Source organism: Erithacus rubecula (genome assembly GCF_903797595.1).
Source record: "Erithacus rubecula genome assembly, chromosome: 12".
Lineage (NCBI taxonomy): Eukaryota > Metazoa > Chordata > Aves > Passeriformes > Muscicapidae > Erithacus > Erithacus rubecula.
In genome coordinates, this window is record NC_136664.1 from 20100444 (window position 1) to 20388801 (window position 288358).

Below are 288358 nucleotides of genomic sequence, written 5' to 3' on the forward strand. Positions count from 1 at the left end.
GGAGGTAAAAGCATAAAGAGCTAGAGGACTGCTTGACTTTTCTAGTTTTATCAGTTTACATGTGTCTATCCAGACTTCTTGACATCAATCTTTGTCTGTGGCTGCTCTGCAGCTCTCACACACCACTCCAGAGCCAGCTGTGTGCAGTTTTCTTGCAACTTCTAGAGGACAATATGACCAAATGAGAAAAAGGGGCTTAATGGTGCATGTCTTAGTAACAGTGCACTGATTTTTCATTACACACATGAACTTTAAGCTCCATGTATTTTATGATCATATTCTGCCTTTGTGCTGCCCTGCACTCCTCTCTTTCCCGAGTGTTTGTAGTGGAATCAGACCCTCCATGTACAGCAGCCAAGTATTTCAGGTATCACAGTACTTTCTTTTGAGATCAGTGCCAGACCAACAGAGCAGTGGCATCGCTGAGCAGCCCTAGAGAAGGACTCACACTTCCTTCCCGGGGAGGGAGGGCTCCCTGCCTGCCCAGAGCTGCATTTATCCCAGTTTTATTGCTGCACACAGCAGAGGAGTCCGCGTTCAGGTCACCGAGCAGAGCTCCAACCTCTCATTCTGGTGTTTCATGCTCCTGGGTATTTGCTTCTGTAACTGCATTGAGTTATTTGATATGTGAGCCCTGGACTATGATAATTTCTTCAGGTGTCTTGTAATCTTGAAGGAAGAACAAGTAATTTTGAGGCAAGAACAAGTCATTTTGGGTTCTGATGAGACCTGTGTGAATAGGAAAAAAACAAGAGTGGGGCAAGCCCAGGGGCTAGAGAGGGTCCAGCACAGCATGCCCCAAGGCCACTGTTAAACACCTTCACACCTCAAAATGCAGGTGGAAAACATCTCTTCCAGGGATTACAGCAAAACTGCACATGAAGTGGATTTTTGAACAACCATTAATTAAGGGGAGGTCAGCGGTAGGGCACAATCCCTGTAAAAGGTTATATTTAGGGTATGTGATACTGGCTTCAAGGCCTGGAATTGTTCCTTAGAAGCCAGCACGGGCGGAGAGGGCCGGAGCAGCCGCAGCTTGTCCCTCAGGGGGCCGGGGGGTCCCGGGCGGTGCCAGCCCGGCCTGTGGCGGGGCCGTGAGGGCAGCGCAGGGCGCCCGTGAGGGAAAGCGGGGACAGGCGTGAGGGGAGCACAACAGGGCGCAGGGACGGGAGAGCAGGGCGCAGGATGGGCATGAGGGGCGCGCAGCGGGTCTGTGAGGGCAGCACAGGTGCCGCCGTGAGGGGAGCACAACAGGACCGTGAAGGCAGGGCGGCGAGGCCGTGAGGGGAGCACAGGTGGGCTGTGAGGGCGGGGCGGGATGGGTGTGAGGGGAGCGCGGCGGGTCTGTGATGGGCAGGGCGGTGGGATGGGCGTGAGGGGAGCACAACAGGGCCGTGAGGGTACGGCGGGATGGGCGTGAGGGGAGCACAACAGAGGCGTGAAGGCAGGGCGGCAGGGCTGCCCTTAGGACAGGGCGGCGGAGCCGTCACGGGAGCGTGGCGGGGCTTCAGTGAGGGCAGGGCGGCGGGGCTGTCACGGGAGCTCAGCAGGGCCGTGAGGGCAGGGCAGCGGGGCTGTCACGGGAGCGTGGCGGGGCTGCCGTGAGGGCAGGGCGGTGGGGCCGTTCCGCCCGCCCCGCGCTGAGGCGCCGCCGTCACATGACAGCGCAGGGCCGGCGAGCGAACATGGCTGCGGCGGCGGGGTGAGTGCGCTCCGGAGCGGCCCCGGCACCCCCGGACCGCTGGCAGCGGGGCCGGCGGTGTCCCGGGCCCGGCAGGCAGGGCATAGGCTCGGCCAGGCTGCGTGCGCTGGACCGGGGGTTCCCCGAAAGGATTTCGGGTTTTGCCCGGGGCGGTGAAAGCGTTGTGGAGGGTCCCACGGGCGGCTTGGCTCGCAGTGGCAGCGACTCGTCCCCAGTCTTGCGTTATCCTTTAAGTTGTCTCAGGTTTAGAAGCGATGCTTGGATTACACAGCACACGGGTTTTCCCACATTTCAGCCATTTCTTCCCGTTCTGTAAGAAGATGCCATTATAACTGTATCAAAACGAAGGGGGAGGTTTCCGAAGCTGCCGAACGCGGGTCGGGCTGGGGCTCGGCTGTGGCCCGGGGCTTTGGGAGGTCGCTGCCCTGAGGGTCCCCTCGCTGTGTCCCCAGCGCTGTCCGGGCGGTCCCGGCCCCGGGAGCTCCCACCCTGGGCTGGTGGCAAGGACGTGGGGCAGCGCCGGGACATCCAGCTGGCAACTTTACAAGAAGCACTGAGTTGAAGAAAATACCCATTTTATACCTTGGACAGCTGTAGCTGCTGTTTCCTTGTGCTGCTGTTAACATAGGCCTCTTGTACTTCACATATGGGGTGTGGAAATAGCATTGATAATTGTTTGGGCTTCAGGCTGATGTTGATGAATCTGTTGCTTAAAACAAAAAATAAATAAGGCCCAGTCAACAAACTAGTGAAAATTTACTGAAAAGTAGTTTCAGTGGTTTCTTATCTTCATTGAAATCTGGGCCCTCTCTGTGGGATCTCAGTAGAACAGAGATGGCAGTCTATGAATTTTCTGCTCAGTAAGGCCAATAGTACAAAAGGTTAACTGAAATGGTGGGAAAACCAGAGATAAAATAGGAGTTTTGGTTACCACTGTGTTCTGGTGATTGCTTTACAACAAACCCAAAATATGAGATCATATAGTGCCAGAATGTATGCTCTCTAAAATAGAAAACTTCTGAAATAAGCATTGAAAATCAGGAGCTCCAGGCAAAAGAAAAATATCTTTTAAAGAAACAGATGTAGCTTAATGTTCCTAGCTGTATTTCACTTGCAGTATAATAAAATTAAAGAGCTCGTCTGTGAGCTTGGGCCTAAGTGGTCATAAAAATTGTATGTGACAGCCAGCAGGAAACTGTGGGAGGCCTTTACCAGACTGAGCAGTGGTTGAATGCTGGTACCAGACTGGAGAAAACAAGAAGCTGAGCTTGTCTTGCCCTGCTTTGTTCTTGCAGGTGTCCACTTTTGACAGCAGCTAAGGTTTATTTGTAGAAGCCTGCATAGCTTCAAAGAGGCATACACCACAAAGCAGTGCTTGTATCAAATACACTTCTTTATTAAATGTGTAACTTCACATGAGACTTTTGGGTTGAGTTTGTGGCTGGAGATGCTGGAGACATTGTGGTAAGAGAAGAAACTGACCTCACAGGACCAGTCAATATGTTGTATTAACTCAATTCTGATAACTCTGCTGAAGCACAAAGTTGATCAGAGGGCTGAAGTGCCTCTTGTAAAAAGACAAGCTGAAAAAATTGGGTCTGTTCAGAAAAGAAGGCTGTGTGGAGACTCTCAGCACCTTCCAGTATCTGAAGGGCTACAGGGAAACTGGAGAGGGACTGTTCATGGGGAGCTGTAGTGATAGGGCAAGGAATAATGGGTAGAAACTGAAAGAGTGGAAATTTAGGCTGGCTATTAGGAAAAAACTCTTAACTGTAAGAGTGGTAAGATGCTGGAACAGATTGCCAGGGAGTTGTGGATGTCCCAGCACTGGCAGTGCTCAAAGCCAGGCTGTGCAAAGCCTTGAGCAGCCTGGTCTAGTGGGAGGTGGCCTTGCCCATGACAGGGATGAAATGAGATGATCTTTAAGGTCTGTTCCCATCCAACCTATTCCATGATTCTGTGATGTGTGTGTCTTGTGGGATATAACTGAGTGATTAGAGGACACGGACCAAAATGAAAAGCTTGTAGTTTCTTCCCTAGAGAGAATTTTGTAGCAACTTTGTTCCAAGGCAAAATTACACTGCTTACAGTGTAATTGCATGTGTGTTTGTAGGGTTGATACGCATGTGAAGCAGGTACAAACATATACCCACTCAATTTACTACAAGTAATTGAACAGCCAGCCTATGTGTGGCCTTTTTTCCTGTGATCTTGAGTATTATGAGAGTTTTGTTTCCCAGTTTTTGTTTGCCATGGAAAGCCAGGTGTACAGCCATACACCTTTTTGTAAGACTGAAAAGCCCCAGCCAGTATTGTCTCTGGAAAGAGCTCTCTGTGTTAGCTGTGGAACGCCTGTGCATGGCTCGTGTGTGCCAAGTGACTGGATCTCTTGCAAAGGCAGAGGCAAAGCAGCACCTGTGGGTGTTCTACTGTGTTGGCAGCCCATCCAAGGGGGTGCCATCACTTTGGTGTCTGGCTGCTTGCAGGTGAAAAAAAGAGAACAAGAGCTGTGGAGGGAGAAGACTCCTCTTAGCTGAATATTCTCTCTAAAAGCTAGTTTTTCTCAGAGAATTCCAGTTGTGAAAGTAGGTGTATTTCCTGGCAAGCTGACTCTGTCTGAGATGTGAATTAACGAGTGCTCAGCAGAGAACCTGAGAACAGAGCAGGATTTGCAGCAACACTCAAATCCACTGCTGTGGGTTAATACTGTGGCATTATATTCAGACAGGGAAAGTGGGATCTGTTATGTCCAAGGAAGAACATACTTTCACTTAGAGAAAACATGTACAAGAACTATTGTTTTGCACTATAATGCACTTTAGCTTTAGCATTAAGATCCCTGTAAAAAGCACACTTAAGTGCCTTAGTACAACTATTGGTATGAATTGCTGCCTGATGCAATTATTTCTGCTTGAGTCTCATTTGGATTGTCAAAGGTTTTAAGTGTAATAAAAGCATTCATATTAGACTTAAGGGAGATGAAAATGTGCCTTTGTAGCAGCTTCCTATGACCTCCAGGGTATAGGAATAGGTCTGGAGGACAGAGGTCAGAGTTCTCTTTTTTCTCTTTTTTTTTTAAATTACAGAAAAAGATCCCCAAATTTGTGAAGCAAGTAAAATTGCAATGAAATTGACTTTTTTCCTTCCTTTGAAGCAAAACATGAGACAGGCTGTGCTGCAACCTCTGCCTGTTGGGGTTTTTTGTTGTTTTTTTTTTTTTTATCAGCAGACACAAAGATCTGAGAGCAGCATATGGTGTAAGGGTATCTGATGATGTTCTCTCCTCTCTTTTATAAATGTCCCATAAGGTGAGCATATGATTTCTAGGCCATTGCATGTACAATGCTTGGAGAACAGCAATTTCAGCCTGTTGTGCACTGCTGAGCTACCAACCCACAGCTTTGTACCTGGAAAACCTTGCCTGTCTTTAGTTTAAGGTTTACTATCTGACTTAGAACTTCCAGTAGCTTTTGCTAGGATTGTATGAACTTGCTTCCTTCTTCTCACAGGCATGGGTACCCCAAAACAAAAACTTCTGTTGTGCTCCCAGGCTGTGCTGATGTGCTGCAATAGGCAGGCTGCAGCCCTTGTAATGATTACTTGCCTTGGTGCTGGGTTGTCAGGTGTGTGTTGGAAGGAATAAAAATAAACACATTTGGGTTTTGTGCACCATCAGCTGAACTTGTAAGCTGATAGTTTGAAAATTGGATTAGCAAGAGCAGTCTTTTACCTTCTAAAATTACTTGCACTGTTACATCAAGTGGTTATAAGCAAGTAAAATAAAGTATTTTATTAGCTCTTTTATGCTGTGGCTGCAGTAGGAAATTATAGGGTTTGCATTTCTGAGGTTGATAAAGTCTTTTAGGAGGTTATGCAGCTATAAATCAAAGGTTACCTTTCAGATTGCCTATGAAAGTTATATAATAATTAAGATGTGGAGCTTTGCTCCTCTAAGGTTAAGTCCTTTGGTGGTTATTTAATTTCTTGTCATCTTAACATAGTAACAAGTTAACTGCACCTTCCTGGCATCTCCTGTAAAGCAGGACCCGGAGTGACCACCCAGTCAGTCAGTCAGTCTTGGAGAAGCTGGGGTAGAGGAACAAATTTGACTTAAATACTAGGATTTTATAGATAAATTTTATTGATTATCTCTAATACTGAAGCTCCAAAGCACAGCTTTGCTATACTAAGCATTAAAAATCACCCCCAAAATAAACTGCTTCTAGATTTTTCTCATATCGTGTGGTTAAACTTCTCCCTTATTCCATATCCAAAAAAAGCTATAGTGTTTGTACTGGTAGTGCTCCAAAAAGTGCGCTTAGGGACCAGAAACAAAGGTGAATGAATCAGGCGGGTGTTCTTGAGATACTTTCAACATCTAAAATTACTTAGTAACAGTCAGCTCTGCTTTTAAACTGTATCCTCGTTGGTGCAGCTCCGCTGAGTGCAATCTTTCAGAAACTTTCTGGGCTGTCTCAGCACATTTGTGTATCCTTAGGGAAGGCAGTAGTACCCATTTCGTGCTCTTGTGGCCACGTGTTTGAGTTCAGTCACCGGCTGAAGCTGCTTATGTGCATGCAAGAACATACATACATAGAAAAGAGATTTGCTGATCCTGTGTGAGTATGGGAAATGCTGTTGTCCTGTGTCTGCTGTCCATCATTTTGTCTCTCCACTCCCTGTTCCCCAGAAGAACTTGCTGAAGTTCCAAAGTTTACAACTAGACTTAATGTAAACTTCCACTTCTGTTTTCAGCAACTCAGAACTGATTTTCTGCCCTCCTGCTTTGCCTCTCCTTGGCTGACACGGGCTGTAGTCACTTTGTGCTGTGTTACCCAGAGGGATGTACTGAGGCACGTGCTGTGGGCTGTGGCTGCAGCCAGCCTTGTCTGCTGTTTCCTTTTTTCTCCTTTGTACTTGTGTGGGCAATGCTTGATGGTTGAGATCAATGAGTGCATACAACATCTCTTCCCCTTGAGTGATGAGCCTCTTGTTAGTAGAGTTGAACTAAACTAATGAACACTGTGCATCTAAATTGTGCTAACCACTGTCTTTGCCATTAATTGTCAATGACAATCTCTTCTAGACCCTCCTATTGGCTGGGGAATGAGACTCTGAAAGTGCCTGTAGCGCTCTTTGCCTTGAACAGAAGACGGCTGTGTGAACGCCTGAGACAGAATAAGGATGTCCAGAAGAATTCCATTGTTCTGCTGCAGGGTGGAGAAGAAACCCAGAGATACTGTACTGATACTGGTATTGTGTTTCGCCAGGTAAAAGTCAAAACCTCAAATTTAGAAACTCTTTGACTGCATGAATTTTTAAATGATTTTAAATTATTTCCTCTTTTTCTCTCAGATGTGCATTGTCTTGCTTCACTTAAATAAATTGACTTCTTTATAACATTGCTTCTTCAGCTTTGAGTTGCTCTCACTTTCAGTGCTTTAGTGCAGGCTCATGATCAGGTTTAAAGGGCCTAAACCTATTCAAGCCTTATTGCTCATCAGTGTTTGATTCTAATCTTGAAGACAGCAGTGGAATATCTCTTCATTTCTTCAGTCTTGTCTGTGACCCAAAAAACAATTTTCCTTGTGGCTCTAAGCTGAATTAATTAATAGAAAAGTATATTTCATGGTTTTATAGAACAGCAGCCTATATCTTGAAATTTACAACATGTATTTTCTTAAATTCCACTCTTCCTTAAGTACCCGTGTGTCCTTCTGTTATATATAGGACTTAACATGTTCTGGGGATGTTGGTGTAAAAGAACTCAAATTATGCATATCCCATACCCTGCATGGTTTCTACAGCACTTTTGTTTTGTGAATTTAATTGAGCTGTTGTATGTTATGAAGAAACAAACACAGTAAATTCTCATTTAGATAGCACATATCTTAATGTAGTTATTAGTCTGGTTTTGGAGGAGATGCACCTTTCAGGGTACTGGAGCATATGTCTGTCCTTACCAAGATTAAATCCTGTATTGTTAGGTGTTTTGTTGTTTGCTTGCTTGTTCTTAAAATAATTCTTGGATAAGGGCTGTTCCTGGTGCAGCTTCCTCTTCTCTGGGGAAGGTTGGGGTTTCACTTCAGTTCTCTGCCTTCACAACCCAATGAAGCTGCACTCTGCTTTTGCCTTGTCTCTCGTGGCGTGATTGTTTCTCCCTGATAATACATTCCATAATTCTAGATTGGAAGAATGTATTTTACTGTGTGGTGTATGTTTATTGTGCTAAGTTAACCTCTTTATGGTAGTTTATTAATCTCTGATCCTTTCCAGTTGCTAACAAAGGGATTTGTATTATTCTAACCTAAAACTAATCAATCTGAAAAGGTTTAGATCTAAACCACTTCTTTCCCTCCAGAAGCAAGAGATCTCTCCCACATAGGTGGAAATATGAATTAATATGTACTCTAGTGTATTTTTAGAGCTGATAGAAGTGAGGTCTTTCTTCTAAGAATATATTTTGTTTTAACCTAGGAATCTTACTTTCACTGGACTTTTGGAGTAACTGAAGCAGGCTGCTTTGGAGCAGTAGATGTTGATACTGGAAGATCTATACTTTTTGTTCCACAACTCCCTGAAAGCTATGCTGTTTGGATGGGAAAGTAAGATCTGTCTTTTATCTGCATTCTGGTGTATCCTAGTACTTTATATAACATAACTGCCTATAGAGCTCCAGTGTTGTGTCGTTTAATCAGATCCCACCAAATCAAGGCATGGGAATGATATATACGTAGTGATATATACAAACAAGGGTACAAAAAACATGATCAGTTGATGTTGCTCATGTGATATGAAATGATCCACCACCATTTAGAACACAGTACCCTTAGAATTGGAACCCATGAATCTTGTGGTAGTTCTGAGGGGAAGATGAACCATAAAGAAAAGTCAGTATCTTGTGTTAAGCCCAAGCAAGTTAAATAATGAAGCAGCCTTTTTCAGGCTTCCTTGCCATTTTGCAGCAGCCATAGTTAATGAAGCTTTCTGAATGGCATAAGGTAGTTTTGCCTCTGATATGCTTTTTAAAAATGAACTCTCAGACAGGAAAATTATTTTTATGCTATTCTATGGGCATGCCATGAACATCTCTCCATCCACCTTGGTAGTAATACTGCATAGGGCCATAGTAGTGAGAAATTGATTTATTTATGTGTTCATTTATTTTCTCAGTCTTAGTTGTATTTATAACCTCTACCAAACTGTAAATCTTTGTATCATTTACATTGTCTCAGAACATTGGATTGCTTCTAATATAATCTTTTGACAAGCTGCTTCACTTCTAATTGAAGCTATCACTTATATTTTAATGCTAATTTTGGGAAAAGGAAAACAATTGTAACTGATCCCAAGAGCTGAACTGTGCCAGACCATATGGCAGGGCATGGCTGCTGTCTTCTGTGAGAGTTTATATGAATTTCACTGTCTTAGACCTGTCTGGGGACTGAGATTGTGATGGCATAAAAATCTGCATACTGCTGTCTGAAATATTTTAGCTGTGAGCCACACCTGTCTGGGAGGGCAGGTTCTGTAAGCCCCACATGTGTAATCTGAAATCTATTCCCACTTGGTGCTTGTTCCCACTTGTAGACAGATTTTTCCTTTCCTTAAGTTCTCTTTTGCTAGTTCAAAACAGCTGTTTCATACCCACTCTAATTGTGCCTAATCTAAAAAAGCTTTAAAATATTTTTGAAATTCTAGCATCTCATTTTGCATTCTCAAACAAAATATTGTGGTGCTTATAACTAGTGGCCTTTTTGATTTGTTTGTGCAGGACTTATCTGTTCATTTATAGAATTAATTACGTCTAGTTAAAAGTGGTTTATTGTCATTGTGTCTTCTTGCAGACTATAAAAAATGGTCTTTGTTGTTTTTCAAATTCTTCTCCTCACCCTTCCTGAATCCCTCTGTTTGAATCTTGTTTTCTCTTCTGTCAGCTGTGGTCATGTACTTTTATCTGCTTGTCAGAAGGAGGATGGGTAAATAACTCATTTGTGAGTCAGTAGTGGTTCTGCTTCATAAGTTGTTTGGCAGTGGGTACTGCACACAGCTAGGGATTGTGTGTTCCTTCCTAGAAGATTCAATTTTAACTCAAAATTAGCACTGAAAGAACAACACAAGTAAGTATGCCTTCCATCCACTGCAGTTTATTACTGTAGTTTGCCTTGGAAGTGCTTACTTCTGGGCCTAGGGAAGGCACTGTGTACCCACTGAAGAAACAGTCATTTCACATGAGTGAAGCACAAATCAGTGTAATGCTTTGTGTGGTGTTTGAGGTTGGGATCTTACAGAGGTCTGCAGCTGCTCTGCTAGCTGATAGCACAGGGTGGAGTTGCTTTGCCCAGTGTTTATTCTGCTTTCTGTTTAGACAGATGTGGGAATCAATGAATCTGGGCAGAAACACACAATTTCTCTTAAAATTAATGCAAAAGGCTCTTCAGTACAGTCTAACCAGTGCTGTGTTACTAAATGGATCATTTGATGTAGTGTTGTGCCTTCTGAAGAACCCATATTTGAGTTGTGTTTGAAGCGTAGTGTGGATAATGTGTCATTCAGAAGGGTTAATCATTTTGCCTTGAAATAACAGAAAAATGGGGCTCCTTGACTCCATTCAAATTGCAGTCTTAGTTTGACCAAAGCCAGTGCTGTTTCTGCTTGGAGATCAGCTGACTGTAAGTTTACAAATGAGACCATGAACACTGTAATTTTTCCAGCCTCACCACTGCACTTGTTTTTGTGTGGTGCTGCATGCTGAGGTGGTGATGCCTGGAGACCCTGCAGAAGAGGTGCAATGGAGGTGGGGAATGCACCACTCTGGGCTGGGGTCAGCCCACAACCCAGCACTAAGCAGCACTGGTGTTGAGGGTGGCTGCCTCTTTGGAAGTGCTATGGATCTGCTAGGACTTCATGCTGAATGTGTGTGCTCTGAAGATTTGTATAATCAGTTGTAAGGCTACTATTTCAGAAGTCCTTCAACCAAAATAACCTCTGCAGTTTTAAAGGGGAGGAGGGATTTAGTTTAACTCACAGACTATGGACCTTCTCCAAAAAAACCCAAAGCCACCTAAGGTGGCAGTTGCAGAATTTTTGTGAGAGTAATTATAGGACTGGTGGTCTTCTGTTCATGGAAGGGATTGCAACAACATTGCTCTGTTTCTAAATTATGGGTGTGGGCATTTCTCCAGATGTTGGGCCAGCAAATTTCTTAGTTGTTGGCTGGAAAAATGTTTTGAAGTAAGAGAACCACTTTGCCTCTTGCTTGACCTGTACCTCTGCCCCTTTCCCTCTGTTATTTGTAAGGCAGAAACACAGCTTAGTGGGTGGCTTTTCTGCTCCTGAATATTTTTCTGGTTTTAACTTTAGAAGGAAGAGTTTAAGAAATGAATCTGGTAATATAGGATAGTAAAGGCTTCAGAAGTGTAAATGTTTTGTAAATCTCCCGCTTTCTTTGTATACTCTTACCCAGTCAAGTTTTTGGTGCAACAAAGCTGTTAAGCCATCATTTCTGTTCCTAGAAAGCATTGCGTTGGTATGACTGGAAGTCTTCACAAAGACTTCAGTTTTGCTAATTTATGCTGCACCTGCCATTTACCTCCTTAATTATAAATGACAGAACTAGTCAGTGTGCTGATTAAAGATATTTTATAAAGTAAAACATACTGTACAGCAGCTGCTGTATGTGGAGAGCATGCCAGAATAACTTAATAACCTTGCCACATAGAGAGTTTTTAATGGAAGACAAAAAGTACTTAACCCTTTCACACTCTAGCTTTAAAACACATATTAAATGTATTAATGGCTCAGAAAAATAAAATGTTGCTGTGGTGCCCAATTAATGGTGAAATTTCCTGTGTTTTTTCTGAAGCTCTGCTGGATGACTGGTAAGTATTGCAGCTTTAATCTGACATTGCACCCACTCTAAGTAATGTTTTTCCATGAGTTTTATTGAAAGCTATCTGTGTGTTCAAAGTTGAATGTTGGATTAGCACTTGGAGCTGTAATAAAACACAGTGAAATGCTTGCAAATATGTTAGTTATTTCTCAGTGGCCTAATGAGGAAGCTCTTTAAAACATTGTCATCAATTTCAGGTGGGTTACAACCAAAATTAACCTTTGGTTCTGATGATTGCACTTGTCTGACATCAGCAAAACTGAGTAGTTTTACTGCCTTTTGAAAAAACTGCAGAAGTATATCGTTTGGTTTGTTTTATTTTTTTTTATTTGCTTTTTTCCTCTTAACACTTGTAAAAGAAAGTAGCCTCTCTGTCTGTGTGGGCTTTTACCTTTTTGTTCTTATAGACTTTTTGTGACCATGAAAATCAGAAGCTGAGAAATTGATTTCTTGATCTCTTCTTAATGGAGATTGGTGGCATTTGTATTTTGAATAATTGTGAGTATCAAATCATGCACAGCATGGTATGCTTATCTGACTGTGTCATGGGGATGGAGACTGGTGCATTAATTACCCTTGGTCTGGCTACAAGAGGGCAAGGTCTGTAGAAGGGAAGCTGACGGTGAGGACAGCTCTTTGGAAAGGGAGTGGAGGTGGTTGGGGATGATAGGGAATGAACTCCAGATTACCCTAATTGCTCTTTTTAATATACATTTTTCAGGAATGAAGGACATCTTCTACAGAAATTTTATTTATGGAACATACAGGTCCTCTTCTCCACAGCTCCATAGGTCCTCTTCTCTTGCTCCAGAGCTGTGTGGTTTTTTGGTTTTACTTTCAGAACTGATCAGCCATCTCCTGCTATTTTTTATAATTGTATTTTTTTTCTCTAGAATTAAATATGCTTTTTCTTTTTCTGTGTCTCTCAGTTTGATCTTTTACTGCTGTTTGCCATTTTCCAGTACCTATTGAATCTTTATTTTGCTTGAATCTTTATTTTGCTGTTTAAAAAAAACCCCAGGTTTTAATCACTTTAGGTCATCTTATAACTGTTTTCTAACAGTTGGCTTTGCAGTCTATCTGCAAAGTTTGTTACCACCTGGAATTGTTCTCTGTGGATCTCAAACATACTCAGTTCTACTTCTCAGTAGTGTCAGAACTAATTTCAGTCTTTGCAGTATCCCACTAATCAAGACTTACAGTCTATTTCTGTTTATTGCTTTAACTTCTGGGAACATCCGTCTAAATTGACACAGCACTTCTCAGTGTGGCAGTTGGAGAGTTTCCCAGCCTGGGTAATGCTCATCTTTTTTGCTATTTATTTATTTTTATTTTCTGCTTTAGGCTTTTCTGTTTTCTTATTATGAATAGTCATTGGGTTTCAGGTTACATTGTAGTGTTTCTGTCCAAGTCAATTTGAGTTGATTTTGGAGAGTAGCGGTCTTGAGAGAGCTTTTTTGTCAAATATTTTACAATTATTCAGGTAGTACATCTGTTGCTTTACCCTTCATCTGATCATTTCAAAACTGCACAATAAAGCTGGTTGCTTGTGATTGACAAGACTTACTTGTGCAATTCCCAAGGGCGCTTATTTTCCGTGATTCCAGTTCTCTCCCTGGTACAGTAATTTTCATTTCTTTTCCCCTGTTCATTTATTATTATATTTCATAGAATCATAGAATGGCTTGGGTTGGAAGGGACTTTTAAGATCATGAAGTTCCAACCTCCCACCATTGAACACACCTTCCACTATCCCAGCTTGCTCCAAGTCCTGTCCAACCTGGCCTTGAGCACTCGCAGGGCTGGGCAGCCACAGCTTCTCTGGTTAGCCTGTGCCAGGAATTCAGCACCCTCACAGGGAAAAATTTCTTCTGATATATAACCTAAACCTACTGTATTTTAGTTTAAAGCTATTCCCCCTTGTCTTGTCACTCCAGGCTCTTGAAAATAGACTTTCTCCATCTTTCTTTTTGGCTCCTTCAGGCACTGGAAGGCTGTAGTTAGATCACCCTGAAACTTCTCTTTTTCATGCTGAGCAATCCTAGTTGTCCCAGCCCTGTGCTCCTCCTGTGCCTCCTCTGGGCTCTCTGCAGCAGCTCCAGCTCCTGGCTGGGCTGGCCCAGGGCTGGGGCAGCTCTGGAGGTGCTCAGGGTCTCACCTGAGGGGCAGAGGGACAGAGTCCCCCCTGCCCTGCTGCCCACACTAGGACTGAGCCCAGGGCAGGGGGGTTTGGGGTCCAGCACCCATGGCCAGGGCAGGGCCAGCTCAGCCCCACAGCACCCCCAAGTCCTTCTCCCAGGGCTGCTCTTGACCTGTTCATTCCTGGCCTGGATGGATCCTGAGGATTGTCCTAACCCAGATGCAGCTCTAACACTTGGTCTTGTTAAACCTCATGAGATTCCCATGAGCCAGCTGCCGATTTCTCTGTGGATAAAAATTGCTTTTTGAGAATAATTAGTGTCTGGAATCTCTTGCCACTTTATTGGCAATTGTCTTCTCTGAAAGCACTGCTCAAAGGCTCAGACTTCTCAAATGTTCAGTGTAGTCATTGTCCCAGTGTCCTCACTGTTCACAAGCCTTGCTTGGTCTGGGATGTATATGTTTTATGACTTTTATTCAGTCATTATTTTAATAAATCTTTGTTTTCTTTTGGCTTTCTTAAATAACTTAAATTTCTTGTTGAAAAGGCTTGAAACCATAATAGCAATTTAAATCAGTCCACTGATTGTCCATCTCTACCAGCATACACCTTTAAGTGAATGCTTCAGTTGGTGGTTTTGTAAGCATTAAAGTGCTTCTTTTTCCTCTCCTCTTTTTGATTCATATTGAGGAAAGAACTAGCACTAAGCAAATCTGTTTGATGATGCTGCACCAGTTTTTTAATATCCGTATGTGGCTTCCAACCACAGGCTGAGATAGCATGTCTCATTTTGGTGGTGTGGCAGGGAATGTTGATAACCCCCACCAGGCATTTCTTATTTTATACTTTATGTAGTGTGCTACCAGGAGTACTAAGTTCACTGATATAAACTCCTGATAGCATTTTGAAATATCAGAGAATCCAAGTTTTCTTTCTTTATCAGGCATGCCACGTGTTTTTTCTACAAGAACTTGGCTGCTGTTGGTAGGAAGGTGAGCTGCAGCAAAAGAAATGTTCATGGGGGTTTGCCAGCAGTGCTCCAACAAGGCTCTGCACCCCCACACTGCCTCCTGCTGTGCCACTGCCCAGCCTGAGGGCAGAGCTCTGCTTCTTGTTGCATTTGGGAAGGCACTTCAGTGAAAAAAACCTCAAGTGAAATACCTACAGTGGTTCCTCTATTCTTGCACTTCTGAAATTCCACATTCTTCGCTTAACTGGTTTCCTTAGGTTTTTTATTCCCAATGACCTGTCTATGCTCAGGAAGGACTCTCTGAAAGAGTATGATCTCTGCTAAGAAAAAAGAACTGCTCTGTTAAAATTTGTTAGGGAAATATATCATCAATATTAATGCTTATTAAAAGTTGAATGTGAGTGTAAAGCAGCAGATTTTGTTTTACTATTGTGTACTCCTTGCTGGAGCTCTGGCAGTCAGAGCAGGTGGCCACAACCCCAGTCCTTGGAGACACCAGATACTTCTTTGTCTGGCAGGGACACCATGATGTGGGTAGGTCACTGTGTGCAAGGTAGGTTCTGTCTTTTCTTTGTGCCCATTGAGTTGTTGTGTCAAGTTCATTTAACTTCTCTGTGGTTTGGCTTTTCTTTAAAATTGTAAAATGGGAATGTTATCATACCTTTCCTTCTTAAAGCTGTTCAAGTCATCTAACTCTGCTATAAAAATCCATGCTGATTTGTCTCCCCCCCAGTATTGGTGTTTTTCCAAATTACAACCAGAACATCTGCTATTGGCAGATTCAGTATATAATTTCCTTTGTTAAGAGGCATGGATTGAGACCAGTGTTTGAGGGAAACACTTACTGTATATAGTGATCTAGAAATTACACTTAATATCTTAACCACTATAATTTCTATGCTCTTTTTTTTTTTTTTTGAGAAGAGAGCTTTCTAATGAGTATATGTCATCAGTTTAATGCTACAAGAAATCTTCTGGGGATTTCAGTGTATAAACATTTCCTTAGTCACAGTTCTTTCTGTATAGAGCCCTTGACTCCAGGAAAGAATTTTATTTGCAGAGAGGAATAAAGCAAAGGTTACCAATTGCAGGTTTTCTGTATTTTTGTTGGGTAGCTCTTGATAGTATCTCTTAAATGTCTAATTGAGGCACTGCTACTTGAGGTGGAATTTATAGAAAGTCTAAGGAACTGTTCATCTTTTGGAATGCATGGTGGGAATAGCTAAGCAGGAGCAGTGAGACAATATACTTCAAGTAGATGAAATAGGGAGATCAGTGTTTGGCTTTTACTAGGACTTACTGTGAGATTCTCCTCAATACTTTATTTCTGATTTCCTAAGTGCAATGGCCTGTATTGCTGCTCCTAGTTACTCTTATTGTGCATCATCTATACAGCACTGGGAAGGGCAGTATCACACACCCAGCACCTTGTGTCCAGCTTCATGCTCTTCATGCTTGTGGACTCTGCTGTTCTGCCTCTCAGACAGGTGGGGCTTCACTTACACTCCTGCTTCTTTTCCACCAGATCAGCTTGAGTTGTCATCTTCACCTTGATTTCTTTTGAAGTCCGTTACTTTCTCAGAATCTGTCTTGCTGTAGACTGAATCAAAAGGAGCAGGGAGTTTATATGTGTGCAGGTAGTTTTGTCTTTCAGAGAGTGTAGCAATAATATAGAGAACTGTGGAAAGGGAGTACCATTCAGGTAGTCAAAACATTGCTGGAGGCTGTCTGTGACACCAGCAAGCCCATTAGTACTGTTTTGTTTTAAATCTAGCTTGATGCCTTTTAATCTTCTTGTTTGAGATGGTGAAATTCCTTTTGGATGTAAAGGTGATGGCACTTTTTTGGACAAAATTAGGAACATCTGCTGGTGTCTTTTAAGGTGTGCTGTGTTGTTCTTCCTAGCAGTTCTTGACACCCTCTTGTTTGGTTAATGCTTTACCATCTGTTATCTTGATGATATTGTAATGAGAAGGGAGTTTATTGGTGAATCTCTGGCAGCATTAAAACATTGGTTTTGCATCCCTTTTCCTCTTTCAGCTCTACATATGCTGATGTATTTCTATTTTTCTGCTTTAAATTTCCCAAGGTTGTTACTCTGTGTTTGCAGTCTCTCTGAAATTTGTACTCTGCTTTAAGCTCATTCTAGCAAGTTGCTGTCAAATGAGTTGTTGACTGTGTAGAACTTCAAGTGCTAAAGATTATGATGGTCCAATTTTCTCCTTGTCCATGTGCTTTCTCTCCTTTAAGTGAGGAAAAATGTAATTTTGATTCATGCCTTGTGTGTGTGCTGCAGTACCATGTACAGGTGCTACCTGCAAGATTATGTAGGCATTTAATTTGCTCAAGACAAAGTGATTTTGCTGTTAAGTGGTGTTTTGTATCTCTTACTCTGAATATGAAAGTAAGGGTTAAATGGAAGAAGCAGAAAGCTTTACTGTGAAGTTCACTAGTTTTAGCCTTTCTGTCTCACTACATTAAGAATCATCCTCTCCTGGTTTTGTGATAAAAGCTTCAACAATTTTTCATGTATTTTAGGCAATAAAACTTGCAGAACCTATTAGGAGAGTACTGTATCCTGAACATTATTGTGTATTTTGTTATTGGTCTACTCTGTTATTGTTCCAGCTATGTTAATCCTTACTTGTAATTATTGCTTGTGAAAACATCACTTTCTGCTATCTACCAGGAACTGTGGATCCTAAAGACAATAAGATTCTTCTTCTCTGACATAGTAGGAGCTCCTCAAAATGGCTGTTGACTGGTTATTTTGAGATTCCTACAGCTCCTTTTGAAAAAAACATACTAAATAAATGTTGTTGGTTTTTCCTGGTTAGTTTGTTTTGGTTTTTTGGTTTTTGGTTTGGTTTTTTTTTTGGGGGTTTTTTGGTGGTTTTTTTTGTGTGTGTGTGTGTGTGCACGGTTTTTAGTTTGGTTTTTTTGTTTGTTTGTTTGTTTATTTTCTTGCTAAAGCCAGTGATTAGAAATTGTAGGTAATTCCCATTATTTGTCCTAATATACATTCAGCGATAGCATGTGTGGTGAGATCCAAAATACTGCTTTGTTGTGCCATTTGATATTAAATTAATATTTCATTTTGCAGAAGAGCAGTTACTTCACATTGGTGCTTATAATAGGCTACACCTATTGCTTTCTTTTATATGTAACAGTGGAGTAAAACACTCTTCTTTCAGATTAGCTGCAAAACACAAAAGAGGTCAGATGTGAGGAGCTAAGGAATTCTCTGAAATCATTAAAATCTTAACATTAAAAGTGTATAATTTGTTTAATATTGCTTGTGAACATACCATTTGGGATATTTTTTTCCTACATGAATATTGTACATTCTAGGCTATACAGTGAGGTATTTAATCTTGAACTAGGAACTCCAGCTGAAACTGAAGAAAAGCTAAATCAGACTGCTTCAGGAAAAGCTGAATTTCATTTTAGAGCAGATGCACTGGGAAAACTAAAAACTGAAAATATGTCCTAGAAGCATTGAAACATGGAAATACAAAACAACCTTTAGGAATAAGTGTTAAATATATTGAAGTTTGGACGAATGTTTATTTGCAAATGAAAGCATATACCTAAAATGTGTATCAGCAATCAGGCTGCAAATATAGTAACAGGTGGCTTTAGATGTGTTTCTTTCAAGAATAGCTATCAGCTGTTACAAATTCTGTTCACAGTTTTTCTTTGGCATTTGTGATTTAGATCCATCTAATTTTACCTCTCTTCTGAATACAGTTCTGAAAACTGGAACATTTTTTATCATGTTGGTATTACAAGGCTATTGCTCAGAGTCCTTTAGCATACAAAGAAATGTTGCTTAATAGAATTCTTACAGTAATGTCAAATTTGTACAAATCTCTTAAGATTTCTGTTATGAATTCTTGTGCAATGTAATGAACAACAGGTTTAAAATGTTTTTAGACAATGAGGCCAAGTTTTTATTGGGATTGAAGTGGAAGCAAAACATGGTTGATAAACTGCTGCAAAGAAATCGTGATTTGAATTTTGTCCAAATATGTAAAAGCTTTAAAATAAATTTTTGGTGTATTTATAGGTATATATATAGAACTGTCATAACTGTTCATCTTACTGATGGATAAACAGAAGAAGCAGTGTTATATTCCAATTTGAAGATCACATCAAAGTGGAGCCAGTCCTAATAATGTGGTCTGGCAAAATCTGAACTGCTGCGATTTTGTTGTGATTTGATGAAGCATCCTGGTTTTTAAACATGCCATCATGTACCATGGGAATTTAGTTAAACCAAATTGAGAAGTTTAGAAGAAACTTGGATTTTTTCCACTAAGATAAATAACTGACTGGGATTGTGATTACTAGTTTTTGATATTGTGATCCTTTACACTTTTGCTGGTGGTTTTTGTGTTTGACAAATGTGTGTAAGAGAAATGAAGTACAGTTATTGTAAGGTATTAATTTACTCTCTGATTTAATGTTTCACACTGTATTTTTACAGTGAAAGTTTTGCTGCTGCTCCCCCACCTCTTTTTTTCCCATTGCTACCTGAGTAGAATGTTGTTCAAAATAGTCACTTGTTATCATTGAAGGATGAATCTTCAATATTTGGTACCTAAATAAAACTGTAGCAGTTAAAATAAGGCAGTGTATAAGAATTCAAATCTTCTTAAATACAGCTTCATATCTTCAGGCCATCTTCAGCATTTCCCAATCACTGAAAAATCTTGAGAGTAAGAAACCAAGCAGGTGATCTAGATGGGGCAGGAAAATATGGTAGAGAGGAGTTGCATGGGAAGCATCAACAGAAAGAAAACAGCTTAATGTTTAACTCACAGTAACTCAAGCTTTTTCACCAGAAATTGGGATGAATTGTAAGCAATGAAGTAGATACAGCCTCTTGTTTAAGGGGTCCTTTGTGGCTGAAAATGAGAAAAATGAGCACCATATTCATGTAAATTAATATCAGTGCAGGACTCTTACATTTTGTTTTTAATGGCCAGAACTCTGAGATGCCAGATTTTTGCCTAGATGTTTGGCCATGTGTTCGTGGGCATGTTCCAGGAGTTTGGAGTTGCTTATTTCCACTATAAGAGAAATTGATGACTCCTGTTATTCTGGAAGTTAACTATTGACAATTCTAATTAACATTGGTATTTGCTTGGCTGGAGTTATAAAACTATAGGGAAAGGTTATTGAGCCTTTTTGGGGCTGATATGTATTACTCACTGTGGGTTTTTGCCAAGTTGTGTTGTCAGGGAATCTAAGCAATTCTGCACACCCCAAGCCCCTGCCTGAAGCCTGTAAAAATTAGGTCATTGCTTCTGTTCACACCTGTTTGCAAAAGGGTTGGGGTTAATTTTTTTATAGGTAAATAGGCATGATTCAATAATATCTGAGATCATATCTTCCACTTGGGTAATCCTTCTAATTAATTTATAGTTTGCTGTGGGGTTTTTTTTTGTACATAGTCTCTGCAGTGATTAATCAGCATTCTAAAACTGGCAGCCCATAGCAGCATTACAAATGACAAAGCCAAACTTTAAAGTTGTAACCAGTTAACTTACTCTAGCTTCTTGAGAGTCATTTGTGGAGGGAAGTACTCCTCATCCCTGGGAAGTACCCAATCTACTTGAAATTATGATAACTGAATGTAACTTCTGATTTTCATTATGCCAGTGAGCATTTAATGGAAGATACCCTGTGACCATGGTGATTGGTGCTAGCTGTATTCTGTTTTGCATTCAAATTTGGTATAAATGAGTACTGAGCCCTTTATCTGCTCAGGAACTTTGCACTGGTACTTTTTACAGTAACTAACATGTGCATTATTATGTTTCATTGAGCCCCACTGAACTAGGGAAGAAATGGTAGAGAGTGGAGAGGTTATGGAAAGGTACCATTGAGGATCACAGAATCATAGAATGGCCTGGGTTGGAAAGTATTTTAAAGATTGTTGAGTTCAACCTCCTACCATGGCCAGGGACCCCTCCCAGTGTCCCAGGCTGCTCCAGCCCCAGTGTCCAGCCTGGCCTTGGGCACTGCCAGGGATCCAGGGGCAGCCACAGCTGCTCTGGGCACCCTGTGCCAGCCCTACCCACCCTGCCAGGGAACAATTCCTAATTCCCAATATCCCATCCAGCCCTGCCCTCAGCCACTGGAGCCATTCCCTGGCTCCTGTCCCTCCAGCCCTTGCCAATTGTCTCTCTCCATCTTTCCTGCTGCTCCTTCAGGCCCTGCAGGTCCCCCTGAGCTCAGCCCAAAGCTTCTCCTCTCCAGGGGAGCAATGCCAGCTGTGCCAGCCTTTCCTCCAGCAGAGCTGCTCCATCCTCTGCTCATCCTGTGCCTCCTCTGGGCTCTCTGCAGCAGCTCCAGCTCCTGGCTGGGCTGGCCCAGGGCTGGGGCAGCTCTGCAGGTGCTCAGGGTCTCACCTGAGGGGCAGAATTGCCTCCCTTGGCATGTTTTCTTTTCTTGCTTCTCCTTCTCCATGACCTTTGGTTGTTTTCTATACTGATTTTCTATATGTGACAGCATAGAATTTTTTGGCTCTAACACAGACTTCATGTACACTTTTTCGTTGCACCTCTGTGATTCTGTGACAGAGTTGGTCTTAGAAATCTTCCCAGTGGGAGAGGCAGCTTCATCACTGGAGCATCGTGGCTCCTGTGGGATGGTAGTTTGTGGGAAGTGTATATGAATTTATTTTTCCATCTAGTTGGAGGTGCTAAGTGACTATAAAAAAGTGAGGCAGAGCTGTGAGTGCTTCAGAGAGGAGCTGAGAAGTCTGGCTCTCAACTTCATGCTAAAAGTCTTTCTGACTTTTGAGTGAGGTAGCAAGAAGATGAGCAGGGAGGATCACATCTGGGAATTGTGGCAGCTTGTCATTAGGTGTGACGAAGTCAAAAGTATCTCAAAGATGACCCACTTTAACAACTGAGGGAGAGGATGGAGGATTGTGGGAAGCTGCTGTTCTCTTTCTCTTAAAGTAGAGAAAAATTCCTCAGCCTTGAAAGAATGATGAGCCACTTTTGTTCCTCAAAAGAGTCATAGTGTACATAAAAAGAGATGTTGGAGGGATTAAAGCTGGAACGGATTAATATTAACCATAACCGAAGAATTAAATTAGTAGCTGTGTGCTGTAGGCTACATAATTATAGGAGGCAACAAGGAGAACAAAAAAGAAGTTGAGAAAGAGCTTGTGAAAAGAAAGGAATTTCCTTATTGGAGTCAGAAAATGAGACCTTTCTTTCTTATTTTAATTGCATTAAATGAAGTCAGTAAAATCCAGCACACTTGTGGGTATACTTTTGTGAAATATTTACTTTCAATTAAACAGTTTTTTTGATTTAAACAATGCAGCTAATTATAAAAAGGTGCTTTGGATGTATTGCTCTAAAGAGCATATGTTACCATAAATTACCATTGGCCATACATTAGCTGGTTTTACAGTTGGGATTCTTCTGATACCAGATGAATTGTTTAAAACTGTAAGAGAACAAAACCAGTAGGTGCTAAATCTGTTTATCATGTTTCTGGGTTATTAAAATACTTAAGTGTGTGAGGAATGAAGGAAGAATAAGGAGATGCCTGCAGGAGAAACAGTATGCAAAAGCTGGAGGTAAGGGAACTATAATACAGTGGGTATCTAAAGATAAGAGGATCTAGTGGGTTGTTTTAAATTATATGTGAAATAAGACAGGGAGAAAATATAAGTGATAAGTGCTTTGAAATCTCTGTCACTGATAGGAAGAGTCTACACAAGGAATATTGCAAAAGGAAACATATAATGAGATAGTTTTGTGTTACTTTTGAGTAGTACTTTCACAGTTAATAAATTTTTTAAAATCTGTGATTTTCTGCTTGAGAACACCATAAATGGTTTCATGTTGTTCCCGTTACAGCCAAGTACTGTTTGGAGCATGAAGGAATGTAAATGATAAAGGAGCACACAAGATTAAAAAAGTGAACATGAGGCACTGCTCCAGCATCCTGGTACTGCCAGCAGCTCTGGCAGGTGCTGTGGTGCAGAGCAGCTCCTCAAGGTGCTGAGCTGTTTGTCCCACCACTTCTGATGGTCCTCACTGCTAGAGTTAGAAATGCTCTTTGGCCTCCAGCCTCATTTATTGTTTCCCCAGGTGTCTTGTGCTCTTGTTGTGTAATGTTTACCTAGTTGAAGCTTTGGTCCTGCATGCATCACTTGCTCTCCCATTGTCACTCAGAAAACAAAATGCATGGGATGCCCCAAGCTCCAGCACTTCCAGTCATGGCTTTTTCCTCCCCTTTTCTTTACCCTGCAAGTAAAGAAATGTTTACTTGGTGGAAGGATAGAATATTATTTTGAGATCACGTTTTCAAGATTACAGAGGTTGTATTTATTTCAGTGTTGAGGACATGGAGATTGTAAGTCTCCTGAATAACTGGCTGCTACCATACAGTGAAAGATAGTGGTACAGAAGACAGCAGGAGAGTCCTGGTGGGACTGACTGCAAGCAGATCCTTCATGTTCTTCTTGCCTTTAGAAAATTGTCTCTGGCTGGATAGCTGGAGAAAAAGAGTAGAGGAGGTTTAGTTCTGGACCCTGACCTGTGAAGCTGCCCTCTTTGTTGGTGTCCTGATGAACAGAGGCAGCAGAGCACATCTTAATAGCCCTCAGTCTGCTAGAGCAGTTACCAGGGTAAACAATGAATGTTTTACTCACTCTTTGCATGTAACACAGGGCAGGCTGGTCTTTTGTTATTTCCACATCCTTCCAAAGTTTGATGAGTTGGAGAGTTGTGTATAAATGGCTTGGCAAAAGTCCCTAACAAAACTGTTGTGCACAGAATGGGGAAAAACACTTTCATTCTGAGGAGACCGTGCTATCTAAGCATGGACTGGATAAAAGCACACTGATTTTTGTAGCTGTGGCAACTTTCTGTGTAATCTCCTATTTTGAGAAATAGAGTTAAAGATAAGATTAATAAAACATTCCTTTTATCTGAGTCTATTGTTATATAGTAGAGAATATTATTTCTTTGTCTGTGGCCTTATTAAATATAAGAGCAAAGCTAAACCCAAATATTTCTTTTTGTTATTTTCCAAAGGATTCATCCCCCTGAATTCTTCAAGAACAAATATGCTGTGGATGAAGTCTACTATGTGACTGAGGTGAGTTGTCTGTGTGTCTGAATATTTTTTTCTGCAAATACAAAATCACTGAGTGGCAATGACTTTGATTAATTTTAGTCCCCTTCTTACTGGATGTCTCCTGACTTGGTGGGATCTTCTCTCCTTTCCCTGTTACTGGAAAATGTCCTTTTATCTTACAAAGCACTTTGAAATATTTTTTAAGGTTGCTCTTTTGATCTGAACACAGTTCTTAATCCAAAGGCAGTCTCATAAACATGTTTTGTTCATGGTGAGACCTGTCATTGTGTGGCCTTATCCAACTGAAACATGTTGCTAAATAAATGTTTTGGAATTCATTGGAGATTTGAGGAGATTGCTGTCACTGAGGTTGAATGTCCTAGCTTGGATTTGAGAGCCTACATTCTTTTCATGCCTCCAAAAAGCTGTTGAGAAAGGCTGTCTGTCTCACTCTTATTTTCTACAGAATCATCCTATTACTTGAATTAAAAAATATATTCCCATTTCTCAGTGCAAGTGTGCCTTGCTTAGTTAGGTTTCTGATTTAATTTCTGAGCAGATGTTTGTGCACTTGTGCACCTGGCCAGCAATCATTTCTTTGGCAGGAAGGCTCAGCAGGTGAGGACAGTATTCCTGCCAAGCTGTGTGTGTGACTTTCATGGACAGCAGCTTGAAGAAGACTCCTCTGGTTCTTCTGTTCTCATAGAACACTGACTCTGACTCTCTAGACCAAAAGTTTTGCTCTCATCAGCTGTGCGGAGGTTTCATTTAATTTTCATAATAAGTCCAGCAACAAAGTAAAGTTTGATGTGTATTTCAGAAGCTGGAAGTGGAGGGAGCTATGGAGAGGTTGATTTTTGCTGTGTGTGAGTTGGAGTCCTGTAGTGTTCAGGTGCTCTAGTGCTTATCTGTCAGATGGTGAAAATTGCAAATAGCAAGTACATGTTTTTAAAAATCACGTTTTTAAAGAGCACATTCACCTTAGGCATTTTGAGTCACTTTCTGTCAACAAATATCTTTATGGCAGTTCTATTCTCTGCTTTTTTATGGCTTAAAAAGTTCTTTGATGGGAAAAAGTGCTCTTTTTCTGGACCAGTAAATAAATTTTAAAATGAAGGCTGCTTTCAACCTGGGCTTCATGTACTGAAGTGGGAAGCTGTTGAAACTTGCAGCCTCACTGTTTGGCTCTCAATGGTTTCTTCTATAACTTTGGCCTTGTTTGCCAAGGAATTGGTTTTCCACCATCAAGACAGCAGGGGCCTTTTTTATAGAATAGCTTTATGTCAGTGAACATGTGTGTGTTACCCTGATATTTCCTGAGATTAAGAAATGAAAAAAATAAAGGGTACAATTGATATTTCTGAACTTCCCTGCCATATACTTTCTTTTGTTGATACTAGTGGTGTGCTATTAAGGTGGTTTAGAGTTTATAGAAGTTTCATGAAGTTGTGTCATGTGTCCATTGCCTCAAGGTATGTGTAATTCAGCACCCACCCTCTGCAGCTGCTCTGAAAGCCCAGCACTCTACCAGCCCAGTGATTTTGTTCTCAGTTTATGAATGTTTGAAGGAGACTGAAGGAGCCTAATAAAAGGATTAGTCAGTGGAAGTGACCCAGTGAGAATAACAGTAAATATTCTTTGCTAAACATTTAGCACATTGTAGTAATATTAATGCAAGTGCTATATGTGCTGGATAGAGCACCCTGGTGTTCCTTATTTCTGAGTGACATTACAACTTTTTGGCTCCTATGTTCTGTCTTCCTAATGATGATAATAGACATGAATTATAGTTGGTATTTATATGTTTAAAGGACACAATCAACTTGATCACTGCATTTCTGTCAATATTTTGTATTCTGCTGTCTCTTGTTGCATGTCTCAGGTAATACTACAATATCTGAAAGGTATCAGAGGAACATTTTTGTCTTTGCAGCTCATTTACTTTATATACAATGAATATTGATGGAATTGGTATCAATGTGGTTATGAGGAAACAAGAAAGACAAATAACAGTGATCTAAAACCTCTTTTTAGATATCCAGTGTTTTGGCTTTGAAGAAGCCTGCTGTACTTTTGACTTTGGTAAGTAATAATCTGAAAATACTAAATTTCTTCAATAAGGATACCAGTTTATGCAGCATTTCTTTGCACTGTCATTCTCCATTTTTTTCCTCCCCATTTTACACCAAATTAGAGGTCACCTGTGTATAACAATCTAGTCTTCTGGCCTCTCCATTATTTCAAGATCTGTAGCCTTTGGCCTCATCCAGTCTGCATTCTGTCTGCCAAAAGCTGTATTGGTTTTCTGGTGAAACATGACAAGCCTGTCGACCATGATGGCCTCCAGTCTATCTACACTTGACTCCAAATCCCCTTTTCCTTTTATACTGTTCTGGTCATATCATGAGCATGTTTGGGCCTTTCTGTTTGCTAAGTATTTTGAATGGTGCTTGTTTGTTTATTTATTGGGAAGAAGCATGAATGAGTGGAGGCAAAGACTGCAAGTTTCTCCTTACCCATCACCTCTTTCCCATCTGCTCCCCTGCTTTACAGGTGTTTTGTAAACTCTTACTGTTTTATTGTCTCCAGTCTTTATAAGAATTATTTGCTGACTCTGAGCTTTCCCTTACAGCAAATGCAGTGGCAGCTCCTGAATTTCTTGTTTTTCCATGATAGAGACCGGACAGAAATCTTAACAAAAAAATCCCTCCTTAGAAAGTTCTGTGGCCTCAGATCTGAAAGTCTTTATCCATTAAGAATAATAAATATTTTTCAGTCTTTCTTTCACTTTTATATATTTGTATACTCACATATACACTTAAAATATGCCCCTATGCCTTGATTTAATATTCTTTAAGAGAAATGAGAGAAATTGAATTTTTGACTATCTTGTTCTTCTTACTGTGCATTTCTTCACATGGAGTTGATGAGTAGTTATCACTCTGGGAGCCTCCTGTTGTAATCAGGAATTTTCACATGATTTTTGGCTGAGAAGGAGGTGCTGTGGTGCTTTCACATTCCTCCCACTGCCGTGAAGAAGTATTCAGAGAAGGGAAGAGCATTTCTCTGTCTACTACTGAATGGAAACCTGGTCCTCTCCTCCTGTGGTCTCATTCCAGAACTGCTGCTCTGCAGGGTTCCCCAAGCACATGTCAGAAGTGTTCATCTGCTGTGTAGCGGCCAAAATGCTCTTGCTTATGCTGCTTGCTTGAATGGAAAGCTGTAGGGGAGCAGCAAGCAAATTTAAATAGTAACATTGCCAAGGCAGGGCATAACAATTTATTTTAATATTAAATGACTTTAGAAGAAACCTTGCCTATTTTTCATTCTCTTGCCCTGTATAATTTTATTATAGGTCTTACACCTCCCTTTCAAGATGTAAGGGCATTAGAAATCAAAGCTTGCCTTTTTCCTAAGCAGCACATCCTGACTTGAGTTCTGTACTGGTCTCCTATAACTGATTATTTCTTGTACTGGACTGTGTTTGAACAGTCAGGGGTTTTTATTTCTATTGATTCAGGTAAACTTATGTGTAAGTTTTCCCAAATACTTACTGCAATCAAGTTCTCACCATGATTTAAATTTTAAATGCATGTGTTTGGCTCAGAATCACAGTCCTTTTAATCTTTCTCCTCCCAGCGTGGTGTTAATACTGATAGTGGAAATGTCACCAAAGAAGCTTCGTTTGAGGGGATCAGCCAGTAAGTGACACAGCTTTTTTGTACATGAATTGTTACATGGTTTTGTTGAATTAATTTTATATTTCAAATTAAATTATGTTTTCTCTTAATGAAAGGATGTTGAATGGCAGGTTCGATGCCAAACATTTTATTTCCAAAGAAATTTTGATCCCTGTTTCTAATGACTTGAAATACAGTTGGGTTTAAAAAAAAAAATCTTTGTTGTATCTAAGTTAATCCAGATTTTCTCTTTGTCTGTGTTTATACTGTAGCTATTTAAAACCAAATAGACCCATCCTCATACATTCATTTCTACTTTTGAGATTGGAATATTTTTTTTCAGATTGAAGAAAAATTAATCTTTAAGAATAGCCTCTTTCTCTTTCTGAGTTCCTTGTACATTATTAATCTAGATATCATGGATTCTGGTAGTGCATAGTCTTCTGAAAAAATGTTACGTTACAGGTATAAAATAAAATCACAAATCACAAAAAAAAAATTCTGTGTCTCGATGTGAGCTTTTAGTGTCCCTTAAGGCTGTCTTTTTATGAAGTTTGGCTACTAGTGAGGTGAAAATGTCTTCCTGCATGCAGTATTTTGAAAAAGCAGTAAATAGAAATACATCACAGCTTGCTCTGGGATGTGAGGATGATGGCCTCAATTTTTAATGAAATACAATTGTCTGTTCAGTTGCAATATGTTCTAAAGGAGATAATTTCCTGGTTTTAGCTCAAGTGTATGACAAAAAACCAGTCCCCTCTCATTAAAAAGCCTGTTAAAATAAACAGTTGTGCTGAGATGTTAAGGCCTTTTTTATGATCATTGACTCCCACTCACCCCACTATATTTTTTTCCATCCTCTTCTCTCAACAGCATGTTAATTCTACAGTGAAGATGGCAGGGCACAGAATTTGCTGCAAGTCTGGGCACTCATTTGTACAGTCTGAGCATGTTTTCTGCTGGGATCATTTCTTTGTGTCAAGTGATCTGAAATCTAAAATCTGATTTCATAATTACTTAGTTCTCCCTTCTGTATCCTAAATGGGAATGTAATGGTTCTGTCAAGGATATTGGGAACCAGGTGCCAGGCATTTAGACATCTTTTGCTACTCACTGAGTTTAATATGAAGTATTCCACAATAGACACATGTCACTTTTCTAATGAGTGTTTGGTGTCCCTTCTGTCATTACAACCAGTGTGAGTTCTTCTGTTTTGTCCAAGTAGATAGTCATCTTACACTCTCCACATACAGGTGGAATCCAAAATCTGTGTGGAGCAGTATCTCCAGTTTTATCTGATACACTTCTACTTGAAATATGAACAGTTGCTAGCTTCACCAGCAATTCTTTTTTGGAATGATGTACAAAAGTCTGTTTGAACTGCCAAAACCCCCTTTTTATCCTGAATTTCACTAAACTCCATTTAAAGAGTTTAATTAGTAGCCCATTCACTAGTCAACATAAAGCAAGGAAGCTACTCCATTCAGTGCTTCATTTGAGATTTTAATAGAGTGTCTCCTACAACACTTAATTTAAGCATTGGCTTCTCAGTTATTGCGAAACATGCTGTCCATGTGCTCCAGGAGTGCTTCTCCATTCCTAGCAGGGATTTCCTGCTGTTAGCAGATACTTCTCTTTTGAGATCTGGCACATGTTCACTTCTCTCCACCCCTAGGCATGAGGTCACTCATTTTGCTGCCTTTGGCAGGTCTGGTTGGTACCTTCCCCTCCCAAGCTCACAGTATGGAAGAACATGCACTGATTTTGTTGTTGGATCAACTCTCCTCTCCTGACAGAGACCATGCCTTCACACCACTTGTCACTCCAGCCTTTCTTTGATCTCCCTGATTCTATTTGTGTCTTCTCCTGGCCTGTGGTGGCTCTGGTGAGCTCATACTTGATCCATGTGCAGGGGACAACTGGCGGTCTGGAGTAGGGAGTGAGCTTCCTTTTAAAGTCTGCTTGCCTCAGGATTTTGTAACTGTATGTAAACCAATCCATTTTATATTTGTTTTCAATACAGACCCAAACTAATTTCTACATTCCTGCTTTCCTGCTTCTCCACCTCTCCTGTGGCAATTTTTTCCTTTATAGAAAGATGCATTTCAGATGTATTGATTGTTTCCAAGAAGATAACACCCACAGCAATGTCTTACTTCAAACTGTGCTCCCTCCTGGCTGCCTGTGACTGAACCTTGCTGGCTCTCTCAGTCTTTGGTTCAGCCAGACTCTGCCCTGGCCATGATACTCTATTTTATGCCTGATATGTTTGGGTTTTTTTCTGGCTTCCTGGCCAAGATCTGTTTTCTTCCTCAGACCATTTTGTGTTTCTCTTGCTCCCGTATGTCCTTTTTCTCCTAGGTTGACCTGGCTCGGTGGGGGGGTGGGGGATGTTTCATGTTGGATAATAATGAAAATAATGTCAAACTTTCTGAAAAGGTGAGTCTTGCTCTCTTTGCATGCTCTTCATCTGCTTCTGTCAGAGGCTGTCTTTTTCTTGCCCTAGTGATGCTGCCTTCTCTGGCTTACTTTTTGAACCTTTTGAACTTCTTCTGGAACATTATTACCTAAGCTATTTGGTTAATTTTTCTGCTGTCATAAATAGTCATTTGAGACCAAATGACTGCTGTGGTCGTGGGTTATTTCTGTGCCCTGAAGATCACCCTGAAGTTATTTTTGTCATGCTAGCAATAGCTAAGCTTGATTCTATCCTGATTACAGAGTCTATAGTGGTGAATAATTTAATGGTTTCCATTAGTTTATGTATAGCTCTCTCCTATAGCAAGGGATGTTGTCCTTCAGAAAAGTTGGTCTGTTGCTGCAGGGAATGGAGAGCCAGTGGTCCCTGCTCAGCAGAGGCTGGTACTGAGGGTCACTGAGGGTCCAGTCTGGAACAGGGCTTAAGACAGGAGACCTGGACTGTTTCCTAGTAACTGCCCTCACATCAGCTCTGTTTGCAGCTCTTCAGAATCCTGCAAAAGGGGATTGCTCACTTGTCCTAGAAGGCTTAAGCATAGAAGGCAGATTTCTAAAGTAGTTCTAGTGCTTTCTTTTCTATAAACTAATATTTCTCTTTAGTAATAGAGGCTAGTTCTGTGTTTGCAGTTTTTGTTTCTAATTCATGGTTCCATTTTTCAGACTGGAGAATGTGCAGGATTTTCTTTAATCTTATCATGTCAGTTACATAGCCCTTGCAAAAATGCTTTGGGAGGATGTGACTCGCCATACAGAAAATGGATCTCTAACCTGTAGGGTTGAACAGTAATGTGCTATATGCTTTAAAATACTGTTGAATAAATCTTTGCTCACTGTGTTGACAGGGTTTTTTTCATCCTCAGAGTCAGTTGAAGTAAATGATAGACAATTTAATCAATGCACTTGCTGTTTAAAGTTTTGCAGCAAATTCCTCTTTTGATATTGCATAGCCAAATCATCATTAGGGCAAAGACTCTCCATGTTGAAGAAGAGGTGAAAATTCTAACACTGTGTATGATTATGTTTTAGATTTTTATCACTGTAGACACACACAGTGTATTCATTAAACTGACAAAAAGGGGTCTCATTATACAGTGCTTTTATATGGGAAGTGTAGATTTCTAGGGTTATTTTAACTAATGAATTTGTCTTGCATGTGAAAGGACAACTGAGTATGAAATCAATTTGGACATGCTTTAAAGTGTAGTGTTTCTTAGTTCTGCATTGATTAAATGGGAGCATTAATATGTTACAGATTGCAACTGTAGCAAATGCCAATTTGTTTTCTTCCTCAAGACCACATATCTCATCATCTAAATATTGTCAATTTGCAAATTGCAGAAAAATGTGAAATTAGATTGCACTGCCTAATCCTATCATTTGGGTAGTACATGTTTTGTTACAAGTAGGTTGTTTGTTGTGTACTGAGTTTTTAGTGAGAGCACTAAACTGGAGAGTACTGTCCCTAAACCACAGCAGTAACCAAAGTGAAGTGTGAGTCCTCAGCTTTAGAAGTCTCAGGAGGCCTTGTGGCTGCTCAGACAGGACCCACACCTTCCATGAGATGAGTGGAGCTGAGACAGTTATGTCCTTCATCTTTGACTTCCTTGAGAAAGTGACCTACAGTATATTCTCTGTCTCATATGGATTGATGCTGTGTCTCAGAGCTCTAACATCTTGTTTCTTAGTTGGCATTGCATCAGAAAGTCTGTATTTCAGGTGAGAGAGAGAACTTCTGTTCAGCTGATGACCTCCTGCCTCTTCTCCACCCACCAGAACCCTCCTGATTCAATCCTGCTGCCTCTCTGTGTGTTTAATGAGCTGCCCCATTTGACAGCAAACCAGAATTTTAAGGAGCTGCCACATAGTAGGTGGTCCCACTAAGCAAACTTTGGATTTCTGGAAGCACAAAGTTCAAGAAGAGCTTTTATTGCCAGGAAAGATAAAATCTGGGGACTGTAGCTGAAATAGCTATTAGAAAAGAGTGAACTGCTGTAAGTCTACACCAGTGTACAATTTCCCCCTTTTCTGAATGTTCCAGTGAACAGTCTTCTTTTATGAGGTTCATGTTTGGGGATTTGCTTTTGATTTCATCCATTTGTGCTTGTGGTTAAAGTGATTAATTCAGTTGTTTGAGATGTGGATTTTCAGAGTCAAAGTCAGCTGCCTTCTGTAACTGCCCTTCTCTGTGTCTTATTTTCTTTTGTTACTTCACAATAACTCAGTTTACTCCTATTTGAATAGAGCTGGTATTGGACAGTTCAGTGCTGCACTGTCTCCTTACATTTGCCTTCATTGATCAGTTTTCTGTCTGACATACTAATGACATTTTTGAAAGGTTTTGTGTCTGTTGTTACAGCTGCAACATAATTCTGTCTTGGTTTTCTGTGGTGGTGTTAGTTGGTGTGTTCTCCAGCCACACAGGGAGCTCAGGCTTTTGGGTTCTTAGAATATTCATAGATTGATTTTACTATGTCATTCATATGTTTTCTTCTGTATAAATTTGTATTTTAGTGTCTCTTCCATTGTAGAATTATTTCTGCATTGGTGTACATAAGTGATAATTTTTGAGATGGTGATGATTAAATTGAAGATATGCCCTTTTGGTACTTTCTTGTCTCTAAGTGACCAATTCTATTATATTATGATGCATTGTTCTGTGACTGGTGGGTGACTTTTTCTCATGAGTTGTTTTTACAGTGATTTCTCATTAATACCCATAATACAGCTTCTCCTTGTTGAATATTGTAACAAGTTTTTGGTTTGTATCTTGGTGTAGGAATACAGAGCAGCTAGCCTTCTCCTTATTAGGGTTTTATAAGCTTATGAGCATCTCTTTCTGAAAAAGGGAAACATAGGGGCTTTTTTCTTCTTTCTCAGGATCCAGAAAGACCCTTACACAATTAAAAGTGACTTCTAAGTAATTTTTTGAAATTGGATTTGTGCTTTCATTGTTCCCTTCTGATGTATAAAGTATGGTTAATAACCTGGAATAGAATTAATTTTTTCCTTCAAAAACGTAGGAAAAGAAACTGTTGCCTTATAACATTCTTTTGAAGAACTGTTGGGAGCTTTTTAGTTCTCTTAAATACCCTAACTGGAGAGTAAACAGTCCTGAGCAGACAAAAATATCTTTGATGCAGAACACTCCTTAGACATTTAAATTGTAACAATGCTTGAAAATCCATTTGTGTTCCACCTTATTACTTAGCTCCTTACTCCATTGGCCACCATAGTGTTATTGCTTTGAGTGCCTCAAAATCATTCCAAGAATACATTGATTGCTCATGTAGAAAATAAACAGAAAAATAGTGAAGTGTCAGAGGCCAAGGCCTCTGCTTCTGCTTTACCTCTGCTGTAGATTGGAAAAGACTTGGAGAGGTCATTTTCCTTTTCACCATCCTCGAAGCAAGCTTGTTTATCACATGGCCACTTTCTGTGCACACAGAAGTGGGAAGGCATGGAGCAAAGGATGAAATCTGCAATTCACTGGGTTTAATTTCATTGAAGTGTTTGAGGAACTAAGTAAAAATCACGGAATCCTTTGGAAGGAACGTCTGGAAGTCAGCCTGGTCCACCTCACACTCACAGTAATGAACTGATAAACTAACATTTCATCCTTGTCAAAAGAAGTGTATCTCAAACATGTTGTTATGTTATACTTAAAATTAAGTATCTGGTTTAGTCTCATGTATTTCAAAATTAAATACATTTTTCTCACTGGGGTCTCTTGAATTCCCATACAACACTTGCTTTCACTTTTCTTCCACAGAGAAGACATGATTTAAAAAAAAAGAGTATGTCATCTCTGCTGTTGTGTCTGGCTGCTTTTTAATATTAGTGTCTTTGGGTTTTTTTAGATTTAATGTGAACAACAAGATCCTTCATCCTGAGATTGCAGAATGGTGAGTAACATAGAATCTTTCTCTATGAGTAGTGTTGAACATGCTTGTACTGTACCATTGCTTCAGAGAGATTCCCTCAGCAGAAACCTCCTACTTTACCACAGGAGTTTTACTTCTAAATTATTTCCAGTCCATAACATGAAATCAATGTACAAACGTAATAATAGGGCTAGGTAACAGCATTGAAAACCATAGAATTTATGTAATGTTTCTCAAGTATGCATCTGGGTACACATTTCTCTAGGATGTGTTAGGGTTTAAGTCACATCCATGTAAATATGAATATGTATGAATGGGAAAAGAACTGAGGATAATTTATGTTCTAGAAGAGAAATCAAACGTAGATCAAAACTCTGTCTAAACAGGTAGTATTCAATTAGGTGTAATTTCTTCTCCAGGATTTATTTTGACAGCCTTAGTTTTGTTGAATTATTATTCATATAACTGTACTTTGTAATTCTTGGGGAATTCTGCTGTAGCCTATCTGAAACAAACAGATGTGTGACTAAGTGCAAAGCTGCTCCATTTTATTAGTTTTCCTCTTTTGGTCAACATTGCTGACTTTGTCCACAGAACTGCTCCATATCTAAGGCTCTCTAGTTTTCCATTTAGGAAATCACTGAAGAAGGAACATAGTGGATTTTTGTTAATGAATTAGTTTTTATCTAAGCTTTTTTATTCTCTGTGTATGTATTAATCTAGAAATGAGGAAGCAAATCCTTAGTTAAGACAGATAAGCTTAAAATACAAAACACAGGTGCACTCTGTGTCTACCACTGTTGTAGCTTGTTATTATGCATGCTACTACATATTATGCTTTTTAATGTTTTTTTTCAGCACATATGCTGAGAACCATCTTCTCTTGTCTCCATCTACAGCTAATTGCCAGCTTGAAAACTGTGGGGATGTTTTTTGAACATCAGTGATTTTAGAAGATTTAGAATTATTAAAAGGTCACATATCTGTTGTGGCAGATATTTTTCATTGCTTGGCAGGACAAAAAGCTGCAAAAGGGAAGTGGAAAGGCTTTGTGTAGACATTGCTCCATCCCTGAGTCATGGATGGGCCTGAGGTGTGGCAGTGGACTCATTGCTCCTGCTCATGAGTGTAGGGGGGACTGATTTTTAGGTCTTGCCCATTCTGTGTTGCATTTCAGCTATAGGAGAATGGCAAAGAGGATAATGCAGCATAGTCCTTTGTGTAATGGAGAAGCAAAAGAAGAGCTTTATTTAGAGAAACACTACACTTATATATAGGGTAGTTGGTGCAATGCAAAATAGGCTCATTGGTCCAAGAAGGCAACACCTCTTTGAAAATATGCTTTCTGCAAAACATCACATCTCCAGCAGGTGTTTAATCATTGTTATAATTTCCTGTCCTTGAGCAGTCTGAGAATGCCTGCCTTCTTGGTTCCCAGTAGTGTCCTCATGACAATTCTGTCCTCCTAGAATTTGCACTGTTCCTTTTCCTAAACAGAGAAGTTATGTTAGAAGTTTGATTTCTGAATTTAAAAGAGGTGAGGAAGAGGACCTGGAGAGGGCCCTGTCTGACTTCCAGGCTTTGCTCTGAAGTCACAGCAGGACAACAGGGACAGGGATGGCAATTTTAGCTGCAGAAGGCTTTGGAGTAGGGCTATAGGCTTTTTCCCAAAGTAGCTTCAGGTTGTTTCCATCCACCTTACCAAGGTGTCATAAGTTTTTCTCCTCTGTGGTTTCAATTAAAGGGTGATTAAATCTTCTTTAGGGAGCTCAGGTATGGACAAACATAAGGTCTGTGCCCTGGAGGTTGTACTGAGAGAGGTGGGGCATTGAGGCAGTAGAAAGGCAGCACTTGGAGCTGGGGTGGAAAGAATAATCTCTTCAGTGAATTGTGAGGGGCAGCCTGGAATTCTGATTTAGTTCTTCCTGCAGCCTCACAGAAGAGGGGTGCTTGGTATGCACCTTCCCTACACCTGCCTTTCAAGGAAAGGGAATTCTAAGTAAAGGAAAAGCTCAGATTTGTATTCAGAAATGCTTTTAAAGGTTTTACTGACTTTGGTGGCTTTCATTTTAAGTCAGATGTATGTTAAGGATGGTTGTTAGGATTTAAGTGTCTGGTGAAATTACCATGTGAATGACAGGTCATGTATATTAAAGCTTACAAAAGTAGAAATCTCCTTGGAATGTCAAGTTACCAGCCAAGAAAGTTTGTTTGGAAAGCAGTTTTTTTAGAGTTAAGAAAATTTTTCTTTTAGGAAGATGAATTCTTTTGGGTAATATTCTGGGGTAGAAAATTGCATCCTTTGAATCATCTCCTTGCAGGGATGCATTCATTTCAGATTTGGCAAGCTCTGAACTACTGTGTTTTACATGGTACTTGTCAGAAAAACTTTGCTGTATGCCATGCTGTCAAACTGCCAGCTAGAGATGAAATGGCTGAGCTTTCTGGGTTTCTCAGGGAGAATGGAAGCTACAAAAGACAACTCCAGTGTTACACAATCTTCTAAGAAAATGCAGAAAAAATGGTTCAATACTGACAAGAGTCAAAGTGATTGTGGTTAAGGATCTGTTGCCTTTCTTGCTTACTTTTTCAAGATCTCATAGTTTTCTGACTTAGTATGGTACTTAAAGATAAAACAGAAGAATTCAACCTTACACTGGATTTCAGCAGTTTGCAGATGGTGTCTATTTTTTTTTCATTTTATTGAGTGGATGTATTTCCAAACAAGTTTTAAAAGTTTATTGTCAGACTTAAATGCTTCCACTTCAAATTTCATAGTGAATGGATAGGCTAAGTATTGATTCCAGTGCTTTGAAAAGAAAATGTCATCTAACAGAAGAAAGAATTCAAATTGTCCAAATGATCTCTTTAGTAATCAGGAGGTTTTTTTTGACACTAACACTTAGCCAAATGGCCTTTTGTTCCTGTAATTTGCCAGTGTCTATCATAATCATGCTGTTGCTGGAAGTAAACATTTAGTAATGTGCAGCTCTCTTTGTATGCTCTTTGTATATACTGTATTTTCCTGTAAGCTCGGTGAAAATGGGGTGTGATAGTTTGTGATTTCATATGTTCTGTATTATGCATTATTTTGATGGAAAGCTATAATTATTTCCTTGTGAAAATTGATCTGTATGTTAATGTCTTAAAACTACATTTGCTTTTTGTGTTTTCAGAGGTTTTTCTATCTATGCTGTAAACTTCTTAACATTTTTTTGATCCCCTACCTTTGGTGTTCATGCACCTGTCTTTCAGAATTGCAGTCTCCTTTGCATATGTGCATTGCTGTGTTTGCTGACTTTGGTGCTAATTCAGTTAGCAAGTTTTTATACATTGCAGAAGAGCATAAATGTATAAAGTGTGGTAGAGAAATTTCTATAAATAAAATGTGGAAAGGTAACAGCAGAGGTGAGAAAGGGTAAAAATAAGGCAGGCCTGTGAAGTCTGCCCACATGGGCATCATCCTTACATACCAGGTGGTCTGTAAACCTAATATTTCCAGAAGGAAAAGGAGGAGTGGACATTCCCAGGTGTTTTCCATGTATGTCACAAAAAGGAGATATTAAGGTTGCACACACGTACTAAAAAGCAGCAAAACAACCCAGCTGATAAAACACTGATCTGATAACTGGAAACAAATACTGCTGGCAGCATTATCAGAGCTGCAGAATGCACAGAGAGATCCAATTTATGTGTTTTTGAGAAGAGCACTGCTTTAGGAATATACAGTTGAGTTATGTGAGTTTCAGCCTCCTCATTGCCTCAAATTCTATATATGCTTTTGACCACTTGATTAGGTCATGCATATCATTTGGTATCCAAACATTTAAAATGCCCAAATGCACTTTCAGGATTGAACTGATACTTGTTTATATTAAAAGTTCTCTACCCTGTTGTATGACTGACATGTGTAAAAAGACCAGCTGCTCATAGGGCTAAGTGAAAATAAAAGCAGAAAATGTGTGTAAAAGGAGAATGAGGAAGAAGAAATGTTTTTACATTTGGTAAAACGAGAGGGGAAAAAAAGGTTGAAAGTTTTAGGTCAGTCCTGACAGTCAGAGACTTGTGCTTCTGTTTCAGCTAGATTGCGCTGAGTGGCAATCTGAGGAGTGCCTTACATGTGAAATCTGTGCATTGAGGCAATTGCATTAGCTAGAGCCTGGAAATTATTTGTTCCCATTAAAATATTAATGTGTTTATGCAGAGGCTGTAAACAGGTCCAAGAACCATTTTTAATAGAATGTTGAAGTTCACATTCATGAAAAAAGGTGGGATTTTCTTCCTATCCTGATTTTGGAAGTGAGGGAAAACATCATGAGAACTGTGGATACTCATCACGTGCAAGACTGCCCTGAAGTGCCAGCCACTGCTGTAAACCTGGCTTGGGAGTGTGCTGCTTTTTGCACTGTGAGAAGGTGGTAAAATACAGGCTTTCCTACTACCCAGACAGGATGTGGGAATTCCAAAAATGGTACAATGGTACCACTGGAACCCAGGAGCCCAGTGTCTGGTGTAGGCTGAATTGATCCTGTTCCCTGCTCAACTGTACATCCTCCCTCTCCTTCCTTCTAGTGGTTGGGTAGTGGTTTTTGTTGGTCTCAGAGTGACTAAATGTTTTCTGTAAAGTATTTCAGTGTCTGACCCTGTGTAAATGAAGGAGTTGTAGTCACTTTGAGGCTGAGCATGAATTTCTAAATTCAAACTAATTTCTGAGAAGCTGTCATCTAATACAAATACCTTGATTCTGCAGCCTTATGTCCACGTCAAGGGAAATTGTTTCTAACACTGTTTGCACTTGCTGTGAAGCAGTTACTAACTTTTATTACTAGCAGATTCCAAGAAAGAGATTAGACAACTGAATTATGAAACAACCAATTTTTCGGGCAATTGCAGATCATGGATATGTACTGTATACTGAAAGTAATATAAAGGCACATCAAACCAGTATTAAATTACCCTGCTAGCACATGCAGTCATCCAAGGAACAGGATTTAAAAAAAAAATCTATAAGCCTTTGCTACCCCATTCTAACTAGAATATATTTGAGCCACTCTTTTTTATGTCTTAGCTGAAGGACAGGAGTGAAAGTTTGTTTCCTCACTCAGGTCAGCAGATTTTACCATCTCAGTGTAATTTTTTCACTGGGTGTGCATTTTAAAACCTTGCACTTCTCATTTTCCATTGCATAATGATTATTTTGTGCCATATTCCATTTGACTAAGAAAATCAATCCATTCCCCTCTACAGTGTTTCTGTTTGTAAAAGCATTTTGATCAATATCAGGATTTTACGAAGATACCTTTACTCTTGCCAGAAGAGATGTGTTTGAAGGGGAGTGGCTGTGCTCCCTTCCACTGTCTGTGAGAAGTTCTGTAATCTCGCATCAGAGACACTGATGACTGAGAAACCTGTTTCTGGGCTCATTAAAACAAACTACAGAGCAAAAATACAGTAAATAGTTTTCTGCAGCAGTGTGAGGAGGAGCATGTTACAATAAAAAGAGGGGTCTTGGTGGCAGTTTCAAAGTATAACAGTTATAACAGTATAACTGCTGCAAACCCTGGAGTGCAGATTGAAAACATGATTGAAATATTTTCATGCAATTCAAAAGGTTTAGTTCTGTACTTTGTAAACAGTATGTACTTCACAACTGCCTTTGAGATGGGCATGAAAAATACCAGGAATTCAGTTTGTGTAACAGTGGAAGGAGTACGTGGTGTTTATTAGAGGTTATGGAACTGTGTCTGCTTTACTGTGTATGTCACACTCAATAGCTGCTTTTATTTTAAACACATGGTAGCAATACATGTAGAGAAGAGTTAAATGGTGCATTTTTGACATGAGTTCAGAAGAGAGTATCAAAACTCATAACTATACATGAATTCAGTATCTCATAAGACACAAAGTGTAGGATGGGGTTTTTAAGGCATTGGTTTGTTTGGGGTTTTATGTTTTTTATCTTCCTTCAGAAGCATGTGAAAGAATGGACATCATGGCTGCAATTACTGTTGCTGTGGTTTCAGAATTTCATGGTTTGGGTTTTTTAATACCAAACAAAAATAGCATTTTTTCACACCACCCCCTGCCTACCTTTTGAGGTATTGCAGATAGGTGGGAGTTGGGATTGTGCTGGACAGAAATTCTGGAGCTCTGGGAATTTAAATATGTAAAATAGTTTCAAATTGTGTTTAAAAGGAAATTGAGCATGCTTGCAAAAATATTCTATTTGAAGCAGTGTTAGAGTTATGACAAATGCAGAGTTGCATTGGTTTTGTTCCTAATGTATTGTAGAATGAGTTGAATAAATGTTGGTTGAACCACTTGTTTGTAAATATTGAATAGGGCAGGCTGATGTTTAAAATTCTTATGACTTCTCTTTGTAAGATTGTTTTGCTCATGCTGAATCAATGCCAACAATACTTTACTGTCATGAATACTGTAATAGCTGTTTGCTCTTGAGGTGTACTTGATCTAATCTTATTATAGGTGATGCATATTATTTTCAGGGTTTTTTCATTTTGCATTCTTGAGCTGTGAAGTTGCAGTCTAACATGCTATCTGTTCTTCTTCTCTTTAAGTCGTGTCATTAAGACAGACATGGAGTTGGAAGTTCTGCGCTACACCAATAAAATCTCCAGTGAAGCTCATAAAGAGGTAATGGATCCTTTACTGTTAATAATTTTCGCTCTTAGTGTAGCAGTGGTACTCAGAAAATGTCCCAAGCAGCCCAGAATTGCTTAGTAATAAAATAATGGAAAGGCTGGATAGAAATAAGAGGATAATATCCCTTCTATTACAGCCCAGTAATATACCTTGCATTGTCCTTGAACTCAGTGGTGTATTTGTGATGTGTGAGAAATGAAGTGTGGGTTTGGGTAAGAGCTCACCTCAGCAGAAGGTGACCTGCTTGCAGTCTATCTGTTCTGTGTGCACAAATACCTGTATAATGATGGAGAAAGAAAAGATCAAGATTATTCAGGCCCATGTGCAGCTCTGAAAAGTGTAAGTAGCAGATAACTGTCCCCAGATCCTGATGGACTGGGGAAGTCTTTCCATGCAGAGTGTAGGACAGGGAAAGGGTTCCTCAGGGTCCCCTCAGAGCTGGCTGTGTCCTGGGGCAGTGCTGAACCCTGCTGTTCTGTTGCCATACCAGTGTGGCAGTGACAAAGTCCAGGCTCTCAGCAAGGCTGCTCAGGTGGGACCTGGCAGTACACCAGGGGAGCTGCACTCCTCTCCTGGTGGTGATGACAAAATCACCTTGGGTGTCAGTCCTGTACTGGGAGTTCTGAGAGATGATGACCAGGAAGAGCTTAGGTAAAAGTACCTGATGAGGTTACTGACCCAGCTCTTGTCTTGGCTCCTGCTCCTCAGGTATTCAAACTATGAAGAGTAAGAATGTTTGAAAATGAATATTACAAAATTGAGAACTCAAAGGGGTTTTCTCATTCTGCATTCATACTCCTTGGGTTTTCATCATCCTTGAATACTCATATCACATCTGAGAGTATTTTTTTCTGTAGATCAACTGCCTAGAACTTGTATAATACAGAAACAAAGGAATACAATTTTCTTAGCAAATCTGAGAACAAGGATCACATTTATGACTTGTAAACCAGTGTTAGCTCTAGTAGTTTTCTATTTCAATGTATAAAAGAGACTCTCCCATTGTAGGATAATCCATTTCATAGCTTTGTTTTGCCTAAGTAGAACAAAAGGACTTGCTGCCACGTTCACCACAATTTTCATAGTTGAACATTGGTATTTTGATAAACTGCACTTTATTAGGATATAGTAGTTTGGCAATTAAACTCACTTTATTGCTGGAGACTGTGGGCATTTTTAAAGATTAAAGTGTTTGATTCCAGTGTAGTTTTAAAATGCATCTACTGATGTAAATTTAAATCAAGTACAGATGATATTTTTGTAATGTAGGTTTCTCTGGAGATAGTCATAAATGTATAAATATGAGATTCCCTCCTGCTCAGATGGTCCCATGCTAATATGTATCTTACAGGTAATGAAGGCTGTAAAAGTTGGAATGAAAGAATACGAGATGGAAAGGTAAGAGTTCTTTCACTAATTATAATAAAAAAGATATTGTCACTATAGTAGAGGAAACAGCAATAGCTGAGACAATGCAGTAGCATGGATTCAGTTGAGACTGAGAGTTCATTGGTGTTTGAAGGCCATTCTAAGCACTATTTAGTTATTTTGAGGTGGCACTTAATCTGTTTCAAACATTCATTTGATGAGTTGTGATTACTTTTTGGTTAAGAGTAGCATATCTCTCTTCCTGGAGTTAGAGTAATTTACAGAAGGAAATTGATGAATAGCTGTTTTCACTGTTTGAAGCCATCCAATAAAATGGCGTTTATGGTTAAACATTGCCTTTAGTCTGGTTATGCTTAGAAGACTGCATGAGTGGGTGTTTAAGAGCCTTATGAAGGGCTGTGTTCAATTCCATTTTGCCTGCAATTACAAGGCAGCAGTACCTGTGCTTAGCCTGCACAAGGAGCTCAGCTCATGTGTGATGAGTATTCTACAGCTGCTAAGTCCATAAGAAAGCAGCAGGTATCTCTTATTTTGAAAAGAACATGCTGTACATGCATCCATGAGGGGTTTGGCTGGTCCTAACTGATACACTAATGATGTGGCTAGATCTGAGGAAAGCACTGCCTCCTCTCTTGAATCAATAGTTACATTAAATCATCAGCATTTATCATATAAAGCTTGGTTTTGATCATCAAGTCCATTTATTTTTAGCTTATACATGGTGTTTTCAATTTTCAAAGTATTTGCATAAGGAAGAAATAGAAAATAACAGTCATATGTCAGTTACTGTTGTTTCTTGGCAGTAATTTTTCAAAGGCTTGTAAGCAAGCTAGAGCAGCACCCAGGGAAGGGAATATAAAGAGACCACAATATTTGTCATCAGCATTTCAAGGTAGCTCAAAAGACAAAGCCCTTAGAACATAAGCAATATGGAGAATCTAATGTTACATTTAAGCAGTTTAAATTTCTGCAGATACTATAGACTCATGTCTATAATTTGTCAGTGCCTCAAATTGCACCTGCATACATCACCAGGTAATAGGGGGGGAAAATAGTTCACAATCTGTCTTTATTTATGAACTTTGTATTTCTGTTCATTTTACTCACGTGCTGATAGTGAAATTTTGTGTCTGAAAGTCATTAGCAATCAAAAATTTTCCTAGAGCAGAATTTGTTCTCAGGTGTTTTTAAATGTCATGATCCTGGCAGGTTGATTTAAATGTCATACAACAACTACATATATACAGCAACATATATAAACACTCTGCTATAATTCTGTAAGGTGTATTACCTTTTTCTCCAGGACTTCCATTTTTCACTGGCTAGCTCCTTCCATACACATCAACCTTTTGAAACCTTTGTGTTTCAATTGAAAAAATAAATAAATTAAGCAGCTACTACACCTATTTAAAATTGCCTTCAATTCTTCCATATTGATGGATTACACTTCTTGAAAGAGTTTTAGTTAATGAAAGAGGTCTTGGCAGACTGCTCTACTCTGTCTGCCTTGGAGACTATAATTAGGATTTAAGTTTCTTTTGGTGGTGGAATTCATCCCATTCCTTTAAGGAAATAGGGCCCTAAAAATTTAAATGCTGTTTACTATTCTTCCATCTGATAGGAAGAACAGTGGCAGAGATCCCAAAAGCAATTAAAATTCTCTGTTACTGGATGTAGGACCTAAGTGTTGCCTTTTCTTTGTCCATTTAGTATAACACTGGTAAATTATTTTACACCAGTAATGTGTTAATGCTGAGATATATAAAAAATATATGCATTTAACTGCAACTCCAATCAGTGCTGACTTCTTTCCTGGTTTGATATTATTTAACTTTAATGTCTGACCAGTTGACTTTAAGGAGACAGCCAAGGCAATTATCTACAAACAGTAATTCACAGCATGTAATTGCATATAAAGTAGTTTTGGTAGGTCAGATTCTGGGTTTTCTCTAGAGCAGTTTGTTTAGTGTTTGTGCTTATCTCATGTTTAATTAACCTTCTTTGATTAAAGGCTTTTAATTACGAAATGCTCTGTAGTGAATATAGTGTTAAAATATAGCAAAATGGTAAAAAAACCTCTTCAGTTTGAGAAGTGTGTGAATAAAATCTGTGGTTTCAGCAAAGTTGTTTAAGTGTGCACATATTAACAAAGATGTTTTACATCTATATATAAAAACACTGAAAGTACTGATTAGGATCTACAGTTACCTGTTTCAGAGTGCTCTGAAGGCCTGGAGATAAACAGTGATCTAGAGAAGTTATCAGTTTCTAGATTTTATCTGTGTACTTTAAATCAAGTGTGGAATCTTCTGTGCATTTCCTCATTTGTTCCTTTTTTATCAAAAAGAACATGTTCAGGATTGGGGTGGCTACTTGGAATATCAGTTTGGTTGGGGAATGGTATAAAAGTGTATGCTGTAGCAACAGGTGTGTGACTTCCTGCATCATGAGTTCTGGACACACAGCTGTTGTGGCATTGCCCATTTTTGTGGGAGTTTATCCTTGATAGCACTGAAGGTGCTGTTACTGAATGTCCAGTGTAACAGAATAAGACTCTCCAACACTAAAGTTGTTTTAAAGAGAGCATCATTTATTCAGGTTCATGCTGGAGATCCTAACCTAAGGGGACCATGTGGATCTAGAAGAGTGTTACTTACCTACAGTTGCTACATGCAGCTTAAAATTTAGCCATTACCATAAATCCCACCCCATTTTCCCAGAGATTCAATCCTTTGTTTTCTCTGTCATGGCATTCTTGAGCCAGATGTCTTCTTATCTGCCAACTGTCCTTGCTGAAAGCAGCTTTTGCATGCCTTGTTTCTTTGCTAAAAGCTTCACAGCCACAGTAAAATGAATTAACCCTTTTGGTGTCATAACTGTGCTAGGAGGGTGTGCACAGTGCTGAGTTCATTAAATGATGATGTATTTGTCACTGCCCTGATGACACCTGGCAGCACTAAACCAGCCCTGAACACCCATTCCCTTGTCTGACACCCCCTGGATTATGTGAATGTCTCTGTGGAAACCTCTGCAGCTGCTCAACACAGGAACACCTGGGGCTTACCATGCAAATAACTGATTCCAGTGCCCAAAACCTGGCTCCTGATCCTGCACAGTGCAGCCTTTTAAAACAGAGTATTGGCTAGTGCACAGGGAGCAAGCTAGTGTACATGGAGCAGTGTTTAGTGCACAGGGAGTAAGGCTAGTGTACATGGGGCAGTGGCTGGTGTACAGAGCAGACAGCTGGGCAGCAGGGCAGGGGGGATTCTGCCCCTCTGCCCCCAGGTGAGACCCTGAGCACCTGCAGAGCTGCCCCAGCCCTGGGCCAGCCCAGCCAGGAGCTGGAGCTGCTGCAGAGAGCCCAGAGGAGGCACAGGATGAGCAGAGGATGGAGCAGCTCTGCTGGAGGAAAGGCTGGCACAGCTGGCATTGCTCCCCTGGAGAGGAGAAGCTTTGGGCTGAGCTCAGGGGGCCCTGCAGGGCCTGAAGGAGCTGCAGGAAAGATGGAGAGAGACAATTGGCAAGGGCTGGAGGGACAGGAGCCAGGGAATGGCTCCAGTGGCAGAGGGCAGGGCTGGATGGGATATTAAGAAAAAAAATCTTAATTGGAGAGGAAATAATTGTGGGGATTTTGCAGCAGTTAATATTAAACTTAAACTCTACTCTGCTATAACAGCAACAATTTGAAGAATAAAACGGCAAGAAAGCAGCTACAGAGGTTTTTTTCTTGCTGGTTTACAATGCTTACCCACTATTTTTACACCTTGCCTTTCTTACCAGCTGAGGCTGGTAAAGTTCTGAGGTAAAGTTCTTTATCCCTGTTCTTATGTGCTGTTCCTGATTCCAGAGCAGAGCTTGGGCTCTGAGATGAGTTGCTGTTATATTTGTCAGTGTTAAATTTCACTATCTGGGCAAGTCTGAGAGTGCTCTCACAGATTATGGCTCCCATCTTTCATTTTTCTCTCTCCAGTGGAACAAATTGAAAATAAACCACACATGTTATTTTACTAAAAAAGAGAAAATAGCCAGAATAATTTTATTTTCTTTTGGGTATTTTCTTTTAGTGAAATGCTAATCAGTATTTGCCACTTACCATTTCCTGCTTATTTTGCTCTTTGAATGTTTTCGAAAAAGTCACTAAGTTCTGCAGCAAATGATCTTCAAAAATACTTGGTTTTTTGTGAGGCTGGATAGAATTTCAGCTTAATTATAACCTTTGGAAGTCCTTCACATAACCGTGCATAGATAGTAAATATGAATGCCCACTGCAGCTGACAAAAATACACTGGTGAATCTTCCAGAGTTGCTTTTTGCTGTGGGAATTGTGTCATAACCCTCACTGGTGTTTGTGTATTTTTATTAAACGAGACCAGCACTTGGTTAGTCTCAAGCAGCATGCCAGTCTGCTCAGTTACTGATACGTCTTTCATATATTTTGCTTCTTTTTTATTTTTTTTAGCAATTTGTGTTGTGTGGCCTGGAAATGGCTTGACTGTCTTATTTCCCAAACTGCCTTGCAATTAGAGGTTTTAAACTTAGGGTGCTGCTATCAAAACATTACTTTAAAAACCTTAAAGTACATAAGAAACAGAGAGAGAGGTGGAAAGTGACCTTTCCCAGCATTTTAAAAACCCCCATGCAATCCACTGATTTTTGCTTTGTTTCTGTAGGCCTGTGTGGTAGGACAGGAGTCTGCCTGCAGGATGGTGGTTAGGTTTAAGATGATCCTGTACCTGATATTATTTATTTGTCTGTGTATTTAGTTCTAGCACAAGGGTTGAAGGAAGAAGTGGATCAGCCACAATCTCTGCTTTTAGCAAGAAATCCTCAGTATGCAGCAGCCCAGGAGCTTCTGTTCAACATGGATGCACTGGGGCTGGCAGGGAAGGAGGAGCTGAGGCAATGATTTTGTACCTGTGCCTGTGTTAGAGGCAGCAGGGGTCATCCAGGGCTTCCTAAAAATGGTGATACAAAGTGACCAACAGTGTCCAGGGCCAGGTAGGCAGCTTAGTGCTGACAGCTCTGACAGCAAATGCTGGGTACCTGCTCATTGCTTTGTTTGAGGGGCTGCTGAATCTCTTGTGTTCAGTGCCCAGAGGGAAGTCAGATATAATGTGTTTGCCTGGAAGAGCAGCTGGATTCACAGACACTTGCTGCAGCCTTCTCCTCCTGCCCACCTTCCCTGTGTACAGCTGGTCCTTTGATATTTAAGTTAGCTGTCACCACTCATTTCCTAATCCAGCTGAAGTAAGGTTGTAAATAGTCTTTAAATAAATGTAAATTTAAAAATTGCTTTAGAATACTCCCGGACATTGTTTCTCTTCTGCGACATACAGTGATATAATTGCAAATGTGTACACACTCAGCTCAGCAGAAATGGGGGAGAGGATTACCTGTGAGGATGGAGACCTCCTGTCTCAGCACCTCATCTGCTTTAGGAATTATAAATCCACTGCAGATGTTTCAGCTGCCCCAGCCCTGGCACACATATGCCCACTTCCAATAGCCTTGCTCTCCCCCTTCTGCCCAGCTGAGAGGAGAAATGTGGGATTTAGACATTTCTTGGGGCACTGCAACCTCAGACACCCATTTTGTCTGAACTGCTGGTCAGTATGTTCATGGTGGTTGGTGATGGACTCCATCAGCTGCTGGGAGGGAGCAGAGTAGTTTCAGTATATTCCCAGTAACCTCTCAGCATTTGCCCTTTTCCTGGGCAAAGCTCAGATGGTTCTGTCTTTCAGTCAACTCCTGGTGCAAGAGTATTTTAATTGCACAGGCCACTCTTGTGACTTGTGATTGAAATTCCACATAGTTGGGTTTTACCTTCTACAAAAAACTGTGACCTTGGGTCATGTGGGAGATTTAAAATAAGCCCCTCTATCATCACAGAGATACCAAAGAACAATTACCATGCTTGTATTGGAAAATGGTTGCCTTGAGAAAGAGAGCTGTGGCAGGATGTACACCACATGTGTGCATACAGAACTTGGCTCGTGGCATAGCAGGAGATAACTCAGCTTTGAATGCTGTGTCACTGTATGTCCTCACAGGGTTAGTAATATAGTAAATGTGATATTCCATAATTATCCTTTGATTATCTTTTTGGAGATTAAAAAGTAGTAACATTTTTATTTTAATTTTATAACTGATTGAAAATTGAAAGCATTACTAATTTCTATGGATGTTTTCTACAGTGACTTACTATTAGTCACTGCAGTGACTATTACTGTATTAAAGGAAGGACAAGCTTTCTTCTCAAATTAGCAATGATCTCAGTTTTTACTGAATCTAGTCTGGTATTGAGATAGTGAACTAATTAACATTGTTAATGACAAGATAAGATTGGAGACATGTGAAATGAAACTTACTGTAAAAGACAGCAGGCTGAAGTTACTATTTGATGTGGATTTTGTTCATGCTTGTTCAGACAAGTCAAATGTAAAGATTCCACCATGTGTGAGGCTTTATCTGCATTGTAAGCTTTACCTCAATAATTTTTGCTAATTACTGATTAAGCAGAGAAACGAGAATTTTGTGTTTGTTGGCCATCTTTGATAAACAGAATTGATCATGATCAGAGACCAGAAGCTCTCTGAAGGAAATGGATAAAATACCAAAGCTGTCCATTAACGTGATATCATACACTGAGCTGAAAATTAAACCTATTTTACACACATGAAAAGAAAAAGAGCAGATTTTGTTCCTTGCTGCTGGCTTGCCCACTGCACAAATTCTTTCCCAAATTTGTTCTTAGAGCAGCATCATAGTGTGCAAGTGACACCTTACATTGTATTAAGCAGCATGTCTGATGTCTATTGTGATGGCTCTTTGGTCTGTTTGATTTTTGTTTGGTTTGGTTGTTTGATGGTTGCATCATCTGTCTAGGGGATGAATTGTGCAGGGTTGTGTACTATTGAGTGTGTGCATTATCAACAGTGTAGAAAAATGCGAGATCAGGTTTGTTGTTACCGGATGATATGTAACACAGAATCAAGGTTGGAAGAGGCCTTAAAGATCAATCCCAGCCATCAACCCAGCACCACCACCATAAACCTTACACCACTAAACCATTTCCCAGTGCCAAATCCAGATTCCTCTTAATCACCTCCAGGGGTTTTGACTCTACTTTCTTCCGGAACAAACAATTCCACCTCACAAACTGAAAAATATTTTTATGATACCTCATGTGAGTCTCCTTGTGTCAGCTTGAGGCTGTTTCCTCTTGTCCTCGCACAGCAGAGGAGATCAGCCTCAGCTCCCTGCACCCTCCTGTCAGGTACTTGGAAAGAGTGACCTCTGAACCTTCTCCAGACTGAACAAACGCAGCTCCCTCAGCTGCTCCTCACGGGACATTCCTCAACCCTTCCTGAGCCTTGCTGCCCTTCTCTGGACACACTGCAGCCCCTCCGTGTCATTTTTCAAAGGAGGGGCCCAGAGCTGGACGCAGCACTCGAGGTGTGGCCTCAGCACTGCCCTGCTCCTGCTGCCCACACTGCTGCTGATCCAGCCCAGTGCCATCGGCCTCTTGCCCCCTGGGCACACTTTGGCTCACGCTGAGGTGGCTGCTGACCTGCAGGATGTGGCACTTGGCCCTGTGCAACCTGACGCCGCTCTCCTGGGCCCGTGGATCGAGTCTGTCCCAGTGTCACTGCAGAGCTTCCCATCCTCCAGCAGATCCACACTCCCACCAATGGGAGTCTGAGAATTTACTGAGGCTGCTCTCAGTTCCCACATCCAGATCATCGATTAAGGTGTTAACCAGGACCAGCCCCAAAACTGAGCCCTGGGAACACCACTAGCAACTGGTCCCAGCTGGATTTAGCTTCATTCACCATAAGTCTCTGGGCATGGCTGTCAGCCAGCTTTCCACCCATCAGAGTCCACCCATCTAAGCCACAAGCAGCCAGTTTTTCCAGGGAATGCTCTGGGAAAAAGTGTCAAATGCTTTACTGAAGGCTAGATGACACATCCACAGCCTTTTCCTCATCTACTAAGTGGTCACTTTGTCATAGAAGATCAGGTTGATCAAGCAGGATCTGCCTTTTATAAATCCACATTGGCTGGGCTTGATCCCCTGGTTGTCCTGCACATGCCATGTGGTGGTACTCAGAAAAGCTCCATAACTTTGCCCATAACTGAGGTCAGACTGACAGGCCTGGAGTTCCCCCAGCCTTCCAACCCTTCTTGTAGATGGGTGTTGCATTTGCTAGTTTCTAGACAGCTGGAACTTCTCCAGTTAACCAGGTAGAGGATAAAGAGTGGTTTGGCCACTTCTTTTGCCCCTCTGGGGTGGATCTCATCAGGGCCCAGAGACTTGTGAGTGCCCAACTGGCAGGGCAGGTCACTAACCACTTCCTTCTGGATTATGGGGACTTCATTCTTCTCCCCATCACCAACTTCCAGCTCTAGGAGCTGTGTATCCTGAAGACAACTTGTCTTGATAGTGAAGTCTGAGGCACAGAAGGCATTAAGTACTTCTGCTGTTTCCTCATCCCCTGTCTTTGCACTACCCTCTTGCATTTGAGAAATGGTGGAGACACTCTTTACTCTCCTTTTGCTGCCAAGGTTTTTACAGAAACTTTTTTCGTGTTTAACTGGAGAGATCAAAGTTCTAGTTGGGCTTTGACTCTTCTGGTCTTCCCCTACATGACCTCATATCATCCTTGTAGTCCTCCCAAGTTACCTGACACCTCTTCCAGAGATGACAGATTCTCATTTTTTCCCCTAATCTCCAGCCTAAATTCTCTGTTTAACTAGGCCAGTCTTTCTCCCAAGCAGTTTGTGTTCCTACACGTGTAGACAGCCTGAAGACTTAAGAGCTCCTTTTTAAAGCATGTCCAGCCTTTTGGACTCCTTGGTCATTCAGGACTGACTCCCAAGGGACTCTGTCAATCAGTGTCCTAACCAGGCCAAAGTCTGCCTGCTGTAAGTCCAAGGTGGAATTCTGCTGGTGTCCTTCCTTACTTCACCCAGTATAGAAAATGCTAACATTGAGTGGTCACTCTGCCCAAGATGGTCACTGGCCACCACTCACCCACCACTGGTCCTTTGTTCACAAACAGATCTGGCAGGACACCTCTAGTAGGCAGGCAAAAGGAATAGAAAATGCTAGGACTGGAGAGGAATCTGAATTACATTAGACAGCAGAGGTGATGTTTCTGCTAAAATCAAATTGAACCTTCAGGCAATCTTGGCAAGTGAGAGCTACAAAGAGCTTTGCTGACAACTGACTCTGGGTTTCCCAATTCACCTATTGAAACCTGTATATTTAAATGAACTAATGAGATATGTGAAGGGTGCACAAATTAATCTATAAGGTACAGTTGCTATCACTTCTCAGTTGGTACAAACCTCTTGTAAAGTGCCATATCCTTCAGGAGAATTGGACTGGATTTCTGCTTTTTCTTATTTCAGATTAACTCTGCTATGTCCTCTTGGTCAATACTGGGTGGCAGAGGTGGGCAAACATTCTTCTGTCTCTGGTTAGCAGATAATTTGCAAAAATTGTGTGAGGTTGTTTGGGTGCACAGTATAACTGTAAATTTAGTGTTAGGACTGTGTGACATGTAGGATGTGATTATTAATAGCCTTTTGCCTGTGTAACCTCTAGATTTGCTCTGTAATGGAAGGTTTGATGCTGGATGTAGTATATTACCTTGGGTCAACTTTCCAGTGTTTGGGGTTTTTTTCTTTTTTTATGTGTTTGAACATGTCTGTTACTACATATGTTGTTTGGGTTGGAAATTGCAATGGCATTCAGGAATTGGCTTCCCTGTCCTGCAATATTTAGGGAGATTCCTGAGATATTTATGTGGAGAGAGGAGTCATCTGCTTTTCATCAGCAATTCTGTATTTGTGAGAAGTAAGTGGGCATTGTATGACAAGAAACCATTAAACTGAAGAAGGTCCTGGCCAGTGCTGTTTCTGTTGCTGCTGCAGATTAGAGACTTGTGTCCATAGCACCTCTGAGGGGGCCTAGAATTTGTCTGGATCAGGTGAACCTGTTGTATTTTTGGAGCTGGTGGGGTAAGGAGGCCTCTGTTACTCAAAGGAGTTCTTGGGTAGATGATATAACTTCTTTCTGGTAGTTTTCTGTTTTATTTTGTGCTTCATTTTCATATTGCCTCTAATACTAGGGATTGATGTGATTTTATCACCTATGATGGACCCTTGGAGCTTGACTTGGGTCCCTTGTGCAGTTTAGACTAACAATTGACAATTAAGCCTGTTTCAGTGGCTCAGTCTGCATGAACCTCTGATTTCCACTGTTGGTGATTGGTCTTTCCACCCTATCCTTCAGCCAGCTCAGGTGCTGGAAAGCAGCCTGAGCTGCAGGCAAAAGGAGCGGCATTTGTCCAGATGTGTGTGACTTGAGGCCAGTGAATGGAACAGGCTGCAAGGTGTTTACCAGTGAGAGGATGTGCAGATTTTTTTACCTGCATACAGAGCACCTCTAGTGTAGTCATTTGTTTGGTCCCTGCATAAGGAAAGGAGTGTTGAAATGTTTCCAGGAATTGGAGAAGGTATCATTGTAGACTTAGTTGGGTCTGGATCTTCCTGAACCTGTTTCCTCAGCTTCCCTTCCCTTCAAATTCTGACTTCTGCACCTGAATAAATTTGGTCCACACATTGTCATCATAAATTGGGTGCTATAATCTTTTATTATCCTTAAGGTAGTAGGTTTGCATATCCCAAATGGCAAATTGCTGCCTTTTCCTCTCAGAATAGTTCAAGTATTCAAAAATCTATTGAGGGTAAATTAAACTCTATGCTGGGACACCAACGCCCTTTTAACCTAAGCCCTTACTGCATTTCTGCTTGCTCTGGGTTGTTGAACACAAGTTCAAACTTCAAATATTCAATTTAAAACTGAAAGGAAGATTATGAGGCATTAGTGATTATGTTGGCACTCTGTCACTGAATAGCACTTGTGCTATGTGGGTGGCTGTGTATTTGCTAAGAACCGTAACTGAAGATGAAAGTTTAATTATTTCTTCAAGGCAAATCCTTTCTCCCATGGACTTAAACTTGCATAAGAAAAATGAAAATTCATAAGGAGTTTAAAAATTGGCTAAAATTAAAAACCATTTATTTTTACCCTATTTATTCTTCTGAATAATAAAATTTCCCCATGGGTTTTTGGAACATATGTAGAATAATTACACTGTAGAAGTGGTGCTTTAGCTCAGCTTCTGGAGCTAGGGCAAACACTGTGATTATGCTGCAAGCTTAAATCTGGGTCTTACAGAAAATCTCAGTCAAGGCTCTGTTGCCATCAAGTGCAAAAAACTGTGACCCATGGATTGGTCCCTGTGGGAGCAATTACTCTTTGCTGAGATTTTTTTTCCAGCACTGAATATTATAAATGTCAAAAAAAAGTTTAACCCTCAGTACCTCCAACAGAATGTTTTCATTCCTGCTGGCAAGAATGAAAATTTTTAGCTTGTATTTGCATTATTTTATGTTTGAGCCAGGATTTTTTTTTAAAGCTTTTCTTTATAAACAACTGAAAGGTAAAAGTGCTGTCTTTTAAGTTGCAGTCTGCATGCCTTGGTGAAGACAAAACTGGGGCTGGAGCTGCCTGATGCTGCTTAATGCAGCGCTGTGCCCGAGCCTCTCTGGTGGGGCTGGGCAGGCTGGATGCAGAGTGAATTGGTGATTCAGCCTCTTGTCTGGCGCTGGCAGCAGGGGAGGGTGTGGGGCTGCTCAGGAAACAGCTGATGTGATTCTGAGCTGCAGCCAGGGACACGTTTGGTGCAGGAGCTGAGACCCATCCCAGCCGCGCCTCTGCGGGAAACCCACATCCTCTGCAGGGGCTGCATTTCTGCTTCCTTCCTCTGGCCTTTGTTTAGGACTTAACAAATCAAACATGTCCATTACTCCTAGCAGAAATTAAAATGATATTTTTCTATTACCTAACTAACAGATCCAAACCCAGCAGATTTCCTGCCCCTTCCCTATTTTCTCATATATGTTCTTCGGTGCTGGATGAATCTGGTCATTAACTGTGACAAAACTTTGATAAAATGGATCATGTGTTCAAAGACTTTTGCAAAGCGACACTAGTTGTGAGATGCTAAGAGGAATGTTGTGCAAGACAAATGGGTCCCAAATATATCAACCCTGGAATAGGGATGAGTCACCTTTACTTGTAATTTTGTTTCTCAGTTAGTGATTTGAGTTCATCACATTGTTTTCCAAATATAAAATATTGATGATACTCAAAATAATCTCAGGCAACGTTAAGTGAAGAACTTCTGGTTTTGAGACGTGAAGAGAGGACCTTGCAAGTAAAAATCCAGAAGTGTTTTGCTTTCTAAAGGCTGCAGAATTCATTTGTGTGGGTAGACACAAATGATATCCTTTAGTTATTATGTGGAACTTCCAGTGAAATTTAACAAGTTTTTTTTCCTATAAGTTATGTTGAGTTTTGGTTCAGTTTTGCTTAGCATGCATAAGTAATTTTAACAGTTTCTTTGATGCCTTTCAGCAGTTCAGAATTATTTCAGATTATTGTGACAAGCATTGAAAAATTTATTCCAAAATATGGGGAAATGCACTGCTCTCCTTTTATGCGTCCTGTTCAGGTGGCATTGCCAGATCTCAGGTGGAGCCCTGTGACCCTCCTGCATGTTATCCTGCTTGATCCACACAGAATGTACTGCTGCTCTGCAGGCTGTACCTGCATCTGTGAACATGATCCCTGTGGGGTTTTTTTAGCTAAATCACTTTGTTGTTTGCCAGGTGTATTCATTCCTTCAGTGTTCAGTCTATATATTTAACCTTGCTCCAATTTCTCCTCCTGCTCAGTGACAGAGGAGGGGCAGGGTTATGCCCTTTGCCACTGCTTTGATGCTCTGAAGACAGCTTGGAAAAATCAAGCATGTGTAGGAAAGGACTGCTCAAGGATTTCACTGAGGCTGCATGAGACAAAGGCTGTGTGCTACAGGTTTGTGCTGGGCCAGGTCACTTGGCTGTGGTCAGAGGGACTGAGTGGGGAGTGTGGGGTGCCAGCAGGAGCAGCTCAAGCATGGGGTTCCCCCTGCCAGCCAGCACTTTGCACCACACTAATCTTGGCTTTCTGCTGGTGGCTTTGCCTTAATCCTCAACACCTGAATGGTTGTAGGGCTCCTGGCTTCCAGCTACAAATCATGGCAAATCACAGATGTCACCATGGTCACGCCAGATAAATGCCAGATCATTACCTGCTGCCATTCATCTTCCTGCACTGCTTCCACCTGGGCTCACTAGCCCTCTGCTAGCATCCAGTGTCACCTTCAGCACAGGCCCCCAGATCCCAAGATACACCCTTATCCCTTCAGGCTCCTCCTGTTGTTGATAAGGCATGGCCAGTCAAGACTGCATTGCTGTCAGAGACCTGCCATTTGGAGCTGTGTTCACTGTACTAAAGCAAGAGGCACAGGGCTTCTCAAAGCTGGCAGTGGTGAAGGCATGTCTTAAAGTATTCACTTTTATCTAAAAAGATCATGGGTGAGGGACTGGGTGCACTGTTGCATGCTGAAGGACTGGAAAATGGAAGTGCTTTGTTTCAGTAGTGTCCTCCAGCAGTAGTAGAAAGAAGAGACTTGGACTATTTCAAAGATAAAGAAAACCCCCCCAAAATAAAACTTTCTTTGCTATCTTTCATACATCAGGAAGAAAGAAGCTGATAGGGGTGAGCAGGATGTTTGTGTCCTTCAATGTATTTTTTCTTGCTGAAGGATAACTTTGACAGTGGCAACAGTATTTTTAAATTTTGTTTTCCTTGAAGAAGAAAAAGGCATTAGTTCCCTTACTTTTCAGGTGGAGTGTAGGTAATCACAGCTGGGCATGTGGGTCTGCACTGGAACACCATGCACCTTCTTTTACTCTGACTTACTGTTAGATTACTTTTTTTTTTTTGGTTCACTCTGAATGAGTATTTTGAGTCCATGCCTTGGTGGTTCTCTTTAGAACTGAAAGCAGGTGGAAATTCATCAAGCTGTTGAAAAAGGAACTGGGAAAAAATGAGTCTCATCTGCCATGGCAGGTAGTGCACTCATAGACATTGCCTTTGGATCAAACAGCAAAGAAATAGCTTCACAGTAAAGAGCTCACAAAATTCTAACTAGGTAATGAGTGGTAGCTTCTTTTTGATTTACAGCATAGCTTTGCAATCAATCTATAAAGCTTTGAAGAGAAAAAATAAACCTCTAAGGAAAAGGAAAAGGAAAGGGCCATACAATTAGTTGCTACTGTCTGCTTACTTGTCTTCCCTAATTCCAAGAGTGTGTGCTGAAAATGGATGATAGTGTGCAAAAATCTCAACTACTGGCCAATTACTTTGTAGTTTCAAGCTGAGATACAGTTCACATCATGCTGTTTCTTGGGAAATATTCAGTTTCATCTTAGCTGTAGATTATGTGTAGATGGGTGTAGTTGGAGGAATTTGACAAGGGTTGCATGTGTGTTGTAACTTCCAGCTCTTGTATATAAAATTCTTGCTCTGATCTCTTCTTCTTTCATCTCCAGTATATGTCTTTCTTTACAGAACTGGATGGTGAAGTGGATGTGATAACTAGTAGAATCACATTCAGCAGTATTTTTTTACTCAAATTACTACAGTTCAGAAAACTTACTCAGTAATCTCACACTGGAATTTGGATTTAGAATTGCAGTTTGTAATTGTCAAGACGCCATTTGGCTGAGATTGCTCAGCCATTAATTTGTTTGAAGTTGACACTTGAGTTGCAAGACTAATAGCTGCCTTGGTGCATTGCTCAATTTCAATGTAATCTGTTACAGAGTTTGGGTGTGCTGCAGTGGGGATGCAGTTTGTCATTTTAATGCCAGGGGGGCAGAGCTATTGCTTGGGGACCTGGGGGTTTGCTGTTTGCATGCATAGGAGGGGTTTTGTGGTAAAACATCAAGATCTATAAAAATGGTGATCCTAAAGTTATAATATGTTGTTATAATATGGAAACTAATTGTTTCCACTACTCAGAATAATTTATCTAGGATTAAAAAATAAACACAAGAAAACTTGTGTTTTCATCATCTGAAAAATGGAAAGAATTCAAATATATAGGTGTGATTCTTGCTGGTGGAGGTTGCTCCAGTGTTCCTGTGTTGATATGCAGATAGTATCAGGGGCTTTTATTGCATGGGACAGACTTCTAGAGGGACTTTAAGCAAGGATTTATGTGTGACTTTAAAAACAAAAGGCTACTAACTTGCAGATATGATCTTCATTTCCAAAATTGTGAGCTGAGGTCAAGTTTTCATTCATAGCAGCAATCTATCTAGCTTTATTTCCTCCTCATATTTCAAATTAATTTAAATTTTAATTATTTTTATTAATAATAAAATAATCCTTCTTATTTCACACAGGAATATTAATTTCAATGTTAATTATGGTATAGGCATGAATTAAAATGTTCCACCCCAATATTAGAAAGCTGCTATTTCTTTATGTAGCTAAACTTTTTCTTGGTCTCTTACTTCTTAATGTTTAATGGCTCCTGCTTTGCTCTGGAAGGATTTAGGCTGGCAGTAGTCAGCAGATAATTCTTTTCTATTCACAGGACAGGCTAAGTTGGAAGGGACACACAAGAACCATCCAGTCCAACTCCTGTGCAGACACCTCAACAATCCCACCCTGTCCTGGGAGTGTTGCCCAAACACTCCTGCAGCTCTGGCAGCCTCGGGGCTGTGCCCATTCCCTGGGGAGCCTGGGCAGTGCCAGCACCTCTGGGTAGTGGTGTTGTTTGGGTTTTGGTTTTTGTTGCCCCCCAGTAATTTCTTGCCTGCACCAATTCATTATTTCAGTGTCAGGAATAATTGAAACTCAGAGCATAAACTCTGAAATATTTGGTATGCTGTGTTTTACATAGCTAATAGATGTACTGGATCCCCAAAATATAAATCAAATCGTGTAGCCTATTACACTTTACATAGTAGAAACAAAATATGAAATACTTTACAATGCAGAAAGTGCTTTGTTGCTCCTAAGGGATACAATTTTGACAATTTTATGAGGTTGCAATTTATTTGTGCAGTGAGCTGGCACATGGTTTTGATAAAAGTAATATTCATAGAGTGTTTTGCTAACAAGAACACTTTTTAAAAGCCACTAGTCTTGCTGATTTGTATTGTTCAAGCAAAGTATCTGTTAAAATCCCTGGAAGTGTGCCTGTCTGAGGTATACTTACAAACCCTGTGTGGTTATACTGCTCTGAGTGTGAGCAACTGAATAAGCTTTCAGTCTATGCTGAGGAACATCTTTAAGGAATAATAGAAAAGAAGAAACCTGTTAAGAATTGAGGGAAGCTGGATTACTTTTTTCTCATACAGGCTTGATTTTACACAAAAGACCCAGAAAAACACATTGGCCTTGAGACTTTCATGCTACTCCTTGCTGTGAAAAAATGGTCTGATGTGGCTGTTCGAAGAATGGTGCTGTTGGCAGGAATGACATTTCATTGAACAAATGCTTCAAACTGTTGTCTTGCAAGATATTCTTCCATAAATACATGTGAAATCATATTGCACACTGGACTGAATGTACACTGCTCAAAATTCAAAGTATGGCATTTTCTATGTGCATGCTGCATGCTGTTTTTACTGAATGGGATGTCTAGAAAAGTCTGTGCCAGCTGTGATTGTGTTTCCAAGAGCTGACAGGGACTGTGCAGCAGAGCTCTGGTGAGGCTCCCATACAATGTAACACTGAAGAATCATGACTGAAAATACAGCTTCTCTACTTCCCAGACTTCAGGTGGGATTAGACATCAATTTAAACTTCCAAATTCATTTTTAGCATATCTGTTTTCATATCTTGTTCCTGTGAAATGGCTTGAAAATCTTTCCTTCCTTCCTTCCTTTCTTCCTTCCTTCCTTTCTTCCTTCCTGCCTCCCTCCCTGCACCTGGGGAGGTTCATGTTGGACCTCAGGAGGAATTTCCCCATGGAAAGGGTGGTCAGATATTGGAAGTGGCTGCCCAGGGGTGTTTGGAGTGCCCATCCCTGGGGGTGTCCAAGGAGTGCCTGGATGTGGCACTCAGTGCTCTGAGCTGGGGAAAAGGTGGGAATTGATTACAGGTTGGACTCTGTGGTCTTGGAGTGCTTTATCAACCTTAGTGATGCTATGAATTGTAAAAAAACATCACTAACTACCAGTGTGCAAATGCATAGCCTATACATCCTGAGGTATGAGAAATACTTGGATTTTTAATCCTGTTAATGCACGTAATTCATTAATGGGGCTAGATGAACTTGTCTGGCACTGAAGTTCTCATATGAGAACAGAGCAGAAAACTAGAATTATAAAAAATGCTCATCTAATAGCTGAAGTCAGGAAAGCTGCCAGCTGAGACACTGCCAAGTCAGCCAGCTGGGACAAGAATCAGCTTATCTAGGGGCTAAGGCTTGGACCAGAATTTAAAAATGTGTTTCCATGCTGAGCTCTTCTGGGAGATGCCAGGCAAGTCTGTTTGACCACCTTATGTTTTTCCTTTCATTATTTCTTGTCTCTGTGGACACAGAGAAACTCCAGTTCTCCCTACAGTACCTGTAATAGCAAATGACCATCCTCAGCTGGATCTTCTGTTCCTCTGTGCAACATTCAAGTGTGCCCCCACAACCACCCCAGGCTTCCTTCCTGCTCAGGTGCTTCCACAGCTCTGCTCATTTGAAGTTTGAGAGTCAAGTCCCAGTTTTCTGTGGAGCTATTCAGACTGCTTTTGTTATGAGGTGGGATTTAGTTATTGTTAGTCATTAAGAGGTAAAATAAAAGCAGAATACAACTGAGGAAATTACTATTTAAAGGGGCAGTACACTTGCCTTTAAAGATTCTCAACACAGGTTAGTGAATATAAGAAGAACAAAATCAAACTGCTAAATGATGGGAATAGGAACATGAGTCTGGGTAGTCTCTAAACTGCAGCACACCCCAGTGTGGTGATTACTGCAGGTACTGGAAGCAGCTGCAGTAAATAGGGGAAAAATTTTTATTTTCTCCCAAAAGCTGGGAGTATTTGTAAATGAGTTTGGCAAGATTCTGTAGAATATTGACTCAAGAGAAATATGACAAAATGTATTACAAAATAGTAGCATAAAGAAGTTTTTTTTTCCCTGTGTGTGAAAAAAAAAAAAATTGTTTTGGCTAGCTGTGATCAAAAAGATGTTTATATGAACTTGGTAAAGATGACTTGTAGCAGTTTGAAGAGCTTTTATTGCATTGATTTTTTGGTGGGAAAGTAAATAAAATAGTTTGGAGAATTGCAGTTTATTTCTTTATTGTGTGTATTATAATGCATCCCTTTCCAGTTGCAATTACTAAAAATTCAAATAGAGAAATTAAAAATCTGCATTCTTCCCTGAGCATAACCACAATTGATAAATGTTATCCCTAAGCCACTCCTCTCCCATTTTTCCTAATGAAGAGCAATAGAAGTAATTCCATTCATTTACCTGGAGAAGCCTGGGGCAGCTGTGTTTTCCCAAAGGCAGGCTTGGGCTGTTGGGGCCTGGTGAGCTCACCTGGTGCACAAGAAGCTGCAAGTGAAATGGATTCATCTATTTTCGTTATCCAAGCTAACAGGGTATTAAAAGTAAGACTAGAGAGTGAAAAATATATTGGATTCCTTTCAGCTTAAATTACCAAAGGAGCTGCTGTTAATGTAAGGAAAGGCTTTGGTTTCAATTTTGAAAAGTGCTCTAGTTCCTCTTCCATAGCACCTTTTCAGTAGGATTTAAAGTTTTAAAGGCTAGATTTTTAAAGCCAACTGGATCTTTTTGGATAGAGTAGGAATCAGTCTGTAATATTTTGGACTCTATAATATGGACTTAAATTTCCAAGATACTTAAGTGCTTTCTGAAAGGACCCTCTTACCTTCTGGGCTATTCTTAATTTAAAAGCCTTATTAATAATGCACACTGGGCATGAAGAGATGTTCCTGTTGAAAAGGAGCAGCAGAAGTTTGTGCAATCTGTGTGCCATCTGCCTCCCTAGAAGCCCAGTAAAGGAGCTGGTGAGCAGCACTGTTGGTTTGGCACACAGGGCACCAGTTGGGTGCAGTGAGTGTGGGGTGGCTCAGAGGCAAGGGCAGGAAGAACCTCCAAAAGAATTGCTACTGCCTCAGCTCCTGAGCAGGGCTGTGGGATGAGGAGAATGCTGCATGAAGTGGTCTGTCTTGAAGTTCATGCAGGTAATTAGCATAAAAGCACAAAACACCTGAATAAAAGTAGCTTTCTCATTGTTCTATTCCAAAGCTGCAGTGCTACAGAATACAAACCTGGAACTTCAGAGAGCAATAAGGGGGACCTGAAAATATTAATGATAAAGAAGAAATGACAACTTTTCTGTGAGCATTTGAGCTCTTCACTAGTAGCTGTTTTGGGTTATTTGGTTTGAAGTCTTTTTCTGTTCTATATTTTATGGGGTTTTGGCTTAATTTTTGAGATGGATATTGGCAAACACATTAGATGAAAGGAAAAAGAAAGTTAAATGCTAGCATCATCTCTGTGCTTTTGTCAAACAGGATCAGGAACTGCTGCAAAACATACTGCTTTGATTTCTTTCTTTATATGAATAATACTGGTGTCCTGTCTTTGGCTCATGAAAACTGGGTATTTATTCCCAGTGATCATGGAACTTGGGTATTTGCCCAATTAAAAGTTATTTCCATTTGACTAGTCTATTTTAAATACAGGTGGCATAAAACCAAATGTACTAGCTTGAAAATAAACCAGTGGGAGATTCCAAGTCAGAACTACAATTTAATGGGAAAATTAAAATAAAGACAGAAAACACTGGCTGAAATTGACAGTCGGGATACAACCTGACACCTGTCAGTCAGGGTGGTGGCTGCAGCCCTCTTGAAGGAATAGGTTCTGTTGAAATGGTGACCTTGTAGAAGGGTTTGATCTTCCTCTGAAGATCCAGGGATGGTGATGTAGCTCTTGTCCCCTAGGAATCCTACAGATAAGGTTGCTTGTGCTCTTCCAAACCTCAGATTATGTCCAGATAGGAATGCTTGGTTCCTCCCCCTGGGTGGAGCATCTCCCACTGAGATGATGTAATTTTGTCAGTCATACAGTGGGACTTAGTGGTCCATTAGCAGAAGATATCTCCTGGAGGAAGGATGGGTCATGGGAAAGATAAATAACAATGTCCCATCTGGTTTTAGCAGCTTGTGAAGATGGTGATAGAATACATACTTCTGGTTGCATCTTACATTGACACCAAAGAATGTTTTGATAGCATGGGGAGAAGTCGGAAATGTTATTTAAAAGCTAGCAAACTTTCTAGCAAAGCTGCTGCATTTTCTCCTCTCCTATAGTGATTTTCTGATTAGTTCTCTGCCAATCTTCTTTGCCTCACTCGTTCTTGCAGACCTTTGCTCCAGTACCTGTATTAAATAATTTTAATTTATTATGATAAGCCATATAAAGTTTGCAATTCAGCAAAGTCCTTGTCACTTTGCTGTAAACCATCTCATGATGTGACCTAACCAGTTCTGACAGCAGAGAGAGTACAGCCACAATGTAGAGTTTTAAAGTTATTTACAGTGCTTGAAGGTCTGTGTGAGTACAGTATCCACTTAATCCAGCCTAAATCTAGGGAGCTGTCTTCTGGTCCTGCCACTCTGTCTAACAGCTGTTAATAATAGCTGTTCTACTCATCCTGTCTGCTGACTGAAAATGTATCTAGAGCTCTTGCATCTTATGAGGCAGATCAAAATTGACATTTTTTATTGATGTTACTGGTTTCTGCTGAATAATTGAGGACAAATAAAAGTAACTGAACTCAAAACTAAAGTGTAAAAGGAATTTGTTTGGTAGAATTACTGGTCATCTGACACCTTCAGTTAAATAAGTAGTCCTTTTAAAAATTCAGGTTTTATACAAGCACATATATGCATGTGTATATATATACATATAAATATAATTTCATTATTAGCTTTATTAAATGAAGCCATGATGCAGACAAATCTCCTTTAGCAGTTCCATTTCTTCTTCAGTGAGTGTTAAAAATGAAAAACGGCACATTTGTTCCATGAGGAAATGAATTAATATTGTTGGCTGTTACTGTGTCCTAAATATTTTACTATCCATATGTGTATTCAATATAGAAATTCTAAAACATGGTTTAAATTTTAGCAGATCATCTGGTTGTGATTTACTGGAGCAGAAGGAGAGGGAGCAACCGGTAGGTGCAGACTGGGGTTATGGGTGGCATCAGGCTGAATTCATGATGAAAAAAGCTTATTTGGCAACTACAACAGTGCTGATAGGAAGTTCCAGTAGTGGAAGACAAGTATTTAATAATTTGAATTAATGTGGTGTTATGAAGGACATCTTATTAAAGAAACCAGAATTAATTTTTTTATTTAGGTTACATTTAATTGATAAAGTTAATTCCATGGTTTATATTTAATATATTTAGCCTTCAGCAGTGTATTTGACTTATTATCACCCAACATGGGGATTAACTGTATAACCATATTAATAAGGTACACATTCAGTGGATTTAAGCCTGGCTAACTGACAGAAGTGGTTGTCAGGAACAAATCATCTTGTAACACTTGTTCTTTTTTCACAAGTGGAGTTGCAAAGGAGATGATGTTAAATCTGGCAGTATTGACATCTCAGAAGAAATTTCTAGATTTCAGTAAATCATGTAGGGGTAGACCTTTGAAAATCACTAAGTTGTCAAAGTGATGGGAATTGAGGAGTAAGATCTGGATCATATGGTCAGTTGAGCCTATCAATATAACATTTTTAAAATATATTCAAGAAATAGGTCATAAGTTTAAGAAGAAAGAATTTAGATGAAAGCTAGAGAATACTGCACTTGTGATCTGGAAATAATTTAAATGTGAGAGTTTGCAAACAACTGAACATGTCTTCTGTGTAGTAAGACTCAGAAACAGCTAATGAGGCATTTGTGTATACATCTCAACAAAGGCTTAATTACCTCAGAAGGAATGATTCTAGGTAATGTTTTTTAGATGTCTTACTGTATTGTTTTTGTGCCTGATGTCTGTGTAGAAAGTCACAGCTAATGTCTTCTAATGTCAGCTCCATCACTTTTGAAAGTGATGGGAAGGAACACTTCTTTCTTGAGAAATATGAGTGCCTACGCACAGCCATTATCCAATAATAGCCATTTTGGTAAATACAGACAATTCTTTAAGGACCATTCAGGTTGGGGGCTATTTGGGTGCTTAAACAAAAGGCCCCACATGTTTAGTAACTGTATGGTGAAGCCAGATGACATTAAATAGAAACTGAAGAGCACAGAAAAGATATAAATTATAAACAAAGGAAATGGTGAATTCTACCTGTTTACAGAATGAACACTTTTTAAATGGAGAATCAGCTTGTTTTGGCAAAGACTTTTTAAGGAAGAACTTGCAAGTTAAGTGTAAAAATGCATGTGTAAATGAGCAAACCAATGGGCAGTTCAGAGAATTCAGCACCCTCACTGCTTCCTGTTGTTCCATGGTCTTCTACAATCCTTTTCTTCTACCATCCTTCCTGCTCTTGGTCCTCTACCTGGTGCTCAGGGCATGAGCCAGATCTTTTTGCCTTGTGTTTGTGGAGACCTGTCAGATCCAATGGTAAGAGTGACTGCTTCCATAGCCTGTTCGTGGGGTTTCAGCACTGATCTCATCATTCTCACTTAAAAGAAAATGGCAAATAAAGCCCATATTTCTGTTTATATCTGCTCGGTTCACTCTATACAGTGAAATATGTTTACCTCTTCTGCATATAGGCACCTCCAGAGGTGGTGAAAGGTAGAGTGTACTAGTGAAAAGGATATTGCCAGCTGAATCAAGAGGTATTTTAGACTTTATGTTCCTGGCAGAATTAGTGGCTTGTAGGCATCCTGTATGGCCTGTTGGAGCCACTCACATTCCTGTTGCAGAGATTTACATGGCAAGAAATAAGAGTGGAGAATTTCTGTACATCTATCCACTGCTGCTTGGATGTGGCATTGGGCTCTGAGACATGCTTCAAGGCAGTGTGACTGTGTAGACCTTTTTCAACCATCTTTGGGGATATGATTTCTTCTATGATGTCAGCAGGAAGCACAGAAGAGTTTGGGGGGTTAAGTCTGGGACACATGGTCCTGCAAGTGCTGCCTCTGTGTGTTGCCTGTTTTTCTGTGTGCCTCCATCTTCCTGTAGAGAGAAGGAACTGGGGTTGGTGGGTAACAAAGAGAACAGATTATGTCATTTTGGTGCAAGAGCTGGACTGTGCCTCCCCACAGACAGGGCTCTTCTATGCAGTTTCACATCTTGACATAAACAGTTTCCATCTTTAAGTAGATATGCAGCGTCAGGACAAAAGTTCTTTCATTATTTAACAGTTCTAGACATAATGCTGTTTGCTAAGGACTGAATTCTTGCTTTATTTGCTGCTAGTGGAGGCTCTGCCATGAATGGAGTACTGAAACACTCTCAGAGTTTTAGGCATGCAGTGAAATGTTAGGCTTATTTATAGTTGATAAATACAATCTTTCCAATCCTTACAGCTTTAATTCTTTCAATAAGATCAGTATATCTGCAGAAACTGATGAACACCGAGTCAGGCAATTTTCTGTGTGCCACTTAAAAGCAGGCAAATGGATTTGTCAAGCCTTGCATGACAGCTTGAATTGTTGTAAGTTCTGTTGAGAGTGTACTTTCCCTTTACTTGCACCCAGATGATGATTTGTTCTCTGAGACATGGATTAAGGGAATCACGATCAGTATTATGGATTTCTTCTTGAGACTGCAAGACCTTAAGAGCTGTTGGAATCATCTCTCCTGAATGCATTTCATTTTGTTCCCCAGTCTTGCAGTGGTATTTGTTTTCCAAGTTGCTTATTGTCTCCTTAGGAGATTAAATCAGTTAATGTGTCTTTAAAGCTTTACTCTCCTGAGTTCAGCTTTGCAAAACCCTCCCTGCATGAGCAGAAAACCATGCACGTGGGAGTTTCCAGGACAGCACGGAGGGGGTGTCTCTTGGTAACACTTTCTGGTTCTGTTGGATTGGATTGACTTGAATTTAGCTTCCTGGTGTGTCAGGACAGAAGATTGTTGGAAACTCAAGAGATTAATCTGGACACTTTTTGCCATATATTTTTAAAGTGTTGATACATGTTTTCTTTACTCAGAGTCTTTTGCAAAGACTTATAAGTCCTCTCTAGGTTTTTACAACAGATATTTCACAACCCCAAGAGTAGATCCTTAGAGTCATCTATCTCAGGCTTGGCTCTCAAAAGAGTAATTCCACTGGATTGAAAAGGCAAGTGTTTGAAATTCAGGAGACTATAAAATTGATTCTTCCATAAAGAAGTAATTTGTGGTAAATGGTGTAGTCCTCTGGACAACCATTCACTCATTTGATGTGACTGGGACCCTTGAAACATGGTCAGAGAGATTAGAGAAGGACATCTCTGATCTGTTATTTATCAAGCAAAGAAAACTTTCTTTTTGACGATACAGCATCTGGAAGCAGACCCAGCCAAACACACCATCTTACTCAAGACTTCTGGGACCAGGGTAAATGCAATTTTAAGAAAAGTTTGGATAGTGTTGTGGAGTTTTCGAGAAGATTCTGAAATACTTAACCAGCTTTTCTATATTTAGTTGCATGTTCTCTGCTGGAGAAGCAGCAATGCACTGTGTTACTCCAGAAAGATGTGGGAGTTCTAGGCAGCATTGCAGGGTTCTGAATTCTGGCAAGTAAAATTGTCTGGCGTGAGCCTCCTCCAAGAAAATATCCTCCCAAGATGTTAGTCACCTCTCAGATGACAGCTGGCATTTACATGCTGTGTCCTTGCTCTGGCAGTCTCTGTAGACTCAGAAGGAAATCAGAACACTTACTGGCCAAAGTGCTGTCTTCAAACAAAAGCAGTTACTATAGTTAGCATTCAAATGAAGCAGTGCATTAAATTGAAAGTAAGACAAGCTGTCAATATATATCTGATTAACTTCTATCATAATGCTGTTTCTGCTATTGGCCTTATTACTGTCCTTCCCCCAGTGCTTCCAACAGCTAAAATATTTCTTATTGAATATTTCATCTTGTTGAATATTACTGTGTGTGCATTCCTTAAAGATATCTGTCCATGGTCTCATACTGGCATCAGAGAGCCTGGAAAAGCAGTGATGTGGCTGGGAGAACAGGTGGTATGAGATGATGCTGTCTTGGTTGTCTGCTTGTCACTTCTCTTGGCACTGCAAGGCTCCTGGGGGAGCAGCAATCAGGTACCATTCATAATAAGTTTTGAGGTGTGTTTTCCAAGTAGATTTACTGCAGCCTTTTAAAAAGTAATGAATGTTCTCAATAAACCTTGATAAAGCTCATTGCTAAATCAGCATTTGTTCTTGTTGGATATGAGTACTTAGATATTCCAAATGACCTTTCTAGACATGTTCTTTCGCGGAGATACAGCTCATATACTCTTCATAATAAGCTGTTGTTCTCATTATTTCATCAGAATATAAATGGACAATGCACTTTGTAGGGTAGTAAAATATATTCTCTGCCCACAAGAGCTTGCTTATAAGCAGAAATAGTCAAAAATGGAAATGAAAGGATAGGAATTATGTAAATCAAACTAGGCAGCAGCTCAAGTTTTGTTTCGTGGTTATTTCAGTATTTATATGTTCAGTGATTTCATAATAGATGCCTGTGGTGAAAACAACTATCACAGTATTTTAAATGTTAAATATTTTTAGAGAAAACTTGAAATGAACTGAAATACCAGCATAACATATCCATACCATTAATTAACATATCCAAACAGTAGAAATCAACATGAAAATTCAGTTTTAACATTTCTGAGTCAGAAGAAGTAACAATATACCTTTTTTTAATATTTGTAAACTACAATGTAATGGCTAAACAGGATTCTCCTACAGAGTTATAGGTTTCCTCGTGTCATATTCAGATCACTGGAAGCAGTGAAGGTGTAAAACAGTTTACAGTGATGTACAACTACTTGGAACATGGAGAGCTTAGAAACATGTTTAAAAACTATAATTCATCATGTTTTAGGTTGTCATAGCTAAACAAAATCTATTGCAATAACATGCAATTTTAAAGGTTGAATTCCTATGGGATATTGAGTGTTCCTGCCCAGCTTTAGAAAGAGATTTGCACTGAAAACTGACTTACCCATAGTAAAGGACAGTTAAACTTTTATCACTGTCACATTTCAAGTCTCAGCCTCCCATTAATGCAGGTGATGGGGAGCTGGCTGCTGCCATGGCATTACCTCCCAGATGGAGGTAAGGGGATACCCTAAAGAAATGAAAATTGATGGCTCCTCCAGTAACTAAAGCTTCTCTTGGCTCTTCTTGTTTCCTAAAATTAGAAAGGAATTAAATAGGAAAATTGGTTAATTGTCACCTTCTATTTTTCCCTAACGAGCAAGCTTTTAGTAGCCTTGTGCTTTGAAGAAACTTGAAGACATGCTGGTGCAATAATAAGGATAAAGCATTCCTCTTTATTATGGTCAGTTACTGCTAATCTCCTTTTAGAGTTTTAACACGGATTTATAGGGATTCGTTTGTGGTTTAGATTTGGAGATAATTAAGTACCTTTCTGCTGCAAAGAAGAAATGGAGAGAGAATTGGCTCAAAGCTAGAAAAAGATTCCTGTACTATCGCATGTATTAAACTTCCTTTTAAATGGTTGTCACCCCAATAGGAATGATTAGTGGGTTGTAAAGAAAGAAAATGTATTGCATTACATCTATTAAAGCATGTTTTATATGTAACAGTAATTAAAATATAATTGAAATCACGAGTTCTTCTAATTATTGGCTTTACATAATGCATAGTTAAAGAGTGAGCATCTATAAATGTGTCTTTTTTACATATCCAGAAATGGTTTGCTGGCAGCATTTTAATTAAAGATGGATTAGCTAAAATGCAGTTTAATCATTCTGTCATCAAAGGATTTAGACCTTGTTAATTAGCTGTTGATAAATAGGTTTAAACTACAAAAAAATTTAATTTAAAATATGCCAGTTGTTGTGGTGGCCAACAGCTGGCCTGAAGGGCTCACAATTATGATTAATCTCTGTTTTATAACTGGAAGGTGACTGGTTCTGTAATTACCTTGGTGACGTAACTTCAGTGTGGACAGAGCCGGCCTAGGCCGCTGGGCACGCGAGCCGCTATTGGCTGGTTGGCTGAGTGACAGCTACTTCAGCCAATGGGAGTTGAGCATGCGGACCCTCTGATCTATATAAGGAGAACCGTGCGCACTGAGATCGGGTGTTGTGATCTGTCACATTCCTGCCTTCATCGTCAGACACAGGCTGTCACCTAGAATTACTACAGCTGGAAATAGAGCAATGAGTCTCAGAAACATCTCTGCCATCTCTTTCTGTAATATTCAAATAATTATGAAATGTAGGCCAGTGCAGAACTTTGTTCTGCCATGTTAGTGATGGATGTGATTCCAAGTGGTCTTTCGAATTGGTGAGGAATTAAAACACAGACTCTTTTTAATGATCATTGCATTGTAGTGTGGCAGTGGAATCTATTCTCCATTTATGTGTGTAGTAAAGACTGAAAACCATTTGTAGATCCCTCTGCTGGTAGATGGTTGAAGACAGACGCTGTTCCCGTGTGTCTGGCTCCTGGTCGCTGTGCAGGAGCAGAGCCGGAGGAGCCTCTGCGCTGGCACAGCCAGCCTGGAGGGGCAGGGGCAGGAGGGAGCGCATGGGATGTGGCTTAGCCCGGCACACGGGGACACGGCGCCGCCCTCAAACAGCGCTGAGCTGCCCTTTTCCCTGCTCTGCCGCTCGGGGGCTGTGGCTCTGCGGGCAGAGGATGCTCCTCACATGGGCTCGGTTCCATTGCCTGTGCTGCTCCCATCTCAGCTGGAATTCCAGCCGTGGCCATCTCTCATCCTAGGCAGGCTTTTCCTGTCCATCAGCTGCTGGGGCTCTTGGCCTGGCTGGAGCCCTGTGGGCAATCCTCCCTTGTGCTCGCTGTGACAGCCCCTGGGCTGCAGCTCTGCGGGAAACACACACCTCCTGCTCTGGGCTTCAGCTCACCAAAATCCATGTGAGCTACACCTGGACTTGCAGGCCTGACCGAGTTGGCATTAAACCTTTTTATTAGTAATAGCTTAATCAGCTCAATTACTATGGAGCACTAACTGTATTTCAACAGGATTGATAGTTAAAGATTTCAGTAGCATAATAGTCATAACATTTGACTCCACAATCAGCTGGTTTTTATGCAAACAAATCAAACACGTCTGAGAAATGATAGTTTCATTTTCTGAGTAGAGTTAAAAGTGTTTCAGGAAAATAGTAATTTGACAACCATACCTTTTTAAAGACATTTTTAAAGGCTTCTAAATTGTTAATATGAAGATTGATTTACTGAAAATTGGTATTTGCAGAGCATTCTTGATAACTGTCCTATCTCTAGGGTACCCATTTCGTTGTCTTGCCAATCTTCTGGAAAAGCAGCAACTGAGTGGGAGGTTATAGGCTTACATAATCATTGTTTGCATTTGAACATTGCTAATGAAATGGCTTAGCTGAACTTGTGGGAAAAAGCATAACTGGAATTTTCAGAGTTAAAGAGATGTGGCACAGTATAGAATCAGATGAAAGACAAATCAAGTGAGAGCCTCTGTATGCACTTCTTTAAAATCCCATCTTTGAAAGCTCTTGCGCTTTCTTCATATTGAAAAAAGGAAAAACTTGGATTAAACTCCAACAGTCCTGTTATAAAAAAACTGATGTCAATCTGTCCAGAAGAGAGAAGGGAGAAGGGGAGATCATCCCACAGGAAATCTTAAACTACTGCAGTATCAGTCATGTTCTCTGACTCAAAAATAATTTAAAAATTCTAGTTTGCAAATTGATGGGGGAAATTTTTCTTCATGTGGAATAGATATAAGGAAGAGCTACAAAATTAAGAAACAAAAAGGAAATGTTTCTGTCTGTGAGGAAAATGCAATTCCTAATTCTCTAAATTCATCAACCTGCATATCTTACACTAAAAGATGAATTATCAGCTCATGTCATATAAGCTCTTCAGTTATTCTTTACATAAGACAGGTAATTTATAATTCCCAATAATGCAATTAAAATGCTAATTATGCCTCACCTAAACTCTCTGTTCTTGAACTGATATTATCAATTACCTTCAATCATTGCAAATCATATATGACATATGTGACAGTACCAAGTTTTGGTTTATTTATGGGCTTTCTGTTTCATGAGTCTCTGGTTTCCAGGTAGTATTAATGGCTTTACCTTGATGGACTTTGCTTCCTGAAGGAAGGGTATTCCTTCTGATCTGTGTTGGTTTGTATCTTAAAATCTCTGCATTTTAGGGTGATCTTACCCTCTGTTCCTGCCCTGAGCTCTGGCTTGTGATCCATTTTAGTACAGAGAAGTAACACACTTAGAAATCTCAATATGAATTATTACAGAGGTGAGCACACTGAGTTCTCTGCTGCTTCTACACAGTTTTTCCTTACTTCATAAACATTCTTACTGTATTTACATTAAATGTAAAAATTATAAAAATGTAAATACACTGCCAGTTTCCTGTGTCCTACCTGCTTGCCAAAGTTACACTTCTGTCCTGCTGACCTCAACTAACATTGGTCACTTTTAAGGTTCTACTATTATGTAGCATTTGCTGCACATAAAAAAAATAACTAATTTAAAGAAAATACAGCAAAAATGAAAACAGAATCTAGATGTTAAAATTAAGTAGGATCAACATTTTTTTTTTAATCACATATTATTCTTGTGCATGATACAGATTAGGACAATTTGAATAGAGATGCTTCAAAGTATATCTCCTTTCAGTATCTCTGGTTAGTAAGCTTCAGCAGCCCTCCTCTGTGAGCATGCAAAATAAAGCAACCAGGGATTCTAATCTAAAATTTTCATTAGGAGTAGTGCAACCAGTTAGTTTAAGAAGTCAATGCATTGAAATGGTTTTGTTTCCTGTTCGTGGATCTGCAAGTTGTGTTCTGAACAATTTCCAGGCATAAATAAGTAAGTATATTGTCTCCAGGGTGTGGAATAACTTTGCTCATCTGCTCATTGTGCTGTTTTTCTTGTTTGGCTGCAAGTTAGTAATCCATCGTTTGCTCATTAATAGTAAGTTGGATTATTTCTCCTACACTTCTCCACTCTATTTTATCCTTTTGCAATGAAGTACTAACTCTTTTTGGTTTGTTTTTCTATTAAAACAACTGCAGAGATGTTTTGCAGTGTGCTGTTGTGAACTAAATGAAAATAGGATTAGATAGGCTAAGCCTTTAAGCATCTAGCTGCCCATGGAAAATACATTACATTATCACAGTAAGTAGGTTAACAAAGGAAAATGCTCTGTTTTTAAGGACCTCAGTATGTCTAGTGTGGGATTAAAGGAAGCACTGCTCACCTTGCCCCTGTACTCACTGACAGGCTGTTCCTGACACCTTGCCTTTCCTCTGAGCATGTTTCTTTCAGCCTAGTTTGATGTGAAGGATAAAGGCTTTAGTAATCATGGGCAAATTGCATTTACTGTGGCTCAACAATTTTGTGGAGTTTGGGCTTTATAGCGTTCTTATGTGGAGATTTTAAGTGTCTGAATGATCAAAATAATGGCTTTCAGTCCTGGTGTAACTAAGGAGATCAGCTTTGGAATATTTGGCCTTTTGTGAATGCTTTAGAAAGGCTTTGGATTTCAGCCTGTACCATGGCTATGCTTCATATTTACAGCCTGCAAAAGCATAAGGGCACATTGTAGGTGTAATTCAAAAGTAATTCAGTGCACAGGTAACTAACAGATATTCACATACATCTTCCAATTGTAGTCATAAAAATAAAAGAGGGAGCTACAGAAAATACTCTAACTTGTGTCCAGAACTTCCTTAAGTTACTGTGGTTTCCAGTTTATAGTTGAAACCCACCTGCTTGCATTTCAAGGCAACTCTCAAGGGCTATGTTCAAAGAATACTATTTTTGAAGTATCCAAAGGTTTCTTTTTATTAAGAGGCAACTTTCTCAAATATATGTTTTCAATATAAACACCATAATGAGATGCTGACCTACAAGTGTCCTTGACTTTTCTATACTTGTACACTTCACAGGGCAAATTGACAGCAGATCTCTGATACACAACAAATATTGGGTTCTTGAGCTGCCAGTGTCCACAGGTGTTCTACATGCAGTATCTGGGAATAATGAGCAGGATAATTCTGTGGTTTTCTCTCTCTCATCAGAAACCTTGGGATGAGTAATGGTTCCTCCAGCACAAAGTGATGTGCATGTCTCATATTCAGCACTTGGCTGCAGTTACTGAGGGTGTGGGACCAGCAGAAGATGTCACTGGGGAATGCATTGGGCAGTGTTAGAGAAACTTGGCAAGGTTTTAATTTTTATTTTTAAGCAGACGTTGCTCAGATATTTTTGCTGCTTTTAGTTCCTTCTGTATCTCTCTTTTCTCCATGTTTATTATGCTTTCTGTAGTTGCATTTCTTACTGGTTTTGTAAGATACAGGTCAAAATGCTCAACTGGATTTTTTATTTAAAATTTAAACCTTTTTGATGGAGAAGTGTCTTAGTTTCAGGAGTGAATAGCTGAGAATTGCAAATGTTGCTTTCTTATAAATACTTCTTATAACTCAAGAAGGGCTAATGGTAAGAATTAAAATTAGAGAAGATTGATATACTTCCTTTTTGGAAATAAAAATAGCACTGGTGGGTGTGTATGGATATGTTGTATTCTAGTGATGAGGAACACCTGAACAAAGGCAAAATGTGAGAGCAATCAATACAGATAGTTCTACTCCTCCTGCTTTACATGTCTTTATTCTGTAAATTCACTTAAATTAAGAAAACTGTTGACATTGAACTACATTATTTAATGCAGTTTCAATTCATAGCACATATGTGATTGTAATTGTCAATGTGCATTAGATAGCAGTAAAAACTGGACCAAAGATGACCGTAAAACACAAACATCATTGTCAGAGTGATTTTGATAATTTGTCAGAAAGATTGCTCGTAGAAAATTTTACTTTAATGGCTTTTTAGGCTGTTTTGAAGTTGGGGCTCTTTAAGCATTCTGGGGATTTGTTTGGATGTATGCAGTGCTCCATAAGATCTGAAAGTGTATACTGGTTCTGTTATTCCTGCTGGTGAATAACCCATTTTTTTCTGAAAGGAGAGTTTTCTTCTCTCAAGTCAGCACAGTCAGTGAAGCAGCTGAGACTCAGCAGAGCAGTGGGGTTAACATTATCTTGTGCCTCAGCAAATCTGCTAGGAGGGGAAGTGCACTCATGTAATATTTACTTGAGTTGATGGTGACCAATAATTGGGATTTTTGGGTTTTTTTAATTGATGGGAAAAAGAGTGAGTTTTTTAAAAAGTGCTTTAACTCTCTGCATATTGTCAGTCAAAGAAAGTGATGGTTTTAGAAAAAAAATAAAAGAGCACCAAACCCAGGATGTTCCTCTAGAGAGCAACAAACCAGTTGTGTCCAAAGCAATGCACAGCCCATGCTATCTCTAGCAGAGTTGTGAAGGTGACATGTACAAGTCAGTGCTCCAGTGGTTGATCTGTGTACACCACTGAGGCCATACTTGGTGAGTGATGCACTCAGCCTCTGGAGAAACAGTGCACAAAACGTGGCAGGAAGCTTTAAATCTGTGCAAGAAGAAGAGAAAGAGCTGCTTCATTTCTGTGCCTGTGTTGGTTGCATTAGAAGCTCAGGGCAAAGCATCCAGCACCAACATAAAACTGACTGAGCACACATATCCTCCAATCAAAAAGACCAGAAGTGAGGATTCAATATTTGCAATGTATGCAGAGTGCCAGATTAAATTACATTCCATCCAGCTGTTTCAGACTTTGTACTTTCATGTTGCTCTTATGGTTAAAGATTCTTACAGAGTGTAGACAGTGAAATCTTGGTGTGATGAAGTCTGGTCTCAAAGTCTGCATTAACTGCAGAGGAGAGTGGACTTTACCTACAAAGTCCTTCTCTAATTCTACATACCCACTTTCTGGCTCTGAAAAGCCAGCCTTTGCCATCAAAGGATATCCAGTCATTCACATATCTAGGTCATATTATACTAGGATGCTGGTTGTCTCTGATGAAAATTTTGGATTTTTTTACAGTTGCATGAAGTCACACCTTGAAAAAGTAAATTCAAGAAAGTGAGTAGTTTTAGTAACATGAAACTCATCACCTGGCAAAGTTGTACCATCATCAGCTCAATCACATAGATAGCCCCTTCTTTCTTAGTCTTTAAAGGAAGTCCATGATGAGACAGAAACAAAGTTCAGGCAACAACTGGATTGCATGAAGCATGTCTTTATTTATTGCTTTTTACTGCTGGTCAGGAAGTACTGGAGGAGGTAACTGCCATTACTGGCTGCATTGTTTCATATTAATTGCAGCCATGAATATGTGATCAGTTGTCATGTGGACAAATAAACCTTGCTATCCTGTATCACTGATGATGGAAAGATGTTTAGAGCCTTCATTATTTCATTTTTATATTTCATTTTTTAGTTCTTTATAAGCTTACTGGAAATTGCTGTCTAGAGGACATAGTTTATGCAATCATTTAAGGTGAAGGGTCTATAAAATACACTAAAAGGTGCTTCCTAAATTGTAACTATACATATATAACTATAATTAGCATGCAAAATATTTGTGTAGAGTGCCATGTGTTATAGAGTAAACCTTGCCTGCAAGCAAATATTTCCATATGAAATGTCCATTTCCATGAAAGAATGTCTGTGTAAGAAAAAAATGACAGTTTAGGTGATAAATTTTGTTAGCTCAATTTAGTGGTATCTTTACTGGGTTCTCACCATGTCAGTTTCTCCTTAGCTTCTCTGTTATTTGATTTATTCATTGCCATTATTCATTTATGGGCCAAAACAAACATAGTGTTTTCTGCCTTGTAAACCACCATGGTATTTTGAACAGAAAAAACATCTTGTAAACAGGGTGTCCTTCTACTGATTCTCTAAGTGGAGACTTTTCTTTTTTTCATATGTGATTAATTTGTATGTTTTCTTTAGTTTCTCTTTAAATACTGTAATTTTGTGTAATTTTAAAATCCAGTTTAGATTTACAAGCATGTAATGTCTTTAATATCTTTTGAATTTGAATTGTGTTCTGTGGCTTGCTGCTGAAGAAGGACAAAATCACAACATCTCTTTTCTTTGAATAGCACCATTATCTCTCTATGTTAATGAAATTATTTCAGAATTACAAGAAATGAGGTTTTGGAATTCATTCAGTATTACAGGGAATTGGATTGTAACTAGAGCATATTTCAGAAAGAATAAAAGGATCCATCATATGTGCTTAGCTCATAAAGCACCTAATCCTGTATTAATTGTGCTTTGGGCACATCTGCCCTCATGTGAAGGGGACTTTGACAGTGAAGATGAAAATATTATAATGCTTCCTAAAGCCAAACAGCTCCTCCAGCAGGATGGCAGTGAAAGAGGGATTCCATGGGCTGTTCTGCCTTCCCTTCCCTGTCCCAGGCACACCCAAAAGCAAACAATGCTGTGTTGTACTGTCCTTTATAGCTGCAGGAGACTTGGCCTCATGTTACCCCGGCATCTTCTTGCTCTTGGGATTGAGTTGTGTTTATTTTTTCCCCATGTTTGGACAGGAAAGATCATAGAGGTATTTAGGTACCACAGTCTGAAATTGAGTATGTCTTATGTTTTCTCCATGTCTGTTGTGCTACAGACAAGAAAACATGATAGTGTCCATTCCATCCTGGGCTGTGATGCACAAAGTACCTGGTTTTATGTGAAGGGAGAGCTCTGCTGGCTTGTCTAGAGAGAAGGGTGAATAGGCAGATGCAAATCAGGCTTAGGGGATATTAGGTTCAGCTTCCAGCAGAAGATGTCTGTGAGGTGGTAAAAATGAGAGGGCTTCTGCTGAAATTATTTTAAAGAGCTTTGACTAGTCTGGCAAGCTCCTTCCTCCGTGAAGGGCTGCTTGGACTTCACTTTTCCTGAATCTACATGACATAGATTGAGGGCAGCAGGACTGAAAAAAGGGATCATGGATGTGGTTGAGTACCTGAAATGCAGCAATGCAGTGGTTTTCTCAATTCCACTTTGGGGAGTTTGGCCAGCTTTACCAGCTTCAGCATTTTAACTGTTACCATCCTGTTTGTTCTAGGGTCAGATGAACTCTCTTGCCAGCAGTAATTTCCCTTTTGGTGTTGAACTGCAAGGAAAGCAATTGCCATTCAAGGTCACTGGGCTGCACTTGAGCCCCTCTCTGCTGCAGAGTTGCTTAATGGCTTTGTGGAGATGGCGTGCAGCTCTGCAGGGCTGCTGAGCTGTGGATGTGGGGCAACTGGAGTGCTCAGCTGAGCAGAAATGGGCAGAGAGCCTTCTTGGGCAGCTGGGGATTTACACCAACACAGCTGTACTCAAGCAGGGCCTGTTTTTCTCCCTGTCTTGGGATGATTTGTATAAATCATTAATTGCCACCTTTGTTTCTTTGCAGCCTGTTCCAGCACTACTGCTACACTCGAGGTGGCATGCGCCACACCTCCTACACTTGCATCTGTGGCAGGTAAGAGGATGATTTACACTGAACTGTGTAATATTCATCATCAGCTCCCCCTGGATATTTGTAAAATTGGTCCTTTCAGGCATGTCATGTGTTTGCAAATGCCATCAGAGTGAGTTCTTACCTGTTTTCACTGGAAAAGACAAAGACAGGTAGGTGGCTACCTCTGTCTCCTGAAGATATAATTTGGTAATAGATTCTTCTGCACTCCAGAGGTTCTCCAATGCTGCTGCTGCTGCCAAGATTGTGTTTATGCTCACCCCTGTGCTGCAGTTGGCTTTTTTTATTAAATAGCATCATGGAAAATGGCTTTAGAGTTATTCTCTGTTGCTCAGAAATACTGTCTTTGAAATACACCTTAATTATTTCTTATCATCCTCAAAATTCTGAGTCCCAAAGATTAGGAAGCAATTAAACTAATCTCTTTGGAATTTGGAATTTTTTGCTCTCTCTGCTTCTTGATGAACAGCTAGTGTTGAAGGTATTTGGGAAAGTAGTATAAAAGTTCTCCCTGCAGTTGTAGAAATGCACAAGAGAACAGTGTGGTATACCTGCTGAAGAGCAGCTGTGTGCTTCATGCAGAGATTAATTTTACTTAGTGGAATTAATCTAATCAGAGATGTATGACAGTGAGATGAGCCATGTATGTTCCACTTGTTCTGCTGCTACTCAGAAACATTTGCCCTACACTGAAGTCACATACACTTACAAAAGATAATTTTTATGTTAATGACAATAATGCTATATTGCTTTGAAGATACTAAGAACAATTAGAACCTTCACTTCTTTCTGCAGTTTACTCATTTGCTTGTTTGTAAATGCAATTTTCTAATCTGTATGCAAAATTGCAGCAGGAGCATGAGCAGTTTTATGGCAAATTGTATATCTAAATTGTCTGAAAAGTTTCCTGGTTTAAGTACCATTGTCTAACTTGAGAATTAACATCCCAGTGAAATGAAACTCCATCTCTAAGCTTTTGTCACAGACAGTGATGTTATGATTTTTTTCACAGCCATGCAGACTTCACATTCTCTTACACTAGATCAGAGCCGGTGTTGCTGGGTCTGGTTTGGGTGCTGGTGGTCAAATCACTTTGCTAAACCCATAGAACTGCTTAGTCAATGTTTGTATAGTGGGACCTTATGACCTTGTGTGGGAGCAGGCTAAACTCTCTACAGGACTGAAAACCCAGCACCTGCATTACACATCTTGGGGAAGCCAGGAGGAGGGAAGCTGCAACAGTAACTCTGACCTGGGGGCTGACAGCAGCTCCCTGGGCATCCTGTCCTGCTCTGCAGGGCTTGGGGTGGTATTAGAGCTATGTCTGAGCTATTGGAGGATTTGAAACATAGAGAAGGGCTGTCCTTGGAATGCAAGACCCAAACAACATAGTGACTCACTCTTGTCCTTAGGAACTGGCATTGTATCCTACCACTAGAATTAAAGATGCCAACAAGCTTGATTTAAAAAAGCAATCATTACATGAGACAGCAATTTACAGACAAAGGTTTTTGTATTCTATGTTCTGACTATGAGTGATGAAGTAAGAATGAATAATATGAACAGTTTTAAGCTAGCTCCTAATAAATGAATGAATTCAATTAACATACTAATGGCAAAAATAATGGCAAAGTAATAGACATTTTTAATACTGTGAAAATGTTATGCTTTGTAAATATTTCACTTAACTACATTTACAGCTAAAAATAGCTTTTGCAATTAGGATTTTTTAATATTTATTCTATTCAGGCTGAATTTTGTATTTTCCTGAATACTTAAAATGGGCATATTTTGACAGAAACTTTCCTTTTTAGATTAAAGGACTGATCATAGTTTCCATAGAATAGAATAATAATTTTAAATAAAAACAAGTTTGTTATTATTTTTTTTTTAAATATGATGATTAAACTGAAAATCAGGAGTAATCAATACAATATTTCAGTACAGAAGTAAATCACTTCTCATGTGATGGGTGCATTTATTTATTGCTGTCCCTGTGCAGTGTTTTGTTCTTGAGGAGATGCTAAATGAATATTTGGTGTCACCAAAACTACTTAATGTGTTCCCTGTTATTATAAGAATAATAACACACATTCATGAATGTGCCAGGGTGTTACCTTTTGAGATTAGTCCTGGAGTTAATGATGCTTCAAATGCTGTGCTGGGGAGTGGCTTGAAGTGCAGGCATCACTGGTATGAAAGGAGAATGGGAGCATTTGTTAAGCATACTTGGATATATTTGGCACTCATTTACAAAGTGCTACTTCCAAGCAGTGTCCAAATGCTAATGAATTATTCACTGCAGTGTAGGGTACCAAGGAACCATTGTTACAGATGGGTAAACACAGGTGATCCTTTCCCAGTGTCCTGGTGATGCCAGGGTGGATGGAGTCTGCTGGGAAGCAGTGCAGAGGTTCCAGCTGGACTTAGGTGGTGCTGGAGGCATTGGTGTCTCTAAAGCCACCACAGGAGCCACATCAGCTGCTGCTTGTTACTCTCTCATCTTAGACTCAGGTTCAGATGTTCTTGACTGATGTCTCTGTGCAGATGACAGCTCTCATCCGGTGCTATCAGTCATTAAGAATAACATTGGCAGTGAAATGTCTTTTTCTATCTGAGGGTTGCCATAAGTGAAGCTTTTTGGGCCAAATTAGGATACTTATTGAATCTACTTTTTTTTCTTTCACTTCAGTACAACTTTTTAAGATTTCATGCCTTAGTGGCAAGAAGAGTTAATGCTTTCTTCTGGGTTGATTCTATGATGATTTAAATCATTATGGAAATATGTTCCAGTTTTATTCAATGTTTTTTTGTTTTTCCTTTAGATATTCTTAATATAGAGCTACTAGCTACACTTTTTGTAATGCTTCATGCTCAGCATATTTCTATCCATAAAGTATTGCTGACATTTCTCCTCTTTCTTCTAATAATTTGTTTTCAGGGTGCTTTCTGATCTAAAATGCATCTTGGGGGATTGTTTTCATTTGCTAATAATCCGAGTCTCTTACTGTGGTTTGCATTCTCAGTGGTGTTAATTTGCAGCTCTTCTGCTGCTTTGTGCAATTCTTTCTGTATGTCTTTGGCACCAGTTAGAAGCAAGTTATGAAAGGAATAGAAATGGACACACAGAAACCTCTTGGAGGATTTTTCAGGCTGGCTGGCTGAAGGTGAGCACTGGCATCCTCACATGTGGTGATTTTCAGAGGTGCTGACCAAAAAGAAGGCAGTGATCCTCAGCTCCCCACAGCACTTCATCCCAAACCATGACTTGGAGCTCTAATGCTAGACCTTGCAACTGTCACCTCTTAAAAAGAAAGAAGAGGCTTCTACATCAAGGCTCATTTGCTTTGCCATCGGCTGGAGTTTTTTTTTTAATTGTTTTAAAGCCACCTTGAAAAGCTTACTGAAAGAATGTGAACTATTTCTGGCTAACTGTAGCATTTACCTTGTGGGTTGTCCTGGTTTGGAGGACAGGTGTCTGCCAATAAAGGCAGAAGCTTCTCTTTGAAATGGAGAATGTAAATCCCCTTCCTCCAAATTATTATAATTTTGAAATTTAGTGGCTCTCAGGCAAAGATATGGGAATTAGGAATAGCAGTTCTTTACTAGGAAAATTGAAATAGAAATACAGTACTACAAAGAACAATCCCAAACCCTGCCAGAGTCAGAATCCAAGCTGACACCTGTCAGTCAGTCAGGGTGTTGGCAGCAGTCCCATTCAATGGTTGCTGCATCCTCCTGCAGTGGCAGATGTGGTTCAGCTGGAGCAGTGCTCCTGGAGAAGGTGCAGTTTCCTCTGAAGGTCCAGGGATGATGTGGAAAGGTTCAGTTTTCCTCTGCAATCCAGTGGAAGGAAGGTACCTTGCTGACCAAAATCTCAGTTTTTATCTGGGTAGGAAAGGCTTGGCTGCTCCCCTGGCTGGAGCATCTCCCAGTGAGATGATGTAATTTTATCAGTCATGCACTGGGACTCAATGGCCCATTAGCAGATGATATCTTCCTGGAGGGAGGATGGGTTGTGGAAAAGATAAAGATGATTGCCCCAGCTGGTTTAAACATGGCCCATTAGCAGATAATATGTGCCAGGAGATAAGGGTCACTGCCCCACCCAGCTGCAACAGATGGTGATAGAATACACATTGCTGGCCACCTCAACCCAACACATGGGTGTACATCATTTCTGTAGCATTGCTCCAGAAGCATCTTCCTGCCTTCATCTCAGAACAGTGGTAAAGATGCACCCTGCAGGTGAGATTGGATGTGCACCTATTAGCTGGGAACTGCTGGAGGTTTCCATATTGCTGTCTTAGTGCAATTCTGAGTCAAGCTGTCCCACTCATCCTCAGCTGCATGGCCTGCTCAGAGCCAGGGATCAGTACTGTGCATGTGCTGGATTAGGTTTGGGTGAAAAGCAGTTTGGAGAGCTTTCAGGCTCTGCCATGGTTGTTAATGGGTGTTGAGCCCAGGGTATCTGCCCAGAGCCAGTCCTAGGGGAATAGAACCTCTCACGCCAATAAATCCCAGCAGCCAAACCCCTGAATGCATATGGTGTGCAGATCTGGTCTTCAGCACCAACTGTGCTCTCTGTGCTGTGATCCTGTGTGTGACAGAGCCAAGATGTGCCTGACAGATCAGGAGCCTCCAATGCCAAGAGAGATTGTGCCTGCTTAACACTTCACCACCAGCGCTGAAAAACAGATCCTTCATGCAGCTCCCATCACAGTTGGTGCTGAGCCTAACAGAAATATTTTATAAACTCAAACCTTTACATTAAAATGTGCAGAAGAAACCCCTCATCTTTGTATTTGCAGTGTGTTTTGTTGAAAGCATTTGTGCAGTTGTCAAATTTAAGTATATGACTTATTTATGCATTGGTATGGTATATATATTGCTGAGGGTGCCAGCATATCTTGATGAGTAAACAGGCTGTCTGCAAATACATAAGCATGGAGTCATGCCCTTAAGGTTCATGATAATTTTTTAAAAGTTGATCATTAATATATGCATGTGCTGTTTGCTTCTCCTACTTTATCCCCAGTTTTGGAGGGAGATAAGGAATAGTATCTGCAGCTAAATTCCTGAAAAACTGCTGTGCACACCAGCTGTGGGTGTTTTTTCATTATTTCTTGTGTTTTTCCTTAAACACCAAACAATGTCATGCAAGGTCATTCCAGTTGCTTCCACGTGCCATCCTCCCAAAATTGTAGCCCCCACCAGGGAAGCAGTTCTTGAGGCAGGAGGTGATGGTGTATTCCCCACACCCACAGTGCAGTGCAGGGGTGGAGCAGCCTGCACCCCTGGCACCTGACTCTGCTCCCACTGGACACTGTGCCTGGCACAGGACACCTTTCCTTTTGATTGCACTCCATTGCCCTGTTACAAATTTTCTCTTCACATAGAGCAAACTAATTTTGGAAGTGTCCTGGTGTGGAAAATATTCCAACAGTGCCCAGGAGACAGAATATCTCAGAAAGAAGCTGATGACTGTCTTCATTTCGTATACAGGTTTTCTGGGTTCATTTTTAGCTATCTGCACTGCAGCAGTGGTTCTCAAGTCCATCCAGCAAGGAAAAAGCATCCAGCCATTTGTGAAACTGTGCTTAAGCCATTGGACCAGCATCACAAAATGAATGTGTTGCAGCCTGTGTTCTATGGGGCTTTTTAGCTCTTGATTTAACAACTTTTAACTTTTCTAATTTTTCTGTTTGAAATATGTATAATTTTATGAAGTACACTTTGTATTAAAAAACCATCCCCATGATTCTGAAATACCATACTTCATTGTCTTATTACATAGTGATTCTTATATGCTAAAAAACTTTAACAATATATACTTATTGTTTTCAAAATATCAGTGTAGAGTTATCTAGGTTGTAAAAGCCCTCTGGGATCATCCAGTCTATTCATTAACCCAGCACTGCCAAGTTCACTGCTACTCTGTGTCCCCAGGTGCCACAGCTACATGTCCTGTTAAATACTTGCAGGGACACAGTCCAGCCATTTAGCTTGAGAGCCTGCAGAAACTTACCACTTTCAACTCCATAATCATGGTTTATGAAATTATCTGAATGGCTGCTGATCTGTTAAATGTCTAATATCACAAGTACTTAATGTGTGTTGAAAGGAGTCTCTTTTTGGATACAGTGCATGCTTACTGGTTTTGTAATTGCACACATCAGAAATCTAATATGAGAAGTATGTCAGATGTCACATTTACTCCAGATACACCAAAATATTGATTGAAACTGAGCCTCAGATTCCTGTCATCCAAAATAGAAAGATGTTCCAGCATTACAACTTGAAAGAACCAGATTTGAGCAGGGTGACCAATGAAAGGTTTGGATGAAAGCTGAGGGTACAGACTGGCAAGTGAGCTGGAGGGGTCAGAGAGAAGCTGCAGTAACCCTGTCCCAACATGTGTATTTTTGGATGTGATGTAATTCTTCCAGCTTTTTGAAGAGAACAAGAACATCTATTTGAAGAGAACAGTAAAAGAAAAATAGGTAGAGCTTGAGATCTTTATCAGCCTTTTAACTGACATTTTATAGACCCAGAGGAATATCAGTAGGCAGGAGAGGATGCCAAGGCCAAATGTAGGTCACCTGGTGGATCATGGAACTTCAGAACAACAGAACAAGTGTCCCTCCTTCTCTGGAGCTGTTTTATTCTTGTAAATCAGCAGTTTACTCTGCAAGATTTCCAGGAATAAAAATCTTCTTTTTGCAATGGGATTTTTCAACAGCAGATAAGAAGTGACAGTTTTCATACCTGGCCCTGCTGCTGGCATTGTAAGCTGTGACTGTTCCCCAAGCAGTGCATCCCCTTCAGCAGAGACCACCTGTAGCCATGCCAGAGATGAATTGGAGCTGTTCCCTCCAGCAGCTCAATTTCTCCAGTCAGAGTGTTTCAAATGTCAGGTTTTACTCCATTGGAAGTTAGTTTGTTTTATGTCCCAGACTACTTAACCTCAAATAGGGGGAAATAGCACTAAGTAATTAAAAACAAAAACCAAAAAAACCCAACAAAAAACCCCGCCAGAGCATAATAAATGGGTGTAAATTTCTTTCCTGTACACTGTCATGGATATAGGAAATATTCATATGAACTGTGCCATGTTTTTTCTGCAGCAAGGTCCTGTCTTATAGCTGGGCTAGGAGAATTCCTGTGCCATGCCCATCTCTACTGCACAAGTGCTGGGGCAGCTATTGCAGCCCACAGCAGGGCAGGGATTGTGACAGCTCTCACGGGCTTCTTTTTATGTGAATACACTGATGCTTACAGTGGTCCTTCTTATGTCCTTTGAATGTGTGTGTTAATGCTTCTTCTTCCACTAATTGTGCTAATTTTGTTTTTGCCCATCAGTGGGGAGAACTCATCTGTTTTGCACTATGGCCATGCTGGAGCCCCAAATGATAAGACTATTGAAGATGGAGACTTATGGTAAGTAAAGGCTTAGAGTTTATTTGATATTTTTGTTTTGCTACTGTTTCCATACAAGAATTGTATGTACTCTTAGAAAAAGAATGATTGCATACTGATAAAAAGTCTAAATTTTAAAAAAAATCTAAAATTCTAAATAGAAGGTAGCTTTGCATGTCGTATTATTCTGATTTCTTCCAAGGGTCCTGTACACCTGCATCTCCAGTTGAAAGTGAGAAGGAGATATTGTTTCAAACACTTCTGGACCAGAGGCACTTCGAATTTAGTTTAGGAAATGGCTGTATTCTAAGTACAAGGGCAGCTGCAAAATTCATGGTTTGAGTTTGCTCCTGGATCTCAGATCCAAACCTCAGCTCTGGTGGTGGGGTAGAGGATCACGAGAGTTTTGGCTGCTTTTAGAGAATTGCATCAAATTGCAGAATGGATTAGGTCTTACAAATGCCTATGTGCACACAGACACCCCCACAAGAAAGTAGAGATTAGAATATGTGAAGAGATCAAATTCAGTTCAGATCAGGAAGTTCTAGCTCTAGTGTTGTGCCAAAAACTTCCTAGGAAGATTTAGTTAGAGTTTAGTGATGTGCAATACAGCTGCAAATACCATAAGATTTTCTCTATGTGTTCTACATGTCCAAATGCTTTGCAGTATCACTGCAGGTAAAAGCAGAGTGAATGGAAACACCAAATACATTCCCATAAACTGCCAGACAGATCTTTTTGTCTGATGTGTAATGTATCAGATCATAACTCCCATACTTTATCTCCAAAGACATGGGTCAAAAAGCCTTTGTTTATAAAAATGCAAGACTAGTTTTGGAGATTTAATCCCTGACATTCAGTGGAGGAATTGTATTGGGTTGCCTTTGTAGTCTGTGCAGGAAGAGTGCAGGTATGTATTTTCACAGTGGAATGTGAATGTATGAAGGAAAGCAAATTAGTATTATCATTAATAAGCTCAAAACCTATTATGGAAAAACAAATTGAATCTCAGAAGTTAAGAAATAGGCCTTGTTGGCTAAAGTTCCAGGCACAGTGAACTTATGGAATTATAGATAGATAATTTCTTTATAATACTGTAAAAACTTTTTTTAAAACTTCTTCTACAATAGTTTATGTATTATCTTCACCTGTGGTTAATAGCTTACTAAATCCATCTAATAATAAAGTTAATTTATTGCAAGGAAATAGTTTTGATTTATGATTATGTTGTGTTTGACTAGATAATATGCTATGAGTGTTTTTTGATCAGGAGGAGCATACCAACATAAAAGTGTACCAGCTGTGTCATTCAATTAAATTTTAAAGAGAAGGTGTGTGGCATACAGGAAATCTCAGCATATGTTACTGAGAGAAGGTATGTCACAGTGCATTATGATGTCCCATATTTAAAACTAAGCTCTTTAAACAGTGAGGGAGACCTCAGGGTGGAGGGTATGTGTAGGAATCTTCAACTTACAGTCTCCAAGGACAGTTTAGTGGAAGGCTGTAGCCCTTCTTAAACCACAAGAGCTCATAAAAGACTCTTTGCAAACCCTTCTTTTCTGCAGTACTGGCAAAGTCTTTAAAATATGTTTGGGTTTTATCAGCTCAGCTATCTCAGTGTCAGGAAACCATAACCTACCAAATACATCAATTACTTCAGCTGAGCAGCACCTCTGCCTCAACAAAGAGAGGAGGTTTAACAGGGTCTGGAATAATCTCCACCACGTGGCACCATGCTCTTGGTGAGAAGGTGTTCAGGTGCAGGTGGGGTCAGCAAAGGGTGCCCCAGATGCACAGGCTCCAGCAATGCCCTGCCTCTCCCACTGGCTGATACCCAGGGAGCACACTCTGCTCCACACTGGCTTCCTAGTGTTTATCTCAAGGGAGAATAAAAAAATAATAAGAAAAAGTGATTTAATTTCTGTGAAGACAATTTAAAAATGCATTCATTTTCCACAGTTAAAAATAGTGTTTCAGAAAGTCTTGAGGTGCAGCATACATGAGCAGCATACAAATTCTGTCAAGGCACTACCTGAGTGGTTTCACTGTGTGTGCCTCTACAAATGTCTGATTTGGGTGTAGAAGGGTGTGTGTGTGCATACAGAGGAGGCATTATAATGACAGTGTGCTGATTTGTCTGGGTATATTAGCATTTGTATATTGGATTTCAATTTAGCTTTTTAATAGCTATGGGGAGCCCTCTGTTGGATTGTCTTAGGAAGCCATGAACATGGGGAAAAAATATACTTTATTTTTGGTGAAAAAGAAGTAAGAGTATTTTAAGGGTTATTTCTGTTTCTGCCAGCATTTTGGCATAACATTAATTTAACTCTTCATAGGGTTGTATATAATAGAATTGGGAGAGTGGGTGTTTGGTATGATTTTTAATAAATTATTCAGTGGAATTTCATATCTTTTTCTCAACATTACTTAGTGGATATAAATAACATTCATGGGTTTTGCAGCAATGTGCTGCTCAGTTTTTTTATGCACAAAGCAATGCAGTGCAGTAAGTATCATAAATAAGTCAACTAAACACTTGAATATTAGAAAAAGTACATTTGGAAGACTAAGACTTTGCTTCTGTGAAATGCTTGAGTGCATGTATTGTTTGCTCTTTTAAAAGTATTAGTAACAAGGATTTAGTTGCATCAAAAGAAGATCACAGGCCAAAATACTTGTGCTATTGCATTTTTATATCTTTTTTTAAAGGCTGTTATTCTCACTTCTTTGTCAAAAGCTGTGGCAGATTTAGAAAAGCCTGGCTTTATGATGTTCTTTTTTTAAAATTGACCTATATCAAGTGGATTTATTGCTTCTGTAAGATACTGATATGGAATTGCATCTCTGATGCTGCATCATAATCCACATTTTGTATAGGTACAGCTTCTGCACTAAAACATCCCAGTGCAAAACAAAGGACTATCAAGGGAATTTCTGACACTTCTTTTTAATACACACTGTCTTGCTAAGCAGGGCTATCCTTTTCAATCTGTTAAATATTGAAATAGCTATCTAACACAGAGCACTGTGATTGACAGAGAAAGAAATCAGTATTTTTTAGGGAAGTTTAGGTGTTCAGGATACAGATATTTAACTGGTCTGGATATTAAAAGCAAATATTGCAATAGCAGCAGTGTTTTGTATAAATGATTCATGTAGTGTGGCAATCTGTGGTGAATATTGAAATCATCAATTTGCTCTAAACCAATCACTTTTCCTAAGCAGATGTCTGTTTTCTCTGTGGTCAGAAAGGTCATGCAGATAAATGGATAGGCTGAGTCACCATTGTAGGCACTTGGCCTTTTTACTCAGTATTAACTTTAAATAAAATCTTCTACTTGGAATGTTGCAAATCACAGCTTGCAGTGATGATGTATGGCCAGGCTGTTCACAAACACTGATTTTCTTCTGTCATCTTAAAGCTCTGACAGCTTGGATTGCAGCTGATCCCTGGACTGAGGTTCACTGCATCCTCTCCAGTTATTGCGTTACTAACTGGGTGCCAAGGCCCCTTCAGTTTCTGTACTGAGGCTGTAACTGCATTTCATAGTGGGGAAAGTGGAGTCATAAGCTAAAGTACTTGTAGTTTGCAATCTCCTGCCTTGCATACAAGAGGCTTCCAGCATTTGGGAAAACCAAAGGTCTTTCTAAGTTTGGTGAGGAGTAGAATGAAATTAAAAGCTGCTACTCAAGAAGACAATAACCCAAATAAATTGAAGGAGTATAGATCTGAGTCCTCTAGGCACAAATCAAGAGCAAATGTGCACCTGGGACTCCTGCTCATTGAAGGGCAGCCCCCACTGGCTCTTTCTTCTGGGCCAAGTGTCTCATGGAAACGCTATAGAAAGATACTGGTTCAACAGTCAGAGAGCTCTTGTGGGAGGTGGAAACTGGTTTCAGCTCTCCTGAACTGATCTCTGGCTTTGGCTGGAAGTTATGACTTGTCCCTGGGATATCCAGAACAAGTTCAGTAAGAGCCAACATGCTTCTGTGAAAAGTGTTTTGTCTCAACAAACCAGCATCTGCCATCTGGAAAATGAAAGCTTCCTTAAAAATAATGGAAGCAAATTGCCTTGGTTCCTTCTTTCTGCCTGCTGTCCTTGCCCTGCCAGTGCTGTAGTGTGGAGTTACACCATGGCTGGGGAGAGAGGGGAAGGGAGAACATTGAGCCTCAAAGCCACGTGCAGCAGAGGAAGGGCAAGGCAAATGTCTCTGCTCACCTTTCTTCTAGAAACCATCAGAGGTGTGACCCTGAAGTGTATATTTTATGTTGTGATTTGAGAAGCTTTTGAGTAAAATTGTAGTTTTAGATTTACAGCCTGGTGACTCATGCAGTGGGTTCCTGGCATTGTCACGTGCCAAACACATGGCAGGAGTTGATTGTTCTGTTGCAGGTGATCAACAGGGCTCCTGCAGTGTTTGGCAAATAGAAAAGGCTTCTGTGATCTTAAAATTAAGGCTGATTCTTGATGAGGTTTACACTTAAGTAATAGAAAAGTAAGAAAATCAGCCTGAGCCCAGATGTAACTGAAATAGATACAGCTCTTACCTGAGGTGCTTTTCTGCAAGGTGTCAGGAGTTGCAGGTCTTGGTATTTTTATGGCATCTAACAAATGTACCTCAGTGAAAATTCAGCACTTTGTAGACAGCTCTCACTGGCGGGTTCACTGACCTTCAAGAACTTAATAAAATTAGGAAGTCCATTTTGGATTTGCAAAATAATGAAAATAATTTTCTATTCTGCTGAAAAAAAAAAAAAAAAAAAAAAGCATTTTTAACGTGTAGAAATATCCTCCAAAGTTACAGTGTTAATGAGCAGCAGAGCCTGAGGCTGTGTAGGGCACTCCCCTGAGTCAGAGCCTGCTGCAGCACTGGCAGCTGGAAGGGACACTGGTCCTCACTGGACTTGAGGGCTTGGATGGAAGCATAAAATAAGGGGAGTACAACCAGCATCAACTGCTTGGGAAGTGCAGCAGGCCTAAGAGAGAATCCATTAACCTTGTATTCACAGTGGGACTATCTATTATTTATAAAATAAAACTAGAAGTTTTAGAAGTTTAAATAGAAGCAGGTTGTAATATCGGATGATGTCTTTCATTTTATTTGACTGTTTCTTTTAATATTCACATAATTGCTCATTGATTTCTTATTTCATTGAAATAATGTATTGATTTCAGTGACAGCAGAGTACAGTATCCTTGGTGAAGCAGAATCTCTCACTGCTGTTCCCATAACGTACCATTACTGCTGTGGATGACAGTAACACAAGTTTTACCTGGAAATAGTTTTATCCTAATCAGGTATCAGAAAGCTTTGTTAGTGTCACAAAACCAAACACATCTGTCATAAAAGTACAATCTTACAAAAGCAACAATCTTGTAAAAGCATGATGTGAAATGATTAAATGTGTCTGCTGTACCAACAAGCACAGTTATTTGCTGAGTTAAACGATAGAGCTGAGGATATGGAAAACTGTCTAGTATTGCAAAAAGCCTTTTTCTGAATAGTTTAACTCAGAGGCATATTTTTGTTTCTACTTCTTTCCTTAATATCCCAGTGCAAATTTAAACCATCAGAATAATACTGACAGCAGGGGGCACTGTGGAAAGAAGCTTTGCCCATGTTTTCACATTGGTGACACCCTGTGCTGGCCAGAGCATACACTCAGCTCCTTCTGGGAGCACTGCCTTTACATGTATGTGTTCTGTTCCAGCTGTCAAACTTGGATTTGTTTCCTTTCATTTGTCACTTGTATGTAGCTTTTGATGTTTTTGTTACTACCTGTGGCACTCTCAAAAGATCCTTCTAGAACCTCTCCTATTGTCATTTCAGAAGCTTTGTTCCTCACAGGGAGTTCTTCCTGGCTGCAGTACAGGTAGTTGTGAAAGGTTGTTCTGGATGAAGCAGAGAGGGAAGATGTTCAATGTTTGGGGCTTTTTATTTTTAGTGACTGAAAAGGGCCAAAGGATAGTTTTCAGGCTCCCTGGAGTAGCTGGTCACTCCAAGGTGTGTGAAGAAGGGAGGATTGTATTGGGTGTCATGGAAAGGTTCTGCTCCCCCAGGCTCTCCAGGCATGGTCCCAGCCCCAAGAGCTCCAGGAGAGCTTGGACAGCACTCCAGGGATGCACAGGGGGATTGCTGGGGGGCTGCAGGGACAGGGGCTGGGTGATCCTTTTGGATCCCTTCCAACTCAGACTATTCTGTGATTCTGTGAAAAATATCACAAGAGAAAGTTTCTTCTTGCAAAAGCTAGCCAGATTCAGCTGTTCATGGCTAAGCCTTCTATTAGCTAAAATAAAAGTTACTTTGCTGATTTTAATTCTTCACCTATAATGCATGATATACAGTTTTCTATAATCAAAAGATCTGTCAATTCATGTATTTATCTTTTATATATGCAGACACTACACGTATGCAGTATACATACTGCATTGAAATTATGGCTGCATATTTATTGTAATATTATACAGCTTTATTTGTAGAAAATGCACTATTCTCTTCTTTGGAGGAATAAGTAAGTGTAAGACTTTCTGTGAGTATTGAGTGGCTGTCATTTATTTTAGGAAAATATTGGAAATTTTTCAGTAAGTCAAGAAAACATTTAGTTGAGCTTTAAAAATACCAGAAAAGATAATTAAAGTTTGCTGTATCTCTTTTCCAAATGCTTTTTTGAATTCTCAGTATTTTATTGAGTTTTACCATACCAATATCAACCTAGAACCAAAACTCATTTGTCCAGGTGGGGGCAATGTTGCATTTAAAAAGGAAGAACTGACCCTCTTTTTCCATCAGATAATAGAAGCCCTTCCTTTTCCAATCCAAGTCCTTCAGTGTCTGCTATTAAAACCATCTATCCTAGGGTACAAAATATTGTATTTATTACTTCTTGAAAGCACTTCTTGTAAGATCTCAGGATGTTAATGTGTCAGATGTAAATGATCAACTATTTTATGTGGGTGAGACTAATATTTTCATTTGGCCTTGTGCACTTTTATGTATTTTGAAGTTCAGTGCTGTAATATGCAAAATTATGGTTAGCTTTAACTTTTCAGTCTGCAGTTTTGAAACAGCTTGTTTGTAGTAATGGTTTTGTTTCTAATAATAATACAAAGAACATTGCTACTACTTACTGGTTGATTGCAAAATTAACTGGCTATCCATTTCTGAAATAATTCATTTGGCTCAATTCCTCTTGTTTGATTAATATTTACTGTTTTCATCAAGTGTAGGTATTTTTCATTTTGTTGTACCTAATGGACTATATTAATTTTATGCTAATTCATAAAAATTGAAGTGGATTAAAAATAGAGAAATGTATTTGCTGGAATTAACAATAATTTTGCTATAATTGAATGTGTTCTGTTAGTACTGGTTAATTCAGGCTGTGAGGTTGCTTACTGTCAGAAATGTATAAGCCTTTTCACCAAAGCCCAGATCACTAAGTATTAGTAGTGTGTTTGTTGTAACAAATTTTAGCTTTCCATAAAGTGCTCTATTATGGTCTGCCTTGCAATTTTTGCTGTCTATAATGTATATGAGATGTCTTTTTAATTGTCAACTGTGCATTTTATCTGTCATTGTTTTAGCATAGGATTCTCAGCATATTCTGAATAAAACTGGCTGCTGTTGGAGTTGTAATCTACTTTTTGTGGTGGTCTAACACAAACACACATGGAGTGTGATAGAAGTACTCTTGATGGATGTTGCTTGTGTTGGTTTGGATTCAGTAGCAAAATCTTTCTCAGTGGTGTGGGGAAGTCAATTGGGTAGGTCAAAATAATTTTAGTGGGAATCCACCTGGCTTTTAAACCACTGTATGGCTCAGAGGGAATGTACAGTTAGTCCCACACAACTTCTATGTGCTCCCCCTGAACCAGATGTGATTCCCAGTCCCTGTATTTGGGTCAGTGTTGGGTCTCTTGTGTCTGTCCAGAGAATCTCTTGTTACCCCAGGGCAGGGGCACAGTCTGGCAGAGTCTCAGGAGGAGTCCTGCTGCTGTGGGGCTGCTCCACACCAGCCCTGAGCCCACTGAGGTGTTCAGGGCAGGAGTATTTCTACTTGCAGAGTGCAGTGCTGTACTTCTACCTCCCACTGCCATGAAGAGTGGGTGTTTCTTTCAGATAGCAAAGAAATGTTCTTACAGGCTAAACAACGTGCTCAGCTGGGGAACAGGCAGCCTCCTTTTGGGGAATACTAGTTGTTGCCTTCACTACTGTGCTCTTGGCTTGGACTTTTGGACATGTCCATACTGTCTTCTCAGGGTTCTTTCATTCAGTTGTCAGCTTCTGTAGGGTATTCTAAAACTCCTGTCTGTTGTGTTCTATTTGAGAACTGATAATTTGGAGGTTCCTTGAACAATAAAGAAAAAACCCATGGAAAGACATTGGAACCACGTGAACGTGCACATACACACGTAAGAAAACGTGACAATATTTACAGTAAAATCATTAAGTAAGGCCTGACCCTTCACCTGCTCAGTTGATCTCTGATGGTTGTTTGTCAAGGCTGGACAACACAGGTCAGAGTGTCCAGAAACAGCTGCTGAAAGCTAAGGCTTGTAGTTCTGAATCACCACACAAGAATCATGGCTGGTATTGGAAGTATGAAACTTTAACAATTCACTTTCAGTACCTTCCACTTCTCAGCAGACATCTGGAAATAGAGAGGTTTAGTCAACTGCAAAAGTTTAGCAACTGCAAAGGCAGCTGTGTTGTTCTTACCCTGTGCAGGTGAGACACATTCTGGTGAGGAGCCAGTGAGGTTTGCTGGTGTCCTGTTGATTGGGAAGTACTCAGCTGCCAATACAGGTTTCTCCCTGGATGCACCCCTCTCTTCCCTGCAGCTCTGACTTCCTTGCTCCTTGTTTGAGCAAGTCAGCTGCAGCCCCAGATACTGCCTTTCCAATGGGGAGGCTCCTCATGGATGGAAATTAGCCAAAACCTGGGGTTTGCTGCCATCTCTGCTGCCTTCTCAGCAAACTGTCTCTGCTAAAGAGAGTACTCTGCTAAAGAGAGTAAGTTGAGAGACTTACCTTGTGGAACCCTCATTGCTGCCACCTCCTTCACCCAATCCAGCAGTACATGGTGTTCCCAGTACTTGTTATTTGTGTGCAGCACCCCTGTATCAGAAACATCCCTCTGCTTTAGCTGAAACAGTGAAAATGGCACTTGGAGACAAATGTGTCTGTGAACAAGCAAATCAGAAGATTTTTTGACTCTTTGCTCTGGGCAGACTCAATATTTTTAAGAAGGCATTAATGTTAACTGCATGGGCATAGAAGAGGGCTTATATTCAATCATGGAAATTGATTTTTTTTTAGTGCAGAAGCTTAAGGATCTCATCATAGGTTTCTTTAAGAGATAAATGCTGTAAGCAATGGGTTCCTTCTTAGCCTGTGTATGAAAACAGCAATCTTACTAGTATACGTGGGTGTTTACTGAGCCAGCTCTTGTGTGCAGCTCATTTGGTAGATTCAGTGAGATTTAGATTTCATATCCCATGGGAGGAATGGATCTGAAGGTCTGCTTGGCACAAATCATTGTAAGACAGGACACCCCCACACACTGTTGTTGGTTTTCTCCCAGCATCAGGGCTGAAGCAGCAGAGCAGTGGCACAGCTCTTGCAGGGGTGCAGCACCCATCACCACACTGCAGCTCTGATTCTGTGAGCCAGTGTCCTGTGTCTGTGACAGTGAGGGGAAGCCCTGAGCAGTGCAGGCACCAACACCTGGTGGAGCTTTTGTGTTCTGTTGCTTTCTTTTCTTTTTTATTTTTTAATCCAGGCAGCTCAAACCTTTGTGTATTCTTACTACAGCCACTGAAGTCTCTGTAGTTGGAATTGCAGAGATACAGGTAGGCAATCCTCTTTTCTTCAAAATTCCGTGTAGACAGAGATATTTATTTTTATCACACTCTATCTGAGCAAAGCTTAGTTAGTGGCAGATCTTGTCATCTTCTGTGAGAAAAGTTTGAGACAAGCCTTCCATTATCTTTGAGATAGTTTAGGAAAGCCTTTGAAGTGAGACAGTGATACAAGAGGTACAAGTGTGGGACCACATGGTTGCCTAACTTGCAACTGGGTGGAGAGTAGTCATGCAGCTGTAACTGCATTTACCTGTGTGGCTACAGCCTCTTCTTTTGAACAGGAGGATTAAACAAAAATTTGGTTTCTTGTGAATACCCAGAATCAAATTTCCTACACAAAAAGTATTCTCCAACACTTTTTAAAGGCTATTCTTGACTCCATGGGTGCTGATGACAAAAATCTGGCTTTAAACCAGTGAGCCAAGCCTGGCTTCAGGACAGAGCCAGTACAAGTTCCTTGTCTGCCATGTCAGATGGAAGATGGTAACAGCAAGGCTTCTCTTAAAAACCTCTTCCTGAGCATGGTAGAATTATACACTATACTGTCCCAATTCTCTCTTGGGGTTTGTGATGTTATCTTACCCAGTGTTTTTTTAATTGATAACTCTTGGCTAGTCAAGATGCAAGTGTATGAAAAAGTATGTGTCACTTATCTCTCTGTTTTCTTCCTTGTGATATCATTTACAATAATTCATTCTTGTGGTCTCCTATTAAACCACTCTATTTCCAAATCATTTGGCCTGTTTCCAAAATGTATCTCATAGAAATGCTGATACCTAGTTCCCTTAAGCTCAAAATTGCCTTAGAAGTGTTTAGCCAAACAAATGGTGGATTTTGTCAGTGTGTGAATACTTAAGGATTTAATTGCTGCATGAAGCGTAAAGCACAGAGTGCGCTCTGTGAACTCGGAGCAGAGTATGCTGAGATCACACAGCATAAATCTCCAGCTGGGGATGACTTGCTTTTATGGCACTAAGAGCAGGACAAGACTGTGTGTACCTTCATTCCTGCTGTCCTAGGACTGGCTGGCACCAGCTCATCTGTGTGGCTGCTTACAGATGTGCTGGTTAATAATGGCTCAAACCCTAAAACCTCAGTACATGTTGCTGAGCAAAGTGCTTCAGTATTCACACCTGTTTAACCTGAGGTGTGAGGAGGGCACAGTAAGATAGGGCAATATCAGTGTTCTAATTGCTAGTCTTGCAAATCCACCCAGGGGAAGGGAAGATTTGTCCTGAGAACAGACTCAGTGGAGGATGAGGGCTGCAGGTGGGTGATGCTCAGTATGACAGTGTCGGGGTGCATTGCACAAGGACATCCACCTGAGTTTCACCCCAGTCATCGCTCTGCCACATTAACTGCTGCTGAAGAGTAATTATTTTATAACTATCATGAGCAGATCCAGTTCTGGGTCTACAGATCATGCAGATCTGTAGAGCAGGAAGGTGACAGCTTTATGTGTTAGCTCGTGGGAGTAGATGTAGGCTTCCCAAAAAATGCCTGCGAGAGCTTGTCTTTGGGTTGGGTTAGTGGTTGGATCATAACAATTCATACACATGGCTCAGATATCCCAAATAAAGTATTGCTTCCCATTGTGATATTGGCCATAATTTGCTTCATTGCCTGGCAGTTTCAAATTATTTGACAATAAAAGCGTCAGCAAGCCTATAAAAGTAAAACACATGCTTAAAGGAAGATGATGCTTTATTTTTGAAAAATGGCATACAGTGACTTTATGAAGAAAAGAACTATGACGCTTTATAGTGCACAGTGTTCAAATTTAAAATGTTACACAAAGTGTTTCATGGTGCTTCACAGTCAAAGGTTAAGAAAGCTAAAATCACTATCAAAATGCATATTATTTTTCTTGGCTTGAAAGCAAAAAATGTAACTATAAATCTGCATTTTGTGGTGCCAATATTCTGTGAAAGTAATGCATCCATGTCTTACTCATCCGTTTTCTTTCAGAGGGACAGGAGGGGAAAGGAGCTTTTTTTGTGCATCACATTGTGTTTCAGTTCCAGCATTAACTTACAAACCTGTATTCACTTTAAAATGGACAGGACTTGAAATATTTCCTCCAAGCTTCCCTGCTGGGTTCCTGCATGGGGAGCAGAGCCCCAGCTGGGTTGTGCATGGAAGAACCGCTGCAGGGACTTGCTGGGAAGGGCTGGGAGCTGCTCTGAGGAGGGGCATGTCCAGTCAAGCCTTTCTGCAAGGCTGTGCCATGTCACACACGTTCCTCCTTCGTTTTGACTGTGAAACTGGTTTATGTGCAAAATCATTTCAAGCTGTGGGTTCCTGTTTTTCCCTATGACAGGAATTAAATGCTCTCAGTTATTTCTGAAGGTGACTTGTAAAGCAGGCAGAAAGTGTCTTGTATTCCACTGCTGTTGGCTAATGTTGGATTACTGGTACATAAGCAAGGCATTCTGTCAGTAGAGCAACTGGCAGATTATCTGATTTTTCTTATGCTTTGCATTGTTCAGTTTTAGTTAGTAATGTTTACAGTATTTTGCAATGTTTTGTAGGAAAGATTATGTATGCACACAGAACTAAAGCCTCCATTGGGAGAGCTGTGCCCATACTTCCAAGAAGTCTGGACTATTTTTGTTATGCATCTTTTACTTATGGTGTAGCTTCCTAGTAATTCTAAAAAATAAATTGAAACAGTAGCATGGAATTTTCATGGGGTGCTCAGGTCTTCTGACATAAATCTGCTTTATACATCATGCACTTTTCACCCTAAAGTGAAGGTGTTTATTGCTTTTGCTCACAACAAAATGATGCAAAATGATGCAAAGCAAGATTAGGTTTCTTTCAGAAGGTTTTGAAGGAGATCAAGCTGACCTCCTCCTCTTCAAGCTAAATCAATGAACAGTTTGACATAAAACCTAATGTCTTTCTTTGGTCAGCAACTCTCCTCTATTCACCATCCCTTTCAAGTGCCTCAGAAACCTGACAGCCTCAGATATCTTGTTGAGATCAGCAATTCACAATTGTGTTCTTGCTGAAAAAGGAGTGGTGAAAGGGTATTTTTAGAATGAAGTTTTTCACAATTCAACAGAAAACTAAATTCACAGTTAAGTTTTGTTATACAAAATGTAATGTATGTGCAATTTATATGTAATGATGGCATACACAGTCTGCTAGATGTGTAGCACTTAATTTATCTAACAGGAAAACATGATAGGGTTTGGTGAGTATTTATATATTATTGCATATGTTGATCTGTTTTAAACAGCTTTTAAGAGGTAAGCTATAGATCGAGAAGCCTATAAACCTATTTTCATTTCTGTATTTAATTTGTTTATATTGCTGCTGCATTTGGTAACAGTGTAAATAATGGTAAGTGGTTGTTTCTCTATGTGATTCTTTTAAGACTGTACTATCAGACAGGTAATTTTGTTCATGCAGTTGAGAGCAAACTACAATGCACTAATAGTATCTTTTTCACTAAAAATTTATCATCTAATTTCAGGGTAAAATAAATGTATTTTTTCCAAGGAACCTTATTTTAGATTTTTTTTTTTTTTTCTGGTTAGTCAACAGGAAAAGATAGTAGCTGTCATGCATTTTATTTGATAGAAAGGCTTCACCATTTATTTTGCCTGGCAAGCAAATTTATGAAACTGGGATCTTCTCGGGCTCCCATTATTTTCTCAGTATAACTACAATATTTGGGCTATTTCCATGTCTTGGGCAACATTTTAGCTAATGGATATGTTCCCAACTGAAGTTAAATGGAAGAGAATTCTTGATAAGAGCCAAAATATCTCCCAGATGTCCCATTTGGTTTGGATGCTTTCTTACTGAAGCATACAGGCTGGATGGTGTGCTGTGATCTGTGGTGGAATTTGAAAGATCATCTTCCCTCATGTCTCCCCTTGTCTGGAAGCCAAGAGACCCGAACAAATGGTGCTTCCTAGTTTGTGAGCTTTGTTTTGGTGTCCATCAGTTTTGGACATTTCTTTCCATTGCTCAGTTCTCCAGTGACTCAAGAACAGCTACTGAGTGATGAATGGGTTTGAGAAAATGCTGATAATTGTAAGGTTAAAGACATAGGTAAAATTCTGCCTCTGGTAAGTTCAGAATAACTACTTTGCAGGTAAAATATACCATAAAATATAACAACTTCCAGTAGACATGTACAGGGAGTTCTCAAGTTGTTAGTCACAACTTTACTGTCGCCATGTTGAATGGGCATTTACACTAGTAAATGCTACAGAGTTAGGCCACAGAACTGCTGCAGAACCCACAAAGCATTTTGAAACTTCAATTGTGACTTTGAAAGGATCAGTCTGGAATGCATTCAAAGATCTAGAACTGATCTGTTTCTTTTTACATTACAGCATGTAACTACAGCAGCTTCTTCCATGATTCTCAGTTGCTGCAACTATATTCTGTATCTGTAGATTTTTTATGTGTACCTTCAGTTATATTTGGAAGCCATTCTAACCATAGAATGAAAATTTAGGCAGTGCTGATGGAATTTCTGATTTTGAGATTTGGCCAGGCTGGTTTGCAGTTTCTATGTTGGTACCCAGTCATGGTTTTTTCACCCTGTAGATCTGATGTTTGCTGCCTGTTTTATATCTTTTTTCAACCAGCAACTTTCTGGATTAACATTCCATATTCCCTATTTAGTGAACGAATGTGGTGTTTGTATTAGGTGTGTACACAGGTAACTTTGCAGTTCTCTCTGCAGCACACTCCTAAGGAGTTTGCTCCTGTAGCTTTAAGCCCTGTGCAGCTGCAGCCACTGGGGTTGTTCCTGATGTTCCAGTCCTGCAAGTCTCTCAGCAGCTGAACCCTGCCCAATTTGGGGAGGCTGGCAATGACTTCAGGCAGGGCAGAGATTCACTCAGTGCAGAGATTTGCTCATGGAGGAAATTGTCGAGTGGATTTTAAAAGTTCTTGGAGTAAATCTTCATGAGTATGTGTCTGTGTGTGCAATGCAGCAAGAAGAGTCCTAGCTCTGCTGAAATATTCTTTGGTTTTATCATGATTGCATTTGTTTACTCCATGTCCATTGCTTTCAGTAGCAGTTATGTTGGAAAGGGTGATCAGCTACAGAAAAGTGTGATAGCACTTTTTGTGGTAGTTTATATTTATCTTTACCTTGTCACATATGCTGCTTGGGGACAGAGCTACACTGCAGTTTTCCTGATTATTGCTTTAATTAGGACTCAGTGGCAGAGAGGGTGTCCCAGTGGAGTGCTCTGCCTTCTGCTTGTGCTGTCTGAACTGATCCTGCTGTGAAAAAGCAGCAAGAGGAGGAAAACTCCAAGGTTTTCAAACACAGTGAAGGAAAATCATATTTCTTACAGTGATTAGCCTCTCATAGTTGTTTGGGGTGGTTGGAAGAAGACTTAAATTCATATATTTCAACTCTGACTCATTACCATAGAAATCAGGAGGTCACACAAATACTGCATCAAGATGAAAAAATGTGCCTTCCTGTAATCAATGTATGATGAACCAAGGGGGTTATTTGCTCAAGTGTTGTCTGGTCCACATTGTTATTTGGTTATTTACTGATTTCTGAGCCTGATGAAGGCAGTGCAGTACCTTATCAAGCAGGCTTGAGAAGCACAGTACTGCAAGTGTCTAACATGGTCCTCACAAGGTGAAGAGTCCCACTTGCTCTTCCTGTAGCTTGATTTCTGGCAGCTGAGCAATCAGTGGTGAATCATTTATTCATGTATAGAATAAATATACTTCTCAAGGGGTAAGCCAGTTTTTTTTGTCCCCATAAAAGAAAGCACTTAATAATTTCTTTCTTCTGTCTCTGATGCAGAAAGCTGTAACATGTGTACTTTTATGGTTGGATCTTTCCATAATCCTATGCCATTAACATTTCATTGTTGGGATTCTGTTTTGGATGTTGGATGCTATATGTGGTGCTAGCATTTCTCAGGAAAGAAGAAAAGGACATGGTTTTTCTTCTGAGAGGAATTCCTAGAAACTGGAACTGAGGAGCTTAAAGTGGATTCTTCATGTAATTTTTATCTTCCTCTCTGTGTTTCTCTGAGCATTCTCATTCTGGACCAGCACAACCCATAAGAGTGTCCATTTAAGCCCTATGGAATGCAGATTCCAAGGCACTGTCATCCTGTTTTACTTAGAACAATGTTCAAGTAGTGATTATATTAGTGATCTACCAAAATGTAGATGGTTTCAAGTGCAGAGCAAGAGAAAGGTCCACTATGTTCTACTCTTTCTTTGGATCAAAATTTTCACTTCTTTGCCCTGTGTTTCCTTTTCAGCCTGTTTGATATGGGAGGAGAATACTACTGCTATGGCTCTGACATCACCTGCACCTTCCCTGCCAATGGCAAGTTCACTGCTGACCAGAGGGCTGTCTATGAGGCTGTGCTGAAGTCGTCACGGGCTGTGATGAAAGCAATCAAGCCAGGTAAATGCCAATGCCTGTCAGCAGGAATTGAGAGCAGCATTCAGGCTGTCAAATCAATTATGTTTGCATTTTAGAAAGGGTTGGAAGGGAACAAGATGATATAATTAATTTCCATGGTTAAGCAGCTCCTAATATATAGAGGTAGGATACATAACATAGAAACAATTATTAACACAATTAATAAGATACTTTAATTTTATTTTTTTTTTTAAATTCTCTTCTTCTAAGGATGACAGTTGTTACTCAGATGTTCCTTTACACAGACAGCCATCTTTTTCAGGAAGCTTATGCCAAATGCTGAGGTCAGAGTTCAAGTGAGCACATGTTGTCCTTCAGTTTGTTTTAAGTATTTTTTATATTTTATGCGTAGGCACAATAGAAATCTTCTGTCAAAAAGGGATGGAATTGCATCTTTGGGAAGGATGATTAACCTTAAAAAGCTTTCAAAAGCACTGGCTATTGGGTACTTCACTGTATGCCTTTAAAGTGCAGGCACACTGATTCAACAAATACACATTTTCATTCGAAACAACTGTCTGGTTTAATGGAGGTCTTCTTTTTCTCCCATTCTGCTTTCAGGCCAGCAAATGAATGTTTTAGAGCTAGCTGCTGCTGTGCTGTCACTGGTGAAGGTAGCTGAGCATTTCTCAGTATTACTAATGGAACATCTTTGAGAAGAATGTACCCAATGCACAAAGCACACTTATCCTTTAAATGTGCTGTATTAGTCTTCAGTTGTCAGGCCTGGAGTGCCTGCACTTTCTGGATTGCCAGTCAGAACAGAAGCAATTTTCCTGTTACACAGGCTGGCAGCAGTACTGTTTATTTGGGCAGCTTGGAAGGGAGTGATGCCTTAAGTTTTAGCTTTCATATTATCCAGACTCTGCACTGCAATAGTATATAACTCTGAACTTAAGTGTGAGCAAATTCTCCTCACAGCTCAGTCACACAAAAAATTCCTTTTCAGCCCCAGAAACAAGGACACCATTGCAGCTTCAGGCTCAAAAAGTGTAAACAACAGGGAATTGAGGAGAGCAATCTGGAAGGATGGGACTTCATAACCTGGAGCTGTAATTGGATAATTAACCCCAATATGTAAATGGATCAGAACTTATAAAAGTGTGAAAACATGTGATCTGTTGTCCGTCTTGGGTGGAGCTACAGCCAGGCTCTTGTACTGCCCAAGGTGAATCCTTTGAAGGGCTTTTTAATAAATACTTACTTTATTCCTATAACACTGTCTAGCCTCTGTTCTAGGCAGCCTCTCAAGGCATCAGAAGAAATAACTCTTGATGCTTATCTGCAAAATGAGACTAGATATTTTGCTATTTTAATAGCAATATGTATTCTTCATCATCTGCTGTTCCTCCCCTGAAGACTCATCCATATTCCTCTTCACAGTTTGTGTTGCATTTCAGTGTCACCTTTAATTTCATGTAACATTTTTAGCAGTATTTTATGCTAAGCTGCAGACTGTCTTCAGAATTTGAGAGCTAATATGATGCTGTGCTCAGCATGGTGTAGAGAATTTTTCTGTTTGCTGAACACTTTATTTACAGTGTCAGAAAATAAGGACATACTAAGTTGAGGATTTCTGAGAAGTAGTTGCAAGGGTCTTTTACTAGCTTTGGGAGCTTGAGATCCACAGACAAACAAATCATTCTTAATCTCTGGCAGAAAAAGGAACTGAACTTTCTGTTCATATTGTTGTCTTGCCTGTTTGGAAGAACAGTGCAAATGTTTTTCCACTCTTCATGAGACTAGTAATCATGAATTTTGTATCAACAGAAGATGAGCTGTGGACTGGTTCATTGGTTTCATTCCTTTTGTACTTTAGAGTGCAGTGAAATGCAACCTGGACTCTTGAATTACAGATCCAGTTAAGAGTCTGGTAACATGCAAAAATTTTCACCATCTTAAAAGTATGCTTTTTAGGTTATTTTTAAGATCTCCTGGAAGACCAGCATTCTGAAAAAGAAGAAATGGAAAGGCTGACCTTTATAGCATGGTTAGTGTCAGATACTTGTCAGGCTGCTGAGACCCTGAGAGACCCAAGAGACCCCTGAGGGGCTGATGGATGCATTGTCAGTGGAGTCCAGAAGGAGACATTTCAGGGAGAGAGACTGCAGCCCCCTTGAACAAAGATAATTTATGAGTTCTTGACTAAAGCACTAGGATCTGCTCCTGGGGAAGCCATTCCTATCACAGACAGGAGTAGGAAATGATGATGTGAATTCACAATTATCTCTGCTCCCTGTCATACTTTGGGTCTCCAAAAGAAGAGGCAGAGGAGCTTGCAGGATTAGAGGCACTAAATTTAAAATCCAGAGCCATCACATTTCAGTGACATTTTCTGGATTACAGAGCCTATGTTAATTTTGCTGTTATTTTGCTAGTCTTCCCAAAGTTCCTAAAATCAAAGCCAGTCAAGTGACTGGTCAAGTGGCAGGAGCCATTCCTGGAGCAGGCTGAGTGAGAGTGGGCACAGCACAGTCAGCAGCTGTAGGAAATGGTGTTTATTTCCTGAATTGGCACAGGGTCACAGGGCACATCTAGTAGTTGTCATCAGGATGTTAATGATTCCTGGGGTCTTTCTGACTGCAAGATAGGGAGCAAGTACTTTAGGGAGAGCCACTGACCAAATACTGGGTTACATAACTGTGTTTATGGAAGGACACAGCTTGCTAGCAACCTTAAACATTCTGTATAGGTGTGTTTTATTCAGAGATTTGCTTTTTTTTTTTTTCAGTTTGGCTCTCATATGAACCTAATTAACTTTTGAGTCCAGGTACTTGTTGAGAGATAATAGACTTCCTAATACATTCTCTTAAAATTTCTATATACAAACAGTTGATATAATTTTTAAAATGCTCCAAAACATTTTATTTCATTATAGACAAGCATTAATCTGACTACATTCTGTGCATGGCCTGAATGTACAAACAGCTTTAAAATCATTTATATGGGTCTCCTTACCTTACAACTCCAAGAGCAGAATTCCTTCTGCAAGGCAAATAATATATTCTGAATGTTAAGAAACACTCTCTGTGGGATTACAGCCCAAGTCCAGTGTAGTTGTCACAACTTCTGCCACAAACAAAATCTGTTTAAAGTAAAAGGGGAGGAAGACTTAGTATTGCATAAGCAGCAGTTTTGAAACCACTGAGCTTGGAGCACTGATGGAGACAGTGATGCTTGTCACTGAAGAGAAAGTCAAAAAAGTGTGCTTGTGTGGCAGTGGGCTAATTGTCTTTCCTACAAAGTCAGGCCTATTCCAAGATGTCAGAGAGGAATGCTGCATTGCTGCTTAGGGGATATTCTTAATTGAGTCAAGTCCATCTGTGTTAAATTTCCTCTTCCACAGAACTAAAATACAGGGGCAGATGTGCAGAATATTGACACTTTCATTTCCTTCAGTGGCTGAGCATGTCTGTTTCTTTCTCAGAACAGTGATTTGAGAAACAATTTGCTTTATAGAGATATGCTACATTGGAAGAATAGTTTAAAAAAGAGTGAAATTGTAAACCAGCATGTCTCAGAGTTAGTGTCCTAATTTGTCTGACTTCTACATTCTTTTTAATCTCATTGGATTTGCCAAAGGTGGAGGCACATTAAATGCAGTCCTGGAGCACATCTCCCAGTTTACTTTCATCTGAAATGGATTCAATTCCTGCACTTCAAAATTCCACTGAGTAAACAAAAACACAGTAAGTGGGGGCCAACCAAGAGATTTCACCTCCAAGGATGATTGGAATTAAATGTTCCTGTAGATACATTAATTGTTTCTCACTCTGCTGTCTTCACACAACCCATATAACAGTAAGAGCTGAGCTAATGAGCAGCTATTCAGTAATTTAGTTTAACCTTTTGTTCTGTTCATAGCCTAGAGCTGTTTATTGCCTACTGTTCAAAACCTGCTCTGAATCCAAAATTATCAACGTCCTCACCAGTTTTTTCTCAGAGTGCTCATCATAACAGCACACAGGTGCTGGGCAGGCAAGTAAGTTTGCTTGGACTGCATCTTAATGATGTGCAAGTGTGCAGCAGTTCCCTTTCTGCAGGCAGGAGCCAACAGGCTAGAGTAGTTACTGTAAAAGCTATTGACTCATTTGGGATTCCAAGATGGAAATTCATCAGGCTCAAGATCTTTTTTAAGAGAGTTGAACATTGCTCTTGCTCAAACCCCAGCTCTTTTGACCTCTGTTACAGCTGTTCAGTGCCCACCCTTTCTGCAAATTACACTCCAGATTGCCAAGCCAAACTCTGGTAAAATGAAAGAAAATGATTAATTAAAAAATGTAAAATAAATTTTTTAAAACCCATGTGTTTGAAGCAAGTTACTTAGCATCCTGCTGGGAGCCTGAGTCTGGTGCAAGAAAGGTTGCTGATTACCAGAGGCAACTTTGAGGTGCATTTGCCATGCTTGCCCGCTTGTGAAGTCTCTTGGGTTTTTTCTTGCTTGTTTTCAGCTTTTGTAACAGATGGAAGAGGAGTTATATAATGAGCAGAAATCTTCAGTGGTCTATCAGGGGCTGTGCTTGCCTTGGAGGTTGGAGTCTTCTGGAAACTGGGTAGCCCTAGAAGTAAATGAACTTGGAGCTTCCTGTGGATTTGCATTTTGTGGTTGGTGGGAAGTTTTGTTTGGTGTGGTGGAAGTTTTTCCACTGGTACTTCTGAGGCTCTCCTCCATGTCTGCAGTAACACATGAATAGATGTTGCTGGGTTTGCTTGCATGAGGGTTTCTATCCTTTAGCCAGCTGCCTACATTGCAAAACATAGCCCTGGGTCTGTTCCCCTGGCAAGAGTAATTGAAAATTTTTTACATTTTTTAAGATTTTACTGCAGGACTGGAATAGACAGCATCATCAGAAAGACCTAGGTGCTATTGAAATGCTGTGTAAAGGAGCAGATGTCCATGTAACTGAAGGATTGAACCATAACACGTCAGCACCAAGGGTCCAAGCAAAGCTCACACAGTGTCAATTGATATTGCTCAACTCTGGAGTTCTTGATGCTATAACCATAAAATTACTGCTCTTAGTGTAGCTCTCCCCCACCCCCTAATTGCCCAGGCTTAAAAAAGCAAACTTTGGTGGAAAAAAAGGATTGTGTAGCACACCCTGAGTAGGCATGAGGCTGCAGAGTGCAGGGTGAAGGTCTCAGCCCTGATGTCTGGAGCACCTGCAGTAGACACCTCTCATGATGCAGCTGAAAGCCTGAACTGCAGGAGTAGATGAGACTCTTTGCTGAGCAGGTTGGGCATGTCAGTTAGTAGTGGAAAGATCTGTAGGATTAGAAAGGGCAGATGTGCATGGTTCCCAAATCTGTCTCACTCCATTCTTTATCCTAGCTGTGTTAGATCCAATGTCAGTGTGTTGGCTTTGTTGTCAGTCATTTGTAGCTGGTTGCACCTGGAAGACCACTATTGTTTACTCTTTGGAATTAGTATAAATCTCTTTGAAAAAAAAGTGTGAAATAATTTAGTTTGCTGTAAGTCCCTCTCTGAAACCTCAAGAAAACAATTCATTGAAGAAACATGATTTAACTTTCAAGTTAGCCCTACTGTGAGCCAGGTACCCTCCTGGTATCCCTCCTAATGAATAGTGCCATGCTCTGTTGTGAAACATGCCCATGGAAGTGCCAGTGGTCGCTGCCAAGGAGAGGCTGATGAGGATCAGTGCCCATGTACTCAGCTGTGGCTCTGCCCAGGGCAGGTGGTGCTGCCAGCCCTGGGCACCAATGAGTTACTGTCAGTGATACATAGCAGCCCAATAGTGCTGGGGAGGTTTCTGTGGAGTGGCTGCTCTTTTATTCTGTGGCAAATGACTGTTTTTATACCATGTGCAGCTTCTCAAGTGATTTCTGCTGTTTATTGTTTGGGTTATTATCTTAAGCATTTAGAGAATATTAATAATTTCAGTTCTATAAACTTAATTCCTAGTTGATGAGGACAGTATGGTTGCTACATATAGAAAGTTTCTATGTACAGTTCCTGTTTATAGAAACATTGAAGTTTCTGAAATGTGTTAAGTTGCTACTGTGTTGAGAAGAACTAAAAAGGAAGTATGCCTATCTCTCAGCTTTGCAATTAGAACTATTTTGCATTAATGCACTAGAGCATAAACAGAGTCTTTAAGATTAATGAGCTAAATATTGGAGCAATCACATACTTTCCATCTTCATCCTTTTGCAATTTCATCCTGGGACCTGTAAGTATTACTCTCTGTCTTCTCTGTAGACTAATGGAAAATCACAGGAGAAGGAGAAAGAAGGGAACTGGTTGTGCTTAGCATGCCTGGTACTACTACAAAATTTATGTTTAAAAAATATTTTTTTCAATCTCAAAAGTTATATGCATTAATATTTGGGGTGCAAGGAAGAAGGAATTAAAGCACCTCACTCTGTAAGGTCTATTGTCCTAAATTCCAGTTTCAAAAAAGATCTCCTTGTCTAGCAAACTGCTCCCAAGGAACAGTTGAGTAAGGCTAGGTTGGCAGCCACTCAAGTCCCCTATCTCTACATTTTTATGATTTGAAAAGCTTGTGTATACAGAGTCCCCATTGAATCAAAATTGCATTCAGACATTAGCTATGCAGCTGGGAATATTTGCTGATTGATGTTTGTTTGTTTCAATAAAATGAAAAATAAAAATTAGTTCCAAATATGCACAGAAGTTGTTGTTCATCACATCAGTTTATGTGCAGTGTGAATTCCTCCTTGGAATACTGACATTACCACAGGCTTTCCCTATAGAATTTGTATCTCTGCATTTTTCAAGTTGGAGCTCATCTTATATGCATATCCCCAAGTTCTGCATTTTACTATCCAAGACATTGAGTATTGCCTTGCCTCTGGCTTTCAGGCTTTGCTTTTCCAATAAATGCTTTTGAGGGAGGTCTTGAAGAAAATCTCTGTCCCAGGGCTAACATCTCTGACAGCACCAGATGGAGGTTTCTCCATGTAAGGGCTGGAAGGTTCCTTGTGTATGATTTTCCCAGAAATCCAGTTTCACTTAAAGATGTGGGTTCTTTAAGCTCTTAAATCCTGTCTTCCAGGATCAAAGATCAGGCTTACTGATGCCAGGATTGATCTTTGATCAAGAAAGTGCAGTCAAGTACACTTCAAAAACATTTCAGGCAAAGAAGTAGACCTACATGTCAAGCAAATAAAAAATCTTTTTATTAATCATGTAATAGCAGTTGATCCTCAGAGCCTACAAGAAATGGCTCCTCTCTTTTGCTGTGGATGCCAAATAAATGCAAAAGACTCAGGTGTTTTGAGATAGAGAGGCCAAGGGGAGCAGGCTGGTGAGCACAGGCCAGCAGAGCTCAGAAAGGTCTCTAGCTGATGGTCCCTCCTCTGTCTTTGTTCCAGGTGCCTCACTGGGTCAAGTCTTGCATTTTGCAGGTGAAAATAGATATTTGAAGGTGCTTCTCTAATGTTAGGAGCAGCCCTTCCACTCTGTCATTTCTTTGTCATGTTCAGACAATTCTGAAATGAACAATTTGAGATACAGAATGATTCAGAGGGGAGCCCTTCTGTAGTTCTGACTCTGAGGACTTCCTTTGAAGACCAGGAGACGCAGTTCTTGGGAGCTCTCTTGGATGGAACATCCCAGGTCTGCCATGAGCCACTGGCCAGAGGCAGCCAGGAAAGCAGGCTCAGTGTGTTCCTGTGGGTGACTGCTGTGTCCTGCCTGGAGTTTGAGTGTCAGCCACTCCTGCTTTCCCCTTGCTTCAAGAGGATTTGTAGGTGCAAGATGCAGAACAAAGTTAGTCCCATGTGGTCTTTGTCCTGTGAACAGCTGTAACTGCATAAGAGTTGAGCTGCTCTGTGAAACTGAGCACTTTTTCTGCATTTCTCCTGATTTCTTCAAGTTTTCTTTATTGGTGTAACTGCTTTGCTGTGGAGGGGTTGCCTTAGCTAGTTTTCTCATTTACAGCCTTCCAATGAATGTTGTGAATTAGAAGGACAAAACAAAGAAGCCACTTTATTTTCTAGTGTTTTGCCTCCTCCCTGTTTGCCTGATGCTGAATGATTGAAGTAGAAAAGATGATGGGGATAGAGGGGTGAGCCCAGGGACTTTACGGGGTGAATGGTCTGTACTGTAGTGCAGCAGGATGTAGATTTTGGATGGTGTGTCCTCCTTTGGTACCTAAATACTTGAGTCTGTCAAGAGGAAGTAAGTTTAGTGAACCACTACAAAACCTGTTTAGACAACAAAAATGCTGTGATTTGAATTCAAAGCAGCTGTATGATTCTCTGTTCTATTTTCCAGTAAAATGCCTGTAACAGAGAAAGAATAGTGGAGAATGCAGCTCAGGTACAATAATACTAAGACCAAAGCTGAAAATAACTCAATTAAAGAACTGTTTAATAAAAACAGTTTAATGAAAACTAATGGCTAGGGTATATATTTGGCATAGCAGATCATATTACCAGCAGTTGTTTCTGTTATTAAGTTGAGCAGAGTTGTGCTTGGCAACAAATGCAAATTCAAAATTTGCAGCTTCACAGATTACTGCTTCTTTTTGTCCACAACAGTGCTATAACTTCTTTACAATTCAAATTTATTTTTGGTTCCTAATACTGCTTTAGAGTATTTGTCACTGTATTCAGCTAGGATTGAAGTCTTTTATACCCAAAGAAAATAACTGTAACTGTTACTAATGATTATCCTCTCAGGTAGAAGGTTCTTATTCACATGCAGTGGGTGTTTTTTGCATGGAAGTAATTTTGAGTTTTATTTTGTATAGTCCAGAACAGTGGAACACCATGTGGCCATGCTTCTCAGCTGTGCTGTATAAAAACAGTAGCTGATCTTGGTGAATTTTTAAAAAGAAACTGGACTGTAAACTGGATTTTTTGACAATAGCACAACAGGGAAGGGTATGAGAGCACAATCTGTTTTACAGTTTGTGTAATTTCAAGACACCCATGTGCATTATTCCCATTCAGATTGTCATATTTTAGTCAAAGCACTACTGATCATTATTAATCTGCTGCAATATCTGAAGCAAAACAATTCTTCTCAGGAATATAATATTAATGACAGAAGTTGAAGATTTTATTCCAGTTCCTCTGAAGAACAAATGCTTTTAGGGCATATTGTAACTAATATTTGATATTCACAAATCTTGCTGAATGGCACTGCAGTATTATTTTTTCCTCCTTGCAATTCAGAATGCATTACTGTGTTGAAAGACACATTGGAAAGTAATTCTTGTTAATGTATGTTTTTAAAAGCTATTTGCAATCTGCTCTCTCTCTTCTCTAATGGAGTTGACTGTACTTTTTTGCTGGCATTAATGTTCATCAATTAATGAACAAACAAAACATTCAACAAAAGTTGAATACTGACTCTGAGTTGGACCCAGCAAAGATAGTACAGCTTTCTGTGGTGTGCTAATTCTGGTTTTGTCAGTATAAATGGTTAAGGCATTGCTACTACTTTGGAAATAAAAGCAGAAAGCACTAAAGGATGCATAGACAGTACTGTCAATCAAATTGAAATTCTTCTCTCAAGATATTAAATAAAAATGGTAGGATTGATTACTAGGGCTCTTGTAACCTAACCTTGTTCAGCACAGCAGTAACCTATGGCAAGAGGTGAAAGAAAAGGGAGTGTTTTCTGCCAGCTTCAGGAGATCCTGCAGACCCTCTGTGAAAGCAGCAATCTGTTGGAACGTGAGGTCTGACTGCAAACCTGGAAGCTGCTCTTCCTGCTGAGATGGACAGGAGCTGCCCCCCAGACAGTGCCCACTGCAGCATCCAGGGGCCTCAAATAATGCTGAGTTCCTCCCAAGGGTGTAAAAGCAGGCACTTTAAACTGCTGGGTCTTTCTGCCCTGAAGTCCCTCTCATCTCAAGATACCCGAGTGTCTGCAGGAGCTGCCATGGTTCAGAGGCAAACCTGCAGCTTTCCAGCTTTTTTCACTACTTTCAGGGTTTCTTCAAAGGTGTGGCTTGCAAATAAGCAAATACATTTAGATACCTTTACAGACTCAGCCTAAATTAGCTGCAGGTCTTATAACCTTTCTGTACTGAATGGATTTTGGTTTAAGGCTTTTTTAATCCTTTTTTCCCTAATTGTAACATACTGTATTTTGTAGCATTGTATAATTCTGGTTTTAATAGTGACTTTTGGGAAATAAGATGCCTGTACTTTGCCTGATTTTTAGTACCTGCACTGATTTTCTCACACCTCAGTGTTCAGGAATTGTCCTTGTTGTATGTTGTAATTTGAGTTGAAGTGCAAAGTTCACAAGTCCTTCAATCTTGACACTGCATCAGCTGTAGCTGACAGAGTGCAAACCTGCTAGACATAAATTATGCTGTTTGCCCTGGGTCTTATCTAAACAGTCTTTTCTGAGCTCTAAAGATTGATAAATTTCCACACTGCTATCACTCCCTCCAAGCACTTCCTTCATTCTGTCAATCTTTTCCCTTTTTTGCTCTTCAGCATTCACCTGTATTGGAAGGAATGTGTTGTAATACCTATAGTGTCTGCCAGCACTGCTCCATCCCAGTGCTGCATCCAGACATGGAAAAAATCCCTCCTCTTGCTCCACAATCTCTTCATATTGCTTTGCTTAATGTTTCTGCATGGCAGAATGTTACCTCATGTTACTTCTGGTGAGCAACAGCTCATCTTGTAGGGTTTATAGCTGGGGGGATGGACTTACTGCTGAAAACCTCCATCATACTGATGCAAAAGGAATGCCACAGTACAGCTGAATAGCACCATGCTGCTCAGCCTTAGGAAGAAATCCAAATTTCATAGATGGTGAGGATCAGTCTCTGTTTCTCTCCTGTAAGGCAAGTGCATCTTTCTGGGGCATAAAGGGATGACTGTTGAAGGAGCCCATCCTGGTTCAGAGCTGTGGGCACAGGACAGGGGCAGGTCTAGTATTTGGGCTGGGGAGTCACCAAGCTCTTCTCATCACATGGCAGCCAGTTGCAGCCATGCCACAGTTGTAAAGTGCAGTCAGAAATTGCATCCCTGCATTAGGCATCCATGCAGTCATCTGGTGCTCACCCCTTGAGCCATGTGCTCATCTATACAGCAGATGAAGCTTTGAGCAGCTCCACTGTTGCCCAAACATTGCCAGTGTTAGAGCACAGCATCTGGGGGTTTGCCCCATGGCAGAGTGGCCTTTCCTGGTGCTGCAAGACACCAAGTTCAAAACCTGTGCACTACTGAATATTTTGTGTAGTGGGCCAAAATGAAAACATGAAAATCACAAATACAACTATTTCTCTAGCACCCAAATGAAAAGGGAAAAGATAATTGCTTCTAGGATTTAAATTATGTTTTGGTTTGTTTTTTAAACTTGGTCTGATTGGAATTTCTAAAGACCTATTGTTTTATGTCTGATATGGTCTCTGCCAGTTGGCAGATTTTAATCTGTTCCAGTGGGTTTCTGGCTGGACTGGGATTGTGTGTTCTGTCTGCATTTCAGTGGCACTGCCAGGGGACATTGGGCCTTTTGCCTTCGTCTGTGGACACTTGGAAATTAAATGTAACTTAACCTTAGCACAATTTGGGGAGAAGTTACTACAACCTTGCCATACTTGGTTTTTTTTAGTAAGATTGTGACATCTGTGTTGGCAAAAAACACCCACCCAACAACAACAAGAAAAACCCTGTTAAATCATTTGTGGTTTAATCACTGTCACATTACAACCACAAAGTACCCTAAGTAGTGGCCAAAAAAATCCTGTTAGGCCTTTTCAGAGTATTTTCTGACCAAAGTGGCTAAATCCCACACAGTAATTCTAAATTATTTTTGTATGCTGTTTCTACTTTATGTTCTCAAATGGCTTCTAATAAAACTTCAGATAATAATCACTGGGATAAAAGTACTAGTGAGTTAACAGCAACTGTGGAACAGTTGATAGTGTGATGTGTTATAGCAATTCATCTTTTTAATTCTACTGTTTAAAAATTTATAGTATATTCATCAAAAGATAGGAATGCTTTTGATTTCTGGTTTCACTAGAAGTATTTCTTTCTTTTTAGGGGAGGGCAAAGAAGGTACAAAAATCTCCTCCATTGGTGTGATCAAAGAGGTCACACATTATTGCAGAGATTTTTATATGGTGTACCAGAGTTCTTTTATGTGAAATTTTGTGGGTTTTTGCAAACAGATATCAGAGAGGGAGTATTTTCAAGGAAATAAAATGATGCTAATTTTATCTTTTCCCTTTCTTTCACAGTAATATCCAAGAGTATCAGATAACATTTAGCTTTATGGGGATACATTTAAAAAAAAACTTTGACAAATTTAATACACAAAGTTTGCCATTTTTAAGTGATACCTCACACTCTGCAAACCTCCAGTGTCTGTTTGCTGCTGTGTAGTTCATTCACTCTGTATCTCAAGGAATCTCAAGTGCTTTGGTTGCTGTAAAAGGGGTTTTGACCTGGCCCCTCTCCTGAGCATGTGCTGCATGGCAGGGAACAAATCACAGCCTAATGAGCCTGGGGAGCTGAGCTTTCCTGGGGAGCCAGGCACTGCTTCAGTGACCTGTATTACCCAGTATCTCATTTGGCAGGGAATTAAGAAGGAAGCAGACACCTCATCAGCAGATTTTCCTGAGCACAGACTCATTTTGGTACAAGCTGTCAAAGTCCAAGGACCCTCCAATCTGACTTTTTAAACCTCATCTGTCACTGGACTATAATTGGTTTATAAATTGGCTTAAAGATAATAACTGAACTAACCTTTCTACATGAAAACCTGTCTGTAACTATCACAGAAGTTCTTACACAAAAAGCATGTCTGCAACTATGATAAACTTCACCAAAGCTTAAAAATAATAGTCCTGAATAATGCATGAGTAAAAATTCCTGGTGAGTGAGTGGTGGGAGGTCAGTGCTGGCCCATGTTGCAGAACAGTCACTGAGGTAACTCACACACCTGATGGCAGAGGCACTTGTGTGGAAGTTGTTGTGGGATTTGATTGGTTTTTTACTTAACTCTAACTTTTTCTCCCTACAAGACTGCTAATATGGTGCTTGACTTCCCCTGTCAGCTTGCAGCAGGGCACAGAAGTCTCTGCTGGACCCCCAATAATCCAAAAGCTGAAGTGTCTGAACATGAATTAAGGATTCTTTGTACAAAATGTTGTACATTCAGCACTGTTTAGCCAGTGTTCTTTTTCTTCACATCTGCAAGTCTTCAATCTTTTGGGCAGATTGTTCCCTGGCTGTCTGCGGACTCTTCTTTGTTATTGTTTTCTGTAACGTGCTAAAGCTGTCCACACATGTGTGCACAGACATCTGAGCAGAATATAGACACCTCTGGGCTTTAACAGAGGGACTCACAAAGTCTCACTGCAGGTCCTTGTGCCATTTCCAGATTGGAAAGTTGCACATCATGTGAGAATACCAAAAAGTTCTCTTCATGGCTTCTTACCAAGTTGTCAGGTTGGTGAAGCTATCAACTCTGGTATTTAATTTTTCCTCCTTTGTCTGCTTTTTGCAATTACTGGAAGTTCAGTATCTTTAAAGGAAAATTAGGTTAGCAAAATTTAAGGACTTCTACTCTTCAAGTATACTTACTAGTTGTCTAAATGACACTTGAGTGCAGGCATGCCAGTCAGTCCCAGAGACAGCTGGGCTTACACAGTCCATTGTGTTATAAAGACTCCAATTGCCAGATAAAATTAATACCATTTTAGTTTTAAAATAACTTTAAAGCATCACATATTTCTGTTTACTCTATAGTAACTGTATGCAACTGTGAATATACTTTTGGATAAGATGGTCAAAGACATCTGCCTTGAATTACAGTTGTTCCTTTTTTTGAGTGGATTTTTTTCTATACTTTTCGGAAGTTGCCTTAGTACTGTAAAATAGTTTTTCTCTTCACAAAGTTAATGTTTTTAATATTATGAGGATAGAGAGAAGTGTATGAAGATTTGCATTTAGATTCTCTTTCTTTGTCAAATTACCTGTTTAAGAAATGGGTAGAAATCTGTTTGAACCTTATTCTTAAAGATTATTCCTAGCATGGTGGGAATCATTTCATATCAAACAAGACAAGGATATCAACATTTTTTAAGTGAAGACCAGAAAAATCACTCCACTTAATTCACTGTCTCTAGTCAGCTCAAAATATCTTCCTATTTTGTCTTAGTACTCAAGTAATAGTCTGTATTTGAGTGTTTTATCCAAGGTTTGTAGGTTAAGTGTCTTGGAGGGGGGTGGCCACCACCCCATAGTCATAATAGCATAAAGCATGAAGTCAGACAATAGACTAGAAAGTGCAATCTATAAAGTGTTTGCTTTTTAAATAAGACTGTTTGAATACCTATTATTTGTAAACCAAGATTTGTATTATTTAGCAGGGTGCCTCCAGCAGAAGCTTAATTCCCCTCTGCCCAGAGCTGCCCCAGTGCAGTCTGCAGCTGTAGCAGCATGTGGGAGAGAACTGGAGCTGACATATTTCATATCTAGCAAAGCTCATGGCACTGGCTGGATGATAAAAGAGTGGTCCAGAGTTATTTTGCTGGGCTCTGTCTGAAACACCACCCTAGCTCCAAAAGAGAGCCCAAAGCTGCAGATTTTCCATCCAGCCTCATTATTTATTTCACAGTCGAGCTTTTTGTTGTCTTCAATCTCTAATGAAACAGATAAGATGAATAAAAACCAAAACAGATGGGGAATTAAGAGTACTGGGCAGAAGGAGAGGAGAAGTAGTTGCACTTTAAGCCAATGAGAGAAAAAGAAAAAGGTAGGGACAAGGGAAGAAAGAGTTCTAATGGATCTGCTCAGTGCCTAGAAATACTCAGGGTTTGCAGCCATGGCAGTCTTTTCAGTTAGGGCAATAATGTCAGTAATTTGCTCTGTTAAATTTCTGCATACAAATGGATATGTGGCTTTGATGTTTATATTTCTGGTCAGTTTGGTATTTATATCTCCTTTAGTATCTCTTCCTGAGTTTGATAAAGGTGACTATGTCTCTCTAAGTGGAGTCTGTGGATTTGGGTTGAGACCAACAGTACCAGGAAGGCTGAGCTGCAAACACCTCAGCTTCACTTCTCCCAGACAACTCAGCTTGATCCAGAGCATCCAGGATATGGCTGTGTTTTGTCTTCCAGCCATGGAGTTCTGACCTTTGTTTTTAGCAAGAGAGGGTGAGGCTTCAAACAGTTGACCAGGGTCAGATACTGTTATATGTACCTTTGCAGTTATGGCAATGAAAATAGGTGACTTGTAGTAATACTCGGCCAAAAAATCATGGGAGAGATCTTGAAAGAATGTGTAGTGTCCTCAGAAAAAAAGATTGAAGATTTTTAGAGCAGTTGGAGTCAAAAACTGCAAAAGCTGAACCTCGAATTAGACATAGAAATTTTGTATTCCCACAACTATACAATAAATAGGAAAGCAACTGTGATTCATTAATACTTTTAGTGTGACATGTAATATTGATGTGATGGATTGTAGTGATTTCAGTTTATCATTCAGTAAAGTGGAGCCTAACATGATAGAGTTGTGAAGCACAGGTGAATCTACAGAAGTGAAAATGGCAATACAGTCAACATCTAGAAAGATAAATAATGACAGAATATGTTGAACTGTTGTCAAAGAACAGCTGGTTATGGTTGTATTGGTTCGTGTTGGATGAAAAATCGAAATTCCTTTTTAAAGTAGGGAAACCATAAAAATAGCACACATTTTGTGGGTGAGCACCACTCACTTGGGCACTGCTGGCTTTTGTGAGGAAGCAGCAAGTGAGGGTTTGTCTGTGCCTGTCCCCTGCTTTGTGGCCTTGCTTGGCAGGCAGAAGGCTGTGTGCAGCAGGCTGCAGGTTGGGTCCCTGAGTGATCTGGTGGGGATCATCTGGGTGCCTGTCATTGATTACACCCAGCTGTTTCCCAGCCAGGGCTCACACAAGTGTAAAGGTGCCTTGGGTTGTGAGAGCATGCACAGGGCAGAGCAGCCTCTTCTGCTCAGTTTGGTTCTGATCTTCATATCAGAGCCATAAGAGACAGCTGAGTGCTTTATCCAGGCACTCCCTTAGGATGATTTTATTTCTGTCTTTGAAGCCTCAATACCTTCAGCAAAAAGTGATAATGCAATTAAGATATGACATTTATGTTCACAAGACCCTAGAGCTGCATGCTTAACTGGATTAAAGCAAACGGAACTTGGTGGGAGTTTGGCCTTAAAAATTGCTCATTTCTTATTTGTTTAATCATGCCAAAATTGAAAAGGAAAATATTCTTCAACTGTACCTTAGCCCTAGTTGTCTTGAATCTGCAACTGCTGCTCTGTTGATGATGACTCAATGCCATGGTGAACTAATTAGGACAGTACTTTGTTACTAACAAAAGAGCTGCTTTCTTCCTCCCTCCTCTCCCCAGCACTTTGTCAAACAAAATTGTATCCTATACCAAAATAATAGCAACCTAATGTATCCTGGCACTCTGTCTCCAGTCAAACAACAGTATTTTGTAATGCTGTTTCAGTACATGTATTAGAGGAGTTGTGTTTTACACAGCCCATTAACACAAGGGAATCATTAATTTCTGGAGAGTGCCTTTGCCAGAAAGATGTGGGCCTTAAATCTTCAATGTACGTAGAAAAGTAGTGTCCATGTCAGTGTCATGTCAGATGTTCTAAATGGGTATGATCATTCAGAATAGGATAATAATGTTCTATGCTCTGCATTTTAAATAACTGCAATCTACAGTTGACATTCTTATAGGAGACTCACCGATTCATTTGCATCTCTGTGAACATGCTCAGATACTTTGTATTAACATCTTTTCATATCAATCTGCATTATAAGGTGCTGCTGTTTCTCTTGTTTGTAGTTTTCTGTACTTCACAGACATGTTAAAATAGTTTTGTCTTGTTTAAAACGTTTTTGTGAAAATGTAGTTGCTCTTTCCACCTTTGTTTTTTAAATAAACAAAGGGCACATGTGTTGCATCTGTTTTTTGAAAGTTGTTGTTAATAAACTTTTAGCAATAGTTAACTCAGCTGCCTGTTTCTGCTCTCCAAGGGGTCTCCTGGCCTGATATGCACCGTCTGGCTGACAGAGTCCATCTGGAGGAGCTGACTAGAATTGGCATTCTGAAAGGCAATGTAGATGACATGGTGAAGGTTCATCTGGGTGCAATATTTATGCCACACGGACTTGGACATCTACTTGGAATCGACGTGCATGATGTTGGAGGCTACCCAGAGGTTAGTGTTAGTCCATTCTCAACTCCCCTGCAGATTAACCCCCTCAGCTCAATCAGCACTGCTCATACTTTATGTGTGGTTTCCCAAATGCATCTTCTCAGAGGTAGAGTAGATGTGCATTTAAGTGTCTCCTTTTTTAGACGTGTTATTTTATGCAATTTATTCTAAGGAAATCTGTTAATTTGTTGAAACAGAGATTGTTTGTGGGAAGAAGTCAACTGATGGTGCTCTTTGGGCATTCTTAATGTGTTCAATTTCTACATACATTGTGTTGTTCCTCCATAAGTCACTGCTCTGACAGATACCACCCAAGTGCCCTGTGCTGTGGCAGGGCATCTGAGTTTACCTGAGTCCTGGCAAGATTCACCTGCTCCATTCCAAATGTGAGGCAGCTGCAGGAGCTCCCTGCTGTACCTGGGAAGTGAATGCCAGGGGCTGTGTCATATGGGAACAAGCTGGCTTGTAGCCCTGTCTTGAGCTTTGGTGGCTCATGTCAGCATAGGCACAGGGGTAGATGTACTGTCCTGGAGTGAGATCAGAAAGAAAAAAGTCCATCAAGTCTTCCAGTCTTTGCAAATGGGAGAGCATAATCTCTTGTATTCTGAGTTCCTGCAGAAAACACAGAATGATTGTCTTTTTCCTTTAATTAATTTGATGATTCATGACTATACTCTGAAAGCAGAATAGGTAAAATATTGTAACCAATTAAGGGCAATAGATCTGCAATGATAGCTAAAAGGATAAAATCTCTGAGTCAAATTGTACTTAATATTTAATAAAGAAAGTTTACAGCAGCTTCACAAGGATTTCAGAAGGACTATGTTTGTGGTTATTTGAGACTAACTGTTTAAGGATTTTCAGTAATACAGTACAAAAGTGGGTCATTTGTCTCCTCTCATATGTAACTGTTGTTTTGCAAGAATCTGCAAAAGAAACTAGGAGCTTTACAGGTAAGGTTTAAATTTATTTTGGTGCTTGTTCATGTTGGGTGACCAGGCTACATAACAGCTGGTGTTGCTGGTTCAGTTTTGCAGGCAGGGAAGACACAGTATATAATATTTGAGGATACTTACTATGTTCACATTATAATTATAGTGGAGATATAATATTGTGATAATGATGTATTAGGATCAGCTAATAAACTTACATGTAATAAAAATGAAACAAATCAAAAGCAGTCCTATTCTGCTTTTAAGGTTTCTGCACTAGCTGATACAGAAAGGATGGATGCTTCTCCTTTTTTTCCTCCCAAGTATATTCTCTCTGTACAAATAAAGACATTCAGCAGAGCACAAGGACTGTGGCTACTTGGGGGGTTCATAACCTTTAAAATCCAGGACCCTGCTGTTTCATGCCTTTGCTTAGATTGTTTTCACTTGTGTTGTGAATAACGTCACTGAATTTGGTGGATTTAAAAAACAGGAGCATGTGTTCAAGACTTGGTAGGTAAAGAGTTAGCTACATTTTAGGAACAAGTGAGAGTGCAAAGTACCCTTCTTGGTTTTGTCTAAAAACTGTATTCTTTGAGGTCAGAGCAAGTACCTTACTGTCAAGGGAGATTTCTAGAGCTGATTTTGTGTGAGTCTGGAGCAATGGACCCTGTCCACCTTCCATCTCTCAGCAGATTTCAGTAGTATGGCATACAAGCTACAGAATCATTTTTGGACAATAGTTTTTGTTTTCATATGGTTGAATTTATAATTGTTATTGTATGGTATATAATTTGAGAGTCATTTTTTAAAAGCAAACTGATCTATCCACAATTTTGAAAGAGCAGCCTGTTACAGATAAAAATGGATATAGGGACTGTATTGCCAAATGAGTTAGGCTCTCCAGTTTCATACTTACTGTGTGTAAAAATGTCAGAGCTCTACTCAGAATTTAATACCTGCAAATACTATAATCATTTGTTTGTGTTGGCATGCAACTGCATTCTTACATGAAGAATGTTTGCATGGCTAATTTACTTTCAAAATCTAATCCTAAACAGCAAGTTCCTTGAGTATGAAGCATGTATGAAAGCTCACAAACAAATAGCTGATGTTCTATGTTTACATATAAAAGTGCACATAGATAGGTGTATGGCATCAAACCTTTGCCTATAAAAGTGCACACAGATGGGTGTATGGCAGCACCTTAGTTTGAAAAATTATGAATTCCAGCTTCTGCAGAAGAGCAACCCCTTTAAACTCTCTGTGCAGCATGAATTCCTCCTCTGGTAGACCCTTCACTTCTCTCTGACCCAAAGCAGGAGGTCCTTTGGCTCAGATGAGGTACCTGGGTGTGGGAAGGACACACCAGGAGCCCATCAGAGAGCTGGAATTCATCTGCTCCTCTGGGCTTGAAGCCCTCTTGGGAGACCTGGTCCCTGCCCACAGCAGGGGAGCCATGGGAGGATGCAGGGGATGTGGTTCTGCCAAAATTAATCCAAACACGAGCAACTGAGCACCTTTCCTGCAAGTGTGGGACGTGTCTGTATTAAATGGGAGAAGGCTCATTACCCATGCCTCATTGTTTCATGAAAATCACATTTTGAAGACATCTAGTATACTCTGGAGTGATTTGTGGTGCATTTTAAATGTTTACCAGCTAGATTTTTATAAAGCTGTTTTGGTGTTTATTGTACACTGAGTCCATGCCCGTAGTATCATGTTCTTTTTTCTAGCTGGTTAAAAAGCAACTTCTTTGCTTTTGGCCAAGAGAATTTCTGGGAGTATTACAAACGATTTTTTAAAAATAAAAACTTTCCAAGTGGATATTATTCCATTATTTTCCTCAAGTGTAAACAGTTACATTTGAAATAATACAATAAACGTTAATTTCCTAATTTTTATCCGTCAGAAAGTTTTGCGTGTTCCAAAAAAACTATTTCCAGACATTGTTAGCTTAGATTAGTTATTCATTGGTAGCCAAAGATTTCTTTTTTCAAAATTGGCAATAAGTTTTCATCTTTTCCAGTAAGCTGCTTTCACATGCAGCATTGAACAAGCACTTTCTTCTTCTTTGACAAATGTAAATGCTTGCAGATTTTCTGCAGAGTATACTCGGAGATATTAGAAAATACAACATTTCCCTTCCTACTTTTTGCTGTGTAAAGAATGATCGGTTTTGGCCACCACCAAATGTGTCTTGGCAACCTTATCTTAGGGCAGCATTGTTTGGCAGTGAGCAGTGGAGGTGCTGTTTTTGGGGAGTGCTCTGGTTTTGGGGAGTGCTGAGCAGCCAGGAGCTCCCTGGGGACTCCAGTTTCCTCGTGGGAAGCCCAGTGCTGCTTTGAAAACCCGCCTGCTCCTTCTGAGGGGCTGACTGCAGCTCCAGCACTTCTGAAAATTCAGCCCCAGTGGTGCTAATCACTTCAGAAATTCTGGCCCTCAGTCAGAGAGAGCTCGCTTCAAAGGGTGAAAACCCCACTGGGCTTAGCTTCTGCTGTAAAATGAAATCCTGGAGATGGTTTTCTCACATTCTTGCAGTTGTCTCTGGGTAAATTCGATATGGAATATAAATGAGGGTTTGTGCCTGTCGCAGTGAAGAAATTGTGGTAGGTGGCCCCAAATTTTCAGACCCTGAGGTAGATGAGGCTGAAGTTTTAATTTAAATCTAGGTTCCATGTCTCTAGATGCCTGAGTTGATTCAATTTCATGCTATATTAATTGACTATAAGGCTCTAAAGAATGCTAAGTACATTTGATGACTTTCTGTAATAATAAGCCAGTTAATTTAAGTTAGGTTAATAACTACTGTGATTTTCACATCTTATGAATTAAGAGTTTAATTTCATTTTGTTTTTTAAAATTACAAGATTTACCTTAGTTTAAAATTGTAATTCAATTCTCCTGAAAATATGATCCTTCTGTTGCTATTCTGCATCACAAATTAAGTTTGGGGGTCTGTTTTGGGGTTCCCCAGATCCTTCCATCACTGTTCATGCACAGGGAGCATCTCAGCTGTGCACAAGCTGTGTCTGGCTTTAACAGAGAGCTTGCTCCCAGGTCCCAGATGACTGACTGGGAATTTAAGTCACCAAACGTCCTGGAGAATACAGGCAAAAACTATTTTCCTTATGTATCCAACTTTCTGCTGAAGCAGATTTCAATTTTTTTGTGGTTAGCATTGCAAATGATGCATTAATGTTTTTTCCTTTAAGAATCAGAGGATGAGGTGAATTCACCAAGCAGCCTAGAGCTGTTATGTAGGGTACTGGTGGTGCAAATTGCCTCACTTGCCATAATCTTGCAAAGCCCTGCTCCAGCTTTGGTTACCCAGGACCTGCAAACATGAAACAACCTGTATGGAAGGCACTTAGAGTACAAACAGTAAAAGGGCTTTTCATTAGTGTTAGCTTTTGGTTTTGTTCTTGTAGGTGTACATCTTGAGAAAAGATTAGGAGAAAAGACTCACTGCTTCTGATTTGTGGGACCCCCTTGAATGCTTTTTGTTGTTGGTGGTGGTGGTTTTGGTTTTTTTTATTCTTTGAATTCCTGAATAGCAAAAAGATATATACAGCCTATAGACTAGGCAGCATGCAGGAGGGAAACAGATGAGTGAAAACTGCCTTTCCATGCAGAGCAGCACTGAAATCCATGGTGCTTATTGTTACCTGCTGGGTCAAACACCAACCAGGAGAGTTTCCTGCAGCCTAGGATTCTTCTGTGGGGTTTAAACCCCTCCCAGAGTTAGGCTAATAGATCTCACCCTGCTGGGTCATCCTGTGTTCAGAGAAGTTGTGATCAGCCCCCAGCAGCTGTTCCCTGTGAGGAGATGCTGGATGTTTATGGGCTTAGGGCTTGAGAGAGGCAGGAAAGGAGGGAAGGCTCAGGTGCTGAGGCAGTGCAGTGCTGTGGTGCAGACATGCCCTGTCATACCACAGAGTTCCCCTCCTCTGATCAGAAAGAAGGTGTTAAGGACTTGAGGCTTTTACTTGCTTGGTTTGGGTTTCATTAGTTCTGTTTAATTTTTTTTTTTTTAATGGAGATGCTTGCTTATGTTTCTTTGACTTATTGAAGTTTGTTGCAAAAGACTCTTTGTGCTAACAGAGCTTTTATCTGAATATTTATTGTCCAAATATTTCTGAAATTTTAGCAGCAACTAATGGAGCTTGAGTGTTTTTGAACAATTCATTCTAGGTGCAGTAGGAGAGAAAAACAGAACAGGAGAGTTCTGCTTTCAATTACATGAAAACAGTAAGGTATCATTGGTATACTTTGGGATCTTTGCTATACAATTTTCACTAATGGGATCTAAAGATCACCCTTTCATTTAAGACTATTGCCTACATCTGCTTTCTGTGTGTCACAAGAAACTTGTTCATTAGATTTTAAATGGTGCTTGTTGTTGGTTTCATTCTAAAACACTGTTGTTGGTAGCTTTTGCAATTCTTTCTCTCATTTCTTATAAAATTCTTATAAATTTCTGCTAAATATTCTCCTCATCTTCCGGGTTAATGTGTAGTTGTCAATTTGGTGATTTTTACTATTTGCTCTCTCTTTTTTTCTCAAACTTAGGTTCTAAGAAAAGAGAAAAAATATAGTCGACATGTTTTGTTATTTACATTATGATAGCACTGGAGCTTGGTAACATCAGATGATCAGAAAGCAAAAATTATATGGGGAGTTCTGCTCAGAGCCATGGTGTAGTAATGGACTGAAATTCAGCTCCAGCTGAATCATGAGGCAGCAGTGGCTTAAGTAAGTGGTAGATGATTTTTCCTCATTCCCTGCAATAACAGGAAAATTATTAGGTAACTTAAACCTGATACCACAGTTAATACTTAGAAAAGAAGAAAACACTTCAAGTAAAATAGCCAGTTAAAGATGATGTGTCCTCTATTCCCCCAATATTAACTTTGAGTTGTGTCCCAAAAGCTCCAGCTAGTAATTCGATTCTCCTGCAGAAGTGGAAGCTTTGATTTGCAAATGCCACGAGTGATCTGTGGTGCTTGGGGCACATTCTCTGTAACCTGCTGCTCATTTCAAAGGCAGGACTGACAGCAGTTCCTTCAGGTGACTATAGGCAGCTCAGGCTGCTGGGGGAAAGCTGCAGAGATTGAATAAACTAATCTTCATTAGTAACACTCAGCAAGTGAAACCAGGGCTTAGAGAGAAGGGACCAGGAGACACGTGAAATGGAATTTGAGACTTTTATTTTCCTAGCTGCACAGCTCTCTGTTCTTTTTACATTAAATGGGCTAATTAGAAGTTAGATATATGCAGTGGGAGAACAGGGAAGAGTAGAAGAGCTGAGATTTCACCTTGGTGCTCATTTCATATTATCTAAATGTAATGTTAGTATTCTGATTAATTTAAATACTTGATTGCACTTAGCATGGTAAAGTGGTTAGGACTTCACTGTGCTGGATGTGTTCCAACTGGGACAGTCTGTCAGGCTCCAAAAAGTTCTGTGATGATTTAGCTGGAAAAGAGAATGTGAATCTAATGTTTCACATTAAGAGATTGTAAGAGAATGTGTCACTAAAGAGTTTTTTCTGTGGTTCAGTATTTGCAGTTAGGAGTACCTCAGGTGTTCTCTGCCCTGCCTGGGCTTTGTTGCCATCTCTGGCCTGAGGGCACTTTGGGGTGATGCCAGCTTGCAGCCCCTGGTTTTGGCATCTCTCTGCACTTACTGCCCCAGCCCACAGCCAGCACAGGGACATCTCCTGTGGTTTTCCTCTGTTCTGATCCAAAAGCAAACCCAGCATCAGGCCTGACTGGGCCTGGAGCTGTCTGTGCTGCTGATTGCTTTGCCTGTGGAACAAGATCCAGCATGATACACCATGGAGTTCTTCCATGGAAAAAGCAACATATTAACCATTGACTTGCTTAGGAGCAAGCAGTAGTTCATCTTTATCCTGAGATATTCTGGGGATATTGCAAGTTCTAGTCCTTCACAGCCCTTTTTCTGGGAAATAGGCAGATTTGCATACTTCCTAATTCCCTATTATTCCAAAAATAGTAATATTTTGTATTATTGTACACTTAATTTGAACTTTTATTTTGCTTACATAGTAATAAAATCAGTTTACATAATAATTCTCTTGTTCCCTTGACAGTCCTTATGGCCTAGCCATGCTGGTTTTTGTTACCTTAGATGAACCATTAATTGGAATCCAATGTTCTTGGCAGGAGTACAGTCACAAATGACAGTGTCATACATCTGTGCTTACTGGAGGAGGAGTGTCTCAATCTTAAAATGTGAGCAGAACCTCCAAACAAAGTCAGTCTTAGAAAACAATTTCAGATATAGTCAGTTGTTGCAATATACAGGAGAATAAACAATTATTCAAAATTTGGTTTTCATAGAATATAACTGCAAGTCTCTTTTTAGATGCCTAGGCACTAATATTTTCTAGACTATTCTGTACACTTTTTGGGGGCAAATTATCAGCTTATACTTTCTCTCTGTGCAGCACTGTGACAGGGGTCCTGCTCAGTGGCCAGGCCACCAGGATATAATGATGATAGAAACAGGTACACACACAGCTGCTGTACCAGCACTCAGACTTTCACTCTTCATTTCATCTGACTGCAGAACAACACCATGGTCATTGCTGAAGGCAAAGCTTGAGTTGTTTAGCTGTGAGATGTAGGGAAGGTTCCTCCTCTCAAAGAAGGAAATCCATTAATCCAGCAGATTCACACTGGAGGGTGACAGTGCAAGGTTGCCCTGTCAGGCTTTGCTCCCAGGGGAGTTTGACTTAATAAAAAAAGGCAAGTCTTGTTTCAGACCTGTCATCTTCTGTTTGGGGATTGTGGTGTTGCAGTCATTAGAAAAAGCCCTCAGTTTGTCCTACTTTTCATAAGCAACCACAGCAGACAGAGAGCTGTCAGCCCCTGGACTGACTGGTGTGGTGGCTACCAAGGTGGTCATGAGTGCCCAGAGATCAGATGTCACTTGTGATGCTGAAGCCACAGTCTGATATGTGTTTTAATCCAGCACTGTTCTCAAAAGAAGGGATTTTGTCATCCACCCAGCTTGGTCATTGTCCCTCTCTGCTTGTTTCCCGAGCCTGCTCATTTTTGTCCTTCAGCCTTGCAGCAGATTGGGTTGGGGCAGTCCTCTGCTCAGAGTGTGAGTGGCCACTTAAAAGCCATAGCCAGGACCTGTTTCTCTTCAGCCATTTCACACATCTCCTGGTGAGCACCCTGCTAGCCTCTGTTAAATGGACAATCCCACCCAGTGCTGTCCTGCTTGCATTTCAGCTTTGAAAAGCTGAGCAGTGTTACCTTTTCTTTGAAGCCCACTGGAGATGCCTTTGTGGTAAGGATATAGCTTGCATCAGTACCTGCAGAACCCAGAGATCTGGAGATGAAACCTAGAGCCAGCACAACCCAGAACTGACATAGGATGGGGGAAATAGCAAAAAGACTTTGTGAATTCCTTCCAGAGAAGGTAGAATGTTACTTTTGGGTGAGCAGCAATATTCAGGTGCCTCGGGGAGTCTCCCTGCATTGCTGAGAGAGGTTTCCAGATGTGTGTTTTGGGTCTTGTTCCTGAGTTGCTGTTAGCTTCTTGAGGGAAGAACTAAAAGCAGGATCAGACTGCAAACAGTCTAGACAAAATGCCTGCCATTGCTTCAGCAGCTGTACAGAAGTAAATAAAGGGGGCTACTGAGGCTTTATTGTCACACATGGTGTTAAACACCATTTATTTTAAGTAAAGGCAAAAAAATATGGATGCTGTGCCAGGGCTGCCTTCAGAGGATGTTTGCGATTGTTTTCCTCGCTCAGCATTTGTCTTTCTAGCATCTGTCTTGGATTGACTGCCTTGGAAAAGGCATTTACAAGTAGAATTGAGAAGTGCACTTAAAAGCCAAATAGGGGTTGTTTGTTGTAAAGTAGCCGATAGATAGTTGGCCAGGCACCAAAAGGTCCAGACACTAATCTAATTGTTTACAGCTCATGGAGAGATTAATCCACAAGATTGGATGCCCTCATTTCCTTTACACATTACAATGAATGTGTGAAATGCCAAACCCCAAAGGGCAGTATGAGAGAAAAAATGGCTCCATTTCAGAGCAGTTATTGTTTCAAGTTTAGAAATATATTGATTTTCTTTGAGTTTTGATAAGAATACAAATTCAAAATGCCTTGCTTAATATCACAGTATTCTTGTTTTCTAGGCTCAGTAAAACAAAACCATGTTTTCTTATTTTAAGAATATGTAATATATAGTGTAATATATAGTGCTCTGCAAAGTCCAAATCAAACATATGACATAAAACATATCAAACACACAGTCAAAATGGGCAAACCTATGTCTGAATGTCCAGGCCGGTTTGCTCTAAAAATCTTGGCTACTATGAGATGCTGGACATTGGAACAGAATAAGCTCTGCAAAGGGAACAAAAGCAACCCCAGCATTGCTTGGGTAACCAGTGAGAATAAAGCAAACACTGTGGAGGGGCTGCTGCACAGCAGTATTGCTGTGAAATAGGCTTTCTCTGAACTGAAAGTGGAGCTCAAGAGCAAACAATACTGCAGGGCTGTGTGCACTCTGAGGAGGGAATGATTCAGTAAGATGAAAACGTGGGTAATGTGCAGGGTGTGCTCCAGCCTCCTCCATCCCCCTGCCCTGGCCTGGCAGGAGCACGGGAGCTGGGCTGTGCCAGGACGTGGTGCCCCAGCACTGGGGGTAGTGCTGGGCAGGGCTTGTCTGGGAGAAAGGGAAGTTTCATCCTTGTGATACTCTCATCCACATAGTGATGCTGACACCAGTTGCCCTTCTGCTGGCAAGGGAAAGTACCGTGGCTTTGGCCAGAAGCAAGATTCAGGAAAGCTACATGGAGACCAGATAAATAATGCCATGGTCTGACATGTTAACCTCTCACTCACTGGCTAAAGCAGAGAAGGTTTCATGAGCAGAGTGTGTGATTGCAAGCTGGTGGTCTATGAGCTATTAATGGGTCATTACAATAATTTGTTGGGGAAGTTTTGCTGCAGATGAAGAATTTTTGAAAACCTAATGGGATTGAGATATATTTATTCTGATATTGCAATACCTGGCACATTTTGGGGGAAGAAGATTAATATCCGGAACTAGTCTTTGCAGTGTTCTAATTCCTTGACTAAGCATGTCTTCATATATCATTTTATTTTACCAGCTTTTGGGAAGAAGAGAATATTTTGCTAGTTTGGACTTGTTTTACCTTAAGTTTTAATAATACCAGTCAGCACCATGTTGCCTGAAAGTCTGAATCTGACAAAAGTTTAGTTTAAATGGGCTGCTTTTATGAAGTCATGTGTAGACTCATTGCTCCTGAATCAAGATCATAAATGTGTAATTTTAATAACATTTGGTGAGAATAAGTATTTGCATATCCTTGGAGAAATTGTTCTCTGCTTCATAGTTCAGCTGTTTCAGCCATGACGTGGCAGAGGCATTTCAAAATTTGCTTGTCACAATACCATACTTTGCAAGGGAGGGTAGAGCAAGGAATAGTGCAAGTAATTTTATTTTTCTTTGTAGTGCAGTATTTCTCCTAAGGTAGAGAGTAACAGTACCAAGCACATCCAAAGCCAAGATTTCTGCGGTGCAGAAAACACTTGGGGTATCGAGTTGAAAACTCAATCACTCCGTGTGCAAGCTAAATGAGGGCTGATGGGAGGGAGGTAATTCATAGCTAAGTTTCGTGTTGCGGTATTTTGTGTGTCTGTGGGGCAGTCAGCACAGAGGGCTGGCTATGAGGTGCTCCATGTGCTTCGTGTGTCCCCGCAGGGCGTGGAGCGCATCGAGGAGCCGGGGCTGCGCAGCCTGCGCACGGCGCGCCGCCTGCAGCAGGGCATGGTGCTCACCATCGAGCCGGGCATCTACTTCATCGAGCCGCTGCTGGAGCAGGCGCTCAGCGACCCCGCGCAGGCCTGCTTCATCGAGCGCAGCGTCCTGCAGCGCTTCCGCGGCTTCGGCGGGGTGAGTCATGCCTACTGATGGCTTCATTCACTGCCTTCTCTTTGTTTGCCCTTGCTGTTCCTGAAGCAGCACCTTGAGTCATTTGGGCCATTTGACTCTGCAAACTGGGGGGATTTATTCTAATTTTTTAATGTGGTTTTGTACTAGTGATTAATGATAGACCCCTGTTTTCCCATTGACTGAAATATCCTCTACCAGCACCTTCCAGTGACTTGCCAGGTAGGTGTTTTGTCTAATACAAAATATGAGACTGAGTTCTGTGGTCCAGAGTTGGCTTCCTTGACAGCAGCACAGTCTAGTGCTTCCTGCCAGGGCAGTACAGCCTGATGCTGTTTTAGCTGGGGAGGCAGTAGATGAAAACAGCAGTAATTGCTCTTACAGGATTATTGACAGAACAGCAGGAAACTTGTGCCTTGGGGGAACTGGGGGAACCTTCCCCATTTTCCAGAAGAATGGCTGATGGGGTTCCAGAGCACCCATGCTCGGTGAGCCAGGCTCAGGCAGCAGTGTGCACAGGAGGATCGGCCATGGGAGGTGGAGGTGATCTGGGCCATCATTCCCCTGCAGCAGCTGGGCAGGTAGAAGGGCCTTGTTTGCACACAGTGTCCAGGGCACATTTCCCATTCAAAGCCACTGCCCCTGCAGAGCATTCAGCAGTTGCAGTGCTTCCAGGGGTTTTTATTTCAGCAGGGCAAGCATTTGAAGGGTGCCACATTGTTCTCTGAGCTTCCGTATTCCTGCACAGAGGAGGTAGAGTAGGCAGCTGCCATGCCACATCCTCCACGTGGCTCTTCTGCTAAGTCTCACTACTGCGAGCAATCACTGGCAGTGGTGGTGATTTTCTGGTATGAAAAGTCATTCATTAGGAATTGTCTGCTGCTGCCATTTACTGATGTACCCCAGCCTTGAGAGGGTGATTACTGTAGCACTTTGGTCTGAGCTGCCTTGGAACCATCAGGCCTGACAGAAAAGTTGTGTGTGCTGTCCTCGGTCATGTGAGCCAACCATGATATGGGTGCAGCCTTATTAAGAAACACAGGACTTTACCCTTGCAGGTATTTAATTCACTGCTGAGGTCTGGGACATTATCTGTCTCTGTGTTGTTTCTTTATCAAGATTTGCCAGCCAGACGACTGAAGTACTGGTGAACAAAAAGCAGCTAATTCTGCATTTTCTAACAGTGAGCACATTCTGTATGACACCACACGCTGAAATGCATTTTTAAAAAACACTGTCATGTGTTTGTGTAGCTTGACACTGCAATGGAAACAGGTTTAACTGTCTTCATTTTCCTTGTAAACACTCCTAGGGAGTTTTCCAGTATTTGAATTGATTCCTGGTGAGCTTTCCCTGAAATTGTTCAGCAAAGTCTACATTTTTCCCAAATGGCTGTGAGTGCCCAGTCCATTTCTGCAGCCTGAGGTGTGTCTGTGGCTCACCCAGTGCCTGTGGTTGCATAGAATAGGAGTGACAGCATGGGGTCTCTACCTTGGTAATAAGTTGCTGGATCAGGCACTTTTGTTCCAGAGATTTCAAGCAAACTTTGTTCCCTCATTTTTGCTTAGCTTCCTGTAATGATGACTTGTAAGGAGAGCTAGCCAACAAACTTTGCTAAAAGAAGGGGCTGCCCAAAAACGATTGAGCAAAAATCTAAATCTCTGATCCCCCTGTGAACAATACATTTTACTTAGAGAGAAAAAATAATAATACACACAAACCCCGAGCCAGATGTTGTCACTTGATTTTGTCCAGGAGAAGAATGAAAATAAAATCGGAGGCTGGAATACATCTGAATATTTCTGAATTCTTCACAAAAGCTGAATTACAATACAATCAAAATAAGTTTTTCCATCTTTACCATTCAGACTCTTTTCTGCATAAATAGAAGATGCAATTCGTGCTGTGTAGAGTGCTTAGTTATGAACAAGATGTTTCATTCTAGTTTATCCAGAGTATTTCTCACAAAAGCATGCTAGAAAACTTTCATCCTATGGGATTAAAAAATATCTTGTACATCCCAGTGTTTTTACTGACAAATATTAATGGTACAGGGGCTAGTATTGGTGTTAGTTCTAGCTGAAGAGTTCCCGACATCCAGCCTAATCTTCCTTTAAGTGTAAAAGTAAAGTACATTCTACAAAAGGAAATAAGTTGTCCATTTCCCTCTGCGGAGCTCAGCACTAATTAAAATGTTCTTAATTTGGTTTAGTGTAATTCACTTCAAAAAAGAACTAACATTCAGTGAAGTAACACCACTGTAATTCTAAGTAAATCTGTCCACACAGGGAATTTGTGGATTTTTAATAAATTCACCTTGAATTTGTGTCTTCTTTGGGCTTTGGATAATTTTCTTGACTATGACAAGCCTGTGCCTTGAGAAGCAAAGCTCTTGTAGTGTGCCAGAAAGGGCAAGACTGTAGCCATTTATTGTGATCTGTGCTGCCTGGAGTTAGCTATGAAGGGATTGTGGAAGCTGCAGGAGCAGGGAAGAAGAGTCAGCACAAGGTTCCCTTGGCCTGCACTGCTGGGACAGGTGTGTCCCCAGCACACCTTCCTGCACAGGCACAGCCCTTGTGGCTGTCACTGCTGCTCAGGGACCTCCTCATCAGGGCTTTTACAGACGGGCTCTTCTGGGACACGCACAGATCCCTCTGCAGGGAGGCGAGCAGTGCTCAGGGGATGTTGCCCTGTCTGAACCCCACACTCTTTACTGGACACTGCTGAGTTCAGTCCTTCACCAACTTCCTTGGCCTTCCTTCCTTGATTTTGGGACGTTTCAGTCCCATGTAGTTCAGCTGTCCATCTGCAAAAGCAAGGTCCAGCTTGCCGAGTCACAGATCTGTGGGACAAGGGCTGCTGCTGGACGCTGGCACAGTGCCTGGCCCAGGGCACCTTTGCTCTGCCTGGACTCTGCCCCACATGCTCCTGAATAAACACAGATGTGCAAATACAGGGATGTGCCTACGGGTGTGTGCACTGCTCAGGAAAAGCAGCTGAATCCTCGGGGAAGGGGAAATGCTGACTCCAAATGCTGCCCTTTAGGGTTTGACATTTCCATTCTTCATAAGCTGATTACTGATTCATGCAGTTCATATGATGTTTTCTCAAAGACACAGTAAAGCCATTCAGTCTCTGTTCAGGCTTTATTTTTCCCTAGGATTTGTAGAACTAGCACTAGACTTAATATCTGAAAACTATGCAACTCAAAAAATGCTGAAAGACAGATGGGTGTTAAATGCATTAGTTTCTTCCATTTACAGATTTTTCTCATTTAAAAATTAAACAGATCTACAAAGCCCAGGAACTGGAAGATCGGCTAATATTACGATATTTTTCAAAACAATACTACTTCCCTTACTCAGAATAAATGCTAAACCAAATGAAGAGCAAGATATTTAACTGCTTCTGCCTTTGAGAGAGCCATATAGTTGTCTCTGTCCTGATTTTTATTCTTCAGAAGATTAGGCTCTGTTTCTGAGTTTGTGGTGAATTTGTATTGTGAAATTAAATTGTTTACTAGGCAATAAACATTATGCTCATCCACTTTTTAACATTGCTTATTGTATCACAGTAATAGTGCTACACGGCATTTCTTCAAAAGTTTTCATAGGAAAGCAGTTGTCACAATGTACATACTTAACTTCCTTTAAAAGTTCTTCTAAGGGAAGTGATAGGTATAGGCAACCCACAAACCACTGCTAGTTGCTTATAAATCTTCTTTAACCCTTTTCTCTTGTGTAGTTAACATAATTAGGTTAAAGTAAGACCAGCTGTTTCTAACCTGTATTTAGCTTGTAGTTTAGTGCTACTTTTTGAGCCTGGATGAAGGGACTGGGCACCTGAAGCTTTTTGTCTATCTGCATTAGTTAATCTAATAAAATACTTGGCCTCACCCTACTCATATTGATCCTCTTCTATAAAAATGTGAACATTTAAATGCTGACATTTAAAATAAAAGTTCTCTTGACATGAGGACTTGGTTGTGAATGAAACCTGCTCGTGCCAGGAAGACAACAGCATGGGATGAGATTCACTGAGCACAGATCCTACAGGCCTCTGCAGAAAACACCTTGGCATAGCCACTGTGTGTACCAACAGGAAGGAGCCTTCCCCAGCCCTGCACCCTGGGTCTCATGTAGCAGCTCTGTTTCCTATCCTTCTGAGATACAGAAGTCAAACTCTGCTCATGATAAGTTTCTTCTGTTAAAAATTATTGGTAAGTCAATGGCTGAGTTGAACTGGCTACCCAGAGCTGCCTCTATAGGGCAGCAGCTGCAGGAACAGACCCATGGGTCCTCCAGCTGGATGTGTGCTGGTCTGCTTTGGATGGTCCCATGTGTGGCCATGTCCTGTCAGCATTTCCAGGCAAGTCCCACTCTAAGGTCTTGCAGTGATAGTGTTGCTGCTTTCCACAGTCAAACAAATGATCAATAGATTAAAATAAAAAAGGGGGATATTTCATCAGTTGCCTTTTTTGACATCTGGGATCTGTCATCATGCAAATCTGGATTATTTAATTGGCCAGAAGAGTTTTTTGATTGTCAAAACCCTTGTATATATATTATCATCCAAAAGAAATTAGTAAGTTCAACCCTGTTTCCCTTGGAAGGTAACACAGGAGGCTCTGGGGAGCATGACTGTATTAGTAAGTCAGGACAAAGTGCGAGGCTGTACAGAGCTGTCAGCAGCCCTGGTATTTAACTCCTGTGCTGTCCTTGGCTGTGCCCCCACTGCTTTGGGGCAGAGTTGGGGCCATTGAGCTGAGCCACATGATGGCCTGTTGCTGGTGTTAGGCAGTTGTGCAATCAGGTCTATCTAGACAGATCATGCCACTACCCTTGATAAGAAAAAGGCATTTTTGGAGCAGTCCTGGCATTCCTGGCCACTGCATCTTTACAGGAGTGGTTTTTTGAAGTCTCCCATTTCACACTAAAAAAGTAAAGCCTCTCTTAGGTTTTTGCAGAGCACCCTGAAAGCTGGGGGTGCTGTGAGCTTCACACTTCAATTCCAAACCACTCTGTAGTCCTGAAGCAAGCAGTACTAATGAACAAAGAGCTGCAAACAGGGACAGCTCTGAGAGCAAGTTTCACAACCACTGTCCCCCTCTGGGAAAGGCAGTCCCAAGCCAGTGAGCCTTGCCAGGCAGATCCAGCATCTTTTGTCCATTTGGACAGAATACAAGACTGAATGACAGGCTTTCCTATGGGGAAGGCCTTGCAGGTCCTCTGAAGCTGCTTCTTGCTGCTGTTGAGTTTAAACTCATGGTGAAGCATGGAGGGTGTGAAGGAAAAGAGCAAATGAAACCATTTCCTTCCCCTGGAGAGCCTGTTCCTCTGCACTCATGTTGCTTTTAGTCAAAGGAAAAACCATGCACTGAAAATGGGAAATCTTTCTTCTATCTTATGGCAAGCATCCATTTCAGGTGAGATGCATCCAGCAGAGGAAGGGTTAGATTCCAGGGAAAGAAGTGACATGTTCCTAGGGAGTGGTGAGTGGTCCCAGGGTGGTTCTGTGTGTCTCCATCACATCCCAAAGACCATTTGGAGGTGCTGCTGCTGAGCAGGGCTGATGTGACAGTACTGGCTCTCCCACTTTTCACAGTGATCACAACTGTGGATCAGTTGTGTGATCTCCAACAATGCTCCTCCTATACAAGGAGTCACTGGGTGTGACACTCATCCTCCTCCATTTAATCACCCTCAGTTCCCTGCCTTTGGCAGCTCCAGCCAAAGAGTGTGTGCTCTCCTCATTCAGGATGTCTCACTTCTCACCTCCACCAGGATCTCCCTACCTGGACTCCTTAGCCAATCCCAGCTCTCTTTGTCCATTATTTATCAATCCTGTCTCACCTCACTATACCTTCATTTCCCTGATCCTTTCATGACTCTTAACTATTTCCCAGCTTCTTCCCCACCCTGATTTTCTCTTGTGGCCTAGACAGAGAACAGCATGAACAGATACCTTGCCCCACTTATTCTTCCCCACTATAGTCTGGCTTTCACCTGCTCTGCTTTTAAATCAGTCCATACTCCCAAGGAGTGCAGAGGTATTGGTGAAGGTGTGAAACACTGAGCTGGAAAACACAAGCCATTTTTCTTGCTTTTTTTGCTAATGTTACTGGTTAAGCAGATGAATTCTGGCAGATACATCTCTGTAGCTGGGGAATTTCAGCTCAAGCAGTGAGAGGTTTGTGAAGCTGGCAGTGCTTGGGAAAAGACTCTCTCTGTAGGCACAGTCGGTTCTAGCTTTGGCTGGCCTTCCCTCTGCTCTCAGACTTACTTTTGCACTGACATTTTTACTTTCCACATCATTGCTCCATTTACACTGGCTGGGCTTGCCAATGTGATGCTTTGGTTTTTACCATCTTAACCTGTCCCTGGATTCTGGCACTCCTGCAGGGTTTGCCTGGTACCATCAGGTTTTTGGCAGGGACTGGTCCACCCAGGCAGGCTCTGCCCACTCCCAAGACCCAGCAGGATTTGCCTTTGGATGCAGTGGGACCCTCCTGTTGAATCCTTGGGTTCTGTTTTGCTCAGCAGTCAAATTTGCAGCAGTGAATCAAAAAGCCATGCTGGTAAAATCTGTTCCAGTGCAGTTGTTGCATGTGTTGCTGATCTCTTCTGCAGCAAGGCACTGGCCTTTCAGGCACACTGAGCATACAGAGCCTCACAGCTTGCAAATTTACAGCTGGCCAAAACAAATGTGTAAACTCAATGGACTTTGTTTATTTAATTCTGCTTTATAATACACTTAACTTGATACCATGTAAAATAAATAATCTGGCAAAGACATCATTAAACAGTTTAATAAGGACTGGATGACTCATTTTGTTTGAACAAATGGATTATTTTGCAATCAGAAGTACAAATGTTAACCAGCTTTATTTTTAGTTGAAAATGTCAAGAGGTCAGAAACAATTAAAGCAATTGTAAGGTGGGAGTACCCAGGGTTTGTGTTCTTTTGGATTTGCACCTTACTAAAATTGCTTTTATTGCAGCTTAGCAACTTAGCAACATTTTTCTGATAAGATAATGGGAATGACTGTGTAGGCACATTTACTGGTAAGAAGAGATTAGAGACAAACAGAAATGAGCACACATTTCATTTTAATAGCAAGAGTTGAAAAACTGAGAGGATCTGCTTTTTCTCCCATGATTTGAAATATCACGATTGTATTTTAAAAGAAATGTCTGACCTGGTTAGGACTTTCTCATCAGCTCCAAATTCAATGTTTAGAATATCAGCTATAAGCTATTTCATGTTCAGAGTTTTATTGTGTTTAGAGAAAAGTTTTAAGTGCAAAGAGAAGCTACCTGAATTGCAGCTCAGGAACAGGACAGCTTTGAGAGCAGACACTGTGGGCATCAGGAGGCACTGTTCTGAGCAAGCCGTGTGCTGAGAAGGCTGGAGGCAAAGCCAGGGAAGAATGTTCTTTTACTGCTGCTGCTGTCAGGGGTTGTTGAGATTTACTGGCCCCGTGCAGTGACACAGCATGAGCTCACTGTTGCAGCAGCCTGCTCAGATCCCTGATGTAGCCAAGGCAGCCGAGGGGCCACCAGCACGGCAGGGTGAGCAGGCAGCCTGTGCGAGCCCGGGGCGGCAGGGCCAGTGTCTGTCGGGGACTGGAGCCACAGAGCCCCTGGCACGGCGCTAGTGCCAGGCCATTCCTGCTGCAGTGTGAGCTGTGCCTGGCTGCCTCAGCCCCCGCCCCATCCCAGGTAACTGTGCTCTGCGCAGGTGCGCATCGAGGACGACATCGCGGTGACGGCCACCGGCATGGAGCTGCTGACCTGCGTCCCTCGGAGCGTGGAGGAGATCGAGGCCTTCATGGCACAGCACCACGGCTCTGCCAAATCCTTCGGCTGCCTCTCCAGCCAGCAGCAGTGAGCTGCAGCGTGGTGCTTACTGCCCCAGCTGCTCAGCCATCACTCTGATTTAATGCTGCAGCACGGAAAATAAAACCCATCCAATTCTTAATAGCAAGAGAGGCAGGCGGGCTATTAGCTGGAAAAATTCATGCTTTACAAATGAAGGTAGAAGGCCCAGGTAACTCAACTGCTGCTTGCAATCAGCAATTTACGTGACCAAGTGGCAGCTAAATAGCCCTGCTGCCTTATCATATTTCTGTCAGATTTCAGCTCAGATCTATCTTGCAATTAAATCTAAATTTTGATGTTTGGGATTCTAAATTGCCAAATGGATTATCTGAAATCTATGAGCAGTTGTAACGCTCTTAATTCTTTTTTTGTAAACTTCATCACAAGTACTGTGAAAAACAGAAATAAAAATCAGTTGTTCTCAGTGGACATAATGACACATTTTTCTTATGGATATGTATCCTTGCAATAAGTGGAATCAAATTTTTATTAAAATTCACCTTGGCAAAATTTGTGTTCACAACTTCGTGGTTATTATGCTTTTCTGGTCCAGTTCCTACTTCTTTATCTGACCCTACTACCAATTTGTGCTCTGCAAACTTTGACCCTTCACTAGCCAGAGTTTTCTGCTCTGGATAGTGGCTGTACTGATCCTTCACACATAGCCCCATGCTCATTAGATTTGTCCATTTCCTTGTTCCTTGAAAACATAGATGGCTATGCTGTTCATGACCCTTAAAAGTTGAAAGAAGGGAATATCTTTGCTGCAAGGCTCATGGTTATTCACCAGCTGTGTAGCATGATAGAATTATTTTTACCTGCTCAGCGTTAGTTCAGAATGAAATACTGTAAATTTTATTCGGATACCTTACAAACATATTAATATTGGTCACAAAATTATTTTCCACTCATGGAAGATTTAAATTACCAAGGGAAGCTTTTCTTTACTGTAGGTATTCATCAGCTTGTAGGATAATAAATACATTTATTGCATCATAAAATAGCACTAGATACTGGTAGCTACACAAAAATAATCTTTCTCATTCTACATACACATCAAAACTGTTCAGACTTCAGATTCTGTTGCAGTTTGACTGCAAAGCCACTTCAGAACATCCCTGTGCTGTGTTGGGAGGAGCTGAAGCCGCAGCAGCGCATCAGAGCCTGTCTGGACCTCACTGCCTGCCAGGTGAGAATTTTCCCTCTGAAGGAATCAGCTGAGTTGATACCTCAGCAGCTTGGTGTGAGCAGCTCGGTTCTATTGCTCACACCAGGCCACTGCCACTGATGGATGGACTGTGAGCTCCTGCAAGTGTCCTGTCTCACATGGGGGGCAAAGCACAACATGGGCTTGGATGGTGTCAGAAACCACTGCCTTTGTGCCCCCTCCCCCCCAGACTGGATTTAGGCCTGAAATCATTTCCTTTAAGTTCATCATATACATTGCTCCAGGAGAGCTTTTTGCTAAGCAGGTTGGTCTGTGTGACAAGAGCCTGCTCCTTATTCCCAAGAGCTTCATGATCCATTGTTGTGTAGGAAACTTATGGAGACCAAAGAATCATTGTAAAACAATCCAGGGGACTCCATTAATGTCACTGAATTAATAAATAAGCCTATTTACATTTTTTGGAGGTTTCTTGCTTTGTAAGAGGCAAGTGCAAGAGTTCTTGACTGTGAAGGGAAAGCATTTTTTCAGGAAGGGAGGTTGTGAGAGCAGAAGCTTGTATGTGCTGCTGCATTGATGTTCCTGCTGTGGTGACTGGAATCTTCCACCTCCGAAGGGACAGGGACAGGAACACCAGGCTTTGCTCTTCCTCACAGATATGGGAACACAGAGACTATAGTGGCATTGCTCTGAACTCATCTGGCCCCAAAGCTCAGGGGTTTTCAGTGCAAAGCAGTGCTTGTGGCCTCAGCCCCATTCCCTCCACCAACACCAGCCAAGTGTTCTCCTGTGGCAGGCTGTGAACAAAGCCAGGGGATGGATGGATGGATGGATGGATGGATGGATGGATGGATGGATGGATGGATGGATGGATGGATGGATGGATGGATGGATGGATGGATGGATGGATGGATGATGGATGGATGGATGGATGGATGGATGGATGATGGATGGATGGATGGATGATGGATGGATGGATGGATGGATGGATGGATGGATGGATGGATGGATGGATGATGGATGGATGGAGGATGGATGGATGGATGGATGGATGGATGGATGGATGGATGGATGGATAGATGATGGCTGGATGGATGGATGGATGATGGATAGATGGATGGATGGATGGATGGATGGATGGATGGATGGATGGATGGATGAATGGATGGATGATGGATAGATGGATGGATGATGGATAGATGGATGGATGGATGGATGGATGGATGGATGGATGGATGGATGGATGGATGATGGCTGGATGGATGGATGGATGGATGGATGGATGGATAGATGGATGGATGATGGATGGATGGATGGATGGATGATGGCTGGATGGATGGATGGATGATGGATGGATGGATGATGGATGGATGGATGGATGATGGATGGATGGATGGATGGATGAATGATGGATGGATGGATGGATGGATGGATGGATGGATGGATGGATGATGGATGGATGGATGGATGGATGGATGGATGGATGGATGATGGATGGATGGATGGATGGATGGATGGATGGATGGATGGATGATGGATGGATGGATGGATGGATGGATGGATGGATGGATGATGGCTGGATGGATGGATGATGGATGAATGATGGATGGATGGATGATGGATGAATGGATGGATGGATGGATGGATGATGGATGGATGGATGGATGAATGATGGCTGGATGGATGGATGGATGGATGGATGGATGGATGGATGATGGATGGATGGACGGACGGACGGATGGATGGATGGATGGATGGATGGATGGATGGATGGATGGATGGATGGATGGCTGCTCTGGGCACTCCAAAACCTGCTGTGCTTGGGTGCCACAGCAGTTGCTGTTTATAGTAACACTTCCCAGCTTTCGCAGGGAGGGGAGCGTTGGAGCAGTTTCAGCAAGGCGCAGCGCGGTCGGTAATGGGCTCCGCGGCCGGGCTGGTGCAGGGCGGGGCCGGGCGGGAGCGGCAGAGCCGGTTCAGCGGGGTGTGCCCCGCCCGGCGCTGCATGCGCACCCGCTCCCGCTCCTTCAGCTGCAAGAACTGCATCCTTCATTCCACAAGGTTGTTCTGTAATTATGGTCATTTTTATCCACTTAAGCAAAATGTGAATTAGACCTTTTTTCCTAAACTGGACAGGGGAGGAGAGAATAAACCTTTTTTTGAAAGGCAAAGTGATATTTTATACTTTAAAAAGTGATGTTTAATAATTTAAAGTGTGTTAAGTACAGGTTATGGCAAATTTTCTTTTTGACTACAGCAAGATATTTTATACTGTCATGTTTTCCCAAATGCCTTTTCCCCTTGGCAGAAACAGACTTGAACATAGTTGGCACCAAAGTAACAGAATGTATCTTAGACTGAGCAAATTTCTGTGTTTAGAAAGGTCTGAGCACTTCTGAAATGAAAATGTAAATTGCTTCAGCAAATTGTTTCAGCTCCTTGGGGTTGGGTGCACTCCGAATTTACCTGCCAATTACGGTGCTGCAGCTGCGGGAGTGGTTCAAGGAGTGCAGCTCCCAGTGCTTCCCTTAGCGGTACTGGGAGAAAATGGAACCAGCTTTCCTGCTGAACTGTGTGTACTGACAGCCACTGCATTCTGTCACAGACTGGAGTCAATAATGTGTCAAAAGGAAAATCTTAACTTCTATAGAAGTGAAACTTCCTGTGCCTTGCAGCAGAGGCTGAGATGGAGGGACTTTGCTGTCACACAGCCTGGGCTGCTTCACCCTGGGGAAATGGCCTTTGCTGCTCGGAGCTGCTTTGGCAGGTGGGACTGGAATAAACTGACCCCTTGCTTTAAGCAGCCTCTCACTGAGGCACGGCTAAAACACTGATTCGTTACAATCAGGGCAGTGAGGTGCACAGAGCCCCTTGCTCCTCCCAGCCTTGTCCTGCTGCCAGCCAAGGACAAGGATCATTGTCCCAGCACCAGCCGAGGACAGGGGTCCTTGTTCCACTGTCAGCCAAGGCCAAGGATTGTTGTCCTGGTGTCACCAAGGCCAGGGATCACTGTCCCCAAGGAACAGATCGCTGTCCCCAAGGTCAGGGATCATTGTCCTGTTGTCAGCCAAGGCCTGGATCGCTGTCCCCAAGGTCAGGGATCTCTGTCCCACTGTTCCCAAGGTCAGGGATCTCTCGGAGCGGCTTCACCTCTGTCACCGGCGCTGGCACCGGCGCTGCTGCTGTCACCGCTTCCTCAGCTGGCCCCGTTAAACTGAATTGTTACAGTAACACCGAATTGTTATCTCAACCCATAATCTGCATTTGGTCTCTCACCTGAGCGGGTGGGGGACGGGAGTGGCTGCCTGGGGTTTATTTTCCAGTTGGGCTTAAATCACAATATCAGTAAAGAAAACCAGTGCAGAAAACCAGGAATTTCATTTTCCAAACAAATGACTTTTAAACATGAAGGAAATGGGATCACAGCTGTCAGGAGCAGCAGGTGCAAAAGTCACCCTTCAGAGCTTCGGGAAGAGGATCACCCCCACTCAACGGGAGATGTAAGAAATCTTTTTCACCAAAATCACAAACTAACAGCCAGGACTTGCAGCCTCTGTTGAGACTGGCAGAGAGGGCCCCACAGCAGCCTGGCAAAGCAGGAGAGCAGGGCCGGGATGCCAGAGCACAGGTCAGCCAGGGAGGAGATCAGCGCTGCCCTGTTCACCACAGGAGGTGCACTTAACTAATGCCATGCCTTCAGGCCATCTTTTTCCTTGTAAGTTTTGGTGTTCTGCTCCTCTCCCCTCCCCTCTAACTGCAATACATTTGCAGTCTTATTTTTTTTTCTTTTTTGTTAAATCAGACATTTAGACAAAACTATAATGAGTTTCTGATTGCTTCCGTGGAGCAGAAACCTGAGTGAAAGAGTGGAACAAAGACTATTGCACTGATGTCTCCAAGATAGCTGTGTGAGTTGGGCAACTCTGCACTTGAGGGAAATACAAAAGGGACAGGAAAAACGAGGCCACTACAAGCAAAACATTTTTATTAGCTTCTGGTATTTCAACCCTACCAACTTCAGATGCAGTTAGAATGAAAAAACATATCTGTAAAAAGTCTAACACAATCCAAAACAATCCATTAAAGTTAGCCAAATGTATTAAAAGTTTAAATTCAAAAAGGAACTTTTCAAGGTTTCATTCTCTAACAATATCTTCATAGAGATAACATCCAAGTTTTTTCCTAAGTACAAATACAAAGCAAACAAGCATCCTCCAAAATAATCTATGGACAAAGGTAGTGTAAGAGGGAAATTAAGACAGTGTAGTAATCTACAAGACAGACACACAGGTTAAATGTAAAATAACCATACCATCAAGGAAATATTTTAAAATGAAAATAAATTAAAGTTACATCAAAGTTCCTGCTTTACTTTGTTTAAATCCTCAGTATAGCACATAGCACTGCATTATGGTTCATGGCAAGGACTAAGCAGTAGCAATAGAAAAGTTGCTACAGAAAAATTTCTATGGAAATAAAACACGACTCAAGATACTCCTTCACACAGCTGTATGATGGCTGCAGAAATTCCACCAAATCCATTTTTCATACTAGGGCCATTTATTTTTAAAATCACTGTGAATTTCTGTAATATTTGTGTCAGCCAGCAGTGATCCATACATCCCAGGTGAACACCTGCTGTCCTGCCCCTTTCACTGCTAAGCCAAGCTGCACTTCTTGTTCTCCCCAACACCTCCTTCCCAGCAAGAACACAATTTTGCAGGGCACAGGTTTTGGTAGCATTTCAAAACTTTCTGGAAACAAACTCTTGTTCTCATAAGGCCCCAGTCACTATGTGAGCAATATGAATACAAGCTTAAATAAAAAGCTTTGTCAGTGTGCTGCTTTGCCTCTTGTACATGATGCTTCCCGTGCCATTTGGAGGCCAACTGCCTGTACATATCAGAGCATATTGTTATTTTTCTGGTGAACATTGGTAAGCATCCCAGCTCACTATTACTACAACCTCCCCATTAACTATACCTGGGCAGGAGGGACCTACGTGGTCCTAGGATTTGTTCTACAGATCAAAAAGCAAAAATTCTCCGCAGCCTTTGCAGTTTGTAATATGTAATGGAGAAAACCAAGGGCTAAAACACACTAACAGGTATTTAAAAGATATTCTATCCAATTACAAGTTTCTGATACTACAGTGAGCCATCCTGCTGGATTCCTCCCATTATGCAAAGTCTAAAATGGTAAGTGAATATTCCTGTGAAAATGTTAACTCCTAAATATTACATTCCTTGTTGGCTATGAGTTCAGATCTGCATAAATCTTTGAGGAGAAAAATATTTAAAACAAATACCTTAACCAGTTTCTGGTTTAATTGTTACAAATCTTCAGTGTTAAATCTTAAAGAAGAAAATCTCCACAAAACAATGACAGAAGGTACAGTTTTTGCTTGGTTACTGCATGGGCACTGCAGACAAGCTGCACCTCAAGAGTCTGTTTCATAAGGTCGCAGGTGTCTACTGTCCACTGCTTTCTGGATTTGTTGTGGTGGTCTCAGTGCCAACAGGTTGCACGTTATCTGCAAAATTGTGAGCATGCTCAAGGAACAAGTCTTTCAGTACACTCAGCTCCTTGGTCAGGAGTTTAATTTTTGCTTCTAAACGTTCATTTTCTTCTTTAAGCTGGTTGACCCTTTGCAGTGTGTCTTGCGCTTTCTGCTTGCTTTTTAAGCGGCTCTTTTTCACTGCCATGTTGTTTCGCTCTCTGCGCTGACGATACTCATCACTGTTTCTATCCACAAAGGAATTTTTCTTTCCCTGTTTGCTCGGAGGCACAGCTTTGCCTCCACCACCAGGACTAACTGGCACCAGCTGGGGAACCTGCTGCAAACCACTGGAGTGTGCTTGGGTGTGAATCACACTTACTCCGCTCGCATCTGTGGTGCTGTTCTGCTGGGATGTCTTGCTCATTTGGACAGGCTGTTCTTGGACACAACAGAATTTATTAGGAAACTGAAAACTCTTGGCTTTCAAGAAGGTGTTTCCAACAGATCTTCACATGGATTAAGAGCAAGGTGAACCTAGTAGGGAAAAAAAAAAGCTATTAAAGATGCTGGCTTCAACTACAATCTTATACATCATTGGCTTTAGCATAAAGTACTGATGGTACATCTGGCAATAACACATCATAACTGTGTTGGAAGTGGACAAGCTGCCAACTACATTTCTGAAGCCTCAAACATATTTGGATTGGATGGGACTATTACTGGGTCATCTAGTCAAGCTGTTTGAATTGTTCACTGGCTTCACTCAATTATTCCAAAGCCATCCCTGATGGATGGGTGTCTAGCCTAGCCTCAAATATCTCCAGTTTCACAACCTCTGTCTTGGCAACATGTTCCACTGTCTAACTTTTCCTCCAGTTATACAATTTTCTTCATTTTCAGACTGGAGTTTTCCTTCTGTGGCTTAAACCTATTAACAGCCTGACTCTTGACCAACAGGGGTATTTGATCCTTGTCCTCTTCGGACCACTTCTCTGGGTGTATCCGCAGACAAATTCCTCCCTGATCTCTTTTCTCTGGAGCAAGGGTGCTCAGCCTGTCCACCTTTCCTCAACCATCTTACAGCATTTGTTTTAAAGGTGATGTTCAAGTTGATGACTGTCATAAGGTCTACTAGTACTGAGTGCAAAAAGATGTCTATGGAGAAAGGTATTGGAAAGGCTGTGTCTGGGTGACAGTGTACCACAGCAGCGTGCTGAGCCTGCAGCAGCATGAACCAAGCAGGGGGACAGGAACATGGAGTGATGGTGATCAGTACACACAGGACTGCCGCCCATCAGAAGACAGCAATCACAGCTGACTCATCCACAAATAAGGTCACCTGCTGTAGTTTGTGCACTGGCCATTGTCCACTCTCCTTTCCAGCAGACAGACTGTCCTGATGAGCAAGACATCCTCTCACCTGACTCATGTTCTGCTGCTGAGGTCAGCCTGCTCCTGGCCCTACTGGTGGCACAAGAAGGATTCCACCACAGCTGCATGGCACTGGCAAGGCTAACAGCTGGTCCCCTTCTCTTCTCATCTCACAGGATAACTTCCTAAATGTCTGGGAGAGAAGAGGGGAAGGACAACAGGATGGTCCTAAGCTCCTGAAACACCTACCTACAGCTTCAATGAAAAATACTTACTGATCAGTCAAATCAGTGTAGATTTGTCATGCTGAAGAAAAGCATTTAACTGGCACTAAACAATGCTACTCCAAGGTCAGACTGTGGCAGCAGTGCAGCCTACACTGTCACACACAAGACATGCAGTATCACACCACCAGTGTGATACATGCTCCAGAGTGTTGCTATCAGGCTAGGAGGGGTGAATAATAGCAACACAGTCGTTTTTGGGGGGGTAAAGAAGACACTTTATTACAAAACATTAACTTATATTTATAGGATGGATTGCAGGGAAAGAGTAGGACAGGAGCTCATCGAGTAACAGGAGAAACACTTTATGTCACATTTTTCACAGCCTGGGAAAAATCCAAGTGGAATTTTTCTTGGGCCTCTAACAGTGTCCATACCAGAGGACTGGGGAAAAGCAAGCAGCTGCAGCAGCACTGGCAGTGCTGACTGCCCAGGAACACGTCTCACATCCATAACAGCACATGGATGGCTTCACTGCCTGATGAACAGAGGGATGTGTGAGAGGCTTGTAAGCCAGCTCCTGTGTCACTAATAATTCTGAACTCACAGGTTCATCAGCTGTCTAATGTTCTTGTTTGTTTTTCTCAGCAGTCTGAGTTGCTGTTTTACTTTTGGATGGGTTATCATTAAAATGTTAAAATTCAACCACGTAGATCAACTGCATATTTTGTTCCATGATGGAGCCAGAATGAGATGCAGCTGCGGAGTGTGGTTCAATAACATTCATGGAAAAGCCCACTAAATTTAGCTTGAATGTTAACTCAAAATTAGTATTCTCTGTCACCAAGAGGTCTTCCCACTTGTGAAGATGTGTGAGTATACCCACACCCTTCCTATCGAGAAACCTTGTCATTTTCCTATTTCAGGGCAGAATGAGACCATCAACACTTTCTGACATCTGTGGAGCTGAATCTAGATACACAGAATCTAACATCTTTGTGTTACTATTTTCCCAATAGCAACTGCTAAAGCAACTTTGACAAATCCTGATTCAGTGTCAGGTTCTGACCTAATAAGCAGTTTGGCTGGGCAGTTAAACTGAATACCCAGCTAACAAGGTGTTCCTGTGCACCAGCACCAGACTGGCAGGGCCAGTTGTAGCTGTGCATGTGTCACTGCACAGACATTTTTAGTCAAGGTGTAAGTGTATGCCTCTCTTAAAGCATACACTGGCTTTGTCTGCACTTTATTTTAAAATACAGGATTCCTGCAGCCCTCAAAGCATATACAGTTCTCTTAGGTTGTCTCTGACAAGTAGATTTTGACACCTTTTCCAAATCAGACAGAATGCTCTGCTGTCCCCTCTGTGCTTAGACACATTTCAGTGCTCGCAAAGTTCACCTGGACAGGCCAGTTATGTAACACATACAGTTTTCACAATCTGATTTTGTGCTCCATGAGCTACTACAGGGGAAGGAGTGGCTCCTGCCCCCAAAGGAACCCCACCTGACACGTAACAAGTTTCTTCCTATCACCAGGTTCCATGTGCTACTTCTCTCTATGCTATCAAAACTATTTAATACTTATTTAACACTTCTTTCTTATTTCTATCAGATTTCCTTATGATTCAATAAAAAAATTATTTGTTCCATTAACCTAATATTAATGGAGTATTTTAGTTGGGCAGAGAGAATTCTGAAGCAAGAATTCTAGCTGTGCCTGCTCAGACAGACCTCCCGCAGTTCCTTCCCACTGGAATTGATTTGTTTTTTACTCAATTACTATTTCTTGAGCGAGACGTGCTGCTATCTGGCCTGACGATCAGAACCCTTAGCTGGGACAGGTGACACCTGGATTCCTGTCCTGCTCCAAAGAATATGCAGAGCAAGTAGCACTAACTGCACTGCATCACAGAGTTACACGAGTGCCAACAACTGAGGCTTGAAGCTCCTTTTTCCACCTGGTGATTTGCAGGCTGGATGCTCATTACCAATTGTCAGAAGGCTATCCCAGATAGCAGCAGATGCCACGGGGCATCCTTCAGCAGATACTGCAAGATTTAAAGGCAGCAGGTATGAGACATACAGAGGGGACTCTCGAGAAAGGTGAGCTAAAGGACATGACAATTGGGAGAGGCAGACAGGGCTCCAATTTCTCAGAGCCCTGCAACACCAATCAGCTGCTGCACGCCTCTCCACACAGGTTGCTCTCCTGCCAGTGCCTGACAGCACAGCAGGAGGCAACTCCTCTGAGAGCCAGCCCAGTTTCCCAGCATCTTGTTCCCATAAAGCTGCTCATGAGCTTCAGCTCAGCAACAGCCCTAGGCTGGTTCCACCCAACACATGGTACTGTTTCCAGTGGCCAGTTAGAACTGCCTAGTTCTCTCCTTGGGCCACCAACTGGCCACCCAGGAAACCAGCTGGCCACCCACTACAGCATAATAGCTGGTAACTCAAGAGGTGTCTTCTCAGGCAGAAAGATGTTTCTTACTGTCTCACAGTACTCCTCAGGGACCAGTGAAGCAATGAAGGCCTTCATTTGCTTTCACACATACAAAAAATAAAAATGAAGACATTAAACTTCCAAATGTTTGCTTTGGCAGGAAAAAAAAAAAAAGTGTCTTGTCAATTAAATTGGCATTTTTTTTAACTTGGTAGTAAAAAATACAAAGTGCTTCTCTCTGCTCCTTTCTTGAGGTGTGACACTGATTCTGATCATTAGTCAGAATGACTTTATTGCACAAATTCACAAAGCTGTCTTGTCAAATGCCAAATCGGTCCCAATCTGAACAGCAATAGGTTGGCCTTTCTTCTCTTAGATTTGACGAGGAATATCCTAATAGGAGCTGACTAGATTCCAATGACCCTGTCCTAAGGACAGTGGCACAGAACTCCAGAGACACATTTGCTGAAGAACGGGAGGCCCGACCCTGCGTGGTTCACACAGGTGTGCAGGAGCTGGCACTAACTCTCACCTACTGAAGGCGGGGCAGCAACACTTTTGGGACTAGGCAGCTCAATCCCACCATTTCTTGCCATAGCTGACAACATCACTTTGCCACATTTATTTCAGAATCTCCATTTTTAATACACATCTTGCAAGAAAAATGCACTCTGACATCCTTAACAGACTGCATCAGAAGACATAAAGCACGCATTTTAACAAGACAGAATCCCAAACATTGGGATGCAAGGAGGTAGCAAAAGACTCTGTCATTCGAATTAAAAGGACAGCTGTGATGTCTAACGACAAACCAATTCCTTAAATTCGAAAGTTTTGCACATTATAAAGGCTTATACTTTCCGCAGAGGCTCCGCACGGCACTGTCACTGAGCTGCGAGCGCTCTTCCTGCCGGATGTCAGCGCTGAGGCCAGCGCGGAGCTCCCTGCCTGCCAAACTTCTGGTTTGAAACTTCCACTGGAGCTCTGGAGCCCCGGCAGGAGCCCGGCCCGGCCCGGCGGGAGCCGCGCACCGGGCAGAACCGCGGGCGCTCCCGGCCGCGCTCCCCGACTGTCCCCGGCCCGGCCCGGCCCCGCTCCCCCCGCCCCCGGGCCGGCACCGACCATGGGCACCGGCCGGCCCAGCCCTCCCCGGCGGGCCCACGGCGCCGCCGCCCTGCCCGGGCCGCCCGCCCGCCGAGGCCGCGCCGCTCCTCCCCCGAGCGAGCGGGGCGCGGGGTGCCCGGCGCTGCCAAGCCGTGACTTCACCGGGGGAGGGAGGGGAGGGAGCCGGGGCCGCCCGCCGATTGCATCAGCGCTGCCGTGCGGGGCCCGGCGGGCGGGGAAGGCCGCGGCCCCCGGCCCCGCGCGCGCCCCCCGCGCTTACCTGAGCGGCGCGAGCGGCGGGAGGGGCCGGGGCCGCGCTCGGTACCGTGCGCGTGCGGCGGGCGCCGGTTGCGACACCGCGCGAGCCCGCCCCGCCCCCGGGTGATGCAACCGCCGCCGACTGGCAGCGCGCGCGGCCAATCAGCGCCCGCGCGGGGCGGGGCCAACGCCTGAGGGCAGCGGCGGGGCGGGGGGAGAGCGCGTCCCTCGGGGCGAGGCACGGTCTGAGCCCGGGCACGACAAGGGCCCGTCACGGCCAGAGCTTTGGCACGGCCGAGGCTCGTCATGGCCGGAGCCTGAGTCTGGGCACGGCTGGAGCTCGGGCACGGCCTGAGCTCGTCACGGCCGGAGCGCGGCCACGACAGGAGTTCGTCGCGGCATGAGCCCGTCACGGCCGGAGCCGTGGCCGAGGCCTTGTCGCGGCCGCTCGCAGGGTTGGTGTCCCTGCGCTGCTGCAGCCGCGCTGCAGGAAAAGGCGCTCGTGTCTCTGGACCGACCCCAGAGCCGTCTGTCCTCTCTTGCTCAGGGGCCGGCTGGAGAGGCCGCCCGGCCCGGCCCGGGGCTGGCGGGGAGCGAGGCGGCCGCGTCCCCGCGCCGGTGGAGCCGGGGCCCGCCCGCAGCCCGAGAGACCCTCAGCAGCCCGAGGGGCAGAACCGAGAGCGATTCCCGGCTGGGTCCCGGTGTGCCCGGCCGGGCGGGGCCGGGCGGTTCCTGCGCGTACCTGGCACAGGTCATGGGTTCGATCCTCGCGTGAGCCCGGGCTCCATGAGCCCCTTCCAGCTCAGGGTGTTCTGTGATTCTGGTGAAGCTGGCCAGTGCCCCACGGGCATCGAAGTTGATGGTGGTGTGTTTCTGTACTGATTGGCACATCCTAATTGTTCCCAGGCTGTTAATTAATACCTGGCAGTTTATTCCCATCTCGGTCCTAGCTGCTGTGTGGTTTGTCTCCGTAGAATGTTGTGAGATCAAGGGGAAGGAATGCCAAAGACATCCCAAAAAAGTTTCAACAGTTCTCTTGACAGCAGAAATTACAGCAAATTTCTAAATTTAATGGATTCCTTGTTAATTTTTCGTTTCTAACTTACTATTAGAAAAGAAATCCTAAATGTTGGTGGACTAGGAAGCATCTGGATCACAGAGTTAAGTGTCACAGGAAGATTGTTTCATTAGTATGTTTGTTGTTACAAAACGCATCACTTTATGTGGAGAAAAGTTCTTTTTGCCCTTAATATTTTGCTGATACTTTGGTTTATATCACTTTAGTTCTGCCCAAACATGCATATACTTTATATATAGATACATGTGCTCACATCTCAAGCTGTGTGTGAGCAAGGTGTGTTTGCAGCTCCCTGAGTGGGAACTGTACACTTCAATACACAGGTGTGTGTTTACAGTGGGCAGGTCTGAAAATTTTCTGTTTATAAGGCAGGCAAGTTTGGAACAAGTTCAAGTGTTCAGGCAGTGAAAACAATGCTGTTGGAAAAGTGGTTTTTTTTTTAATGCAGAGAAAAAAAAAGTTAAGGCTACTCTGGTTTAGCACATAGACATGCTTGAAAATGTTTTATGTCTGCAAAAGACCTGCGAAGAATTAGGTTTGTAAATACAGTTGCAGAGCTCTGTAATATCGATACAATTATTTATATTTACCATTTTTATGGCTGGCTGATGTTGTGGAGGGGTTTTGTTTTTGTAAAGCCCTGGGGAAAATAAACCATATTTGCAGAAAAATTCTGAGAGTTAGTCTGGGCAAACAGTTTTACAAGCTCATTTACCACAAAGATTCTTTTCCTTTGCAGTCAACAAGTATTTGCTTTAGTTTCTCTAATTGAAACTGTTACATTTTCTGTGACAATGACTCATCCATCTATAGCTAGAGTGAAATTCCAGGTAAACTTTAAATATTATCCTTTGCTCACAAGAGTTAAGTAAATGTCTGCTTTTAGTATGCTTTTGTAGGATTTTAGAGCATTTCATGATCATTCATTCATTAATCCTCATCAAAGACAGCTGAACAAAATAAAATGTAGACAAACTTATTCTCACTGGGTCTGACTATTTTAAACGTTCAGACTCACACACAATTCCCTGCATGTAAGACACTCCAGTGCTAGTTTGGCATTATATCCTGTTAAAGGAAACCATCACACAGTGTACTTCAGTTTTTGCAGGATTTTTCCCCCTTGCTGTTACAATAAAAATAGAATATCATGGAAGCAGTCTAAAAAGTAAACAGAGAAACACATGAACAGCTGGGATGTGGCATTGAAACGCACACTTTACCTGCTTATGTGCAAGTTGTGCCAGATGAGCAGTAGCTCTGGGGTCGGGTGTCAGAAGCAGCCTGATCCCTGCTGGGACAGAGTCCCTCTCACTCTGATTCTGCGTGTGTTCCTTTAGCAACCAGCTACCCATGGGAAAATACAGACTTCTGTCATAGTGTCTTGTTTTCAAATGCATTATCCAGCCTCACCTCATTATTTGAAGACTTTAGTCCTGGAAAAAAAAAAATTACACTGATATTGAGTGTCTTCAAGTAAAGTACAGCAATTCCCATTTAGAGGCAGAAAGGCCATTGAGGAAACATGCTGCAGGAACAGGAATCAGAAGGTATAAAGGGGAGAGGAGCCTGTTGGGATGAATGTCCCTGTTTACTGCCCAGGCAGCCCGTTCCTTTAGCACAAAAACGTTAAGAATCCCCTGGTGCCTTTCACTCAGAGCAAAAACTACTTTGTTGCCCTTGAATAGTTTCCGTTGTGTCTGATTCCATTGTTCACACGTATTGCCTCTGTCTTCATGGGCAATTATTTCTTTGTCTTAAAATAAAAACCCTACAAGCTCCTGGACTACAACCTACACATTAAAAAATTGTTTATTTCCATAAACATTATTTGCCTCTGTTTCCTTTTTTTTTTTTTTTTTTTTTTTTTTTTTTTTTTTCACTTCAGACTTGCACATTTTAGTTAAAAGTTTACTTTTCACACATTATGCTGCTGTGTACTTTTTCACTCTGGTCTAACAGCCATGCCTTTGAATTCTAAAGAAGAAATCACTAATTTCTCACCAGTGATTTAGAAAAGAGAAGGATAAATATATTTGTATATGTAGTTTACAGGTGGAAATAAATAGGCCCCTTAGGTAAAAACACATAATTCCAAGCTATGAGGAACACTCAGATGTATTTAAGGGCAAATGCAGTGAATTATACCAAAATATAACCTTTTATTGGTTACTGCTACCCCTTTTCTTGGTAATCTAAACCTAGATTAACTCAAAACTGGAAGGATTCTCTCAATATGATTACATTCCTTATGATCACCATCAGATGGCATTCATTCAGGAATATCCCAGAAACACAAAGTCTGTAATAGAGGTTTTCCATAATCTTATTATTGCAAATCTCCCTTCTCTTAACAGCCCTGCATTTTGGTATTACAATAATTACTTTTCGTGTTCAGGACTGACCTGCACCAAGACCAAAATCCTATTGTTAGAAATCTGAATTTTACAGAGCTGAGGCTATTAAAGCTTCAGAAAGCAGAAGAATTGCTGAATTTATTTTCTCGGGGTTCTGGCTATATTAAAAAAAAATTAAACACAGAAAGAAAAAGCAATATGAATAGCTCTGCCTATTTGTTTGAAAAAGCTTATACATTCTAAGCACACAGTTTGGGTTTTCACTATGATTTTGTAGTTTAAAGGACAGAAACTTATCTGTTAATAGCTGATTTGTCAGAGGTAGCCTTTTTGACTAGGTGAGGAGAAAGGAAAGATTCTGCAGTGGTGATCACTATTTCATACTGCTAATTCTAGCACTGACTCACTCCAGCCTTGGAAAGTTACAGTGCTTTTGTTCTAGCAAATACTAAGTAAAGAAAGGAACCAATCTGTACTAATAGCAAACATCCATTTTATTGTCACATTTGCCTGGAGTTCATTTGCAGGAAAAATCGAGTGCCTTTGTTCTTGCTCTCTATGCAGCTAATAAGTCTTGTAACAAAGTATTTCCAGTTTCTAGTTCTGCATCTTCTAGAACTACTCCCCTTCATCTGCAGTTATCAAAATATCCAGCTTATCTAGCTACCTAGAGTCACTTATACTGGGTTCTGAAAATCAATTAATTCAATTATACAGGCAAACTAAATGCAATGGTTCTTAAATGGAGGAGGCAAAAAAAAAAAAACCATAATAGACAAGTGCTCCCCACAACTCCAGCAGACTATTGGGTGATAGTGAAAGGAATCAGGCTAACCCAGGAGTCTTACAGCAAAAAAAACCCCAATAGATCAATGAGATACATACATCATAATACATCATATAGCAGGAAAGGAGTGCATTGATGATGTGCATGCTTTCACAACAAACCCAGGCTGTCACTTCTATAGGTGTTATACACCCTGCTTCTCCAGCTACTGCTGTTCACATTTCCCTCTGCAGCTTTGGGGGGAATGACAGGTTTGGTGCTTCCAGCTTGATGAGCTGGTTTCATCTAGGTTGAGTCTGCAATAGCAGTGCCTGGAGATTTGATTTCCTACTTGCCATATTTTTGTTTCATGCTGTTATCAGGAAGGTGATTTTTTAAATCAGAAGCTGTTAGCAAGCACCTTCAGAATCAGCCAACTGCACAGATAAAGGTGTGCCCATTTTTGCAAGTTTCACTTTTTTTTTGTGTGTATTCTGGTTAGTAGGTTGGGTTCTTCAGCAGTGACATGGCAGAGTCTTCTCTTTCATAGCTACCAAATACTGTTGATTGTAAATTTATATTTGAATGGAACCCTTACTCAGTCTGTGCCGTCATGCTGTCAGGAATTTGTTCTTCCATCCAAGCCAGCTGCAATACCAGTGTTCCATTTCACCAGATGGTACTTTGACCTGAGAAGTGTGCCATGGCAGCCATGGCTTCTTGAGGGATTTGAAGGTAGAGGGACATCTTGTTACCTTTGTGACCATCCTTTGCACATAAAAATACTGTCACAAAAACGTGACAAAATTTAGCATATATCATCCCATCTTGCCACTGTATTCCAGAGAACTGCTTAGGAGATGACCCAGGTATTTCAGGTATATAAAGATGACCAGATATACATCAGTGTTCAGTAGCCACAAGTCCCTTTGAAGAGAATGAAGCAGCTGAGATTTCTGTCTGTGACCTTCTATGGATATATCAGAATATGGAATTAGAAGTTTTCTTGTAGGTATTTGAGTTTAAAAATATCAAATATGTCCCTGAAGAATGCCTTGTCTATGAGGGGGCTTCTAGGTGTGTCAACCCAAAGTGTTTGGATTTCTGGAAGATCATCTAACAAAAACAATGAACACTATACTCCTTTACAGTTTGGGGTGTTTTTAAAGGATTTTACAAATGTGTTTGTGTTTGAGTGTGCTCTGGCTTTGCTCTGATGTCTACTGATCCAATAAAAATTGGTATAGCCTTTGTTGTGAATTTCACTGAGGCTTGGCTTGAGTTTTACCCAAGCTTCTTGAGTAATTGTACTAAACAATGCAAACTGCAAGTCTTGTATCTACAGAAGATGACAGGGATCTTCAGACTGCCACTGACCTTTTTGGGGGTTTGCTGCCATGTGTATGAGGGCTGCAGAGTTCAAGATGAGTAAAAACAAAATAGATAAATGGATTGAAAGGAAAATGCCATTTATTGTGTGAGTATATGTGCACATATAAAATCTGGTTCAAAAGAGAACTTGTTCAGTTCTAACAAGTCTGAGCGAGAATTAATGGCCCACACCTGGGAATAAGAGGTGAATTCTCAAGTATCCAGGTTTAGTAATTGCCACACCTGTCCTATATTCCCAAAAGCATAAATGAGGCCTGCAAGGATTTAGATAGCTTAGCTTCTGAATGCACAGTGCCATGGCTCTTTTCCAAGGCATCATCAGTCACCGTGCGAAAATCCCCACCCATAATTACTAGGGCAGTATTTATCACAGGGTATACTCTAGTGAAGAACTTTACCTTATTCCTAGGATATCAAGAAGACTGAATAGTTTTCATCATTAATTTTATCCAGACTTCAAAATGGTTCAGCACAGAAGTCTAAAATAAATACTCTTCCAGAAAAGCAATTAAATTGGAGAGGCGTAGCTTTGTTTATGGTCTCATGGTTTTGGAAACAAACTGCATTCTTATAAATGGCTTTATTATTCCCTGTGACCAATATGACCTCTGAAATACCATGAAAAGCTCAAGGAATGGCCATTTGAAACACAAAACTGAGAGTCTGGCACCTGGCAGAGGAGAATCCACCTGATTGTTCACTCCAACTCAACTCTGTCCATGAATGTGAATAGAAAATGAAAACAGAAAATTATTTATCAATGTACAAAATATGTGGGAGGACAGTTTGAGGAAATGTATTAGCAAATGCAATATGTCTGTCATTGACTTCCTGCTGCTAAGACTGAGGAGAATTCTGGATGAGATAATCAGTGACTGATACTTTGGTCAGGAAAGCAGACTCTGTCTTTTGCCCCAAACAGAAAAGAAGGTAAGTACTTCCCTCAGTAGGGCCATCTTCTTTGCATTTGGTGAGTAAACACTTTCTAGTTCTGATGTCTTAGGATTTAGCTTTTATATTTTTCAGGTCCTCTGATGCTTTAGTGTGTAACTCTAAAACTCCATAGCCTGTCAGCTACTGTTCTCCCATTTTATTCACACATTGCAATTCCTCTCCAGGCCTGAATCTCAAGGATACCATATTGTCTCAGGCCCCAAGAGACATAAACAAGTGAATTGGGATGGACAACCTTGGAATAAATGACTTCATTACCTGAAGCTGTAATTGGAGGATTAACCCCTGGTATATAAATGGACCAAACTTATAATTGTGTGAAAAATTCATGACCATCATCCATCTTGGGTGTAGCCCCTTAGAGGCTTTTGACTGCCCAATGTGTGCTATTGAAGGCCTTCAATAAATACTGCTTTTATTTTCTGAATTTTGTCTAGCCTCTGTTTTAGGAAGGCACTCCAAGGCATCAGTTCTCTTGCCTCCTGAAACAGAAGTGATTTCCAAAGAAACAGCGGGGCAGAGCTTTCTGCTTTGGCTCTGCCAACCTTCAAACTTAATGCAGGCTCCCAGAAGAACAAAGCAATTGCTCTTACACTTGCAGGCATCTGAATATCTTTGTCATTGTGAACTTAAAAAACACAATCTGGGCTTGTACTGAATATAAATATTGCAGACAAATTTGTAGAGAGAAACACTTTGTAGCATGTTCCAGGAACAACGTCTGGTTTTGTCTCCTCTCACAGTAACTAGATCAGACTTCCCTCTGATATGAGCAGCTTTGTGTTCCCTCCATCACTACATGTTCTTTGCATTTGTTTGTGCACCTCAATGGCTGTAAAATCCAATTTGGCAAATCTCTGTACAGAGGAGTCTCCTTGTGCTGAGTTGTTTAGCCATCATGTGGGGGTTTCATGCATCAGGCATTATTTATTTGATTAGAAGTTCTCCTATAATTAAGGCACCAATTGAAGTTATCAGGAATCCTTCCCAAGAGGAGAATTCAGTCTCAGCAATATTACAACAAAGTTGATGTTACTGACTTACAGTGGAATAACCTGTTTGCAAAAATATGGGGCCAAAGAGAGTAACATGCAAAGAAAAAGCTGATGACAGCACAGAACACTTCAAAACATTGAACCTGCTCTCACAGACTCCCAGTGCTGCACATGCACTGCAACCACCATCAGCTGGCAGAGACTGAGACTTACTCTACAAAAAGCCCTGCTGTCCCTGAAGACTTTTGCTGCAGACTCAATATTTGCTGAGCACACACATTCTAAAGAGGACTTTACCAAGGTGCACAGGACTGTAGAAAGTGCATAATAAATATGGGCAGGTTTTTGAGGCTCTCCTCCAGGGAGTACAGGCTCTTCTTTCAAGTTTCCTGCAGTCCTATTGTAAATGTGGTTTGGCAGTTGGAGAATAGGACTTTGCTTACCAGGAAGAGATTCTTCAAGGTATGTTTGTTAATGTGTACTTTCATATCATGTCCTCTTTTTCTTCTTGTGTGAGACCTTTTGACATTAAGGGACTCAGCAAGACTCTAATGCACATGGGGGGTCTTTTTCATTCCTGAGAACAGGATGAAGACAGGATGAGTGCATGCAGGTATATGTGTATTCCTGGCAAGAAAATGCACATAGGCAGTCACTTCTGGATAACTCCAGGTTTGAGAAACTTCTGCACTGCTAGCAAGAAAACATGGGATGTTGTGCTTTAGTGGTGCCATAGATAACTGAAAAAACATTTGTTTTCCAAACAAATGCCAATGCCTTAAACACGAAAATTTGTAACAAAATATTTCATTTATGTGAACACTGATTTAATGTAGAGGGCATTTATTTAACGTCAGTAGAGATTACTGCAGCAGTCTGAAACAGCCCGTGTATCTTTGGCTTCTCTCACATGAAGACCATAGCTCTCAGACACCTTGTGCTGTAGCAGCACTGGTAGCTGAGCTATGGAAACTGAAAAGCTGCAGGCTTTTACTTTCTTTTGGAGTGTTTTTTAATAGATTTCTGGGAAGATTTTCAGTCCACTTAAAATTTGGTAAATCACACATTCGGATACTCGCCCACCAGATGGATGTGATTAAAATATGTAGATCCAAGGACTAGGAGGCATTTCAGTGCTGCAAGGGAGATTTGACTGTGAAACAAATAGGCAAGGGGCACTGGGGCAAAGCACCTTCCTGAAGACTGAGTTTGCAGTAGATATGTCACAAGATCTGAGCTCCTCCTGCACCATTTTTCAGTTTGAACATAAAGCATTTCTTCTTAACAGGAACATGTATATTTACATGGATTGTCCTCCATTAAACATTGGCAGCACTTTTTGCATATCCAGTGGAAACAGCAGCTGAACTTGCACAGTTATGTACAAGGGACAACTGTAGTCAGGAGTCCCACTGTGTCTTCAACTTCCATAAAGGAGCCTCAGACTTTATCAGTGACATCCTGAGCTGGGTAAGTCATGTTTATTTCAGTTTATTAATAAAGGAGAAGAGTAATTCTCATGTGGTCTAGACCCTACCATAGATGCAAATGATCTCTTGATGACTTAAATTAAATGTAAATGGTCCATAAGCCTTGCACTTAGTCACATAAATACTTCCATCTACTAAGCCTTTCTAAAACATCCCAGAACATTCATGCTGGTGGGGAATAGCCCCTTTCTAAATGGCAAATACTGAGCCACTATCAGCTGTACTGTCTTACCCAACACAAATGCCAGCTGTGTGGGCTGTGGTAACTGTCAGCAGCTGTTTCTCTGACAGGGAGCAACAGGCTTCTGTGCCAAGTGACACTTTCCTGTCCTTGTCTTTTGCAGCTGAGTGTCAGATTGCAGAAAACCAGCATGGATTCAGCCTTCCCATGTTATGAGTTCTGTGCCACACAGGTTTTAAAATCATCATAGTCCTTTTAAAGTCATATGTTTTAGTAAAATAAAAGCAAGAGCTGCAGCACTCAACACTAAAACTTGTTGCATGAATTCTTTTTAGAGTCATGTAACTCATGTAATTAAAAATCTGGATTTTTTGCCTGCTTTGAAGAGGACAGGAGTTATTTTTCTGAAATTAAATTTTAGTTTGCCAAGTTGAATTTCACTTTATATTTACCACATTTATGTCATAAATGTGAGCAGCTTGTACTGCTCATATTCCCCATTAATATAATTATGTAACATTAATATAATCTTGGTGTTTGTCAAGGAATGTGGGATTTACACTCATATTAACATATTACATGTAATTTGATTAAAATTAGCATCTAGCATAATTGTTTAGGCTTGAAAGAATTATTCAAAGTGAATAGAGTCCAAAACCTTATTCCCATTTCCTATCTTTAATTACAGCAGAAGAAAAAAAATAGATATTATTGCTGTATGGGAGCCCATTTCATAGTTTGTTCATTTTTTTGCTTGGAAACACAAGTATTTTGCAAGGACTTTTTGTTCAGAATTAGAACCTCTGAGCCCTGGGCTCTTGCTGAATGATTAGCTTGATTATACTGAGCTCTACTATTAACTATGGCCAGGTAAGTCACGTGATATTGTTGCTCAAATGCTCATAAACAATTTTCAACATTGTTTATGAGCATTTAGATACCCAAGCCTTGCAAAAAACCTAGCACTGCCACTGGCTTTTTACTTTCTGAAATATTATTGCAAACAAAATACTTTTATAATTCCATTAAATGAGTAAGAAATATAATGGTTTCCATCAAAAGAAATCTTCTGGTTGTATTTGTATGAATTCTGATAATATTTATTTCAAGTATTCTGTAGCTCAGACGTCAGTTGCTTTTAAACACTAAGCAGAAGGAATGGTTTATTCTAAGTATCATCATCCAAAGTAGCCAGCCCTATTTTCCTCCAAAATTTTGAAACTTTGGATTCTAGATTTTTATCTGTCTCAGATTCAGGAAAACCCTACTGACCATTAGACTCGCTTGCTTTGTGATTAGCTCTCATTTCACTTAAGACTTGTTTTACCTAAAGCATAAAATTCCATTTGGACAAAAAAATGTAAATATGAAGGTCTTGAGGAGCTCATGTGGTGGTGACTAAAAGACTCCTTATTTCTATTAACAGGACTGTCATGCTGAATGTTACTGTGGGCAACTTGTCTTCCTGGGAAGGCTGAGAACTCAGAATAGGTGCTATCCCAGCAGGCAGGAGTGCCAGGCTCCTTCTCTGGATGTTTTCAAGTGACTTTGGAAACCCCTGCAGGAAAGGAAGGGCCACATCATGTCACCTGCCAGTGCCAGTGGCTAGAGGAGAGCTGGTGCTGTCCTGAGCTTGCTGCAGCTGAGTTACCCTGTGTGCCAGAGATGGAACTCAGCACTGAGTGCTGGCTCCAAAGCAGGAGCTGCCTCCCAGCCTTCACCTGTGCAGGGGCTGCTCCTGGGACAGGCAAGGGAATTCTGCTGCCAGAAGTGCCACTGTGATTAGCTGGAAACTGATAACAAAACTGTAATCCTTTGCAAGCTAAGATTGTCTCTGACTTGATTCCTTCCTCTGTGACCTGTTGTTCCCCCATGCTGGTGGTTGGTTTGATCACAGCTTGGAGTCATTGGTGATGTCACCAAGTGACCCCAAGAACTTTGCTGAGCTTCCTTCCTTCCTGAGCTCCCTTTCCTCTTGCTGCCTTGACATTTTTATTTAGTCAGCCAGCTCTTGATTGGATTACTCATGCCAGAAAAAAATCCCTGGGCAAATAGTGGGATAATTAAAGAAAACTGAATTTATCTCAGCAGGGGGGTCAGATTTTAAGATAGAAGGTGGCTTCTGCTCTGAACAGTAAAATTGTTTACAGTCAATACTTATAAAGCTTGACATTTTAAAACATGAGTTGAGTGTGTTCCCAAAGCTTTCTTCCACTGAAGCTGAATGCTTTATGACATTAATAAAAGAAGGTTTGCACCAAAGGTATATTATCCTCATATTTTAAAATCTTAGTCCTTAATTCCATAGGTACTTTGAGCATCAAGTATTTGCAGGCTGGCAATCAAAAACTGTGAGGTCATGGGTTATCCCAGTGTCCAACCAGCAAATCACACAATAGCTTCACTGTAAGAGCAGTGGGAAAATCCCACCTTATCCTTGAGTTTCTTGTCTTCATCTGTGAAACAACAGCATGAGGCTTTCAGATCCATTTTGTACTATGGAATGTAAACTTATACCATACTTTTACTCTTTAGCCTAATCTTGATCCTTGTAGCAATCTCTTCTAAAGGGGAGTAAGTTGGATGAGAACACAGAATTTAGTCCATGCCAAGGACTAAGTTTTATGACAGGATGTGTCATGTACTAAAATACATAATTAAGAAATGCCATGACTATTTTTATCAGCTGATATTTCTCTTCATTTCCAGTCCCATTGCTCTCACTTTTTGTATCTTCTTCTGATTGTACATTCTTTGTGTAGCAAAGCATATTTTTCCATACTTCTAGAAAATGCTTAACATTTTTTGGTATTTTTGTCTTTCTTTTTTTTTCCCCAGAAACTCAAAAAATAGTGTCCACAGTGCAAACTACTTATAAAGAGTGATGAAGCCTGAGACATGCTCTCTCATCTTCTTTTTGAAAGTCTTTTGAGAACAGCAAAATGTTACATCTAAGTCAGTGGAAGGATTCCTGTTACTTAAGCAGTCTTTTCAAGCACTAACTGAGCTTTGTAGATGTACCAGGCCATTCTCCAAAACAGATGATTTTGGATTGACTATGGACTGCCTAAGTTATGCTTTTACATTAAAAGCACAGGTATGAATAATGTTGCTGAGATAAACAAGGGGATTTTCTTTTTTGTGATTCAGTGTTACCTCCCAGTGCTCACATAGGTGTGCTTTGAAACCAGAGTAGTTGTTCAGCCTTAGATGCCACTTTGGGTAGATTGCAAATTGCTGTTTTATGGAGAAACTCATAATCATAATGTCCTTTGGGTATCAGAGTGAATTACTCATACAAGTCAGGAGATGCTACTGCTCTAACTAGCAGGATTTTGGTAAATGCTGATGCTAACCCAGGTGTGCAGCCCTGCTGACAAGACTATTAAGCTGCTGTTATTTCAGCATCTAGTTTTAGGTGCAGTTTAGGACATTGATATTTGTAAATCTAAGTTCCCTGCACAGCTCATGTAGGCACTTTGAGAGCATCTTAATTAAATGCCAGAAGTTGGTGTCACCTGAGTGGGAAAAAAAAAAAAAAAAAAAAAAAAAGAAAAATAATAATTTTTCTGGATTTGCAAGGATTTGAAATCTCTGAGTTTGGATTAGCTCTTATGTAATGCCATGAAAATTATCTTGCCAAAGTCTAACAGCCATAATGTTCAGAGAATATTTTGAGAATGCCTCCCTAAAAGCACAGTTGGGAATTGAGTTTGGGGTAGGATACCCTTTTATTGTTCTGCTGCATAGTTTGTGTGCCAGGCTAGGCTCTGCACAGGTTCCTACTGAGATCAATGAGAGTCTTCAGTCCAGCAATCTAGGGTCTAGAAGAAAATGAGCTGTATTTTCTATATGTGTCTTTAAGCATACAATGGCAAAAATCAAAAATAATGACATTTTCTTGGCAGTTCACCTCAGAGATAAATTTCAGATAAAAAAAAGTTGATCTAACCATTTCCATTTAAAAAGCCAGCAAACAAGGAGGCACTGTATGAAAGGATTTCCTTTGTAGGAATGTAGTAGTCAAACTTTTGCATGCTCACTGGTTACATTAGCAGGCTGGTATTAGGGCATAGGAGAGATTAAATGCTCAGCTTTGTTATGTATTTCTTGCATGGCCTTGGCAAGTCATTCCATCTCACAGCTCTCTAGCTATGGAATAGAGAGTAATAAACTGCTCCATCAGCCAGGGAAATGTAGCATGAACAAATTAAAGATTATGAGCCATTCATGAGGAGAGAAACTATTGAAGTTTGTAAGGTAAAGACAAAAGATTGGAAGATCAGGTGTGAAAGAAAGGAGGTTATAATTTAATTTAATCAGAGCTGAAAGACTAAAGAGAGAGAGAATGGGTGATTGTGGATAGGCCAAATACTGAACAAAGGGATAATTGAATACCATTGGAAGAACTACTGTTAGACATCATTTGTGGAAGTCTTTAGGCAAAGGTGATGGCCTAGTGCTGCAGAAAAAAAAAGCACCCTGAGAGGTGAGGAGCAACAATATCATTGTTTGGGGCGTTTGTTTTTTTTTCTTTTTTTCTTCTTTTTTTTTTTTTTTTTTTTTTTTTTTTTTTTTTTTTTTTTTTTTTTGTGGTATTTCAACTGTACATTCATCCTTTGTACATTCAGGACTTTATCCTGTATCTGAAAAACATCTGCAGTGTTTTGGGAACCGTGGATGTGGTCAGTGAAATATGGTCCTAATTATAAGAGAGGAACTGTGTATGCAATGGCTCATTAACCATGCAAAGATTGTGAATGGATAAGAAACAACTTCACAGACTGATTGGTGCAAGATTACAGGTGACAAGCTGGAAACAGATTGGGCTGTGAGGGCCTTTTGAATGGAAGCGAGCAGTTATCAGGTAAATGGAAGTGAAAAAATGCCCTCGGTCACCTAGCTTGGAAATTGCAAAGGACTGAGCTCTCAGTAGAAGAGCCAGAAGTCAGTAGAGCACAAGGATAGCAAGAACTGAGGACATGGTCATTGACACCCTGAAAACAAAGGGAATGGTACAAAAAAGGAAGATAGCATGGATTTGAGTTGGTTCACCTTGAAGTTGTGTTTCTTCAAATGAGAAAAGCCGTAATGATAAGTCATTAAATCATCTGTTGTTGGATCAAAATGCACATTAAAAAATGATAAGCAGTCCCCAGCTGCCCTTCCCAGCTGAAGGGAAGGCTGACTTGTCAGACACTGCTCTGCACACCCATCTACAGACCTCCAAGGCTTTGGCATATAAAGTCTTTTCCTCTGAAAATTGTCATGTGTGGCAGCTTTTATGTGCAGTATCATGTGTCTCCTCCCTGGGGCAGAAAACACAGCAGGAGAGGGGAGAAGTTTGTGTTTCAGTGTACCACAACAAGTAAGATGGTAGATTGCCAGCTCTTTATTTGCATAGGAAACCACTGCTGCTCCATGCCTGCCTACTCCTCAGGTGCACTGGGGACACAGCTGAGGATAATATCCTTTTGTCACTCCCAGGGCAGCTGTCCCATCCTTTCTGCTCCACAATGCCCACCCCAGCCTTCCTTCCCCCAGCAGTTCTGCAGCTGGGAGAGAGGAGAGGCTGGGCTGTTGCTGGCATTAACCCTGAGAAGTTTTGCGTGCAGACTCCTGCCTGGAGCTTTGTCAGTAGCAATGAAAGATTCTGGTTTAACAAGGTAATAAAATAAATGTGCAGTTGCACTCTGGTTCCTAACAGGGCTGCCACATGCTATGTTGTGCACAGACTGCCAGGCTGTTGGATCAGCAAGCAGAGCACCATCCTGCCCACAGCCTGCATCCTGCAGCCAGTAACCCCTGCTGCAGCCCAGAGGAGGGAAAGGCCTGAGAACCACACAGGAGCAGAGTTCAGGTGAAATAAGTGAAATAAAGAGACTTCAGTGTTCCAATGGAATTAAAAACTTAATGGTCACAAATGCACTTAGTCACATTCCTTCACAGTTGTGTTTTTCTGTCCAGTTTCCTTCCCTAAGCAGAAAGGAGTGCAGCTGGCTTGCTGGAGATGACTCTTGCTGCTGTTTTGAATTGTGGAGCACTTTACTCGCCCTCCCTGAGCTTCTGGACAGCAAAATCTGCTTTGGGATGGAAGAATAGCACCCTCAAGAGTTGACAGCCCTGCTTCAGGGAGCCATGGTGTGCAGCACACATCCTTCCTCTCTTAGCTAAATCAGCTCCCCGGTTCATGAAACTTAAGCAACAAGCTTTCTCTTTAATATTTGAAATATTTGGTATCAATCACTGTTGATATGAATGTGGAAATAAGCATTTGTGCTTGTTTGGGGATGATCAAGTTCTAAACATTTTATTTGTTTTCAAACAGGGAGGGAAAATAAAAAGACAAAGATGTTTTTTGATAAAGCTGGGAGCTTCATTATATACTATATTAAAATAATTTGAACAGGAGTTAAGGTTTCTGTGTAAAAATAGAAAACTTAAAAGTTCTTAACTTAGATAAAAGTGGTCTATGTTAAAAAAAAACAAACCAAAACTGAGCAAACCAGTCCTTAAATTGTGGGGACTTGTTCGTTAATTACAGTAATTAGGAATGGAATCTGATCCTAAACGTTCTGATTTACTTTATTATTTTTTTTAATATGTAGTTAGGCCTTAATTTCAGAATGATTATAAAATATGAGTGTTTTAAAGACTAGAGAGGTGTAGGTATTGTTATTGAATCACAAACTTAGTGATACACTTCTGCTTACGCTTTTTTAGTTATCCTTCTGTTGTTTCATGTAGCAGTGACTTTTTATTTTAAATGTGCATGGCCTATTCCTGTTTCTGCAGACTTCAGAGTCAGACGAGGCCTCTTGAAAACTCTAAGCATAAACTGCTGACCAGCTTTTATTCCAGATTATATTTCTCTCATCAGGCAGTAAGTCCAGCTCTGTGTTTGTCCCATTTCTGGAAATGGGTTCACTTGAGTAGAAGAAGCTGGATTTGGACAGTTGGGTGCAGTCAGGGACATTTTACTCTCAACTCTGAAACACCTAAAACTCACTCTTGTCACAGACTTGAGGCTTGTCCTCTGTACTAGTACTTTGTTCAGAGTTCTTGTGAGTGCTTCTGTGCTTAGACAGTGCTGCAGCTCCCGGTGGGACCCAAGACATGTCATTATAGAAAATACTGACTACATGTAAAAACAATTTAGGATTAATTCTTTCAATTGATAGTGAAAAGTATACTCTGTTATCTGTAAATGAATGTTTCCCTGCTGTAATTACAGAATCCAATTGCCTGAGAGGACTGGAGTGTGCCAGCTGACTCTGCTGGCCTTGCATTTGCTCATGAAACGAAAGTTCACACCTGCATTGTGTGAAACAAAAGCATGGAGGTTTGGTGTATTGTCATTTTTGCTTCTTGTGGCACACTTTGTCAGTGATTTTTAATTGCAAGAAATCTGTCAAACCCTTTCTGAGGAATTTACTGTCACAAATTTCTGTTTTACTAAAACACTCAGAACTAAGACTTGCATTCTTTATTTTTCTCTCCAGACACCAGTACGTTTGATTCATTTTCCCTGCAGACCTTTCTGTTGCAATTTTAAGCCCGCACCTACTCCAGCGAGCTTGGAGTCCCTCCTTTCAAAGGGATCTTCATGACCAGGAGAGCCAAAAGCCCGTGGGTGCACCTGGGTGCTGCGCAGGGACAGACACATCTGTTCTGCGTACGGCAGCGATGACAGCCAGAGGAATCCTGTGCGAGCTGGAGCTGGACACGGAGTCTCCTGGGGAGGCTGTGGCCGTGCACAGGAGCCACAGGCAGGCGCACACCCCGGAGAAGGGAAGCGGTGGCCGGGACACGCTGCTCCTCTCCAGTCCCGCGCTTGCGGGAACATTGATGGCCTTCAAAACCCCACAGAACGGGGATTGGGAATGGTGCTGCCGGGGAAACAAACCGTGTGCAGTACAGGGACACCCGGCCACTGCCGCGCTGCGCTGCGGGGTGCGCCCGCCGTCATCCCGGCCAGGGCCGGGCTCTGGGCGAGATCGCCGAGTGTGCGGTTGGGGAAATCCGTCATTAAATTTACCCGCTCTGTTCGTGCGGGGAACGAAGCGGCCCGCAGGTGACCCGGCTCGGGCTGTTCGGGGCAGACGGGGCAGCTCCTCCGGGCTGGAGTCCGGCGGTACCCGGCGGACACGGCAGCGGGGCCCGGCCCATCGCCTCCGGGCAGCGGAGCCGGGAGCGCCCGCGGCCACCGAGCTCTGAGCCCCTGCCCGCCGGGGCTATCCCGGACAGTCCCGCCGGGGCTATCCCGGACAGGTCCCACGGGGCCATTCCGGACAGTCTCACCGGGGCCCATCCCGGACAGTCCCACCGGGGACATCGCGGACAGTCCCACCGGGCCCATCCCGGACAGCTCCTGGCGGGCTCAGGGCCGGACTCCCGGGTCCCGCTGTGACCGGGCGAGCCCCCCGGTGAAGCCGGGCCGCGGTGGAATGCGGCGCGGGCGGCCTCAGGCGGATGCTCCGAGCCCGACGGCTACAGGGCCGGCAGGTAACCACCGCCAGGGAGGCAGCGCCTCGTGTCCCAATCCCGACGGGGCGAATATTCCGGGCTGGCCAAATATTTGCAAGTGCGCGCGGATGGTGAACTTTGAGACTGTCTGCGGAGCGCGGCCGGGGAGCGCTGCGCCGAAGCTGTCGGCGGAAATGAAGCGGCCGCGTTCGGCCAGTCTGCCCCGCCGAGCGGCCCCGGCAGCGCGGGCGCAAAGTCCCCGCGCCGTTCCCCCGGGCCCCTTATCAGCGCGGAGCTTCCTGGGCCGCAGCCACCGGCGCTCAGCGCCCGCCGGGCTCGGGGCGGCGGCGGGACACGGGGAAGGGGCCCGAGGAGCGCGGGGCGGGCTCCCGCGGTGCGGCGGCTCCCGGGGGCGGCGGCAGGTCGGCCGTGCCCGGCCGGGGCACTGGGACCCGGCTGCGCGGCGGTCAAAGGTTCCCAGCAGGAGGTTGGACACTAGAGGGCGATCCCCGGCCCTGCTGCGGGCTGTATATATACGGCAGCAGGACCGCGGCAGCCCACTAGCAACAGGGCAGGCAGCGAGCGGAGCGCTGGGGCTGGGCCGGGGGACGGGCTCCGGGAGCACCGAGCCGTGCCGTGCAGCGCCGTGCCGCGAGATTGTTAGAGCCGCCGCCGCCGCCGTCCCGTTCGAAACCTGGATTGCAGGAGCCCTTCACCATGCCCGGCAGACTGTAGTTGCTTCATGGAGCAAGCCAATTTCTACGAGGTCGATTCCCGGCCCCCGATGAGCAGCGGCCAGCACCACCAGCTCCAGACTCCCCTGCCCGGCAGCACCTACAGCTACAGAGAGGCTCCCTCGGCGGCGGCACCTGCTGCGGGCGGCGCGGAGCTCGGCGACATCTGCGAGAACGAGAACTCCATCGACATCAGCGCCTACATCGACCCAGCCGCCTTCAACGACGAGTTCCTGGCCGACCTCTTCCAGCACAGCAAGCAGCAGGAGAAAGCCAAGGCCATCCTGGCCGGGGATTTCGACTTCCATACCATGCACGGGGCGGGCGCCGCCGCCTCGGCGCCGGGGCACCAGCCGCAGCACCACCAGCAGCCGCTCTTCGGCTGCGTGGCCGGCTACATGGACGGCAAGCTGGACCCCCTCTACGAGCGCATCGCCGCGCCGGGCTTGCGGCCGCTGGTGATCAAGCAGGAGCCCCGCGAGGAGGAGGAGGTGAAGTCGGCGGCCCTGTCGGCCCTCTATCCCCATCACGCCCCGCAGCAGCACCCGTCCCACCTCCAGTACCAGATCGCCCACTGCGCCCAGACCACCATGCACCTCCAGCCCGGGCAGCCCACGCCGCCCCCCACGCCCGTGCCCAGCCCGCACCACCCGCACCACCCGCACCCTCCCGGCGGCCTGCCCGCCGCGGGCACCCTCAAGATGATGCCCTCGGACCACCGGAGCAAATCCAAAAAGACAGTGGACAAGAACAGCAACGAGTACCGGGTGCGCCGGGAGCGCAACAACATCGCGGTGCGCAAGAGCCGGGACAAGGCCAAGCAGCGCAACGTGGAGACGCAGCAGAAGGTGCTGGAGCTCACCACCGACAACGAGCGGCTGCGCAAGCGGGTGGAGCAGCTCACCCGCGAGCTGGAGACTCTGCGGGGCATCTTCAGGCAGCTGCCCGAGAGCTCGCTGGTGAAAGCCATGGGCAGCTGCGCCTAGCGCCGCTCGGGACCGGCCGGGCTGCCCTGCCCGCGCACAGATACTCTGTACCGGCGAGCGCGGTGTGCCGGGGGGAGGGGAGTGGGGGGTTGTTTTGGTTTTGTTTTGTTTCGTTTGTTTTTTATCAATCCACGACCTATACAAGAAGCCAGGCAGCTCTAGTATTAAAAGGTTTGTGCCTTAGAGATGACACAAGAGTAAGCTGAAAATATGGTGGGTTTTCTAAGGAGAAAGGCAAGGGGAAGAAAGAATTAAAAGACCACGTGTCTACACAGGGTAAATAACAGTAATAATAATAATAATGATAATAATAATAACAACAGTAATAAAGCACACATAGCAACCCAGATGTGCCTTAAAAGCTGGCTGCAGGAGCTCTGGGGCTTACTATGCCCTCCAGCCTTGCAGGGTGCGAGGAGAGGGAATGAGGGAGGTGCAAGCTTGAGGGTTGAGGTGTCTGGGGTGTCCTGCCGGACCCCTTCGGCTGCCTGCAGCGCAGCAGGCAGGAGCGGCTTGGCGAAATCAGAAGAGGACTTGAGGATGGGAGATGTGCAGCACCGGACACCCTTTAGGAGCACTGAGGTGTGGGGCAGCCTCCAGACTGCTGCCAGGACTGTCGCAGCCTGGCTGGGCTGCCTATGCCGAGCCCTGGCCCCTGCCTTGGCTGGGAGAGGGGCAAGGGGCCAGAACTGCAGGACCGACGGACAGCCCGGGACTGATGGAACAGCAGCTTGCAAGAGTGTGGTGAGCTCTCTCCTTTGAAAGAAAAAGCAGCAGTGTCTTGTACTGTATGTCACGACGTGGCGAAGCACAAATGAATAAATACCTATTGATGCGGGTATTTACTATGAACTTTCAGTGTATTTTGCTTTATTCCAGAACATTTAGCTCTTCTCTAAGTCTCTGTTGGCCCAAACTGTGCCTCATGTAATGTGAAAGCCGCTCTGTGTACACTAGCTATACTTTATTGCCTTACTTAGATCTTTGCCATCACACAACTTTCTTATCTGGTGACAGAGACTATGCCCTCGTGCTGCAACGTTATTTTATTATTTGTATGGGTGGGTGAGCGTGAGTGTATGTTGCCTTCCTCACATTGTCCTGTACTGGCTGCTGCCTCCTGACCCCAAGGCAGGAGTGCCTGGAACGGGGCATGGGCTGTGGGGCTGCAGGGTGCCTGTGGTGGGGCAAGGAGGCTTGTCCCTGGTGCTGCTGCACCTTTGGACTCTGGAGCTTCTCCCAGAGTGAGAGGAAAATAAACAAACAAACAGGCCCCCTGGGCGTTTGGTAGCCATGCAGAACATTTCTTCCTTGTGTCGTAGCTGCATAACAATTTGTCTAACTGAAGTAAGTCTTGACAAGAGAGAACAAGGTGGATGGAGCTGTTTGAAAGCATGACAGTGAGAGCATAGTGCTGGCAGCGTGTGTGTGTGTGTGCAGTGTGTGTGTATGGTATGTATACGTGTATGTATATGCACACACATTGATGGGGCTTTTTTTTTTTTTAATTTGGGAGGGGGGGGAACTGCATATAAAATTTGTCAGAAGTCCTGGTTACCTTCATAAATAAACAGCATATATTCTACCATAACTATCCGCCTCTCTGCTTGTTTCCAGTCCTCCTCCTGTAGCAGGAGTGCAAAAGCTCTCCTCTTTCTCCAGACCAGCATCAGCTCTCCACTGACTTCTGCACATCCCTGCCAGGGCTGGTGACCAAAACGCGTTAATGGAGTGCAGCTCCCCGGTTTTCGCCCCAGAGAAATAAGTACACGGTTGCCTTTAAAAGAAGGGCAATTTCCTAAACGCTTGCGGTGGCAGATGTGTGCCCATGAGTCACCCCTCGCTTCACCCTTCACCTCGCCGGGGGCCTGGGGCGGGCTGCGGGGAGAAGCGGCCGGGAGGGACGGGGGAGGACAGCGGGGACACCGGGCAGCGGCGGGGCCTGGCGGAGAGAGGCGGCGGCAGGGCAGGGCAGGGCAGGGCAGGGCGGCCCCGCTCCCCCGGCTCACGGCCGCTGCCCGGCCCTCCCCGGCCAGGCGAGTTTCGCTCCCGCGGGATTGGGCCTGGAAGCACCGCCCCGGGCCCCTCGGTGCCGGCGGCCGGGGCAGGGCAGGGGCAGGCGGGGCTCGGCCGCGGGCCATGGCGGGGAGGTGGCGGCCATGGGGGCGGGAAGGGGCAGCACCGTGAGGACGAGGCGGCTCCGCCCGGCCCGGCCCGGAGCTGCCCCGTGGGGGCGGCCGGCGCGAGGTGAAATCGCTGCCGGCGTGTGGCGCAGTGCCCGTGAGGGGTCAGCGGGGCCTCGGGGGGCCGGCCGCCCGCCCGCCCTTCTCTGCGGCGGGGCTGGGGCTGGGGCTGCGCCTCCGCCGTGTCAGGGAAGCTGCCCCGGGCCTCGGACCTTCTGCAGCCCGGTGCCGGCCTTTCCCGGGGAGGGGAACCCACCCGGGAGCGCTCACCGCTCCATGGTGTGCCCATTGCCCTCACCGCTCCATGGTGTGCCCATTGCCCTCACCACTCCATGGTGTGCCCATTGCCCTCACCGCTCCATGCTGTGCCCATTGCCCTCACTCCTCCATGGTGTGCCCATCGCCCTCACCGCTCCATGGTGTGCCCATTGCCCTCACTGCTCCGTGCTGTGCCCATCGCCCTCACTCCTCCATGGTGTGCCCATCGCCCTCACTCCTTCATGGTGTGCCCATCGCCCTCACTCCTCCATGGTGTGCCCATCGCCCTCACCGCTCCATGCTGTGCCCATCGCCCTCACTCCTCCATGGTGTGCCCATCGCCCTCACCGCTCCATGGTGTGCCCATCGCCCTCACCACTCCATGGTGTGCCCATCGCCCTCACCACTCCATGGTGTGCCCATCGCCCTCACCGCTCCATGGTGTGCCCATTGCCCTCACTCCTCCATGGTGTGCCCACTGCCCTCACTCCTCCATGGTGTGCCCATCGCCCTCACCACTCCATGGTGTGCCCATCGCCCTCACCGCTCCATGCTGTGCCCATCGCCCTCACCGCTCCATGGTGTGCCCATCGCCCTCACGCTGTGTGTGTCCAGCGCGGCACTCCACAGCAGAAACTGAGCGCCCCAGAGAGAGTTGGATCCACACGTGTGTGTGTGATCCGGCGGTGCGCGGCCGTGCGGGACCCTCGGCTCCCGGAGCGCCTCAGCCCTGCGAGGGACGGGCAGCTCCGAGCGGCCCCGGGAGGGGAGGGGAGGGGAGGGGAGGGGAGGGGAGGGAAGGGAAGGGAAGGGAAGGGAAGGGAAGGGAAGGGAAGGGAAGGGAAGGGAAGGGAAGGGAAGGGAAGGGAAGGGAAGGGAAGGGAAGGGAAGGGAAGGGAAGGGAAGGGAAGGGAAGGGAAGGGAAGGGAAGGGAAGGGAAGGGAAGGGGACTGCTCTTCCAAAATCCAGTGATGGTGAGTCTGCAAGCACTCGCTGCTTGGGGTGGTGAAAAATGAATGAAAATCGGGATCAAGGATTTCACTTTTCAGTTAAATGTAAGTTGCGGGGTCCAGAGCTAGTAATTTTCCAAGGAGAGAGTTAAGATCTAGTGGTGTTGGGCAAAAATAATGACTTTTACTTGTGCTTCCTTCCTTCCCCTGCCCTGCAGAGCTCTACACCCGTCGGGTAGGATGTGCCTTACTGAGTAATGCTGTCCAACGTGTAAAGTGGGGAAATGCTGTTATCATTTGAGCAAAGATTATTGCAGGGTATATGTGGGAGGGACTGTAATCTAGTGGTTAGAGCCTGGGAATACAGTCCTGGTTGTTTGAGTTACATTCTGAACTGTGACTCACCGTGTGTGTGTGTTTGGTTTCAGCAAATCATTTATGACCTCACAAAGTAGATTTTTTCATTAATTTAAGTGAACTGTAGATTAAACTAGTCTTCAGTGGCAGAAGAATCAGCCATTCTGTGATTCAAAACTAATATCACCTGTCTACCACATAGGTGTTTCAATAGTTATATAAACACAGAATGCCCTGGAAGAGTACGAAGGGTAAATTATTGATATCATAAAAGTGTTTAGAGACACTTGCCTTAAACACAGTGCCAAAGTGAGCAGCGTTCTCTAATCCTAACCCTAACTGTAGGCTGAGCCCTCGACAAGGCCCTCAGTCGTGGCTTAGACTAAACAGTTCTCACAGCACAGAGTTTTTGCAGTCTCAACATGCTCCTTGTGGACTGCCTTTTGCCTTGGCAGCCCCCTCCCAGCCCTTCCCAGCTGCAGATCTGCATTTTCTCTTCCTTTCCAACCAAACCCTTACCCTTGCACACAGCTGAGCCTTCAGGAAGTCCCTAAGTCATTGCCCAGGTGAAAAAAGTTCTGAAAGCAGCATGTCCAGGAACGTGTGCCTTAGCAGCAGGGTCAAAGCCTGCAGCCCTGCAGTGCTCTAGTCTCACACATGACCCCAAGCACTGCCTGTTGCACTGGTATTTAGGCATGTGCTGCACAAGCTGGATGGTGGAAAGGGTTTTATGCACTGTCCACTCCAAATATCACAGGACAGTTGGGGCTGGAAGGGACCTCTGGGGGTTGTGTGGAGCAGCTCACTCCTGTGAGCACAGTGTGCTGCTGCAGGGAAAGGCAGGCAGGCTGTGCAGTGCTGTGTTCTGTGCTGTGCTGTGTTCTGTGCTGTGCTGTGTTGTGTTCTGTGCTGTGCTGTGTTCTGTGCTGTGCTGTGCTGTGCTGTGCTGTGTTCTCTGCTGTGCTGTGCTGTGCTGTGCTGTGTTCTGTGCTGTGCTGTGTTCTGTGCTGTGCTGTGCTGTGTTGTGTTCTGTGCTGTGCTGTGTTCTGTGCTGTGCTGTGTTCTGTGCTGTGTGCTGTGCTGTGTTCTGTGCTGTGCTGTGCTGTGTTCTCTGCTGTGCTGTGCTGTGCTGTGCTGTGTTCTGTGCTGTGTTCTGTGCTGTGCTGTGCTGTGTTCTCTGCTGTGCTGTGCTGTGCTGTGTTCTGTGCTGTGTTCTGTGCTGTGCTGTGTTCTGTGCTGTGCTGTGCTGTGTTGTGTTCTGTGCTGTGCTGTGTTCTGTGCTGTGGTGTTCCGTGCTGTGTTCTCTGCTGTGCTGTGCTGTGCTGTGCTGTGCTGTGTTCTGTGCTGTGTGCTGTGCTGTGCTGTACTGTGTTCTGTGTTGTGCTGTGTTCTGTGCTGTGTTCTGTGCTGTGTTCTGTGCTGTGCTGTGCTGTGTTCTGTGCTGTGTTCTGTGCTGTGTTCTGTTCTGTTCTGTGCTGTGCTGTGCTGTGGGCACACATGGGTCAGTGTAACAAGACCATGAGCAGGGACTGTCCTTACACTGGCACTTGCACTCATCCCCCTGCACACAGGCACCCTGCACCAAGACTGCCTGACGTGGGCAAAGGCTCGATCAGCTCCAGCTCTGGGAGGGTGCTGTGGCTGAATGTCCTCAGCAACATTTATCTTCATGACTTCTGGGTGGTTTTTTGGTTTTCCCACTGAGCTTGTTCCCTTTATTTGCAGCACTGCTGCAATGCTGCCAAGCCTCTGCCCGTCCTGCTGCACTAGTGGGACTGTGCAGTCCTTCCTTCTCCAGCCCTGCCCCTCAGCAGTCCCAGACAGGGGGCTGGGGACACGGAGGGGGTGAGGCAGGGGGTTGGGCACTGACTGAGAGGCTGAGCAAGCAATCACATGTTGAGGATGAAGGGAGTAGTTGTCTTCTAGCACTGTGTACAGAGTTGAGAGATTGCTCATGACCATGGCAAAGTCCTGCAGCGGGCTGGGGGTGGTGGAGGAATGTCATGATTTCTCAGTCTTCTATTTTTTATTGCTGTGACAAGAGAATTGCCCCTGAGGAGCTTTCCTCATCTACCTGCTTCAGGAGTTGGGAGGAAAGGAACAAATTTCTACACTGAAGTGGGGCAGCGAGAGATGCTTTGATGGTAGGAGAAAGCAGGTGTTTTGTGCTTACTGATTTGGATTTATTGATTGAATTGGCTTTCACCCAATTCAGTGGTGAAAAGATTGGCAAATGTCTGAGTAAAGGGTGGAGAAACAGACCCAGTGCTCTCTCTTGGGTAAAAAGTAAAAAATGAGGTGAAAAATTGCATTTTATACAATGACATTTCTGGTTTTGGGTGTGTCTTTCTTCCTCTGTAATGAAATACATGTTTATACACATGAAATTGCATACAAACACCACACAAGTACCAGTGTTACAGTGTGGTTTGCTATATCATACACAAAATACTGCATACTGCAGTTTAATGCCAAGACTTAGTAATAATAAGCATAGCACAAGAAACTTCGAAAGAACCAGAAAGTCTGTTCAGATATTCCTTCTAGTCTGTATTATATTTCTATTATTTCATGGTACTACTATTCAGTTATGGATCCAAAGAGAGAAAATCAGCCCATATCACAAAGAGTTTACACCTTTGGTGGAAAATCAGCATATGCTAAGCTGATTGAAAACCTGTATATCCAGATTAACCCAGTCTGTGTATATAGCCTGAAATAAAAATCAGCTATTTGGAATACAGATATTTTTATGTCCTTTCCATTATTAGGTTGCTCCTTGGGTTACCCTGGTGGGGCGAAGGTGGGATGTTTACACTACTGCCAAGACTAGAGACTTCCACAAACTCCCTCTCTATGCAGGAGGAATGGGCTGATGCCTTCAGGACTGCATGGCAATACCTCTTTAATTGGAAGGGAATCCTCACAAAGGGAATCTGATTCATTTACTCTCAGTAAATGCAATTTTCTTACTTTAACACCATCCTATTTTACTGCAGTATTGCATCTTGCCTCTGAAATTAATAGTCAACCGCAGAGAAAGACAGGTCTGGCAGAATGGAAGTTAGGCATTATATTATCCCATGAGTCACATACGTGCAGAGAACCAAACAAGTGTCAGCCAATGGCTTGGAGCCCAAAATATGTCAAAGAGGAGATGAGTATCTTCATTTGTATTAAGTAGATAGAAGGCTTGTTGCCCTTCCCTTTGGACGGGTTGGAGTTCTGCCATTGACTTCAGTGGGAACAGGATTGGGCTCATGTGGTAGAGGCTGGCTCTGGTTACCTGCACTGACTATTTTCTGTGTGGCAGGGCAACTTACATTTTAACAACAGTTCTTAGTCAACAGAGAGATTCAAGACCTCCCCTAGTTTTAGGCATGACTTTATTAGTTTGATGACGTCTACAAAATGTGAGAGTGCTCAGTAGAAGGCAGCAATGAATGCTTTTCTGAGAGCAGCTTCACTGACGAGCAGAGAGCAATTAGCACAGAACTTTTTCTGAGAGGGATTTTGTGATTTTAGTTGTTTGCATTTAAAATAAAGAACCACATTTAGGAATAAACCCCACTTTAGACATTTTAACAATGGCAAAATAATTTTGAAGTCAGGGAAAACCTTGGCTGAATAGATGCCTCAAAATGTTTCAGAACTTTCTTGAATACTGTGGAAATTTTGAGTCTCAGTTTTCTTGCTCTGGGTGTTCACTCTGCAGATCCTAATGTATCTGGCTGTAGACTTGCCTCAAGAACCAAATGAATCTTGAGCTGCTATTACACATTAGATCCACCATATGATTTGTATTCCAGTCCCTCAGGGAGGGGAGACTGTGTGAATAACAGTAGGTGCACACAAACCAGCAGCTCTGAGATCAGGGCTGAGTGCCAGATCTGCTGTGGTCACTAAGTTCCACATATTCTAGCTCTTATAAACAAGCTTCTAATAATTTTTGTCATACAAATTTTCCTTTCTTATATTGTTGTTTATATATTAGGGTTTAATTTGCTGTGGTGGAACCACGTTCAGTTTGGTGGACTGGGAATGTATCTTCCCTAATTTTTTTTAAGTTATGTTCACATTTTTATTGGTATGTCAGTTCAGTTAAAATGCTGATGACAGAGTCAGACTGAAATAAATGTTGTTGATTCATAATTGTGCAAATTAGCATTTAGACTTTTCATAATCTAATATAAAATTTAAAAGGCTATGTGCCACTGTTATTTGCTTCATTCCAGTCAGCAACCCTCCTGTGTTTACTGGAACTCATGTTAAATCAAAAGAATAGGTTTGCCAGAGTTTTCATACCAAACATTTCTTAACCTATTTTATTATTTGTTACAGAATTGGCTCATTCAAATTGTTTCTGGAGGTGAGGGGAGTTCCTGTTGACTGGAGTATGACTGGGATTTAACTCCCTAGACTGCAGTTCTAAGAGTAACATTGTGTATTTGGCTTGAGGAATGTATATAACAATTCTATTGGCAGCATTTATTTGAAAAAGTCGGTCTATGATTTCCACAGGACATCATCAAGTTCTGATTTGAAGTGCACATGTAGGCAATGTAAATAAATAAAGCTCTAGGAATACTGCTTTCTGTTTGCATTGGGAGTAATAACATTTACAGATAGCACATGGAGAATTCTGAATTGATAAAAGCAGTCTGAAGCTGGCCTTTGCTAAGGCAAGTTCCAAGTGGGTATTTCATGAGACCCAAAGCAGTATCTAGGTCATTATATAATATGTGAAGAATGTAATTAATGTTTTTAATTTATCTCATGTAATATATTATGTAATGGGATTACCAAGTGCTTTAGGAAATGTGATTATCAGTAATATAACAAATTTTTATTAGCTAATTTGTGATTAGCTTAGAATTTTAAACAGCAGCAGATATTTCTTGACATGTCTGATGTTCATCATGGCTTTTGCTCAGTAGCTGGATGTATTCCTCAGTGTTATATCAGTGGCCTGAATTATCCCTGCAAGAGTTCCTGAGCAGCCAGCTGAAAGAATTTTCCTGTATTAATTTAGTGGAGTGAAATTTGTTCTTTCCCTTTCAGTAGCTGATAGAAGAAAATTTTAAGTAATGAAAATGTTTTAGGGCTCAGGTGGGCAGTATGTATGTTTGTATTTTGTGCCCATAACAGAGCAATGATTTTTAGAGGCTTGCATACTTAATGCAAGTTGCCATTATGGAATACAGGTATCTTTGATTTTGCTGGGAATTGCTGGAGGAGGCTTCCTGGAAGCACATGGAGTTGTGTCTGCCTTTTTTTAGGGTATGCTGTTAAGAGAAAGTTTACATATTGATGTGGGTGCTCTTCCTTTGCAAATGCTGCAGCTGACAAGGATAGAACTGTGCTGGTGCCCTGCCTCTGCCTGCTCACACTGCAGCAGGGGCTGTGCTCAGGGCTGCCTGAGGAAGCAGGGCTGAGCAAAGGAGCACAGAGACCTTTCACTTGAGCCTGGCAGTGCTGTCCCAGTGCTGCTGGATGTGTCAAACACACAGGAATAAGGGAGCAGGCTCCCCTTCTCCAGCATGGTGCCACAGCACCATGGTGCTACATTACAGGCCAGTGATGGGCACCCAGCAGCCAGCAAAAGCATAAACCTCACTGGAGATAAGAAAAGATTCAGAAGAAAATGTGATACTGAGGGAAGGTTGGAGAAGAGAGGAGAAAAAAGGATGTAGTTAAGATGTGGGGCTATTTAGAGTTGAATTCTGGCAGTGGCAAAATTAGCATCGAGTTTATCTGGACTGAGAGCAAATGTTCAAGGACAAAAATACAGGAAAAGAAGAAAAAGAACCAGAGAGAGAGAGAAAATGGGCATCTGCTCTTGGAGGGCCTAGCACTTGAAATGTTATCCAGGCAAAGCCTGGGCATGTTTGTGTGCTTGGTGATGGCAGGTGGGGTGTAGGCATGTTAAACCAACTTTATTTTATTAGCTTTCATACTATATAACACAGTCTGTTTATTTAGAAAAACATTTTTTTGCCCCAGACAGAGTCATTTCCCATGAAAAGCAGAGTGCTCTTGCTGGAGGACTGCTGGATATTGTGAAATGTGAGAACAACAAGAAAGACTGCAGAAAATTTTTGAAAATATATGGGAATCCTTCCCTCCATTTCCATCCATAATTCCAGTGTGATGGTAGAGCAGGGTAGGGTAATTCAAGTTTGGAGTATGTTCACATCCTGAGCACTGCTTTAAGATGGATTTATATGGATTATATCCTCCTAGTAGAGGAGGAAACACATGGGTGTTTTTTTTCCTCCAGACATTAAGCACATCAGACTGGCTAGAAGCTGTAACATTAGCACATAGCTCAAAACTGGGAAATAGGCTTTTATGGAAGGTTTATCAGTAAAAGTGGGCTTGTTGTTACAGGTTTTAAAATACAAAAGTCTCCTGTGATATTGCCATTTTGGCAAACCTGTCCCACAAGCCACTGTGAATCCATCCCAATGACAGCATTTGCATGGCTGTGTGTGTATGGTGCAGCTAATTAATTATATTGTTGTTGCAGTTCATATGAAAATTATTCTTACAGGCCGAAAACCTGGCACATTGTCACATGTACAAATTGAGCTGTTTACATCTGTGTAAGCTTTTCTGATTTGTACACACAAAAACAAGTTTTTAGGGAAATCTTGCATTAAAATACAGGTCAAAAGATCAAAATCTTTTCAAGCCAAGTTTTATTTTCTGGGGATCAAAATGTATAGGCTGTACTAGAGTTCGTTCTAAAATAAGCCTTATATATTTCATGGGTGACTGCATTAGTAGAGCCTATAATCTGTTGGCAGCTATTACTTATAGACTTTGTAATTTCAGTAATTTTATGTAGTAATAAATGGCTCATAGGCAGCTCCCTCTTCTTTACCAAAGTAATAATGCTGACTAGAATCAGGGGGAGAGGAGAGGAGAGGAGAGGAGAGGAGAGGAGAGGAGAGGAGAGGAGAGGAGAGGAGAGGAGAGGAGAGGAGAGGAGAGGAGAGGAGAGGAGGAGAGAGGAGAGGAGAGGAGAGGAGAGGAGAGGAGAGGAGAGGAGAGGAGAGGAGAGGAGAGGAGAGGAGAGGAGAGGAGAGGAGAGGAGAGGAGAGGAGAGGAGAGGAGAGGAGAGGAGAGGAGAGGAGAGGAGAGGAGAGGAGAGGAGAGGAGAAAAAAGAAAAGATAAAATAAGAGAATGATAAATGAGATTTTTTTTTTTCAAAGTTTTTGTCTCATTCCTTTAGCTTAGTGCACTTGAGCTAGGTTTTGAAATTTTGCCTATGTTCATGATTTTTCATAAAAAAGGAATTTTTTCTAAGGCCAGAAAAACATGATTTGCCTTGTGAGCTGTGATCATAAGTTGGTGCTGTTGCTGAATATCACCTTGCATAGCAAGGTAGGGCTGATGTCTGTGAGTCAGTGCAGAGGTACCTGCATTGCTGCACGTGCCCAAGGAGTCCCCAGGAGAATCAGTGCTCATTCAGTCTGTGTGCCTGCATGGAAAAATTCACCTGAAAGCCAATGTTTCCAAGGCAGTTCTTGTTTAGCAGTGTACAGGGGTCACTGGGAGTCAGAGAATGGAGAAATGTGCCAGACACCATCCAGGGCTATAGGAGAGAGCAACAAGCCCAGACTACCTTAACTGTGAAAGAGTGACTCAGCTGTTTCTTCAAAGTTTTGAGTTTCAGCAGAATATTTTCCCACTATGCTAACAGCTCTTCCACCCACGTATTGTATATGTGGCTTTGTGCCACGGAGATATTTTTAGGATTATGAAGCCTAGTGTAAAATTGTAAAGTTAGGTGTGAAAAAAAAGTGCCTTCTGGACCTTAAAATGTATAGATTTGTGTGTAGAGTGGAGGGAGTAGGCATGCCTTTGAAAAACTCAGGTTGTGCAGGAGGTATATTCCCATCTATCATTTTTCTGATTTTATGTATTCACCAGAACCTAGTCAATTATGTTTGCAGACAACCTGTATCAACAGAAATAGAATTACTGAAAAATCACCCCAAAGTTATGGCATTGTTTTTATCATGGGACATAGTCATTTACATAGTTGATATATACTGGTCTATTTTTGGTCCTGTAATTGGCATTTCCAAACTGACATGCAGAGAAAATAAGAGACATACAAAAGGGAATTAAGCCTAATAAAATAAAAAAGGTTTCTTAATCTGTCAAGTGTATTGCAATATTGAATGAATTACTGTACTCAGCTGAAGATTAAATTAGATGGAGTGTGCTTGTAATATTATTCCAGCACATTGAACCATTACATGCAAATCCATCCAGTCTGCTTTGAGCAAGTCATTGTGAGTTCTTTATGCAAGACTGCAACTCTTGCTGTCACTCTGTGACTGCTGCATGAATCAGGCATGAGAGGGCAGATTGAGGAGGAGGACAGTTAGGCACTGGGGTTATGCTTGGTCATTTATGTCTTCAAGCAACATAGCTGTGGAATCCAAAGTTTTGCTCTATTGTCACAAATATTTTTTCATGCCAGAAATGCTGATACAGCAGCAAAAGCCTCTATCAAGGGCCTCACCACATCATGGGACTGGAGAAGAAAAAGAGCAGAAATGCAGGGGAAGTCATGCTGGTGACCAGTAACCACCAGCCAGTGGCAGATCATGTTGTAAAGCAGGCAGGGCTATGGCTTCTGTTGGCTCTGTGTCAGTGGAAGGAGCAGTAATTCATCTGTGATGTCTGCAGAACTCCTCAGTTTTCTATGGTGTTTGCATTTTGGGGTTTGGGGTTGTGTTTTCTTTTGGTCCTTTATGAAGTTGCTTCCAAAGAAAAGCTATAATACAAAATGACAGCATGTATCAGGCATAAAAGCATCACTGTCCTCGGGGAGTTGTCGGAAAAGACAAGGCAGAACCACTGGCACCCCATCCACTGTCAGAAGTGCCCACTGGCATGTCAACAAATCTCTGAGATCATTGCTGGACACGTCTAAGAGAACCCAAAGGACAAGCAGGAAGACACCAGCCAGGGAAATGCTCACCCTTTGTTTCACCCTCAGGTTGCAAACAGATGAGAAAATACATCCTCCCAGCGCCTTGCACGGGATGCTGATCATATTTTTCCTGTGTCACAGTAGGGCAACTTGGTTTCACTCAGTAGTGTTCAGAGGAAGGGGAACAGTCCTGCTCCATAGCTGGACCCAGGCTTGGCATAGTTTATGTCTCTAGGCTGAGGCTGGAGATTTGTGAGGCTGAAATGAGTGAGACTCAGTGGATGTGCCATGGGAACCAAAGCAAGCAGGAGGTTTGCAAGAGGCTTGCATGGATCTCCGTCGGGTTGGAGCTCACAAGTTTCCTGTTGTACTAAAAAAAAACCAAAAAACCAAAGCAGTGTCTCTGGAAAAAAAAAAATCTGTCTGTGTCTTGAGGCAACTGTAGGCATCTTAAGCCAGCACCTGATTCACCAGCAATAGTTACCTTCAAGGCATTTCAGCTGGCAGACACTGGTCCCAGGTGCTCTAGGCCATAAGGGCTGTTTTCAGTTTAATCTACATTTAAAGTGGCCCCTTATTCCAGACTGCTGAGTTCTGACATTCCTGAGCTGTCATGGTAATAGGGTTGTGCAGTCTTATTGGCTAGAGTTTTCCACTCCAAGTGCCATAAATTAGGTTCCTAAATCCAGATTCAGATTCCTTAATTACTGACAAATCCCACGCGAGACAGTGGGAATTGGTCGTGATCTTGGACAACAAGCCAGGCCATTAGGTGCATCAACAGAGTCTGGCTGAGGCATGCAGGTTGTCAGATGTGGGCCATCACAGGAATGGGTGAGCCCAGACTGAAAACAGGTATCCCCAAAGGTCAGAGAGGTTCAAGTGCAGGGCTGTGCCCCAGTGTACCTGTTTGTGAGATGAAGCTTCATAGCACGGTGACTGTGTGAGCTGTGATGCAATGCACAGGGTGCCTTTGGAAGGGCAGCTTTTAAAGCAATGTTCCCCTTCCTGTCATGGCTGCTTTCTTATCCAGAGTGCTGATATGTAGGTTAATGCAAGTGGTAGTTTTCTTCAGAAATTGGGAAATAGGGTGCATTCAGAATCTAGCAAGTGGCAGAGAGCAGCAGCATGCTCTGTCGCTTTCATTGGCTTCCTGTCTGTGCTACTTCTCCACCCGTGATCCAGCACTGCATATTTTTACTCTACTACCTTCTTCTGCTATTTCTATTTGTAGCACCCTGCTAGACTTGTATCCAAGCCAATCCAAAATTATTCTGAAACTCCCTGTGCTAGCAGCAACATGAAAGCAGAACCCTGCTGTGGCTTCAGCAGCTATAGCAGGGTTTAACTAAAGTTAAGCGTGGTGTCAGTCACTTCAGCCTTTACACTGGAAATGGAAATAACATCTGCCAAGAGAAACAGCTTGCAAAAATTGTGTCATATTGCCTTTTTTTTCATGGGATTACCAGCCAGCACTGGCAGCTGATGCACTTTTATTGCTTTGTTTTATATGGAAAATTCATTTTCGTATTGTTGTTATTGTTATTGCAAGGTAACAGATAAGGCCATGAAAGTACACTGTGCTTTCACACACATGAGGCAGAACTTAGTACAGTGTAAAGATTGTTCTGCTGCAGTATGAAAGTGTCAGTCATTTTTTATCCTATTTTCTCTAAGGGGGCAGAAAAGAAATTTTCAAAGTGTATTGTCCCACCAAAAGACAAAAATACAGAAGAACTGAAACAAATTCCCATAGAATGTGTCCATTCACTAACCAAAAACTTATAGACCCTCAGTGAACCCCATCCTTTCACCCAAAGAGCATAGATGAAAGACAAGCTTCTGGTGCTGATAGTGCCACCTGGGCACCCCAGGAGTGGTGCTGACTTATTGCAAGTCAGGGTGTGAAGGGCTCAGTGTTCAAAGAGGAGGTGCCACTGTCTCTAGTCTCAAGAGCCAGACCCTGGTGCCAAAAGCAGCATTGTTGTGCCAAGGCTCCCTAGCCCATGGACAGGCAGACAGGCTGCCAGGATGGGCTGAGGGGATCTTGGATGAATGTATGCTCCCAAGAAATGGAGCAGCAATGCTATACAATGACAGAGCACTTTCTCCTTCTCGTTGTCCCTGTTCAGTAAGGGCTAATTTCAGACCTAACCTAGACAATTGAGACATCTTGCTCCCAGAGACCATGTGTGCTGTGTGAGGGCAGACTGAAAATACAGGTGTTTCTGAAATCTTCTACTCTCCCATCCCTGCCATTCCATCAGAGCACAGAAACCTCACTCAGAACACTCAGTGCTTGAGTCCTGTAAACACTCTGATGGCATGCATCTCCCCAAGGACAGTGCTCTTGGAGATAAGATAGTGTTCCTTCCTTCTGGTTGATGTCTAAGTCACTGTCTTTTGTTTTAGAGCATTCACTGAGGAAGTGGGAGACCTGAGTTCAATGCCTTCCTCAATCTGAGAGTGTTTGTCTCTCACTTCCCATAAGACTGTCTAACTGCCAGCTGATCAGCTGTTCTGGGTGGAGGTGAAACCATGCCCTCCACTAATGAGATGGTTGCTCTCCCTGTCCCACTGGTGAGCAGCTTCTGTTTGAAGTGAGAGGATTGCAGCTCCCTGGTGTGAGGAGCCTCAGGCTGCATTTGCTGTTCTCAGAGCTGGTTTACAAGACCCCATCCCTTAGGGCATTCAGAGAAGAGACATCTCATCTCTGGATGCCCATGGAGGATAGTGTAAAGTGCATCCCCTTGGAGATGCTGTTCTGGCCAGGTGTGGAAGCATAAATCCTGAATGTGAGCCAAGGAGAAACCACAGGGTACAGGCACATGAGTAAGGCCTGTGTGACTCTGGATTTCAGTGCCTGAGTACTGCTGGAGTCCAGCATTATGCACTTGAGTCCTTTATTGGTGGTGACTCCTTAAACCTAGCCCACATTTGGCTGTTTCATGTGGACAGATCCAGGCAGATCAGTCAGGATCTTTACTGCCACTTTGATAAACATTTCCAAGGTTTATTAAATATATTCCGTGACATTCTTTTGTGGAGATGGTAATTTGACAGTCATCATGTGAGAAACAAAGAGTTTGCCATCTGGCCTGGCAAGACTTTTTCCTCCTTACTATTAATTAAACTGAGGTTATTGCAAAATTTTATTATGATGGTTTTGATTTGTCCTGTGATAATGCTGGGGCTGATATTGAGGTATGCAAACCACCTTCCATACTGGTGATCTTAATGGGAGGTGCAGCTGAGCAGCACCTCTTTGGATTCTGGAGTCAGCTTAACAACAAAGTTTTAGTGCCAAATCCTGCTAGCCCCATTCAGGCATCTTACCCTGGAGTGGGTTCTTCTGGTTCTGAGGGGATGGTTTCACAAGTAGGAAGACATAGCTAGGGGGGAGGAAGGGGGCAGTTTCTTGGCCACAGTAGTGCCATATAACATGCACTGGCAGGAAATCTTACTGACCACAGCTTTGCCCTGCTTAGTGAGACTGATCATTCGTGGGAAAGTAGATTGGCAGTAACAGATTCTTAGAGCACAATGAGAAAAGAAAGGAGGCAAAGGCAATAGGACTAAAGCTGAAATCATCTGCAAAACCAGCTGCTGATGACAGCTGAGGTGAGAAAGAAGGAAATGAAGCTTTTCTGGTGATGCTGTACCTATATCAATGGACAGGTGCAGTGTTGGGCAGCTTGGAAACCTATTTCCAATCCATGCACAGACCCAGCTGGGGGCCCTTGAGTGTCAGAGGTTTTTATCCATTCTTCCATGGTCCCCAAGCTGTGACTTGTTAATATGCTGATATTGATAGGTTTGAGGAAGTTGGCTGGGTATGAAGTTGGTGAGTAGTCTCCCAACACTAATTTTAGATATCATTCCCTTCTCTGTCAGAGGCTTGAGTGTTTTACTGCTCAAAAGTAACAACTTCACAAGAAATTAAATAAAATTTATTTGTACACAAATCCCTCAAGGTCTGAGGGACTGGAGACAGTATCAGTTTGTGATGAACAGCCAAGGGAAGTAAATCATTCTTGGGTCAGGGTGAACTCTCATTTGAAGCAGCCAAGATGGCAAAGATGTTAATGAATCAGCAGCTTCACAGATCTCTGCCCATTCAGAGAGTAATGAGTGTAAAGAGATGCAAAAACAGCACTGGGTCATAGAGCTTTCCAGGTCCTTTCCAGGTCCTTTCTGCTGAGAACATGCCCAGGGCTGGATAAAAGGAAAGGAAGGGAGGAAGGGGGGAAGGAAGGGGGGAAGGAAGGGGGGAGGGAAGGGGGGGGGGGGGGAGGGAAGGAAGGAAGGAAGGAAGGAAGGAAGGAAGGAAGGAAGGAAGGAAGGAAGGAAGGAAGGAAGGAAGGAAGGAAGGAAGGAAGGAAGGAAGGAAGGAAGAGGAGGAAGGAAGGAAGGAAGAGGAAGGAAGGAAGGAAGGAAGGAGGAAGGAAGGAAGGAAGGAAGGAAGGAAGGAAGGAAGGAAGGAAGGAAGGAAGGAAGGAAGGAAGGAAGGAAGGAAGGAAGGAAGGGAAGGAAGGAAGGAAGGAAGGAAGGAAGGAAGGAAGGAAGGAAAGGAAGGAAGGAAGGAAGGAAGGAAGGAAGAAGGAAGGAAGGAAGGAAGGAAGGAAGGAAGGAAGGAAGGAAGGAAGGAAGGAAGGAAGGAAGGAAGGAAGGAAGGAAGGAAGGAAGGAAGGAAGGAAGGAAGGAAGGAAGGAAGGACGGAAGGAAGGAAGGAAGGAAGGAAGGAGAGGAAGGAGGAGGAAGGAGGGATGGGGAGAGGACGGGGAGTGTAGAAGGAGGAATGAGGCCCGAGGGAGGGATGGACTGGGGAAGGTGGGAGGGAACAGGGAGGAAGGAACGGGGGAGGGAAAGGGGGGAGGGAAGGGGGAGGGAAGGGGGGAAGGGAAGGGGGGAGGGAAGGGGGAAGGGAGTGGAAGGGGAAGGGAGGAGGAGGGAGGAAGGTGAGGGAGGGAGTGGAGGGAGGAGAGGGAGGGCGGGGGAGGGAGGAAGAGGAGGGATAGGGAGCGGAAGGGAGTAAGGGGAAGGAAGGAAGGAAGGAAGGAAGGAAGGGAAGGAAGGAAAGGAAGGAGGAAGGACGAGGAAGGAAGGAAGGAAGTAAGGGAAGGAAGGAAGGAAGGGAAGGAAGGAACGGAAGGAAGGAAGGAAGGAAGGACAGGAAGGACAGAGGAAGGAAGGAAGGACGGAAGGATAGGAAGGAAAGAAGGAAGGAAGGAAGGAAGGAAGGAAAGGAAGGAAGGATAGGGAATGACGGAAAGGAAGAGGAAGGAAGGAAGGAAGGAAGGAAGGAAGGAAGGGAAGGAAGGAAGGAAGGAAGGAAGGAAGGAAATAGGAAGGAAGGAAGGAAGAGGAAGGAAGGAAGGAAGGAAGGAAGGAACGGAAGGAAGGAAGGAAGGAAGGAAGGAAGGAAGGAAGGAAGGAAGGAAGGAAGGAAGGAAGGAAGGAAGGAAGGAAGGAAGGAAGGAAGGAAGGAAGGAAGGAAGGAAGGAAGGAAGGAAGGAAGGAAGGAAGGAAGGAAGGAAGGAAGGAAGGAAGGAAGGGACTGTAGTGCCACATTGTGGTCCTGTTGTCTGTTTGTAGGATTGTCTGTCCTTCCCTGCTGTGGGAGGGAAGACAGGCCAGCAGTGAAGGCCACTGTGTCTGTAGAGCAGAGCCCACAGCTGGCTGAGACAGAGCTAGGAGAAAGGGGGGTCTACACAAGTCCAGAGAGCCTCTGCCCTTACCAAGTGGAGGTTATATGTAGCTGTCCCCAGGCTGTGAACAGGAAATTCTCCCATGAAAAGGTGTCCTCTCAGTCTATCAGCAGACTCCAGCATGCTTCCCTGCCTTTGCTTATTTTATTTTTTTTATCACAGTCCCCAAAGCTCTCCAGAAAGCTCTGTGTAACTCCATGGCTCTGTGAATGACTGCAGCCAAAGGCATGGAACTAGACAGTGTGCCTTACCTGCAGAAACTCCCAAAACTCCTGCCAAGTTTAGGGGGGAGGATGGGGGGAATTCTTCCTGCCCCTCTTTGATGTTTGCCAGATGTTCTGCCTGGAGAGTGCAAGACCAGGGGGTGTGCAGAGCACCCCCTCCTTTGCTTGGGTTGTGTATTCTAGGATCTGCTGGCCAGCAGGGCTCCCAGAGAGATGCAGCATCACTTCCACTCCTGCCTGAATGTAGGCCCAGAAGCTGCTTCTGCTCTACAATAACATGGAAGTGGAGAAAGCTGGCCAAGCCAGAGACTGTGCCTGAATTGTTTGCCATACTTTTCTAGACTGTCTATCTGGGATGCAACACAGAGCCCAGATGTTCAGAGCACTGTGTGGGACGGCAGCTGTGGTGTTTTCATTAAAGTTACTGGGCATCACATGGCAAAAACTTCTGTGGCAGCAGTGTGTTTGTGCAGAGGAGTTTCTGGGGGCAGCTGAGACACAGGGAAGTGGAGGGAAATGAACTCTATCATGCCTGAAATAGCAAGACCTCACATAATTTCAGCCTTAGAACCAATGTCTTTTTTGTAAGGAGCAACTGGAGCAGTTATCACAGGAGATGTACAGGAACATGTGAAACATAAGGATTTATTGTCAACAAATGAGATGCTTCAATTTAATTGCAAAGGTGGAGAGCTTTCTAAAGAATTTGGGGGATTTGAATGGAGTAAATTGGATGAATATAATGGTGGAGTCAGAGCATCCACCTTTCAGGAGAAGAGAAGAGGTTATCAGAGTGTGTCTTCACAAGGCATGGAGCACAGGGAGTGAAGCACAGTCACAGAGTAAGAATTTACCCACCTGTCAAAGGTGAGTGATTGTGCCACAGAGAAGAAAATGGAATCAGTCTGGTCACAGTGCTTTTTGTCTTGGAAGACACTGATGGGTGAAGACTCAGTGTAGACAAGCTTTCTTTTTTGTACTGTTTTGATGTGAACTAACTACTATTATCCTAATTTTACAATTGGGGACAGACAGCTCATGTGACAGCTCAAGATCACATGAGCAATCTGTGTCAGAGTGAGAAACTGCAGCTGGATCTCTCACTTGTGAGGGCTGTTGTTATTAGGACTTTGTCCTTCTGCCTTCAAGAGAAAATTGACTTTGTGTCCAGATTGACTTTGTCTCCTTTCTCTGCCTACAAATGGTAAGTTTTTTTAACAAATCAACAAAACAAAAAAGTCACTCCTCCAGACAGTGCATCCAATCATCCAAATGCTGTGGCATAATGTACCTTAGAGGAGTCTGCAATTAGTACAAGTAATTACCCTGTGCTGCAAAAACTGTTAGACATCACTGGTTAAGAATCTGGATGAAACTTTCATCTTGTTTACCAAGTGCCTGATGTTTTCCTTTACAGAATGGATTTGGGTGATATCTGCAGGATAAATAAACTTAAAATCAAGATGAACTCTACAAACTCCTTGGTCCTATTGTCATGTTTCGGCCACCACTGGAGGTTTCATACCAGTAGAGACAAGTCAGGGAAATAATAAAATAGGTACAAAAAGTAGTCATGAGCTTTGCAGAGGAGCTCCTTGTGGTTGTCAGAGTTTGCCTCCTTCATTCAAAAAGGTTTAACATAAAAGCTGACAAAGAAGTGGATAGCCACAGCTTGTTGGGACATTTGCAGATCTGTGGGCATGTTCTTGATTTCAGCTTCACTGAGAATCTGCAGAAGAGAGATATTCCAAAGGAGCCATTCACCCCTAAGGCACAAGATACCCAGGGCATGTCCAACAGCCCCACTGAAAGCACAGCAGCTACTGAAAACCCAGCTCTCAGTGGAGGAACCTATCATTTTGATTCCAGTCCCAAACCAACCACTGGCTTCTGCTGCTCCAGATTTGTGCTGTGGGTTGCTGCTTTTAACCTGGTGGTGTTGCCAGAGGCACTGAGCACCTGGCATTTCATGACACCAAGGGAACAGCCAGTAATTTAAATTCATCTAGCAAACTGCCACTTGTGCTTGGTGTGGCTGTTTTCAGCTCTTCAAGCAAAGCTGACAATTTCTGCTGGTTTCTCAGATCTCCTGTGGAGTTTTTTTAATTAATATTTGTGAGGTACTTAGATGTTTTCAGGTTTATGGTGATCCCAAGAAGTATTATTACTGTTGTATTATTAAGACTAGTAATACTGCTAATAACCTTGGTGAGCCTGGAAAAATTCAATTTGACTAAAATCCTTGCCACAGATGAAAAAAACTAACTCCAGGGATGTGAGGGGGGACGTGACTCAGTTACCAGTAACTTCTGTTTACAAGGGGCAGGAAGAGTATATTTGCTCAAATGAAAAAGGTCAAGGCAGAGGCCCATTTGCTGTTTGTTAATAAGTAATCTAAAGTACAGCACAACTTTACTGTAACAAATCAGCCTGGCTTAGCTTTTCTTCCATCACCATTATTTCCAGTTCTAGACTAAAATACCAGTTAAAAATAATTTCATAGATTATTTTCAATGTCTCCAGATCTGTTTAGAGGTTTTGTAATAGGGGGCAACAGTAACAATAACAACAACAATAGTCCATGTATTCCAGTTTTCCATGTATCTTCCAGTGTTTGTCTCAGGATACTGTAGGCAATCAAGGCTGAAATATCAGATAGGGCATTATTTATCTCCTGGGAAATTCTCCTTTAGGCTCAGACCTGTGCATCTTCATGGAATTGTGCCAGTCAAGAGCTGAGGTGCACCTGGCCTGCTTACAGACACCCCACTAAGTTACTGATGTAATTTAAAAAAACACCTACGTCATCTCTGTAGCTGGCTCACAGTCAACAGTTAAAATTCAAACATGGGTGCTGCAGCACATCCTCCTTCCAAGTGACTGAGCATAAGTGCACTATATGCATTGTGACCCATGTTCTGCCATTGTCTTTTGCAAAAAACCACAGTCATTTTCTAAGAAACACTTGTCTTCAGATACCAAACAGTATTATGGAAAAGTGGTGGAGTCTGTCCTGCTCAGGGTGATCTGCCCAGAGTATTTCTCAAGGGAGGGTGGCACAGGCACTCACACACAATATCACCTTTGGAAATAGAAATCATGCAGCCTGCAGGTGACAATTCCTGGCTTCCTGGAATGCAATTTGGAAGGCAATGATCCTTTAACAAATCAACAACCCCTGCTCCAGCAGCCCCAGCTGCCTGTTAACCCTGGGGGAGGGACAGAGATTGGTGGGGAAAGGTTGTCTCTGCTCTGCAGGTCGTGTCTGGCTGTGAAGTCAGAGCATCTTTCAAGAGCCAGACCTTGGACAGAATCTTCCTGAGCTCTGTAGTCACAGAGGTAGCAGGGCTGCCTCCATCCAAGGCTTGGCCACACAAGCAGGAGAGGGAAGGAGTGGCTTTGTACCAAGCTGTCCATCTGCAGCAAGCAGAAGACAGGCTGAGCAGCAGATTCTGGTGTGAAGGAACAGAGTATACTGGGAAGAACAATGTGGGATGTGTTGTAGGGTACTTGTAGCAGGAGCAAAAGAGGATTCACACAACTGAGTGCCCACACACATCAGGAGGCTCCTTGCTGCCAGGAAAGGGGTATTTTGTGTGCCCCAGAGCTCTCATGTTTGCCCCTCTGTGTTGTGTGTCTAGGATGGGAAGGAGGGGAGGACACAGTGTCCTGGGGAGGCATCACTGGTGCTGCCCTGTGTGTCTGTGCCTGCATAGTGAGCTTCAGGTGGGTGCTTGGAAGAGTACAGCTACAGGTCCTTGAAGAGACCTGTGTGTGCAGGATCCCAGAAAACCTGCTGTCACAAACAGGGAGTTAAGTGAAATCGATGCTCACTTTTATGAAATCTGACTGAGCTGGGGATTTTGGCAAATATCTTGTAGCTTAAGGAAGGCTAGAAGGATGGCAAGGAAAAGTCCAGATCCTGTGTTTCTATGCTGCTTCTATATACATGGCCATGTACATCACATGGCATGGCAGGGAGAGCAGTGACAGACTTTGCAGAACTGGGATGCTACATGAAAATTCATTTTACATACAATACACATTTGCTGCAGCAGTATACACCCAGGGTGGTGGCATTTTCTGCTCCTTTCCCTGGATTGAGTGCTATTTCCTCGTGTTGTGCTTTGTTCTGGGTAACATCTCTTGTTTCTAAGTTGCCTAGCAAGTTGCAGGAGTCTTTAACAACACTGATTCACTGCACTCTTTCTGTAAAAACTAGGTGATGATTTAATTCTTCCCCTTACAGCAGTGGAAAAAAACCTGGGGTACCAGGATGTGCTGAAGCAGTGGGTTTAGCTAGAAAATATTCCCTGAACCTGAACCTGAGTTAGTCATCCATGTCACCCCTCAGTGGCATCATGGCAGTGAGCTTCTGGGCTGTACAGTCTCTTGCACACAAATGTGAGGCTTTTAATGAAAAGTGAGCCCAGTGCTGCCAACACCACTGTAGAGACATAAACTTTGTTCTAACTGGTAGCCAGGATGCCTGGGAAAAAATGCAGGTGGTTTCAGACAATCATAAGTAGCCTATTATCACAGAAGAGAGGAGGAAGAAACGCTGGGAATTTTCCCCATGGCCATCTGTTATTTTTCCCCTGAAGCTGTAAGTGATTTGCACAGGGTGGCCCTGCAAACAGTGCTGTGAATCAGAGCTCTGCACTGCCACTGCTGCACCCAGTGATCTTCACTGCTGGGGGACAGCACAGTGACCTGCTTCCTCAGCCTCATGCACCCTGGCAGCCAGCAGCCCCAGAGAAAGCTGTTTGCCTTGTCTGTGCAGTATCCATAGCCCTCTTAATGGTGGTCTTGGGGTTGGACCCACCAGTGACTGTGTTCTGCTTCTGCCTTGAACTGGAGGAGCCAAATTTCTGAGAGCAGCAGCTCTGGTGATGCAGAGCTCAGTCAGGAGCTGCTCCAGCTTTGAGCTGAGGAGTCCCTAATATTGCCTGTGATGGCAGAGGCAGTGGCAGTCCAGAGATGAGCTGTGGCATTAGTCATAAAGTCATGGTGGAGCTTGCTTTGGCTGAAGTCACAATTCAGGAGCATATTCCCAGCCTTCTCTTTTTCATTCTTCTGAGGTATCAGAAAGAGGTTTTGCCTCCAGATCATGAAAGAAATGTGAATAGTTTTGCTCTCTATTGTGTCATCTCAGATGGAAGCCTGAGAGCATTTATGAGAAACAGCTTAGGCTGTGGCTCTCTCCTGGTATTTTGGTGTGTGGTACTGGGTGTGCTGAGTGGTTTCCAAAGGAACCTCCTCAGCACTGCAGCAAACAGGGAAATTCACTATGGAAGGGTTCTTGAATAAGTGAAACTTTAAAACAACCTCTGCTTTGCATTTATAAGCAAGATACTGGATTTTTCAAAGCATGTTTGTGTATTTGGTCCAGGGCAGAATTATCAATTTCTACTATACAAATATATTTTTTGTAGTAAAAATGGAAACCCACCACACAGAGTTGCACACTGTTGTGAACTTGGTCCAGATGGAAGCAAATTCAGTTGGATGTTTCCTCAGAGAAATGCAATTTGTGCATTTTTATGGCAAAATTATTCTTCTACGAGCAATGCAAACAGACACAGAAATAATTTTGCTATTTGAAGATATTAATGCAATTTCCCCCCATTTTTAGAAGAAACGGAGCTGTTTTCTCTCCCCCCAAATGGTCCTGAATGAGACAAATGCACCACTAGTTGTTAGGGAGAGAGCATTATCATGGAGGAAGCTGATGTACTATTTGGGTAGGGGGAGGACGTTGTTTCCCTTTAGCAATAACAGCAGTACAGATTTTCCTAATGAAAGTTTCGCACTTAGCACAGGTTAATTGATGATGTGCCTCATGTCAAACAACAAGACCTGAGTGCCTAGGCTGAGCATGTGGTATATCCATTTGCAGATGCAATTGCAAGTTTTTAAAGTTATATCCTACTTGGATGTCTCAGTATTAAGCTCTGTGTTTCTTATTTCTAGTGCCCAGCTCCTGATATTAGAGCCAGCAATCCCTGCAGCCTGCCTGAGGCAAGCCTGGCACTTCCACACAAGGATCAAAGCATTCAGGGTGGTGACCAGACAGATTAATGGGGACATTTTAAGACTGAAAAGCTACTGCTGCAGTGATCCAGCCTTCTGGAAGCAGCCTTCTGTCACAGAACAAATATCTAATCTGAAATGTGGGTCACCAGCAGCCAGGAAGTGACAAACAGGGTCGCTGTTCTCTGGAGGCTGTTTGCTCTCAGCTGGCACCTCTAGCAGAGCACTGAACCCCAAGGCTGGGAGCTGAGCACTGGGGGCTCTGCAGAATCATCATTGCACCACTGGGTGAGGTGGGCATGGCTGTCCCACCTCCTGCTTCCAGCATGTGCAAGGGAGTTTGAGATCCTGGACTCTGCTCCCAGCATTGTTTATGCATTTTACATGAAACAGTCACCAGGTAACATTTAATCCCTGATCAAAGCCCTCGGGGCTTTAGGCAAAGCAACGCCTAGTTTCTTGATCCTGATCAGACTTAGGTGTGAATTGGGCTGAGCTCCTTGGCCTTGTCAGGACTAGGGCAGTTCTGGGCATGCATGCTGGTGTAAATCTAGATCTTCTGAGCTTGGAAGTATTAAAGTAAGTTGGAAAGGGCCAAAAGTGGGAAAGATCCAGGAGCTGCAGGGATGTGTGTATGACAGTGTTTCAGTACAAGATTTCAATACAGATTTCAGGTAACACATCAGGTGCTGCAGTAAGAAATTCCCCTTACAGGGAAACCATTGTTCTGAAGATGCCTGAAACAGATTCCTGAAGTGGAAATTTATTTATATAACCATCTTATGTGCTTTTGAAAAAAAGTCCCATCCTGGCCACTGCTTGTGCTCGGATTTTTACTCTGGGCTGCCTGTGCTGAGCTGCACATATCAATGGCTTGTTATTCTTACAAACATGACGACTGCTGTAGTGAAATCAAGAGCAACCTGCTCTAATGTAAACTGATTTCACATTGCTCCTGGCAGTCCTCACTACCTCACCTAATGTCTTTTTTTTTTTTTTTTTTTTTTTTTTTGGCCAGTCGTTTTTCCTTTTTTTTTTTTTTTTTTTCTTCCTCACGGAAGACACACCCTGTGCTTTCTTATAAGGGTGTTTTACCACACTGGCTGCTGCACTCGTGTCTGTGATCTGCAGATGTGATTCTCTGGTGTTACCCTCCATGCATTCCAAAGCCACTTGGGCCCTCCAGCAAATACAGATTCCAGCTGCCTGTCCACTGCAGGGATAAGGTGTCTAGTGCCTCTGATGGTTGCACCAAGCATGCTTACCTGCAGAGCACCACAGATCTGGCTCTTGATGTGGCTGTTGCATCTCTGATACCCCACCTGCACGTTTGGAGGGCTGGATAGAGAGAGAAGCTTTTCAGAATGACAGTCCTGCCAGGTAGAACACATGCAGATACCCAGTGGGAAGCAGAAGAGTTGGTAAGGGAGTGGGGGACATGGGGGAGTGGATTTGAGCCCCAGGTGCCATGGGAGAAGCAGTCCCATTTGCTGAGCACAGATGCCAGATCTGTGTGATGGATGTGATATAAATTGCTATTGATACATAAATACCACAGCAGCATTTTAATGAGGTGTTTTCTAGGAGCACCTGTCCAGACTGGTAGTGTAATGTTCAGGCTGGAGAAGTATCTCCAAGCTCCTTGGTTAACTTTGATAAGCATGGTGTCACCCAAGATCTAACTGTGATTTGGTTGGATAAGTGGTTTTGCTTGTTGGTTTCTGAACATACTTTCAAATAGATTTGGGGTTTTCCTAATTTTTTTTTTTTCATTTTTGGCCCAGGTTTTGGGTTGGTATCACAAAAACCAACTAATGCAGAGATCTGTATTTATTATTTTTAATGCACAAATCTGGTGTCTTTCCTGAGATTGGTTGTCATTCTGACAACAATAAGCATACATAAGGGCTGAGGGTTGGGCATTGGGGCTGGGGGCAGTTTGGGTCTGTGCCTCATAGGAGTGACCAGAGACACAAGCAGGTCAGTCTGTACATCCTATATATCCTATACATCCTATATGTCCTATATATCTCGATATCCCGGCCCATTTTTTGCCTGGTTGCAGGCAGTGCTGTTTGGAGGCATGGGCTCCCATGCCTCAGTGCTTGCAGCAGGTTCTGCTGCGACTCAGCAACCATCTTTGCTTATGGTTTTGTCATGGCAGCAGCTATTTTCCTGAACTTCTGTCAGCTTGGGCAGCTTGGGCTGCTGGACAAATGGCTGCACACAAATAATGCACAGCCCAGTGTGTTGACTGGGATGCAGATGAATGCACACACACAACCAGAGTAAGCAGAGGTTTGATTTGGAGGCAAGATCTCGGGTGTTGCTTTCAGGTAAAAACAATGTTTTTTTCAGAAAACATCTCAACATGTAGAGTTGCCACCACAAGAATATGTGAGAGCTGCATACATCCAAAACAAAGCTGAGAAATAGTCTTTATTCTACTAGCTCTTAACTGAGGTTTTTTCAAATTTGGCTCCATGTGGAGGCAGGACCTCTTCTCTGCTTAGTTTTAAGATCTGAGAGAGAAGGTTAGTATCTTTGATCCTTGAACACAGCATCTCTGAATTCTCTTGGCTGTTTGAACTTGTGATGTGTAGTCAGAATTCATTCATATTATAAATATATAATTGGCAGGTAACCACAGACCTGGTAACAGCTTCCATTTTTTCTGGGGAATCATTTACTCCAGATGAATCTCCCTGGTTAACAGGTATACAAACAAACAAAAAAGCCCAGCCAGGCTGACACAAAATAATATTGGTTGGAAGGGACATCTTGAGGGCTGTACACCAACCCCTCAAAGCAGGGCTAACCTCAACATTAGCTTAGGCTGCTCAGGGCTTTGTCCATTACATTTTGAAATCTCCAAGGATGGGGATTTCACAACCTCTCTGGGCACCTGCTCGAGTTTAACTGCTCTTGTTTTGAACAATTCCTTCTGTGATGTTCATTGCAATCTATGCTGGTTTTGTGCTGTTCACCCCTGCAGAGTGCCATTGCCCAGCAGCACTGCAAAGCCTTGCTGCTGACTGACACACAGCTGTATTCTGGGTCAGGTGCAGACCTCACATTTGTCCTTGATGAATTTCAACAGTTTTCTTTAATGGTTGTCTTCCAGGTTGCTGAAGTCCACCTGAATGGCTGCCTTGTTCTCCAGCATAATGACATAGACCCTCCATTCAGTGTCCTGCACAGACTTGCTGAGGCATCATTGTTTTCTGTCATCCAGTTTGCTGATGAAGACTGGCCCTAGTCTTGTCACTTGAAGAATGCCATCTGTTAATACCAATTAAATGTCTAGTTCTTGCCCATTATTACCTTCCAAGCCTTACAGGGTAGCTGTGAGCTTTTTTCAGCCAGGTTGTGGTGCATCCATTCAAGGAATGCCATCCTAAATTAGCCCATATGGGAGACAATGCCAAAGACCATGCTGAAACAAAATAGGAGACATCCACTGCTTCCCCCACCTTGTCCTCTGAACACATCATTCCAGTACAGGTGACAACCACACCAGTCAGGTACAATTTGTCTCTATTAGATACATACTGGCTGTTGCTAGCTACCTTCTTGTGTCTGGACATGGCTCCTTTGTGGATTTGCTCCATAATATTCCCATGAAAAATGTATGGATATCTTCTGTAAGACATCTTCATCTTTGCTTTGGCTAATCCCTTTCAGAACAAGCAGGTTGATTACATGTGTTGAATTTGTGAGACCTTCAACATGAGCTTGTAGAAAATTTTTGTTAGGGAGTGGCTGAGCAGGCTAAATCCAGAAGCAACCTAATCAGGATACTCCTATTTCTGCCCCACTGGGACTCCCTTTCTTCCCAGCCCCACCACCAAAGGACAATCCTCCTGCCATTGTTGCCATGGTCGTTCCCTACAAGGAAGAAATGGGAAGAGCAGGGGAATGAGGCTACCAGGCCACTGAGCAGTACAGTATGGTAGTGCCAGATCCTGGCCCTGGCAAAGATTCAAATAGTTGGAGTAAAAGGAAAAAATAATCAGGAAGAAAGGGTAAGGTCAGCTGCATGGAGTGTTAGGGATAGGCATGGTCCTTTCTAGAGAGCATGAGTAGTTCAGTCAACAGGAAGGGCCAGGCATTTGTCAAAAACCACATTTGCACAATGGCCTGTAGTGGTTTGAATTCAGAGACAACAGCTGAGTTTCACTAGTTAGAGTTTTGGTTCACAAATATCTGAATACAGGACAGAAGGTCAGTGGTGCTGCTGTGGAAGGCAAGAAAGAGAAGGGGTGAAAAGCCCCCAGGTCTGACTGTGGAGCCCAAGCAGGACAAATGCTACTGTGCCAAGCTGGCTTGCCTCTGGGTGGTTTGGGACTTTGCTGCAGCCTCAGCACCTGCTCCCAGCCAAGCCATGCCCTGAATTGCCCCTTTGCTGGGGAAAACAAAACCCCTGGGAACATTGGTCAGTACAGGGCTGGGCCAGCCTCCCAGGGGTCCTGTGGCACTCACTGGGACCTTCACACCCAGGAAGACTCAGCAGAGCAGGCACACTCTGTGACTGACCCTGGAGCATGGGGCTGCACTCGAGGAAAGAGGCAGCACGGTGCTGCCTGGTGAGGACTGCAGGAGACTCAGGCAGCATCGGGCTCCTCTTGCTAATTGGAAGATACACACTTAATTCTGCCATCATTTTCTATCCATGCTAATGTGATGGTAATTCTGTGATGGACTTACACCTGTAATCTCCTGACTAGTACATTGGAAGACTTTTAAGAGTGTGTACAGAAAGCAAAAAGGATGTTAGTGTAGTGACAGTGCTGCCTGAGCCATGTGCACTATAATGAAGGAGACCCAGCTCAGATTCCTGTGCATGGCAGGCTGAGCACTCCAGGGTCCCAAGGTGAGTGTGAGCACACTGCACTCCTTCTGCTTTAATGAAACCTGATTTGCTGGGTCACCCTCCTGGAGTGACACAATATCATTTAAAGTTGTTTGCTTATTACAGAGATAATATCAAAAGGTGTGGTGCCCTGATGGGAGTCTAGCAAGAAAGTAACACTCTTATTCACCCACCCACCTTTGGCAGCTGGTCTGGGGTCTCTCCTTTGCTTCATGTCAGAATGTGGTTGATTCACCCTCACCAGCAGTCATTATGTCTTGCTGCCTACTGGAAGTTCTCATGTTGGCACCAGAGTGGTAAGCCTAGAACTCACTGCTAAGATTAATTGCTAAGAAATAGAATGATTTCTTGATGTCTGTTTTATATTCAGTTACTTAATACTTGGTATAATTTCCCTGTGATTTTTTAATGATCATTGAAATGTTCCTAATTGCTGTTACCCTGTCATGCATGCAGCATGACATTAAGCTAGAAAGCAGCTCTGGTACCAAAAAAATTATAGTATTTTTGGTTTTTCCTTTCCTTTTTCCTTTCCTTTTCAAAGAACTTTAAATTTTAAACCCTCCTGTGTAAAACACAGCTTCTACTGTAGGGGCTGTGCCATCCTGAAAGCTTGTAATTTCATCCCCTTATCTTTGGGACAATATTATTCCCTTGTCAATGCAGTTCCTATTGAACCAGTCTGGCTTGGTGAGTCGCCACTCCTTCTTTGTTTAAGGTTATTTATTTTTATATCAAAAAGGTAATAAAATTGACAAACTGTGTTTATTCTGATTCTAACAGTAAAGTTTACACACAAGCAAACCAAAACATCCAGCACACTTTATTTATGGCATCAGTGCTGAGCCATTACAGCACCAGCAGAAGGCAACTTTTCCTCCATTCACCTTTTGGAACCTTTTTGGCACCAGTGTCCCACATGTCCCACTCCAACTCTGTGGTTGCTCAGCATCTTCCATCATCACGGGGGGTTGTGGAGATGGAAAATGAGCTGGAACATTTTTACCAGAAGCCAGGCCAGGCATGTAGGGAGGGCCCAGCCCAAGGGTCAGGGCTCTGCCTGGGAAGGGAGGGCAGGAGGAGCAAGGCAAGGACCCAGCACTCCTGGGAGCCCTGCTGGCTGGGCTCAGGTTCTCTGGAGCCCATCCCTACAGGGGGATGTTTCAAACACTTCAGCAGGAGCAGTGGCAGCCTCCCCTTGCCCTGGGTCTAAGGCTCAGAGTTTGGAGCTGAGAGCTGGGGTGAGTGACTGCTCCACAGAGGGAATGCTGAACCCCAGAGTCCTTACACGGAGAGTGGGCTCACATTTAGGGATCAGACACAGCATCCAAACAAGCTTATAAACACACTAAGGGACAGGGCATCTGTTTTGTCCATGTGTGGGTCCTAGGGGATGGCTGACTGTACTTACAAAAGAAGGAAGATGTGTGGGAGGATGGAATAACACTTCACAAGAGAAGATGCATTAACATTTCACTGTTTCTAGCCAGTGGACAAGGATTCTCCTGGTACAAGGATACATAGGGCCTGAACAAGGAGACACATTGTCTTTTAATGTGCAGATCAATGGGGGGAAAAGAGAAGAGACAGCAGTGAAAGTCGAAATCAGTTCACTCAGTATTTTAATAGAGCTGTGAGTGTTATGGTGCCCTATTGCCCCGAGGCTCTGCTCCCACCAAGAGCACTGCAGGCAGGTGTGTGGGTCTGCAGGGGGAAGTGGCTGTGCCTGGGGCAGCATCTCTGCACACCAGCTGCTCTGGGAGCAGGACAGCTTGCAGACAATGCCAGGCAGATTTCAGCCTGGCAGGCTGGGACTGGCATCACATCATGCTCTGGGTTTCACAGGGTTCTTCAGCAGCTTGCTGTGGTAAATGCTCCTGAAAGCCAGTGGGATGGGGTTCCCAATTCCCTCTGGTGCTGTCAGTGTCCCTGTCTTGCTTACATGAGGCATGTCCAGAAGGTACCAACCACCCACATCAATGCCCATGTGAAGTGCCTGTCCTTAGGAAACATGCAGGGCATTGGCTCTTGCCCCAGGAAGGATGCATACCCTGTGTGTTCAAACTGCAGTGGGTGAAGGCAGAGCTGGACTTTGGGAGCTCAGTTTTTGTCTGACACTGGCTGATCCTTGCCCTTGAGCTGAGGTGAGCTGACCCTGGTTTGGTGTCACTGCCACTCTTGATCTGTCCCAAACATAAGCAGGGTCACCTTTGTGCTACTCCCCCTGAACAGAGAGAGAACTTTGCCTCCCCTTCATGTACCAGGAAGGTCAATCTCTCTATGGACTGCTTTTTCTTTTGAATCCATGCATTAAAAGTCATCATAAAATGCTGTACTGGGGGTGCAATTAAGGACTCTAGCAGCACTATGAGATTACTGGCTCTCAGTGCAGTAAATAGCAGGGAGATTCTGGAGTTCATTTCTAAACAGGTGGGAAACTCTCAAAGCAGGAGTCTATTAATGTGTCTGCAAGTCTGGTTTCTCCTTTCCCTGAAGTGAAGCTGGGCATTAGGCTGAAGTGTGCAACATTCACATCATGCCTCATCTAAAATTTGCCAATATTAATTTGTTGCTTTCTACTCTTTAGCAATCAAACAGAAACATTTCAGCTGGTACCTCCTGGGTGACAAGGTTTGAGAAATAACCCTTTAGTCATTATTGCAACTGGAGTGAAATAAGTGGAAATGTTCTTAGGTGATAGAACAGCTACATCACATGAGCAGAGCACATTATCTTGAATACTACCTGTACTCTCCAGTGTGACCCAGAGAGTTTATTAACAACAATGTCTGTTAATTCTCTGGGTGATACTGCACACAGTGAAAGGGAAATGCTGCTCAGGATTCCAGGAGTGTATTTCCCTGATACAAAAACCTTTAAATTTGCTGCTGCTTTAACACCTCCAGTGGCAAAAGCTGCCTTGGCTGCTGTGGGAACAGCAAAGCCATGTTACAAGAAAAGGGCCAGGTTGTATCACCAGCACTGTAGTTGCTCAGTAGGCTGTTGACCCTCTCAGTTTTGAGAAATTAAACCTTTAAATTCCACAATTTTCACTGTGATGTTTAACCAGTGTAAAAATGTAGGTAATGATATGTAACAGACAAAGGTATGTTTTCCCAATGAAGCCACGTTGAGTCATTTTATAATAATACCAAAGGAACAAACCAAGTTTTTATAACAATAGTTGGCAATATTTCTATTAAATAGCATTAGCCAGTAATTTTTAAAACTGCCTGTTAATTACAGCACTCAGGCCTTGCAGGCAGTTCTACTTTACCTAAGTGCCATCAGTGGCAGACTGCAGCCTTGTGTCATAGGCAAACAAGACCATGAGTTACCAAATTGCAAATATGTAATTGCTTTCTGGGGTAAATCCATTGACACTGGGGGAGGGTTTTTTCTTTGGTTTAGTTTTGGTGGGTTTTTTGGGTCTTGTTTTGGTTTAGATTTTTGTGTGGGTTTTGTGAGTCTTTTTGGGTGGGTTTTTGGTTTGGTTTGGTTTGGTTTTGTTAGGTTTGGGAGGTGTTTTTTTTTTGTTGTTTCTTTGTTAGTTTTGGGTTTTTTTCTGATAGTGACAGCTGACATCCAAATGAGACAGCTTATGTGGCAGGATGTCACATCTGCAGCACAGCCAGTGGCTCAGGCTGGCACAGGAGGTGCTGGGCTGGCTTTGTGGAGCTGGGGCACTGAAGAGCAGGGGGTGGATGCACTTTAGGATGCCCACCTGCATCAGCTGCAGCAGCTGAGCTGTCCTGGGCATCCCTTGAATGCTGAAACCCTGCAGCACAGCTGGCAGGAGGGCTGGCACTGCTGTGCTGCTGCACCCAGCTGTTGCTGAGCACAAACATCCCAGGAGGAGTGCTGAACATCCTGGAGCACACAGCACAGGAATAGGTAAGGATAAACCTCTTGCAGATAACTGTGACAGGAAAAAAGTGACATTTATTGTGCACTTATCACTTGGACTAAGTGTATTTATTTATTATTGCTGTTGTTAGTGCTGCTATTGCAATGTAACCTGCAGCTGCCCTGTCAGTGCTGAGCTCCACTGTGTTTAGCTCAAATGCACCCAAACCCCTCAAAAGAACTCAGAATGCAAGTGGCTTACAATGGTGAAGAGGAGGGATAAAATCAGATGGATACAATTAGCTTGGGCACAATTTAGTAGTTCTTTTCTTCGTATAATTATAAAATAGACACAGGTAGCACCAACCAACCTCAAATACCCTCCTAGCCATAATTAACAATATTGCATAATAATGGTGTCAGTTTAAACATGGTTTAAACCTGATGCTTTGCTCAAAATTACTGTACAGCCACATATCTTGCACAACAGACTAACACACAGCAGTGTCTTGACTTCCATTTTCTATTTCACTGTGTCATCTGTGCATAGGAAAGGCTCCTGGCCAAAGGGGAGTCAGTGGTGTAGTGGTAAATAATAGTGGGTAGATTCATCTGTCTGTGGTATACAAAGAGCAGGTAAATACTAGAAGTGCACAGAGCAGAAGCAGCTACAAAGGGAGTGCCCTTTGCCTGAATTTACCCTTGACTACACCACTTAGAAGAATTGCATAATTGATACAATTGAACCACATCAGTCCTTTATTTATAGAACATAATGAAATGGTTTTCAACATCCTGGATAATGCTGCATGGGTGATTGCCATACATGCACCCAAGGAGAATAAATAAAAACATTTCCCTAAGGTATGATGTCTCTTCACCTTCTCTAGCTGCATCCAGGGCTTTATTTGGAGAGCAGCTGTTCATGTTCTACATGAAGAACTTTTAGGCTGGTGATGCTCAGGGTGTCTCTAAACATACCACAGACCACTAAGCAGTGGTCTGTGCAGCACTGCCTGGGCTCCAGAGCTGGAATTTGACTCAAATCTGGCTGACCAAGCCCTGCAGGGTCAGGCTCACACCCCCTCCCACTGTGGCATGTGAAAGTTTTCCACCATGGCAGTGGCACAAATGATGGAAAATGCAAACACAGAGCTGATGTGAGCCTGCCCAGAGCCCTGGGCTCCCACAGCACCACACCATCCTTCCTGGGAATCACCCCAGGCACAGCCTGGTCTGCAACACAAGCAGGTGCATCAGGTGGCACTGAGGCAGGGACACTGTAAAAGTTGCATAAAATAAAACAAAGCACACTATTCTTTCATCTGTTGTCGTTGCTGTTGCTATTATTGGAAAAATATACACAATTTACAATTATTTCTCTTGCTGGCTTTTTTGTCCATCTTTATATGATGTTCTAGTGTTCCTATTGCATCATTTACATTTGGCCTTTATTTATGATGCTACATTGTTTTATGTACTTTATAATTAGAAATACTAATTGCAAGCTTGCCTACTACCTTCAGTTGGCTTTTCCATAGCATTACTTGCAAAAACCTCACAATTACTCAGTTGTTTTCAACTGCTAAATGAGTGTTTTCACAAATTAAATAAAAAAACAACCCCAAAAGAAACAGAATTGTCTTTTTAACTTGTCCTATTTCCAAGTTTTACATGGTTCCCAGCCAGTGCATAGGAATTAACTGCATCTAAACTTGTACCTTCTTAGAAGCTGTTTAAGGACTCTACTCAAAAATCCTCTTTTTCTGACTGGAAATAAAATATTACTTACCACATAGAGGTACTAAGGGATTCTCACTCTAGCTGTTATATTAAATTTAAAATTTTTTTTTTGACATGTAAAACTTTAGCCTAGGCACATTGTCATATTTTTGATTAATTTCTATGTGGTAAAAGTCCATGTAAGTGAGTGGCTCTGCAAGAGGGAGCTAGCTAAGTCATTGCCATGCACTGGCTGCACACTTTGACACAATGCTCCCATTTTATCATTTGTTATTTCAGCTTTGCTGATGATTCAGTGGTGTTATTCCACTGCAAAACTGGAGTAACACAGCAGTGAATCAGGCTCATTGGCTCTGCATCTCAGTATCTGAGATGAAGATCCACCTACAGGTAAAACACTATCACACTGCAAGTATCTCACAGACTGAAATCTGTCCTGGCTTGCCAGATCTTCATCGGAAAAGGATTGCACAGCCTCCAAATTAAAGTGCATGGTGACTGCATTTTAGTCAATGGGAATGCTCATGTCAACGAGATGAGCTGGTTCTGGCTTTTCTCACTACAAATTGCTCAAATCAGAAGTAGCAGAGCAGAGGGTTAGTTGTTTTTTTGTTGCTGCTGTTTTCATTCCCTGGCTGCCATGGTCACAGAGAGCAGCACCTCTGTCACTTGCCCAGGGCAGGTCCTGCAGGGAGTGCAGGTCAGTGGCTGTGAGTGCCCCAAGGCTGGAGGCAGCTCCAGGAGACACCTGCAAGTGTGTGCTCTGCATCAGACACTGCTGCAGCCACGAGCTCAGCCCACAGTGAGACACTTCAGCACACAATGACAGTGACAGTGTGTGCCAGGGTAATCACCTGCTTGGCTGTTCATCCTTCAGTGTGACCATGTCATGATTTATTAAATACTCTCTATTCAAACTACCAAATAACTTCCCCTTTCCCTTATTGTTCCCTTAAGGATGTGTCATTCTTGCTTTGTTGCCTTCCCAAATTCAGTCTTTAAGTGCATCTCATAGAGAAATAGCAGAGAAATTCCAGTGCCCACAGATGTGGCCCTCTGCCTCGTGCACAAATGCTGTCCATTTGCCTCTCATGTACCCTGTGCTGATAAAAACTGGCTGATAAAATCGTGGTTCCCCCTTACATGATGGCCCAGTCAAATGTCTGTGGATTGACAAACCACAATCACAGAGGTCCTGAGCAATTAACTGAGTGTAGAGTTCTGCTTGGAAGGGAGGGGTGAGAGAGGGGCTCCACTTATGTCGAGCAGTTGCATGGGGAGCACAATTGCAAAAGCTCTTCTGTTTGTGCCACTGGGTACAGATGTCACCTTGGGTGGCACCTCTGCTCCTGGCACACTGAGTGAGCCCCCAGGTGTGGGGCTTTGCTTGGAATGGTTCACACCTCCACCCTGGAGCTGCCCTGGGGTGCCAGGTGTGGGGGGCATCACACAGGCTGAGGTCTTGACAAAGGCATCAACACTGAGACACTGCTGCTGGGTTTCACTGGGTGAGCACAGGCTGTTTCACCCCATCAAAGGCTTTGTCCTTGTGTCTTCAACCCAAAATCCACCCAGTGTTCATATGTGGAGGTTGGTGCTGCCTGCTGGTGTTCAGCTGGAAGGTGCTGATGGCATCAGGCTATGGTGGCAGCTGGGTGACACCATGAGAGTGCCAGTTTGCTGGGGACCCCAGCAGTGGAGAAAAGGGGCTGTGACCTGCTGCTTCACTGCCAAAATCACAGTCTCCATGGCAAGGTTTGGCTGCAGCAGACAGGAGAGAAGAACCAGGTCTAATTGCTTTCAGGAGCAGAGGATGTCCTCAGTCTGCAGTGACACCCAGCCTTGACAGCACTGAGCAATTGTAACTGGCCAAGAGACACCACATGAACCCAGGAAAAGTGAATGGCCACAAGATAAAATATGATATGAGCCAAAAAGGCAGAATCTTACAATAAACATTGGTCTGTTAACTAGTCAGCCAGCTTTCATCTTGTAGAAGGGAGATTGTTTTTGAGAACCTTGCAGAGTCAAACGAATTCATGAACCTCCATACCAAGGTGCAATCATTAGTCAGTAAATGAATTACACATAATTATCTGCTTTGTATTTAATTCACTTGGCTTCCAGTTTCTCACTCTTCACACAGTGAAACTCTCTCTCCCTCTCACACAAACACACTCCATGGGCAGGAGGTTTTGGAGGGCTGCCAGGGTCCTGACTCACGAATCAGACTCCAAGATGTGAACGATATTTATCTAAGCCTGCAAACAAAGAAGATGGCTATGTGTCCAATGAGAGAATAATTATTGTTGTGTTTATAGAGCAACAAGGTTGGGAGTTAGGACCCTGGGGGAAAGGTGCAGGGAGGGTGAGCTGTGGGCAGAGCTTCAGGACAGGCTTGTGCCAAGGCTCCCTGCTCTGAGTCAGCCCTGCCAGGAGTGCCCAGCAGCCAAGGGCAGTGCCAGCTGTGCCTGGCCCCCAGAGATGCTTGCTGGGAGCTGCAGGACCACCTCCCCAGGAAAACACTGGCCCTGCAAGGGATTTGGCAGTGGCTGAGGGAGCTGGGGCTGGCACAGAGCACCCAGACAGCTCTGCTGCTGTGGGCTGAGGGTGGGCATGTGCCAGGCTCTTTTCTTATGCAGAAGCCAGCTGTACACCTACATCCACAATTATTTTAACTTACCTACCAAGGACAAAATCCACAGCACAAAAAGCTTGCTTTGTAAGTATCAGCTGCTGCCACAGAAGGTTGCTTAAAAATAAAAATGTCCTTTGGAATGACGTGTGGGTTCTCCCTGCTCCACAGTGCAAGGTTGGGCAAGGCAGCCCTGCTCCACCATCTGGGAGAGCTTTGGACACTGTGGCAGTGCCATGTGTGACCCAGGCTTGGTCCTCCACTTAGTGCTCTGTGTGCTCAGAGAGGGCAGGGACACTGAAGGGCCTGCCTGTCCTTTAGCACTTCTCCATGACAGCTAATGAGCTTGGTAAAACTAACAATTTGAAACCTATATTCTAAAATGCATCTAACCACTCAAAAGCCTCATCTTGGCTGGCACTGCAAGTGTCCCATAAAAGGCCATTTAAAGGGCACCCCATGTGGCCCCAGATCTCTGAAATGTGGCTCTTGCCAACCACACACCTGCACAAAACTCTTGGAGACACACCTGCCTTGTGCTGCATCTGTGCAGAGCAATAATGATTGGCAGCTTTTCATCAGCTTGGTCCCAACAAGCAACAGCCTCAGACATCACAGCTGGGTGGCTCTGGAGACCTTGGAGGACATCAGACTCTGCAATGCTCTGGTTTAGGGACACTATCAGCTGTGCAAGCAGCACTTCTGTCAAGAAAGCTGGAAAAGGTGTCATTTATACTTCCAATAACTCAGCTTGAGGAGAGTTTGAGCCAGTTTGTAATTATCTCAAATTATCTTTAGGTTAACACCATAGAATCAGGGAGACAGCAGGGCAAACAGCCAGGTGAAGACATTGTCTGGAAATAACAATGAATTTAGAATGAATCCTACATGGGGAACAGATATCCCATTCTTGTTCTTCCAAGATCACTGTGAAACAGTTCCAAATTTTGTCCTTATTGTTGGAAGGGAGGCAAAACCAATAATCTGGATAATTATTAATGCTTAAAAAAATACCACTGAAAATGCAAGATAAATAACTTGATGTTCCTTCCAGCCAACTCAGTTTTAAAAGCAAGTTTTATCTCAGTAGATGCTTTCACTGATGATTATGTCTGTGTTAATACCTAGGAAGAAAAATGGAAAGTCTTTGACAAAGAAAGACTTGCCAATGCAATGACAGACAACACAAAGCATTTGGATCACAAAGCATTTCTTAGAGGATGGGTATTGAAGTGCTGGATTTTTTTAAATTGTAGAAAATCTTCCCTACTTAATTCCCTTTTCAGAGCAACTTAAATTTTCTGGAGAAGATTGAGAACACCTATATGCCAACATTAACATCCCAAAGGCAGAAAAAGGCTTTATAGAAGAGCAATCAAAACTATTTCTGAGACAATGTCGCCCACAAGAAGGAAAATGTGATTTTAGTAAAAACTGGGAGCCTTGGTTCAAGGCTTCCTTAGTTTCTCAACACTGTCAGCTAATGTTAATAAAGCCAAGCCATCCCTCAGTGCTTCACCTGATTTCTGCAACAGCAATGGCAAACACTCTTTTCCTCCCTAGTACCCTTAGAGAAGCAAAGGATCTCTCACCTATTACCTGAACTGACAGTAGCACTGAGCCCACATTTAACATTGAAAATTGCTGCTTCTGCTGCAGGTTCTTTTAAAATGGAGACAGATCTTGGTGGCCCCATATATGTTTGTTTATTTAACTGTTTGTTTGTCTATCAGTTGAAATAATAAATATATTACTGCTCTTAAAGGAGTTACCATGAGGCATTTGAAGACCCTTGAAGGGAGGAAGCAAGCAAAGCCATACTACCAAGCAGGTAGTGAAATAACTGAGCACAGGATTTCATAAATATTCATAAATATGTGCATGTAGCAGTTTCCACATCTTCCTCTCTCCCTCCCTGGCACACAGAGGGTTTATATTATTAATACAAAATCTAGAAAGCAGCCAAACTTATCCTGTTCACAATCTCTGAGCAATAATGAACTGGGGGCACAGTATGGATACCACTAATTATTCTCTCTGAGCTGACAGAAAACAGTCAGAAGAGGAGGGCTATAAATCACTGCTTCATTATAAATCACTGCATTTGTGTCACACCCATTCCAGCACACCTGGGACTTGATGTGGCTTCAATTTCAAATTTCTCTAGTATCACCACATGGATGGCAGCTGACTGCACACCTGAGCACGGTCCTGTTGTCACCTGTGCCCCAGAGTCAGAGCATTCTGCTCATCACTGCCAGCTCAGGGAGGTAAATCCTGATAAATCTGCTCTCCATTGCCTGCTGCTGCCATGAGCACCAGCTGGGGCGTGGTGCTGTGGAGCACATCCAAATATCACACTGTGCCAGCAGAGCAAGTTCAGGGCTGCCTGCACCATCTGGAGACACACATTTATTCACATAGCACAAGAACTTAGAATCAGGTCCATTTCCAGGGTGAGTGCTGTTTATTTTGGTGCAAGATCAGTATGGGAAAATGCATTTATAATTTTGAGAGAGGAATTTTCCCAGTTTACAAACTGCTCCATGTTTACAGAGTTTTAAATTATTGTAAATAACAAAAGAGCACAGATTCAGCAGCAGAAATAAGAATAAAGGAGACAGCTGCTGGATGTCTTCAGTTATACCAGTAAAGCCAACATTTTGCAGAATGATTAATAGATTGTGCTTATGGAAATTTTACTTATTTTTGCTGAAGGTAGATAAGTGTCCTTGAGTGTCCCAGGTTATCCCATCTGGGACATTGCATTGCTGAGCCACACTCATGTGTGCTTTGGAAGGCTTAAAGGGGACAGGGAGAAGGAATGGAAAGAACCACATCCTCCTCCAGACCACAAATCATGGTGGTTTGTACCTGAAAGACCATAAATTTATCTGTTTGCAGAGCACTGGCAGGTTGCCTGGGAACTTCCACTAAAAGATGTAGTTCTGCAATGCACTTCACAGTGTCAAAGGTGGTACCTTCAGCATGCAAAGGACAGCTCTAAGGTCATACCTGTGATTAAATAAAACAACAACAAAAAAAGGTTAATTTGATTGCATTAATCTGTGTGTCATTTTAGGCTGTTGGTGTGCTTCCTCCAGTAATATTGCAGCCCATTGCAGTTCCCAGCTTTTATATTATTCCATTTAGTTTTGTTGCACAACCCTTGCTCCAGGATGAACCTATGAATTCATATTTTGGTGATGTGAAGCAATCTAGCCCTGACCTTGCCATGGTTCCTTACACTCACATAAAAAGTCTCAGAAGCCAGGGAGAGTTTGGCTGTAAGAACTGATGGCAGGACAGGTCATGTCCTTTACACCCAGGCAGGCAGGAGCTGACTTTGCCCATGGCTCCCAGGCCTTCCCAGCACCTTCCTGTGGGACAGGGAGGAGACAGGACCTGGGCTCCAATGGCAGATCTGTGCTGGGATCACTGCAGACCCATGAGAGCCCACCCAGCACAATTAATGGGCACAGCTGGAAAGTACAACCTTTTCTGAGGAGCCCATTCTGGCCCTGCCTCCTGCTGCCCCATGCCAAAGCTGTGAACTAATCCCATTTACAATTGTTTTGCTCAGCATATGGGTCCCAGATAGGGAGAAATAGCAGAAAAGGGAAAATTTAACTCAATGTGGGCAAGTCCCCACTGCACTGGGTGTGGGTACTGGTGAGTTTGGCTCTACAACAGAGAAAGGACAAAAGCCAAAGAGAGGAGAAAAGCTGAGCTGGGAGTGTCAGAGGAAGATTTTGTGCCTGGAAAGGAAACAATGGGCCACAGGGAGGGAATGACAAGAACCACATCCTTCTCTGCTTCCCAGTTGGACTCCCTCACACTGCACCAACCCCAGTGCCCTGCTCCTCACCCTGCTGCCCTGGCACTGCTGTGCTGAAGATCCTCCCATCTGATGTGTCTCACCCAGGGGCCATGAGGGCAGCAGAGCTCTTAGTTCACATCAAAATTACATTTTGAGATGCTCTCCACCCACTTAGCCCTATCACAAGTCCTTGGAATTAAGCTCCAGTCCCACAGCCTCTGCTGAACATAAGCCCAAAGATGAACCAAGCCTGCTCCAGCCAGATCAGCTCTCTCTGGGGAAGCCTTCCCAGCCCCTGCTTCCCTGCAATGCTTCCTGGAGAAGAGCTCCCCAAGGGAAGGGTGAAGGCAGGATTGGAATGTCCTGGCCCACTCTTGTACCTATGTCCTCTCATATCTGATTCACTTGGTTTCTCAAGCTCATTGTCTTGTTTGTGAGCTGCTATATGTCTTCTTAATGGCAATATTGATTATTTTCCATTATTGCTATATTCCATAACATATTATTAATATTCACCCTTGTACACTCATTGCATGCTCAAAGCATTTGCAACTTGCTGTTTATCTGTCCTAAAAGCAGAGTGAGGGATGTCAGCATGAGAACCCCACCCAGAAATGCACTAGTCACTGCAGACAGGGTAAGAGTTACCAGCAGCATCCTTGGCAGCTGAGAGTCTTTTGGTCTGAACAACCCAGGAATTTACAATTCACAGCTCCCTTCAGACACAAAACACATCTGCCAGTGCCCATTCAGTGAGTCACCTTAAGGACTCTCAGTTATTTACCACGAACAAAAATGGCTTAAAAGAGGTGTGTTTAAAAACCCACATACATATATATGCATGTATATATGGATAGATGGGTATACATGCATATATACCCACCTAATGTATAGGTAGAACTACAAATATATCATAACAAATTGTATATTATGTTGTAGATATTATATATATGTCATATATGGTTTATGTTACATATACACATCCCAATGAGATATGATCAGGTTTCATTTTGCTTCAATAAGCCTTGGCCTATGGTCAAGGTAATCTATCTGAATATTTGGGGTTCCCTGTTTGGAGGGTGAGCTATAAATTGTGCAACTTCCCTGTTTCCAAAAGGCAGAGGACCTTTATCCCTTCCTCATAGCACCTGTGAGAGTATTGGTCTGGCATTCACCCAGAGGAGCCTAAAGAGCCAGAACATCCCCATCCTCTCAGCTCTCTGTTTCTCTGAGGTCACAGCACAATAACCAGCACTGCTGCCTGGGGAGCTTCTGCTGCTGGCTGTGAAGGGACAGGTCACACACTGGGAAGTGTGCAGTGTCCTTCAGCATGTGTGTGCTCACTGCAGAGAGAAAGTGACTCATGAGAACCCTTAAGGTGGAGCACTGAAAACAAGGAGTGTATAAATGATTAGCTAGCCAGGGAAGGTCAGCAGCAGCCCTTCAGGTCTGAGCATGTTCCATTAATGATGGCACATAAATAATCCCAGCTGTGGTTGCAGAGAACAGCTATCACCCTTCTAGTCTGACATGTCTGACTCATACAACACCATCAATGAGGCTGAGCTCAGTTTTCTTCAAAAAAGACAGTTAAGGTTACAGAAGTGGTAAAAAATGGATTTTGATCAATAGGTCCAGTTTCAGGATGCACACCTTTTACCAACAAACCAAAAAACCTTCACTACAGGGAGAGCCAAACCCAGGGATGGCAGATGAATTCTATTTACACTTGTGCAGCAATGCAATTAATCATCTTGTCAGATAAGATCCAATTGCAGATTTCTTATTAGCATGCTGATGAAAATGAAAAAGCCTGTTTTCTTCAGATCACAGATTGAATTTAAAGCATTTGGTGATAGGGAAAAAATCAGTTGACCTCATCAGAGAGCAAGAATGACTAGTAATTCACTTGGAGGTACCTGACAAGAACACTGAGATCTTTTTTTCCTGGAATAAACTACTGATTTTATAAAAAATATTTTTTGAATAATACACCTGAGTACTGTGTTATCCTTAAATGCACTGATACTCGTGGCATTGCACGATGAAGCATCTAACCACTGTCCAAAGGCAATTTTCAGCAATATCCACTGCACCAGCTATCCAGGGCTGCTGTAGTTTATTATCCAGCTTATTATGTAGTTTATTATCTGTGGCTGCTCTTACACACCTCTGACACCACATCTCTTGTACAGCTACCAAGTACCTGAGTACCTTTTTTCCTTTTTACTTTTTGGTACTAAGCTTTTCTTTGGATAATCTGCAGTAAATTTTTGTCTCAAACTGAAGTTGAACAGGTGAGCTGTATCACAAAGAAGGGACAAATCTTTAATGGTGCAGAGAAACAGAAGCTACTGTGGAGTGGGAAAATAAGAATTCACATATGTTTATTCTAAAGGTCTTAGCTACACATTTTGTGTTAATGCAACATATTTGTGGATGTGGTCCATGCATAATTTTGATGTGAGGATCTTTAAAAATTTTTAAACAAACATTTTCTATGGAGTGGAAAATCCTTAACATGAACAATTCTTACCCCTCAGCACAGCTGAGATACAGAGGAGACATATTCTGTTCTATACAGCAATTATATTTTTCAGGATCCCCAAAATCTGATATTGAACTGGCCAAGAAAAGAGACAAATCTCTTGCTCTGGCAATGGATGCCAACTTCCCACCTGTCTGGCAACTTCAATTAACACTTGGCCATGTCCACTTTGCAGATTTATTTCTCTTCTGCTTTCAAAATAAAGTAAAATATCAGAAAAGGTACTTGAAAAATAAGAGAAAAGATGTCTGAAAAATGCCAGTTGTCATACAAGGTGAAACTGGGAGACAGAATTTGTTTTGTTTGCTTATGTGGGCAGTGGTAGAAGGAAGCTGGACCACTGAGGAGCCATGGCATCATTTTCAAGTTATAAGATCCTCTTCTAAACCATTTTAACAAGTGTTATATGCTGAGTTTGCATCGTTCTTCTCTGCGTTCTCATGGAAACTCTCTTGTGCAGAAGTAGCTGGAGCAAGGAGCCAAAACATAAAGACCTTCTGTCTGAAAAGGTTAAGATCTAAAATGAATTGTAAGTTCTGCCTGTGGACTAGACCCATGTAGATACATTGTGCCTGGAACAGTATTTTTCATGTGTATTTCTACAGGCAAAGTGAGAGCTGAGGCCTGGCTGTGCAGTTTGATCATGCAGAAATCATGAAAAGCAGTCTCTTGCCTGTTTTCTTCTTCAACAGGTACCACAGAGGGCTGAGATTCCAAAGTGAAATAGTGTCTGCATCCTTTTGTGCAAAACTGAGGAACAAGACAGAACAGAATAAAAGTTACAGACTAATCAGAGGTGTGGAAGCTGCTTCAGATCTGCATACATTGAAATGAATAAATAACAACTGAACTACTTCAGCAGTGCTACCATTCTTTGGCAGTGTGCTTGTGCTAAGTGCATGGATGTTTTTGTGCCAAGCAGAGCAGCATGTTAGAGAGGAGACTGGTGACTCACAGTTCCCTGTAATGAACTACACTGGAAAAGAAATTTTAAACTTGTAAACTCTGCCTGCATCACACAGACACAGCTGACTGGGAACACAAACTTCTCAGATAAATTACTCAAAGGCCATACAATTGTTCCTTTTAAAAGACAGGAGGAATAACCCCCCAAAGTTGACCAAGATATTTCTTTCTGTCCTTTTGTTATTTTCCTGGTCTCTCTGGGGCTGAGTCAGGATGACTGCTGCCCACCCAAGCCTTCCCACTCATTTCTCTGGGGCTGGGATGGGGCTTTCCTGTCATCAGGTTTGGTGCTGACCTCAGTCTGCCATCTCATCACCCAGGTTCCCAGGAACTGAGAAGACCCCAAGCAAGATGAGGGAAGAATTCATATTAAAATTGCCTGGGACAGGTCTCAATATGTGTTTTGAGATAACTGCTAGTTAAGACAAGGCTTTAAAATCCAAACAGAGGGGAGATGTCTTGGCACAATACCCCAGTGTGTGTTTGAAGAGCATCATACCCCATGAAACTGAAGGCTTTGGACAGTGCTGCTGATTTAACAGTACTAAAATACAAAATGGACTGTGATTGAATTTAAAATATGACCATATTTCTTGTTCTCTCAACTTTGCCAGTATGCATTACTGCTTCTTTTTTTTTTTTTTTGGGAAAATAGGAAATGCAGACAAATGTTGAAGGTGGAACTTTGTGCCTGGACCTGCACAGCTTCAGGCAGCTGTGTGCAAGTGGCCCAGGCATAAATCCTGTCACACAGAATGGCACAGAGAGCATCCCAGCCCTTCCCAGACTTCAACACCTGTCAAACCCTTCCATTCATTTGGTCCTGGCTCAGAACTCATCCTCTGAAGGTGATTCCTTGCAGACCAGCAGCCTTCTATTCTCCCATCACCTGTGTCACCTCCAGTTTTGTACAAAATGGGAAAAATGGGAAAAAATGTCAGTGACTGCTGCAGTCATCTGGTAAGGCCTTGTGTCTGAGATGGAATAGCACATGGCACCCAGAACAACATCAGAGCACAGCTCTGCTTGAACCCAGTGGGTTTGACTAAAGAACTAAAACCAGCAAAAAATAGAGGAATAAGGTTTGGTTTAATAAGCACAATAAACAGCTACTAACCAGACAGCAATCCAGAGGTTTCCATAAACCATGAACTTTGCCAGGCCACTGGGGATATCCAAAGCTATTTCTCATCTGGGAGAGCAGGGGAGCCAGGGGTATTCCTCAATTCATCCCTTTATTCACACCTAGGAAATGCCTGTTGCTGACAGCAAACCTCAGCAAAAACAGGAGCCACCCCTCTTTCACAATGTGCAAACCCACACTCAGGAGGGAGCTGCACCCAGCAGAGTGCCCCCCCCAAACTTCTGGATTTTAGGAGGAGCAACCACCTTCCCTGTGGATATGCTCTGCCTTTGGGAGCTCTCTTCTGTTCCTCAAGGGCTGTGACTGCTCAAGGGAAGGAAGAATTTCTTCTTTTTAATCATGCTTTTGGGCTTCTGCTTTATTTATTATAATTTTTATCATCCTTTTGAAAGGAGGGGTTTAGTAGACCTTACAGGATTTGAGTATTTGCATTTTTGCTTGTTGGTGTTTTTTTTCTGTTTGAATGAGACAGACTACAACATTGAAAAATAAAGTTTGCTAATACCCTGCTGGCTTTAAAAGAGAAGGTCTGGCATACACATCTTCCCTTTAGGGTTTCGGTTTGTCAGGTATGAACCCTGCAGCAGAGGAGCCAGATCATTTGGCAGTAATGCAAAGTGTGGCATGGCATCACTTCTGTTCACACAAACCTTGCACACACAGAGCTTTGCTGAAGTGCAGGTAAATATTTAATAAAACTATAGCTGGGGAAACTAAGATTCCAGAAATCTGAAAGTGGCTCCATGAGTACAAAACTGGTATGAACATCCCATTGCCTGTGGGTCGGGAGAACAAGCCCTGGGGGCTCAGCTCCTGGAACAGCAGGATGAGCATAAAGAGCACTGAGCCTCCTGCCAATCAACCCCAAAATACATCTCACCACTGATTTGATTCCTCAGCCCTGCATATTGATGACTCACCTGCTGTGTTCCTTACCCTCATCAGGTTCCTGTTTTGGCTGTTTTCTGCTTTGTTAAATAAACTCTGATGTGCTAAGTAGGTTTTTTCCTCTCCACTCCCAGTGTCATTCTGCACTACACCACCTCAGTGCCTCTCAGTACTGATGAGGAGCAGTGCATGGACTGCAATGTATATTCCTCATGTTCTTCTTCACTGTTACAATGACTCATTATTCACAGTGTGTTTATGTAATATCATAAATACCAATCTCTGGTATTTATGCAACATAGTATTTACTTGGGCAAGTTGCCACATGCACTAGAGAAGTAAACAAAGAGCCATTCTTCAGAGGGTTAAAAAAGTCTTAAAATTAATCCAATTTTCTTTCATAAGGCACTCCTTGTTATTTTACCTAAAGTGGCTCTTTAAGATATACAGTATGATAAAACACAATTCCTGGGAGAGGTAATTATGGTTCCTAAGAGACTGGTGAATAAACAATCAGGAAGAGTGTTTATTTTCCCTAGGTTTTTCTTAACTATTAATGGAAGGCATAAAAAAAAAACAAAACAAAAAAAAAACCCAAAAAAACCAAACTTGGAGAAGAATGTGTTGGGTTGATAAATGGTAAAAAACCTGAGGAGCACACTTCATTGAACACCCAGGATTTCTGCCTAAAAGCAGCACCATTTGATTTGATTGCAAATAATCCTATTTTGCTAATGCGTTTGCAGAGAGGGTAAATACCACAGTGGATTCTTTGTTTTTTATATTTACTGTACTGTGTACATCAATGGCACAATGTGTGTTCTAAAGAGCTTGCCTTGTCTCACATTACCTCTAACACAAACAGCTTCCTTCCATCACAGGTGACAGAATCTTCTGTGTTGTACCAAATGTTCTGTCTGGCATGGCACAGGCTCCCATCCAGTGCAGTGCTGAGCCACTGCCAACACTTCCCTAGGAAACCAGGGACACTGCAGCCAGCCTTGCACTGAAACCCTGGAAGGTGGCTAAAGCTACATTTGAGTCAGCAGCTGACACCCTGTTTGCCACCTGTGTATAGCAGAATGCAATTGAACCAGTGCAGTCTTTAATAATGCTGGTCCACACAGACCTATTCAAGTGATTCATCACCTAAAACCAGAGGCACCTCTCTATATCAGTAAATCAGACCAATGAAACCAAGCTATTAGCTCAAATTGATGGTGTGAATCTCCAGCTTGTCATCATCAGTAATATGGAAGTAAGGGATGAACTTTGTAGGACCCTCAGAGAAGCACAGCTCACAGATCCTGGGCTGGCACCAGCATCTGCCACTGCAGATTTTTGATCTCATGGATATAATGATCATGTGTTATTAGTTATAGCAGATATATGTGTTATTCTGTTATAGCAGGAGCAGACATAGACCTTTAATTCCTCCTTTGGCAAGTGGATGTCAGAGTAATAGCTCACACTGATGTAGTTAATACTCATTTATTACTTATTTCCTTTAAAAAGAAAGGTAACAAAAGTATTGATAAAGTCAATTTTGTGCCAGATGTGAAGTAAATGCCTTTTCAGGCAGAAAAGCACACAGCTCATGAGTTACTGCCTAAATAATGGGCATCCCTTGCCTCTTTCTATCCTGCACATACAGATTTGTAAAATTTGCTAGAAGAAAAATATATGCACAGATGAATCTGGTCAAGCTAGTACATGTTCCTATCTTAAGAATTTATTAAAAAGTGAATAAACATGCTTGATGTGGCAATTAACCCCATGGAAATAATAAATCTTGCCTTTATAGGGTTGTGTTTGTGCTGCTGTCATCAAGGACCATTCAGTATTTCCACACTGGAAGCAGGCTAAGGTTAAACCTTAGCAAATGATGGGGGCAGATGCACAGAATGGGGATAAGGGACCCTGGCAGGGGAACCCCAGGCAGCCCACTTGTCACTGGTTCACTTCCTTGAGAGTCCAGAGAAGGGAAAGAGAGCAGCAATAAAACACACTGAATCCTACAATCTTGGGGCAGTCTCAGCTTGGTACCCACCAAAAAAAAAAACCAACCCAAAAAAATCCCCAAAAACTCTGAATGCTCCCCTCCTGCTTACTGAGATCCACAGGAACCATTGCACGGATTTCAGTGGGCATTGGGTCAGTTTGAAGTTTCCAATCCAGACACTGGAGTGGACATACAGTGGCAGTTTGGCCCTCAGGCTGAACTTCTCCTTTGGCTTCAGGGTCCATCCTGCCCTGTTTTTTCTAGCAGCCAACACCAATAGTAATGCAAGCCTATGTCTAAAAGGAAATGCCTTCTCTTCTGTAACAAAGCCCTCAAATGAATTGCCAGCAGTGGATGTCTTTGCAGGAAATCTGCATCAGTGCTGTCACTCTGATGGAGTGGACCTCCAGTGACTTCCCAGAGCTCTGGCTGACATCTGCTATGGCATGCAAACGATAAGCTGTGGCAATAACAAATGAGTTTCTGCTCTCTCTGGTGAGGAGATCCACCAGAGATGCCTTTGTGTTCAGGACATTGCCTCACAAGCAGTGCTGACCCATGAAGAGCTTGTCCCTCCATGCTCCTGTCTGGATGGCTGCAGGATATTCACCAACTCAACCTCCTCTAGGACAAACACACTTCTCCTCTTGTGCTCCAAACCCATCTTGTCTTCTGGTTGCACTGAAGAGAAAATGATCACCCAAGAAAGACAGCACAACACAGCAAAATTGAAAACACATTTAGCAATTTGCATACCTTGCATGCCACAGAACACCCCCAAATCCTGGTGGAAATGTGCATAATGTGCCAGACATCATGAACCCAGGAACTCCCCTCCCCATAATCCCTTGGGACCAAAAAGTTTCTGATTGTTCTCCAGCTTCCCCATAAAAGCTTCATTGTTACTGCAGCCCAGCCTTTACCAGGAGTCATGGCATCGGGCCACAGCCTCCAGGGACACTCTCAAGCTGCACAAAACAAGTTTTTCCAAACAGTTTAAGTATTTCCCAGCCCAGACTCTCACATTCTAGTTGTTTGTGCAGGGACAGTAACCCACCAAGCCCTGCCTAAAATACTGGTTGTTTAAACTCCACAGAGACATTTTTTTGCTAACATTCCTCACTGCTGTAACCTCTTGACCATTTAAAGCTACTATTAATGGGCAGATTCCATAGGCTTAATGTCAAGGAGCCATGCCTGCTGCAAAAAAAAAAAAAAACAAACCAGCAATCAGACAATAGATACGTAATTGCTGCTTCCTCTGGACCATTATTGAGCTCAAATTTCTTAATTTAATTGGGCTTTGCAGCAGCCCATGAGATAGGTGCAGCATCAGCTGCACAGCTCTTAGCAGCAGTAATATTTGTGATGAGAGCAGTGAAATTTGCTCAGTGGGAGTTGACTGGGTTCAGTGTCACTGGAGGAGCTGTGTCTCTTGGAGAGGCCATGGGCAGCAGTTCCAGGGTGCCAGACCAGTGCTCAGCTCCCTGCTTGGTGCCACAGCCCCCCATGGGCAGCTCTCCATGGTGGTACTTTGGACAGCATTTGTCCAAGTTCCTGTGTGAGATTTTACCCTCTTTTCTAATCAGGGAGCATGATAATGGGAAGAGGCCATCACAAAATTGCTTACTGCACTCTTTCTCTCCTGGGAGTTGTGGAGGACCCCAGTGATTGTGTCAAGTCACAGACAGGCTGGGTGCAGGGATCTGATGGCAGCGGGTAGAAGCTGGAAGGGATGAATGTCACTGGGACACTCTGCAGATGCTCTGACAGGCTCTGAAGGTGCCTCTCTTGCACAGTGCTCATTTGCAAGAGGACCATAGCCAAAAACCTCACGATAATGGCTCAGGTTTCCCTCCTCCCACCAGAGAGAGCAACAGTCTCCTCCTCTCCAGGACATTTCTGCAGCCTCAACAGTCTCTGCATGAGCACCAATCCATCAGCACAGGGCTGGCAGCCCTTGGGGATGTGATCAGTGTCTGCACAGACAGCAGCAGCCTGCCCACTCACTCTGGCCAGTCCTGAGCTGCAGGACAGCATCTCCTCACTGAAACCAGAGCACACTCCTCAACATCCCACACCTTCCCCTTCATTCTAGTCCTAATCAAGCCAACCATGGCATTCATTTGCTAAATTAGCATGAATTAGTGAAATACTAGTTAAAAAAAGGAATGACAAAGCCATGGACACTGTTCATGATGGGCTTCTCTCAGCCCTTTGGAGGCACTGCCATCTCTGCCCTGTGCTGAGAAGGTCAAAGCCATTGGAAGCCATTCAGAGTCACAAGCACAGGCCACAGGGACACTCCAGCCACAGTACCTGGCTTCCCCAAACATCCTGGGGGAAAATAGCACTGGTTTGAGTCACCACTTAGTGCCATGGAGTGTTTGGTGTTTTTTAGTATGGGGCCCTTCAGAAAGTGACTTCTAAATGACTTGCTGTGCAAAGATAATAAAACAAACAAAACTGGAGCTAGAGAGGAATTTCTGGAGTGCTCAGCACCAGTCCTGGCTTCTGCCATGAGCCCAGGCAGGCCCTTAATGAGCCATGGCAGGCTGGTGAGTGCCAAGTAGGCATAGCCCTTTTAGAGATGCCTAAATACACACTGCTGTTTAAGGAAATAAAAGGCTTTAAAATGGGCTCATTATTTCAGTCATGTGTGCTTGTGCTTAAGTGACTCTAGTTCATCTAACCTTTATCTCCCTGAACCTTGAGGGGCTTTGGGTAGGGACACAGACACTGTCCCAGCCAGCTGCCCTTCTCACATGCTGCCAAGTTTTCACTTTGTGCCAGTGCCCTCTCTGACCAGGCAGCAGCAGAAAACAAGCTTACAATTGCAGCCTCATCTAATAGCTTAACTCAGTTTGTTCTCATTTGCTAACACACACACACTGTAATTACAGGGCTTGTGTTTAGGTACATCTCAAGAGTTCCTTGAACATGCAACAGAATAGGATAATTCATCCAGATCCCATCGGGGAAGACCAGTCCTAAAATGTCCAGGACCAGACACAGAGCCCTGGAGTGTAAAGATGGGAAGAGCCCCAAAGATATTTGGGAATCTGGTGCAGATCAAACCTGATGTCTGGCAAGATTCTGCTTTTGCATCTTGTCCTTGAGCCTTTGCAGCCTCACTGGGAACTGCTGTCAAGAAGCAGAAGTGCAGGCAAATTCCCTTATGAGTGTGCCCAGTGCCACTCCAGTTTCCAGTGTGGGCTGTCTTCCTTGCCTTTTCTTGGTTAGGGACACCCTGGAAACTTGAGGATGCCAACCTGGAAAGGACAGGTTCATGCTGGAGAGGGCTCCTGTGCAATCAATCATCCCCAGGCTGCAGAGGGGTGCACAACAAAGGGAACCTGGCTGCTCACACCAGGCTTCTTGCCTGCATGGCTCTGTTGCTCAGAGGTGCACTCCCTTTCTCTTCCTGACCATTGTAGCTATGGCAGCAAAAATTTAAATGAAGCTCAGGCTTTCCTTGTGTGTGCCTAATGGCAACTGCTTGTGTTGTTCAATAAGCTCTGTCTTGCATTTCTCGTGGCACAGACTGAGCCTTGAAGGAATTTTTTGGATCTTGTGTATGCCAGGTAATGTGCAGCCCTGTAGAAGGGGCAGCCTCTCCTGGTTGTGCCCCCAGAAGGGGCTGAGGTTTTGCTCTGCTGCAGAACATTTGCTGAAGATCTGCACCAAAACACCAAAATCATCCTTGTTCCAGACTCAGTGGTGCTCACTGCTTCGGAACACTAAGCAGGGCTGTACACATGCTTTGAGATGGCATTAAACCAACAAAGAGCAGCTAATAGAAGTGGCTGGTGGGAAAATAAGTTCATGGCATTTTCTATCTAGAAACCTATCTCACCATAATGCAAATATTCTGTCAATACTTTTGTGAGCTTGTTTCCCAAATGGATCTGCAGCTGACAGAGCTGACAGAACAGACCTGTGCCCTGCAGCTCCATGCCAGTGGGCTCTGAAAATAAGTGAGGTCCTGTGACAGGCACTGAGGGCTCTGCAGCCTGGATGCTTGGTGTTGAGCTGCAGTGGCTCCCTGTACAATGCAGTGAGCTCCTGGCCTTTGAGTGGGGCTGTTGTGTGTGGGCACAACGTGATGGTCACAGCTTTGCAGTGGTGATGCTCTTTTGGGAGATGGCAGGCTGGCAGTGTTACCAGGAAGGTTGGTGCCTCTTTCCTGACGCTTTTATGGAGTTTCTGACAATAGTTTAAGACACTTAATTCATAAATTTCTCAAGAGAAATTTTTACTTCCCAGAGGACTGAAGCGTTTTGAGCTCATCACACTGAATTATTGGCCCCAGATGATGCCTGGACCATAATGCTGCCATGAGAGCTTGGACATGGCTGTCAAGAGCAGGCTCTGCCTAAGCCTATCCTGAGGATCACAGCCCCAGCCTGGAGCTGGCAAGAGCCCTTCCACTACAGGAATAACAATTTACAATTACTCTTACTAAAGCTACACTTGGCCTTTTATCTGACCTTCTTTGATCTTCTCCACAACCTCTGGCAAGTCTTCAGTGCATTCAGTTCTTTATATTAAAGCAATTAATCCCACATGCAACCAATTAGGTTAAGACATAGTTTGATGGCTATAATATTGTACAGACGTCCTACCAAGTTTTCAACAAGTAAGGGTGACTCCTACATGACACTTTCTAGTGACTGCAGTTCAGAAATATCCCAAGGAAAATAACATATTCCAGAATTACCCTCCAAGTTTGAATGTCCCACTTGCAGACAACATGCTGGCTTCGTTACATATAAAAGAGACTCAAACACTGCTCCTTCTTGTTGGGCACAGCATGCAGGGCAAGAATCTCACCAGACCTGTGTGAGCAGGTTTGTCATCCAATAACCTCTTCACCTGCCACTGTCATCACCAGCAACCCACACCAAGTGTTTTGCTTATCAGAAGCAAAGAGGCAACAGCACATGCAAAGTCTTTTAGCTTCATCCACTCTGCCCAGGTCCCTCAGGAGGGGTGGAAGGGCAGCTGAGCATTTGCTCTGAACACAGTACAAGCCCCAGTGCTCCTCTCTCCCGTGCTGCTGGGCTGATGCAGCTCATGGTACTAGCTAAAGCTCCTCTTCAGTTTGTGAGGCATCCTCCATCTGCTCCTGGTGTCAAATAGATCACAGCTTTACATGGGTGAAAGATGAGACTCCCTTCTGCTGGGATAATAACCCTGGGACTGCACAAGTCTTCCCAAATTCAGCAGAGGCACTGAAAGCATGTCACCACTGTCTCCTCTGACCTGTGGGATGCAGGCTGCTGTCACTGGTGTGTGCTGAAGTGTCCCAGAGTCTGTTCACTTGGACTTTGCTCTGTTAGGGACAGAGAAGAGACACATTTCCCTGTTTGGGTCGTTTCCTTGCAGAGAAAGGAGCCAGCACTGATGCCCAGTGCTGCTTTGCCTGCTGGCTCTGCTACCAGGCAGAGGATTTCTTGTGTTTGGGGGCTGACAGCAGCAAGAGCAGCTGCAGGCTGCATGTCCCAGACCTTGAGAGCTCCATCAGAAACAGAGCCCATTCCTCCCTGCTCACCTTGCCAAGGACAAGGAGACTCCCATCTGGACCTGTGGGTCTTGCCATAGCCCAAATGCACAACAAGGAGTCCACAAGCAGCTACAGACCATGGGTCTGGCACCAGACTGTTTGTAGAGTTTTTGTATTACAACAAAAGGTCTGGACAATGTGGCAATAGGAGCTCTAATGGACTTCAGATGGAGAATTATCTAATGGAGCAGCTTTCCTCCAAAAATGTCATTCTCTCACAATCAAAATGCTTGTGAAACTATCATTTTACCTACTATTTTCTGGAAAAAAACCCAAAAACAAAAACAACCCAATTTTTTTTTTTTTTTTTTTTTTTTTTTTTTTAACATTTAGAATTCTTTATTTTATATAATATATGCATTTTAAAAAGCTATAATGATCTAAATAAGACTAAACTATTTATTTTTAGTGGAATTTTCCTTTGTGGAGAATTTCAACATTTTGAGGTTTTGTTTTGAATTGGAATGAAAACAAATTTCAAAATCTCAAAATTGTCTGTGAAACACAATTTCCACTCTCTGGCCAGCTCAAGTTTCAGGCTAGAGCATGTATAATAGCTCCCCTGCAGGGAAGCTCTTTAGGAAAAATGACTCTGAATTAATTTACTGGTGCAAACATATAGTTTTAAAGATTTGTCAATTTGTCCAAGCCCATGTGTCCTTGCTGAAAGCTCCTCCAAGTCATAAGGAGCCTCCACAAGTTCCTGAAAGACTTATTTCTGAAAGGCATTGCTAACTTTGTAAAATTGATGGTGGTCATTTTCTGGCATTGATATTAACCAGGCAGGAACAGTTGACACTTATTTGCAACAGACCACAGAATTGATACCTTAACTATTTTCTCAGTCAACTTTAGTTGGACTCCTTTTAATAGTTTAAATGAAAGATCAAGAGTATATTATATATTCAGTGTAAATCCTGTTTGTTCAGAGTAAAATGTTGAACAGAGCAGAATTTATATACTACACTATTTAGACTAATTTAAGTATTTATAGCCTTAGCAAATAATTTTGCCTCAAAAAACCCCAAAGTACTTGCATTTTCACATGTAAGGAACTGAAACCTATCATAGAACAAATTAATGATTAGGAACATTAATGGAGTCTTGCCTTTTGTTTCCAAGTGAGTCACTTTGGATTAGGGTGACATAAATGAGATCATAGGCCAATCTGTTAATCAGCTTTATACACCATATAGGTATGAACAGCCTAATACTGAAGCACATTAACATAAACAGCTTGTAAATTAAACACATGTGGTTTAAAATTTATAAAAACCCAAACCAAACAAGAGCAAACCACCCCTGCATGCCACAGGACTTTTTGCTGCCTTTTTCTGGTTGTGTTTTCCTGAAGTTGGTGAGACTGGTCTCCAGTGTCTGCTCCTCCAGAAAGCAGAGCTTTGTGTCAAGGTGAGCCAAGCACACACTCTGCAGCCAAAGTTTGTTTAGAACTCCTGGCTGCTGGGTCAGTTATGTGGCAGTTTCACTAAACAAACAAGTAAAACACAGGTCAATGTCCAAATCCTGGAGTGCAGCTTATTTTAGCAGCTTCCATGGTTGGTAGAGGAGCAGAGCTGTGAGTGGAAACAAACTGCCTGTGCAGGGAATAGCAGGGAATGAATCAAAGACAGTAGATCAAAGCAGCCCCAGGTATGACTGAGGGGTTGTTTGAGGATTCCTTTGACCATCTAGCTCAGCTTGACTCAGGAAGTTATTGGAAGCACTTCTGGCACTCCATGAGTTTGTTGCAGAATCAGCACCACAAATCTTTCAATCCACTCTCTCGAGTTGCTATATTGTAAGGAGTGTGTTAAATGATCACAAAAGGATCACTCTCCAAAGGACAGGAGAGGGGAAAGCAAACCAAAACTACCTGGTAAATCTACCAAGGAATGGCCCAGAGCAGAACAGCCAGCTGAATCAGTCCTGTCTGTGTCTCTTTGCATCCCTCAGTTCAGCAAGGTATTTTCTGTGATCTGGTATTTTCTGTTAGCTATTGACCTTGCACACATAAACCATCTCCTGGGCTAGACTGCCCATCCATCCTATACCCCTTAGCACAGTCATACAATCCCATATCAATCCCTCCCTCCTGGCCTGGTATTGTCCAAGGAGGATGTGAGCCTGCTTCCTCCTTGGATGCTGAGTTGGCAGGAGCACCTGGTGACAGCAGCACCATGCAGCCCAGCTCAACAGCAGCACTTTCCCTCCTGGAAGGGAGAGGAAAGGGTCCAGCAGGGAGGCAGCTCCTTGCTGGGAAGGACCTATTTGTGGTTGTCTTGTGCTGGATAGTATTTCACTGTTTGATATTAGCAAATTCACCAACTGGAGTTTTGGTCACTTTCCTCAGTGTAAAATTTCAATATACAAAATATTCTGAGTTGGAAGGGACCCACAAAAATCATCAAGTGCAGCTCTTAAGTGAATGGCACTCTGTCTTGGTTTGGTTCTGCTGTGCCTGTAGAATAGACTGGCTTTAACAAGAGTAAACATAAATTAGGGTTGTCTGGCTTTGAACACTGGAACGAAAACAGGACATTTTCAAAATTAAAGCAACCTTACTTAGGCAGTAAGGGAAATGGGCAGAGAATTGGAAGGTCCTAGGAAGATTGTAATACAGGAATTCTTAGATTCCTAGACAAAACCTGTCTAAATAAGTTTGTGGTCAGTACTTGGAGCAAGCAATTGACTCTCCCATCAGCTCTTTCAGGATTTGGTGGCTGGCACAGGGAGCTCCTTTGTGGTTCTGCTGGCAGCCTGACATGCAAAGGTGTGCTGACACAACTGGGCACCACAGGATGCAAATCACTGCTTCCTTTGATTCTACCTGTGAAATGTTTTTTCTACTCAGCATGTAAACATGTGGGCAAACAGGCACAATGGTTTAAAGAACAGCAAGCATGATTAAAATGCATAAAGGAGAAAAAATAATTGTTCAGCTGAGCAGAAGTGAGAGGGAGGCAACTGTCCAACTTGGAGAAACAAGGGATTTGTTCAGAGAGTCACAGAAATATTTGTGTGGAAGCCATGGGAGAAAATGAAGAAATGACAGTTTATAATAAATATCAAGAAAATCTTGTATCATTAAGACTTCCAGGCTGGGAAATATTTTTCTTGGGAAAGCTCTGGCCTCCATTAGATATCTCCATTAGATATTTTCTAATAGCTAGAGAAGAAATACATTCATGGAGTAATTAAAATAGCATTGGATTCCCATGCAGATCAGTAAGCATTATACAGGACTAAAAACCAGTGAGAGAAATCTAAATCACTGCCCCAGAGCCAGTTCAGCTACCTATGGTCTCTAATCTGCAATTGTGTCAGTAGGAAATAATGGGAAAAATTAAATGGCTGAGTATAAAACCAATAATGAAGTAAAAAACCCTCAAAAGCTATGGTATAAAATCAGGATGTCACTCATTTTTTGGTTGCCCAACTCCTTTTACAGTGTAGAAAAAGCTGGTTTGCAGAATAAAAGCTTACTGCAGGCTTTCTTGCAACTTTAAACACAATCACAAAGTCTACTTAACAATTCTGTTTTATTGGTAGCAGAAGCATCTGTAGCTGTAGTGGTTGTTGTGTTTCAGTAGCCTTGAGAGCCATGAGCTGTATCCCCCAGCCTGATGCAAAGTGCACTCTACAAGCATATAACAACACATGGGAGAGTTTAAAGCCTTGACATTACTTGTATGTAAAACTTTGATTTAAAATCTGCTTGTTCAAGCAAAGATTTATTTGTGTGTGGCTTTTTGGTTTTTTTTACACTGTGAGGAATGTGGGTACTCACAATGTGGAAAACAAAGCACAGGCAGGATGAAAATCAGAAACAAGCAAGCAAGAGAGGGGAGATGGAGAATATTGGCACCCTGAAAGCTTTGTTTGCCTTCATGTCCATGAAATGTGAAGCTTTACTTTCTACTGAGCCCTTCCACACTCAGAAAATGTGTGTGAAGACCCAGAGCATCCTTAGATTACCTTAAAGCTTTGGATACTCAAAAATGGCACCATGGGTTGGCTTCTCATTTGGCATCTGGTTTCTGAGCCTTGTAATGCATCAGGATCACGTTCTCAGGCATTCCCCTGCAGCTGGAGGAATTAGAAATTTATTGTTAAAAAAAAGAAAAGTGAGAAAGTCATGTGATTGTGTGCTTCCAGAAGCTGAGACTTGAAGAAAAAGCCCACCCTAGACTCACAATAAAATCATGAGAATTGAAAACACCAGACTTGAGAAGCTCATCCAAGCTTTCTGCTGTGCATATGTAAAACCAGGGTGTTGTCAGGGCTAGTTAGTTAATGTCATAAAGCACTCATAAGAACAACATTAGTTATTATTTAGGAGGAAACCAAAGTGTAAAGTGTTTTACATATAAATCTGCCCTTTAGAAGAGCAACATTAAAAATGCAAGATTGAGCTCTGGATTACTGAAGGGTAATAAAGAGGTTCTAAACACAGCCATAACTCATTCTGCATGAAAATGACTCAGCAGTGCCTTGACCAAGTTGGAAACCTCTGGAAGTGATTAGGAGTGGGCTGTCTCCTGCCATGCCTCCCCCACTGATCTGCTGGGCATGGAGATGTGCAGAGCTCCGGAGAGAGGAGCCAGCCCTGGAGAGAGGAGCAGGGGCTCCATGGCTCTGCATCTCCACAGGCTTTGTCTCAGGAGCTGGGTGAACGGTGCCACTGCCTCTCCTGCAGGGACAGGTGATGCCTTGCAAAGAAGCAGGCTGTGCTGGGAAATGCAGTGTGTGCCCACCCTCGTGTCTCTGCTGCAGTGATTTTGGTGGGTTTGTCCACTCGTGGCTTCATGAAAACATTGCCAACCCCCCGATGGTGACAGCAAATGCCAGCCTGCTGACAAAGGCTTTGCTTTTCCTTTGCACCTTTTGCAGACTCCCCAGAAGACCTTCCTAGCCCAGACATTCCCAGCTAAGAATAACTAGTTTCAGTCTTTTGGACCAGATCTGTGAGCAGCAGAGCTCTGTTCAGTTGGATGGCAGTAAAATAATTCACACATGTTGAAACACTCATTTCCTGGCTTTAGCTGCCTTAGAGCTGGACCCATCTTACAGAACTGCTTGGAGCCCACTGCTCCCCTCTCAGATGCAACGTGAAGGGAGTGCTGGTGCTTTGTTAGGAGAGAGTTTAAAACAAACAACCACCACCAACTGCAGTTCATGTATATGGCTATGATTTTAAATTGCAAACAGGAGGCTGCTTGGCTTTGCATAGTAAGCATTGTCTGGCAGTAAATTGTCTCCTCTGATCTCCCTGAGCCTTGGATTGCTGCTGTGAGATTGTGTCACAACTAGTCATTAATTATTTCATCAAAAGCTTATTTTTCTCATTTCCTCATCATTATTTCCACCTAGTTTCTCTTAAATCGAATCCATTTATTGGCAAGGCTTGTTTCTCCCCTAAGTGGGGTCAACACTGACCTTAGACAAAATATATTGTTAACATATGTAGTTCACATGCACACATATGCATACATCAAGCAAGAAATTACTGTACATGTGTATAAACATTATTCTGGAACTCTGACTCTCAATCACTCTAGAAGCAAATTCCCTTTCTTGCTACCTACAAATTCCTCCCCTCTTCCTATCTGATAAATACAATAAATGATAAAATAATGTGGAAAAAGAAATATTGTGCAAGAAAAAAAAATTGCCATTCTCACCGTGGGAATGAACAAATGAGGAAAAGGCAAAAGGAAAAAGGTGAGTGCAGCTCTCAGGAGATTCATGTCCTTAGGAGATATTTATTTTTAAAAGTACCACAGTGTTCTTAGAACATGGAGACCCTGCCTGGTAATGCCAGCCCTGATAGGCAAAGCAGGTTAGCACTACTCATTGGGATAATTATAACCACAAGGGAGTTGGGATTACCGAGCCAGGGAAGGGAGGAGGAGCAAGGCAGCCAAAACGCCCAGTAAAGAGGCTCAGAAAGTTCTCCTGTCACCAGCTGCTGAGATGGAAGTAAAGGGAGAAATGGGAAGAGCTGCCAACACCTCCATCCCCCCAGAGAGCAAAAGCAGCCCCAAAACCAGCACAGTGGGGCAAGAGCCTGAAGAGCAGAGGGGCTCTCCAGGCACTCCCAGCAGCACAACACCCTGGATTTTAAACCAAAACATGTTCTGTTGGACAGAAAGCTGCTGCTGCCACCCTGCCACAGCCTGAGGCTGGAGAGCCCGGCTGCAGGAAACAGCAATTTGCTGTACCTACATAAGAGGCAGCTTGGTGAGGAGCCTGGTTGCTTTTGGGCAATGCAGAGCCTTTTCTTCAGTCTGTTCAGCATGCTGTGTGCAAAGCAGTGTGGAATGTCAGCAAGATCCCTCTGTGTCTGACTCAGCAGTGGCACCATGATAAGCATGGTTTGTCCTGCAGCTTGTGCTAAAGAACGCAGGGCTTACCACAAGGACTCCAGCTCTTTCACAATATGAGAACACAAGAACAGAGGAGCAGCCACACTGAGCCAGGCCAAAGGTCCATCCAGCTCCTGTCTCCAACAGTGGGCAAAAGCAAAATGCCTGGGGAAAAGTATGAACACAGGGTAAGCACATACAACATTTCCCCTGGGTGCTCTCCCAGCCACCATCTCCAGATTAGAAAATTTTGGAGCCAAGGATGTTTTGATGTACTTAGAGCCCTGGGTTGCATCCTTCACATCCTTGTGCCTTCTCTAATCATTATGCTTTCTCAAGACTTACTGTTTCTGGTCTCTTATTTATTTGCCCTTCAGATGCTCTTCATTGTCTGCATGCTGGATGTATGCCCCTCTATATTATTCCATCTGTGTTTTCACAGAGTTTTAGTCATACATGCTCCTCCTTTCTCCTCCATCCTTCTAGCTTCACCACAACTCATGAAGAAGATGCCTAAAGCTCAAAGTCACCCACTGGGACTGTCCATCACTTGAAAGTTGCTACAAACCCTCAAAATGTTTTGGTTCCATGGAACACATACTGTCCTGTATTTCCTCACCCACATGGTTTCTTTCCAACCCTTCCCTTTTGCAGTTCTTTGTCTAGGATTGGTGCCTTTTTTTGAGGTCTACCTGTGGTGCCCCTCAAATGTCAGTGGATTATCAGAATTTCCCCTGAAATGTTTGGCTTATTTGTAGCAGAACTGTTGATTACAAGTGGACCCATTTTTTGGTGCAGTCACCTTGTGTAATCAAGGCTGGACCACAGAGTCTGTGACACTCCTGGACTAGGTGGACGAAACATACCTCAGATTTCTGCAGTGTGAAAAAGACAAAAGCCTTAGATCTTTCCAGAAATCCCTGTTCAATCTTTATGGCTTCTGAGAAAGACCCATTAGACTGTCTACAAGCCCTTTTTGACCAAGACCCCATAATGAGGGGACATTACCTGTAGTGGCTCAGCTTTAGCACTTCAGAGCTGACAGTGAGGAGACAAGTCCCTGAGATCTGCACCGTGGGGCTCATTCCCAGAAGCAGACAGTGATTTTCAGTGCTGCTGCAGGCAGGGGAGGAGTGTGTGTGAGGTCACAGCTGTCCCTTTTGGGAAGGTGGTGTCCATACTCCATCCTGCACTTCCTCAGTGATGAATCACCTCTCCCAGAAAGATGCTGCCATGGGTGCAGTGGGTTCCAAGAACTGCTCTTGCACCCATGGTGATGAGTCAAGCCTCTGCTGCCTGTTGGATTGCAGAGCCCACTGTTCCTCTGTGCAGGGTAAAAAACCCCAGGAGCTCCTTCAGTAGGGCTACAAGCTTTGAAATGACTCTTTCTTTCTTTCTTTCTTAGGGGAAGATGAGCTAATCTGCTGAATCAAGGAAAGGCTCCACTCCTTTCTTGTGGAAGGGAAGTAGGTCAGGGAAAGTCATACGATTTTTCTTACTCTTCTCATCAGTAACCAGAGTGAAGGATTGAGGCTCATGGACCCTTGGCAGTATTTTCCCCATCCACATGCTTCACAGATATTCATCATATAGAGTCAATTTCTTGCCTGGCCTCTAATCTTGAAGGCTGAATTCCATTGCTTATGGAAATGGTGCTCTCTGGGCAGAGCTCTCCACATTTCCCTGTGCTGACATCAAGGTGCAGAGACAAGGTCCCCATATCTGCAGGGAGCATGTGTGAATGCCCATCAGCCAGAAAGTGTCCTTGTGTGCTCCTGAGTGCTGCCCTGACAGCAGAGATCTCAATTTACAAAAGCAGATGGTGAGGCAAGCCTCATCTTTCTGCACACACAAAAACCAGAGAGGATGTACAAAAGTGTGTAGCTTAACTCTTGGATGCTCATGGCCAAGACTTGGCACAGGACTCATTGCAGACTTCTGGAGTGCCAAACCTCTGCCAAGCCAGCTGTTGCTCACCTCTGCAATTGGCACTGGCAGAATCTGTACACATTTTAACCCTGCAGCACACCATGATATCTCAAGCCATCTGAGCAGATGACCAGCTGCAACTGGTCCAAAACTGGAATTAGCTTCTGCCCTAGAAATAGCACACAAAGCACAGAGGAAAGCTATTATCAACATAAACAGTCTTATTTTGGCTTTGCCTGTTGTTGCTTATTTGTGTCTGGTGTGAAGTTGTCCTGCAACTAACAGCAGGCACATGCATGCATGACACTAACAAAGCAGAAAGAGATGTTGTTATTCTTCACTGGAATTAAAAATCATGCCAGGAAGAGCAAAGATTTTTAAATATGGTGTCGCTACATTCCCATGTCTCTACAGAGCAGGAAAATGGTTTAAGAATTCTTACTCAACATCTTTACCAGTGTATAAGTAAAATAAAATTCTTTATAGCTAAGGTTTTCAGTGTAAAAATGCTAGGTTAAAAAAGTACACTTAAAACCCATTTAAAGTAAATATGTATAGTAGCCTTTGTTTGGAAATATTTCCTTCAGTTTAGGGAAAATAAGTTATTACAGCATTACCTCCACCCACACTTTTATTTTACCTCTTCTTTTAACTGTATTTAAGATATTAAATATTTTTAATACTTGCTGTATAGGGACTGAGTTTTTAGGGGCAGGGCTTTTTTCCCCAACATGTAACCCAACAAGGTTATGCCCTGGATAATAGTCAGGACATCAGTTCTCAAGTGAATATTTATGCTGCTCCTGAATATGCACCCTCTGATAGTTGTCAGGACTGGAATTCACAACACACATTTCACTGAGAGATATTTCTGCACAGCACTCCAAAGACCTAACAAGGTTTGAGCAGATGACAAAACAGCCTGGTAAGCTGGCAGTGATAGCAAATTTTTGCAGGAAATCTAGAGATTTACACACTTTATACCAGAACAGAAATACATGATGGGACACTACACATCTGCATAATTGCAGGCTACATAATGCTGTCTAATTTGTAGAGCCCACTGTGCTGGAATGTGTGCCCTGATCCCCTAAGGTCCACTGGGCTCCATTTAAAACACATTAGCACTAATCACAATGTTTTCTCACACTTCCTATGCAAGAATAAACAGCAGAAGGAATGAATTGCTCTGCCTCTCCTGCCCATGCAGAGGCTGCAGAGCTCACTGTGTCCTGCTCACAGCACACCTGAGGCTCAGCACCAGACAGGATATCTCCTTATGGAGGCACCATCACTATACACAGCCCATGGATTTCATTTTCAACAGTCTGGTTTAATTGCAATTAGCCCTTTTAAGAGCTTTGTTCTGAAACGTTGACCAGACTAGCTGTCATTACAGGACCAATGCCAGCAGCCTGTCTCAGAAGCCCCTTTGGTCACAGACACTTTTGCTCATCCTCCTGCTGTTCCATCAAATGTCCTTCAGACACTTCTGAGTTCCAGCTGCCACCACAGGACACACATAACAGCAGTGGCAGATGTTGGTTCCAAATGTCAAGCCCAGCAGGTGTATCAGCTGCAGGAGCTCCTGGGTGCCTCACATCCACAAACCACCCCAGAGGCTGAGCTGCAGGCATCTCTGCAGCTTCTCACCACTAAACTGAGCTCTGAGCTGTTCTTGGCAAAGAGCAACTGGATCTCTCCTTCCCTCTCATCTGGGAGTCTCCTGGACCCTAGCTGCAGCTGCACATGGGAGAGTGGAGATTTAAATTAGCAGTTGGAGCTTGGCTCGGAAAGGCACACAGAAAGCAGAAAGCTAAAGGGACATCATGGTGCCAGTGCTGTTTCTGAGATAACTCACTTGAAAGCAAAAGGGTAATAATATATTTAAGCTGAAGCAGAATTACACAATGAGAAGGGGCTGGAATATTACCCAGTTGACAGAGTCAGCAACAGAAGAGAGCCTTAGTCATGCATCAAGAGAGGAACTGGATACATTTTTGGAAATGAAGCAAACTCAGGCAAAAAGTCACTGGCCAGGGTTAAATGAGTTGGAAAAGAAACTAATTTATATATCCTGGGCTGATAAGGGCAGGTCTTGCTGCATTTTCAAGGTAGACTTCCCCCATTTCTTAGTGTTTTTATATTGCTTGCATAGTTTGTTCATATTGATAAGATTACATGTAATTACTTCGGAAATGTGAAGACACGATTGCTTTGAAACTAAATCAAGGGGACAAATCCAGACTGCCTTCCCCAAAGCCAGCAGGGAAAGGCTGAATTTAAACCAGTTTGGCAAAAATCAGTATTCAGCTTTTGAGAACACATAACATAACATAACATAACATAGTATAACATAACCAGCACTTGAGAATATATTGCTTACATCATAGAAGGGATATTCTTTCTTTCTCTATCACAAAGTCAAAGTACATATGGGCTGGAACATAAGTTGCAATTTTACAGCTCCCATTGGTGCAGCTTCTCTGAAAAGTCAGTGCTGTGCATACGCACAATCTCAGTGGGAAAATAAGGATGAAGCACCCTGGAGGGGAGAATAGCTCTTCCCTGGCTCTCATTAGACACATCCACTCAAGCATCTGAATCACATCCAGCAGCACCATCAGCTACTAAGTGGAAACTGAGATCCTCTAACCGAGGGGAGGGAGGAGGTGTGTGAGGGGTGTCTTCCCTCTTGACTTGGGGATGAGAATGAAAAGTTACATCAGGTTTTCTCAGAAGCTAATCTGTGGCGTTCAGGCCAACAGGGGTTGTTGCCAATGACTATTTGATTTCTGCACAGCAGGTCACAGGGATCAGGTGGGGCAGAGGGAGTGCATTTATCAGCCCAATGAGACAAGGCTCAGCTCTTTGCCCACTGTCTCCTCCTGTGGTTGGTGTCTCCCTGTCCTGGGACTGGGGGTAGAAGTCACCCTTTGGAAAACATAATCCAGCTGTACTCAAAGCAGCTGCTGGCCACCCCTGGCAGCTGAGGTGCTTCCTGGGCAGTCAGGGGGTTCTATAAAGCCAGGAGATAAAATGACTGTGTAACATGCATGGTGTTTACTACCAAAGGATAGACAGGTGAGACAGTGCTTGTGATTACAATACCACATTGATTGGACTGGCTCTTGGAGTGAAAAACAGGAGAGAGGTGAGAGGAGGACAAGATCAATCTCACATCAGCCTGGGATCCTGGCTATGCCACAAACACACTGGGGCTGGTGTCCAGCTACAGAGCCAGCTAGTTCTGGAGAAATCTGAGGGGATTTTGGCCACTCAGACCTGTTCAGCACAACCTTTCTCAGCCTCTCCCCAGAGCCTGAGAGAGTTTGGTCTGATTTGTTGTGATATCCTTGATTTTGGGTCAAGCCCAGAATGTAGGTGGGTTTCAAGAGGAGGTGGTTGGGACCAAAGCTACTTAAAGAACCCTAAAAACAAGCTGATAAAGGAACATTTATGGCACAGTCCCCATTTTATAAATGAAGCAAGAGATGAGAGGAGATAACATTAGAGGACATAAACCATCTACCTTCCTCTACCAGTCCATGATATTGATCATGCCCAACTGGCTTTTGACCAAGAACCTGAAACACTGCAGGGCTAAGGTAAAACATCATGAACTGCATATAGATCTCCTGGTTGTGGCTGTGATTCCTGAATGATAAACACAACTTCCCTCACAATCAAACACTGAGTAGATAATAATAGCCTTAGATAAAACTTTTACAATAAACCACTTAATGTAGAAATGTAGAAATCTGGGATTGTGAGTGGAATGAAAAAAGCAAGAACTTGCAGCGTCTTGAAGGGACACCAATAGGTTGTGGGTGAAGAAACCTCAGAAACAAGACTTGCTACTGCCAGCCCAGGTTTAGACTCTGTGCTAACAATACTGAATTATAAACTTCATTAGCAGAATTGCATGATTATAGCATAAAAATAAATTTAAAAAGCAGCTAGAAATGACTAGTGTATACTAGCAGCAAACTAATGAATTTGTGTCATCTTCCTAACCCTGGCACATGTGGATGCTTCTGTTGTGTGAGTTGTACATTGGCTGCACACCCAATTGGGAGGTCTATAGCATTTGACTGAAGAAAATCTACATTTCCTGACTTGTTTTCACTATTTATACATCTTGTAATAATGTACAATAAGGTACATTTCCCTCTCAATCTTTAAACAAAACCAACCAGCAAAAGACAAAAAGCAGCTTATAGCCAGGACTTTTCAAAACATCTGCTCTTCAGCTCAGTCAGGCTCTGTGCCCTGTGAAACTAGATTTTAATGAAGAAGGAAAGGAAGAGGAAGCAAAATAACCTGTGGCTTTGCTTCTGAAGAATTGGATGGTTACATTAGGTTTGCTTTATCCTGGGTGTGAGCATAGGTGTTAACTACAGAAAAAGTGTTGCTTTCCTGAACACCAGTCTGTAGTAATAGGGGAGGAATGCATGGTGTGATACCAGGAGCCTGCTGCAAGTCAAGTAAATTCATGGAACATAAAATTCCCTTTCGGTTGCTACATTTTGAATTTATATACTAATGTAGCCTAAGTGTGTTATTGGCTACCACTGTTTCTGCAATTACAAGTGAGTCAAACTGAACCAACATGAATTTGAGAATGTCAAGAATGGGCACATTTTATATATTAACTGCCAAACATTTCAGACATTACTCTGTTTCAGTAAATCTTAGCACTAGAACCTCTTACATAACCTAAAGACCAGACCTCCTTTTGTTTGTAAAGTGTGCTCAGTGTTGTCTGGTTGGCTACCAGCTGCTGCTATCTGCCTGCTGTGGTTGGTAACTGTAAATGTGGGACCATTTTGAAACCAAAAGATTAAAGACAAGAAGAGGAAGTCCAACAACTTGAAGATGCTATCATCAATCCACAGCTGGCCAGGAACAGGAAGCAAGCAAGGATGGCATACATCATATACAACCTCTATGGCAGCAGGACAAACAAAAATTAAAGGCTGTAGAAATGGTGGAGGTTATTTCTCTCTGGGTATTGTCACTGCTTCAGCTGATCATTTGTGAATGAGGAGCAGGCACTTAGAGCATGGTGCAGATGAGGGACAGTTTGTCCTGCAGCACAAATGCTTTTCCAGCTGGTTTAGAAAGGGAGCAGGGCAAAGCATGGAATAAACAAATAATGAACTGCCAGGGAACTTAGGGAACTGGAGAGTCAGACTCCATTCTCATAAGTGTTAGAATTTTGTATTGACCACAGTGCAAGGATATTCAGGATCTGAATGGTTTCATCACCAGTTTAATTGCAGATGAAATAAGACAAGAAACAAGAGACAGCTTCACATGCACAGCTTACAGGGAAACATAATTTTATCATCAACTCAGGAGCCTGTGTGCAATGGAAAAGTTGCCATTAGGAGAAAGGCCATTTGAGGCCAAACATGAAAAAGCCAGATGTGGTGAGGCTCAGCAGACACTGAGAACAGGCTGGAAGGGCAGGAGTGCTGGATGTCTGAGCCACAGAGCAGAAGTTCCAGCAGAGCTGTGAGGTGAGGGCTCTGCTCAGGACTTGCAGGGCACATTTGCTGTGTGCTGTGTCACTTGGGCTGGCTTTGTGCATCCAGGTGTGTGTGCTTTGGCTGTGGCTTCCCCTGCACCTGGGCCATGGCACAGTGGCTGCCAGCAGCATGCCACACCATCCGTGCTGCAGAGAGATGGAGGAAGGGGATCCACAAAGACTCTGCAAGATTTTTCAACTCCTTTTGATCCCTGAAGGCCAGTGTAAATGAGAACTCTTGTGCCTGGAAGGAGCAAAGCATTAAGGCTAGTGCCAGGCACAGGACAGGGAAATGAAAGCATTAGACACTGACTTGCAGCCAGGGGAGCTCAGCCAGCTCCAAGGATCTGACACACAGCTCATTAAACACTCCACAGAGCAGTCCCAATCAGTTTTTAAGTTTTGTTAATGGCATGAAGTAAATTGTACCTGTAATGGATTTGCATCCATAGCTTGCATCAGGTTGGATTAAGGTATAAAAAGCTTCTTAAGCACAAAAGTGCCCATTGTAAAAGCACTGTCATTAATGACACTGTGCTCATTTAGAGCAGAGCTCAGGCACAGCCTACCTAGCGTCACTGTAGAGAAATCAAAGTGGGCACATTCAGCCTAAGCACTAATACTCAATATCTGCACCAGTGATGTAATTACAATAATCCCTTAATTACTGGCACCAGGAGAATTTGAGGAAAAACCTGCCTGGCAAACAAGCTCACCCTATAAAAACAGAAGTTCACAGAGCTGAGAAATGCAGGAAATATTTAAGTGGATGGTTATATCAGTGCAAATAAAAGATAGTCAAAGAGGGAGACACATGAGAATTCACATTTTACACACAGCTTTCTGGTCTTTGCTGTTTGTTTCCCTTAGTCTTTTCCAGCAGAAATCCATTTAACAGATTTCACTGAGGTCCCTCCATGCCCCAGATCCTCATCCTTTGCACTTCACCTACTGCAAGAACAAGAACATGGAAAGATCCAGGCAGGATGCACCAAAACACATTAGCTGGATCACAGTGCTGTAACCACCAGCTCCTGCTGGTCTCTGCACAACAAACAGCAAGCAGCAGTCCCTGAGCTGTCCTGAATGGCTCTAGGTGCTAACAGGAAACACAGAAAGACTAGATAAAAACTGAAAGGAAGTGAGCAGCGCCAGATGCAATGAATTTACCAAGGACTGGCCTGTGCCTGAGCAGCTTGCTCTGAGTGAGGGGCTGTGTGTGGCTCTGCTGCCTCAAAAGCAAAGAATGTGGACTGTTAGTCACCACTTGTTTCCTGTTCTCTCCCACCTCTGCCATGGGGCAGCTTGTGCTGGCAGTGGCACTGCCCTCGCTGGGACACCCAGCACAGCACCCCTGCAAGGGAGAAGGGAGCAAGTGGCACCAGCATGTTCCATGGGACTGCCATCACCCCTGCTTGGCCTGGGGAAGTCAAAGGTACCCCAGGGGTCACGTACAGCAGGTGGTGACACTGCCCTGGAAGCACAAGTCATGGCCCAGGTGAGTCCAAGGCTTGGCCAGAGAAGAGGAATGGTCTCAGATACATTCCCCAGAACAGAAATCTCCTTGGAAAGAGTTAAAAAATGGGATTGTTCAACAATTAGGCATCTCAGGATATTAGAGTGCCCTGCTTGCATTGAATTTTCCCTCTTTAATTAATAAAACAGGCGGCCACAGATTCTAGCTCCAAGAGCACTTGGCTCTGTGTTCTCAACATCAGAGTTCCAAAGGTGAAGATGTGAAACATATGCTGAACTGCATGGAAGATCTACTTAGTGTATCTGCAAATAGTGCATTCAGAACTGTTTACTAATAGCAAATCACAAATACAGCATAGCACACACTGTACTCAAACTACAAACCACTGTAAACTTACCAATGCAGATTTGTTAATAGAATAAAATAGGCCAAGCAAAGCACTGGACAAATTCTGCCACAACAATCCTCCCTTGTCAGGCTGATGCTTGTTCTTCATTCTCACTGTTTGGCTGTAGCATATGCAACTAGCTGATATAAACTCATACAAAAATTCACAGGCAGTTTTGCCATTTTTTTAATTGACAGAAGCATAGACAAGTGTGCATTGGGGTCCAGGAATGAGTTGAATTGATTAGCTGATAATTACACTACACTATTACACTATGTGCAACAACACCAGTGGATAAAGCTAAGGAAATATGAGGTTTATGAAGCAAATAACATGCCCCCACTGTTATGGGGTACCATCAATACAGATTTCCAACTTCCAATGACCAGACTAGTTAGAGTATCCAGGGAGTCTGTTTCTCAGAGAGGAGGTATTGGGGGCGTCAGAAATGAGCACAAACCCAGTGGAAACTTCTAATATTAATTAAACCAAAATCCAAGTCCAGCATCCCTTATGACTTACACTTTAAGAGCAGTTGCATGCAACACTGCTGCAAATTGCCTTGTTCTTTGATTGTAAAAAAAGCAAACAAACACTTGAAGAACTGTTCCTATATTCACTCCTCCAACACCAAATATCAGGCCAAGTTTACAAACTTCACTGGCTTCAGTAAAGATACTCCCAGAATAAATCTGGCTTGCTGAACTTTGCACCTCTTTAAATTTGGAGTAAATGTTATTATTTGTGAAGACGATGGACTGAGCCAGACAGGGCAGGCACGTGCTGTGCAAGCTTCCCACAAAAGTTCTGCTGATACTACACAATCCTGACCTGGCCAGGATTACTGGTTTTAGAGTCTGCCTTTCTTAAAGAGGAACTGTTACCAATGTGACACTAGCTACAATCGTTCTGTGACAATGAGCACACCTTTCCTAGAAATTATACCAAACATACTTCACAAGTGACCCAAACCAGCCTTGAATTCTGCTACGAGTCTAAAAGAAAATAAAACCTAATGAAATCATCAGGGTAAAAAAGCCTCCCCACCATTTACACCAGAAGCCTGATATTCAGGTTTCACCAAAGACCTCTCCAAAACTAGGTAAATCCATCAAAAATAGAGCACTCCACAGCTGGCTAGCAGTTTCCTGGTGTGCTCCAGGAAGCTGGTAAAGGAGATGTGATTAAAGTGCAATATTTCCATGAAGGTGTGCATATCATGAAGGATGTGTGCCCCTTGCAGCACAGGAAGACACCAGCAAAGTTATTGGAGCACATTCTGCCACTTTTAATATTCTTACTGTAATCTTGTTCTCTGGCTTGCCCTCAGGCTTAATAATGAAGTGATTCTATATAATGGGTGGACTAGAGAGTTGTGTAAATGTGCTCTGCTTAATTGCCATTGTGTGCTGTGGTTGATCATGCAATAACAATGAATCCATCATAATTAAATCTGGGAATTATTAAATTGATTCTATTTATACATACTGTCAACTTCCATAGGAGCTGCAAAAATCTGTTGTCTTTAATGAAATTGCACTAAAAATCTTGGAGCCAGTTTTAAGCCATATAAGGCAGATTTTTACCTGTGGTAGTTATTCCTAGTGAAAAATGGGTAATTATTTTGTGTATAAATAAAGGCTCAAATTCACATTTGTAGTAATTAGATTTGTTTGGCTTTTAATGTCAAAAATTAAGGACTTAACTTGTTTACTGCCTAACTATAGATCAGTTTTTGTGGAGATGTTTATAATGGAATTCAGCAGCAAGGGAGCAATATAAAAACCAAGAAACTGGAACCCATCTCAGGAATAGAAGTTCAGCATTGTCCTAATAATTATGCTGGCAGCCACATTTGCATGAAACCATTTTTTTTTTCTGTAGTACTCAATTAGGTTATTCAGCTGCCTTGATGTGTTTAGAAACAAAACCACTGGCATCCAAATAAGGCTAATAGCAAAAATGCAATATGATGTTTCCCATTTCCAGCAAAGGGTAAGGGAACAGATGTTCCTTGTGCTGCCATGTTTCACCAGCACAGGGAGGAGCTGAGAAAGTTTGCAGATCATAGTGACAGTGCCATGAAGCTGCTGCAGCACAGAATGTGCCTGGCGTGGCTCCTCTGACCCTGTGTCGCCTGGCAGGGCTGGTGGCTGCCACAACAAAACCCCAAACCTTCCTTGGGGTGTGATTCACAGAATCACTGGGTTGGAAGAGACCTTCAAGATCATCAAGTCCAACCCAGCCCCAGAACCTCAACTAAACCCTGGCACCAAGTGCCACATCCAGCTTTTTTAGACACATCCAGGGATGGTGACTCCAGCACCTCCCTGGGCAGACCATTCTGTGGCTGTCACAGGCCCAGGGAAAAATCTTGAGGATTTTTCCAGTCTAACTTTCTCAGGCTCAGCTAGGGTTTTTTTCCCCAGGCCAGAGACCTTTCTCTAATGTAAACATAAGAATTATGTTTATTATATATATAACAAAATATGTTTATTATATATATAACAAAATATGTTATATATATAACAAAATGTTTATTATATTATAACAAAAGATACACACCTGATGGATCCATGAGAAAGACTGGGACAAGGGGTGTTGTTTCTCTGACCAATGAACCTTTTCTATGTTGTTTTGCACCAACTCTTTTATTTAAAGCCATGGTTTTCTTCAATAAATGCCCTCTTTCTTGCACCATCCAAGAGGGGTCATGTTCCTGTGTCCATTCCCACTCCACAGTCCCACACAGTAACACCATTCCAGTACTTTATCACTCTTTCCCTGAAAAATTTTTTTATGTTCCCTGGGTGTGTGGATGCAGGGGGAACTGCTGCAGGATGGGGAAGAAGCCTTTGCTTCTCTGAACTGGTTATTCCTCTCCAGAGGCCTCCTGCTGGTGAGGATTTGCCCCATCTGTGACACAAAAGCTGCAGAGGAAAGCAGCCCTGGGTTGGACCTTGCTCACACAGCTCCAGAGGAGCACAGCCTGTGCAGTGAGACTGCCACAGGCAAGGAAGACAGGGTGACAACCAGTGGGACAGCTAAGTGTGAGCCCCAGGACTGCCTGTGCTCCCTAGGAACACCTGAGTCCTTTTGGAGCCATCCTTCATCCCCCCTTGGGCAGCACACCCAGCGACAGCTGAGCAGGGGAGCCTTTCCCACTGGAAACCCCCAAAATGAGTCAAACAAACCATTGAGCAAACACATTCCCCCTGGGAGCTCTCCTCTCCTGAACTCCAGTCATCACAATGTCCCAAGGACATAAAGCCACAAGCAAAATACTGTGTGACATGTTGGCACGTCCTGGGGAGCAGGGACAGAGCCATAGACTGCACCCACTGCCTTCAGAGCCTCTGCCTTGGGAAGGCTGCAGGAAAACACACAGCAGCAAGCAAAGGGCAGCAGTGATGCAGATGAGACCAGGGCACCAGCAGAAAGGAGGCACACAAAATCCAGTGGCCAGCAAAGTGAAATGGACCCAGTAATGGTTCTGCTTTCTGTGCAAATTCCTTGGAAGGCTGTGGGTGGCTGCCCGAGCAGGCAGGTTGTGCTCCTGACTCACGGGGTGCTGAGCTCCTCAGCTGCTGCAGGACCTCAGCCCTTCCCAGCACCAGCCCCTTGGGCAGAGCCACAGTATTTTCACTGACCTTCCTCCAAATGTGTCTTGCCTTGCCTCACAATGCCAAAGCAAATAAATAAATAGACTAACAAGCAGAAATGCCGGACATTATTCTGGGCTGATTGGTTGTGAAACTTTACTCAAAACCCCAAAACCACAAAAACTGCCAGTTTTCCAAGCCCTGTGTTTTTCATAGCTCTCATAGCATTCTGAATAGTTTGCATTTCCAACATAGAATAAATATACATTTAAGCTAGTTGGATTATTGACACGGAATTTAAAAAATAAAATAAAATAAAAAAAATAAGCACTTAACTTCTTGTTCTGTTTCTTTATCCCATGAAGTGAAATAAGAATTAACACAACTGAACTATGCCTTAGACATTCACATTTACAGATGTAAATGCTGACAACAGGCAGAGTGCCTGCAGTGCATGCATGCAAAATTCATTGAATAGGTGTACTTTAAATTAAAAACAAATCAAAACTCACCACTTATATCTTTATGTCACTTACCCAGAGAAAGTTTTTTTTCAGTGTTTCCTTCACTGCATTATAACCATGCTCTTTAGTGTTATCACAGTTTGGCTGAGCTCCTTTTGGTACAAATGGAATAGCAGGTAACTTGGCCAGAACCCTGCTTCAGTCAGTGGCAGTGATAAGGAGTTTCAGCCATCACCTCCCTGCTCTTGTTCTGCTCCTGAATTGTATTTAGTGGCCACAGGCTTGGCTTCCAAAGCCAGATGTCTGTGCACCTGGATCGGGCATAACAAGCACAAAGCACACACCACTGCTCCAGGCTCATCCACTCAACCCTGCCCAGGCTCACTCTCACCCACAATGTCTGAATGCAAAAAATATTTGAGCTGCTGATCCTCTATTGGAAAATAAGGCACAGAAGACAATTTCTCCATTATTCCTTCAGAAAAGCTTTTGTATGTCATATGGTCATAATGCTATAAACTCAACACACTGCCAAACAAAAGGGAACTCAAGGACAGGAGGACAGACATCTGGGAAAGAAAACCAGTCAGTTTTAGTTGGAGATCCTGTTCTGATGAGTGACCTTATACAGTTATTCAAATACAAATGTCTGGGTAGTTAAAGTGTCATATATGATTAAATCTCTGCAACAAATTATGTTAATATTGTTACTTCAAAAACAGAAATTAATTTAAAAGTTACAAAACTTGGGCATGGAAATAATGTTGTCTAGAACCTGTGTACACAGCTTCCCCTTTCTTGCAATAGCTGGAAGAATTACTGAAGTTGCAAGAAAATGAGAACCCATGCCAAGTAAGGTATTAGAGACCTTGAGAGCCTTCACTCTTCAAGAGCCTTCCTTCTTCATGCACAAGAGTGTGATATAAATAGATATTCATTAAAGAGCAGGAACAGTGTTGTGTGTGTGACTTTTATTTGAAATGTAACTTCGAGATTATTTTTGAGTTTTCCTGGGAAAAAAAAAAAAAAAAAAAAAAAGAAGATTAGTTTGAGTTTCACCACTTACCTCTTCTTCAACATTTGTGCTGTTCCGTGGTTATGGGCAATGTAAATTGATTGAGTTGGGTTTTTTTTTCAGCTTCATATTTGTTTATGACCTGCTTCATTCACTTGCCTAAACAACTCGTAGGAGATGGAGAGTCAATGGCATTTGGGCAGCTGTTTAAAATCAGGAATTTACCTCAGAGCTATCAGGATAAGGAAGTACTTTCCTGAAATGGCCCCTTGATCCAAGTTTCATTTCTATTGAAAAAAAAATAGCTTTCTTTAAAGCAGTAATAATTGAACTGTGAGAAGAAAGTAAATGCAAACAACTTCAGTTAAGCTTCAGTTGCTGCTATTTAAACAGAAAAAAAAAAAAAATCCCTTTCAGCTCCAGTTGTACTCTGGGCCTAGGAGTATCCAAGTGCTCACACAAGCACCCATCCTTTCTCTGGGATGAGGATGCAGAGCCAGGCACAGCCCTGGTACTGCAGCACTTCTGTGGAGAACAGGAGCCAGAGATGCTGTCAGATGTGCAGCTAACTGTACAGGTTATTAACTCTGCACAGGTGCCTAACCAGGCAGGACAGGAGCCTGAAACAGCCTCCTAAACCAAGTGAAGCAGCAACAGACAGAGGAGCCAGGCTGCTTTCCACTGAAGAGCCAAATGCCTTCAGGACTGCCTGAGTTCAATACAGAGCATGCAACCAAAAGTCTTTTATTTATTTCTTTGTTCTTCTGCGCTGAGGGAGGGATGCCATTTTTCTCTGCATGCTGCTGCAACATAGTCACCTATTAAAGTTATGTTTGTGCTCATTCCTGGAATTTGTAATGGACAGTAATTGTGCCTCTAATAGTAAAATTGCTCTCAGCTAGGCTTTAGCTTTGCTGTGATGCATTCTCTACTGTCACCCAAATCCTGGGATAATAATGAGGTTGAGCTTTTATCACAGACAATAAAAAGTGAGTACAAAGTTTTGCTGAGAAACAAAGAAGAACACTTCCCATCTGATGATCAGAATGGAGTACATACAGGTTGTCCCAGTTACAGGGAAAGGGGCAGAGCTTAACATTATGTGAGGGAAACCAAAGCTGCATTCTGCACTCTCCTACATCATCTTTAGTGGGCTGCCTGCTCAAGGCAGCAGGAGGAAGAGGAAGGGAGGGCCAGTGTTCTCTGGCCTGGTGCTGGGGAGGGATATTGGCTGTGCAGAGGACACCTCTGGCACTGCAGGCCCCCAGGTCATCCTTTTTTCCAGCTCTGTGAAGTCCAAGCCATGAAAAAACAGCTCCTGTGGGGAGTTGGCCAAGGGAAATGGAGCAGCAGGACAATGCCAGCCCAGCTGAGCCATGGGGAAAGGAGCAGCAGGACAATGCCAGCCCAGCTGAGCCATGGGGAAAGGAGCAGCAGGACAATGCCAGCCCAGCTGAGCCATGGGGAAAGGAGCACCAGGACAATGCCAGCCCAGCCAAACCATGGGAAATGGAGCACCAGGACAATGCCAGCCCAGCCAAACCATGGGAAATGGAGCAGCAGGACAATGCCAGCCCAGCTGAGCCATGGAAATGGAGCACCAGGACAATGCCAGCCCAGCTGAGCCATGGGAAATGGAGCAGCAGGACAATGCCAGCACAGCTGAGCCATGGAAATGGAGCAGCAGGACAATGCCAGCACAGCTGAGCCATGGGGAATGGAGCAGCAGGACAATGCCAGCACAGCTGAGCCATGGGGAATGGAGCTGGCTCCCCTGGTTCTATTCTATCCCTGTTTTTCCATTGTTGCCAGGCTGGGAGGAGGTTGAGCTGCAAGGATCTCTGGCATGCTGCCTTTGTTCTCCTGGGCTCCTCGTGGCAGCCAGCCTGGGGACAGCCACCAATTGGGTTTTGTCCTCGAGGGGGACCAGGCCATATCTTGTCTTTGTTGGTTAAACCATTTTCTTTTTGTACAATCATTTATTGCTGTTGCTGTGTCTCTTGCAAGGCTCTTTAGTAAATTGTGATTCAACTTCAATCTCCCTTAGTATTTATTTCTCCATTATAGAAAAGAAGACAGCTTGAGTGGCCTTAATTTCCCCATTGAGTTTTAAACTCCAGACAAGGTTCAAGAAAACACAAAGCACCTTGGTGACTAATTTCAGCATTAATTAAACTCTGTATTAAGATACATCTATATAGTGGTGGAAAATAAGGTTAGGTCCAGCATCTCTCTTATTTAATTGAGAAATTACAGCAGCTCAACAGCTTTGAAAAACATCACATGCCTTAAAAGAGATCTGCTTTGCAGAAATAAGTGTCATAATACTTAAATAAATTAACTGCCCTGAGTAACAGTCTGAGATCCCTATGTTCACCAAATATGTAGAAAGCATTCAGAGGCATTATTCCTAAATATGTTTCAGTCATTTTTTCTAGATATGAGATTATTTGCTTCTGCATCTTTACAGCAACTTTACAGCATCTTTACAGCAACTGACACTAATCCCCATTTCAGCTGCAAAGCTTTTGGACCCAGGTTTGGGGTGGCCACAAAATGGAAGTCAGGCTAAGTCTAGGCTGCAAATTTGAGCTCTCACCTCTTTTCTGATATGGGCTAATGGTATTTAATTGATCTCCTTCATGAAATATAATAAGAGTGTGTGCCAAGCTAGAAATTAATGGTATTTTTGAAACCTTCTGATATTTTTGTTTTGTTCTGATCTTTTTGCTGGGTGCAACCATCAATACATGGTAGTACAGCCCACAAATAGTAGGACATAATTTCTGAGTGCTAATACATACAAGCAGAATGGGCTGCTCAAAAGGTGAAATTTTGCGTATCTCAGTGGTATACTGACTTTAGCAATCATCCTTCCAGAGAAAAAAAATTACAAAAATTAGATTTAACACTGTTTCTACAGGGGCTGGGCTTAGGAATTGCAAGAAGAATTCATGCTCACCTAGAGTTCATAGCACTCCTTATATTTTCACTTCAATGTGTCAATGCCCTTCTTTCCCCAGGTCATTTTAAGAATGATTCTGCCATGCATAATTCTCTTCTAAGCCTATTTCAATGGGAAACAATGGTGAAATGGCTGTGAAATAATGATGAATTGGGCATGTGGCACACGAATGTGTGCTTGGCCTGCGAGTGCCTTGTGGACACTCTGTGTCTCTGAAGCAAATCTTACCCATATTCCACTATTATTCTTTTCAGCAAGGAATATCTCCTCTGCTAAGCATGGTCCTCCTCACCCTGCTCTGCATTTTACAGCAATTCTGTTTGCCAGCTCTTTTCCCACCCATTTTTACCCCAGATTCTAAAACAGGAAGGACCCTGATACGGGTGCTGCTGTTATTGGGTGGCTGTGTCAGAGTTTCCTATCATGGCATGTCTCAACAGCAGAAAATGCAGATTGCACCAGCAGGAGCTGTGGCTTTGGCCAATGCACTGTTACCATTACACTATCACAGTGAGCTGCTTTTGCATCTCTTGTGGAGGAAGCCTTTCAGAGGCCTTAGCTAGGTTTCATAACTTTTTCTGGTTTTACATGTCAGTGCATCTCACCCTTGCCTCTTCCCTTGTGCTAGTTCTCCTTGGGATTCTCTGGGAGGTGCTGGTGTGGAAAAATGGGTTCTTCATTGGTGTGTGCTGCTCCTTGAAGGCACATTAACAGGACAATCTCACTGATGGGGCCTGGGTGCCCAATCTCTTTTCAACAGGAAACCAGTTTGAAACCCTGTGAGAATGCCTGCCCAACCTCCCAAATTCCTGTATAGGCAATGTACAACCAGAACATACAAACCATCCTGGGTTCTGTCAACATTAGGATCCTTTAGAAAGCTAATTGAATGCAAAGGTCCTGCTTTTGGCTTCTCAGGAATAATAAAATAAAATAATCTATGTACAGTACTAAATAATAAATTTTAAAAGTGCGTATGAAACTGTTCATAAGCAATTGAATCCTAACAGAATCATCTTCAAATACACTTATCAGCAGAAAGCCAGTAGTAACATACTTATAAAATGGAAAAAGATGAAATAAAGAATCAGCCTTGCTAAAGTAGGAAGAAATTAAAAAGCCATAGGCCATTTTTATTTGGATTTATTAAAAATCCCTAATCTACTTTATTCACTCTGGCTATAAACAAGGAGAAATTTGGTAACAGGATCTAAAAAATGTCACATAATGGATAGCACATGACTATGTTAATACTGATTATGAACATATCTGTCTTTTATAGCTGAAAAAACTGGGAAGCAACCATGGCAGTCTCTTCTTCCTGAGCTCAGCACAGTACTCATCCTCACCAGCCACATATCAACCAGGCTCTGAGCAGGTATTCACAGTCTTCATTTGCAGTGCATGCTGTAGTCTATAATCATAGTAATCCTGTAATCCATGCAGTGCTCCATGGCTGCCAAAGATTGATTAAAAAACTGGAAATATTACTTTTTTTCCCTTCCCAAATGATGCCCAAGGCAAAATGTGTTCCTTTGCCAGATACTTTCAGCTCTCTGTGAATTAGTTTCCCAGACAGGGGTAACCAGACACATTTCTAAACTGGCATTAAAGGTGTAGATTCTGCTTTTGAGTTTTTCAACCTGTCAAATATCTTCTAAATTTAGAGACTACACACTGTGGATCACTGCTGAGCAGCAAGGGGAAAAATCTGTCAGGCAACCCTTCAGGTCTCTCTTCAATTGGGTCACTTGCAGCTGTGGCTAGCACAGCTTGACAAACAGAATTAGGGCAAGGACTGGACCGTGCTTGGGTGCTTTGTGCTACAATGCTGGTGAGAACAGCCTTTGAGCTGAAGTGATCCCCATTTCCAAAAGGCAGGAAAATCCAACATCTCAATGCAAAGACTGTTGTCACAGTCATCTTCAAACTCTGAAATGCAATTCACTACTCAGCAGCAGGGAAATTCGGTGCCCTGTAAATGCTTCCTCTCTGCATCACACCACAATTAAATACCATAAATATGTAGGAGCCACTGAGGCATACAGAAAGGAATGCCCTCAGCAACACTGGGAGTTTCCTGCAAGGTAGAAAACGAAAGAAGTTCAATTCTTATGAAAGAAAGCAGGAGATGAATCCCTTTAAATGGTGACAGTGCTGTGCTCCAGTGTGCCCCAGGCCAGAGTCCTGCAGACACGTCTGGCTCTGCTGCTCCCCTGGGGCTTTATCACTCACTCCATTAGGATCTGGAAGGAATCCATCCTACAGCTCTGCACTCCAGTTGCTTATTTGTTATTTATTATTGTTTTTATTATGGTAGCCTTAAACTGCCCAAACATACAAAGGTACCACGGGGTTCAGCTTGACGAGAAGCAGATGAGGAGAGAGACCCTGCCTGCAGGAATAAAATGCAGAAAGCTGATGTAGCAATGCAAAAAGGCTTTTGTGTGGTTTCCTCCTCACTGCCCTGTCTCTTGGTTCCTAGGGATGTAGGAGACAGTCCTGGTATTGCTTTGCAGTATTAATACTAGGAGGACATCCTTTCAGAGCTGCAGAAACTGCAAGAAGCTTCTGCCTCCTTTGGCCAGAGCCAATTCTAATAGTTCTGTTGCATTCAGGGGCACCTTGTATTACCAAAAGGTGCTGTGATATTCACAGGGCTGCTGCTCATGCAAATATAAAATGAGAGATATAAAGATCTGCTGCTAATCATTATTTATCCACAATTGCCTTGTTTGTGCCAGGTTTTAAATTTCACACTTCAGCTGTTTTGTGGGGAGGAAGATTTTACCAGAGCTCTGTTCACAACAATTCAAATTCATGGTTCAATTTATGCTGGGGAATGTGTAAAAAGTTCTTCTCCCCTATGCAGAAGTGGCTGAGGAGATCTTGCTCAACCATAGCACAGAGTGCTGTACCCCAGTGCATAACAGCAGCTGAACTCAAGAAGTTTCAGCAAACAAAATTACACAGTTCAGGAAACTAGAAGCCTGCTAAAAGTAAGGATTGTAATGGAAAATATTTTGCAACCCTAACTCTAGCTGTTTCTAGAAAGATAAGCAGAGGATAGCCAAATTGAAATTCAGCTACAACATCTGGACTAATTCTTCTGCAAAATGTCCCATAGAATTTTTATTAAAAACACAGGCAGTGGCCTTGACAGCCCAAAGCAATATAAAAGCAATGTGAGTCTATTGACTCAAGCCACCTACAGAACTAGTAATACCACTTTCCTCAGTGTTTTCATTACACCAAGAGGTTTCCCATTCAAGTTCAGATCAGAGCCAACTCTGTTTTGCTGGTTAGCTCTAATGAAATTGTATCAGAGGACATCTGACTTCATACCGATTTTCATAACCCCCTTTAATTTTTTTCTCTTTTTTTTTTTTGATGGAGGCAGAGACTGCCCTAAGTAATATACTTTTAAGAACTACCAGTATTAGTAATATAAACACAGAAGTGACATACATTTGTAATTGCATAGCTAGTCTGTGATATTGGCATAAAAGAAAATATTTCAAACCTACATTACTGCCAGTGAGAATGATTATAGGTAATATGGGATTAGTTACTTCCTCTTAAACTCAAAATTGTTGAAATTACTCAAATTACCAGAGCTGTTTGGGAATGCTATATACACATGCCACTTGTCCTGTGTGCTGTTTGGGCATATATGAACTAATGCCAAATTATTTCATCTGTTAGGTGAGACAGTTATGGATTATCCCTAACTGTCAATTATTATATCAGAGACAGTTTTTCATCTAAATCTGTTTTAAAACCCATTTTTGTTTCCCAAGTTTACAGAATACAGCAGATATGGATCTGAATGATGTTGTCTTTTTTAATAGATACACAACACATGGTAGTGTGGTATTAATAAAGCTTTGGGCCAAGATTTTCAAAAATGAGAGACTAATTTTAAGATTCTACCATCCATATTTAGTGTTGGAACACAACAACCTTTTTTTCCCAGAGCTCCAGCAGCTCCTATTTAAATCAGTGGGTGTCTGAGCTTTTGGAAGTTGAATCACTAATTCAAAAATCCCAAGGGACAGTTAAGAGCCAAATTTTCATCTCCTCATGTTTGAAAATCTGGGGATAAAATTCTGTGTGTACCAAAACTCCTGTGCACTTCAGTGAAGCCAGGATTTTTCTCTAATCTGGAGCTGATTTATGAGTAACCAGGTTACCTGGAGAGGCACAACCAAAAGTGGGTGATAAAGGCCCTTCCAGCACACAAAAGAATAAGGTCATCCCAGAGATGCCAGAAATTTTATAGAATAGCTATTCTGCTATTTTAGATTTTTTTTCTGACATTTTTGACAGGTCGACTAGAATATTTATAGTTTTTAATTTTACTATGTTCTGAGCATTCTTACAAAAGTAAAAGACAATTTTTCCCTGTGGGAGGGCATGCTCCAAATCAATACTGTACATATGTGAGGCAAAGGGAAAATGCAGAGACTTTTCACAGCTTATCAACTTCCAAGAGAGTTCAGGGATTGGAAATGCAGTTCAAGTGGTCTTGGAGGTCTTTTTCTTATTATTATTATTGAATGTCCCTTAAAATAGCTTTCTAGAAAGAATTTCTGCAGTTACCATGGGCAGCTGAGACTGCACTGTGATTTTACCCCCTTCCATCCCTATGGATGTGCAGGCCTGTGAGACAGGCAGGTTCCCTCCCCACCTGTGTCATCAGCACAGCCACGCCCAGCAGAGCAGCACAAAGCCCTTTGGCTCCATCTCTGGTGAATCACGCCAGCGTGGAAGCTGATTCTGCAGGAGAGATAACACTGCAGCTCCAAGATTCACCAAACGAGGCTGGGCTTGGTCTTCCTCGGGGTGAACCCACGCAGGGTCCCTCTCAGTTACAGGAGGAGAGATCCAAAATGATCCTCTGCCTCCAAACAAAGATCACTTTTATCAGTTTCCAGGATTTTCCTAACATTCTCATTCTCCCACCAAAACAGTGCTATAATGGAGCCATGTCTTGAAAACTTCCAGGATTTATAGCAACTGGCAGAATTTTCAATATGTAATTGTTTTTTGGAACAATTATAATGATATTAGTTGCCAGTCTCCCCTACCAAGATAAATTTAAAGGAAATCAATCTGCTGATGCTTTCCTGATAATTCTGGAAATTCTAACCTTCAAATTTAGCAGTTGCACTGAGTGTATACCTTTAGGGTGTGAAACCCTAAGAATTAAACAGATAACTACTAGCACTGAACAGATACCATTCACTGGCAAAAGCCCTGACTTTGTCCAGTCAGGATTACAGGAAGATATTGAAGCAACTTTGTCATCAAGTTCAAGCAAAGATTTAATGCAATTATCTGGATGGGTAACAAACATCAGAACATCATTAGCAGAGGGAATTATTTTATACTGCTTCAAACAAGAAATGTGTTGCATCTCCTGACTTTCTTCCCTGGGTCCTGTGGTGATAGAAGGGGGTTTCAAATCATAAATTCTCTGCACTTTGGGACTGGTAAAGGTTTTGAGTTATCTGAGTATGTTTACAAAGTACCCCTGCTTAGTGTTAGCTGGATTTATTTCTTTAGTGGAAATTCAACTGGTCTGGCTGAATATCAAATGCTGAATAACTATTTCTGTTCTTGAAATTCTAATCTTTGGGAGAATGAAAATCTTGCAATCAAGAATCCAGTTTACCCAATAACACTGGATTAGTAATGATACTGCCAGCAGTATCACCATTACTGCTAATGGTGACAAAGTATTATTTTGGCTGCACAGTCATACACATCCAAGTGGAAATCTGATAGAAGCTCTGCAACCATCTGTTTGCAAAATTCAGCCCACTGAACGCACACATGAATGTATGAATTGAAAACAGAGATTCAGAGGTTAGATGTGACCAGAAAACTCAGAAATATCCGTGTGGCATGTTCATGTGCCCTGCAATACGTGCTCAGAGCAGCATGGTGCTCGTGTGCCATCACACCAGCCCTGCCCAGAGGGGTGCATGGGGCTCTGCAGAGCCACATCTCAGAGGGGCAAACCCTACAGATCACTCAGGAGATTTACAGCTGAGTCAGAATTAGGGCTAACCTCTCCCAAGTGTCTAAATCCATGGCACTGAGTGCTGCACCAACCAGGTCTGTAGAGATTTGACAGAATACTTGCCCACAGTTATGCCTGTTGCTATCTGGCCACGTCTCCTTTCAGCTGAGCAATTCCACAGTGGATAACAACATCTGGTTTCTGTTATGTTTGAAGCACTCATCAGTGTTTGAATGAGAGGAGAGCTGGTGAGCAGCTCTGGAGGGCTGGCCCTGGAAGGACAGCACTGATAGCTCTGGCACTCTCACAGCCACTGTGGTCACAATGGTATGTGGGGGCATTTGCTGGCTGGAATTTATTGACACAACTCACTAAGGATTCTCTCTGAGAGTGCCCCCTCCTTATGCTGGAATGTTTCACAAGCAGGAAATATCACATCCTCAGCCAGCCTGGATCCCACTGCTGCTGGAGAACAGGGGATGGTGCAGGAGGCAGAGCTGATTTCACCAATGGCTGAAACTCATTGGTAAGGAGGAGAAAACTGCCTATGTATTATACTCTCTTTCCCCAGCATAGTTTGGGTCTTCTTTTTTTCCTTCCCTAGTTAAATCAAAGGTACAGCTCCCTGTAGGTACTCTGAGCAGAAGACACTATAAGAGCTGCTGAAACTTAAAAGAGAGCTAAAGAAAAACAGGTATAAAATATCCATTAATATATTTGGATTAGAAATCAAAGGAAAGTTCTGGTCATGGGAGAATGAGAGACAGAACTAGACTCTAATGAGAAAAGAGGAAAGAAAAGTTCATCTCATTTATGGGTAGGATTAGAAGACAGAGATGACTGCAGAAGCTGGAAACTAGACCAGCAACATTTTCCTGTCTCCTCCAGAAGAGGGAAAGCAGAGGCATTTTAAGTGGCTCAGAAGGATGGCTCCAGTTCTCTGGCTGCCTGATTACAACTGCAGCTCTGCATGCCAGATCTGTGACTTTAGGGTGACAGTCTGGAGCCTGGACTGTGCATTTATACCCATTCTTCACAGTCTAGGAATAAGGACCTCTTATTAAGGCATGGAGATGTGGAAATATGGGCCCCTGCATTGGCATGACACAACTCTGTTGCTCATGGTGGTACTATTAAATGTCCCCTTCCCAGAGCTGCTCAGTCCAGCTCATAATCCAACTCATAAAGCACATCCTTTAGCCCAAATTCATATCATGAATTGTAATGCTGAAAATTATGTTTATCATCCTTCAGAACAGAATCATTATTTTCCATTTATAGGTTTTGTCTTCTCTCTTTTCCCCAATAAAAAATACGTTTTCTACAAGGACAGAAAATATCCCCAACACTAACTGAACAGCAGATTTCTACTCAAAACCCATAGGCAGGCAAATTTTGTGGAACTGTTCTTCACTGACAGAAGAAATCCAATGTGGTTTTCTTACATTGCTAAAGGACACAATCTCCTATTTTCTTTTATTATCCTTTCTTGACACAATTCAGTATTAGAACCTGGATTTTGAACACTTGAAATCTTAACTGAATTTCCTCAGCAGAGATGAAATCACTGAAACACTCTTCATTGTATAAACAATGCTGGAGAAAAGCAATCCTGAACTAAGCACCAGTAACTATTATTAAGATTTAGGTAGATCTTTTACAAAGTGTCACACTTCAGGATTTAGTAGTTAAATATACAGTTTATATCACAAGACAAATTACAGAGCAGGAATTAATCTCTATTCATATTCTTATCCATTGAAGTGAGTGATGACAGGTACTATATAAACATCAACATGTGTGATAAACCCAGTTGATTTTATTTCACTGGGCTGGCTGAAGAAGTTACTGTGCTGGAAGGTATTTTGAGAACACAAAATACAAATGCAAATGGAGTCAATTGGGATGAGTTTTTGGTGACTGGAATCTGCTCCTGACCGACCACACGTGCTGTGGAGCCATGGGCACCAGCAGCTGCTGAGCCAGGGCCCAGGTGTCTGCTGCTCTGAGACACTCTAAACTCTGGATTCTTGCTCAAAGAAGGTTTTGTTCCAGGAGATTGCTCTGCCATGGCAGCCAAATCCCACTTATGAATGAAAACATTCACCAAGTTCCTCTCGTGGCAGGTATTTTTTCCCTCTGTTGCATGTCCCGTGCTAATTATAGAATTATCTGCAGGGCTTTCTAAGTGAAAATGACTGTGAAACACAGTTCAGTTTTGCAGTTATGTTTCCTCTTTCTATCCTGTGAGGCTAAAGATTAACTGATTTCCTTCTAACATGCTAGTTTTTTGATAACTTCATGATGTTTCCTAATCTCTGACTAACTTCCAACTGATGAGTAAGCTGCTGTAAAATAGGTAAGAAAATATCATGTTGAACAGCTTTTCAACAAAAACAGTGAGGGAGAAAGGCAGAGAAACAGGGTACGTAGAAACAACTCAGTTTCACTGTGATTAATAGGAATACCAGGCTAGGTTATGGAGTAATTTTAACTAGAGGGATGATAATTTTCATAATTTTTGATGACTTCTAACATATTTCAAAGTCTTAATGTTTCAAAAGTTCCATACTAACATTTTGGGAATTAAAAGTTCTTGCTTTAATTTGAAAACATTTTACCAAAGGGAACAAGAATGTTTATTGACAGAGTCAATATCTAAATGACACTCAAATGCTTTTTTCTTTGATAATTTGCAAAACATAACCACTTTTAGGTTGTGTCAGATTTGGGATGCTTGCTTTCAGCATTTTGATATTTTGATATTTTCAGATAGAGAATTGATTTCTGGGCAGGAAGTTGGCACTTGAATTTTAGGAACCAATGATGCACACAAACCAACAATGCATACTCATTTCATTACTAAATTCTGTCTTCCAGACTCTTCCCAGTACCAGTATCCAATAAAGAGCATTTTCCTCTGGTTTTCCTCCTTGGAATGTTGGGTATCCAAGGACAAAAACCAGCACTCTACCTTTCCCTGGGTGCTGCAGGAATATGGGTGGAGGAGATCTGGGGCAGCTCCCTGTGCTGGGCTGCTCTGCACATTCTGGGGGAATGTGGGGAAACCCTTCAGGAGAGTTAGAGAGCCCCACTGTGCCCACACTGATCACCCCATTGCTCCTCACACTGCAGCCAGTCTGATGCCCCAGGAAATGGTGGAGATGCGGTTCTATAGGCTCTTCAGAGCATGAATAGTAAATCTGACCTGTCCCAAAAGAATCTGAAATCTGAACTAGTACAAAGAAGCATATGCATATATTTCTGTCCTAAGAATATTTGGGTGCATCCTCTGTTGTGTGAGATGTGGAGCAGGGATACAGACCCAGTGCAAATTATGTGAAAGGGAGGGCAAAAAACATTATCATAAGCCCTGTAGTGAGAAGGAACAAATATCCTCAGTAGACTAATAACAGCACTGCCTTGCACTGCAGCATCCTTGTTAATTCTATGAGCTGTTCCTGGTAAAATGGGACCCAACACCCAAGAGTTACTTGTGCCTCTGTTCTGCAGTATAGACTAAACTGGATTTGACAAACACTCATCCATCCCATAACTGCCTTCCATGACAGATCAGAGCATGCCCTGATTTGACTTACATTTGCTGTGGAAGATCACACACTGAGTCAGACACAAGTGGAATCCAGGAATCCTGCTTCTCTGCTGCTACCCACCCAGAACTCCAGCTGGCAGCTGATTTCATCAATCATTTCAGAGTTTAGGGGGTACCAGTCTCCACACTGCAGGGTCCAGGTGGAATAGGACCCTCAGTGCTTATGAAAAAGGGAAGAACTGCATTCCCTGTGCATGGCTGTGGGTGTACACACATAGACTCTTTCAAGAAACTTCTCATCAGGTGACAACCTCAGTCCTAAACAAAGGAGAAAGGCAGCTATCTGCTGCACTGAGCCTGGCCTGCTTCCTTAGAAAACCCTGTAGATATATTTCAGTAAATCCATTTAGATATTTTCAATAAATCTGCATTTTTCCAGATTTGCCAAATGCTGCCCAGGTAGGAGCCATCACCAGAAAAACAGCACAGGGTGCAATTAAAGACTGTAATTGTAATCAGATACACTGGGGATTTTAAGCTGTGCAGGTAATTGTAATTATGGCATTTGCTATCTGCTTTGTGTTTGAACTTGTAACCTAAATAATGACCTCTCATAAGCACAGATTTCATCAGCTGTCTACCTTCTGTGTTTCCAAAGTCATAGGGATAAATTCCATCTTTCAAAATTTATACACAGCTTTCTGTCACCTTAAAATAGACAGTGGTTCTGCCAGAGAGATGTGATAAACAGCTGGACCCTGTGGGGTTACTACCAATGTGTCATTTTTTAGAATTGATTAATCAGGAAAGGAAGGTTAGGGGTAGTTTTATAACAAATGGTAGTTTTCTTCCTTTCTTATAAGGGTATGCTATAGGAAGCAATAGACCATAGAAAATGCCTACCCCCTTTGATTTTACTGCAGATCTGGCCACAGGAAATGTTGCACATTTGGATCAAGCAGGATAAACAGCAAGGACTTCCTCTTTTGTGAAATCATCTTTAAGCAGCACCTCTCCCCAGGAAAATAGGTTTTCCACTTTACATAATGTTGCAGCAGCAGTGGTTTGTTCCTAAGTTTTTTCTGGGTAGGTTATGAACTTTACAGCTCTGACCACAGATCAGTTATTTATCATAACAGGAAAGATGAGACCAAAGATATTTCCTAACCTCTCTTTGCAGATCAGAGAGAAGTAAAGCAACAAACAATAATGCTTCATAATCAACTGACAAAGATTATACAGAAATACTAATTCCTCTCTTCTAATCATATTTTGTTGAATTAATCTGCAATTTTAAACAGCAAATCAATACAGTTTCACTCAAATCTCTTCTCCAATGCAATATGATCAATCTTTCAAAAGTAGATATGTTGGTACAAAAGGAATGCTTTTGTTTAGAGACAAACTAAGGAAGATAGTAGAGAAATATCTCATTTTAGGGGAACAGTCCTCCATTTGATATCTGTAACAGGTGTTCCTATGTATCCTGGCAGTACATAAAAAAAAATGAAAAATGTGTTTGAAATACTGTTGGGGACAAAAAGCTTTTCCTCATCTAATACATTTGTCCCTCAAGAACTGTCCCTTGCCATCAGTGAGCCTGAAACCACTGAAATCCAGTGGTAGGTCTGGCATATTTCATATGCTGCAGCAGAAAATTAATAACTGTAGGAAAGCGTGTTCCTACTTTATAGTGCCATATGACAAGTTGCACATAGCTGGGATTGCTCAAGTTGCTGTACCACAAACCTGAAGTGCAGAGTATTTCATACAGGACCAGATTGCAGAACTTAACCACAGGCCTGCAATGTGTCAGTGCAGAGCTGCACTTTTGGAGGGGGAGCTGGGACAGACACCAGCCTCCCCAGAGCTCATTCAGGGCAGACACCAACAAGCATGCCTACAAGAAAAAGGTGTAAGAAATGAGGGATTAGCCACAAGTACCTAAATTTTTACAGCAGCCACCTTGGAGGAGTAGCATTGAGTCCCTTTTCAAACTATTTCGTGTTGTCACACACATCTATTTCCTAATGAAAACATGGGGTAAGAACCTCCACATTTGTCAGTGAAAGTGTCTGTTCCTATTATCTTTGTCCTTGTCTAGGTAGCACTTTGCTACCAGTCCTGGAGACTTCATGGTCTTGCTCTCAACTTGCTTTTTCAGCTAGCACTGTGTTCAGGTGTCCTCATCGTGTTTTAACAGGTTTCTTCTGGCAACCTTGAGGATGCTGGTTACCACAAAATTAATAGAAAAAGGAAAATAAACTGCAGTCCTTTCCTACTCATCCTAGGTGACAGAAATGCTTTCAGACAAGCTTGCAAAGGAGGTTATTGGTCGCACTACAGAAGACACATCTGCTCAAAAGTCTGAGGCACGAGGCTCTAGCATCAGCCTCAGTAAACTTTGGATCACATTCCATATGAATTGGTTTTGTTTTGTTTTGACATCAGTTGGACACTTCCTAGCTCACATGAGCCTGAACACACAAACAGGACTCAGCATGTTGGGACTGCAAGCCATACAAAGAAACCCTGCAAGCCTGAATTTGCTGAGGCTTGCCTCAGAGAGAAACGTGGGTGATCTACAGTTTATGGGGCGTAAACCACAGGCTTGGCTGTAAGGAGCACACTGCTACTTCTCCATGCCAATGCATCAGAGATACTGAAACACTGTCTTGAATTTAATTCAAAACAATGCCCAACTCAACAAAAGGTTTCCAACTGTTTCCTTGCTGGAAACAACATCAAGAGAATATATGCAATTAACACTTTAAAAAATAAACATTGGGTAGCTCCCAGCCACCTCACCAGTGTATATTAAGTAAGATTAACACTTCCAGATTGAGAAGTATGGTCTTTATGAGCCTGCTACTAAACTTAGTGCTTTGTTCCTTCAGCCAAACCTAGCCTTGAAGGCTGTGGCCATCCTGCTGTGCCTAGAAAATCCATTGTAATTAAGTTAGATAGATGGATAGATAGATAGATAGATAGATAGATAGATAGATAGATAGATAGATAGATAGATAGATAGATAGATAGATAGATACATATATACATACATACATACATAGATGATAGGTAAACAGCAAATAAATTTAAACACCCTTGTTACTGAAATTACTGAATTTTCTCTGAATGCAAGAAATGCAAGCCTGGCTGTTATGGAAATATACAAAATTTAGCCAGTTTGATACTTTAACAGAAATTCTACTTTGTCTGGTGTCCTGGACAGGATTAATTTTTGTGTTAATTTTTGCAGTAGCTGGGAAGGGGTATGTCCAGGACTCAGAGGTTATTCTCTACCACCTCACATCATTGCCAGGGGTGGGAGAGGGAGGCTCCTCCAGGAAGAAAAAGAGTTCCTTGCAGTGGAGTAAGCAGAGCAGGCAGGGCAGGAGGGTAACACTGGTCCCAAGCCAGAGAGAATGGCTGGGAGAGCTCTGGTCCCAAGGCAGAGGGAGCACTGGGGAGGTGGCTGAATTAGGGTATGATGTGTTGTTGGGGTTTTGGTAGTGAGCAGTGTTTCTTTTCTTGTACTCTCTGTCAATAATATTGTTTCTGTTACTGTTTGTTATCATATCTCATTGCTATTTCCAGCAAATTGTTCTTATCTCAACCCATCATCTTCACTTTTTGTGCCTCCAATTCTCTTCTCCATCCCACCAAAAGGGAGAGGGGGAAGGGGAGGAGCAAGCAAGCAGCAGAGTGTTTTGGAGTCTCAGTGGGAGCTCTAAAGTGGGGAGTGCCATTCCTAAACAACGACATCTGCTACAGAAAATTTGACTGATGCCCTTTTTGAAACAAGACCCTTGTGTTTAAGCAGAAATGGCATTTATAATAAATACAGTACTGGTGGAAGAAAGAAAAATCTATTGTCTGAGAAGAACAAGCTATTTAAATTCCACAGTGATGGAAAAATTGAAGGGAAAGAGATGGCTGAGGGGCTTTGTGAGTCGCACAATGCTTCGAGTGCAGCAATGAGAGCAGAAAATAATAGTGATCTGCTTTAGAGATTGTGCCTGTTTCAAACACCCATCATTTCAAACAATGATGACAACCCTTCCAGTGTCATTTTAGTGCTGTTGCTGTTATGGAAACTTTCTCTGTCCTCATCAGCTCGATTATGTGTCTTTACAGCAGTAATGAATCACAGATGATACTTCCGGGGCTCAGCCTCTTTTGAAGGCATTTGCTTCCTTCATAGGCTCTTTGGTCAACTTTAAAATCTTATGAGTGAACAGGATGGAGAGATTTTCAGGATTCATTGAGAAACACATGAAAACAGCAATGACTATTTGTGTATAGGTACTTCCACCACTGACATATTCCTAAATGATGTCTTTAAATTTTTGAGAGGCAGTCAGACATATACAAAATGATAATAAATACAAATAAATAAATAATTTCACAATTTTATTTTGTCTGATATCTTGAGTGCCTGTTATCTCCTTTGGAGGGGCTAAGATTTAACACCTCCTGATAAAAATTTGCTGTAGGTACTCCTAAAGGCTCAGGGGAAGAAGTATTTCTTCTGGGGGTTTGAGGCACTTTTAGGCACTTGATCATTTAATCAGCTTTGGCAACAAGACTCAGAGTTCCAAGAATTGGATCCACCAAAGACCATTATAATACTGGCTTTTAAGAGCTCAGCCATCCAGGAGAACCTGTAACCCTGAACACAGCTTGCTGTAAAAGACTCCAAGAAAGGACAAGTGTAGAAAAATCAACAATGTAAAATAGTAAATGCCAAGAGGAGAGATATATCTTTGTCCCTAACTGTATGCATGTTTTCCTCTGGACTGCAAGGTCCAGTGCCCACCACCCACATCCTTGCCTGCAGGCAGCACCAGTCCTCCCTCCCAAGCCTGGCAGGGGCAGCATCTGTTTTACCCTTGAGGAGCTCAGAGGTTACAGAACTTGTCTGAGATGTGGGAGGCTGAACCTCTTCCTTCCTCTGCCTGGAGGGAGTGGGGTGGGATGGGATGGGATGGGATGGGATGGGATGGGATGGGATGGGATGGGATGGGATGGGATGGGATGGGATGGGATGGGATGGGATGGGATGGGATGGGATGGGATGGCAAAGCAAGGCAAGCAGTATGCACAACAAAGGGACAGTTCTGAGCAGTTCAAGACATGTAGCTTGACTCTAGTCCACTAATACACAACCCATTTCTGACTGCTAATGAGAGTGAACATTCTCTTTCAGTAATTTTATAATTATTAGCCCTACAGGAATTCTCATTGGAAATCACTAACATGCTCCTGTCAGAAGTAGAGATAACTTGGTGTTCAATGGCAGGGTTTGGCTGAAAGTTTTATTACACTCCTGAGCCAAATAATAAACTGCATTTAAAGCCAGATGACTCTCTTGTTGTATATCCATATATGTTTTAGAGTACAGCTGTAAACAATAGTGAAAACTTCAACAGGAAATTAGATTTGTAGGCTTCAGCTTTTAGAGGTTGGGCAAATTAATTTAATTATTTAGTGCTCATCAGTCACTGATGCATTTTGCATTAAATATTCCCAGAGACTTATCCAAAGTGAGACACAATGTGAGATTCAAAGTCCCACTGTCACCCAAATTTCCTTTTATTCAGTTTGAGACCTATTTCTAGCAAATCACCAAATGTTGACTTATGATTTCCATGAGCTCAATTCCATGAAAATACACTTATTCATTGGCCTAAACATACAATGCAATGACAGAAAAAGCACAAACAACAACACAAATTTCATCCCAGTAGAACTACATGCTGTGAGCATTTTTGTTGGTGGCATTCACCCACCAGATGAAGTTGTCCCCATAATTCAGTCTAAAGAACTACTTCCATCTCAGCATTTTGGAGTGTATTTCCCATTTCAATTAATTTCATATTATTTGAACTCTAATGAGCTGTGGGGTGCAGCTTCAAGGCACACTGGCTGTCCAGCTTTGTTACTTCACACAAAGGCCTTTTTTTCTCTCTTACAGTTATTAGCTTGGATGGGCATGTAAAGGGAAAAAGTAATATATAAGAGAATTGAAAGTAAAAATCAGACATACTTTAAAAAACCTATCCTCATGCAGCCCAAAGTATCAATGATAGCATGCATATAGCAGTGGTAGACGTCCTGTCTTGCTCTTTTATTTTCTAGTAATCAACACACAAACCTGTAAAATTAAAAGTGAAATTAAAGGTCAATTAGGCAGTGAAAACTTCACCTTACAAGTGGAATTTGTGCTTTAGCTAAGGTGTCATTTGATTAGGCTGGTTTCAAAAGAACCTGCAGGCAGCATTTACACAAAATCCACAACAAAATTACATTTCATTTCCAAATCACTTTCAAGTGTGACTTCTTTTCCTAAAGTCAGAGCTAGTGCACAGATCAGATTAAGAAACAGTAAAGAGAGCAAAGTCATTCAACAAAGGCACCAATAACAACCCACAGCACACAGGAAAAAATGTCATGTAGTGCTTATGCACTTAGAAAATAATTTTCTAGTTTTAATAGTGAATGGCATCAGTTTATCCAGCATGTTTAAACAAGAAAACTCCACAATTAGTGTAAAACCCTACTGGTGAACTGCTTCCCTAATCAAAGTGACTGCATCTAACTAACCAAAGTGACTACATCTCATCTAACCACTGCCGTAAGTCTTTGAGAAGCAGCTCCAGAATGAAGCATTTACATTAAAAAATAAAGTTATTTTGTCTGGAAATGGATTGTCCATGTACCCTGAAAGATTTGTGGCCTTTTGAATGCAACCTTAGGGGACCATTGTCGAGATGCCCCCTTATCCAGGGGAAAAGAAAGAAAACAAGGGCCCTGGGAAGAATATGGCAAAGATAAGGCAAAAAAGCTTGATAAACTTTGAAATACTCTATAAGGGTAACTACTCCTTGCTAAAAAACTATGCAGCAGGACAGATGTTGACTGCACACTTGTTTGGACAAAGTTTTTAAAATAAAGGAGCTGGATGCTTGCATCACTTCTCAGGTAGCAATGTAACAGTGCTACTTTGGTGATCCTCGTATTTCTAAATATCAGTCTTGTAAGCTGCTCCTCTATCTACCCTCTGCTAATCTACACAGGATTATTTTTAGTGCAGCAGGCAGAAAAAAGGCAGGCATGTAGCCAGAAGAAGAGATCTGATGGAAGGGTTTAAGTTTTAATATTTAACAGTACATGATGTTTTCAAAGCTGAAAGGGAGAACAGGGAAATTTAAGAATGGTGGGGAAAAGGAGAGAAAGAAAATGACTGCCTTCTATTGGTGTTCTTGGAAACATTTCACTTGTTCTATATGACTAATGTGCAATCTGAGGTGTGAACTAAAGGAAAAGTTATTCTCACTCCATCAATGAGATTGCATCATTGCCTTGAAAACAGACCAGAACTCCTTCCCAGGAAACCTGCACTGGGATTTATTAATTCCCTCCCAAATTCAGATTATGATTAAGTTTTTACATGGGTTAAACTAGCAAGAATAATTTCTCATTTCTGGGAGCACAGGACAGCTGTAAAGTGGGGATTTGTATGGAAAATTCAGCTGTGGTGGAACATGTGATGCTGTGCATATCCACTATCCCTGCAGAGACTGAAAACAAATGGAGGTTGGCATGAAGACAAAGTAGAGCAAATTCACACCTTGTGTCATCCTGAGAACTTCAGCACCACACAGAGCTGTCTATGGATACAGCTGGATGGGAAGTTTGGCTTTAACAAAAAAGTGCCTGTTTGAAAGAAGTGACATCCTTGGAGCTGTGGCACTTCCAGACTCACTCCACTTCTTCTCCTCCTGGGCCAGAGGCAGCCCCAGTCCTTGGGCCAGCTGTCCACAGCCCTTCACAGCCCTGGGAGCCACAGGATCTGCAGAGCAAGCTGCAGTAAATACCCTGGCACTGATAGGCTGAAATATCCTCCAGGTTTTTGTGGTGCTGTGGGTACACAAAGAGGAATTGAGACACTTGTCTACTGCTCCACAGTGTCATGTACAGGGGTTTTATTTCCTCCTCTTCAGCTGACTTGGGCCAGGGTCAGCCAAAGTGCTGTCTGCAGCAGCTTCTCTCTTTGCTTATTGGTAAGGATTAGGATTTCTATTTTATGTACATCTCTGTAGGTGTGTAACACAAATATACAGGGCTCTGAAGAGTTTATGCAGCCCAAAAAAGTTGCAGCTAGTGAAGACACACATGATTAGAGGCTTATTGATGTAAGCTCCATGTGTATCTCACCAGGAGGACAAACCTAGGTGCTTTGTGGGGCCTTTTTCTGGAGGCAAAGTGTCATTTTTATGAGTAGCACTTCACAGCCTATTTCATAGGAGTATCCCAGTTTAGTGAGGTGATTGGCTTCAAAAATAGCTTGTGAAAGGTTTACTTCTGATCACCACCCAGGAAATTAATATTGTTGGGTTAAGGGCAGAAGATGGCCCTTTGCTCTTGCTTCAGAACAGACTGCTTATCCAGCTCTGCCTACAGGACTTAGTAACTATCTGCAAGCATGTGGGATTACTTTCCCCAAGCTTTCTCATCCCTTTATTCTCCCAGGAGTAGCTCCAAAGATTGGGTAAAGGAAACAACAGGATTTGCCCCAAAAGACAGAAAAATAGTGCCTTTTTACTTAAAACAGAAAAAAACCCCACAACCCCAAAACCAAAAACCAAACAAACAAAGAAAGGAAACAAAAAGGTGCAGCATTCTTTCTTTAGTTGTTACCTCTCTGCTGCTGGCAGCTCATTTAGGGCTACAGCTACATCCCAGTGCCTTCCTGTGGCTAACAGCAGGTATCCACGGTCACTGCCACTTCTCACCCTTTTTCTCTCTTTTCACTCTCAGTGATTAAAGGACAGAACCAGAGGCAGCCTCACACAGCTCATCCTCACACCATTCTCCATGCACCTTAACATGAAAATCCTCCTGTGAACTTTAAAATTTTGCTGAGCTAGTTTTCTAACATTTACTCATCAATCCTATTGCCTGTGTCTTACCATGATACAGCATCTGAACCAAAACCTGCACGAAGGAATCATTGTCTTCATGCTTAACAGTGTGAATGAGTTTTAAATGGCAGTGTTTTGTCTACTTGTTAAGTAAGCCCATTACAATATTCCCTGAATAGGTGTGCATTGGAATGGGTAAGATCAGCATGTTACACAGATATTCAAACAGCTGCTCTGACACAGGTCCTGAGGAGGGGCATCTGAGATACCACAGCTCTGGTTTTGGCTGCATGGCAGGTAAATGAGGCTCACATTTGTGATTCTCCCTCAGCTTTGCGAGAATAGATAGAGAGAGAATAGAAAAGATAGCTAGCCCTGTTTTCAGAGCTGGTAGGCAATGCCAGCAGGGAACAAAGCTTAACACATTCTATCTGTCCTCACATACAGTAGGAAGAAATTGTCACTTTATGAAGCTCTGCCCTGAACTGACCCCAGTATGTATGAATATATATTGCAATATGTGTGAAGGAAGATAATGAACTTGAGCCTGTAATATGTGTTTGAAAGGGTACTTTATGAGATTTGGGGATGATAGCAGTGGTTAGGTTGGGGTTTGCTTGTCTTCCCTCCTTTCTATCATGGAATTTTATCCCATTTGCTGCTAAGAGACAATAAGGACCAGTACTTTAGAGAGATAAAAGATGCAGCCAAGAAGGAGGGAAGGAATGTAGCTGAGCAAAATTCGTGCTGCAGATGAAAATCACATGTAGGATCAACAATGACCACTTGTGCTGATCTGTGGAGTGTGACTCCAGTTGGCTGCAAGATTTGAATGACAGACACTAATCCAAACCCTCATGGGGGCAATCCTCACTGCTCTGGGAGAGATGGGCAAAAGCCAGAGGTTAACAGTAAGCAGAAAAATCAACACAGGATACTGAAACCTTGATACCTTGGCACACCTGAAACCCACTGAACAAACAATGCTTACCATCACTTAACATTACTGAAGAAAATTACTATGGACCAGTTATCCAAGGGATCCCAGACTGGACAATACAGCACAGCAATATTTTAAGCCAACATGAAGCAATAGCTAACCAAGAGGACAGTTATATCTAAAGAATATATATGGCAAGATGGGACTTATGGACTCACTGCAAAATACACAGTGCTGTCTGTGATTTTTCAGCACAAATCTTCCTGACTCCTGCAGTTTTTAAGTCAGCCATATCTACTGTAAAGGATGCAAAACCAGATACCTTGAGTAGAAGATAATCTGTGAAACAGCCTTTCAGATAGGGAAAAAGGGCATTGATTTATAAGCTGGCATAAACAAACAAACTTTTTATTCCATTAACTTTACAGGTTGGCTTAAAGCCTCCAAAATTTTGCAAATAATGATTGCTCCTAGGGGAGTATCTCTGTCTGGTTAGTTTATTTGTTTGCATGTACATTTGGTAACTAAGGTCAAAAGTTTTATAGCAGCAACTGTCTCTGAACTATTACTTGGCTTTGATTTTTTAGCTATGGCACTGAGACTTTTATGCAATATTGTTAATAATAGAAATGCACTTTGTTTTAGTTTTGACTAATTATAGATTTGCTTCATGCAGTATTTCATGTACATGGGTAAAAGGTAATTGTTATACCCTTACAAAATCTCAAGATTAAATTCTGTCTTTAATTGCCAAGATATCACTGGTGATGCAGAGGATTCATAATGTCAGAATTCATTACAATTATGGTTTAGCCATGAGATTAGACAAAATACTTAATGTCAAATCATAGTGACTCAAACATACTCTATAACTTTAGAAATGACTGCCTGGGCCTAAACTGAATAAGTACTACAGTAGCACAGTGCAATTCACACAAATGTAGCTGTTTCCAAGCTGCAAAATTCAAATCACTAAATTTGATCACTGCAAGCACTGGGCAATCCAGCATCCACCCCTGTACTTACAAATTGAACATCACTCTTATTCCACCCAGTTTCAAGCCCCTTATGGTGCATTTCACACAACTTGTACAAAATAATTTTCTTCATGTAAATTTTAAGGAAACATCCAATAATGAAATTTCACCCTCCTTTTATTTTCTAAAGTAAATGCTCATATGTGGATACAATTACTTGATATTATCATTTGCTTTAATTATAGTATGCATACACAGGGCAAACATGAAATGAAATCTGGTATCAGAGCTGGTGCCATTTATATAAGTGACCCATCCTATATAAATACTAAATGGAAGTGACAATTTTATCTTTTGTAAGAAATGTTCCCAAATAACCAAGAAATAACATCTGCATAAAGTGAAATTTTCATGAGCAGAAACATAGCTAAACTGACTGTGCAAGGGATTTGCAGCTAGTATTGCAGACACTGATGTGCAGCTTTATTTCAAATATCCACCAATAAGCTCAAAGAAAAATGCTCTCTAATACTGAAGAAAACTGACATTTTCACCTTTAATACAAAATGCAAAAAGAGGCAACACCACAAAGCATCTACAACAAAGGGCCTCTCTGGGCATGATGCCACCATCATCACCATGCTTTATATTATCCTTGAACATTTGCAAGAATTATGATGTTCAGGTTCCATCTTGAACCTCCCATTCATCAGAGTGTACAAATTTGTCCTTTCGCATTTTTTTCGCACTGCATTTTGGCAGAGGAGTACTGGTGGGTGGGGAGCTTTTGGGAAGATTAATTTTTTTCAAAGTTTGGTCTTTTCAAGCTGTTCTAAATACAGCAGTGGGGAATATGCCCCGAGGAGCAATGCTGTTGCATGTCTCTCAGGGGAGGGGCTTTGACAATTAGATTTGTCGGTTTCTTATTGAGCACAAGAGGAAAACAAGCATTCAGGCTAATTCATGGAAGGCCTCTGGCCCAGCAACAATGCTGAGTTCAGGGTGATGCTGTGGGGCCAGGAGGCTGGGAAGATGTCCACCAAGGCTTCCCAAGGGTGGTCTCTGCTCTCTTGCAACACACAGGGCTTTTGTATGTGGCCTGAGCAGGATCTGGGGGCTGTGGCTGCCCTCCCCAGAACCAGCTGATTTTCAAGCTGCAGTGACTATGGGGTCTCCTTGAATGTCTGGACACTGGGGATTGCCAGCCTTTGGACCCAGCCTGCCCCTCCACAGCAGTCAGGCTTTTTGGCAAGTGGAACAGCTGTGTGCTGCTGGCCCCTGGCTGTTTCTCCAAGCCTTCCTATGACTCCACATGACAAGGTCCCTCTGCAAGAGCTGGCCCAAGAGTGCAATGTTTCCAGGCTTAAAATGAACTTAAAGCAGAAGCAGTACACAGCCCAACTCACAGTATTAGAATTGAACACAGAGGGGGATAACAAATTCCCACTCCAGCCAGGGGCAGAGTGATGGACAGACTGACTCAGGGAGATGTGCTCCAAGAGCAATACCCGCAGTTCTATTTGAAAGAGGAAAGGAGTGATAATGAAAAGTAGTTTTGAGGCAGCCTAAACATCAATTTACAATGCTGTTAGAATTTTTTTGAAAGCCTACCTGTCCTCACACACCAGCACAATACCTGCCTTCCTCAGCACAGAATCCCAGAAAGCCCAAGCACAGTCTGCCAGAAGGAGACTGCTCTAGAAACAATGACCTTCCCTCCACCTTTGGATATCCACTCACTTGCAAATCATGTTTTTTCTCCTCTTATGCCTGCCTGCACCAAAAGTTCCCAGGAAAAGCCAATTGATAATGACAAAGGGAGGGGAAGTGTTTGCCTGGGGACTGACACAGGACAGGAGCTGCTGTTGTGAAAAGCCCAACACAGTACATGGTGTGAGACCTCAGGGTTGCCTGGACATTGCAGGGGGACACAGTGGCCTTAATTACTTTCACCTGATGGAAATGTTCAAAGCCAGCTTGGAATGGAAGAATGGTCTTTGGATTAGGCCTTTATCTCTTAGTTTCTACACCTGATTGCTTGCAAAACCCCAGTGCTCATTCAGCCCAAGCCTAGAAAGATGTCAGAGGTCAAGGGTTAATAACAAAACAGGAGCTTGAAATTCAGGGCAGAAATTCTGAAAATCTTTCTTTCCAATTATTTTAAAGAATAATGCATAAATGGATATTTCTGTAAATTTGGACTGATTTGGACTGGTTATGGAGAACTCCCAATGCATGCTATATTCTGCAAGGTAGAAAAAGATTCAAAAGATGCACAAATTGAAATGTTGGAAGATGATCCTTCCAGCCCTGAGAAAAAGTGACCATCTTCACACCTTCCAGTGTGTTACTGGATTCAGCAAATTTACTCATTTGCATTTCTAAGACAAATTTATTTGGGTCTCCTTTCAGAGCACATTATTGTCATCTATGCAGCAAATATGATACAATTGATGCAATCACCTAACTAGAATATGTAAAGGACTTGGATATTATGTGAAGCAGTTTCTGTATTTCCTCCTGTACTTCTTAGAAACTAATGCAATTGCAAAGCTATTTTGATGAGAGACTCTTGATAACTCCTTTACAAAGAGAAGTTACTGGAGGTTGTTATCAGCTCCATCAGAAGAGGGTTCCTGGAAACAGGACAGTCCATAGAAGAGATAACACATCATGGAATCTTCTGCACATGCTGGGCTGCACCATCTGCCCTCTGTCACATGTGAGTTGTGGTGATAGGAAATAATGATTTCTGTCCCTGTGCAGATGGACACAGAGCAGCAGTGGTAGCTGTGGTGGTTTCCATCTGCTCAAACCGCATGAAACCCTTTCAGGACCTACTTTGGAGCTGCATGCTTTTCACACAAATCATATAAACCCTGCAAAGAGGAGGTAACCTGTGTGCTCTGGAAGTGTATTTCTAATATGCAAAACAAACAGTACCTACAGCTTACAGCTGCTGTTCTGAGGATAAATATTTAGGTTGGGATTAGGAGATAATTAGAAACAATCACTCCTACTACAAATTACAGACAACCTTTTGCTGTATTATGTTCTTACTGGGAACCAGCACCAGGCATGTTTTATTTACAATACTCAAAGAGGAGCTGTTTCAGTCCTGAGAGAAATGTATCTTTTATATTATCCCTCCTTCCCTATTTCTAGCACGCAGATGGCATAAATCTTTCTCAGCAGCCACTTTGCCACCAAATTTTTAGCTGAACAAATCAGTTATTTTAATATATCACTGTCCTGGATGGCAACTGCCAGATAAAAAGTGCCACAGTAGAGATGAAGACATGGCTCACCATCCCTTGCCTGTGGCCACTCTACTTTACTTGAACTACAATGAACCCAGTACCTCCTGCCTTGAGGAGCTTGCTGATCAAGCCCAGTGATATCAGGTCTACTGTAAGATCAGCTTTCAACAAAACTTAGGTGGTAAACAGGAGACATGAACCAAGCAGATAAAGTTTTGTATGGTAGTATTTGTATTGCTGCTTCCTGGTCAGTGTCAGAACCCAGCTTGGTGTTCAGAACAGGGCTAATTTAAAAATGAATTTTAGGAATGTAGGGAAATTGTGCCATGATTTCTTTAAATCTGGGCAAAAACAAATCAATCCCAGAATTACACATCTGTTCAGCTCCAAGGGCTGCCACCCTGCTGTTTTAATTACGTGGAAACTTAGGGCACTCCTTCTATTCTAGCATTTATTTTCTGCATCTTTGCTTTATTTTTAACAGCTTACAACAGAAAAAACATGTTATCTCATGACTGTCTAAAGCAAATAGTACATTGTGGTTTTGGGCTTGGACACTTGAACAAGTAACTTCCCAGCAACAAGTACTGTTCTCTCTGTAGGGCACTTCTGGTAAATCATCTCTCCTAGTGAGAAGTAAGGAAAACTGTCACCTAGTGAGCAAAAGAGCTAATTCTTAGAGCCCTCCCAGCTGAGAAAACACAGAAAATTACTTCAGATTGCAATTATTATACAAGATATAACTCTGCAAAGAGAGCAGCAGGACTTGCTGATTAACAGCAACACTGGGCCTTGGATAACTGGGTCTGACCTGCTATAGGACACTGTGCCTCCCCAGCCAAGTCATCCCACTTTTCTGCACTTTGATTTCCCACTCTGTGAAAATGACTGTGCTGTGGTTTATTTCTAAGCATTTCAGCAACTGATATACTGTACCTCGAACTCCTTAAATGGCAACATCACTTTCACTACTATGAAAAGTTGACTAAAACAACATTTCAAAATCCTTCTCTATGTATTGTAGTTACTGTTCACAAGTCTGACTGTGGTTTGACTTCTGGCATCTGCAATTTGGTCTACTGTGGTTGTTTGACTTCAGTCAGAAGTTGCTAATGAACATAGATCTGTAGATTTGAATGGGCTGTATAATCAAGGGAAACCATCAGTGTAGCCTTAAACACTGGTCTATAACTTATTTGTGCAGGTCCTGTTTATAGTGGCTACTCCTTTGAGAATATTATTAAGAGCCTGTAAAAGTTAACAAGTGCCTTTTTTAGGGGGGCAGCATTCATTCAGATATCTAAAGAGAAAATTCTGAATCTGCATTGATGAAGGATATGCTTGCAAAATGTCAAAAGCAAAATAAAACACTTTCAAGAAAAACTGAACTTTACATCCTTGTGAAAGACAATATATAGCCACGCTCAGGCCTTGGGTTATTTGTTCATTATTGCCAGTTTAGTCAGAAGCTGGCAGATCCAGATTTGTTACCAAAAATGATTAGAACCTGGCAAATTATTTTGGTGACAAAACTATCTTCTGCAAGATTTGGGTTCTTTTACAATATTTGATGTAAATTATATTCAAGTTAGAAATAAACCTGGCTTCTCTCTTCTCAGCCTTGCTGTTTCCTCAGTGTGCTGTACCCAGCCAGTTAGTGAGCTGCAAAACAGTTTAGCTCACTCTAGAGAAGTCAGCCCAGAAATATCTGACACTGAGAACCATCACAACACTACCATGCTCATGATTTAACAAAAAAAATCAATGGGGTGTTCAATAGTCACAATACTGAGACAGCCTCCATAGGCATGTACACTCACTGTGCATGGGAAGAATGAAGCATGTAATTCTGAGAGCTGATAAAGATGTTATAAAACCACTTTGCTGTGAAAATAAGGAATCTTTATACTGCTCAAGTAAATCATTGATTATTCATGTGGTCTCTTAAAGAAAAGCCAAAGGGTTTACTCCCATGGTTTGGAGCCCCAATTTTTAGCTTAAAAAATCTGGTCCTCTAGTAAATGAACCAGAGGAGCAATGCCATTTGCAATACAGTTATACCGTGAGGAGGTAAGCAGGAGAAAAACCTCATCTTGTGCAGCTGAATGATGCTGGGAAGTCAATTTGCAATATATTGCAAAGACATTATGTGCTTTCCCTGAAAGGACCCTTTATGTTAGCTCAGCTGAATTCACTGAACTCAAGTCAAACATCCCTCATTTTTCATCACCACCTATCCTCTTCTCCCACCTGAGACCTTTGACCCATATCCTAAAGTCAGGTTGCCCTTCAGTATCAGGAGTTTAGGATAAACACTAAAGTGGATCTCACTAAAACAGGGCAGAACCTGCCCCGTGGAAAAACATTCCACATATGTGGGCCTATTACTTTAGCTCCAAAATCAGGTGAGTGAGGAGGATTCAATCACTGAAAACACCTTTCCTAAGTATTATTTCCAACTATTCTGCAATTGAGCAGTTTTCTTGCTGCACTAACTGTGGTGCCAGCTTATCTTTCAGCAGTATTTCCTACTCTACCCTTCATCACTGCATCTAGAGTCATGATTTTTCCCTACTATAATTGATGTAATCCTACCAATGTCTAAGATGCTGGTTTCAAATGTAATATCAGAGCTATAGCAACAAATTTGCAGTAAAATGTAAAAATTAAGGAACTGCAAAGAGTTCCTTGAAAGCGTTATGTGAAAAAGTGGATCCTGCTCTTAATTATTTCCATTATTTGCATACATATGTTACTGAAATCAGGACAAAGCCTTCCAGTGGAATCTGGTCTACTAAAGGGCTCATATGGTTTCTGAAGTGATTGTAGCTTGCCTCTGAGCTGCACTTGTTCACAGGAGCTCTCGAGTCCTAGGGAGGACAAGAAAAAAAGCAGAACTGAAAATGGCTGACTGTAAAGATGGCTGTGCACTGCACTTCCTTATTCTTACCAAAATAAAATAGCAAACACCACTAGCCATTTTCAAATGCGAATGGTGCAAGCCCTGGGGCTGAGAGCACCAGCAGCCATGCAGAGCAGTGCATGCACTCCATTCAGGGCATCCTGCACACCAACAGGCACCACACACACGTGCAGGGCTGCTGTGCCCACTGAAAATGCATTCACCCTGCATGTGTGCCCCCAGCAGGCACTGACAAGTGGGTGCTCTCTGCACAGCCAGCCTGAGCTGTGCCATCATCCTGTTTACATTCAATTACCATCTCTGCCATATTCCCACCCCCAAGCCTGGTTATAATGAAATCTGATAGCAAAACATTCCTACACGGTGAAAAATCCAACATTTTCAGGTGATTTGGCATGGCTCCAGTGGGGTGCTCAGCTTTTAACACCTGACCTAAGCCTGTTTTTTGGGCACAAGTGAGCTTGCAAGGTCTGGAGGGAGAGCAAACAGGAGTCATGCCATCCTTCTCCACTTCCAAGCAGCCAGGAGCTCACTGGATCTCAGCACTGGCTTACTCAGAGTCACCTTACATCCAAAAATAAAAGAACATAAGAACACCACTGATTAAGCAATACATGAATGAAACTGTTTATAAAGACTGACTAATGACCTAGAGAAAAAGTGAAATCAGAAACGATATAAAGGTTTCACAGAGGAAATTCTGCAGAAATTGCAGTGGAGGGGGAATGCACTGGTACCCCCTGCCTTCAAGAGGCAGAATAACATTTGTTTTAGGAGAGTAGGAATTTGAATGGTGATAAGCACTGCTCCTAGCTTTGACAAGCAGATCACTGCGGTCCCTAAAGCAAAAACTGCAGAGGACTGAATTCTGTGCAAACCTTGAATCTTGGTGTATTTTTCCCTGCAAGGTAAACTCTACTGACTTCATTGGAACTGCCACACAATGAATGACAGTAGATGTAAACACAGAGAAAGAAAATACTGTGTTGAGAATTTTAGTACCTGCATTTTCAACACAGATTTATGTTCTCACTGTTTTGAATGCCAATGAATATATTAAAAAGGAGCTTGAAAGAGCATGAGTTTCCTTTTTTATTCCACATAGCTGAAGTTTCCTTCTTGCAGAATTTGAGCAATTAATATCACCAGTCAAAGCCTCTGTGGGAGGGGAGGGTCAACATGAAATATCTGATTTCCTGAAAAACAATGTTTTCCCTTTATAAAATTCTGGAATAAAAGTTTTGAGGAAAAAAATCTAGGCCATGCCACAAATCCTGCAGAGAAAGAATGGCCAAAAGACAAGTTTGCCTTCTTCCCAAGACAAACCCCTGAGCAGAACTTCTTACACATGGACCCCAGAGAACTGAGCTGTCAGACACAACCACATGAACAGAGTTAGTAACACACTTATTACTTCTCCTACATCTCTCAGTCCTGTCCTGCAGCTGAAGGTTTTTTCATGACATTTTACATTTATAGGAGACAGCAACAGGCAGCTAAAAATAACATGTGCACCAAGGCACAGAATAGAAGAAAATATAAAACAGTAATAATAGAGGTTTCAAGCCATAAAAAAAAATCAGAATTGAATTATTTGTGTCTTCCTGAGAAGGAAAAAGGTACTTAAAATTCACCTGTTAAGGACACCTAAAGCACACATGAGCTTTCTCTCCCTGACCTTACTTAACCTCAACCTTTTCATCATCTTGCTCAACTCTGAAATTGTCTATTGTAATAAGGGGCAAAAAAAAACCTCTTCAGAGCTAAAGTCATGCAGAGGAAAATTATATTCTTTTGGAAAAATACTAGCAGATTGTTATCTTGACACTGATTATGAACAGCACCATGAACACTAAGGATGGGACTGAACTGTTTCCCCTACAACCTTATTGTAAGGCACATAGCCATAATCTACAGTCCTACATCTAAAGGAGTCTCTAAAAAGGGGCAAATAAGCATGGCTAGAGCAAGGTCAGGGCTGAGCACAGAACCATATTATAGCTGGAAACAGAAAGCATCAACCACTCACAAAGACACACTGGTCTTATTAAAATCCATTCAAAGCTGATTCAGTGAGTGCATTTAAAGTTCCTTAAAATTCACCCAACATAATTTACTGTGGCAACCAACTAGATCCAGGTTCACTGGTGTGGGCTGGTTTGTGGGAAGGGTATCTGGGCTGGGAAAAAGAGAAGGGTGTTAGATCCATGAAGCAAATGGATTTTTGAGTTTGACTTGAGTGAGGGTGTCATGCACTCAGGGAGGTTCATTTCCCTTCTCAGCCTCTTCCTCTACCTACTACAACACCTCTGTGCACACCTCAGGGTGGGCAAAGGGGGATTCTGATTTGGGAGCACAAGATCTTGTCCCATACAGCCAGGTGCAAATACAATAAACTCCTTTTGTGGGGAAAGGAAATCTACACAGTACTCTGCATTAACCTCAGATTATAACCTTTCATTCAACTTTCTTAATCTGTCTGGAAAGAGCATTGAGGGGTGCACTGCATTTGAACAGTGCCAGAAGTGGCAGATGGTGAGTGGCAGGGTATGTGGGGATGATGGGGGGCTGCTGGCAGGGGACCTGGAAATGCTGACTCGAGCTTCAGGGCATGGAAAGGAGTGTCCTACCTGTGACTGCCCATGTCCTGAAAGTGTAGGGTGTGGGAGATGGGCTCTGCAAGGGGGGTGCTGTGTGTCCTGAACCCTCAGTGGAGGCTATAAGGGCATGAATGACTCAGCTGCTCCGGGGTCTGAGCACCATCAGACCAGAGGGCAAGAAGACATCACAACTGAGAGATGTGAAATTGGACCTGTATCCAAGAGGGTGGTGCACTCTTGGGCGTTGGAAGGAAAGCAGGCCAAATTTAGTTTGCCACCAGCCTCTGGCTCTGTGGTTTAATCTGCTGCTTAAAGACAGATCAGTGTTTCTCCCTGACCTAGCTGGATCTCCCAGTCTCCAGCTGAACAATGCTGCACAATGCACAGCAGCCTGTGCTCAAGGCAGCTCTGTGTGTGAGGAAACAGTGAGATCCCAACTTTTTCTCTGTTTCTCCTCTCTTTCTGCTTTGCCCCCAGAAACTGAGCCACTTTTGGCACATTATATTTATCAAGATAGCAGCCAGCAGTATTGTCCCCAGTCTTGTCTGCTGCCACAAGGAATTTGCTTCTAAAAGCAGTCCAAAGCCCTTTGTGGGGTGCTCAGAGCTTCTGCAGCATCATCAAGCCATGGGCTACAGAGCAGGAGGGTTGAGCTCTGCCCTGCTCCCCTCACACTGCCAGTCCCAGCTGTCCCCTTTAGCAGAGCAGCAATGCTGTGCAGAGCTGAACCTGCTTGTCAAAAGAGGTTCAAATTATCCCTCCCCACAGCACAGAAAGAAAGCAGTAGTAGTAAGCAAGCCCTGCTTTGTCAAGAAATGAGCTGAAGACAGTGTAAACATCATAAAAGCAGTCATAGCTGGCTTGTACCTCCCTTCCCTAGGAGCTCTGGCCTCCTCTAAAGGGCATCAGTAAAAGGCAGCCAGCAGAGCTGGGTGAATCACCTCTCTCTGGCTCCCATTGTAAGGGAACATATCCCTTCTATTCCACACCTCCTTGCAAATCTTCTCTTAAGGATTTAGCTCTTTCCCAACCATTGGAAAATCCAGTTCCAGATGCCTGACCTACATGCACAGGCCCAGTCAATAGGGAGTGGAGGGGGACATCACATTTATTTCTCAATTGATTGAAAGACCAAATGAAACTTGAATCAGACAAATCCCTTTGTTTCCTCACACTCCACTCCCTTTGCTTTGAGGAGCTCCAACATGTTGGGAGGGGAGATGACATTTGGCAACAGCAAAGAGGAGTGTGCAGGAGAAGAAATAGGGAAGTCCACCCCCCAAAAATGGCTGTAAAATCTGACACTCAAAGATAGGCCGGTGAAACTGGGAGGAAGTGTAAAATCATCGTGCCAGGAAGGCTCAGTTTGGGAGTGAAGGAGCAGAAAAGCTGGTTGTGCTGGCAGATGTCTCCTGTTGTGTTATCTCTTCCTGCTGAGCTGCCCAGTGGGAGGATGAATTGGCCAGCCCATGGCCTCTCCTCTCCCATACCCTACCCCTTGTGGGGCTCACTCCTTTTCAGCATGGATATTTTATCCTGTCAGCTCCTGGAGCTCCTGCAAGGGCACAGAGGGATAGCCCAACACAGGCTGTGTTTTGACAGGCCACAGTGGCCACTGGCACCTGGGCACCATTACAGCACCCCCAAGACATTGTAACCCTTCTCTAATATTGCTCTAAGCAGTCCTGGGGCCAACCTGTAGCTTGTCCTCAGACCAGAAAGCAAGAATTAATTTGCTGCAGCTCCCTGTAGGATCCAGGCCCAGCTCAGATCCCAGTTTAACTTGGGGCTAACACTTATCTAACGTTGCTGTAATTAGTTTTTTGCTGGTGCAAATCAGGACTGTTAGTGGTGCACGTTAAATAGAAAAGATATGAGGACAAAAGTATGTGCATTTCTCTGTTTTGACTGCTGTTCAGGCAAATTTTCATTGCCTGTTTACTTTTCCGTGATAGGAAGGCCCTGCCTTAGTGAGGAACCTATAGAATTGGGGCCATACATAAATCAAACCCATGCAATGCAGAAAAAGTACAGTATGCATTTCTTCCATAAAGGTAACAGTAAATAATCTACTAAGTTAATGGTTCACTGATGCAACTCAGCTTAAGAGGTGGAAAAAAACAGGGAGGTTTTATCTATGACCCTTGGCTTAGGTCTGAGATAACAGCTTTAACTGAAGAGCAAAGGTTAACTGTAACAGAAAATGTCTGCCTTACTACAGCTTACAAGTCACATTCTGGTGGGTTTTTTGGTCAAAATGAAGACAGTTTCTTTAGTTATGGCAGCAAGGCCATAAAAAAGTTGATAGCAGAGAATTCTTTGTCAGTGTTTCTCCAGAGCATCATGGAAGAAGAAGGCAGGAGAAGGCAGAAAGAGAAGCTTTGGGAAAGGGGAGAAACTTCACATTTGCTTGAAAACTAGGAAGAGAAGCAATAATCAAGAGAGTTCTCGTTGATGGGAGCAGCGTCCCTTTAGACAGAGCTAAACATTGTAAACATGGTAAAATTCATGTTTTAAAAGGTGTGCCATGGCACAGCTTCCACTATGGGCTTGGTATCATCCTACCAGGCAAAGCATAAGCAAAGAATCAAGATGCAAAAACATTAGGCAAATCCTAGGAACTCTTCAAACAAATGTTGCTCTAGGGTAGCACAAAAATGTAAAGGAGAGCAGAACTGGCCTCAGCCCAGTGGTGGCCAGCCTTCCAAAATGCAGCTGGGGGAAAATACAGGCATTTCCCAGTGAAACACAAGTCTGGAGGGAGCTGCCATGGCTTTGTGTGACTGACAGCTGCTGATGCCTTGTGCATGCTGAGGGGATGGAAGCTGCCTCCTGGCAGCTACAAACAGCAAGTCCCTGCTCTTGGCTGGTGTCAGAATGTACCAGTGATGAGCTGGTCAGCTTGCACAGAAATAGCATGAAAACAAACTGACAGTGAGGGCAGCATGAGAAACAGACAAGCACCAAGAAAAAAAAGAAAAGAAAAAAAAAAGAAATAAATTTAAAGCAGTCAGTCTCCACTGAGAGGAATTTTCATGTGGTTTTTCTGGCATTGTCTTTTGGAAAACACTGGGGGTTTACTACCCTTTCAGCTTCTGGAGTTCTCACAAAACCTCTAAACCAGGTCTTTATTTATAATAGGAATTTTGAAACTATTTTTTGCATTCTTTTAGACTCATTCAATTCTTGACCCCAATTATATTGAATAATGTGGTTACGACTAACATAAATATAGTTCTATTATAAATCAGGACATGTTTGCCCAGAGACAGCCCTTTTTCTTCCCCTTGTTCATGTTCTTCAGCTGTCCTGGAACCTGCAGCATTGTCTCTCTGCCACAGCTGTTGAGCATCTCTCCCTCTGTGCCCAGCCAGCAACTCAATGTGTGCTCCAGTTTACACTGTGGTGCCCAAAAGGGTGAAAGAAGATCATATTCCTGTGAGGGGTATTGGATCTCCCTATCAGGGATGAGGGTTGTCTGTGTCAGTTTGATAAAGTTTCAGCAGCTGGCTGGATCCTTGAGGCACAATTCAGTCTTGGCTTAACTGCAGCAAATATCTTATTGCATCTCTGTGCAGGGAATAAATGATTCCAGGTATGCAACTATAGCTGAGTGTTCAAGGCTTTCCACAGTGGGGAAATTATTAAAAAGACAGAAATTGTCATCAGATATCAGTGATACCACATTTGATTAGCATAGGAAATAAAATCTTTATGATATTATCTGCTGGTGAATGCTGATCTTAACTGTCATGCTGCTCTGGTACATTAGGTGTCAACACCAGGACAGCTAGGGGAATTAGGAGCTCAACAAAGCACTTTCATAATTCTGTCCTCCCCACCAAACAAAAGACTTGTCAGAAAGATTTTGCAATGAATTATGCAAATAGCAAGGGCAGCAAACTGATGGAGAAAAATAGGACTCAGCCACCTTTACAGAACTAATGTCTCACCATGTTCCTTCCAATTCTTTTTTCATCTTCACCTTCTACAACCAGTTTATAAAAAAACCCCAAACCCTTCATTTGTCCCAGAACAAGAGGATCAGCTCAGCTTCTACCATTTTCAGACTACACTGGAAAACGAAAGAACCAAACTGCTCCCAAGAAAACCCATCCTTAGGGGGTTTCCACCCCAGCTCCCTGTGTACTGGATGCCACCAAAGATAAGCATTGGTTATCGTGGTAATTGATAATCTTAATGGAATACCAGGATCCAACATCCACCTGCACCTAACATGCCAGTTCAGGTTCCACTCTTTCAAAAGTGTATTCATGTTTAAACTCCTGCTCAAGTCAGCAGCACAGCACAATGCCCTGAGAAGAGAATCTTGGACATCTTGTATAAGAGTTTTAAAAATGCAAATGAATTTTGAAACACCACTAAGTGTCTAAACCATCATTAGCAAACATCAGGTCAAAAAAAATAGAGTTTAGCCTTCTGCATGCCATGAGATCTAGAATCCAAGTTCACTATTTGTAGCAATTTCTCAGATGTTTTTGTCCCTATCTGAGATATATAATAGCACAGTAAGTTGCTGGTGAATTAGGGGTCACATCAGGACTGAATTTAATGTTTTTATTGGGTTAATTTTAATACAATTCTGTGTTTGATTCAACAAAACTTACTCTAGCAATATGTTTGACAGAACTCACTGCCTGGAGACAAAGAAGACCCTAATCATCAAAGTTCCAGCTGCTTTGGTCTGAATTCCCCACACCAGTGAGAACAGGTAAGGCTGCAGACTCATAGGAACTGCCTCCATCTTCCTCACACTATTCAATCAAATGAGGAACCTCAGTGCCTCCTGCAGAGCAGGCTCCTCACAGAACATGGAAATCTTCTTGTAAGACCATTGGCTTCAGTGGTCCCCCATTCCCCCCTCCAATAACAGCTCAGAGGCAAAACTTCACCATACCTACTACCCCACTGATACTGAAGGAAGGGTTTTCTCAGCTTTTTTTAGGAAATACTGTTCAACTTTGCATTGAATCATTGAAGAGTGACTGAGCCAGAAAGATGGGGTGGTACAGGGAAAGAGACTATTTCTCAGACTAAAGCTAAAAATGCTAAAAAGGTGAGGTGACCTACAGAATATATCAATTCTAGTCTTAGCTGTATCCACAATTTTAGGACTTTAGCTAAGGTTCCATAATTATGAAGTGCACTACCAAAAAATGTCCACTTACCCTGATCTATAACTGTGTGGTAATTATGGCTACTTTATGCATATTCCCTGTTCCTTGATGTTAAATGTAGAGATTATTAAATCAGCTGAAGATTCTGATTCATTAACACAGAAAAGGAGCTATTCCATGAATAGTACCACTGAGACCAACTGGACTTTCAGTTATACTGCCAGACTTCTCATCAAAAGGTTAACTGGGAGTAAAATACTAGATGATTATTTTTATCTACTTAGGGTTTATTTCAAAATACCTCCATGCCTTCAGAACACTGAGTTTAGAAAGTTCACCCATTAGTGTGCAGTACATTGGCATGAAGTGAAAGTTTGCAGCTCCACATGATCCCGGAAACTCTGCAATACAGGCTGCAGTGCTGTATCATGGTTTTGCAATGAGATTCACATTCTAAAAAAGAACTGACAGAAACTGAGAAGTTCTCCTACAGTAGGCCAGATAATTGGGATAATTTATATGAAGTTTGCAGACAGCTTCTTCCCAGCCTTTGGCTATTATCCTGGGCTTTAGCAGCAGGGACAAGAGGGTAGAGCCAGAAAGCCATCTTTGGACACTGCTGTAAGTGACACTGGTGAAGATCTTACCATTAGTGTGGAATCCACCTCTTGGTACCTTGGGAAGCCTGTATGCATTCACAGTGTGAGGATCTAGTTTCACACATTGTACCTGCACTAACAGTGAGCCAACCTTGACCCCAAAATCAGTTCTGTTGGTTAGGGCAGGCTGTTAATAATGACAAGGTTTGTAGGTTTGATCCCTGTATGGTTCATTTGCTCAAGAGTTGGACTCCATGATCCTTGCAGGTCCCTTTCAACTCAGAAAGTTCAGTGAAAAAAACTCCAAAACATCATGGAGCTTCGAGGTTGCTCCTCACAGTAGGTCTGATCATGTCATCTCTTACCTTGTGCAATTCCTAATCCTTGTGTGACAGCACAGGGAGCTGGATCTGGGAACCCCTTCCCACAAAATCAACCCCCTATATCAGCTACCCCCTGCTGCCCACACCAGTCCATCAGCACAGGTGCTGAGCTCTGCTGGGGCAGTCCAGCCAGTTCAGCCACCTCTGTCAGGAGCAGCACACACCTGCATTATCACAAGGCAGTCATGGTGCTGCAGGCTAAGAAACTCTGCTGTCACGCTAACCTCATGAAACCCCAGCCAGTGGGGAATGAAGGACAGGTGCTGAGTGCATATCCATGTGCCACATATCTGATGTACAAGGGTTCAAATGGAAAATTAGGTTGCTCTTCTGTGCCATTGTGAAATTCTCTTGAATGTTTCACAAACAAACATTTGCATCTTGGACACTTTGAATATTTCTTCAGACACCCACGTTGAGCAAAGTGGATATATATGTTTTCTTTGTAAAATTTCCAAACACAGTTGACTCAACTCTTACTTCAGTGTCACTGGGAATGTAAGCTAGGTAAAAGACCTCAAGACAGGGCCCTTTGGGTAAAAGAATATGGCAAATTATTCATCCAAAAGATCCAGTATAATGTAATTTAATTCAATTCAATGTTTTGCAATGGCAGGCATTTCACATGTACCAATATTCCTGTACTGAGGGTACAAACCCATCACTCATGCACAAACTCAGGAGCCTGCCAAGGGTCTCAGCTTTCCCCAGTACCTGTCCTGCAAGCACCACTGAAACCAGCAGCCTTTTTGGCTGGCAGGGGTGATTTCAGCTCTGTGCAGGACTGTGTTTCAGACAGAGTTTCTGTGGTACCCTTTGCTAGAAATAGCTGGGACACAGAATTGTCTTGTTCCCAACTCTTATATTTAGTTCCTCATTTTTTTACCCACGGATTCTGTGAGGAGGGACCAGAGAAAGAGTTGTGTGATTCTAGGTCATTGCTATCCGTATATATATTGTGATTTAGGTTACCAGAGAAAAATGCATTTGGTACTCAGGTCAAGTAATGGCAAACTGTTGCATAAATCCATGGTGATAAATAATGAGGGGTTGCTCAGGGCTTGGCAGCTGGAACACAAACCTTGGATCAACCACAGAGGTGCAAATCTTACTTCAGTGGGCTTAAAGAGACTAGCCTGGGAAAATTTACCCCCAAGATTGTCTCTTGCAAGATATACCTTGCAAGAGCAAATTAACCATGCACACAGAAACAGTATATTGGGCTGTTTCCCTACTTCCCTAGAATAATTGCATTGATGCAGCAGCAGATCCTCTTTTCTGGATGCAGCAGAGGGATTCTGCATCCACTCCTTTAGAGCTGGCAGTTGGCTATGGCCTTACACCCCCCCAACAGCAAGATTTGCTCTGCTGCCTTTTTGTTGAAATGTGACTACCCTTCCTCCATACCCTTCCTTCTCCTGTGCTGATGCTGACCACAAGGAAAACCACAATGATAAAGCTATTTTCTCTTATTAGTCCATTTTTGTAAACAGTGCTGAGTGCAGGAGCTTGGCTCCTTGGTGTGTGTTAAGAAATGGAAATCTCCACTCTGAGTTGAAGTCTTATTGAATAAATTTATGTTTACTTAACTTTAAAGGGGAATGTTACCTAGGTAAAGTTTTATCTAGAAAAATCTTTGCAAAATAAAAGGGAATTTAGGGAAAAAAATAGTGCAGAATCAGTTCCTAATTGTTCCTATACTTACACTGTTCTTATTTTTTCCTGCTTCACCAGAACATTTTTTCTTTTCATTCTCCTTTTACTTACCTCATTGAGATATTAACACTCAGATAAAATATTAAAATATATTAAATGTATCTAGAAAGTAGGTCTGACTCATTAGGCTGCATAAATATAACATATTTCCCAAATTATACTGATATATTCCAATTTTAAACCATTTTAATGTAATTTTAAAATGTTTCATATTTTGACAGAAACAAAGGCAGCTAGCAATGACAGAAAGGAGAAAACTATTTTGAGAAATACTGTAAATTTTGAGAATACTGTAAATGACAACTAATATCTACTATAATGAAACCAAATGGATTTTAAATAACCCAGCTAAACAGTTTATGTATTTTAAAATAAAAATAATTAACCATCTTACAAAATCAACACCTTAAATACAATATATTTAGAGAGGCTCTTGAGCAAAAAAGCTTTCTACTGCTCTGGCATGTGGAAGCAGCATACACAAAAGAAATTCTTCCTTCTAAAACCACATACTAAGAAATGTGTTTACTTCACACATTGCTCTGATAAAATTATTAGCTGTCCTAAATAGAGATTTAAAAATTAAAAAAAAAAAAAAAAAAAAAAAAAGCGAGACAGAAAAGCAAGAATACAGCATTCCTTTACCTCTCACTGTCAGAGGCAATATTTGGAACTGATTATCAGGTGAGCTGTTCTTACTAAATGGAAAAATGCAGATGTTTTCAGAGATGTCTCTAATGGAAGCAATAAGAAGCAATCCTGATAACATGACTGTGGTTTTTGTTCTGAAAAGGATATATTAAGAACAAGTATGATCTCTCTATTTGGTCCTTCCACAGCAAAATACAGTAACTGAGATGAAACCAAAAAGTTGGGAAGTAAGATACATTGAACTGAAAATAAGAAAGTTACTCTGGATATCTGGAATCTGCTTAAACATGTCTCAGATGTAGGCAAACAGGTGTTTGTAGGTGACATCTCCCATCAGGTACCTGTGTCTCTGCATGGATAAAAATCTGGCTATGGGAAAGCCCCTCTGCAGGATATCAGATGTGAAACAGCCCAGCTGGGGACACTGTCCTCTTGTCACACGTGCTCACAAGAGCCTCTTCCTCAATTCCTGCTGTTAAATCACTCAGTCCTGATCTGGCCTTTCAGAAGTTTCCAGGGTTTAGGAGGCACAAAAACCACTTGGTTTTCAGATAGGTATAGAAGATAGCTGTGACAAAAGAAAAAGCTTTTGTGAAAGAAGAAAAGCTTTTTCTGGATATTAGTGCACCTGTGTAGCTACAGCCAGAGGAAATCTCTGTGAAAGACAGCTGACACATACAAAGCAAACAGACCTTTAGCACTTGAACACCTTTTGGCCCACAGCAGCAGCACTTGTGTGGCATGTGATGTGACTGTGGGGACAAGAGGGAATCTCACAACCATCTCACAGCCTCTGTGTGCCATCAGCAGCTGCAGTGGCCATGCTTGCTGCTGCCACCCTGGAGGTCAGGAGCAGCTGGGCACTGCTCTGCAGAGCCACATGCTGCATCCTGCACGTGGGGCTCCTGGATCAGAGTCACTGCAGTGACTGAGAGACAGCTCTGCTGCAGGGTGGACACCCACAGCACCTTGTACACCACATGAGAGGCCTCTCTGGCCTGAATTAAGAATTATTCAACAACAGATAGTCGATGTAGAAAACTGAGATGAGAGATATTTCAGTTAAAATCAGCAACAGAACTGTCAGTGACTAAGTGTGAGATCCCTAGTGATTCTATGCTAGAACACCATCTTGCTAAAAACCCACAGTCAGTAACAACAGCTATTTTGGGTAGCTGCTCATCAGGATCAGTGAGGACCCCAGCCTGAAAGAGATCTGCAATTACTTGACTGCCACTGAAGCCAGTAAAAGAAACAGTCTCTTTGCAAGACCAGGGCTAGAGAGTTTAAATGTACAGAGCAGTCAGCTCTCCCTGTCTCCTTTCCACAAAAAGGTGTGATGAAGAAAATTACTTAGCTGTATCCCCTTGTACAATTTGCTGGTGGTTTCAACAATCACATTTGCAGGAGAGCCATAACCTCATGCTCACCAGAAGTCCTGTCTCTCAATTCATATTTTAGCATCTCATCAGGAAGGAGCACTCCTATGCACTCTGCTTCTATGGAGGCTGAGCAGCACACATCTGCCCAGAGGTGCAAGGATCACTCGATGCCAAGGGGCTGGAGCTGCAGTGTGGGGTGTCTCTCACCAGACTCCTTGCTGCTGACGTGTGTCAGTCTCTCTTTTTCTCCACCACGAGGATCATTGCCAGCACTCTCAGCAAGGAGGGACAGGGCAGCTCTCCAGCCACACTCACATCCCACAGAAACACTTTGCACAGCCCGTCCCAGCCCCCAGCACAGTGCAGCTTCAGGTGCTGCCTCCAATAGTGTAAAAGATAAACAGTTTCTGTCACAAGCACAGAATCAATTCTAGCAGCACAAAACCAAACTAGGACCAGGAGATGGTTTTAGTTGTTCAAATTTGCAGTAATTCCAACATGTAACTCCCAAATTATTGTGGTATGCACAATAAAAATCTAGGAAAAAAACAAATTGAAGGGTTAAAGAGATACAGCATTACAATTGATGAGATACTAGTATTGTGTAGTGTGGGTTTTTTACTTCATGATTCTGCCAAAACCAACCTATAACCACAGCATTCAATTTTTCAAGTGTATGCGCCTGAGGCAAGGCAAATTTTTGCACCTACACACATGGGCTTTTTCCAGACATGTATGTGGCTGTTGTGAGTGCTATTATCCTTCATTAAAAGTGATAGATCTTCAAGATAAATAGGGATGAATTACCATTCCCCAGCTGAGTCTGATCTATTACGTAAGTAGTGACTCTGTTTCTATAGCTCAGCTTTATAAACATGAAGTTATATGCTCTTTCTCAATGTCTCTCATCACATTATAATTTCCCTTTACCTGGAATCCCTTATAGTTTTTCAGAAACCAAAACAGTTTCTCTTACTAAATACTAGCCAAGTAACAAAGATACATGCATTAAACTGTGGAGTGTTAGTTCAAAAAAATCTAACTCAGTTCCAAACCAGAAAGCTTTTCCTCAGAAAATACTCCAGGTGTAATTACACACCCTTGCAAATTTTTTTTTCAGTAAAGGCAAAGTAGAATTTTCCTTCACTGAGAAAACAATCAGTAGTCACTTGGTGTGAGAAAGCCTCTCTGAAGTGATGATAACTGAACTGAATATACCAAAATGTGGGATACATCAGAATGAACCACAATTATTTTTTTAAAGAACAAACCATATTGCCAGAGATTAAACAATCAGATTTTCACAGAAGTTGTAGTATTTGTTCAATGAGTTCACTTTTACTTTCTGTGTTCAGCTAACCTCCCAATCAGCTCCTTCCTTTATTTGGACTGAAAGCAAAGCTAGTTAAAGGGCTCTTTAAGTGTGTCACAGCATGAAGCAGATAAAATCCCTATGAATGAAACCAATGTAGTGAAAGATGACAAGCAGGAAGACACAAGAAATAGTCTCTTAAGATTATTTGCAGTGCAAGAAAACTGCCCTTGTTCTTCTATATTTATCCACATGTGAAGAGCTCTCGTGGCAACTTCTGGTCCATGCAGGTTTGGCATTTGGCTGGTGCCCATGTGCAGCAGACATACAGCTACTGCTGCACACATCCACAGGGCCCAAAGGACACTCAGATATGGCTCTGCCTCCAAATGTTCATGGCCAAAGCCATGGCAAACTCTGCTTCTCAAACTCAGCTCTGGTGGAGTTTGCCATGCAGGGAATTAGGGCTGGCCTAAAAAGAGACATTCAATTTCAAACAAAATAATTTCAGTGTTTGAAATTTGTCTTCAACACAATACAAAATAAAACTAAAACCTCTCAAATATGCTGGGAGACCAAGCCCTGAATCCTCAACTCAGTAGTCAGCAGGTTCAAGTCCCTACTTTGAACCAGGAAAACACTGACTTGAATCTGGATCTCCCACATCTCAGATGAGTGTCCTAACCACTAAGCTTGGGTGGAGCTCTTCCTCTTGCTTTACCCCACCCTGGATCTGATGACACTTTTACAGGAACAGATATATTTGTATGAAGAGGGAAAAAAAAAAACAAGAAAGGCGGCCCAGAATTCAGGAACAACTATTTAACAGGAAAAAATTACATCTGGATATTTAGAATGTGCCAGAGTCTGGGTTTATTCACTCATTTTGAAAATGGG

General features: G+C 42.4%; 3 protein-coding genes across 5 annotated transcripts; 2 read left to right on the top strand and 1 right to left on the bottom strand.

Moving 5' to 3' along the window:
* The first annotated feature begins 1607 nt into the window (after window positions 1-1607).
* PEPD (peptidase D) lies at window positions 1608-137680 on the top strand. The gene is made up of 15 exons (XM_079315935.1): window positions 1608-1702; window positions 6789-6972; window positions 8180-8307; window positions 23776-23839; window positions 25853-25900; window positions 27458-27519; window positions 33834-33878; window positions 40436-40511; window positions 41872-41918; window positions 77419-77487; window positions 84847-84924; window positions 101044-101192; window positions 118210-118394; window positions 129105-129296; window positions 137034-137680. Exons 1-15 carry the CDS (start codon window positions 1659-1661, stop codon window positions 137181-137183), a joined length of 1521 nt encoding a protein of 506 aa, XP_079172061.1. The 5' UTR covers window positions 1608-1658; the 3' UTR covers window positions 137184-137680.
* A 4626-nt stretch (window positions 137681-142306) lies between these two features.
* CEBPG (CCAAT enhancer binding protein gamma) lies at window positions 142307-149376 on the bottom strand. 3 transcript variants are annotated; one of them, XM_079316206.1, is made up of 2 exons: window positions 149260-149376; window positions 142307-144372 (listed from the first exon to the last, which is right to left on the bottom strand). In XM_079316206.1, exon 2 carries the CDS (start codon window positions 144260-144262, stop codon window positions 143810-143812), a length of 453 nt encoding a protein of 150 aa, XP_079172332.1. In that variant the 5' UTR covers window positions 144263-144372; window positions 149260-149376; the 3' UTR covers window positions 142307-143809. The 3 variants fall into 3 exon arrangements, with proteins under 3 accessions (XP_079172332.1, XP_079172334.1, XP_079172333.1); XM_079316208.1 differs by lacking the exon at window positions 149260-149376 and adding an exon at window positions 148733-148889; XM_079316207.1 differs by lacking the exon at window positions 149260-149376 and adding an exon at window positions 145178-145333.
* Window positions 149377-167102: 17726 nt separating this feature from the next.
* Window positions 167103-169484, top strand: CEBPA (CCAAT enhancer binding protein alpha). Its single transcript, XM_079315881.1, has one exon. It carries the CDS (start codon window positions 167659-167661, stop codon window positions 168634-168636), a length of 978 nt encoding a protein of 325 aa, XP_079172007.1. The 5' UTR covers window positions 167103-167658; the 3' UTR covers window positions 168637-169484.
* The last annotated feature ends 118874 nt before the right edge of the window (window positions 169485-288358 follow it).

What these genes read in the sequence shown, in the direction of transcription:
- PEPD (XM_079315935.1), top strand. Translation starts at nt 1,659, where the DNA reads ATGACAGCGCAGGGCCGGCGAGCGAACATGGCTGCGGCGGCGGG. An exon ending in TATGCTGTTTGGATGGGAAA is followed by an intron (nt 8,308 to 23,775) that starts GTAAGATCTGTC and finishes TATTTTCCAAAG; the next exon opens with GATTCATCCCCCTGAATTCT. An exon ending in ATGTTGGAGGCTACCCAGAG is followed by an intron (nt 118,395 to 129,104) that starts GTTAGTGTTAGT and finishes GTGTCCCCGCAG; the next exon opens with GGCGTGGAGCGCATCGAGGA.
- CEBPG (XM_079316206.1), bottom strand. Translation starts at nt 144,262, where the DNA reads ATGAGCAAGACATCCCAGCAGAACAGCACCACAGATGCGAGCGGAGTA.
- CEBPA (XM_079315881.1), top strand. Translation starts at nt 167,659, where the DNA reads ATGGAGCAAGCCAATTTCTACGAGGTCGATTCCCGGCCCCCGATGAGC.